The following is a 288,358-nucleotide window of genomic DNA, read 5'->3' on the forward strand; positions in this document are numbered from 1 at the left end:
CAATCTTTCCACTAGAAGTTTTCATGTATATGCACTTCTCAACTTCTCATCGCCTTTGGTTGATTTCTACTGCACTGAAATTTTTAAAAATAATTCTGCCCAGTTGCATACTTGTTTTGAGGGATCTGCTTGACTTTCCCACACTCCCATTACCAGGACTTCAAAACATTTTTAATAAAATGTAGAGAAAAATATTCATGAATCCAAGATAGGTAAAGATTTATTAAATAGAAAAAAAGACTGAAAAAATATATATGAAATATATATATATGCAACATAAATGAAAAATAATAAATTTGACTACTTTAAATTTAAGAATTTTTGTTCATTAATAGATATCACTCAGAATACAAACGAGAGAATACATGCAACATATTCAACCAAGAACTTACTCAAATGTAGCTCTGTCTTGTATGGCACCAGCGGGAAGGGAACAGTTGTAACAGCACAGCCCCATCAGCATGTATGTCCCTGAAGGACACAGAAGGAGGAAATCCCCCGTGTGCAGCACTGAGAATCACACCTGGGTGGTAAGTTTTGCCTTTAAGGTGAAATGGCTAGAGGTTCCAATCTACAGTGATTCACCATCTTGATAGTAATTGTATTAGTCAGGGCTCCCCAGAGAAATAGGAGGGAGAGGGAGGGGGAGGGGGAGGGGGAGGGGGATATTAACTGATTTTAAGGAATCATGCAATTATGGAGCAGACTCGTCCAAAAATCTGCAGGGTGGATGTACAGGAAGAATCAATTTTGCAGTTCAATTGGAAAGGCTGTCTGCTGTCAGAATTCCTTCTTATTTGCAAGGAGTCAGTCTTTGTTCTATTAAGGCCTTCAACTGATTGAGTGAGACCCACCCACATTATGGAGGATAATCCACTTTATGCAAAGTCCACTGATTTTATCTCATCAAAAAAACTCCCTCCCAGACACTGGGTGCTGTGGCCCAGCCAACCTAACACATAAAGTTAACCATCAAAGTGAGAGACAAATAAGTGACAATTGAAAATGTGGTCACTGATATAAGTACACCTTAAACTTACAGAGTGCTGTTATGTCAATTATATCGCAATAAAAGTAAACGGGGGAAAAAAAAACAAACAGGAAAATCTGGTAACAAGCAGGTCTGAGGCAGAGATGTTGATAGACTTTTAAGAACATGTACCAAAGAATTTGTGTCCCCACGATCACCCAAAACAGCAACTCTGCAGAGAAGACTCTCGTAATCTTGTGCGTAAGATGGGCCCCAATAGGGCAACATACGCAAAGAGCAGTCACTGGTGACAAGTTTTATCAAATTTAAGCTCTTCGTAACAGAACAGGCAGCAGTTGATCCTCACTGGAATAAACACCTTCTGTAAATAGGCATTTTCCTTTCTGCCCATCCTGTGTTTAAAGAATGCTTTGTTTATCAATGTTGTTTTCTAAACAGCATCATTTCTAACCAAGGAACTCATTTCATAGTGAAGGAATATGACAATGGACTCATGCTCACTAATTCCTAATCTTATTAATGTCCCCTTACCCCAGATGAGGGGCATAAGCATGGAAGAGCCCAGTGAAGTCCACTCATGTTGCCAGCTGTGTGGCAACACTTTGAGACCAGGTAGGTCTTCGTCTGCACAAGGGTGAGCTACATGTTGAAGGCAGAAGGTTGGCACACCCTCTTAAACACTGAATTCAATGGGAAAAGTGGCAAGTTTGGGATCTGACTTTTTAAAAAATGTTATTGGAGTCTAGTTGCTTTACAATGTTGTGTTAGTTTCCGCTGTACAGCACAGTGAATCAGCCATACGTATACATCTATCCCCTCTTTTTTGGGTTTCCTTCCCATGTAGGTCACCACAGAGCACTGAGTAGAGTTCCCTGTGTAAACAGCAGGTTTTCATTAGTTACCTATTTTATACATGGTAGTATGTATATGTCAGTCCCAATCTCCCAATTCATCCCACCCCCGCTTTCCCCCTAGGTATCCATACGTTTGTTCTCTACATTTGTGTCTCTATTTCTGCTTTGTAAATAAGATAGTCTATACCAATTTGTTCAGATTCCACATGTATGCGTTAATATACGATACTTCTTCTTCTCTTTCTGACTTAATTCACTCTGTACGACAGTCTCTAGGTCCATCCATGTCTGTACAAATGACCCAATTTCATTCCTTTTAATGGCTGAGTAACAGTCTGTTGTATATATGTACCACATCTTCTTTATCCATTCCTCTGCTGATGGACATTTAGGTTGTTTCCAAGAACTGGATGGGGTTCTTTGCCTGTTATTGAATCATATTCCATCTTACCCCCTTCCATGCTCTCCATATTTCATAAGAGAAGCTGGGAATCTGGTCACCAGTGTGCTTTTCCCCAGAAAGTCTCTGGTCAGAGTCTGATACTGAGAGGCAGCCACGTAACATCTGGAAGGCAGTGACTGCAGGAGGGAAGCTACTGTCCTGGAAGCAGGTGCACACTGATGTGAGAGCAGATGCTGGAGCTCTGGGGCTCTCCAGATGGCTCTAGAGCACACCTGCTTCCATGCTTCTGACCGAGACCACTGGTGTCCGTTCCATCAGTACCTGCAAGGGCCGTGCAAACCTCTCCTTTACTATGCTAAGGTCCTTATCCCTCTAACAAATAGCGTGACTGTGGCTTTTCTCTCTTAGGTGCCTCAACGATCTATACAGTTACACAACTATCCTGTACTTTTCTTTGAATGACTGAATTGGAGGCATCTCTGAGGATGAGGAAAACAGTGGAAGGAGGTGACAGATCTGCTCCTCACTGGAAACCCAAGAGTTTATCTAGAGTCCTCTAAAGGCTTCTGGTCAAAACCTCGAATGCTTTCTAAATAACACACTCTAATAATTTTCTTGAAAAGTTTAGGCTTTTATCTCAGTTACAGAGGTTTAAGAAAGAACAATTTTAACTTTTTCAAAGCTTCAGCGGAGCTGACCTTAAACTATCTCAGGTGTATGACTTCAGGTGCAACCATTGCCTTTTTCATCAGATGGGGATGTTTGTTTCCACCACAGAGGTTCGTCAGTGGCTCTCACTGAGGGCTGCCTTTACCTCCCAGGGCGACATTTGGCATTACCTGCAGACAGCTCTGATGGTGACAAATGGGGGTGAGAGGGTAGTGCTGTTTGGATAGAGATGGTAGAGGACAGAGGGGCTGCTAAACGTCACACCATGCAAAGGACAGCCCCCAGAACAAGAATTATCCTGTCCAAAATCACAACCTAGACGCTTACAAGGGTGATGTAATTATTCCGAATTTAGGGATCGTCAAACCATGGCTCTGAGAAGTTAATTTATGATCTCCAGTTACACAACTACTAAATAAAATAGTCAAACTCTTGTTCTTTTCACTACATGTATGACTTCTAAGCCTACTATTAAGCAAGGTTGTTTTTACCAACTGCTAAGTGAGAAAACTTTAGAAATGCCAGACTTCACATTGTATTTAAGTGCATAGGATATGAAACAACTTGCAACATGTGAAAACTGCAAGCATTCTCACCCATAAAAAACGTTTTCTCCCCAGCTATACAGATTAATTTTCTTTTTCAGACCTATTTTTCTGAGCAAAATTATCTGGTATACAACGTAGAAATACTCTGTATAAGTAAATAAATGTATTTTACAGCACAAGTTTATCTTCGGAAACTAAATTTTTATACCATTCCCATAGGTCCTACAAATAAATGGCAGTCGCTTTGTGAAAATCATTCTAAAACACTAACAGATCACCCTGTTATGGGCTGAACTGTCTCCCCAAATTTCATATGTTGAAGTCTTAATCCTAGTACCTCAGAATGTGATCAAGATACATTCTTTAAAGAGGTAATTAACTTCTAATGAGGTAACTAGGGTTTTCTCTTAATCTGATATGACTGGTGTCATTCTAAGAAAAGACAGAGACACAGAAGGACGACCGCGTGAAGAAGCAGAGAGAATACAGCCGTCCACAAAAGGAGAGCAGCGTCAGGAGAAAGCAACCCTGCCCACACCTCCATCTAGGACTTCCAGCTGCCAGAATGGTGAGAAACAAATTTCTGTTAAGTCACCAAGTCTGTAACGTTTGTTATGGTAACCCCAGCAAACAAACCCACTCCCCACAATACAGCACAGCTGCACGCACACCTCAGATGCAGGATGTGACCAGTGTCACATTCCTAAAGCTCCTACATTATCTTCCTTACATTGACTGCCACGGAACCCTTGCCTCCCCTTCACCACGCTTTCTCCTGCCATCAGATATCTCTAAAATGTGAGTGAACAATGGCAAAGCCAGTCACCATAGCTTGGTTTGCTAGAGCAGATTTTCAGATATGTTTCTGTGGTAGATGATCCTTAGGCCTAAGAGTAGCAGACATTTAAGTGAAGATGGAGAGAATAATTTTTCCTAACAATTAGCAGTAATCAGTATAAAAACCTCAAAGAAAATGAACTCTGTGACTCAGGATAGGCTCTCAGATTAATACTCCACTCTCTGTAAAAAACGATTGGTGGTATTCGTTCTCTTACATAGATATATAGATATAGATATAGACAGATACAGATAGACATAAATTTTACGTGTATATATATATACACATAAAATCAGTATCTTTGTCTTTTAAGTCTTATTAAAAGAGTGGAATGGACTTTTGGTTTATTGCAGAGAAAGGGTATTTTCTGGGCTATTAGAGGGAAAGGGCATCTTCTTGGTTTACATAGATATTTTCTGAAAATGATAATTGGAATATAATTTTCTCAAATTGAATTTGTAAGACAGATTTTGTGCCTAATATTTATATCTAATGTTTTTTAAATAAACAAATTAAAAAGGAGACTAGACAATGTAACTTCTAGTCACATCAAGTGTATAAGTGTATAAGATGTTACTGTAACTCTGACATTTTAAATGACTATTAAATATTGATCACATACTTTTCCCCAAAATATTGTAGATTAGAGCTTACATGCTTTCTATACAGATAAAATAGCTTCCTGGCTTTGTGTAATATACCAGCTCATGACTGTAAAATGAGGCAAATGGTTGTTGAGCCAAAATTAGAAAGCTATCAAATGTACTTTAGAATAATATGACAAACCATCACTCAACCTGGGATTCACTAAAATTTGGAATAAGAAGAAATTAATACTAGATAAAGTTCATAACATATCTAAAACTTGCCTAATTTTACATAGAAGCTTGTGTCCAAAGCCGTCTATGAAATCCACCCCCCCCCAAATGACCTCAGGTTTCCACAACTTCTTGTTAAATTAAACCGTCATTTAATGTGCATATTCAGCGTCCCCCAACAATTCTTCCTCCCTGTAAGAAGGTCATTCCATGGAAATTACATGACGTCTAACACTTAACCACTCTCCTGCATTCTTTAAAATTTTTATTTCCTTCTCCTAAGAATGTTCAGGCCTCCCCAGTGCAAACACTTTAACCCGTCCAAGTTAGATTTAAAATGTATCCCTTCCATATGCACCTCCATTTTCCCAATTTCAGTCACTGCTTGCCTGCCATGCCATCTACTTCTGTAACTTCTCTATCTCCTCTCAAATTTCTACTCATAATTTTCAACTGATGCCATAAGACACTTACGGCCAAGTTTCCTCTCAGAGGTCAAACACAATCTAACGCTAAGTATGATGCACCAGAAGTATCAGAAATAATTTTGAGCTCAAGTTATTCATAGTATTAAGAGAATAAGAATGGCATACATTCTCCAATAGTAACTGAAAATTATAAAAATATAATCATATAACCATTACGAATGCCAACAGCCAGTTTGTATAAATATGAGAATTTCACTAGTCTGATTTCATAATACTTGTCACCTGAAAATCGTTCAAACCTTATAAAAAATAAGAATTCCAGTTTCAGCTAACATGGTAAAAGTAGGAATAAGCATTGCTTCTAACTTTACAAGAAGGAAAAAGCTAGAGATCTCCAAATTAACAACTTTGATTTAAACTATCAGGGAACTGCCGTCACAGGGAAAATAATAAGAAATTCCAAACAACTACCGCCAGGGCCATGTGATGTTCATTAAGCCTCTAATGCATAAGGAATCCACCTGAGAGGCAGCCCTTGTTCAGAGCCACGCGGAGGAGAAGCCCGAGCTGGAGTTCTTTGCCCAGAACACCTGCACAAGACCACGTGGGGGGGTCTCAGAGCCACGTGAACGCCCCGCACCAGGGGCCACAGGCCACCTGCTTCTTCTACAGGCCTTGTCGCCACCCTCTATGAGGCTGTCACCAAGAACATCCCTGAGTCCTGTCCGAGCCAGACAGGCTGGGACCGCGTCATCTCGGAGTGGCCACGGAGGGCCCTGCGGGGCTCAGGCCGGCTGTCCAAGCTCATGTCTTCCCGGGTCCGCCAGGACCAGACGGACCACATGGGCCACCACCTGGACAGGGAGATGGGCCAGCACCATGTGTGCTGAGGTTTGCCAACAGGATCCATGGCCCATCTGGAACCTGGACATCACCTGTGTCAACCCTTACCTTCAAGGAGCCCTGAGGCCCTCGGGTGCTACTTCGACGAACTTGGGGACATTCTGGACGTGATGTAGAACCACCTCCTGCAGACACTGTGTCTGGGCCACTGAGAGGCCCGCCTCCACCGACTGGGACAGTGTCCGTGACCAGAAGGTCCAGGTGCGGAACGGTACCTCCGAGGTGCCGGTGACCTACGTGGTTCCGGGAAGTGGGCAGGACCGGGGGGCGAGGCCACCAAAGGGGGGCCTAGACGACCCCATGGTCCCCGCGGGGCCACCTCCGGCACCCTGGCGGTTTGGCTGCCGTCCTCCTGGTGTTGAACCGAGGGGGCGGGGGCCCCGGCATCCTGCGCCGCGGCCCAGCCCTGAAGGAGCGCGAGGCCGAGGCGGGCGGGCGGCTTTTTTCCGTCGCCCCAGGCCGCGGCAGCGCAGCTTGACGAACGCGCACAGTTCCAAGAAGGTGACAGCGGCGCCTGCCCTTCAGCTCGCAGTCGGAGCTCCAACCGCGCTCGCGGCGTTGACTGGACTCGGCCCGCCGCTCCCTGCGCCTCAGGGGAGCCCGTGCGCCGCGCGCGCAAAACGTGCGGAGGAGCCGTGTGCGGAGCGTGACCCCTCCCACGGGGGCGAGGCCCCGAGGCCGGCGAGCGGAGGGCGGAACAGGGCCTTTCGGGACCCGGGCGCCTACAGGTGAGTGCGTCTGGGAACCCCCCCAACCCCGCCTCTTGGCCTCGTCTGTCTCCGTCCTTCCCACCCCCGGACCCCACTTAGGAGGACTCGGTACCCTAGGCCTCAGCCTCCCATTCCGGCCCGGAGTCTCGCTGGTGGCCCGGCGGCATGCGTCAACCCGAAGCCCTGACTGTCCCCGCCGCCGCAGGCCCTGCCTGAGCCAGTTGTGTCCACGGGACTGGGACAGAGGGAGGGAAAGAGAAGAGTGACCCTTCTATCAGTCCCGGGAGGGGCAGTGAGTGGACCTCAGCGGGGCGGTGGCCAGCCTGCTCCCCTGTGTGTGGCGCGCGGGTCCTCAGAAGGCTGGCGAGGGCGCGGCCTCTGGAGGACGCAGGGCCACCCCAGCCTCAGCGCCACTCGACGTCCCTGGTCAGCAGCAGGGAGGGACCTCCGTCCTGCCCAGCAAACCCCCCCGTGTCTCGGGCCCCCTGGACGACCCTGTGCCCAACCAGCTCCCTCCCGCCTCCCCAGCTCTGCACTCCGCGGTCACCCCCTGGGCGCCAGGGCCTCCTTTAGAAACAAACAGCAACAATAATAACAACAAAAACATCAATCAGGGTATTAGGAAAACCGGAGTGAAATTCAGTCCCCAACAAACTAATTTAACTGCGGTACAATTACTATAATATACCTCACATAAAGACAGCAAGGAAAAGGGGAAGAACTAAGTAACTTTGGAAAGCAAAGTTTGATTGAATATTGTACAGCTCAAAGCAAAGGAGGAAAAAAGTATAAAAATACTGTAATGTAGTTGGTAAATTTGTTTCTCATTGGTATGGTCACCAATTCTGAAAAGCCTTCAAACACATACTAGGGTTAAAGCGATACTTTGTCAATAATAGGAACCAGATCTCTCACTGCCAGGGAAACAAGTTACAAGTAAGCAAGAGAGGAAATGGTGATCAAACCTTGTGCCGAATGAGAGAGAGATACCACTATTAACTCCTGTTTATTTTAAGAGAAGTAGAAGTAAATATAGATACGTGTGTGGGTTAGTTAGTACAAATATCCACATTGTTAGCAATATAGATACATGAGTTTCCTATTTCTGTCCTCTGAGAACTATACAGTTGCAACGAGCGGTACATACTATTCCCCAGTAAAAGAAACCATGGTTCTTTGAAGAAGTGGCTGATTCTAGGCAGCAAAAATACAAAGTAGGTCTGGAACATCTTGTAGTTGCAAAAATAAGGAATTGCTAAAAATAAAAGGGGGAGGGGCGTCCCTGGAAGATCTCCCAATAACCAAAGCAAGAAAAATATGAGCAACAAAATAAATTTGATTGTATTGAATTATAACCAAAAGAATGATTTTGAAAACCAGGCAAGGCCATCCTGATAGTAAAGTGATAGAATAAATAAATAGAGAAGAAGAGATAAATCTACCTTATCAAAGAATTCCAATTAATAAATGTAAAAGTAATGAGGAAAATAATCACCATTTGAGTAATAATTGCAGTAGGCAAAATCCACTGATGGTTGCTAAAATTAGCCGACTTTAAGAAGAAACAGAGGGACTTCCCTGGTGGTGCAGTGGTTAAGAATCCGCCTGCCAATGCAAGGGACAACTAAGCCTGTGAGCCACAACTACTGAGCCTGCATGCCACAACTACTGAGTCCATGCACCTAGAGCCCGTGCTCCACAACAAGAGAAGCCACTGCAATGAGAAGCCCACGTACCACAACGAAGAGTAGCCCCCGCTGGCCACAACTAGAGAAAGCCAGCGCACAGCAATGAAGACTCAACGCAGCCAAAACTAAATAAATAAATAAAATTTAAAAAAAAAATAAGAAATAGAATAGTTGCATAGCCTCAAATGATCTTCCCCCAAATATGTATTAATTACTGTGGTGTATTTAACATATGTCCACAAATTCTTTGATATTTCTTCCAGGGTTTGAAACTTAACTCCCTTTTCCTTGAATGTAGGCTGAACTTAATGACTCACACCTTAGAAAATAGAGTATGGAAACGGAAAAATAATGATTTTAGGGTATTCTGTATTCCATTTCATAACCCTGCTCTATTCATGAGAAAACATCAGATAAACTGAAACTGTGGGACATTCTACAAAATACCTTCAAATATGTCAAGGCCATGAAAGGTAAGGAAACAGCAGGAAATGTCATAGATTGGAGAAGAATAAGGAGAGGATTGACTAAATGCAGTGTGATGTCATAGGTGGGATTCTGACTCGAAGACAGACATTAGTGAGAAAACAGCTGGCATCAAATATTATATGTGGTTTAGTTAAGTGCATTGTCCTAACGTTATTTGCTTAGTTTTCATAACTGTACCAAGGTTACATTTATCAAAACGAAGAAGATGAGATATTAACATTAGGAGACTGGGTGAGGTTTCACTGGGAATATTTTGCATTTTTTCCATTTCTCCTATAAATAATATAAATTATTTCAAAATATGAAATTTTTTAAAGTTTATGATACATCCAGACAATGGAATATTATTCAGCAATAAAAAGAAATAAGCTATCAAGCCTTGAAAAGAAATGGAGGAACCTTAAATGCATATTACCAAGTAAAAGAAGCCAATCTGAAAGGCTACGTACTCTATGATTCTAACTACATGATACTCTGGAAGAGCCAAAACTATAACTATGGTGACAGGATCAGAGGTTGCCAAGGCTTGGAGGGGTGATGGATGAATAGGGGGAGCACAGGATTTTTTTGAGCAGTGAAAATACTCTGTATGAGGCTATAATGATGGATACATGTCATTATACATTGTCCTAACCGATAGAATGTATAACACCAAGAGCAAACTATGGACTCTGGGTGATTATGAGGTGTCCATATAGGTTCACCGGCTGTAAGAACGTATCACTCTGGTGAGGGATGTTGATAACGGGGGAAGTTATGCATTTGTGGGGCAGAGGGTAGATGGGAAATTTCTGTACCTTCCCCTGAATTTTGCTGTGAAACTAAAACTGCTCTAAAAAATGAATTCTTTAAAAACTAACAAAAATAAAAGTGTAGTGAATGTAATGAACATTTTAAGTAATATAAATATGGATTATCCTTAACATTTAAGCAAATATTGTAGAAGTTTTTCTTAAACATAAACATAGGAACAGGCCGTAAAGGTCTACTTCTAGCCCATTGTGGCTAAATCTTGCTTATGATAGAATGTAAAAAGATGATTATCATAATCCTGAAATTAATGGCAAACATTTAAAAATCTTGTTTCCAGGTAAGTAGTGTAAATAAAGTGCCTACATGGTATCCAGTCATACATACAGAGTTCCATTTTCATTAATACATCATTGCCATTTTGAAGCAGATCATCAGTGAACAGCATTTATTCCTTCAGAAGGGAAAATGTAAATTCAAAAAGATTATAGTTGAGGAGCAGAAGTAAAGGTGGTATTCAAATTGAAAACCCAGTGACATATAGAAAGTGAAACGTCAAATATTTATACTAACTTCTATTTATGGGTAGCCTATGCATGTAGAATACAAATTACTGTGTGTTAAATTACTATCAGTAATATTGTCATGTTTTCTACAAATATTTGAAAACTTGCATGGAAACAGATTCCCTGCTGTTACCACAGTGCTTATTAAAATGGTTTCTAATCTAGGTTGTTTAAAAAAATTCCTTTCCAATACATGTGATAAAAAAGGGATTTTCCTTTTTTGATCACAAGGACATTAGAATCCCTTGAGAAAATAATTGAAGTGGTCTGGCTATCCACATAGATTATCAATTTAGTCCATTGTTATTTTGGCATATTCTTTACTGACTGCAAGCTGGTGCTCTCTTCCTATATTTTAGGCTATATTCCCAAGCAAAGGGCACGTTAATTGTTCTGGAGTGAACACAGATTTAATGCACTGTGATGTCATTTTTATGTATATTAATTGCTCAACTTTACATTAGAATCAGTCATAAACCATAGACTATTTTGTATTCCACAGTGCACCAAAAAAATGAGTTACCCACAGGTTAACTGTCTGTCTTTACTCATCTAAGGAGAGGAACTCTGTTCCTCAGATATGGAATACTTAGAATATCTGTGCCAAACTGCTCAAAATTCACTCATTATAGATAAACATAATCTAAAGTATGTCAGTTGGAGCAAACTTTTTCTTCTAACTGCTGACAGGTATTCTTACAGAATGACCATTCTGTTGTACAGGTTTATCGATTGTGTCCTTCCAAAAGTTAAACTCAGTCATTTTTTACTCTACTGTGCAGTAAATAACCATCTGATCATTCTAAAGTGCTGTCATTGGAATAGCCTAGAAGAAGTTAAGGTGAATTGGCATTTACCTCCAAAATGATAAGAATCATAGTGTAGAGTTACAAAGGCTATAAAGAGACAATTCACAAAAAAACCCTCAGTAAGTAGTAATTATATTAAAGATATTCAACTTCATTTGAATATTTTATACTTGAATATATAGGAAATATAAGTTACAAGTCTGGAGGGGGACAATTTGTCAATGTTGTTTCTTAAAATGAAGTGGTGATTCCTGTTCTAGATCTTCAATGACAGAAATTATGGAGGTGGGGTGTGCAATGTCAAAGTTCAAAACAGTGGGGACAGCGCCATATAAAAGGAATTGTATCGTTTGATATGTTTGAGATATATAATAAAGAAAAGTGATGAAATATAATTTCTGATGAGAACTGGATTGGGTGTCAGAACATGAAAAGTTAAGATTAAGAATTTCAAGTAAGTAACTATAGCAAGTCAAATTTAATTCCACGCTCCATCACTTACAAGATCAGAGAGCTTAGAAAAGATCACTTAACACCAGCACTTCAGTTTTTCCATCTGTTAACAATGATAATAAAAATACCTACTTAATAGGGTTAATAGGCAAACGAGGTTAACTTTGCTTGCATTTAATGATACAGGTATAGACCATTATTGTCATGTTGAAAGTCAATTTCAAGCTCAAGGACAGTGATCTGATGAAGGATTAGGTAGGAAATCACTTCATTTCAAATAGCTTCTGGCTCAAAATTATTCTCATGATTAACACCCGATTTTCTACAACATGTATATACAAGCAGAGAGAGATACAATGGATGGATGTTAATTTAATAAATGTTATTCATAGTGATCAGTTATCAATGAAATAGCACATCCTACTCTCAGTGCATCAAATTATGGAATTATTCTTAGCGTGGCATGAGATTCTAAATCTTACATCTAAGGGAAATAGTTCTCTTTGTTTAAATGAGCAAATGTATGAACTTAAAAAAAAACTAATCTAAAATGCTATGTGACTGATAAGGACTCAGTTGTATTTATTGAACAGATAAATGGACTTCTGAGGAACTGGGGAGCCTCGATCAATTTATAGGAAGCGCAGCACACAGAGCAATGAGTCTAGGATTCAAGACCGCAAATATTCCTCTTCACCCAGCTCTTTCTCTCCTTTGCGTTCTTCCCTTCCTTTCCTGAGAAATTCAGGCGTAGGACTCTTAGATGGGACAAAGCAGGGAAGGCCGGGGGCACAGTGGCTCAGCGTGCGGGGCAGAGACCAGGTGGGCTGGGGCTAGTTTCCATGGGGACAGCGGAGGCCAGGTGTGGAGTGAGGCCAGGGAAATCACAGGAGGGAAGGGCCTGTACTCAGCAGGAATCTGATGGGGGGAGGAGTGCACCCATCTCGGCGAGGGGGAGGGCATGGCCCTTAGAGTCACGTTTAGAGTCAGAGCCACAAAAAGGTCAGCAGGGCCCCCATGCAGGAGGGCGACTCGGTCATGGAGGGTGAGCAGTGTGAGGAGGTCCTCTGAGGAGACAGCCCAGTTACCATGAAGACAGCAGCCCTGAACGCGGGCCCCAGGGCCAGGTCACCGCGGGAGAGGCACGCGCGGGGGCATCCTCACCCGGGCATCCGGGCCCAGGCAGGGTAACGAGGACGTTCTCCCATGTAGAGCCAAACCGAAGTGCGGTGAGGAGACCGCATGTAGGAGGAGAAACCCACAGAGAGGAAAAACTAGACTGGACCTTGTGGTTTGGATCTAAATGGGATATTTCACTGTGAACTCATGGCCTTTAATGCATAGAAATGGATGTAGAAATAAATATGGAGATTAACATGGATGTGCATATGTCTATGTGTGTGTGTGAATACATACATGTACAGCCTCTAATACCCACTGAGATGGCTTGGGGTATGGAATAAAAATCAGCACATCTACTGGCCATAACTTGGTTTCTACTTCACATTATCCCCCAGAACAAAAACAAAACAGAGCTATTTGGAGAAACTGGTGATTCATGGACTATAGGACAAAGAAAATACAAAAGAACATGGAATATCTTCTGCCAGAAAGAAAGGCATTGCTAAATGAAAAAAAGGGAATATGACAAAGGACACAAAATGATAGGATTCCCTGCCCAAAACTGGGACAATTTGAGGATCAAAATAAATAATGATAGTAATTAAAAATAGCCCATTAAACAAAAGAGGAAATGACGATCACATATAGACATAAATACTTGAGTAAATTGAAATTTTAATGAAGTATGGAGAATTACGATGCATCTCCCAGAAAAATGCTTGTTAATTGTGATGGGAGGCATAACTTTCTAGTGGAGAAGTCTGGCAGACAGTAAGTACCTTATTTAATAAAGTGAGCAGGTGGATTTCATCAGTAAATTGAAATATTGTGCCAACCTGTACATGCAATGAGGCTACAGCAACATTTGGAATGAGTCCTCTGACATTCCTGCCTAAGATACATAGCTTGAATCTAGTTATGGTGAACAGGCAAATGTGATTAGAGAGACGTTACAAAATAAATACCCAGTAATCTTCAAAAACTCAAGGTCACAAAAATCAAGAGAAGCCTGAGGAACTCATCTAGACTGAATAAAACTAAAAGACAAGGCAGCAATGTGCTCCATGACCCTCAGCTGGAACCTTTTGAACTAAAAGGCATTACTGAGACATGAATTCATCCCGGGATCAGATGGTATTTATGTTAATTAGCTGATTTTGACAGTGAATTTTAGTTGTTTAGGAAAATGTCCTGTTTGTCAGAAATATATACTGAAGTAAAGAGGAAAGATGAGACATCAGGTCAGCAAATTACTCCCAAGTGGTTCAGAAGAGACTTATTTTTACTGTAGTCTCAATTTTTCTGTAAGCTTGAAATTGTTAAAATAAGAAAAATTAAAAGTGGAGAGCAAAGAAGTTTCCTTTACTTTTTAAGTAAAACTCTTATTTTTACAACTGAGTTTGTTGAAATTCAAATGGAAACATGAACACAAAAGTACAAGTTCATTTAAACATATGTTTTCAATCTCCTTCTATCCTGATAAGGTCAGGCGAACAGCCATAATATAGTCCAGTAGCTGTTAAATTGAAGTTGACTTTTCTTTGCTCTGATTTTCTTAAACTGACTTCATATTCAAGTCATTTTTTAAAAATTTAAGGTATTTCATTTATAACTGAGATTTTTTTGTAAAAATAACTTGTGTGCATATCTTTCCTCATTCAATTTCCCGGAGGTACCACTTTCTAAGGAACACCTACCTAAACAAACACACACACAAATACATATATATGAGTGCACTTATGCACGTGTATCTCACACATCCACCGATACACACAAATGTATGTATAATATATATTATACAAATATATACATATATTTTCTATATATGTATATTTGTTCATGTATGTGTATGCATGCACACATGTATATTTTCCCCAAAAAATTTGTATTGCATATATTTTTCTGAAACTTATTTTTACTTACCAAGTAACCATGTACATATTCCCACACTGTTTATTATAACATATGTACCAATACACTTGAAATCATTATTGAGTTTATTACAAATTTTAGTGCAATAGATATTCTACAATCAGCATCTTAGTGTATATATATATACATATATATCATTATAAACATGGATGGATACATCTTGTAGAATAAATTCTAGGATGTTAAATTCCTGGGGCAGGAATTCATGTATATATATAAACATTGCCAAGCTGATAATCAAGAAATTGTGCTCATGAACATTCATACCAACAGCCTAAGGAAAACAGTGTTCTTGCATCCTCATCAATACTGGCTGTTGTCAATATTTTAAATATTTTCTGAATTAGTACTTAACAAACATTACCCATTATAGTAGTTTGCATTTTTTAAATTGTGATAAGGCTGGACCTCAGAAGCTTTCATTTTGTGTAGTTTTGGAATTGTTTAGGGATCATTTTAATTATTGGTTTTGAAAGTTTGAAAAAAAGTACCTCTTTAGCTATATAACATGAGCCTGGCATATATATATATATATTTTTTTAAGCCTGGCATATTTTTTAAGGGCACATTTCTTTGTCAACTTTTTCCGCTGTCATGAGCATTGAGAAATGCAATTATCCACCAAATTAAAATATTAAGGGGAGCAGATCATTATATTGTCTCCTTGTAAAACAAAAACTTGACAGCTGTTGACATATGCATGGAACTCTTTCAGTCCATCAACAGTGCATATTTGAGAGCTTAGTCTAGGCCAGGCACTGGTCTGGATACTGAGAATACAGTAGTTAACACCATAGACAAAAATCTTGCACTCGTGGAGATTATATTCTACTGAAAAGAATGTAAATTGGATGTCTCAAAAATTAGGAACAACATATTATAAAGTCTATAAATATTATACAGTCTTTAGAAAAGGGAAACATTTGCCCAGGATTCTGAATCTGAGTCTGAAGGCAATGAGATTCTCGCTCTTGGTGGGAGCTCAGATGAACCATGTTCAGTCAAGACCCTTTTAATTTGATTCAAATTATTCCCATGGATACGTGTTTTCTTAAAATACAGTATCATCATTTACAGCCTAGTTAGAAGCCACTGACTCTTTCAGTTTTTAGTGTTATTTTATGAATTTATAACCAGATCTACTATGTGCTGATTTTGATTTTACAATTTCCAGGAAGAAAGTCAGAAGTTTCACTTCCAAGTACTAGGAAGACATGTTCCTGTTTCCTTCATGTATCAGGTTTGGAAATACATGACATAATTACTGTATTATGTTAAATACTAATATGTATTCATTTAATACTAAATGTAATTTTTGTGAACTTTTTGGAATTACATTTTTTTCCTGATGTTGATTATATAATTTCCTTGCATATCAATTATTTCCATTATGGCATATTCTCATTTTACAATTTCCAGTTATTCTCTACAAATTGATTTTTTTAAGATGGCATGAAGTCAATAAATAAAAGACCACTGAATTTGATAATTTTCCATTCCTTGCTGACTAAAATGACTGTCAGAGTTAAAACATTTCCACAATTGTAACGGTTATAATTCATGTTTATGCTTTAGTAGATTCTATTCAATAGTATGCGATCACACGAATATTTTTCCTCCTAAAATAGAATACAAAAGGTTAAATATTTTTTCACTTAGAAAATGAATTTGAGTTTAAAGATATTTTCAAATTTTTAGGAAATTTATGAACTCTCAATCTTTTTTTGAGAAGTATAATAATCACAGTAGATGAAGTTTGGGGATTTGGAGTTTGCAGATTACTTAATTACATGGAGAAGGTTACTCATACATAAAATAAATACGGTACATAAAATCAAATAATTTTGATATTACATGTATTTAAATCCGTAGTTAATTTTATAATTTCCAAAAAAAATAAATGACTAGAATTAAGTGTGCTAAGCTGTGGAGAAAATATATCAAAGGATAGTGGGGATACAGATAATTTCACTATTTTCCTAAAGATGTTTTTGTATTTCTAACATTTTTTTTAGTGCCCAAAATCAAATATGTAAATATATCTTGAATACTTGTCCTGGGATAGACATAGACACTTTTCTATGCATTTTAGAGACATTATATGATTGAAATTTAATCATATAACTACTTAAAATATTAAATTACATAGCATCCTATGAATAATCTATTGTTTAAATCCAATCCTATTATTTCTCTCTAAATAGGAAATTGTACAGTGAGGATTTTTACCCATATTGTCTTTCCCTTGAATCCCCCAAACATCCACTACCCAGTATTGACCTGTTGTTTATCTACTAGTTATAAACAGAAAAATTTAGTACTAAAATTATGTTTAGCAATCAAGTAGAAATAACACATGTTAGCTTGAATAAATGACGCAGTTAAGAAGCAGCAAAAAACAGTCAATTCTGTCCATGGACATTGAGGTTGCTACCTTGTCTTGTCTACTGTGAATAGTGCTGCTGTGAACATAGGGGTGCATGTATATTTTTGGATTATTGTCTGGATATATGCCCAGTAGTAGGATTGCTGGATCATATGGTAATTCTGTTTTTAGTTTTCTGAGGAACCTCCATACTGTTCTCCATAGTGGGTGCACCAATTTACATTCCCACCAACAGTGCAGGAGGGTTCCCTTTTCTCCATACCCTCTCCAGCATTTGTTATTTGTAGAATTTTTAATGATGGGCATCCTGACTGGTGTGAAGTGGTAGCTCATTGTAGTTTTGATTTGCATTTCTCTAGTAATTAGTGATGTTGAGCATCTTTTCATGTTCCTATTGGCCATTTGCATTTCTTCTTTGGAGAAATGTCTGTTTAGGTGTTCTGCCCATGTTTTGATTGGGTTGTTTGGTTTTTTGTTGCTGAGTTGTATGAGCTGTTTTTATATTTTGGAAAATAAGCCCTTGTCAGTTACATCATTTGCAAATATTTTCTTCCATTACATAGGTTGTCTTTTCATTTTGTTTATGGTTTCCTTTGCTGTGCAAAGCTTGTAAGTTCGATTAGGTCCCATTTGTTTATTTTTGTTTTTATTTCTATGCCTTGGGAGACTGACCTAAGAATATTAGTATGATTTATGTCAGAGAATATTTTGCCTCTGATGAACAACAGTGTCCTACTGTGTAGCACAGAGAACTATATTCAGTATCTTATGATAAACTATAATGGAAAAGAATATAAAAAAAGAATGTATATGTGTATATAACTGAATCACTTTGCTGTACAGAGCAGTAATTAGCACAACACTGTAAATCAACTATAGTTCAGTTTAAAAAAAAGTGAAAAGAAACAGTGGAAAAAAGTCAATTCATAATATTGTATCAATAAAAATAACAGAAAATTCATAGTAGTTTTAATCAAAAGTTAGTTCAGTGAATACCATCTTGTCAAAATGTAAGATAAATGCAAAACATTTTATTCTACTGAGTGGTGACAGTGAGAAAAAAGCAAATAGTCAATAGTGCCTTACAAAGTAAAGAGTTTTGAGAATTTAGTTGCTCAATACATGTTAATTTTCAATTGTGTTTTTGTAAAATGATTTTTATTCAGCGTGCTACTGTGTAGCACAAAGAACTATATTCAGTATGTCATGATAAACTATAATGGAAAAGAATATAAAAAAGTATATATGTGTATAACTGAATCGCTTTGCTATACAGAGCAGAAAATAACACAACATTGTAAATCAACTATACTTCAATTTAAAAGCATAGCAGAAGTCAGCCTTAGAAACAGCAGTTGAAGGGGAACCAGAATAGTGTTGTGTTTCAAAAACCATGTGCCCAAGAATTTTGAAAGAGAAAATAGTGGTCAGCTATATCTTGTGAGGCAGTGATGACCAAATGCCTGTGGATTTAGATAAAAATACTAGAATTAGCAGTTAATAATGGGAACATTCAAGAGTCAATGTCATCATTGTAGCAAATGGCAAAGCCATATTTTGCTAAGTATATGCTTTAAATATTTTAGGAAAAAAGTAGAATTATATATTTTTCATTATTCTTATGAAGAGGAGAAAGACAGTAGGGTTTTAGCAACTGAGGGTAACATAGACAGGGTTCTTTACTTTTTCTTTTTCTCCCTTCCTCCTTCTCTCTCTCTGTCTCTGTCTCTGTCTCTCACTCCCTCTCCTCTTTCTGCTTTATTGAGGTATACTTTTATTAATTTTCATAACACTATCTTTTGAGGAGTAGAATGTGTAACATACAGTAAAATGAATCAATTTTAAATGTACGGCTGATGAATCTTAACAAATACATATAGTTGTGTGATGCCAGCACAATTAGGCTATAGACCATTTTCACAACCTCAAAAATTCCTTCCTAACCATTGTGGATAATTCCCATCTCCTACCAAATTAGGAAAGCACTGGTTTGCTTTCTGTCACTATAACTTTCCTATTTCTTGAACCATAGGGAATCGTCACCAGCCTTCTCTCTCTGGAGTCCATCTCATGGTAAATTTGCAGTTCATCCATCTTGTGAATAAACTACATTTATTTTTATTGCCTGGTCATATACAGTTTTGTACAATTATTCATGTATTCACTTGAAGGTGGACATTTGGGTTGTTTCCATTCTGATGTTTTAATAAAGCTGACACAAATACTCACTTGCAAGTGTTTTTGTGGACATACCCGTTTCAATTCTTTGTGTTGAATACCTAAGAGAAATGTGTGAGTTCTTGCCCTGTATCCTCATCAACAGTTGGTAGTGAGAGTCTTCCTATTTTTAGGCATTATATTGGGTGGGTAGTATTATCTCATTGTAGCATGAATATGCATTTATCTAATGAGTTAAGATACTGTGCATCTGTTCATATGTTATGAAATTATTGGTATATTTTCCTTGAAAAAATTCAAATATTTTTACAAATTTTTGATTGAATGGTTTGTCTTGTTTTTGAATTGCAGGTGTTTAATACATTTTTGGATACAAAGTATCAGATATATATTTCACAAATATTTAGCCCAGTCTGTGTCTTGCCCATGTTCTTAATTTTCCTTAACAACGTCTTTTAAAAAGCAAAAGTTATCATAACTTGCTTATTAGTTCTAATAGCTTCTTTGTAGATTTCTCATGATTTATCATATGGAAGGTTGTCATCTCCAAACAAGAAAAATTGCATGATTTGTATTTATTTTGAATGCCTTAAAAATATAAGCAGTGAGAACAGATATACTTGTCTTTGAGTTGGATCTTAGGAGATGAATATTTATTGTTTTCATCATGAAGTATAGTATAAGCTATTAGTTTATCACAGTTGTCATTTTTCAAGTAGAGGAAGATTTCTTCTGTACGTAGTTCACTGAGTAAATGCCATAATGAATATTAAATTTTGTCTATTTGTTTTTGCAGTTTTTGATAAAAATCAGAGATTCTTCTACTTTACCCTATAACATAATGGATTACATTGATTGATTTTCAAATATTAATCTAGTATTCTTGAGATAAATCCCATTTAGTCATGATGCACTATTCTTTTATAAGTCACTGGATTCAGTTTGCCATTATTTTATTAAGCTTTTGTGTTTCCATGTTCATAGGAGTTATTGGGAAGTAATTTACTTTTCTTGTAAGTTTTTGTCTGATTTTGTTGTCTAGTACTGGCCTGATAAGATGAGTTGGAATGTACTCCTTCATCTTCAATTTTTGGATGATTGTGTTTGTCATTGGTAACTTTTCTTCTTTAAATATTTGGTGGAATTCATCAGGGGCAAATAAATGGGCATGAAGTTTTCTGTGTAAGAAGGTTTTAAATTAAAAATTGTGTTTTGTCTATAGTTACAGGCTTCTTCACATCATTTTTTTTCCTCTTGTGTGAACTGTGGTCGTTTGCGTCATTCAAGAAATTTGACCACTTCATCTAAGTTGTCATAATAAAGTTGTGAATAGTGAATAAAGTTGAATAAATATGAATAAAGTTGTTCATAATCATCTTTACTGTCTTTCTAATGTCTGTAGGCTCTGCCATGGTGACTTTTTCATTCTGATATTGCTAATCTTTTTCTTCTATTATTTTATCTTGATAAGTCTGGCTAGAGATTTATAAAATTTATTAGTCTTTTCAAAGAAAAAGCTTTTTTCTTCATTGGTTTTTCTATTGTTTTTCATGTTTTCTGTTTCATTACTTTTGTGTCTTCATTATTTTTTCCTCTGGTTATTTATATTTCCTTTCCTCTTCTTTTGTTAGTTTTTTTTCAGCTAAAAGCTGGTATCATTGATTTTAGGATGCTCTTCCCTTTTAGTATGTGTTTAATTCTCTCCATTTGTCTCCAAACACTGCTTTAGCTTGCATACCACACATTTTTATGTTTGGTACTTTCATTTTTATTCAGTTCAAAATATTTTCCAATTTCTCTTTTGATGACTTTTTTCCTCATGGGTTATTTAGAAACTTGTCATTTAATATTCAGATATTTGGGGGGTTTCCAGATGTGTGTGTGTGTGTGTGTGTGTGTGTGAGAATACATAGATGTAACATAGATAGATAGATATAACATAGGGATACATAGTTGATATATAGTTCCTTTGTGATGAGACAACATATTCTATTTAATGAAAACCTTTCAAGTATTGTGGCACTTATTTCATAGCACAGAACATGTTCTGTCTTGGTGACTATTTCACGTACACTTAAAAAGAATGTGTATTCCTCTTATTTGGGGAGTAGTGTTCCATAAATATTAATTACAACACAGTGAAGATAGTTTTTCAAGGTCTTTTATATCCCTCTTTTTTTTAAAAAAAAAACGTTTATTCTTTAACTGTGCGTCAATTGATATTTTTACTTTTAGTTCTGTCATTTTTTGCTTCATGTATCGTGAGCAGCATTTTTAGGTATACAAATATTTAGTGTCTTCTTTCTTCATTTTGATAAATTGGTACACTTTTAATTATAAAAATACCTTTTTATCTCTTGTAATATTTCTTACTGTGAAGTCCAATTTTCCTTTAATTAGTATAAGAACTCCACTTAATTTTGATTAATTTTTCAACAGTGTGTTTCAGTGTTTTCCTTTCTTATTTTTAAGTCACCTCCTGTGTATGTTTTATCTATGTTTTTATATCTAGTGTACAATATGCAGTTGGGTCATGCTCTTTTAGTTCAGTTTGACCCCCTCTATCTTCTAATTAAATGTAGTTAAATGTAATTATTGATACGTTTGGGTGTAAAAGTACCAACTTTCTCTTTATTTTTTATTTGTCCCATTTTTAAGTTTTCTTTTTTGTTTCTTTTTCCATGCCCACTTTGGGTTCAATATTTGTATAATTTTGTTGTATCTCCACTATTAGTGCCTTAACTATAGCTCATTCTTTTACTTTTTTAGTGGCTGCATAAGGTTGACACTTTACAACTTTAGCTCATCCTAGTCTGCATTCAATTAATAGCGCTCCATTTCGTCAATAGTGTAAGAACCTTAAGACCATATACATCCATTTCTCCATTTCTCATACCCTTTGGTATATTATTGTCATACATTCACTTCAACATATGTATTATAAATATGTGTTTTTCCTTTGCTTTAAACAATTTAACATATTAACAAATAATGTATTTTACATTTATCTGCAATTTTTAAATTTAGACATTTTTAACTGGCATCCTTTTCCTTTAGCTGAAAAAAAACTTCCTTTAACCTTCCTTATTGTGCAGTACTGCTGGTGTGAATTCTTTCAGCTTCTGATTTCCTGAACACGTTTTCATTTTATCTTCATTTTTGGAAAGGCATTTTCTCTGGGATTTAGAATTCTAGAATGGCCTCTTTCTTTCTCTCTCTTTCTTTTTTGGAATCTCTTTTTTTTGTGCTGCACTTTAGTATTTTTTCTTCATTTTCACCAATTTTATATAATGTAAGTTTATTTTTAATGTTACATCTATTTGGATTTCATTGAGCTTCTTGCATTATTAGTCCAGAGTTTTGATCAGATTTGGAAATCTGTGCACATTATTTACACAGTTTTTCTTCTGTCTACCTGCCCCTCAACTTCTGGGACTCTAAAGTATGATAGACTGTTCTGTATTACCCAATGCTTCACTGAGATTTTATCATTCTTCTTCTTTCTATGTTTCATTTTGAATTTACTTGATTGTTATGCCTTCAACTTCTCTGGTGTTCTCTTCAGTTGTATACAGTCTGCTCTTATTCCCAGTGTATTTTCCACTTTCTATATTTTATGTTTAATTTCTAGAAGTTTCAGGTGGCTCTTAAGCTTATCATCTGTGGTCAACAGAATAATGGCCCCTAGAGACCCCAGGCCCTTATTCCTGCACTCTTCACGGTACCTTGTAAGGTAAAAGGGTCTCTGCGGATGTAACTGAGGGTGTTACCCTGTGAGGCTCCTCTTATTATCAGGGTTACTCTGGCAGCACGTGTCTGGGAAGAGAGAGGCACGGGCACGTGCTCCACGCTCAGAAGAGAATAGGCAGTGTGGCCACTGAGACAGAGGCTGGGGCAGTGTGTCCACGGGTCAGGAAGTGTCAGAAGTCACTACGAGTGGCAGCAACAGGCCTTCCCACAGAGCTTGCCCAGGGAGCACAGCCCACCTTGATTTTGGCGTCAGTGAAACTGATTTCAGACTTCTGTGAGAAAATGCTTTCCAGTTGTTTTAAGTCACCAGTTTGTGGTACTTGGTTACAGCAGCCTCAGGAAATCAATGCTGTACCTGTTTTTCTTCTTAGCACGCTCATGTATTCCTCCATCTTCTTGAACATGTAAAACATTTACGATAGCTGTTTTAAAATAGTTGTGTTTTTATACTATGATCCCTGTTATTCCTACATCAGATTCTATTGATTGAGTTTTCTTTTGATAATAGGTTATGTATTTCTATCTATTGGACTGTTTGGTAACTTTTTTCTTCAGCTTACTGGGCTATATTTTTTTCTGACCTTTGTAAAGTGAATATTTCTTTAAATAATTGTAGCTTCTGGTGAGTTTTACCAACATTATTTCCTTTGGGTTTTACCACCATTCCACAATTTAAGCTGAAATAGGAAGATTTCATCATATGTAAATCAGTAATTTTTGCATTTGTTCTTTTTGAAAAAAACCATTTCTATTCATGACTCTGCCTTTGTCAGTGTTGTTTCTCAGCCCTGAAAAACCTTTTCTCTGCTGGAGCATTTGGTAAATTCCTATTTATCTTTAAAAAGGTCTTAGAAACTGTCTTCTTTAAAGTCCCCTCTGACTTGCCTCCCGCCCACAGATTAAATCATCACATCTTTTGTGCCACCATCACTCCTTGAACACATATTTTTATGGTGCTTATCACACCATATTGCAAATATTTGCCCATGTCTTCAATACCTTGTAGTCTAATGGGGATTTCCTATGCACTTAAAGCTAATTCTAATTAGAATTCTAATTAGAATGTGGAAGAGCTAATTCTAATGTCGCTAGCACTTAGCAGGTGCTCAACAAAAATCGATTAAGTTGGTAAAAATATGCTGGGTGATGTGAAGATAGAAAAGATGGGGAAGACAGTTTCTGCTTCAAGAAATTCAACATCTATAGCAGAAACAAACCTCAGTCCACAATCTCAGGTGACCTATGACTCAGTTTTCTTTCTACACTGAGCCCCTAACATAATCTCAGTTAATTAATTCATTGTTTCCCCTCTGCTACAAAGGTTTTCCCTGAAGTTATATCTAATTCCAACTCCTTGGTGAGGGCATGAGAGTTCCGTCCTTGAGGGTCATCTGTCCATGCTAGCAACCTCTGGGCCATTCTTGTTCTGGCCTTGTCTTCCATCTCTGTCCAAAAGACCCCTCTAGGTCTGGGGGCGTCTTGTTGGCCCTTCCACATCAAGCTGAGCTCAGTCATGGGTGGTCCTTCTTCTGCACCCACCTCATGCTGGGCAGTACGGAACTTGATTATTTATACCTCCTTGAGCTCTCCCTGGTTGACAGGAGCTGCAGTCCCCATTGCTCTAGGATCTCTGAAACCTTTTAGGCTTCTGTCATTCCCTCTTTCCAAGTTACAGAGGGTGATCACTGAGACCCCTTGTAGAATTCCACTGGAGTTTGAGGTCTCCTCATGTCTCCTCCTATCCTCTTCTCCATAGCCCAAACAGGAGGTTGTTTCCTTAATCTCAGGGGCATGAAGCCCTTGCTCTTAGTCATTTTTTATCTCTGCAGTAAGTCCCCTTATAGCACAGAGTGTGGACCTGAGGCTCTAGAGCCTTTCCTCTGCTTTCCGGTGTAGGGGTCTTTCTCCAAGGCCAGGAAGAGCTTGCAGTCAAGCTGTACAAATGGAGGAAGTGTCATGGGGTCCATAGCAGCGACAATATCCTGCCACACCTCTAGTGCCAAAGGAAAGATGTGCACAGTTAAGTGTACTTCCCCTGTGGCAGTGTGCACTGCCTGATGCCAGGGCCAGTAGGCTCTGGAAGGCCTCCAATCCACGCTACGACTGGGAGAATACCTACTGACACTCTGTGTTAGTTCAGTTCTCTCCACTCGAGACCTCCGCTACCTAGAAACGACTTTCCACTTCCCATGCCAATCTGCCTGTTTTTGACTACACAGAGTGGTTCAGGGAGTCTCACTTACAAGAGGCTGCGTTACTGCTCTTCCAAAACTGACCTCCAGCCTGGGCTTGACTGAGCTGTTGAATATGAGTGTAAGGTCCACCTGTCACCAGGTCTTTGCTACTTCCCAGACCTACCACCTAACCAGGGTCTTTTCACTGCTGGCATTCACTGCTCTCATCTCCAGTCTTAGAGTTTTCAACCTGGTGTCTAAATAACTCTCGAGTGTCACTGATATTCTCAAGATTAAAATTACAAAATACAAACTATATCCCTTGTTTACAATTATTCTACCTTTATCAAAAGTGATGCTGCTAGCGCATCAGCAGACAGACATAAAGGTCAAGCCGTTTTCAGTAGCGAGTATGAGTTTGAACTGCTCTCGTGATGAGTGGCCTGTCATTGTCTAGGTTGGCAGTCACAAGGAGGTTACGCGGCCTTGGTCTTTGCTTCATTAGCACTGTAAGGTAACAAATTCTTGATACCTTATGAGCTGTGCCATCAGATTATGTGCTAGGGAAAAGAGACTCGCAGCAAAAACTGTTTCTGATTTTTCAAAAATGAAAATTCAACTAGAGATGGATCCAAGGTAGATTCTTTTATAGAGTTACATTGCATATTAAATAATGACATAGTGCATTTCCAGTTTGCGTTTTCCTGAAAGTAACCTTATACCCATCTTAGTCAAATTTTCCATCAGCATTTTAAAAAATCAGTGATTTCCACAGGTCTTTTTGTCAACAGAATATCCTCGGTTACTTAAAACGTTTATTTTTCAATGTTACTGAATCCTTGATATGTTGCTAGCTAGGCTTGTTATCATTATGTAATTGCTCTACAAGGAATAATTAACTCTTTTATTATTTTTCTTCTTTTTCCAGCTTTATTAAGATATAATGGATAGCGAGGTGTGATTTTTGATAGATGTCTCCCTTGTAGATTTTATATTGTTGAGTGCTGCATTTTGTTGGATTTTATAAAATACTTCTGAATTTCAATTACAATGCTCTTAGGCAGTGTGAGGATTGGATTTTCCCATTAGATGCCTGCTTTCAGTCTTTTTCTATGGCAGACCCAGGTTAGTTAGTCGAGGGCTACTTGGTCTCTCTACGAAGGTACGTCCATTATGAGAACTCTACCCAATCACCGTGTGAAACCAGTATCCCGTTTTGCTGTCGGGAAGATAACTTCCAGCCCCATTGGAATTGTACAGTCCGCTGCTTTTAGTGCTTCTGTCCTGTCATCTCCCACCTGCACCCCCCAGCATCCAGAGACTCAGGCCGGCCGCTGCAAATCTCCAGTTCTCACCTGGGAATTCCAACAGGGCCAGCCTCTCCAAAGGATTTCTGTCTCTGTAATTCAGCAAGGCCCTCAGGCTGTCATGATTTCCCAGCTCTGAGGGATAACTCACTGGGAAGTAATCTGGTGGAGTGATAGGGCTCATTTCATTGTCTCCTTTCTGTCAGGGTTTATAGCCCGTCACTGCCTGTTGTCTAATGTTTGAAAATCCTTGCTTAAGTTTTTGTTGGTTTTCTCCATTTGCTTCTGGCCAAATGGCAGGTTTTATAGCAGTTAACCCTTAATGGGCAGAAGTAGAAGTCATTCCTTCCTGCCCCGCTTCTTTCTTCCCATTGTCATTAAAGAAACAAGTGGGGATTTATAGGGAGAAGGAAAAGCATTGAGTCTTGTAGCGTGAAGATGAGAAGACATAATAACATAGTCATGATATCATAGAAGAATTATCAATGGGAGAGGAAGAGATAGTAACAATAATAACTAATTTATCTAGGACTCAGTTTGTGGGAGGTCAGCTAATGTAATGCACATCAATTAGTTTTCAAAAGGGGTATTGAGGAAAAGGCAGACTTTTATTTACAAGTCATTCGAAAATTCCTATGGTACATAAAAGCATCATTATAACTATGTTGTAAATATATATGTGTTTGAGTTGAGGAGAAAAGACAGTTTGGTTAAAGCAGGGGTACCAGCAAGTGATTACAATGGATCTGTTCCATTTCCTTCCAGTAATTAATTGCTAATCCTTCTAATTTCAATGAGTTTCTCAAGCCAGTTCCACTGGCGCCAGCAGCCTCTGTCTCAACATAAAATGTGAAAAGCTATGTTGCATTGAATAGATTTACGCATTATTACATAATGCCACCTTTATTAGCAGTTTGACTTTTATGGAGTGTGTTGTATTTGTCACAGTCCACAAGTGTTTAAGCCTGTCCGTTGTTTCCCTGTACTGCTGATAGGTAAGCCCTCAGTGCCAAGGACACTGGCTGAGGAAGCTGCAGGATGAACTCATGGGGGGTTATTATTATTAAAGCATAGCACAGAGAAGCAGCGCAAAGGGTATCAGTGGATATTTAGAAATGTGTATATAATATAATGTTATATAAAACACGAAAACCTGTTTAGTCAAATATTGATTTATTGTAGACTTATGAAAAGAATGGTGGTAGACTTTTCTTGAGAAAAATGGGGTTTCATAACTCACAAAACTTTTAAATTTGGATTGGGACAGTTAAGGCAAATTCATGATTTAAAATTGTTTAAAATGCAAACTCAAACAAGGATGAGTCAGAGTCAGTTTGCCAGCTAGAGCATGGACTAGATTAACTAATTGTGCCTTTTAGAAGTTGGACAAAGAAAGCAGAAAGTTTTGCATAGAAGGTCAGATTTCCAAATCATTTAATTCACATACTTTACTGATCCTCCTTATGATTTAGAGCTATATATTGATAACTGCTTTACACTAATGAAAGACAAAAAATGAGACAATAGTATTGTGGTAGGCAGAATAGTGATCCTTCAAATAAGTACACGTCCTAATCCTTGAACCTGGGAATAGGTTACCTTACGTGGCAAAAGGGAATTTGTGACTTTAAATTAAATGCTTTTAGATGGGAGATTATCCTGGGTTATCCTGGAAGACACAGTGAATCACAAGGGGCCTTAAAAGTAGAAGAGGAAGGTAGAGAATCACAGAAACGGCAGCATGAAAAGTACTCAGCTCAACATTGCTGGCTTTGAAGTTGAGCAAGGAAACCATGATCCAAGGAAAACAGGCAGCCTTTAGGAGAAGGAAAATGCAAGGAAATGGATTTGTCTGAAGTATCCAGGAAGGAATGCAGTCTGCTGATATCTTAGCCCAGTGAAAGCCCTGTTGGACTTCTAATCTACAGACTGTAAGATAATTAATTTGTGCTTTTTAAAGTCACCACGTTTATGGGTATTTGTTACAATAGAAAATAGCATCACTGTAATCAAGAGAGATAAGACACGTGGCCCATCAATGCAACTGATAGATTAGAAGAACTCAGGAAAACTTTTAGTCCCCAGAAATGTGAGCTTTTGTTCTCCATATCCTTTGAAATTTATCATAGGCATGATGTATTAATCAGTACCACTACAGTAACAATGGCCACAATATCTCAGTACCTTTCAACGGAAAGTTGCATCTTTTGTTCACAGCAGTCAGCAAGAAAAATAAGTAAAAGGCATCCAAATTGGAAGGGAAGAGGTAAAAGTGTCACTATTTGCAGATGACATGATACTATATATAGAAAATCCTAAAGTCTCCACCAAAAAAACTATTAGAACTAATAAATGAATTCAGTAATATTGCAGAATATAAGATTACTATACATAAATCTGTTGCTTTTCTATACACTAATAATGAACTATCAGAAACAGAAAGCAAGAAAATGATACAGTTTAAATCACACACAAAAAATGAATAAAATATCTAGGCATAAACTTAACTGGGAATGTGAAAGATCTATACTCTGAAAACTATAAAACATTGATGAAGAAATTTGAAAGTGATAGAAAGAAATGGAAAGATATCCCATGATCATGGATTAGAAGAATTAATATTGTCAAAATGTCCACACTACTCAGAGCAATCTGCAGATTTAATGCAATCCATGCCATTTTACACAGAACTAGAACAAATAATCCTAAAATTTATATGGAAACAAAAAAGGCACAAAATTTCAAAAGCAATCCTGAAGGAAAAGATTGGAGACATAACCCACCCAGAATTCCAACAATACTACAAAGCTACAGTCATCAGAACTGTATGGTACTGGCACAAAATCAGACATATAGATCAATGGAATAGAATAGAGAGCCCAGAAGTAAACCCATGCACACATGGTCAACTTTTCTTTTGCAGTCTTATTGGGTAATTTCCATTATTCTATCTTCCAGGTCATTTATGTGTTCTTCTGTATCACTTAGTCTGCTATTAATTTCTTCTAGTGTGTTTTCAATCTCAGTTACTCAATTCCTCATTTCTGTGTTGGTCTTTTTTATGTTTTCTAGTTTCTTGTTAAAATCCTCACCGTGTTCATCTATTCTTTTCCCTAACTCAGTTAACATTCTTATTACCAATGCTTTGAGTTCTTAATCTGGTAAATTATTTTTGTTTTCATTATTTATTTTTTCAGGGATTTCCTCTTGCTTTTTCAATTTTGACCAGTTCCTCTGCCTTTTCATTTTGCCTAACTTTCTCAGCCTCTATGAATTTAGGCGCAATAGTCACCTATTGCAGTCTTGAAGGGGTGTTCTTATGTGGGAGCATCTCTATACAGACTCATGTGCCCAGTGCCTTTGGTGCAGGGCTGGATTTGACATGGACACAGTCACATCTTTCCTCAAGGGGCACTAGCAGCTATCTCCTGGGTTAAGGGGTGGGGCTGGAGATGGAGGGGCTAGAGCTGGAGTTGGGTGAGGGATGGGACTTCCCCTCTGCTCAGTGGCTGTCACCACCCTATCAGGGGTGGGGTCTGATCCCAAGTTGCTGGAGCAGAAGCCTTGAGGGTCAGCACATGCTGGCTGTGTAAATTGTTCTTATAATAAAGATATACTGTGCAAAATGGAAGCTAGATAAAGTATTTGGATTTTCAATTGAATTTTAAAAAATGGATATGCCATAACTACACACACGTACAATTAAATATATATGCATATATTTACATATATATACATGTGTACATATAGGTATATGATGTCTAGGAATGGATAGAACATAGTAATTTGTACCCAGTATTTCATGATTTTTAGATCAAGAGCGTTGATCTGGTAGAGGCTCAATCATTTGTCTAGAATATTTATAAATGGTGTTGTGAATACCTGGGGACACATAATGTACTATTGTGATGTTAGTAGCCATTCATAATTATTACCTATATATATTATTTTATCAGGAGTTTGCAAAGCCTAATTATTATTTTATAGATATTTAGTAGATCATATAATTTCATAAAGAGAAAATGTCTCTCATGAACTATTTCACTCTGAAATGTACAAGAATAGTAGGTGAAATGCTTTATTGTTTTTCTTTATTCACAAAATTTTATAGTAGTGAATGCTTTCCCTAAATCTTCAAAAGTTTACTATTTAAAACTGTATTTCTGATCTCCTGGCTTTATTCTATTTCATATATTTTAGCTATTGAAATATTGGTTATCAGTGCCAAAATTGTAACCTTTATGTTCAATGAGAGCCTGCTCTAATTGGCTTTTGAATCTGGTTGATATAATTTCAATGGTTTTTGATAGCTTATATACATAAAAATGCGTATTTTCAGAATAACAGTACCAGCAATATTGTGAAAAATGGTTATAATATTTTTCAGATTTTCTTGTCCTTACAAAGGCATTTCCTTTTATTAAGTCTAAGTTAGTATGTCCTGGTTTACAAAACACTCTAAGTATGAACAAATTATTGTTTCAAATTCACTTGATATGTTTTATCTCTTTATAGTAATGCCCCCCAGTCAATACCAGTTTGTTTCCTTTTTTCTATATAAATTGTTTATTCTCCTTATACTATTTTTATAATTATGTTAAGCATTTACACATTTTCAAAGAAAATATACAAATTATAGAAATATTTAATATTTTCAACCATTTCAGACAATGTCAACATGTTTTTAATATGATAAAATTTAAATTCATCTATTTATTTGCAATGTATCATACTGTAGTTACCCTTAAATCTGAAATAATCTCATTGCTTTGAAATCTATTTGTATACTCACTTTTTTATTTGACTTTCTTCACTTGGAGTACTTTTAAATGTGCTCTTCCCATTTGCTACTCCATCTTCACAATGTAATAAACTTTCAGTTTAAAAACTTTTAATTCATTCTCTCATCCTTTAACTATTGTCATCATATCTTTTACTTATACATACATTATAAAACTTGTATTGCAATAGCATTATTTTTGTCTTAAGTAGTCAGTTGCCTTTTAAGGAAATAATTGTAAAATTGTGTGTATATGCACTTTATATTTTATCAACTTACTATTTCTCATTCTCTTCATTCCTTTTGTAAAAGCTAATTTCCATTTTGTGTCATTTCACTTCAGTCTAAGCAACCACCTTTAGCATTCCTTTTAGTGTAGACAGACTAGCAGCAAATTCTCTTAAGTTTCATTTGTCTGAAAATCTCATTATTTCAGCCAAATACTTAAGATTATTCTTCCAGTTTTTTTTCCTGCACTTTAGAGATGTCATTTAATGATGTTTTAGCCTCCATAGTCTCTGATGAGACATCAGTGGTCATTCATATTATTATATTTATGGAGGTGATGTGTTTTCTCCCCTTTGGCACACTTCAAAATTTCCTCTCTCTCCAAGCAAGACTTCCTCTCTATCCTTGAAGTTTGATTAGTGTGTACTTAGATGTATTTAATATTTAGTGGGCTTTGGCTTTATTGAGCTTCCATTTTGTTTCTCTTATCCCCTTGTGATATTTCAATTATATATTAGATATTATCTGATTCTCCTTGGTCATAACACTTATTTACCATTGAAGAATATAACTTATGAGTGATTTTAACCAGAACACAGACATACTAATACACCCTGAGAAGAACCTGTACAGACCTGATGATTCCAATAACTGTAAATCTGTTTCAAATAAGGACTCAAATGTCTCAAAATTTTGTGTGCATGATTCTGTAATTAATGTCCAATATATTTATGTAACAAACAGACATGTGCACCAACATTTCACTCCACAGGATGCTATAAATTCATAAATATCCCCTACTGTCTTCAAAAGCTCTTCTAGAAATTAAACTTACTTTGTATTAGGACTCTTTTAGTTCAAATTTAAGATACTATGGGCAAGCCAAAGTCTACTTATCATAATTAGCTTAGTGTGTTTAATTTTGCTGGTTTTACTTTGGGGATCTTTGACAGTTTAAGAAACTGTCTTCCCCTTAAAATTTTTTAATGAATTATTTATTATAATTTCTTAAAGGCTATACTTTTTTATTATATCTCTATTTTCAAACTCTGTCAAAAGCATTTTAAATAAGTTAAATCTATGCACTCTGTATTATTATTATTCGTATTTCACATATCAGAAAACTGACTCCAAAAAAATTATAAATAACTTTCAAAGCTAGATAACTAATAAATAGACTGGGATATGAATTAAACGTTTCTTATTCTAGGGTTTCCAATCTTACCAATTACAATATAATGCCCTTGTGGAGAAAGAAATTAAAGCAGCTGGCTTGTAATCTGGGGAAGGGGTGCTACTGGGGAAAGAATGAGGGGTTTCAGTCTAATGTCCTTATAAACATGCTGATAACTGACCTCCTGATAGAAACACTAATGATATTGGTTAGGAGAACACTTATCTGTGGAAACCTCCTAATAGAATGTCCCTGGTTTGTAATTGCTTATGACAAACAATCCTAGAATCTGTGGATTTATGGGTCATCATTCTCCAGAAAATCTCAAGTAAGGTATATAGAAACCTGGGTATAAAAGTGAGGTGTTTCATAACCTAAATTCTCTTTGTGTGGTGTCTGAGAAACCTCACTTAGAGATCGTGTCTACCACCGTGGGGTGCATCTGATGAAGGAAGAAAGGGAACCAGAAGCCACGTGCTGTAACCCAGACCCCCTTCTGCTTTTTCACTGCCTCTTGTGCCTTATGTCATTGAAGTGGTTCGTAAAGATCTACCCTAGATTAGATTTCTGATTCACATGTCTTATTTTGCAGTTTAATTCTTTGTTAATATCTCACCTTATGTGGCAGAAGGGAGTTTGCATATGTGGTTAAGTTAAGGGTGTTAGGATGGAGAGCTTATCCTGGATTTTCGGAGTGAGAGGAGGTAATATAGTCATGAGGGTCTTTGTAAGGGGGAGTCAAAGAAGGAGCCGTCGTGAGGAAAGCAGAGTCCTTGTGATGCAATGACAAGCAGTGGAGATGGGAGTTGCCAGAAACCAGGAATGAGGCAGCCTCTAGAACCTGGGAAAAGGTAAAGAAGCAAACTTTCCCCCAGAGCCTCAGAAGGGACAGAGCCTTGCCAGCAAGGCTTTTGACCTCCCGGACCATAAAATAATAAGTTTGTGTTGTTTTAAGTCACTGAGTTTGTGGCTTTTTTTAATATATCAGCAATAGGAATCTAATGCAGGTGCATGTTGCGTTTGGTAATTACATGGGTATCAACTAAGTCTGCTTTTCTTCCAGTTTTAATTGGCCATGCTAAGTGAAAATTTGGGATTGCCTGAGCCCCCCTCTGTTGTAACCATCAAACACTACAGAATTCCAGGATAACAGGAGAAAGGGCTCAGACACAAGTTTGATGTTCACTTTTCTTTATGACGTTCCTAGACGTTTTCTAGGGATTAATAGACCGTTGAAGAGTAAACGTATGGTTCTTGTTGCCTCCGACGTATTTGATGTGGTAAAGCTGAATAGGAACAGCAAAAGCTCGAGGAGCACTGATGCAGCATCGAGAACTGGATAAACCTTCTCTTCCGTTGTGATTTAGATATGCAGCCAAGCACAGTTTGCAGTCTCATGGAATGGAAATGAGTTGATGATTGGCCTCCTCAGTTCAAGAGGAGTTAAGGACCATAGGTACCCATATGACATATATAAGGCTGGTTGATGAATCCAAGTAAAATGGAAGGCCCAGCCCAACCTGTGAGCTTTCTGGGAATTACATGGACTAGATTAAATGGACATAATCTTCAAATTGTGAGAAGTACTTTGTTCTCTGTCCCAGACCCTGCCAACAAGCAAGAAGCCCAGGTACTACTCAGGTTTTGAAGAAATCATACTCTTCATACAAGAATCCTTTTAAGTTCTATCCACAAAGTCAGTAGGAAAAGAATCTGACAAAGCAACAATAGCAAAAACAATCCAAAATAACTCTTCAGGGGTCCGGAAGTGAAACAGCATTAAGAGGTTTATGGAGGGCTTCCCTGGTGGCGCAGTGGTTGAGAGTCCGCCTGCTGATGCAGGAAACGTGGGTTCGTGCCCCGGTCCGGGAAGATCCCACATGCCGCGGAGCGGCTGGGCCCATGAGCCATGGCCGCTGAGCCTGCGCGTCCGGAGCCTGTGCTCTGCAACGCGAGAGGCCACAACAGTGAGAGGCCCGGGTACCGAAAAAAAAAAAAAAGGTAATAAGTGTGAAATAAAGGGAAAGAGCATACTGACAGCAAAGATAGTCACAAGGAGATTGAAATCCCCCAAAAGGATGCAATCACACTCTTTCCACATCAGCACTTCAGAGTGAGGGAATAAACCCTTATTTCTGTCTCTTATATTGAGTATTGACTAATAGCCAGTGTTGGGAGAAACCCTGGTTGGATTTCCGTCTGGTGGAAGAAGAGTGGATTTCTACCGATTTTAAGCACTTCTTAAAGGTTCTACCTGGTGAGTCCGAGGAGAAGATGTGAGGCAGCACATCTGACAATGGAAAGTCAAGTGAATGGGATAAAGTAGAGGATGCAATAGAGCAGAACCTCTTTATCCTTCAGGCGGTAAGTCAAGATACGATGTTGCTAAAACAGCTGCCTTCCAGATGAAGCCATATTCAGAGGTAAGATATACCCAAATGAAGGTTTGTCGGGTACCCACTATTTGGGAGTACAGACCGTTTTCCCATATTTTACAATTTCTTAAATGTACGATGGGACAAAGTATGTGGTATTGTGATTGGCATCTGCCTCAGAGGGCCAAATGCTTGGTGGAGGTGTTAGCAGCTGGTCGTTGTATACTAAGTGATGCTGCAGAATGTTACTAAAGGCTTTTTATCATGAAGAAAAAGACATTTTAGTCTAAACAGGGCCATCAGAAGGAGCTCTCTTTAAGAATGGAGAGACTGCACAGTTCTCATTAAATGGAAGGATCAATGACGACCATATTCATACACGGCAGAAATTCTGGGAGGAGCTCCTAAACTCTCCCAGGAAGAACCGTTAAATACTGGAATCACAACAAAGTCTGATGTTTGCAAAGTTCTGCGTCTTAGAGAACCCAGTAAAGGCATGTATGTAGCTATGGGCAAATTTTGATAAGGTTAAAGAGTCATGTACCAAAATGTTCATTGCAGCTCTATTTACAATAGCCTGGAGATGGAAACAACCTAAGTGTCCATCATCGGATAAATGGATAAAGAAGATGTGGCACATATATACAATGGAATATTACTCGCCCATAAAAAGAAAGGAAATTGAGCTATTTGTAATGAGGTGGATAGACCTAGAGTCTGTCATACAGAGTGAAGTAAGTCAGAAAGGGAAAGACAAATACCGTATGCTAACACATATATATGGAATTTAAGAAAAAAAAAATGTCATGAAGAACCTAGCGGTAAGACAGGAATAAAGACACAGACCTACTAGAGAACGGACTTGAGGATATGGGGAGGGGGAAGGGTAAACTGAGACAAAGTGAGAGAGCAACATGGACATTTATACAATACCAAATGTAAAATAGCTAGCTAGTGGGAAGCAGCCGCATAGCACAGGGATATCAGCTCGGTGCTTTGTGACCACCTGGAGGGGTGGAATAAGGGAGGGTGCGAGGGAGGGGGACACAAGAGGGAAGAGATATGGGAACATATGTATATGTATAACTGATTTGCTTTGTTATAAAGCAGAAACTAACACACCATTGTAAAGCAATTATACTCCAATAAAGAAAAAAAATTGATAAGGTTAAATTATAGATCATCATTGTAGAGTGTGGCTTTCGTGGTGTTCTAATGGCCCAAGTGCCACAGATAAGAATGATATTCATCTTCCCTTTGTTGTTCATTTGAGCCTTTCCATTATGTATATCCTGGACCTGGTGAGGCAACAGGTTAGGAGTGAAAGAAAAGGGCACAATACAGCATATCCTTATGGGGGATAGATGGGCCATTCTATATAATGACAGGAGGAAGCTGCTATCTGTTAAAACCCTACAGTGTTACCTGCAAAATAGTTATGACCACAAACCACAGAGAATACAGACTTGACTGGAAGGTTGCCTGTTGTCACCACCCCAGTTATTTCTAATATGGAAAAAGTTGCTTCAGTTGCGAAAGGATGGAATATATGACTGTAATCCTAATTTACATACAGTGTAAAAATACGACTTTATTTGTTATAGCAACATGTTAACAAAGAGTTTTAAGTTCTCTTACTTGGAAACCTGATTTCTGCACACCATGATCCCAGGATGAGAAAATATTTTTGGAAGCTGAGATGAAGTCTTGAATTGATACAATACCTATGGAAACCAGTTGAAATGCATGTAGCTTTAGGAAGATTATACAATCAAATGCCTCCAATAATAGAAAGATTCAGTAAATGTGGATAAGAGAGGATAAACAGTAATTCAGCTGATTAAAGAATATCAGTACACCTATGAAGAAATATAAATAACAGTTCACATGTTTTGTAGAGGAAATTCCTGCTCCCCTTTGGAAAACAAATTCTGGTGATGACCCTTATGTTATGCCCTTATAGGAAGGTTGCTTCCAGAGTGAAAAAAAGGAGGAATGTGATCCAGTTTAATCTCATTGACAACATCATAAAGGAACCTAAGGACTAGTAGTCTGAGGATGTTTGCCAGGAGAAGGGTCCTTATTTATGGAAATCTTTTTTTTTTTTGGCTGTGCTGTGTGGCTTTTAGCTTGTGGGATCTTAGTTCCCTCCTAATAGGGTATATCTGATGAAAGATGGTGGCCAGTAAATAAACCCCGAATCTATAGTGTATTTGGCTTAACCCCTTGAAAAATGTCAAAAATGCTGCGGTGTAAAATGGAGATATTCATGAGATAATCATTCTCCACTAGGTGAGGTGATGCCCTATGCCATGTACCTTAATAGAAACATTGTCTATTTGAGGTAAGCAAGCCCTTTCTGTTGTGGGAATGAAGAACCTGAAACCCAAACGTAATGTCTCAGATCACTTTCTGCTCTTGTGAGCCTGCCTGTGGCCGTGTGCACCTGGGAAATTAGTTGTAAAGCTTGAGTGACGGATGAGATCTCTGATCACATGAATCTGACTGTACAATCATATTGCTATGGATTGGGTTGTATCCCTGCCCCTCCAAATCCATATATTGAAGCCCTAACCCCCAGTGTGGGTGTTTGGGGATGAAGCTTTTGGAGGCAATAAGGGTTAGGATAAGCTCTTCGGAATCAGTGATCCTGTAGGAAAAGACACCATAGAATTTGTTCTCTCGCTTCCTGCCTTGTGAGGTCACAGCAAAAAGGCAGCTTTCTACAAGCCAGGAAGAGAACGCTCACAGGGAACTAAGTCTTCTGGTACCTTGATCTTGGGCTTCCTAGTCTCCAGAACCCTGAGAAAATAAATGTCTGTCTTTAAGCCACCCAGTCTAGGGTATTTTGTTACGGGAGTTGGAGCCGACCAAGACTTTTATCTTTAGTTATCTCAGTAACGCTGAAATCTGTGGATCCTTGATCAGTTCATGAAAATTCTTAGTCTTTGTGTGCTTCTTACACTCCTTTCTGATTTATCTTTTTTCTGCACCATTTTTCTCCCCATACCACAGTACAGCAGTATGCAGGCAGCACCTGACCTATCATTGAGTTCACTACTTTATTTTTTCAGCAATGCCTAATATGCTGTTAACCATTTCTACTGATTACTTAACTTCAGTTACTGTCATTTTCATTTTAGAATTTTAATTTGCTCCTTTTATTGTATCTGGTTTCTTGCTGAAATTTTAAATCTTATTTAATTCCTTCAACATATTAATCATACTTATATAAGATTTCACATATCATAGAACCAGTATCTACATGTCATGTTTCTATGTGTATTGTCTGTTTTTCTCTCAGTTCCCAATAAACTGTTATCTTTTTATGTGCTTAGTTACATTTAATTGAGTGCTGACATTATATTTAAAAGAAATACGGATTAATTTGAGGCTCCGGATGTGGTTTTCCTTTGCTTCTGGCAGGAACAAATCTAGGAAAGATCAATTTAATTGAATCAGGAAATGAAATTATTTGAATGTTGTTATTTGAGGTCATATTACTCTGAGGATATCTTAGTGTGCATAGGCTGCTGAAACAAAATACCATAGACTTGGTGGCTTAAACAAGAGAGATTTATTTCTCATAGTTCTAGAGGCTGAGAAGTCCACCATAAAAGCGCCAGGAGATTTGGTCCTGGGTGAGGGCCCTCTTCCTGGCTTGCAGATGGTGCCTTCTTGCCATGTGCTCACGTGACCGATTCTTTACACGCATGCAGGGAGAGGTGGCGGGGAGAAAGAGAGAGAAAGCTCTATGAGGGCACTGAACCCATCTACAGGGCCCCATCCTCATGACCTCATTTAAATGTATCTCCCCAAAGGCCCATCTCCAAATACCATCATGTTGGGAGTTAGGGCTCTAGCATATGAATTTTGCGAGGACACAATTCAGCCTATGGCATAGCTCCTCAGTTTTCTCATTAAAACCTTGGGTTCCTTACTAAGCTTTCTAACTTCTTACAGTTTCTGAAAGTTAATGTTTGCCCCCTCAGCTCAGCCTCTCATTTTCCCAACTCTGTTTTTTGCTTCATAAAATATCGACTCGAGGAGAAACCTGAACCAACGTCAGGTTCGTATGTCCTAGCTTCTCTCATCTTTCTCTTTTTCCTAAGAATTCCCTGAGCACTGAATTCCTGTGCAGTCAGCAGTGTGTTGGGGCATGCTGGGGAGAGCTTCAGTTTTATAGGGTAATCAGGTTAGACGTTTGCCAGATGCTACAGTACTTCATTTTGCTCCCCATGAATCGTGTCATTATTCTGCTTTCAACAGTACTGACCCCAGCTCTATGAGGTGGGATGGGTATCATTCCCATATTGCAGGTGATGAGCCCGTGACTTAGAAATCTGAAATAATTTTCCCAAAGTTGCATGTCATGAGACCACAAATTTAGTTCTGTCAGACTTCCCTTCTACAAAAAGCCTCACACTGAACTAAAACATAAAGATGCAATGAATTATACATAAAATCAGTATACTATGCTGAGCCTTAACTCAATATCATATGTTATAGAGGTTTTCCTGATTTCAGCAATAACTTTGAAAGTCTCACCAACAAGAGAAATATTTAAATTCACGTGTTATAAATATGCCCCTCAAAAATTTATTCTTTATATTAGCATTACCAATCATTAAAATTCTGAGTTTACGTGAAATAACCTTCTGATTTCCTTATCATGCACTATTTTCAGTACCAATAATGAAAACTGAGAACTTGGAAAAACCAAAGCTACTGAAATCTTAGTCTTATTAACACCTAATTTAGATTTTTCTCATCTCCATTTCCTTTGAGGTTTTTTTTGGGGGGGGAATATTCTTTTTCATTCTTCCTCCCACTTCCCTAAACCTCTTTTTAAACTAAACTTTAAAAAATTATCCTGTCATCAATTAAAATCCTTTTTAATCTCATACTCACTATGACAAGAAAGTAAAGTGTTTTATGAACTAATAAATGATTAATGAGACATGCCTGAAAGAATGTTTGTCGCTCAAAAGCATAATAGAGCTAGAAGCAAAACTTAGGCATGAATGAATCCACACGGATATATACTTAGGATAAATAGCCATTTATTTGCTTTGAAAAACAGTTTACTTCACTTAATACTTGTGAACTAGCATATTCTACTCTGCAAATGATACAAATGTTATCAATGTGCTAAGGTACTAAAACTTCTAGCCTTGTAAATAGACTTGTAAATTCAAACAGAAGCAGAAGCATTTGGTTGTAGGTTTCAGTGCACACAGGAATTAAATTTTTCTCTAAGAAAATACAAATCTCGGTGTTCTACTTGTTAACCCAACCAAATGAAATTTTGTGGTAGGTGTGAAGTGCATTCACTAAGACCAGCTGGAAGACATTTTCTCACTTGGCCCAAGAAACTTACTGTTAATTGTGCCTCTGCTCTTACATGCGGAAGAGCCGATATTGACAGCTTGTACGTACCATGCAGAGTATAGGCAAAGCATATCTCAGGAATGTCAGATGGCAAGGATATGATAGTACCATGAGGAATTTACCAGAAAAGAAATTTTAAAATGCACACTGGTAATTTTTAATGCCTAGGAATGCTTAAATCATGCCCAGTTGCTGTTGGTCTAATATGAATATTCATTCCTTGATACCACTATTTCCACAGTCTTTCTGTGGCAAAGATACGTTCCCCTCCCCCTTGCCCAAAGACGTTATTTCCTTTCATAACCAAACATGTTACAGACCTTACCAAATATATTTTTATATTTCCTCAAACAAAAATATGTATTATTCGTCTTGAATTTCCCCACAATGCTGTTTCCCTTTTTTAAAAAAACAAATAGCTTATATGTTGATGCTATAATTGCTGTTTCATGTCTGATCCTGTTGAGAAAACAAAACAGAATAAATAAAAGACTGATGCTTTCTTCCTTCTAATGAACACTTTTTTACAGCAGTAAATAGAAGTAAGATTTCTGAACACTCCACTTTCCAAGCGTATTAAAATTAACAAGTTATTATATAACAGAGCTATTAAGTAAAAGAAATACATTTAATCAATAATAGGGCTCCCACTTCCATTAATCAATCAACGCTCTCTTGAGTACAGCTGTTTTTGACTCCTTAGTATCTTCTGTTTTCAATACTTTATTAACAAACTTATATTAGGAAGCAAAGGAAAGTATAATTACTTATCTCTACATTCAGTTGGGGTAATTATTAATAATTCGTTATTTTTATTCATGATGAACAGATTTTAAAACTAAAATCAAAACTTTCAAACTTACAATTTTGACTTATTCTACTTTATTCAAATACAAAATGAAAGGGAAGTAGTCTCAGGATCAACTTATTAAGACCTAAGAACACTTGGGGAAAATGACATTCACTGCAAACATATTTCAAACATTTGTAATCATTCCATTGGGCATTTTAGATAAATAGAAATTAATTAAGAGTCACAGTAATGGAGAATGAAATTCTCCAGCTGCACAATAGGCATATGATTTAATAGGAATGAAATGATTTTTGTTTGTTTTGTATTGTATCTCAGCCTGAACTGAAAGACCTAATTAAAGAATAAGGAATCATGCATGACACTGAAAGAGTTTTTTCTTTTTTTAATTTTATTTATTTATTTTGGGCTGCATTGGGTCTTTGTTGCTGCACATGGGCTTTCTCTAGTTGTGGTGAGCGGTGGCTTCTCTTGTTGCTGAGCATGGGCTCTAGGCGCGCAGGCTTCAGTAGTTGTGGCTCACAGGCTTAGCTGCTCCGCGGCAGGCATGTGAGATCTTCCCGGACCAGGGCTCGAACCCGTGTACCCTGCATTGGCAGGCGGATTCTTAACCACTGCGCCACCAGGGAAGCCCCACTGAAAGAGTTTTGTTTGTGATAAGTTCACCTAACTCATAGATTCAACTGAATCTAATAGAGATCACGAAAGATTTTATAAATTAATATAATCTGTGAGGCATATAATAGTACTTTAATGATTTATAATAAATATGAACCATTAGGATATCTGAGCAGGAAACTTCAAAGAATGATCAAAAGTGGTACTCAGTTTATGATTAACATATAGAGAGATATGTGAAAAAATATGCAGTATAGCTATTTCTTAAAATACAAGAGATGGTTTGTGAATGGAGGTTTATACACTTCTGTTTTAAAGTTTAGAAAGTCAAAATAAGCTACGTAGAAAAAACAGTGGAATGAAATGTAACTGTCCATGTGTCCCCCAAGTATTCATATCCACCTGGAACTTGTGGTTGTGACTTTATTTGGAAACAGTCTTTACAGATGTAACTAGTTAAGATGAGGTCATACTGGAGCAGGGCAGGCCCTAAATCAATATGACTGGTGTCCTTCTAAGAAGATGAGGAGAGACAGACACAGAGACACACACACGGGGAATGCAGTGTGCTGATGGATGCAGAGATGGGTGTGATGCATCTCCAAACCAAAGCGCCAAGGATTGCCAGCAGCCACCAGAAGCTAGGAGAGAGGCGAGGAATAGATTCTCCCTTAGGGCTCCTGGAAGGAACCATGCCTGCTGACACCTTGATCTCAGACTTCCAGCCTCCAGACCTGTGAGACAATAAATTGCTGTCGTCTTAAGCCACCCAGTCTGTGACCACTTGTTAGGGCAGCCAGAAGAATACTAACGCAGCCCATCTACATGGAATAACCGTATTTTAGTTGGATCAGGCTCGGGTGGAACGTGGGCCACGGAAGCAGGTTCTGCCTTTCGCTGTGTTGGCTTTAGAAAATGGTGACCAGAACCTCTCAGCTCATATTAGCCTTTAGTTAGCAACCCAAGAAAATAATGAAAGTTCCCTTCCTAATGGCACCAGATAAAAAGACTCCAGATAAGGACCGCTTGCCTGACTCAGTTCAAATGCACCTAAAATAGTCAAGATGGCCAAAGGAGGGATTTCCCTGGTGGTCCAGTGGTTAAGACTCCACTCTTCCACTGCAGGGGTCACGGGTTTGGTTCCTGGTCTGGGAACTAAGATCCCACATGCCATGCAGCACGGCCAAAAAAAAAAAAAAAAAAAAAATAGATGGCCAAAGAATAAAGAATTCTAACTGCAAAGGTCTGAGGCACATTCTAAATTCTACAGCCTGGTGCTGCATTAGAGAAAAAAGGTGATTACCCCTAAAAAACTTATGCAGAATAGAATCCTCTTACCCCTGCTAAAATATTAGTAGATATTCACACTGTAAAAATGCTGGACAGTGATATTATATTGGAAGTTTTCTAATGTGATAGGATTATTGAAACACAAATGATTTATGCTCATTTGAACTCTTGAAGAAAGTTACAGAGAATTATTATTTCCTATTAAACAAACTCAAACATGTCCTCATAATAAGAGGAGTAATTTCAGTCTCTGTAGAAAACTAGGGGAATTTACAGTTAAAAATAAATCAGGTGAAGAGAGAGCTAATATCTCATCACTTTTTCTCATCTGATACTTTTTTATAGAGATATATTCTGTGGAACACTTTACCTATCTACTCCTTGCAAAAATATTTCCACCATTGTTTAGATCACAGATCACAAATTTAAATGATCACAAAAAATAGAAGTAACTAAAATGTATGTAATATATTTAAAATGTTCTTTGGATATTAGAGACAAGAACATACGTATATACATATACATATATAAAAATATGGTCAGCACTTTTGAGTTTTAGAGGAAATAGATACACAGCAATTTTACTGAAAATTTCCCATTTTAAAGGTTTATAGATAATTCTAATAGAAAATTCTTATAGATATTTCAAAGTCCTCCTTTTCTCCATCATTTTACAAATTCTGTTCCATATGTTTATATGCTGTTTGCATTTACATATCTCATTTGTAATATATTCCTAGTTGTGAATTTAAACTACGATATAGTGAAACATAGACAAATGTGTATTTGTATATACAAATTAAAATATCAAGCATATATTAATTTAGTGAAAGATTAATTTTTGTATAAATTTATATGATTACTAGGATAAATGAGTGATCAATAACTTCATTTTTTCACCAAATAAAATACTGTGATCACTGTTGCTTAGTAGAAGAAAAAATTGTGAGCTGAATCTCAAAAGGTAGATCAGTGATAAGTGTATCTTGACATTTGTGAGAACACCTCGGCATCAAAGTGGGCATAGGGACAGAGTAAGAATGTAAAGAATAAATCTTCCTGGAAAAAGGGACTAGTGGGTTTGAAAAACAAAACAGAATAAAACTGAGAGCTCATAGCCAGGTGTAGGGGCTTAGAAAAGTTGTGCTGATTTTAGTTCTATTCCAAAGAACACTTGGAACCCTGTGGTGTGTGTTAAGAAAGAGAAGTGTGCGAATGTTATGCTAAAAGTATATATGAAGACTAGAACATAAGGAAGCAATGCAATTCCTAGAAACAAAACTGTTTCAAAATGATGCAGAATATTTCCATGATGAACATTCCTCAATCCTGCAGATGGGGGTGCTTCAGAGGCACTGCCCTTACATCACACTGAAACCTTTGTGTATGTACTAGTATCATATCTTCAGTTTATAATTTACTTGACTGGGACAATTTAATGTATGTTAAATGAACTCAGACCATTCCACTAGTAGTGGTATGTTAATACCACTTTAATCTTGCTGGGCTTTTAAACAACTAATTCATCAAAAGCATAAAATCCTTGCAACTAACCATAGAGTTTACTTAGTAAAAAGAAACTTTGGAAATGATTATTGAAATTCTTAGTATTATACATTGTAAAAATTCTCCTGTACTTAAAGTTTATAATGTTCTATCAAAAATTATTTTGGTATAATAATTAAAACCTATCTTTGGAAGACCCTTAAACCTAAAATGGGAAATAAATTCAACTCATTCCCACCTCATTTCTCTTTTTTAGTCTTCCCATCCTTTTGCTTACTATCTCTTCCAAATTTTGGCATTAAAACATAGGCAAATAATTTACAATATGTAGTTTTCCTCATTTGGATACCCTGCAAAATAAAGAAGCACATTCATATGCAACAATTACTAAATAAAGTGTGTTTCTGCATGAAGAGAGAAAGGCTCTGCCTCTTATCATTTCTGAGTAATTTCTCACTTAGTAAAACAGAGGGACTTCCCTGGTGGTCCAGTGGTAAAGAATCCACCTTACAATGCAGGGAACGCAGGTTCGACCCCTGGTCGGGGAACTAAGATCCCCCATGCCGCGTGGCAACTAAGCCTGCCTGCCTCAGCTAGAGCCCATGTATCGCAATCTACAGAGCCCACGCTCTCTGGAGCCCGTGCACCACAACTAGAGAGAGAAAATCCGCATGCAACAACTAGAGAGAAGCCCGTGGGCTGCAGCGAAGAGCCCGCGCCACAAGAAGATCCCACATGCCTCAGCTAAGACCTGACGCAGCCAAAAAAAGAAAGAAAGAAAGAAAGAAAAAAACAAAAGAGAGAAAGGGCTCAAGGTTCCATGACGTGGCAAACAGTGTGATACTGGGATGGGGAGAAATTTACAGAAATAGCCAAGGAAATGTTTACTGTTTGATATATTTACTGATTTAATTGATTTAATTTACTGTTAGAATAACTTAAAGTTACTACATTTAACAATTTTCCTACACATTCCAAACCAGAAATATTGCTAGCAAAGCTTCTGTGTCTGTCTGTATTTATCACAATACTGCTATGGAGAGATTTCTTTCTTTTTTCCCACTTCCTCTTCAATTTCTTCTTGATTCAAATATTTACAAAATGATGAGGGCAAAGGTAGGAAACGTGAAAAGCACATTAAGTATTCTTATTTCTCTAAGGCTCTAAAGCCCCTTGGGGAGGACCATTGACTAAAAACATGGATATTAATAACATATTTATATTTGCTTTTTAAGAGCATTTTTCAACATATTTCCTTTCCTGATATACTATAAGCTGCTTATAATATGAAAATTGCTCTCCATTTCTTGAACTAAATAAAGACTACAAATGGCCATGATCTCCATGGCTAAGGAGAACAGTCTTGGCATTAAATAGGATAACAATGAATTAAGGTTCATAATGGAGAATGTTAAAATGGTATAAAGAATAAAAAATAATCAAGATTTAAAGGAACAACTGAAGTTTCCCCTAAGAAGACTATCACAATTCTTATATCAAGTTATCTGGTTTTATTCTTTACTTGCCACTTGTTTGATGTTTATAATCCTAGCAGACAGCACAAACAAGCTAATGGTTGTACTCAGAGGACAGGACACGTCCTGACAATGATTTTGAGACCTTTTTTTTGGACAGTGAATTGTAACTTTTAAGAATTGGCTGTGTTTCAAATCTACAATTATATGCTTAATGAATTCTGCACTAAAATTGTCTATATAGTTGATCTAGTCTCTTGATAATATACATAAATTAAGTATATTTTAAATGCATGCAAATATATTTCAAGATTTTAAATGAATCATAGAACAAAAGAAAATGGTATGAGATACTATAGCAATATTTGTGACATTTAAACATTGACAAAATGCAAGGCACTAAGATACGTGTTCTGGGGGTCCCAGAGATTGAAGAGATGTTCCTTTCTTTTAGGATCATTCCTTATTTTTCTTTTTGAAGGGTGAAACATTCTTATGAGAAAATGAAGTTTCTCCTGCTTAATATGAAGTGTAATAACCCAATTCCTGGTCTTTATGGAGAAAATCTTGTCATTAATATAATTTAAAGTTTGCCAATAATGTTACTCTATATCCATGTGTTGGTATTCGACTTGAGACTGTTAGGATAAAAATATACTGAATCAAAGCCACCTTGATGCGAAAGTGGTCGTGTGATGAATTGGGAGATTGGGATTGACATATATACACTAATATGTATAAAATGGATAACTAATAAGGACTTGCTGTATAAAAAAATAAAATAAATTTAAAAAAATAGCCACCTTGATGTGAGCTCAGATAACAGCAACAAAATATGTTTACTGATGTCCATAAATGTTCCACATGCTTAATAAATAAGTTCCTAACTTACTAATGGCTTATATCCTATTTTTTGTCATTGTACTCATCCCAGAGTTGCACACTTTATATGTTGAAGGAGGTTATTGTCAAGCTGGGAAAATAAATTGTTCCTAGAGCCTCCTCTGAAGACTTGAAAATCTGTACCATTTTTAAAAACCAATGATGCTTTGGAGGAATATTTAAAGGAAATAAAGCAATGTGGGAGCAACTTTATGAAGCAGCAGTTATGTCAAAGATTCCAGGATGGGGGGTTGACTCTCAAACAATTGAAATCTAGCGACTACACAAATATATATTGAGTACTCCTGTGTGTCAGGGGCTGTTCTAACTCCTGGGGACATATATTTGAAAGTCCACAGAAGACTCTGGTATTTATTTAACTTTTACCCACAATGGCAGGGTAGCAGAGGATAAACAGTTAGATAAATAACTTTAAAAGAACATGGAAAATACGGGTAAGTGCTATCATTTAAAGAGAAATATTAGTGATGTAGTTAGTAATGTCAAACAGCAGTGATAAAAGAACAGCTTTACTTCGGTGATTAGTAAAGACCTTCCAGTATCTTTAACTAAAAAAAGGCAACTTCCAAAATTAAACAAACAAAAACAAAACAACACAAAATACAGGAAGAGCAGCCTGGTGGGTGAAGTAAAGAGCTAAACAGCCTCTAAACTGGAAATGACTTGGTAATTTTGGGAAACGCAGAAAAGTGTGGCTGAATCCCAGAGAGCAAGTAAACACATAAGGTTGGAGTCCTGGGCATGCCTCAGATCTGTGTGCTGTGAAGCCTGGATGCTGAATTTGGATTTATATGTCTTCTCTTTTGGAGAAGGAGCAAAGAGAGGATTTTAATCAGGAGAGCTGCATGCTTTCACTCATATATTTCATAAATTACTCTTGCAGGCATTTGGAGCACGGATGAATGAGGCACACCGAGAAAGAAGCAGACACGTTTTACTACTGCATCTGTCCAGGTGAGAGTAATGGTGAAAATAAGGAGAAGTTAACTTGCAATATGGTTCGAGCTGGAATCTGCAAGATATTCTGATGGATGGAGTAAGGAGCGGTACAAAGACAAGAGTGAAGGGTGCGTCCTGTGGGTTGACTTTTGTAGCTGGATGATAGGAAGGAGTGCTATTAACTGAGGTAAAAAAGATTGGAGAAATAGCAGGTTAAGGAGCTAGTTAAGAAAAATAAAATCTACTTCAGACTGATAATTTTGAGGTATCTTCGATTAAGTGGGGATTCTGAATAAGCAATTAGATATGGAAGACTGGCATATAAAAGCAAGGTCAGGACTAGAGATAAGAATTCGGCTCAGCTGTAAAAAAGAACGAAATAGTGCCATTTGCAGCAACTGGGATGCAACCAGAGATGATCACACTAAGTGAGGTAAGCCAGACAGAGGAAGACAAATACCATATGCTATCACTTGCATGTGGAATCTCAAATATGACACAAATGAACATATCTACGAAACACAAACAGACTCAGCCATAGAGAACAGACTGGTGGTTGCCAAAGTGTCGGGGAGGTGGGGAGGGATGGACTGGGAGTTTGGGATTAGCAGATGCAAACTAGTACATACAGGATGGATAAACAGCTAGGTCCTACTGTATAGCACGGGGAACTGTATTCAATATCCTGTGATAAACCATAATGGAAAACAATATGAAAAGGATTGTATGTATGTGTATAACTGAGTGACTTTGCTGTACAACACTAATTAACACAATATTGTAATCCAACTATACTTCAATAAAAAAGAAAGAAAGAAAAACAATTTGGGAGTCATAAACCTTCAGATGGAATTAGAAGTCCCATGACGCTGAGCAATGGCCTCGCCAGGTAATGTGGAAGTAGCTCCCAAAGATGGCTAAAAAGCAGAAAATAGCACATTTCTTGTATGCATTGCTCCAGATTCAACTGCTCCAAGACTTCAAGTTTGGTTATGATAAGAATGGTAACAAAAGACTTGTGCTCCCATGTTCCTGAATATTAAACCAGATAAAATTAAAGTCAGAGTTTTCTAGGATATTGTCAAAGAGCTCTGGATGAAAGAAGCCCTAATGCACAAGATCCCGAGGAAGACAGGCCTGAATCCACACCAGCAGCAGGCCCCTGACTCTGGCTGCACACATGCAGGACGCTGGCTTACACCCTGCAGCTGACATCCACAGCCCTGTGGTCGCTCAGGGCCGGCCCCTCCCTGTGTGCCCGGATGCCACCAGTCTGACTCCCACCCCTGGCCTCCGCGGCCATGTGAGGACCTGCGACAAGACCCTGCAGCCACAAGAGTGCAGGTTGACAGCCAAGGTCCCCACAGCTGCCCGTGGGCCTAGATCTGTCCCTACCTCCGGTCGCTGGCCTGCCTCGCGGGGCTTAAGTGCAACTAGTCCCTGCAGCGGTAAAGCTGCACCCACCACCTTGACGGCTGGACTGGCCTCCGCGGCTGTGTGCACGCCTGTGGTGAGACCCTGCAGACACAGGATCGCACCCCGACAACCAAGGCCCTCGCAGCTGCAAGTGTGCCTGCCGTGGGTCCCGGCCCCTAACGCTGCCACTAAGCTTTGCCACGACGTGTGTGTACAGTGTGTACAGGTGCGCGCAGCCAGCCCCTGCCGCCGAGTGAGCGCGTACCACCGGCTCTGGCTCCCGCCGCCGCCGCCTGGACCCTGCCCGTTGGACCTGGATGTGCCACTGAAGACGTCGGCGGTCCTTGCAGGCCTTGCAGAGCACTCGCAAAGGTTCGGGTAGTTGTTGATGTCGTGGACCCCCAGGGACATCCTGTCTGGAACCAGAGCCTGGACCAAGCAGAAGAAAGCACAAATGACTTGAAGACACATCATCTGAAATCATTCAGTCAGAGGAGCAGAAATAAAAGGAATGCAGAGGAATGAAGAAGGCCCACGGGACTTAAGGGACGTCATTAAGAAAATAGGGCTTCCCTGGTGGCGCAGTCGTTGAGAGTCCGCCTGCCGATGCAGGGGACGCGGGTTCGTGCCCCGGTCCGGGAAGATCCCACATGCCGCGGAGCGGCTGGGCCTGTGAGCCATGGCCGCTGAGCCTGCGCGTCTGGAGCGTGTGCTCCGCAACGGGAGAGGCCCCAACAGTGAGAGGCCCGCGTACCGCAAAAAAAAAAAAAAAAAAAAAGAAAAGAAAAGAAACAGCACATTGTTGGAGGCCCAGAAGGAGAAGAGAGGGAGAAAGGGGTGGAAAGCTGATTTAAAGAAACAATGTCAGAGAACTTACCAAAACTGTGGAGAGATTTGGACTCCCAAGTTCACGAAGCCCATAGGTTCCCAAACAATTCAACTGAAAGAGAACTTCTCCAAGCCCACTCCACTCACAGAAGTTAACTAGAAATGGAATAAGGACTTGCATGTCAGACCTGAAACTGTAAAACTCCTCACATCTTCAAGTATGGCTATTATCAAAAAGGCAAGAGGTAATAAATGCTAGAGAGGGTGTGGAGAAAAGGGAACCCTTGTGCACTGTTGGTGGGAATGTAAATTGGTACAGCCACTGGAAATCATTGTGGAAGTTACTCAAAAATTAAAACTACCATACGATCTACAATTCCATTTCTGAGTACACTTCAGAAGGAAGTGAAATCACTATCTTGAAGATACATCTGCACCCCCATGTTTATAGCAGCTTTATTCCCAAGAGCTGAGATATGAAAACAGCCTAAGTGTCCATCAACGGAGGAATGGATAAAGAGAATTTTGTAATTTAAAATATATATATTAAAATATTATTATGAGCATATAATACTTATACATGCTTATATAATATATTAACTAATATTTCTCTCTGTATTTTTTATTATATATACATGGAGAAAGAAGAAAGAAAATATACATATATGTCTTATTATATGTATAATTTTATATATATATATATATATATGTATGTTGTCACAAATGGCTGGGTTTCCTTCTTTCGCCTGGCTGAATAATATTGCACACACACAATGAAATACTATTCAGCCTCATGAATAAAGAAGGAAATCCTGCCGTTTAAGGACATACACTAAATGAACTAAGTCAGAGTAAGACAAGTGCTGTATAATCTCACATATATGTGGAATCTAAAAAAAAAAAAGCCCTACTCCTGGACACAGTGAGGAGAACGGTGGCTGCCAGAGGCTGAGTCGTGGGAAGAAACGAGAAGATGCTGGTCCAGAGATACAAACTTTCAGTCGTAAGAGGAGTAAGTTCTGAGCATCTAATGTACAGCATGGGGACTCTGGTTAACAGTACTGTATTATCTACCTGAAAGTTGCTAAGAGAATAAATCTAAAACGTTCTTCCCATAGCAACGACAAAAAAATGGTAATTATGTGAGGTGAAGGATGTGATAACTAGCATTATTATGGTAAACAATTTGTGATAGATACACATATCAAATCATCACATCAAAACTATACCTTAGGGCTTCCCTGGTGGCACAGTAGTTGAGAGTCCGCCTGCTGATGCAGGGGACATGGGTTCGTGCCCCGGTCCGGGAGGATCCCGCATGCTGCGGGGCGGCTGGGCCCGTGAGCCATGGCCGCTGAGCCTGCGTGTCCGGAGCCTGTGCTCCGCAACGGGAGAGGCCACAACAGTGAGAAGCCCGCGAACCGCAAAAAAACCCCAAAAAAACTATACCTTAAACTAGCACGATGCTATATGTCACGTATACCTCAATAAAACTGGGAGGAAAAAGAACAGAGAAGGACAAGAAAAATGAGTGCTGGGCTTGAGGAAAATCAGTTCTTAGGAAAGGTTCTTTCTGAGGAGAGTAAACCGAGGTAACTTTTCTTTGAAGTCTTTCCATCAGTGAAATACCTAGCATATTTCATCGCTTGAATGGATCATTTTTATACCCCTTCTATTATGTGCTGATTTCTGTTTCCCCAAAATTCATATGCTGAAGTCCGGATTCACAGTAGCTCAGCGTGTTAGTGTATTTGGAGACTGGGCCTTGAAAGAGGTTTTTAAGTCAGATGAGGTCATATGGGTGGGCTCTAATTGAATGTGACCCTGTCCTCATAAGAAGGGAGATTAAAATTCCTGCACTCCGGTTTTCCTGCCCCACCCGTAGCTCTCAGCAGACCCCATCTCCCTGGGTCATAGACAGCGTTTGTCTCCACACTACTGCCCCTCTCGGGGTGGATGGCAGATGCTGCTCCTCTAGGCATGGCCTGTGGGGAATGGGACCTCTCAGCATCCCCTGGAGCCTGCTCCAGACTCAGGCTAAGTCATCCCTGAAAGCCTGAGCCTCAGGTGTGAGAGTTTCTCTGAGGTGCTGCCCTTCTTTCTTAAGCCGAAACCCTGCCCTTCCTATTCAGCGTGGGTCCCCTCGCCTCCTACAGGGCCAGCGCAGCCCTCCTTTGTTCTAGTAAAAGATCCCCATCAGGATGTGGGTTCCTGCCCATCTCCCAGCAGGTTGTGACTGTCAATAAAGCCAGTACAACAGTCTTGCCCAGGACTGAAAAGGGAGAATTCTCCACACTTCTTCTTTTTTTTTTTTTTTTAACATCCTTATTGGAGTATAATTGCTTTACAATGGTGTGTTAGTTTCTGCTGTATAACAAAGTGAATCAGCTGTACGTATACATATATCCCCATATACAGCTTCCCTGTCACAGCAGTGTCACTTCCCAGGAGGGAGCGTATTTCCTGGCCTTCCTCCCAGGACAGGTGCCTTCAGCTGTGTATCAGATGGTCTGGAGTGTGAGTGGGTTTCAGGTCTGCCTACTAGCGGCCTCCAGTCAGCGCCTTTTATCCACCCAAAGCTGAGCGCTCAAGTGAAGATTCTCCATCCTTAAAACCTTGGCAAGCGCTACAGCGCCTGCATCTCCAAGGGAGATGCTAAGAAGTCCAGGGTGCACATTTGCATCCTTAGATCAAGTACTCTAGTAAAAAATGAATATGAGTGATAGTTAAAAACCCAGTGGAGGAATTAGGATAGGATACGAGAGGGTAGAATAGAATAGAATGTATAGGACTTCCCTGGCAGCCCAGTGGTTAAGACTCTGCGCTCCCAATGCAGGGGGCATGGGTTCAGCCCCTGGTCAGGGAGCTAAGATCCCCGCATGCCACATGGCATGGCCAAAAAACCCAACAAAGTTAGGAGACTCCAGAAAAAAAAAAAGAATGTATATGTATTTACTGTGTACATTATATATTTATAGAATTACATACATGCACGTATTTACTATATACACATATGTAAACATGTGTTTGTATATATCGTTTGCTTGTCACTTTAACCCATTCTGCCTCTGTCCACCTCCCTGGCCTTGGATGCTCGCCTTGCCTGTATCCTAAGAACATAAACCCTGGCCATGGGCACCACAGCAAACCTCACATTCCTCTATCCATGCTCAGAGGCCAGGGCTGACTGCAGCGCCGTTCCCATTGTACGCGGTAAGCTTGGGACCTGAGCAACCCTAGTGAGCTTGTGAAACGTGACCGAGCCCACAGAAGCTCTGTCTTCTGCAACGCTGCTCAGAGAAGGCTGCATGACACCCGCCGTAAGTGCAGCCGGGAGGTGAGGAGATTGCCCTTAGGGCAGACTTTCAACAGAGACAGGATTCTTGATACATTTCTAGATAAATTGCTCTCTCTTCCTACTAGATGCTCTGAAGTCAGATAAAACGCTTCTTCTGCAATGTCCTTACTGGGGGAACATAAGTAAATTAAAAAGGGTCTGTGTTTCTACACAAACTGTGTCCAGCTTAGTAATTCACCTCCTTGTATTTGCTTCCTTTCTCACAATCTCACTTTCAGTTCCCTTCACTCTTGCTTTCTTGGAATGCGTCCCCTAATACATTAGCACATAATCTTTGCTTTGGTTCTGTTTTGCATGTTTTGGGCCAAGATGTGGACTGATAAAGTCATAGGGAAAGGACAGGAGTGGGAGGTCAGAGGCCAAGGAGGAGAGTGGTTTGAGGGTGAAGTGCTGGACCAAATCCAACATGGCTACTGAGAAGCTGTGTAGCAAGGCATCACCAGGAGATTTGTCAGAGCCATTTCAATTCAGGGACAGTATCTATGGCTGTAAAATGAAACCAACCATGACTGCAGACTGCCGTGCACAGAGGACGCTCTTGATTTGCATTCAGCTCTGTTCACACACCCGAGATTGGAGAGTTAAAGTGTCCTCTTGTTAAATGATCCCCTGGTGTTAAATGTCCTTACCTTATAAGTGAATAATGATGCCTCGTTGAATTTCGTTGTTTTGGCAAAAACCCAGTAGTGGTATTAGTACACCTAATTTGTTAGTGTATACCCAAGAAATGTTACCTTAACTTGCTTTGAAGTTATTCCTACATCAGGAACTTTGCATGACATAGACCAAATATTTTCAGTTTGGATGGAAGCCTCTTACAAAATAAAAATTAGTTATTGACTACATCATTTACTGATCTAAATTTTTTTTTTTTTTTTTTTTTTTTTTGCGGTACGCGGGCCTCTCACTGCTGTGGCCTCTCCTGTTGCGGAGCACAGGCTCCGGACGCGTAGGCTCAGCAGCCATGGCTCACGGGTCCAGCTGCTCCACGGCATGTGGGATCTTCCCAGACCGGGGCACGAACCTGTGTCCCCTGCATTGGCAGGCGGACTCTCAACCACTGCACCACCAGGGAAGCCCCTGATCTAAATTTTTAAAATTAGCTATATTCCATTGTCAAAGTAATATTGAGAAACCAACTGTTAGCTGGAAATTTTAAACAAAATCTCTCAGTTGGCTATAAAACATGTTCACATTCCAGTCATATACTTTTGGCTATTTCTGTACGATCAGAAAGAAAGAAAGCAGGAGTGGCTGTAAACCCTAGAGCAAACAATTCAGCTCTGTACTGTAATTGAGGAAAGAATCACAGTGTAATTGAGGCTACATTATGACACTCATTCAAAAGCTTGTGTATGTACCTATAGGACCCAGAAATACCAGCCAGGTATCAGAGCTCTGTGTAATGGGGTGAAGTATTTACCGCAGTGGGTTCCCAGTGAGTACACATGACGGATTTTCCTTTTCAGACCACCACTGCTCCTTTCAGAGTCCACACCCTCTCTTTCTGTTTTGGAAATTAGGAAGATTATGAATTCCTAAACCGGTGACAGATGAAAGCTCCTATAGGTCACTTTTACTCAGGATCAGAAAATTTCAGAGCACAGATGACAAGCACAGTCAGTCCTGCTCAATGACTGAGGGGCGGTGTGCCAGGTGGGGGGTTAGTGAAGTGTATCCCTTCACCAGAGAGAAGAACTAAAAACCTATGGGTGTCTTAGGTGGTGCCAGGAAGTCACTAGGCTGACCAAAATCACAGACAGTCGACAGGCACTGGTTGGGCTTAGCTGTCTTTTGCCCTTCACACTTTTTTTCCCCACGTGGTCCACCTCGAAAAGAAATAAGCCCTTCTTTCTCCATCCTCATAACCTTTACTAGAAACACTATCTCACAGAGCTTTCTTCCCGTTTTTCAAACCAGATGACTCTCCTCTGTTGTCCGCAGAAATGGGCTGAATGGAATGCTCCTCTATTCTCTATCTTATTATGGAAGGGACTAAATGGCCTCCTTTGGGGGAGGTTACTTTTTAATACTCATTACTCTTTTTTCTCTCAACAAAACTCCTTATGCAAATGAAACGTGTAAGTCAGTGTGGAGTTTTGAACCTATTTTTAAAAGTTAGAAATCGGAAAGTTTCTTACGAAGTATATACACATCTGCACTGTGACCCACCGTGCCACTCCTAAATACTTTTCCATAACAAATACAAACATATGTACACAGAAAGCATTGTATGAGAATTATCGTCGCAGTTAATTCATATTATCCCTACGCTGAAAACAGCTCAAATGCCCAGTACAAGGAAATGGATAAACACCCTGCGGCATAATGATACAATGAAACATTATTCAGTAGTAAAAGAAACAAAGTACTGATACACTCAGTAATGTGAATAAATGTCATTGAATGATGGAGCCAAGCACAAATAATAGATAGGTAGATACATAGGTAGATACATAGATAGATAGAAGAGAGGGAAGGAAGGAAGGAAAGAAGGGAGGGAGGGAGGAAGGAAGGAAGGTAAGGGCAAGGACATGCCAACTTACCAGTGGTGATAGAAGTAAGTTGTTCCTTTGGGTGGAGGGGACAATATTTACTGCTAAGAGTGAGGGAGCTCTCCATGGTAATGGAAATATTCTGTATCTTATTTCGGATAATGGCTTCATGGGTATATACAATTACCAAAACTCATTGAACTGATCATTTGAGACCTGTACATTTTTGTACATTTTTTGTACATTAACTAGACTTCAGTTAAAAAGGAACATTTATTTTGTGTGTGTCTTTGAACATCTGGTACATCAATGTTTTTTCTTTTTTCGGAAAACATCAAATACACTTATTGACTATGCCTCTTCCTTCAACAATACTTAAGTGGTTATGTTTGTTACACTCTATTTATTGACTTTTAGAGCACTGTTTTTCTCACGAGGCTCTTTGCCATCCTGCCTGTTTTCTCCCTGCCCTGCTGAAGATAAAGGGGCTCTCATATTTAGACATATTTCTTCAGAGCAGTAGCGTTTACACATCATGCAGCAGCGTCTGTGTCAATAATATTTTACAAGCTTTGCAAGTGTAGTAGAAGTGAACCTGTATACTGACTATTTCTTGACTCTTCAACTATGGTTAGGCTTATTCATGAGTCTCAAATATTTTAACTCTACTGGGAACCCCATACACCTCTGGCTTATCATTAGATGTGTATCTTGCCTCCAAATATTAAGAACAGTCTAGCCCTGAGCCTTAAATTCTCTCCAATTTAACAAAACATCACCTCCGTCTTTGCCACAGTAAACCCATCGTTCCATCCTTCCCTAGCCCTGACAGATTAGGAGATAAAGCATACACTTTGTCTTTGAGAAACTAACCCCTCTCCTGGGCACATATATCCTCTCTGCACAGGATGGAAGAGAAAACATTACTTTGTTTTTTTGTGTGTGGAGGGGTGGGGTTTAGTGATTTATTTATTTATTTATTTTAACATCTTTATTGGAGTATAATTGCTTTACAGTGGTGTGTTAGTTTCTGCTGTATAACAAAGTGAATCAGCTATACGTATACATATATCCCCATATCTCCTCCCTCTTATGTCTCCCTCCCACCCTCCCTATCCCACCCTTCTAGGTGGTCACAGAGCACCGAGCTGATCTCCCTGTGCTATGCGGCTGCTTCCCACTAGCTATCTACCTTACGTTTGGTGGTGTATGTATGTCCATGCCACTCTCTCACGGGGAGGGGGAAGGGTAAGCTGGGATGAACTGAGAGAGAACATTACCTTTGAATTGATCTGGCAATCTACCAACAGATTCTTCTGTAGATAACCAACTAGCCTGTCTCCAACTTTATTATGTTGTCTACAAGTAATACAAGAAAGAGGGAATTCCCTGGTGGTCCAGTGGTTAGGACTTGGCACTTTCATTGCCGCGGCCCAGGTTCAGTCCCTGGTCGGGGAACTGAGATCCCATAAGCTGTGCGGCACGCCAAAAAAAGGAAAAAGTAAAAAAAAAAAAGAGATTTTTTTCCCAATATTTTTGTTTCTTTGGCCTGAAAGTTTACAGTATTATAGTTGAAAGTAGCTCCTTTTGTTGGTAGTCCTGGGGGCTGTTTCAAAAATCCCATTTCTCCCCCCAAGCATGAGGCAGAAATGCACTGACGTGACACAGAGAAGCTGGTCACAGCCGTGTGACTGTCTTTGGCCCATGAAGGGATGTGAAATATTTCAGGCGTGGTCCTCTCTCTTCCTCTATCGTGGTGATGGGTAGTGTTCCCCACAGTGGCCATTTTATCAGCCTGTGTAACGGGAGGACAATGGACCAGAGTAAAGCCAATAGGCAGCATGATGAACACATGTCCTGAGTCAGAAATAAAATACTGTTGCTTTATGCTCCTGAGATTTTGAGTCTGTTGTTTGCACAGCATGCCCTAGAGACCATCCCAACTAATCAAAGTTCTTTTGGTGCTTCTCGTGTTCGTCTGACCTCCTCCCATTGCTTTTTTTATCCTAATATTGCTGTAGATAATGTCAATAGTTAAGCAGAATAATTCCTGCAAGTTTCCCCTCTGGTTAGCTCCATTCAGAGTAAAGTTTCTCAGTGCCTTACTTCTGTCAACCAGCTTGAATCAGTGGTCAATATATAGCCTGGATTCCTGCCTGAACATTAAGAAACAAGAAAGAAAATCAATGGCTGCGTTCAGAATGCATCACGGGCCTGCAGTGGGAGGTCTGCATATTGGTTCCGGGGTCTCTCCTCCCCTCTGGGAAAAAGTCTTCCCAGCACATTAAGTAAAGTCCCATTAAACTCCTGGGTCCTTTTGAGTGTCTCCCTTTGGACACTGCTGACATAATACTGAATTTCTTCCCTTCAGAAGCCAAAACCAATACTGTGGTGGAAGTTGCTGTGAATTCTGAATGTATAGTAAAATGATCACTTCCAAAGTGCCTGAGAAATTGCTCCCATGGCATATAAACCTCTTCTTCACCAGTGAAGCTACCAGACATGACTACTACTTCCTCTGGACTGTGGCCTTCAGTTTCTAAGGGCAGGAAGATAATGTCGATTATTCCGCAAAGCTTATGGCTCTGAGTGTTTTTGCAGGAATCTGCCCGATTCTGCTCCAAGAGTGGGCACAGGTTTGGAATGAACACATCCCCATGGGTCAAATAAAGCCTAAGACTCTGATTAATTCTCAAGTTCTTTCACTTCCCACAGGACTTATGTCACCATATGTTTTTCTCAAAAGTGTTCTTCAAAGAAAGCAGTGCAATTCTCAGCCCACATTTTTTTTTTAATAGTATGTCAGGAAGCTTTTTTTTTAATTGAAGTATAGTTGATTTACAATGTTGTGATAGTTTCAGGTGTACAGCAAAGTGATTCAGTTATATGTATTTTTTTCAGATTTTTTTCTTTATAGGTTATTACAAAATATTGAGTATAGTTCGCTGTGCTATAGCGTAGGTCCTTGTTGGTTATCTATTTTACACATAGTAGTGTGTATCTGCTAATCCCAAACTACTGATTTATTCCTACCCCCTTTTCCCTTTTGGTAACCATAAGTTTGTTTTCTATGTCTGTGGATCTATTTTTGTTTTGTATATAAGTTCATTTGTATCATTTTTTTAAGATTCCACATATAAGGGATATCATATAATATTTGTCTTTCTCTGGCTGGCTTACTTCGCTTAGTATGATAATCCCTAGATTCATCCATGTTGCTTCAAATGGCATTATTTCGTTCTTTTTTTATGGCTGAGTGATATTTCATTGTGTGTGTGTGTGTGTGTGTGTGTGTGTGTGTGTATATATATATATGCCACATCTTTTCTATATATTCTTCTGTCGATGGACATTTAGGTTGTTTCCATGTCTTGGCTATTGTAAATATTGTTGCAGTGAACATTGGGGTGCATGTATCTTTTCAAAGTATGTTTTCTCCAGATATACGACCAGGAGTGGGATTGCAGGATCATACGATAGCTCTATTTTTGTTTTTTTTAGGAACCTCCGTACTGTTCTCCGTAGTGGCTGTACCGATGTAGAAGTGTAGGAGGGGTCTTTTTTCTCCAGCCCTCTCCAGCATTTATGTTTTGTAGATTTTTTGATGATGGCCATCCTGACCAGTGTGAGGTGATACCTCATTGTAGTTTTGAGTTGCATTTCTCTAATGATTAGTGATGTTGAGCATCCTTTCATGTGTTTGTTGGCAATCTGTATATCTTCTTTGAAGAAATGTCTGTTTAGGTCTTCTGCCCATTTTTTGATTAGGTTGTTTGTTTTTCTGATGTTGAGCTGCATGAGCTGTTTATATGTTTTGGAAATTAAGCCCTTGTCGGTCACATCATTTGCAAATATTTTCTCCCATTCTGTAGGTTGTCTTTTCATTTTGTTAATGGTTTCCTTCACTGTGAAAAAGACTTTAATTAGGTACCATTTTATTAAGTTTGGTTTTTATTTCCATCACTCTAGGAGATGGATCCCAAAAGATTTTGCTGCGATTTATGTCAAAGGGTGTTCTGCCTATGTTTTCCTCTAGGAGTTTTATAGTATCTTGTCTTACATTTAGGTCTTTAATCCATTTTGAGTTTATTTTTGTGTATGGTGTTAGAGAATGTTCTAATTTCATTCTTTTATATGTAGCTGTCCAGTTTTCCCAGCACCACTTATTGAAGAGGCTGTCTTTTCTCCATTGCATATTCTTGCCTCCTTTGTCACAGATTAGGTGACTATAGGTGCTTGGGTTTATCTCTGGACTTTCTATCTTGTTCCAGTGATCTATATTTCTGTTTTTGTGCCAGTACCATACTGTTTTGATTACTGTTGCTTTGTAGTATAGTCTGAAGTCAGGGAGTCTGATTCCTCCAGCTCCATTTCGTTTTTCTCTCAACATTGCTTTGTCTGTTTGGGGTCTTTGATACTATCCAAGGCAATCTACAGCTTCATTGCAATCCCTATCAAATTACCAATGGCATTTTTCAGAGAACTAGATCAGCCTACGATTTTTAATGAATTCTAGTGAGTTCCTTGGAGAGTAACTGGATTCTGTGAACCCTGTAGTCTTCCCACTTAGCCTCCCTTTGTCAACTTCCCAAAACCTCATGGCTACATGAGGCTATTTGGCTAATGTAATATGAGTGACAAGTATTAGCAGTGACACCGTGGAGTCAGCTGGAATAAACTAATTAAAATATCCTCCTACAAGTTTTACCTGCCTATGGAGTCCCAAATTTTCTTCATCTTTTGCACCAAAAGAGTTTTATTTTTCTACCCATGGGAACAGTGGGAAAAGTCATTTTCATCTTTGTTCTTGAGCTATAAATCATTCTAAGTTATATCTAACAGTGGAACCATACTCTGCTGACCCATAGTATCTAGACACTTATAAGTTGTCATTGTCAACTTCCAAATGTAGTAAGTATGCTTAGTCCTTGTTAAAATGGCCAGTTTTAGAACAATAAATTATTTTTTTTCACAGTGAAATGAATATCCTTGATGTTCTAATTGTAGGTATTAGATTAAGTTTCTATTGTGCTTGAGGGATGAGCTGTTTTGTACCTCTTAGAGTTGAAGATGGATGTCAGGGTTAGCAAAAGCAGCAGATTCTAAGTCATGACTGACAACCTAGGTCTAGTTTTGTATGGAGGAAGGAGTAAAAGCAAAGGCTCAAGTGACCATCAGAATACTTTAAGCTTAGTAACAGCAGTGAATGGCTACGAGGGACAAGGAGGTCAGCTCTAGGAAGGGGAGATGTGGATGTTGATATATGAAAGACGGAGCTGGAAGTCACTAAAAGTCTTTGCAGCAAGCCCTAATGGCAGTGAAAAATGTCAGGCATACACCATTCAGAAATAGCAGGTGAAATTAAAAAACAAAGAAACAAAAAATTTCTCAGTTAACACATCAAATGCAGCCTAAATATTATTGTACTAATATGCATTCACTAATTGTAAGTGTTACCTATTTCTTATCATTTAGCACTACAGATAAATATACTGAAGAAAGGTGAAATTCTACCATTTAAGGATAAAATCCATTAACATCTTGATTCATCTTCTATCATGTATTTATTTAAAAATACGGGCTTCCCTGGTGGCGCAGTTGTTGAGAGTCCGCCTGCCGATGCAGGGGCCACAGGTTTCGTGCCCCGGTCCGGGAAGATCCCATATGCCGCGGAGTGGCTGGGCCCGTGAGCCATGGCCGCTGGGCCTGCATGTCCAGAGCCTGTGCTCCACAATAGGAGAGGCCACAACAGTAAGAGGCCTGCGTATCTCAAAAAAAAAAAAAAATATGTATACTCTTACACACATATGTATATATGTATATTTTTACATACACACAAATAGATGCATAGTTATAGGTATCAATACATATTTTTGTTTATTTTATTAAAAGGTAATTCTTTTGATACATATACACGAGTAGATGGATAGATATAGACAAATATTTTTGTTTGTTTTATAAGAAGATAATTCTTTTTGGTAATGATTGTGACAGTCCCTGGTCATGGCTTTGAATACTTCCTAACAGAAAAATCCAAAATTAGTGTTGACAGTATGTGCCAGAAATGACATCTTTAGCAAATTCTTCTTCCCATGTGACCTTGACTATCCACTGGAAAGCCTCTTTTGATTCCTGGCTGTTTTCTGAAACTAACTTGTTGGTCTCATATAAGATGCTATACACTTTAAATGTCTTTCCAATAATGGAGTACTTTTCTGCTCAAATAAACCAAAGAAAGTTTTTCTTGTAACCAATAAAACTGACTTATAACCAGTTACTTCAGTATGCTTGTACTTTCTCAGTTTGTTTCTGTTCTTTTCTGGCTTCTCAGTTCAGTGTTTGTTTAGAGTGGGAGAAAATGGAAAGGACAGGAGAATACTTCAGACCACTTCTTCCTCCCATGCATTCCATTCCTCTCTTGTTACTGTGGTTTCCTGTCACTAACACAGCACATATGAGCAACATTCCAAACTCTGTTTCATGTTCAACACCTATTAAAAAGCCCTGTCCTTCTTAGTACTCGAAACATCCAAACCACAAAACATTTCCTGTGATAAAAAGACACAAAGAAAAGGGAGATGAAGAAGGTCAGACATTTACTACATATGAGGCACTGTTCAAGATTGTTTATATACTATGTCTTCTAATAATTTTATGTGATATATGTTATGTTCCTCAATTTACAAATAAGGATATAGAACAGAAGGACGTGATTTGCTAAGACTCACAGATAAATGACAATGCCAGAATGTAAACTAGAGTTTTCTCACCGTAATTCAACATAATTTAAACTATATCATCTTTTTCCCCCTAAATTTTGCAAGCGTATTTAATTTTGTCTCTCCTTTTGGAGCACAAGTCCAAATTAAAGGCAGTGTGTGTGAAGATGTGACAAGTTGAAATCTTGGAACTCATTTCCAAATTCCATGTTATCATTAGTAATAAACTCATCAGTTTATCTTAAAGGACTAAATCGTACTTTGAGATCACTTGTAGGCTCTAAAATGGCCGAGGAATCTCAGATCAGAGTTAATGGGAACCAGGACTGGCTGCTTTATTTTAGGGTTCATCCCTCAAAAACTATTACAAATTTCCATCTTGTGATAGCAAAGCATTAAGCCAAGCATGGACCCTTCAAGCATGAGAACTTGTATGATGACACAGGTTATACACTTGTGAAGCCGGTCCTGATTCGTGAATTTACTTCCAAATGATCCAATTTGGGTTGGTAATTGCATAAATAGAACATATAGGCCACAAGTTGGTAATTATTACAGCTCAGTGACAAGATGGGGGTCATGATATTAAAATTTCTACTTTGTATATGGTTGGAATTCTCTGTAGCAAACATTTAAAAAGAAAAATTTTGAAAATATGAACTAAGAAACATTAGATAATAAAAAATAAATAATATGATAGAATATAGTAAATATGAAAGGTGAAAAAGGTCTGATATACACACAAATTATGTTCAGAGGAATAGAACAAAAAGTGTATTCAAAAATCTTATAGGAATTATTCTTCTACAAGAACATAGAAGAAAGTGTGCCTCAGCTTTTCCAAAACAGGAATATTTGAAACTGTGGATCAAAAGAATAACCTCTGTCTTAGGAAAAAACAGTACAGAATGATCGGTATATACAGGTAAATTTGCTGAAATATAATAAGAAAGAAACTCTAAAGAAATCCAAGGGAAACTAACTACTAACCTATAAATGAGAAAAATTCAGGCTGACCTCGATTTTCCCCTTAACAAGATTTTATGAAAGATTATGTAAAAACATCTACAAAGTTCTGGATGAAAGAGAAAATGATCCAAGAATTTCTTTCAAGTAAGAGATAACAAACAGGTATTTAGGCTTCTACTAATCCAAGAAATATAGCACATTTAAGCCCTTTTTGAAAATTAACAAACCCTTTCTTGATAATGAAATCTAGCCAAACAAGAGATGAATCAACTCTGGAATAGGAAAATATGGTAAAAGCAGTGACTAGGGTCATTGAGTTTTAAAATCTACAATAAAGATGAAAAAAAATCTATGTAGTTACAAAAATGGAGACAAAATCTTGGTGACTGTGAAAATATTTTCTAATAAGCAGTCAGTATTTATAGTTTAGGTGAGTTGGGTAGAGTACACATGTCCTCATATTTCATTGCAGTAAGTTTATAGCCAATGTCTAGAACTGAAATTCATTGCAGAAAAAAAAATGTTTTCTTCATGTTTTTTATGTTGAAGATGTCTTTTGTAAAGTAATAGTTTTGTTTTTTAGAAAACATTCATTTAAAATTCAGTCATTCCTTCAGTTTTACTTCTATTTTTGTTGTCTCTGACAAATTCAAATAGATTTGTGTTTCATATTTTGGTTGCCATGACATATTGAGAAATGTTCATTGGAGGACAAAATTCCTGCCAAATTCTCTCTCTCCACTCATCTGTCATTGTAATGACCCTTCTGTCTGCATACATATGAAGATCAGGATGATGTTCAGCAAATATTACCTAAGGCTAGTTCTAGCAGGTGGGGTGTCGAGTGTTTCTTCCAGTTAGTTTTCAGTGTCTTTGACTCTTAAAAAAATGCATCTATTATTTATGTTTTTTTCCTTAAAAATTAAAATACAGGAATTTAAAATATTGTTACTAGTAACACATATATTTTATTCAGCTGTAGTTATTAATTTGAGATGCCATTTTTATAAGATAAATATCGGTACAATAACATTTAAGCTGCACTTGATGTGTTAACTGAGAAATCTTTTTGTTTCTTTTTTTTTTAAAAAATGGAGTTTTTTTTTTTAAATTAATTATTTATTCTTGCTGTGTTGAGTCTTCGTTTATGTGGGAGGGCTTTCTCTAATTGTGGCAAGAGGGGGGCCACTCTTCATCGCGATGCGCGGGCCTTTCACTATCGCGGCCTCTCTTGTTGCGGAGCACAGGCTCCAGACGCTCAGGCTCAGTAGTTGTGGCTCACGGGCCCAGTTGCTCCACGGCATGTGGGATCTTCCCAGACCAGGGCTCAAACCCGTGTCCCCTGCATTAGCAGGAAGATTCTCAACCACTGTGCCACCAGGGAAGCCCCTGTTTCTTTGTTTTTTAATTTCACCTACTATTTCTGAATGATGTATGCCTGACATTTTTCAGTGCCATTAGGGCTTGCTGCAAAGACTTTTAGTGACTTCCAGCTCCGTCTTTCATATATCAACTTCCACATCTCTCCTTCCTAGAGCTGACCTCCTTGTCCCTCGTAGCCATTCACTGCTGTTACTAAGCTTAAAGTATTCTGATGGTCACTTGAGCCTTTGCTTTTACTCCTTCCTCCATACAAAACTAGACCTAGGTTGTCAGTCATGACTTAGAATCTGCTGCTTTTGCTAACCCTGACATCTATCTTTAACTCCAAAAGGTACGAAATAGCCCATCCCTCAATCGCAATAAAAATTTAATTAGATATAATGTGTTTGTATTGATATTGCAGTCATATACTCACATCTATTCTTAACAGAAACATTAAAATCTTCAAATTTTCACAAGCGTTATTATTCTTAAGGGCATATCCTCAAGAAACATTATCATAAAACATATTAGACATACACATAAAAGCCTGTCAAAATCTGCCATGATTCCCCACCCTGGAATCACATTTTATCATGTATCTTCCATCCGTAAGCTACCTAGGAAGTGCATGCTGTCTGGTCAGCCTCAGAAAAAAAAATATTTTAAAATATGGTCAGAGTGTGACAATTGTAGCAAAGTAAAAATATCAAAACCTAAAAACTAGGAGAGCAGACATTAAGTGCAGGCTTTGTGACTTTCTAGTTTTGTTGACTTCCCAGGTTATTTAACTGGAATTGAAATAATTGTTCTGTTAATGGTAAGTGTAATTCGTTGGGGGAAGGGATGCTGTCATATTTAAATCAGGCTTAAAGTGGGTCACCTGATCACCAGATGTGCAGCAGCTGATACCCAGGTCCCTGACACATTCCTCAGCTGTGCGATTCTGGTGACTTATCATTCCTTGTTCTTGTTCTGTTCTAACTTAAAACATCCACACATGACTTTCCTTCTGCTCCCAGGTCACAGGCACTCATTCCTGAGGCACTCGCCAATTTGGGGGCACTCCTTGGTCACTTCCTAATTTTTACTTTTGACCGTGGTTCATGTTCTCAGTTTCTCCATTACCTCTATCAATTATGGTCGCTATAGACGTCTGTCAAGAGAAAACGAACTTGCAAATTTTTAATATTATATATTGTTGTATTGGAGAAAAAGTTTTTTCTCCCCTGTGTATCCTGTTATACCTCTTTGCTGATGTTGATATTTAATATCAATTCTATATATTAGATATATTGAAAGTGAATTAAACATACATTTAATCAAAAAAGGCCAGTAGCCCATGGACAGGAAGCACTGGAAATACTTTCGTGTCCATTAATGTTTGGGAGAGTGAAATGAGAACAGAGTCAACCTGAGGCCAGGCTGCTGACCAGGCACCACCTGAGTCCCTCAGAGACAGAGGTGTGAAGGTGTTGGGTGAAATCTCTTCGCAGTGATTCTCCCAGAGCCCTGAGCTGAGAGAAGGGAAAGGATGCCGGTCCAAGGACTCTACCAGGAATGAATCTCCATTGTGCACAATGATTAATTTATGGTTATTATAAATCCTGAGTTCATGTGCTCATAGTAATGTTTGAATGGGGTGATGACCGTCAAGTTGGAGCTCCTCTAGTTCATGTGTTTAATTACTGCCCTTGACTAAGGGAAGATTAATTTTTATGAGGTAAGGGAAGTAAGTATGATTAGAAGCAAACTCCCAAAACACTAGGCAGGTTTTATTTTGAAAGAGAAAAATGAAGGTATTTGGAGCCGAAAATAAACCCGACCAGATATGTTCATTCAGACATTGTTAGTGAATGTAAATGAGATTGTCTAAATTTGTAAAAGTTGCGACAGAAGCATGTAGCACTGGTTTTATGAATACTTGTAATGGGAAGGTTAACAAATCAATAATCTGTCCAGTTGTTCCCATTAAACTTAATGAAATGTAAGGCTCCCCTGGAATATCGAATGGGAGAGTATATGCAAAAGTCTATGCAATATGGATGGCTAGAGCAAAACTGTCGAGAAAAGGGGAGGCAGACACTTTTGAGGCTATGGATAAATTTTCACCGCTAAATATTGACAAAACAGTCTAAATCTCTTGATTCCTGGTCCACGGTAGAACTTTCCTGCTTCATTTTGCTAGGGCTGTCATAACAAAGTACTACACACTGGCTGGCTTAAACAACAGAAATTTATTGTTTTCACAATTCTGGAGACTCGGGGTCTGAAATCAAGGTCTCAGCAAGGTCTGAGGACTCTTCTCTTGGCTGGTAGGTGATCATCTTCTCCCTGTGTCCTCATATGGTCTTTCCTCTCTGTGTGTTAATCCCTCTTCTTCCAAGGACACCTGTCATATTAGATTAGTGTCCACCCTAAGACCTCATTTTAACTTAATTACCACTTTAAAGAACCTGTGTTCAAATACAGTCATATTCTGATGTACTAGGGATTAGAACTTCAACATATAAATTTTAAGGGAACCAATGTAAATCATAACTGTCTCTTTATAAAAGAAAAAACCTTTATTTCCTTTTAATAATGTCTTGTTCGATTTGAAAAGATCTGGGTTTACTTGCATGAAGGGAACTATAATAAATACTGAGAATGGAAAAATGAGAAAACATTTGGATTCTGCCTTCAATGAAATTACTGTGAATTAAGAAAAATAGATGTGTGAATTACTGTCACATTAATTTTAAAATAGAAGTTCATAAGAGGCAGAGACACTTAGAGAAGGGAAGTCTTACTTTAAGAACAGGCATAGGGAGGCATCACATGTAAGTAATATTTACTACGTTTCTAAGAATTTTAGTATTTTTCTGGAGAGCTAAAGAAGAACTTTCAAGACCAGGTAAAACAGACTGTGCAAAATAGAAAATACAAATAAAGTTCTCCACAAATTGCAGTATGCTTGGTGTAACTGTATTATGCAGTTGGAGAAGTATTAATAAAAGAGTCATGGAACATGGGTAGCCTTACATGAAAAAAATCTCAAAATAATTGTGCTGAGTGACAAAAAAAGCCAAACAACAAAACATAATTTATTCAATTATTTGATTTATAAAGCTCTAGAAAATGTGAATTGAAAATTGACCTTTAATGAATGAAGAAATTAGGGGGTGGGTCACATACATACTCAGTTTCTTGGCTGTGATGAGACTTCACAGATGTATTATATGTATGTCAACACTCATCAAACTGTCCACTCTAAATAAGTGCAGTTTTGCATATGTCCATTACACACCAATAACACTTTTAAATGAAAAACAATTATACTCGGGAAGGAGTTAGATTGCTACCTTTATATCATTTGTATGCTGGTCATAGATGCTCCATTATGATGGGGAAGTTCTCTACTGTTCCTAGTTTGCTGAGTTTTTTATCAGGAATTGATGTTAGATTTTGCCAAATTATTTTCCTGGATGGCAGTATGGCTTTTAATAATTAATTAATAATTAATTGGTGTTTAATTTAGACTTTATTTTTTAGATCAGTTTTAGGTTCACAGTAAAATTGAGGGGAAGTTATTCCCATATACTCAACAACCCCACATATGCACGGCCTCCCCCATTATCAACATCCCCCACCAGATGGTCCATGTGTTACAATTGATGAACCTGCATGGACACAACATGATCACGCTAAGTCAGTAGTTTACATTAGGGCTCACTTTTGGTGATATATATTCTATGGGTTTGGAGAAATGTAAAATAACATGTATCTGTCATTATGGTCACCATATAGAGTATTTTCACTGCCCTAAAATTCTTCTGTGCTACACCTAACCTATTCATTCCTCTCCTCTCACCCCCAGCCCTTAGCAACCACTGAGCCTTTTACTGTCTCCATGGTTTTCATTTTTGTAGAATGTCATATAGTTGAAATCATAGAGTATGTAGCCTTTTCACATTGGCTTCTTTCACTTATACATCCATTCATCTACTGAAGGACATCTTGGTTGCTTCCAAGTTAGACAGTTATGAATAAAGCTGCCGTAAGGATCCATGTATGTTTAGTTTTGTAAGAAACCACAAAACTTCCAAACTTGCTATACCATTTTGTATTCCTATCAGAAATAAATGAGAGTTCCTTTTGCTCCATAACATTGCCAGCGTTTGGTGGTGTCCACGTTTCAGATTTTGTCATTCTAATACGTGTGTACTGGTATCTCATTGCTTCAATTTGCATTTTCCTGATCTGATGACGTATAATGTGCATCATCTTTTCTTTTCTTTTCTTTTAATTTGTTTTATTTTATTTTTTAACATCTTTATTGGAGTATAATTGCTTTACAATGGTGTGTTAGTTTCTGCTTTATAACAAAGTGAATCAGGTATACATACACATATATCCCCATATCTCCTGCCTCTTGCCTCTCCCTCCCACCCTCCCTATCCCACCCCTCTAGGTGGTCACAAAGCACTGAGCTGGTCTCCCTGTGCTATGCGGCTGCTTCCCACAGCTATCTATTTTACATTTGGTAGTGAATATATGTCCATGCCACTCTCTCACTTCATCCCAGCTCACACTTCCCTCTCCCCGTGTCCTCAAGTCCATTCTCTACCTATGCGTCTTTATTCCTGTCCTGTGCCTAGTATCTTCAGGACCTTTTTTTTTTTTTAGATTACGTATATATGTGTTAGCATATGGTATTTATTTTTTCTCCTTCTGACTTACTTCACCCTGTATGACAGACTCTAGGTCCATCCACCTCACTACAAATAACTCAATTTCGTTTCTTTTTATGGCTAAGTAATATTCCATTGTATATATGTGCCACACCTTCTTTATCCATTCCTCTGTCGATGGACACTTAGGTTGCTTCCATGTTCTGGCTATTGTAAATAGTGCTGCAGTGAACATTGTGGTACATGACACTTTCTGAATTATGGTTTTCTCAGGGTATATACCCAGTAGTGGGATTGCTGGGTCATATGGTAGTTCTTTTTTTAGTTTTTTAAAGAACCTCCATACTGCTCTCAATAGTGACTGTATCAGTTTACATTCCCACCAACAGTGCAAAGGTTTCTCCACACCCTCTCCAGCTTTTATTGTTTGTAGACTTTTTGATGATGTCCATTCTGACTCGTGTGAAGTGATACCTCATTGTAGTTTTTTTTTTTTTGAATTTTTAAAAACTATTTTTATTAGGAGGACAAATTTTTTAAATGTTTTCAACTGAAATCAAATGCAGATTTAAAACAATGCAGTAAATTGTACCAATAAATATGCTTTCATTTTGGTAAGAATTTTATTACAAATCACATAGGAATCATCATAAATCCTTTAGAAGGTTGAGTTAAAAGTAAAACACTAATTGCTTATTCTCAAGTGCTTGAAATGTCTCACACTAATGTATGATTCATGTAAGCTATGAAATAAAATTTGGTGCTATTGGTTACTGGAAAATATTTGTATCAAAAAGTCTATTGAATTTATTTTCTTTTCTTTTTTTTTTTTTAACATCTTTATTGGGGTATAATTGCTTTACAATGGTGTGTTAGCTTCTGCTTTATAACAAAGCGAATCAGTCATACATAAACATATGTTCCCATATGTCTTCCCTGTTGCGTCTCCCTCCCTCCCACGCTCCCTATCCCACCCCTCCAGGCTGTCACAAAGCACCGAGCCAATATCCCTGTGCCATGCGGCTGCTTCCCACTAGCTATCTACCTTACTACGTTTGTTAGTGTGTATATGCCCATGACTCTCTCTCGCCCTGTCACAGCTCACACTTCCCTCTCCCCATAACCTCAAGTCCATTCTCTAGGAGGTCTGCGTCTTTATTCCTGCTTTACCCCTAGGTTCTTCATGACATTTTTTTTCTTAAATTCCATATATATGTGTTAGCATACGGTATTTGTCTTTTTCTTTCTGACTTACTTCACTCTGTATGACAGACTCTAGGTCTATCCACCTCGTTACAGATAGCTCAATTTTGTTTCTTTTTATGGCTGAGTAATATTCCATTGTATATATGTGCCACATCTTCTTTATCCATTCATCTGATGACGGGCACTTAGGTTGTTTCCATCTCCGGGCTATTGTAAATAGAGCTGCAATGAACATTTTGGTACATGACTCTTTTTGAATTTTGGTTTTCTCAGGGTATATGCCCAGTAGTGGGATTGCTGGGTCATATGGTAGTTCTATTTGTAGTTTTTTAAGGAACCTCCATACTGTTCTCCATAGTGGCTGAACCAATTCACATTCCCACCAGCAGTGCAAGATCATTGTAGTTTTGATTTGCATTTTTCTAATCATTAGTGATGTTGAGCATCCTTCTGGGTGTTTGTTGGCAATCCGTATGTCTTCTTCGGAGAAATGTCTCTTTAGGTCTTCTGCCCATTTTTGGATTGGGTTGTTTCTTTTTTTGATATTGAGCTGCATGAGCTGCTTGTAAATTTTGGAGATTAATCCTTTGTCAGTTGCTTAATTTGCAAATAATTTGTCCCATTCTGAGGGTTGTCTTTTCATCTTGTTTATGGTTTCCTTTGCTGTGCAAAAGATTTTAAGTTTCATTAGCTCCTATTTGTTTATTTTTGTTTTTCCTTCCATTTCTCTAGGAGGTGGGTCAAAAAGGATCTTGCTGTGATTTATGTCATAGAGTGTTCTGCCTGTGTTTTCCTCTAATAATTTTATAGTGTCTGGCTTTACATTTAGGTCTTTAATCCATTTTGAGTTTTTTTTTGTGTATGGTGTTAGGGAGTGTTCCAATTTCATTCTTTTACATGTAGCTGTCCAGTTTTCCCAGCACCATTTATTGAAGAGGCTGTCTTTCCTCCATTGTATATTCTTGCCTCCTTTATCAAAGATAAGGTGACCATATGTGCATGAGTTTATCTCTGGGCTTTCTATCCTGTTACATTGATCTATCTTTCTGTTTTTCTGCCAATACCATATTGTCTTGATTCCTGTAGCTTTGTAGTATTTGCTGAAGTCCAGGAGCCTGATTCCTCCAGCTCTAATTTTCTTTCTCAAGATTGCTTTGCATATTCTGGGTCTTTTGTGTTTCCATACAAATTGTGAAAATTTTTGTTCTAGTTCTGTGAAAAATGCCACTGGTAGTTTGATAGGGATTGCATTGAATCTGTAGATTGCTTTGGGTAGTAGAGTCATTTTCACAATGTTGATTCTTCCAATCCAAGAACATGGTATATCTCTCCATCTGTTTGTATCATCTTTAATTTCTTTCATCAGTGTCTTATAGTTTTCTGCATACAGGTCTTTTGTCTCCTTAGGTAGGTTTATTCCTAGGTATTTTATTCTTTTTGTTGCAGTGATAAATGGGAGCTTTTCCTTCCTTTCTCTTTCAGATTTTTCATCATTAGTGTATAGAAATGCAAGAGATTTCTGTGCATTAATTTTGTATCCTGCTGCTTTACCAAATTCATTGATTAGCTCTAGTAGTTTTCTGGTAGCATAGTTAGGATTCTCTATTTATAGTATCATGCCATCTGCAAACAGTGACATCTTTAGTACTTCTTTTCTGATTTGGATTCCTTTTATTTCTTTTTCTTCTCTGATTGCTGTGGCTAAAACTTCCAAAACTATGTTGCATAATAGTGGTGAGAGTGGACAGCCTTGTTTTGATCCTGATCTTAGAGGAAATGGTTTCAGTTTTTCACCATTGAGAATGATGTTGGCTGTGGATTTGTCACACATGACCTTTATTATGTTGAGGTAAGTTCCCACTATGCCTACTTTCTGGAGGGTTTTTATCATAAATGGGGGTTGAATTTTGTCAAAAGCTTTTTCTCCATCTCTTGAGATGATCATATGGTGTTTCTCCTTCAATTTGTTAATATGGTTTATCACACTGATTGATTTGCATATATTGAAGAATCCTTGCATTCCTGGGATAAACCCCACTTGATCATAGTGTATGATCCTTTTAATGTGCTGCTGTATTCTATTTGCTAGTATTTTGTTGAGGATTTTTGCATCTATGTTCATCAGTGATATTGGCCTGTAGTCTTCTTTCTTTGTGACATCATTTTCTGGTTTTGGTATCAGGGTGATGGTGGCCTCGTAGAATGAGTTTGAGAGTTTTCCTCCCTCTGCTATATTTTGGAAGAGTTTGAGAAGGATAGGTGTTAGTTCTTCTCTAAATGTTTGAGAGAATTCACCTGTGAAGCCTTCTGGTCCTGGGCTTTTGTTTGTTGGTAAATTTTTAATCACAGTCTCAATTTCAGTGCTTGTGATTTGTCTGTTAATATTTTCTGTTTCATCCTGGCTCAGTCTCAGAAGGTTTTGCTTTTGTAAGAATTTTCCATTTATTCCAGGTTGTCCATTTTATTGTCATAGAGTTGCTTGTAGTAATCTCTCATGATCCTTTGTATTTCTGCAGTGTCAGATTTACTTCTCCTTTTTCATTTCTAATTATATTGATTTGAGTCTTCTCCCTTTTTCTCTTGATGAGTCTGCCTAATGGTTTATCAATTTTGTTTATCTTCTCAAAGAACCGGCTTTTAGTTTTATTGATCTTTGCTATCGTTTTCTTTATTTCTTTTTCATTTATTTTGGATCTGATCTTTATGATTTCTTTCATTCTGCTAACTTTGGGTTCTTTTTGTTCTTCTTTCTCTGATTGCTTTAGATGTAACTTTAAGTTATTTATATGAGGTGTTTCTTGTTTCTTAACTTAAGATTGTATTGCCATATACTTCCCTCTTAGAACTGCTTTTGCTGCATCCCATAGGTTTTGGGTCATCATGTTCTCATTGTCATTTGTTTCTAGGTATTTTTTTATTTCCTGTTTGATTTCTTCAGTGATCTCTTGGTTATTAAGTAGTGTATTGTTTAGCCTCCATGTGTTTGTTTTTTTTACAAATTTTTTCCTGTAATTGATATCTAGTCTCATAGCGTTGTGGTCAGAAAAGATGCTTGTTACGATTTCAGTTTTCTTAAAATTACAAGGCTTGATTTGTGACCCAAGATACGATCTATCCTGGAGAATGTTCCATGAGCACTTGAGAAGAAAGTGTATTCTGTGGTTTTTGGATGGAATTTCCTATAAATATCAATTAAGTCCATCTTGTTTAATGTATCATTTAAAGCTTGTGTTTCCTTATGTATTTTCATTTTGGTTGATCTGTCCATTGGTGAAAGTGGGGTGTTAAAGTCCCCTACTATGTTTATGTTACTGTCGATTTCCCATTTTATGGCTGTTAGCATTTGCCTTATGTATTGAGGTGCTCCTATGTTGGGTGTGTAAATATTTACACTTGTTATATCTTCTTCTTGGATTGATCCCTTGATCATTATGTAGAGTCCTTCCTTGTCTCTTGTAATATTCTTTATTTTAAAGTCTATTTTGTGTGATATGACATTTGCTACTCTAGCTTTCTTTTGATATCCATTTTCATGGAATATCTTATTCCATCCCCTCACTCTCAGTCTGTATGTGTCCCTAGGTCTGAAGTGGGTCTGTTGTAGACAACATATATACGGATCTTGTTTTTGTATCCATTCAGCCAGTCTCTGTCTTTTGGTTTGAGCATTTAATCCATTTACATTTCAGGTAATTATCAATATATATGTTCCTATTACCATTATCTTAATTGTTCTGTGTTTATTATTGTAGGCCTTTTCGTTCTCTTGTGTTTCCTGCCTAGAGAAGATCCTTTAGCATTTGTTGTAAAGCTGGTTTGGTGGTGCTGAATTCTCTTAGCTTTTGCTTGTCTATAAAGGTTTTAATTTCTCCATCGAATCTGAATGAGATCGTTGCTAGGTAGAGTAATCTTGGTTGTAGGTTCTTCCCTTTCATCACTTTAAATATGTCCTGCCACTCCCTTCTGGCTTGCACAATTTCTGCTGAAAGATCAGCTGTTAGCCTTATGGAGATTCCCTTGTATGGTATTTGTTGTTTTTCCCTTGCTACTTTAATTTTTTTCTTTGTATTTAATTTTTGATAGTTTGAGTAATATGTGTTTTGGCGTGTTTCTCCTTAGATTTATCCTGTATGGGACCCTCTGTGCTTCCTGGACTTGATTGACTATTGCCTTTCCCATATTAGGGAAGTTTTCAACTATAATCTCTTCAAATATTTTCAGTCCCTTTCTTTTTCTCTTCTTCTTCTGGGACCCCTATAATTTGAATGTTGGTCCGTTTGTTGTTGTCCCAGAAGTCTGGGACTGTCCTCAGTTCTTTTCATTCTTTTTTCTTTATTCTGCTCTGTGGTAGTTATTTCCACTACTTTATCTTCCAGGTCACTTATCCGTTCTTCTGCCTCAGTTATTCTGCTATTGATTCCTTCTAGAGAATCTTTAATTTCATTTATTATGTTGTTCATCATTATTTGTTTGCTTGTTTAGTTCTTCTAGGTCCTTGTTAAACATTTCTTGTATTTTCTCCATTCTATTTCCGGGATTTTGGATCATCTTTACTATCATTACTCTGAATTCTTTTTCAGGTAGACTGCCTATGTCCTCTTCATTTGTTTGGTCTGGTGGGTTTTTACCTTCCTCCTTCATCTGCTGTGTGTTTCTCTGTCTTCTCATTTTGCTTAACTCGCTGTGTTTGGGGTCTGCTTTTCACAGCCTCCAGGTTTGTAGTTCCCGTTGTTTTTGGTGTCTGCCCCCGGTAGCTAACGTTGGTTCAGTGGGTTGTGTATGCTTTCTGGTGGAGGGGACTAGTGCCTGTGTTCTGGTGGATGAGGCTGGATCTTGTCTTTCTGATGGGCAGGACCACGTCCGTTTGTGTGTTTGGGGGCATCTGTGACCTTATTATGATTTTAGGCAGCCTCTCTGCTAATGGGTTGGGTTGGGTTCCTGCCTTTCTAGTTGTTTGGCATAGGGTGTGCAGCTTACTGGTTGTTGAGTGGATCTGGGTCTTAGCGTTGAGACAGATCTCTGCAAGAGCTTTAGGTGTTCAATATTACATGGAGCCAGGAGGTCTCTCATGGACCAATGTCCTCTACTCGGCTCTCCCACCTCAGAGGCACAGGCCTGACAGCCAGCAGGAGCACCAAGACCCTTTCAGCCACACAGCTCAGAAGAAAAGAGAGGAAAAAACAAAGAAATAAAGTTATTAAAATAAATTTTTTTTAAAATTATTGAAAATAAAAAAATTAAAAAGTAATACAAAAACGAAAGAAGAGAGCAACCATACCAGAAAACAAATCCACCAATGATAACAAGTGCTAAAAACTATACTAAAAAAGAAAATAAAATGGACAGACAGAACCCTAGGAAAAATGGTAAAAACAAAGCTCTACAGACAAAATCACACAAAGAAACATAGACATACACACTCACAAAAGGAGAAAAAGGAAAAAAAAACTATATCGATATTTATATCTATATCTATCTATCTATATCTATCTATATCTATATCTATGTATATCTATATCTATCTCTCTCTCTATATATATATATAAAGGAAGAGAGCAACCAAATCAAGAAACAAATCTACCAATGATAATAAACTCTAAATACTAAACCAAGATAAACATAAAACCAGAAACCAGTCAATCACATACAGCAAACCCCCAGTCTACAGTTGCTCCCAAAGTCCACCCCCTCCGTTTTGGGATGATTCGTTGTCTATTCATATATTCCACAGATGCAGGCACATCAAGTTTATTGTGGAGATTTAATCCGCTGCTCCTGAGGCTGCTGGGAGAGATTTCCCTTTTTCGTCTTTGTCTGCACAGCTCCCGGGATCCAGCTTTGGATTTGGACCCGCCTCTGTGTGTAGGTCGCCTGAGGGCGTCTGTTCTTTGCTCAGACAGGACGGGGTTAAAGTAGCCCCTGATTCGGGGGCTCTGGCTCCCTCGGGCCGGGGGGAGGGAGGGGTACAGATGCGGGGTGAGCCTGCGGGGGCAGAGGCCGTCATGAGGTTGCACCAGCCTGAGGTGCACTGTGTGTTCTCCCAGGGAAGTTGTCCCTGGATCATGGGACCCTGGCACTGGCAGGCTGCACAGGCTCCCAGGAGGGGCGGTGTGGACAGTGACCTGGGCTTCTTGGTGGCTGCAGCAGCAGCCTTAGCGTTTCATGTCCGTCTCTGGTGTCTGCACTGATAGCCGCGGCTCACGTCCATCTCTGGAGCTCGTTTAGGCGATGCTCTGAATCCCCTCTCCTCACGCACCCTGAAACAATGGTTTCTTGCCTCTTAGGCAGGTCCAGACTTTTTCCAGACTCCCTCCTGGCTAGCTGTGGCACACTAGCCCCCTTTAGGCTGTGTTCACGCAGCCAACCCCAGTCCTCTCCCTGGGATCTAACCAAAGCCAGAGCCTCAGCTCCCAGCCCCCACCCATCCTGGCAGGTGAGCAGACAAGCCTCTCGGGCTGGTGAGTGCTGGTTGGCACCGATCCTCTGTGCAGGAATCTCTCCACTTTGCCCTCTGCACCCCTTTGCTCTGTCCTCTGTGGCTCCTAAGCTCCCCGCCCCCCCGCCACCCCTGTCTCAACCAGTGAAGGGGCTTCCTAGTATATGGAAACTTTTCCTCCCTCACAGCTCCCTCCCCCAAGTGCAAGTCCCATCCCTATTCTTTTGTCTCTGTTTTTTTCTTTTTTCTTTTGCCCTACCGAGGTACATGGGGAGTTTCTTGCCTTTTGGGAAATCTGAGGTGTTCTCCCAGCGTTCAGTAGGTGTTCTGTAGGAATTGTTCCACATGTAGATGTATTTCTGATGTATTTGTGGGGAGGAAGGTGATCTCCACGTCTTACTCCTCTGCCATCTTGAATCTCCCCTCTGCATCATCTTTTCATATGCTTCTTTACTGTTCATGTATCTTCTTTGATAACATGTCTTAAGATCCTTGACCAATTTTTAAATTGGGTTGTTTTCTCATTGTTGAGATTCAAGAGTTGTATGTAAGAGTTGTGTGTTTTGGATAACAGTTCTTTATAAAATGTGTCTTTTGCAAATATCTTTTCCTAGTCTATGACTTGTCTTATTCTCTTGACATTATCTTTTGTATAGCAGTTCTTAATTTTAATTAAGTTCAGTTTATCAGTTGTGTCTTTCATAGATTGTGCTCTTGGTGTTATATCTAAAATGTCATCACCATACCCATAGTCATCTATGTTTTCTCTTATGTTATCTTCTAGCTTTACGGTTTCACATTTTTATTTAGGTCTATGATGCATTTTGAGTTAGCTTTTGTAAAGGGGGTAAGATCTGTGTCTAGATTCATTTTTTTACATGTGGATGTCCAATTGTTCCTGCATCATTATTTTTAAAGGACTATTGTTGCATCATTCTATGGCATTTACTTCTTTGTAAAAGTTCAGTTGGCTTTGTTTATGTGCATCTGTTTCTGAGCTCTCTAGTCTGTCCTGTTTATCTGTTTGTTCTTTAATCAATACCATACTATCTCAATTATTGTATCTTTATACTGACTCTTAAAGTTGAATAGTGCCTTCCACCTTTGTTCTTTTCCTTCAATATTTTGTTGGCTATTCTAGCTCTTTTTCACTCCATATAAACTTTAGAATCAGTTTGTCAATATCTACAAAATCACTTGCTGGGATTTTGATTGGGATTGCATTGAATCCATGTATCAAGTTGGGAAGAACTGACATCTTGACAGTAGTGAGTCTTCTTTTCCATGAACATAGAATATCTCTTCACTGTTTAGTTTTTCTTGGCATTGGTTAATTTTTGAATGTTAAAACAGCATGGACCTCCATAGATGAGACCATTCTTGGTCAGGTTATATTATTCTCTTATGTTTCGTCAAAATTAATTTCTAAAAGTTTATTAATTGTGCTAGTTCCATGTGTTATTGAACTTTAGCTTTCATGCCTAGTAGTATTTTATTACAATTTTGCAGTCAAGTCGATGCTGGCTTCACAGAATTGTTTTGTGTAGAAGTTTTGATTATTGTGTATGTAGTGAGATTACGTTATGGTTTTAATTGATTTTTTTTTCTTTTCTGATAAATAATGAGCTTGACTACTGTTTCTGAAATTTATTAGTCATTTGAATATTTTCTTTGAACTGCATGGTCATATTACTAGATCTTTTTAATTGTACTTATATATTCTAGAGGAGTAGTTTGTTAATATTATGGATTTCATGTATTTTCCTTCATGCTTTTTTCTCCTCTTGCCTTGTTATCTCTCATGGTGTCTCAATGATAAACAAAATTCTTAATTTTAATGTAGTCTAATTTATCAATATTGGAACTCATTATATATTTATTTGTATGTAATGTTTTTCTTCTACAAGATTTATTTTATCTTAAATGTTTACATTTATCATCTACCTAAAATTGATTTTTATGTATAGCATAATCTTTGAAACAAGAGATTTTTTCATTATGAATTTTTATCGACTGGCACCATTTATTTACAAGATAAAGTTAAGTTGAAATCATTTTGATATTCTTATTATTGTTGAAATTAATGACTTGATTTTAAACTTTATATGGCAATACACAGCAAAAACCATAACCAAGACACTCTTGAAAATGAAGAACTCTTTTGTGGTACTTATATGATCAAATATAAAAACTTATTATAAAGCTATGTCACTTAAGTCAGTGCTCTCCTGCCGTAAAGATGAACAATAGACAGTGGGAACAGAAGAGAGAATTCACCTACAGACACATATACGTGAACATTTGATTTATGACAAAGTGGCACTGCAGAACTACACTTGGTGACAGCCTTCATAAGATTGGAAGGAGGTCCTGATAGCTCTGGTTTTTGTGGATCTCTCTAGAATAGAGCACAATTAATACATCTTTACCAAAACATTTTGACCATAGTGGCCAATTTCAGGGCAGCGCTGAAGATTTAGCATTTTGATTAGATTAAGGTGTCTGTACTATGAGAGAGCTGAACATGTTTATGGGCTATTTTTCAAGTAGGTTTTAAAAAACAGTACATAGATTAGGGAACCCAGAGACAAGGAAAGGATTTTATGATTTATGCGATTGCAACATGCTTCAAAGAGAAAGACTAAGAGAGAGAGAAAGAGAGAATAGAAATGCACAGCAAGCACTTTTCAAACAAAATAGGTATTTGAGAATATAGGTGAAAAATTGGCTCTGAAGAAAAGACATGTGACATTTCAGATTCCAGCTAATAAAACAGAAGCAGAGTCTTTTGGACCAGATGGAACACAGTAGTGTATACATACTAACTTACATGTTTTCATATAGTAGTTCAGATACCTTAAAGTTAATTTAACAGGAAAAAAATGGTGCACTTGGAATATTCCCTACAAAATGCAATGCTGTGGTCTCTTAAGTGAAACCACAAATGGTCACAAATGAAACTACAAGGGAAAAAATATTAGCAGAAATACTGTAAAATATAAAATTATTTGGAAATTAAAGACCTGTGAGACTAATTTCTTCATGAAAACATTGGTCATATTAGAGACAGCATCACTGTTTCATGTATTGAGAAATTTTCAAAAATTTTAATTATAAACTTCTATTAAAACACGCAATTACAGAAAATAATATCATAGACATTAATATACTATGACCCAGATATAGTACAAGAATCTTCTTTAAATATTTTAATTGTAGTATCATTTTAATTAATCATTTGCTATCTTTGTCATGTTTCTAGTCTATGTGGTCATTTGTGTATCTTTGAAATATTGCATATCACACATAGGTTAAAGAAGCTCTAACTTTTCCTGATGATCAGCGTTAATTATTCCTGCTGAGATTCTGACTCTTCATGTTTGCTGATCTTCTAGCATCAGGAATCTGAAATGATCAGATGTGGCTTACTTAATGGTTTAATGGGACTGTTGCTCTGACCCTCGCTAGAAGCAGCCACACGCTAGGAAACAATACCTCTGAACCCAAAGGGCTCAGAGTGATGGTGACGAAGACACATTCCCTAAGAGAGTGACTGGAATTGATGGTGGGGGGGGCCACTCCTGCTTTCTTCCTTCTACCTATTGGCCAAGAAGCCATTCCACTGCTCCAGGAGGCCAGCAGCTTCTGGTTAAGAGACCAGAAGATCACATACCATGTGCCCCCTGCTGTAGCTCCTTTTCTGGAAAGTAGCTTCCATAGTTTCATGTAATTTAAAGGTTGGGATCCTGTGCTGGTAGAAAAACAAACAGATTGAAACTTTTAAGCCCTCGGAAAGCACCATGATCAAGCGCCAGGACAGAGAAATGCAAACTAATGTCTAAAATAAATGTAGGTTCCAGCCAATTTTAATTGCTGCCTCTTCCAGGTTTAATAGGATTAAAAAAATAGCTTGCCATCAAGTAATTAGTCTCTGAGAGGAAAGGTGCTGTATTGGGGGAGTACCATTGGTCTCAGCTGCTGGCAAGTTGGACTCAGCACTGGCAGTAACTAGGTTTCAGCTTTCATGAGCGGGAGCCTGTGTCATCAACCCCAAGCTTAGATTCAGGATCTGCCGTCATGGCTGAGTCATTCTGTGTACTGGGTATTTAGTGCCTCTTCTGTGCTAAGTGCTGTCTGGTGAGCACTGATAGGATACACAAAGACTTTCCAGCTCTATGTTCACTCCCATAGGTTATTTCACCTAATCTCCTTGTCCCTTATATTCCCGTATTTCCCTTTTCAGATTGCTGATCAAATAGTCAAGATACTTACCACGGCCCACTAGTACTGTATTTTCTAATCTGTGGCCATTATTTTTCCCAGACATGGGGGTAGTCAGTCCTGCATGCCCATTTGGAGAATTTCCCTCTATACTGTTTTTCAGGCCCCTCTAGGTGGGGCTAATGTCCACACCCATATCCAGAGCTGAGTTGAGGGAGAGGTGCCAGTGTAATAGTGGTTGATAACATATGAGTCTGGACCACCACCTTATGCAAAGTCTACCCCTTGGTTGTGTTCATGCTTGACATAAAATATGTCACTCACATCTTATGGTGGATTGCTACTGGTCCAATCTGGATTTGTTTGCTATGACAGGACCTAGTTCACAGAGGGTAGTTCTGACCATGAGTTCTCTTGTTATCTCAGGGCTCAGTAATAGGACAGGATCTGTTTTGCAAAAAGTTTATAGATGTCCACTGCAGCTGGCGTGACCTTGACCCATCACCTTAGAGGTCTACTTGTGATTCTATTGATTGATTCTATTGGGGCTTGCTGTAAGCTCCACACGACATCCTTCCCCTTTACAGATATGTATAATACCATTTATTCAGCTAGGTCACGTTGTCCATGTGGTAGAGCCACTTCAGTGTCAGCCTAGACCTAACTGGCTTTTGATGGGCAACGCTAGTGGATTTAATGCTGTTTTTTATGTCTTTAAGGTTGGTACTAATCTCTGCTACTGCCTCAGAATATGGCATTCTTTTGATTTATTTTCTTTGTGAAGGAGAGGGAGATGGTGTCAGAGACTTCTAACTGACCTTCGCGTATGATAGCTCATATACCAGAGAACAAAAAACTGATGTGAAATTTTGAACTTTTGTGGAATATATCCATTTCAGTTATACATTTGGCCATCACAGAATTACCACTAGGGGCTCTATAGACTTATTGAATGTACTGTGGGCCAGGCTTGATCACAGACTGAATTTATTACAACCTCCCCATACACACCCACTCGACAGAAATCCGTAAAATGCTTTGGGTCTTCTGGTATCAGTGTTAATTTAGACCCCACGTCCAATAGTCTTCAAATGTTTTGGCATTCCTCCTTCCCAGGATGTTAATACCAAAGTAAAAGTCCATATATCCATTTGGAAAGGATTCAGAGCTCATTATCAAATGCCGTTGCCATGGTATTGAATGATCCTTGCATCTTGGAACCAGGCCTCCCTTACACTCCATAGTTTCCAGGTCTGAAAACTGGCTCAGACCCAGGAAATTGGCAAAGGATAACAACTTTTATTTGGAGAGGCTGGCCACGGTTTCCCGACTATCCATCCTTGAGTTCTTTTGAAACGCACTCTAGCCAGATACTCATTAATTATGCCACAAGATTGTTGTTTTATTAACCGTCTCCTTTGCTCTCTATAACGATATGGATTGAAACTAGAAACCTCCCCTCTGCATTATAACAGTCCTGCCCACCTTTCATTTCTGATGGTGAAGAACATCCACTTGGCCTTTATTTTTTCCAGATTGGTCCATCCCATTGTTACCAGAAAGCTCAGTTCTATAATGGCTTATTACACTGTCACTTATACCCTAAAGAGAGCAGTCACCACTGATCTTTTCAGAGTCACCAGGACATCCCTTATTGCTTTGATAAATGAAGCGTCTTCTGGGACCACTCCACTCATGCATAGTATTCATCTGGTGGGTTTTCTGACTTTATGTAGTATATGTTCTCTAGCGTGGCCACTTCTTTGAGTCTTTCTCTTCCTTCCTTCAAACTCTCTCATGGTAGATTTGGCATTTCTACTCCATATACCATGGGCAGTAACTTTCTTCAGGCTTTTGTGGTTTCCTGGAATCCCTTGCTAGAATGTTACATTCTGTATCACGGGAAAAGACTTGCATATTGACAGAATCTCCTTTCCCAAAATTTATATTTACCTCCCCAGTCCCTTGTTCATTCTCCTGTTCCTCCCAGGACATTTTGTCAAGCTCTCACAGATCTGTCAGAGGTTAGCCCTTTTTTCCTCTTAGCAAACCCAGCACTTACCTGCTTATATTATATTGTGACTTATTCCTTGTCATTGGTCTAATAGACCAGAGAAAGGGTGTGAGAAGATTGGAGAGAAACATTGCTGGCTTGATAGACAGAGGCATCTGTATCATCTTCAAAGAAGCTGGAATCACTAGTGTTTCACAAAGAGGAAGCCTAGACTTTTGTTATTGTTGTTCATTTACCCAGATTTCCCAATCCCCTGTCTAGTGATTCCAACCTTTCCCAATCAGGGTCCTGACTTTTGTATAGTATAATTATCAGTGATGAGAGTTCAACTTTCTCTGGAGCAACACTCCCCTTGCAAGCAAGTGCTGGGCTTGGAGCTTTTTTCTGACCTCTATAGCAGGTGATGAGATTCCCTTCCTATGATATCAGGAAGACCCTCTGGTTTTCCCATTTTGCAATAAATTAATGATTCATCATTCTCATCCTTTCATTATCTTTCTTTTTCTAATTCCTCATTAGTACCCAACAAGACCACTTCATTCTCTAGTCTTTGTAATTATTGTTTCTCTAGTATTTCTCAAATGCCTGATAAATGGCCTGCATCAGGGCACTTCTGAAGCTGAATCCAGCCTCTGTACCCCAGCACTGAATTAAATCTTGGAGACAGTTTTGGGTGAAGTAGAAAGGAATAGCTTTATTGATTTTTCCAGGCAAAGAGGGCCACAGTGGGCTAATGCCCTCAAAACTCTGTGTCCCAACCCGGGGGGAGGGGGGAGGATTGTAAGCAGTTTTATAGTCAAGGGGCTGGGTTGCTGATAAGGATCAGAGTTCACGCACGGCCCACATTCCTTCAATCCAGAGATATCTGGCAGCAGGTGATGATAGGCAGCTGTGACCTTCTATGGAAATGAAGAATGCTTCATCAGGTAGTTAACATTTTCCATTTGGTGGGGGTTTTAGTTCTGCAGAAGAGATCAAAGATATTGTTATGTGTGTCCCTTGAGGCAAACCAGGACCCTGCCCCAAGGCTGCACTACTGTTTCTTGACTGCTCCTCCCTTGTCTCTGCATCCCCTCCCTTCCCTGATTAGCAGCTGTTTGAACCTGCCCTTTGGAACTCAGGGAAGGAGACACAGAAAGGCTTTTGTGCCCAGGAGCCCCACAGGGTTCTGCTGGGTTTCACTTTCTTCTACCAAAATAGTTCACTTCCAGTAAATTTTAACACTTGCACCAATTGCATGTGCTGGAGCCTATGTGTTCTCAAACTATCACAGATGATGGGGTTTTATTAACAGGCAGCTGATGGATGATCCAGTTCCAAAACCCTATGTCAGGGTCTACAGTCTTAAACCACTTCTGGTGCCAACCAATGCTGTTGAGGTCCCTTGAGAAGCACTGTGAGAGGGAGATTTGTGTGCACCTTTGATTGAGCAGAATTTCAGGGTCAATACCAGTGCACTGTCAACCTCAGAAAATAAAATATCTCGTTACTCCATCAGCAAAATGGGTTTATTCGGGAAGAACAGAGAATTGCAATTCAGGACAGGCAAGCTATGGTGAATCATAGGCAAGTCCGAGGAGACAAAGGGAAGGCCAGCTTTCATTAGGTTTCAGGGGGAAACTGGGGAGGGTTGTTCTGAGTAAAAGTTCTTTGGAGAAGAACAAGAGTTGGAGGTTTGGTGGCTTCTCATTGGCTGCAAGAGGTCGTGAGAGGGTTGTTGTTGAGGCAGGAGGGATCTTCCTTTTCTTAAAAGCAGGAGAGGAAACTCCCACGTGAAAAATGTTCTCGCCTTGCACCAGAAGAAATGGTTAAGATGTTGAGACAGAGGGCATCTCATATTGGGTTGGCCAAAAAGTTTGTGAGGGTTTTCTGTAAGATCTCAATGGAAAAACCCAAGCAAACTTTTTGGCCAACCCATGAAAAGACTTCTACACAAACAAGCCCTGTTAAAGTAATTCTTATCTTCCTTCTTCCTGCCAGTTATGCAGGCTGCAAAGAAGGTCCATGCCTGAGAACTCTCCCTCAGGGCTTCCTGACTGCATTTTAAATGAGGTTTTCTTCTGCAGAAGGACAAAGTGAATGATGACCTTTCGTTGAAGTAGCTCTTGAATGTCCTTTGTAATTGGGGCACCCCCCCCCCAGCCCCGTTGACCGGTCATAGAGTAGGAGATGTTCCTCAATGAGAAAGCTCTCTTCTCCTGATGGCAGATCTCAGAGAGGGACTTGGGTGAAGGCTGGCGAGCACCAGCACGCCTGGAAGGTCAGCGGATGAGTGCCTCAGTCCTAAGAAATGAAAACCTGATGAAACATTGTAAATCTGAAAGGTGGAAACAACATAAATCCACATCAATGGGGGATATAAATACGATAGAGAGGAAGAGACAATAATGTTGAACAGTAAAATCAGTAGAAGTAGGTCTTCAGATATCAATGTGAACAGTTCTCAAACAATGTGAAATTGAATACTAAAAGCAATATGCAGAGTAACAGATATGGTTATCATTTACATAAATTACATTTATATAAATAAATAATGCACAGAATAATTCCCCGTGTTCTTCATTAATATAATCAAGAGGTAGTGAAAATAATAAGTTAACTAAAAGGATAAATATAAAATTATTGACAGCATTTGTCACTGGGGAAAGGAACCCACACAGAATACAAGTTTCTCAGAATATTATCACTGTATCATTTGCATGAAAATATGGAAAAAGTGTTTGCCAGTGCAAATATTTAAACCCTGGTCTCTCCAATTGCAAGGTGAGTGCTTAATAACATTGAAACTCTTTCCTAAGCATTATCTACTCTGTCCCATAACAGCCCACTCCAATTTTCTCTTCATTTCCACTGCTGCCAACTGCATTCATGTCTTACCATGTGTGCTTGAATGATTTAAGGTTATCATGTGCCTATTGGCCTCCTCCAATTCATCTTATTATTATTATGAAATAATAATATTCCCTAAACACATCACTAATAGTATCACTACCCTGTTCAAATCCATCATTTGCCCCTCACTGTCCAGTAAATTATGTAGAAAAAACCAAAAAGATAGAAAATATAAGGAAATAGATGATAAGAAAGATTCCAGGATATCAGCACCAACAAAAGGACTCCAGAAGTATAGTGAAGAGAAAAGGGAGGAATTTTTTCAAACAAAAAGTACCTGTAATCTTAAATTATGGCTTAAATTATTCCTTCTTTTTTACAAGAAATCTTCAAATATAGGAGATAGCATTCATGTGTCTTATAATTAGGACAAACATATATTCTGCTTTGCTTAGCACTGTCCTGGTTGACCTGGTTATCCTAACATAATTAGTAAGAGTGCTTCTTTTTATTCTCTCAAATGTCGCAGTTTGTCCTAAAATTTATATAGTCACCCTTCATCAAACCTTGTATTTTTGAAACCAAAATCCTTGTAACCTTTAATTATGTGAAACTATTATATTTAAGTCTTAACAAATCCAACCCTAGTAAAAATTAAGGGGAAAGGTTATACTAAATTAAAGAACATCCTCAAGGTATTCAGAGGAAAAAAAATGGACACACTGAAAAATAATGAGAGTAAGACAGGCATCAGAATCTCATTAGTAAAACTGAACACTGGAAAACAGAGCTAGGTGTTCACAATTTCTATGGAAATTTGTGTTGAGCTTAGAATTGTATTTCATTAACCAGTGTGAGAACAGAATAAAAGCATTTTCAGAAGTGTCAGAAGGCAAAGTTTTCTGCTATGTACTACTTTTTAAGGGGTTACTTAAGGATTTTTTCCAAAACATTGAGTGTATCAAGGATTACATATGCGATCCCAGAACTGTGGATCCACAGGAGAGAGAGAGAAGCCTTCAGGCGTCATCTGGGTGACAGGAGAGAGAGCAAGCATCACAGTTTAGAACGCAGGGGACAAAACTTTGAAAGACTTCAGGATTAGACAGGGGAGTCAGTAGAATGAACAATAAGGTTGTTGGTTCAGAAAACCATGGGAATAGGCTGTATCTTAGCCAAGAAAAGATGATCACCGGAAGAACCGAGAATAATATTGTAATAATATTGAGAAAAAGGAGGGTGAGGAGAGATGCAGTGTTGTGTGAATGAGGTAAATCTCACCTATCAAAGCAGAACATAATAGATTGGGTCAAAAGTGTAAAACTCGACATATTTAAAAATCAACAAGAAGTGTAAGCAAATTATTCACAGGTATAAGGGTAAAGACTACAGTAACTAAATCAGGTTAATGATAAAGTAGTTAGTCCTGGAAAGTTATAATTAAAAATTAAAGGTCGGAAGATCTCGGGCAGAAACCGTTGCTCATTCTAGACTTTTCTAAGTTATGTAAATATTTCCTTGATCAATAAATAAACAAGCAAACAAAACTACGGATGATAAGAGAGACTATTAAACACTGCCTTTGCTAATGTGTGATGTAGCTTTGTTTTCTGTTTCTTTCATCAAAATGCAACCACATGGCCCAGAAACAATATCTACTTTCAGCAGAGGAAAAATTAGCTACATTAATATTTGTTCATACATGCTTCCATTCATCTGACAAATGTATGTGGGGCATCTGCCACTCTACTATATGAGATTTAAAATGTAAAACAAACAAAAAAACAAAAGCAAATCCACTTTTTTCTAATTTCAAATATTTTACACTAATGATATTAGGCAATGAAATAGATAACAGAGAGCATGATTGATGAATGTTACTAGTGTATTAGTCAGAGGATACTAAGGGAACAGAAAAAACATGAAACTAAATTCAGGATGATGTACTACTTTTATGGAAGTGACAATTGCATTGACTCAAATATCACAGTGATATTAAAAAACTAAATATCAGTTTCCCTGAGTGTGCTGCAATAATGAAAATCCAACATTATGCACATATATACATGTCTATTGAATGTGATCCAGTGAGTAAACACAACTTTTTCCTTATATTGTAAAATAAACAAGTCTACTGTTTAATTCACTTAGTGTTCAGGTTAAGAATGCTCTAGGGCTTCCCTGGTGGCGCAGTGGTTGAGGGTCCGCCTGCCGATGCAGGGGACACGGGTTCGTGCCCCAGTCCGGGAGGATCCCACATGCCGCAGAGTGTCTGGGCCGGTGAGCCATGGCCGGTGAGCCTGCGCGTCCGGAGCCTGTGCTCCGCAACGGGAGAGGCCACAACAGTGAGAGGTCCGCGTACAGCAAAAAAAAAAAAAAAAAGAATGCTGTAAATCTTCAGAAACTAAAATTGACTGAATATATTTTAGTTTTCTAACATGGTACTTTAAAGAAGTGAATTATACTAGAAAGAGGATAGAGAAGACTTAGATCTATGGAAACAGTCATTGGTAGCAGAGAAGAAAAAAAAAAGGACATGCCCAGTAAAAGGAGAGGTGAGAGTGAATTTGAGCCAAGGTAATAACAGAACCTTTGAGGAGGAATGTAAAAACAAAACAAAAAACTTCCCCTGTTTAGGTGACAGAAACACTATTCAGCTGCTGCTGCTACACGGACTCTGAGTAATATTCTGGGCCAGGTAGGTGGAGCTGTGTGGACGTTGGATCCTGGACAGAAGAGGGGGCAGGCGTGGGCACTGAGAATGTTTCTCATGACGACAAGCAGGCAGGATGATAGGCGAGGATGCAATATCAACGGGATTAGTGGAAACTTTAACAGTGCAGAGTTGAGTGACAGTCAGTGCCAGCTCCTCTCTTGTGAGGGGGTGAACAAGACTACTAGGCACGGAGGTTAAAAGCAGAGGAAGATTCAAGAAACATGTTGAAGGACGAAGGAGCAAAGATTGTGGCTGGCGAAGGCTGACTGGGAGTGAAGGAAGCTGGAGGGATTAAGATGATACAGAGCTTTCCACCTGAGTGGCACTAAAATGATGTCGCCGTTTTGTAAATAAGTTCATTTGTATCTTTTTTTAGATTCCACATATAAGTGATATCATATGATATTTGACATTCTCTGTCTGACTTACTTCACTTAGTATGATAAGCTCTAGGTCCATCTATGTTGCTGCAAATGGCATGATTTCATTCTTTTTTATAGCTGAGTAATATTCCATAGTATATATATACCACATCTTCTTTATCCGTTCATCTATAACGGAAAAGGATATGAAAAAGAATATATACACATATATAGATAACTGAATCACTGTGCTGTACACCTGAAACTAACACAACATTGTAAATCAACTATACTTCAATTAAAAAAATGATGTTATCATAACAGAAATAGGGAAGCAAGAACAGGGAACTCATTTAAAAGAAACAAAAGAGGAATAGAAAGTGGAGTAAATGTTAAAACCAATCAACATACCATTAAATCATTTTAGGCTTAAGAAATTGCTCAACTAAAACAAGTGCTCCAAATACAAGAAAACTTTCTCAGTACTCTATTTTATTTTTCTTAACTTAAAGACAAAAATTAAATTTTAAAGATACTCTATTAACGTAAGACATTATATGAGAATATATTCATATGTGAGAATATTTACCTCATAATTCTCTGCTACCTGTCCTAATATTTTTAAAAGTTTAATTGTAAGTACTTTCTAAACAAGAAATTAGGTAATTTTCCCTAGTATTACATCTCCGGCTGATGAAACTTGCTTCACGTTGATGTTTTTCCAGGATGAGTTTTCCTTTTCTCTGGTGACATCTGAATCATTGAAAGACTGCATCTTGACTATAAAATTAACAGTATGTTGGTAGGCATCTAAATCTTTTCAGACGTGATATATAATTCATGTTTATTTCCCTTCTCTATTGTGGAAGTGAGCCTGGTTACTTACAGCTTATTCAAGGAAGAAGTATGACAAATGTGTTGTTGCTAAAATTTTGTTGCTAAGAAAAGCAAGAGATCGTTAATCTCGTCTCACTCCCTACTCCCCCATGGTAACTCAGTTGAGCATAGGACAGAAAGAACTACCACTGTGGTACTTTTTAAATTTCAAAAGGCTTGATGTAATCTTTTCTTTTCTCTTTATTAAGTTGTGAATTTCTTCAAAATGCAGAACATGCACACACAATATGTCAAAGACAGTGTTAGAAAAATCCAAAAAAACTACCAAATCTCTTTATTTCTAGATAAAAATAGGCATTTCTGCTAAATAGTAAATCTAAATTTTGAGAGCAAAGCAAAAGCTTCAGGATAAGACTTGCATATAAACTGAAGTAAACATAATTTTGACTTGCACTTATAAAATCTTACTGTTGAGCAGGGTAAATATGAAAAAAGATAAATATGAGAAAATATATAAATGTTACCGTTATTAATGAACAAAAAGGATATTGAGCAGGCAGCAAGGTCATTTTTAGTAATGAACAATTGAAATGTAAGAGTTAATGTGAAATGTGCTTATTAATATGCTAGTCCATGAAAACCCAAATTCAAGGGAAATAACTGAACTGACCTTTTCTTTAACTTGAGTGAGAGAATAGGAAAACATTGCAATTCAACACAAACATCTAATTGTTCCAGCACAAAAAAGGAGACCTTTTTATTATATAATTCATTTCTCTCCTCCTGCGTTCATTTGTTTTCTTCTCCTTAACATATATAAAAACAACCATACGGGCCTTGGTGTTTTTATAATCCTTATATAATAAATATCTTTTTACTGAATTGTAAATCAAATAGGCTTTTGTAAAATCACCTGTCCACTCAGGGTTTTTTAATGATTGTTTTGTGTTCTCATACTAAACTACTATAAATTGTGTATGAGTGATTGTATTACAGAAATGTTCACACACACACACACACACACACACACACACACTCCCATGACTAGAGAGAGAATAGCCAGTGTTCCCCTTTGTTACCATCTCTGAACTGTAGCAATTGCTACAGTCAAACCAATACTGTGTTGATCCATTATTGTTTGAAAATTTTAAAGCAAATTCAAGAAAACAACTCATTTTACACTTAAGTAGCCCAATATGTACTTCTCATGAGATATTATTCTTTTTTAATATAACCGTAATGGTATTCTTACCCATTAAAAAAATTCTTCAATATAAACTATTATCCAGTCCATGTTCAAATTCTCCCATGTATCAAAAATATTATTTTTGCACTTGGTTTATTTGAATCCTTAAACGTTTTCTGATATCTACCTCTGTTACTATAGGGTATGTGAATTATACATATGACTATTAATGTACATAAATCTATATATTTCTAGTGCAAATATTTGTACAAGCTTTTGCAAACGACACGATTTCAGCATCATATACATTGGAGTTTTAAATTTTATTGAAAGATATGGGTGAATATGTGTTTGTAGTTTAAGTATATAATTTTTACTCTAATCATAACTATTAGGCTAGATTTTATGCTATAACCTAAGACGTACATAGCATGAGATTGATAGCTCAAACTGTAGTTTTCAAAATTAATTAAAACATTCCACAAATATTTACTGAACACATGCACTAAGAACCTATTACTATGCTCCATTTGTATACAACAGAAAAGTCAAAAAGAGAGAATTTCGTTGATTTTTTTTTATGCTAGGACCATGTGAAGAATCTATTAAATATTGTATGGAAGGGAAAGCTGTATTTGATAACTAGAGACAACTAATGAGCTGAAGATGCTGGAATCTTGAGGAAACATCATTGGCTGGAAACAGCTTTGCCCAAGTAGGTGGCAGTTTTATTTGGTTTTCATGGCAGCAGCTTTCAAAGACTAACATGAAAGTAAGTCAACGTAAGATCTGTTTAGGGGAGAGTAAATGAAAAAGGCTAGTAAATATTAAGCATTTATTTGGAGAGCTGATTTAAAGTGAGAAAATTGTGGGATGATAGAAGTTCTTTAATTCAAAATTAAGGTATATCGATTATGTGACAGTGAAGGGAACAATTCACTTCAGGTGTTTTAGGCAGAAAGGTTATGTAAGGCATTTCACGATTCATGATTGTACCCATGATCTCTTTAGCTGACACTCGCATGGTTTCAAAAAATGGCTGATGTAAATCCACAGCATGTTACCTATTCTATTTTATTTGGAGATTTTTTTTTTAAAGGAGGAGTCCTTTTGAGCCCCCACATGGCTTAGAAATACTGCTCAAGTCTGGGTATACTCTGAGAGGACTTCTTTCTTACCTCCACATAAGGACTCCTCATGTCCAAACTTCCAATCTTGTTTCTCTCAAGCTTCTCACCATCTTGCGACCTGACTTGTCATTGATCATTAAAAGCCTATAAATATACCTCTGTCCATATAACTTTTCAAGCAAAGTAAAAACCTTGATTGGAAGTTCTACCTGCCAGGGTGATATTCCTCCCTACTGTTGTTTGGGGCTTCTCCTGGGTGGTAATTTTACCGTCCAATTCTGAAAAATAGCAGATTCTATTGCATAACTATCTATAAACCAGACATGAATATTATTTTTTTGGACAACCATCATATGAAACAGCACTAGAGGTTATAAGTGGAAATAGGTCTATCGCAAGTATGAGCAGCCAGTGCATCTCTCTTGTGCTGTTACACTGCTGTCAGGACCTGCTGTCTACCACTTTTGAAATATACCACCTTCATTTCATGATGGAATTGTGCTGCATTCACAGAGCTGTAGGACTTGACAGATAAGATAATATCCACATTCTTTTGGGCTGGTCAGTTCACTCATCAGTTGGTGTCCTACGGTCAAGTCATTCTTGTTGGACTCAGCAAGGAGCTGTGTCTCAAAACTTGAATAATTATTGCTAGAGAGAACATTGCTTTTGACAAAACACTGCATGGTATTTCTTCTCCTGAGCATATCACAGGCACTGTTATTCTTACAAACCTACCACGGATAGTCTGAACTCTATTATATCTGCTGAGAAGTGAAACTGAAGTTCAAGTGGCAGTGCAGCCTCTCCTGCAGTAGGAAAAAGGCAGCATTCTTTTGTCCCGGGAACCACGTGAAGCAGGCAGCCTGACAGGTTCTTCAGTAGATAAAGAGGGGGCAACACAACCAATATGGTAAATGTCTCACCAAAAGCCTCTAAAAAGGACCAGCAAATGACGTGCTATTTCCTATTGGTAGTCAGCACAGGAGACAGAACCTCATCTTTAACTTCTGAGAGAATAGCCTGATGTAGGACCTCCAGAAAATTCACTGAGATGACAAGCCCCTCAATGCTTCTGAGGTTAATTCCCTATTTTCTGGCATTCATATTTCTTACTAAGATAGGTGGATAACCTGCTACTTCCTGCATCACTGAAGCTTCTGAACAAACTGCAGTCAACACTGTGAAACATTGTGATGATTGTGGGATGGTCAACATTTTTCAGAAACAATGTAGTAATAAATTTAGAATTTTGACTTACCCTAAGAAACAACAGTGAAGGTTTATATCCATAACCTGTTAAAGTAACCATGATGACCTTTCCTCTTTTACAGGGCTGCATTGGCATATGCCATTTCTGAATGTTATCTGTAGTACATCGTCATGGTAATAGCCCCCAGTAGGTCACACCTCCTATATCCACACCCTTCTTTTATACCCTTCCAGATTGACCCTGGGCTTGATTATGAGCCCCCCTTGTCTGGCCATTGGTATATTAGCATATATGACAAGCAGAGACTTGAAAATCCCCTGAGCTTTAGGTCTCGCCCTCTTATTTCTAGAAACTTTTCCAGGACCATGTTAAAAAATGAGGTTAGGGCTTCCCTGGTGGCACAGTGGTTGGGAGTCCGCCTGCCAAAGCGGGGGACGCGGGTTCGTGCCCCAGTCCAGGAAGATCCCACATGCCGCGGAGCGGCTAGGCCCGTGGGCCATGGCCGCTGAGCCTGCGCGTCCGGAGCCTGTGCTCCGCAACGGCAGAGGCCACAACAGTGAGAGGCCCGCGTACCGCAAAAAAAAAAAAAAAGAAAAAAGAAATGAGGTTAGGCTCTTATGAGATGAGAGCATATGGAAAAACGTGCCAGTACTTCCAGCCAGCCCACCATTCCAGTGAAAGCCCAAAGCCATGAAGAGCCCAGCCAGTACCATGTGAAAGAGAGGAAGCAACTCAACTGAACACAGTCCAAAGTGTTAACCTTCAGAGCTATAATTAAGTGAATGATTATTTAAGGTTCCTGAATTTGGGGGTGGTTTATTAGGGAGAATTCGATAATCAGTAGGGAAGTTGGTGGCTGGAATTGCGACTATAACAAAAATATAAAGCATATGGTAGATTCTGTGAGACTGGGTGGGAGGTGCATTCTGGGGAGGCACAAGGAAATGGTTGGTGAAGGTGGCAAATAAAGAGCCTCTACTGAAAAAGCAATGAGGGAACAGCTACTGGAGACTGGAAGATGATGACTCATGTACTTTAAAAACAATTGTCCACCCACCGAAGTACAGGCAACTGATCTTTGACAAAGGAACAAAAGCAACGCAGTGGAGCCAATGAAGCAAAGAAAGTTTTTTCAATAAATGATGCTGAGATAACTGGACATCCCCATGCAAAAAAAGAAACTAGACACAGATCTTATAGTCTTCACAAAAGTTAATGAAAATGGATCATAGACATAAATAAAAATGCAAAACTCTAAAACTTACAGAAGATAACATAGGAGAAAACTTTGACGTATAACGATGACCTTTTAGTTTTAACACCAAAGGCACTATCCATGAAAGAAATAATGGATAAGCTAGACTTCATTAAAATTAAAAGCTTCTGCTCCGTAAAAGGTAATGTCAAGAGAATGAGAAGACAAGTAACAGACTGGGAGAAGATACTTGCAAAAGACACATCTGATGAAGGACTGATATCCCAAATATACAAAGAACTCTTGTGTCGATAATTCAACTATAAGAAAACAACCGATTAAAATATGGTCCAAAGACATCTCACTAAAGAATATATACAGATACTGAATAAGCATATGAAAAAATCCACATCATATGTCATAAAGATTAGGAAAATGCAAAATAAGTCAACAGTGAGATACCATGGCACACCTATTAGAATAGCCAAAATCTGGAGCACAGGCAACACCAAATGTTGGCAAGGATGTTGAACAATAAGAACTTTCATTCACAATTGTGGGAACTTAAAATGGTACAGCCAGTTTGGTGGTTTATTATAAAACTAAACATGCTTTTATCATATAATCCAGAAATTGTACTTGGTATTTATCCAAAGGAATTCAAAACTTATATCCACATGAAAACAAATGCACAAGGATGTTTATAGCAGCTTTATTCAAAATTGCCAAAACTTAGAAGATGTACTTCAGAAAGTGAATGGATAAGTAAACTGTGGTCCATCCAGACAATGGAATATTATTCAGCACTAAAAAGAAATGAGCTCTCAAGCCATGAAAAGACACAGAGGAACCTTAAATACCTATTACTAAGTGAAAGGAGCTGCAAAGGCTACATACTATATGATTCCAACTATATGACCTTCTGGAAAAGGCAAAACTATGGAAACAGTAAAACGGTCGGTAGTTGCCAAGGGTTGAGGGGAAGGATGAATAGGCAGAGCACAGAGGATTTTTTGTGCAGTGAGAATACACTGTGTGATGCTATAATGAGGGATACATGTCATTATAAATTGTCTAAACCCACAGAATGTACACCACCAAGAGTGAGCCATAAGGCAAACTATGGAATCTGGGTGGTTATGACATGTCAGTGAAAGTTCACTGATTGGTAGCCAGTGTACCATCTGTTGGGGGAATGTTGATAATGCGGGGGAGGTCTATGCCCTTAGGGGGTCAGGGAGTACATGGGAAATCTCTGTACCTTTGCTTCAACTTTGCTGTGAACCTAAAGCTGCTCTAAAAAAATGAAATTTTAAAAAACATTGTCAAAAGTTGCCTGTGATAACTAGGATGATATAAAACACACCTAATCAATATATAGAGCTTGCTTTCCAGGGAGAACTTCTCTGAATTGCTTGGAGTCATACAGTAAAGTTCAGGGAGTCCAAAGTTTCCCATCGTCTTCCTAAGACACATACTATTTTTAGTTACCAATTCTGGCAAGGTTGAGCTATGTTGAATCATATTTCTGAGGTTCAGGAATGATTCTTCTCTTATCCACGGAATTTCTCTCAAAGAGTTACGTTACTTTGCAAGTTGAAAAATATTTTGTCCTTGTTATTTTGCAGCTCATGGATTCCAATGGTTTCCCTCATTACTGCTGCCATTTTGGTAATTGGTCAATATGCACATGAAATTCTTCCTCTTATTCTCCCAACTGCTTCCTTTCTAGGTTATGTTGAGTTGTTTAAGTAATTTCAGAGATGCAGAAAACTCTTCAGAGATATTTTCTGATAAAATTTCAACCTTGGAATATTGCTTCTGAAATTCCATTATTCATCTTAGTGTTTTTCCTAAACATTGAAAATCTGAACTTCACTCTCCCTGTTTGCTCATGATAAGTTCTAAGGCACACATGTGTGTGTAATTGTCAAAGCTCAGTGAATACAGTTAATATTTGTTTATTTTATTGTATGTAAATGTTATATGAAAACTATCATTAAACTATTGTAATGGCACGCATGCTGAAGTATTCAGAGGAAATCTACTGATGTCTGAGATTTGAAATGTAACAGAAAATACGATAGAGGAGTGGATGTATAGAGGTATGGATAAAGGATAGGTATGTGAGAAGCAAACGTTAAAATGTGATCGTAGAATCTGGTTGGTGGGAATAGGAAGTCTTCACTGTAACAATTTGCCCAATTTTTCTCTGTGTTTGAAAAGTTTCATAGTAAAATGTTAGGGGAAAAAGTTCCAAGACAGATGTATTATCCTCCAGAATGTATGGAAATTATTATTCTCTTACAGAAATTCTCTAAGTCTCTTTTCTTACTGAAAACTCTGACTAGTGTTTTGAGACTTCATAAACTACTTAAATTGTTTCCTGAAAATGTTTCCTTGCTTTCACTGTTCGTGTTTGTTTTGTTTGGGTTGCTGTTTGAGCTGTGATTGGCTCAATAAAAGATTCTGATTCATTGTCATGTTCTCTAAAAATTCATTCAGAACTGTGTCATCATCAGAAGCATTACAAGTACATGCATCATTTTTGTTCTCCTGTGGCAGTTGCAACTTAGGTGATTCTTTTATCTCCAAGGACTGGCAGCCTCAGTAAACAGAAAGCAACGTGACAAATCGTCTATTCAGAGTCAGAGGACCCTAAACAGAGGCGCACCTTGGTGGTTGCTAGCACAAAGCCCTGGAACCCACTGCCTAGATGGAGAACAGCCCTCACAATCTTCCTTCCTGGGCAAGCAGCAGAAAAAAAAGCCCTTATTTCAGCCTGCTTGCTTACCCAGGAAGAATACCTAGGCTTTATGATAAGGTTCACAGTTCACATGGTTAATTACGACTGGACACAACTAGAATGCAGTTCTTCAGTTTCCTATACAATGACCATTATATGGATCCCATTGGGTATTTAGAGGTCCATATTTAGTTAGCCAGTATTCCTGTTCATTTGCTTGATTTCACATTCATTAAAAATAATAAAATGTCAATACAAAGGGAAGAAAGTTTATTTTGCTATAAAAGCTAGAAGTATAATTGAAAATTTAAAAAGAAGAAACTAACAAATGAAAAGGTCAGCCAACAAAGAAAATGCTAACGTATCTGTACTAACAACAAACACTTTTAAAACTACAAGGCAAATACATAGCCGGCCACCCACCCGCCGCTCCACAAAGTGACAGACATAGAGAATGGACTTGAGGACACGAGGAGGGGGAAGGGTAAGCTGGGACAAAGTGAGAGAGTGGCATGGACATATATACACTACCAAATGTAAGGTAGATAGCTAGTGGGAAGCAGCCACATAGCACAGGGAGATCAGCTCAGTGCTTTGTGACCACCTAGAGGGGTGGGATAGGGAGGGGGGGAGGGAGGGAGATGCAAGAGGGAGGAGATATGGGATATGTATAACTGATCCACTTTGTTATACAGCAGAAACTAACACAACATTGTAAAGCAATTATACTCCAATAAAGATGTTAAAAAAAAAAAAAGACAAACACATAGAAGACAAAATCAGGCAATTTTTTTAGCCACTTGGAAAATGGAAATTTTCCATTTTTTAATTGATATCAATGCATTCCTTCACAAAATTTGTAATAATTGCTATAACTGCTGTCACTTGAATTCTCGTTAATCTTAGTACCATTGCATAGTTTGGGACCAATCTTGGTTCTAGTCAAGGATTGTTTAACAAAACCTAGTTTGGTAGTTTGTGGTTAAGGAGGGAACCTGAGATCATCTGAATTGAAACTGCAAGAGCTGTTATCAGTACCCTAATCTCTTTGCAAGTTAGAAGTCTACTCATGCTGTCTCTCTATTGCTTTTTCATAGATCCTGTGGATTTCAGTATCCCTGCAGATGCAAATGGTGGCACATAATTTTCAAAGGTGGCGAACCACTGACAAATCTAAAGATAGTCACAAACACTTGTTGAGCACTAGTGCAAGGAACTCTTAAAAAGTGCTTTGTGTGCCTTAACTCAAGTGTAGTGTCATCATTTCCCTCTTGCAGATAAGAGATTTGGGGCTCACAACATTAGAAATTTTCCAAAAGTTTAAAATGCTACTGAGAATTAGAGCTGGGATTTAAACTCAACCAGGTTGGTTCGAAACTTATGTTTGCAACCATTTTACTGAAGGATAAATTAGAGGTTCAGGAGTCTGGTCTGAGTGATTAATAAGTTAACTACCTCCCTATTCCTTGTGTTTAAATCTCCAGACCTAAGTTCCAGCGACAAGGTCACTATCTCAATACCATTCAGGGTGTGCCAGTTCCTTTCAAACTGCACAATCCAGTAATAGGAGCACTATAACACTTGCCCAAACAATTTATTGATGGTAATAACAATAATATTTACTGTTCATTGTGGGCCTCATATACATATTACATTTGCATTCATGATCTCTTTTTTTTTTTAATTGGAGTATAGCTGCTTTACACTGCTGTGTCAGTTTCTGCTGTACAGTAAAGTGAATCAGCCATACGTATACATATATCCACTCTTTTTTGGATTTCCTTCTCTTTTAGGTTACCACAGAGCACCGAGTAGCATTCCCTGTAATATACAACAGGTTCTTATTAGTTATCTGTTTTATACATAGTAGTGTATATATGTCAATCCCAATCTCCCAGTTCATCCCAGCGCCCCCTTTCCCCCTTGGTATCCATACGTTTGTTCTCTATGTCTGTGTGTGTATTTCTGCTTTGCAAATAAGATCATCTGTACCATTTTTCTAGATTCCACATATATGCGTTAATATACGATATTTGTTTTTCTCTTTCTGACTTCCTTCACTCTGTATCACAGTCTCTAGGTCCATCCATGTCTCTGCAAATGACACAACTTCATTCCTTTTTATGGCTGAGTAATATTCCATTGTATATATGTACCACATCTTCTTTATTGCATTCATGATCTCTTGATTCTTACAGCAATGTTAAGAGCTACTTACTATTATTAACATATTTACAGATGAGGTAACAGAAGCTTATGAAAGTTTACTTACATGATCAAGATATACAGAAATTAAGTGTTTACAAATGTACCTGTAACATCCACAGAGATGTCTGGCAATTGCAAGTGCCCAGTGAACAAGCAAAGGAAGTGAGGTCACATAGATTATAACTGGTTTAGTCAGTACACTGTGAATAAAAAGTTCTCTCTCTGCATTATGTCATAATTGCATTTTGGGGACCCTTTTTATTACCTTCTGCTTGAACCTCGATTGTTTGGCCTGCCCTGTGTGGTCTGCTTATTCCCTAGATCCCAGATGCCTCTCTTCTGACCCGTTATAGTCCCAGGGAGGGTTCATTCTCATTATGTGTTGATGAAATCGAAAATGAGGATTTGTTCTTTTCAAATAAGAGATTAAATATACATGTCAGGATATGAAAATAGAGAAGCGTGAATCAGGTTTGTCTTGGGCTTCCCAACCTTATTTCCCACTCAAATAATAGTTTTTTCACCACGCTTTAATAATGTAGAGGAAGTAAAACAACACCAACAACAATGAAACCTTTCCTGTATATCCTCTTAGGTTCAGTAACTGGAGCCTGCAAATCAAACTGATAAAAGACAGATTAATAGGAGAAAGGTTCATTTTGCATGCATACAGGGAGCCTCACAGAAAAGAAGTGGAAACCACAAAAAAGTGGTTAGATCTAGAGGCTTATATATCATTTTAACAAAGGGCAATAAACTGTGAAGTAACTCAACAAAGGAAGGGAAGGTTGTGTTCCTAGGGCAGTAAATTGGGATAGATAAAATATATGGGGGAAACTAGTGCAAGGTAAGGGTTATTTAGTAAGGTGTGTTATGCAGACTCAAGTTGATTCCTTTTTCAGTGATGAGAGTTGTCGTCAGTTGAGTCACCCTCCTCTTCCTGGTTCTGGGAAAAGTGACACCTTTGCAAAGGGGAATTTATGTCCTGCTTTTAGACTGAAAGGGTGAGGGCAGAAAGCTAATTTCTTTCAGCTTGAAACAATCCTTATGCCAAAGTGGAATATTTGGGGGCAGCAAGTTCTGATTCCCTTCAATATCTAATTAATATTATGAAGCTTTTGACCTAAAACATGGCTACCGAGATTTCAGGCATATAAAATTAATATGCTAAGGAAATTATTTAAATTGCTAAGGCAATATTTTAAAAACATCTAATACCAACATATATTTATTTATTTATTATATTGTCATGGTGAGTCACTCAGAAAATTAGTATAAGAGGGCAGAATATGCTTTGAAAAAAAGTAACAGTGTGGGATTTAAGTAAAACTTCCCTAGCCAATAATTTCCTATACTGTCTTTTAAACAACTCAAATATTTTTAAGATAAAGATATTTAATTTAAATTAATGTCCAATTTAAATGTTAAAATTCGTGCGTTTGACAGACTCTAGCATACCTTGTAATTTTAGACAGAATTCTTAGAGGGCATTTTCTTTTTATAATTGATACTTTCCTCATTTAGTATATTATGTAGTCACATAATGAGTTTGAAAACTCATGAACGAATTACAGATGAAAGCAATGCATCTCTTGGGATTACAGTTTTAATACCAAGCCTAGTTATATATCTACCAGGTAATAAAAATTATTTAAAAGGGAGTATTATTTACATTATATAAAGAGTACCTAGTCCCCAAAAAGAAAATTTTACTTTATAATATTATAAAACAATAATATTAGATATGTTTAAGGATTCCTGCAGAAAGATTGCAAACCTTCAAACTTAAAAATACAGATATTGACTACTTTTTGCCCCACTATTTCTCTTTTACAGCCTTACCATGTTTGTTACAGTGATATTTCTCAACAGCTATCTGCTAAAAAGATTTTCTCTTGGGTTATAGAGAAAATAACCTGTTTTCCTGTTGTATTCTAATTAGAGACCTTTAAGCTTTAAGATGAATATTTGCAACTAAGAACAAATCAGAGTAAAACTATTCAGTGCCCCTGGGAATCCCACAGCATCTGTTCTATAGTACTTATTCCACTTCTTTGGTTTTCCCACATCCCCCCAAAAAGTATGTTGAGATATCAACATTCATAGTCATCATTTATAATAACCATATGAGAATATTCTGAGTACTTTCTCAGATTTATATGTTTTCTTCACATTATGATTATGCTTTAATTTTCAGTTAAAATTCTTATCTTTTGAAATAGTTTTTGTTTTATTTTATTATATACTTCATACAAGATATATGCATATATCTTATAAATGTACACACATACATGTGTTATATATGTAGTATATTATCCGTTTGAATGTTGGCATCACCTGTTAGGCAACTTCACATTTATTCTTTTCAGTCTCAGATACAATATATCCTTTGCATGCTTAAAACTTTTAATTATAGATGGCATCCATAAAGGGCATTTTTGTTATTTTTGCCTGAATTATATAGTACACAGTAATAATAATTATCAGGCATAAGTGTGCTTATATCACCTAGTCATTCTCCTTTTTTGGAATCTAGAATGACTTCTAATCACCTCTGAAAACCTTAATTCATGACTTCACTATTCCTTCTTAGTCACCGTCCTTTTACCTTAGTTGCCCTAAGAGTTCAACATACTTCAGCATTGCGTTTCAAGCTAAGAAACTCTGTGTCCTTTACTACAATCCGAACATGACCAGTATTATTTTTCCTAAGTGGACAACTTTGTTTTAAATAATCTCCCTGTCCCTCTTTGAAAAGTCCATGTGTCATCTCCTGTGTATTCCAATTTTTGTTTCCTAAATTGCATCACACTTAAATCTACATGCTAATCCAGTGGTTTACATGTGTGTTCACGTGTCTGCATTTTGTGTTTTCTTTTAGGCTTACTTCTAGATGGCAAGGTCCTGAGTAGAGAGATGCATCATCTCAGTCTGCAGAAATTCCTGGAAGAATGAACACTCAGAAGGAGGTTTATACTGATCATACTACTTGATGAGTTTTCTTACTCAACTAAAGGCTCCCATGAAAGCACATGAAGATACCTTCACATCTTCAGGTAACTATTATACAGTATAGTCTAAAAATAAAATAAAGAGCTTAAATTTAAAGTAAATTTAAAGTAAAGTAAATTTACTTTAAATTTAAATTAAAGTAAATTTAAAGTAAACACACTTTGTGTGACATGCTGGAATTTATAAAGAGATCTTGCTACAAATCCTAATGTAAGGAATTTATGATTTAGTTGTAAAGCCACGGCTAACACGTGTGTAAGACGGCTCCCAGTACTGGACTGTATTCTATCTGCCCAAAGTGAAATAAGTATTATGGGAATGACTGAAGAAAGGAAAAGGGAGCTGGGTCTTCTGCTAGGTCATGGCATTTTCCATTTAAATCCCTCTTCAAATATTGTCTCATAAAAATATATGTAAATTAAAACTTCTATCTTCTCCAGGAAATATGAACTAGTCATATTGCTTTCAAATCCTTTTTCCTGATAAAGTAAATATCTTCTACTGTTAAGATTAGCTTGACAGTTTCTGAGAGATAAAACTATTACCATGAATTATATGGCAGCCTTGAAACATGCTAAATTAACCTGTGCTAATTCATATTTAGAAATGGAAGAATCTGAGGATTTCAGAACTTTCTCGAGGGTATAGCTAAGTAGATTTAAAAGAAATAAAAACTGGCATGAATTAGGAATATACCAAAAAGCAGTTCAGTGTAGTGATGAAATATAGTAATTCAGCATTACCTTAATGCCTCAGTGACAATAGTGAATGCCTAACTGCTGTGAAATTATTAACCTTTTGTACAATAAGTTTTGATGTTTGAATCATAGCTAAGATTAATATGTAGTCTGGTCCAAAGCACACAATTTTTTATATGTCTACAACCTCAATACGCCTGGTGTAAGAAGAACATCTATAAAGGAATAATCAAAGATATGCTGGCAATCTAAACACTAAATTATGTCAGATTTTTTTCCTTTTCTAAAGTAAATGTTTAAATAATGTACTCTTAATGCCTTTCACTTCAAGTAAACTTGCCTAGAATTTGTAGATTTAGAGATACCGAATTAATGAAAACTTGAATTTATCCTCGAATCCAATTCCTTTCCTTCATTTTGTAAGTATAAATAACCGCAGGTAGATGTTGGGGTGTGAAAGTGGGGTACCCTTGGACTTGCACACCCCACCCTTCTTATTTCCCTTCTCTGTTCCAAACCCTCTGAACTGAGGGATTCAGATATTTAAAAAACCGAGTCTCCCCGTATCAGTGTTCTGTCTCCTGTAACTGTCCTGTGGTTGTATTTGTGGCTGCCAGGGGCATTTCCAGATTGCCCTACCTTTTTCTTCTTATTTTCCCGCCACTCTCTCATCCTTCTCTTATTCAAGGTCAGTAAAAGCCAGATAGATCAGCAGTGAAAGAAGACAGCTTTTTAATGTACATTTAAATGTCTAACCTGAGTGGTTGGCATAGACGGGATTGTTCCAGACCTGTCCTAGAAAGCTTTTCTCTCTCCACTCTTGTGTCCGTAATATCGTCCTGTAACCTCCCTCTCAGTTGCCCTTCAGGAATTACTGAGACATCACCCCCTGTCTTAGTATCTGCAGGGACATCTGAAAATTTCACATGCAGACCACCTCCAATTATGAAACTCAAATTCCTTTTGTTAGAGGCTCTCCTTGGGAGGCTCTAATCCTGTCACCTTGCTCTTTGGGGCTCTCTTCTTTGTTTTTTCTCTGTAACAGCACTTTTACAAGGGTCAGGAAGGCGATCTATAAAATGTCTTTCATCTTTCCCTGCTCTGTTGTGCTAATTTGGCACTTTCTCCTCTTTTATAATAGAGTACTGAGGTCCTGTTTTTCAATTAGAATTTTCTGATTAATTCTTCGTGATTTAGAGCATCTTTATCTCTTCAAAGAATCAGATTCAGTTAACCTAGAGTAACCTCAATATTGTACATGACATAAGAAATCTTTCTTTACTTCTACCTTTTTCATACAGTCATGCTTAGACGATTTTTTCTGGTAACCTTAGGGGAACTTAAAAGGAAGATTTAGGTAAAATATTGTAAGAGCAGAAAGCTAATTGGAATCTCAGTTAAAAAATTTATTGCCATATCCTACAACAATAAAGAGGTCAAACAAATCTCCACTATTTTGCCAGCAATACATTTGCGTTAGAAAAATCAATGGAAGGTAATATAAGAGATCAATTTAGAAAGGTTAACTTGATTTGTTAACCCTTGTATTACCATTAGGGCCGGTGCTACTGATGGAAATAAAACTGGTTTTGACATAATAGGTCTTATTCCTGCTTTGTACTGAATGGTCTCTGAGAGTCCTCTATAATAATTACGGGTATGCATGCAGTAAGCTATGAAAACAGTTTTTCTGAACCTTTTATGGAACTAGAGGCATGGGGTTTAGAGATTGCCCATTGAAGGTATGTGTATGTGTGTGTATGTATTTCTTATTTTCAACATTTTGTAGACATACCTGATGTATTTTCAGCCAGAGACCAGTGAAACACCTGCCACACATTTCTCTTTCCTCTGTTCATCCATTTTTGGGCACCAGTATTTGGAAGAACACAGGCTCCACTTGAAATAATCCAGGTTGGTTGGTTTGCCGGGATAATTCCACAGTAAAAGGGGAAAATCGTTTGTAGGCATGCTGCTTAAGAACTCACTTGACAGTCCTTTTTCCACTTTGCTCAATATCTCCTTGCAAAATATTTCTCATTATTAGTTTTCAACGTTTCCTCTAGTACTTTATTAAAAAATATGCCTGCTAACACCCCAGTGATCACCATAATTTGAGCAATTCTGTCATGAGTAGGATTTCCCTCTAAGAAGTTTGTTAATCTTGACCATATCCCCTCACAGGTCTTTTGATGTTCTTTTACCAGCAGAAATCCTTTTTTTTTTTTCCTATTATCTGTAATGATTTAGAAATTTATACATGTGATAATGGAGGCATTTAATTGAGTGTGTATTTTTCCTGGAGCCAAATTTAAATGTTTTTCTGGGACATCTGTTTCCATAGGCATTCTGTTACTTGAGGGTTTACATCAGACTCCCCCAGAATATTTTCTTATCCTGGGCACATTCATCTGCCACAGGGGCTAGCAAGCTACTTCTGAAAAGGGCTTCTGTGTTTGCTTTCTCGCTGCTGCGTAACAAATTACTGCTAACTTAGTGGTTTAAAACAACACACATTTTTTTTTTCTGCTACAGTCCTGGTAGACAAAAGTCTAAATTGAGTCTAACAGAGCTGACCTCAGGGAGTCATCAGGGCTGGTCCTCTGTAGACCCTGAGGGGAGAGTTCATCCACTTGCCTTTTTCAGCTGCTAGAGGCCACATGGACACTATGGTCTCCTGCTTTCATCTTCAGATATCCTGTAGTCTCTCATCTCCTGCTTCCCTCTCATCAGGACCCTTGTGATTACTTGGGACCCACCTGGATACCCCCAGATACTCTCTCCATTTTAACATCCTTAATCACATCTGCAATGTCCCTTTTGCCATATAAGGAAACATTTTCAGGTTCTGGGGATTAGGATATGGACATTTTGGGGAATGGGGGGGTGGGGTATTAGTCAGCCTAACACAGCCAGATTGTAAATGCTTAAGGCTTTGCAGGCCACAGTCTTTATCACATATTCTTCTTTGTTTTATTTGTTTACTTGTTTGTAACCCTTTAAAAATCTTAAAACCATACTTAACTCATGGGCCATATAAAAATACATTACAGGCCAAATCTGGCCTAAGGGCACTAGTTTACTGGCCACTGGTCTACACAAGTCTGGTTTTTATTTAATTCTGTTTATGGATGTACAAATCCTTTGTTACACCACATAACCGTACTGGAGATATTAACATCTTATCTGCCACACCATACAGCGTGTATTTAAGGAGTCTTTTTCTTTCCAACATACCACACAGTCTCAGTGATGACGATGGTGACTAGAATTAATATTATTTTGTCAATTCTGGGTTCCATCTGCTTTGCAAATATAACTACATTGTAAAACAAGTTTTTACAATTGACAACTTTCAGTCGTCATTATGTCGTCATTATAACACCATCTGCATCCCCTAATAATTCTAAGAGGTGTTTTTCCTTTATTTGTCCATTCCCAGCCAATTGTACCATTGGTGAGATAAATTTTACTTTCATCCGGAAAACAATGCAAACCACACTGTCCAGTGACAACCTGCCCTAAGTTGGGTTTACCTTAGATTTCCCATTGTTGGTCTTCCTTAGCCTGACTCTCCAGGACTCCAGTCACTTCAGATACACTCCATCCTGCTCTCAGCATTGTTGACAGAGGGGAGGTTCCCATAGAGTCATCATCCTGTTAATTCATCCAATTAGATATTCATTGTCCCTCCAGACCAACTTTCTAAATGTGGCCTGCTTCCTGGAAGAGAACTTCCTCTGTGTCATGATGAGAATTGGCAAGTCCATTACATCATGATGAAAAACATAAAATAACTGATCATACCCTAAGAGCGGTTCCTAACACCCCTGGGTCACAGTGGGTCCAGTGCTAATCAAGCCATCCCATATGCCACTGCTTTACACACTAATGAATCTTGTACTGTTTGAAAAAGTGCCCTGCACCAAACAAACATTTTGTGTCCCATGAGACTGTCATCTGGGGCTATTCTAACCCCGTAACAGCTCTAGCTGGGAAGGCCATTAGTCTTCCCATTCCAGTGGAATGGAGGTGACCTAACCATAATTTTAGCCACCAAATCACACCCACATCCATCTTTTTGGTGACTGTCTACAGTCCATTTCCACTGTCTTTAAGTAAATTCTGTTTCCTTCACAGACCAGTGGTGACACAGTGGCCAGGCAGCTACATTCTGCTTTTCATCACATTAAGGCTGCTGTCTTAGCAGTTCCATGTTCAACCTTTATTTATGGTCACCGGAGTGCAGAATCTCTGTTGTTCAGCCTTCTGCTCTGTCCAGTGTGTTGGTACTATTTCCTCCATCTAATCTGACAGTCAACCAGACAGATTCATGTGGCTGATGCACTGGGAACCAGCTGTATTTGACTCCTGTAAGTTGCATCACCCGAGGGCACCTTCTCACTCCTTTACTCAAGATTATTGAGATGAACCCTTTAGGTGGAAGTTGTAATTCAGCAATAGTCTATTTTTTCTTCTCCAGAGAGGACATCTCCCAGAAGTTTTTCCCAACATTGGTCGTTAGCACCAGATCTGAGACAGGTAGGAGTGTTGTTCTAGTACTTCACACACTTGGGGGAAGTGGGATGGTTTGCCCATCCTCAATTGTAATAGAATTCTAAGAGCCTCTTCCCTATGCTATGATCTCCTGCTTTTTCCATTTACTACCTCTTTTAACCTCCCCTTCTCTGTGGTTGAGCTTTCCAGATCAGCAGAAATACTACTTACCCACAAAGATGATAATAACAGCAGACTAGCTCGCACTTCTCCCGAGCCCCGCTTCAAGGCAGATATTATAAGTTTAGACGGGAGAGGAATCAAGATCTTCCTTCCCGCTGAGGAGTGGAGATGCATTCAGAGCTTGTTCAATTTACCTACAGAGGAAGAAGTTAGACCTACCCCTAAAGAATCTCAAACCCAACAAGTCACCACTGGGTGGCATGTGTCAGTTTGGGACAAAGGCTCCTGTCTGCACACGTGGTCTGCTATTACCTGAGCAGATAGGTCATAAGTACCTCCTAGGAGTGCCTGTGCCATTTACCCCCGTAAAACGTTCAGTTGTTTCTGCTCAGACCACATGCAAATTCAGGCCTCTCCATCTTGATTTTGGGAAGCGGGCACAATAAAATCCCTAGATGAGAATGATAATTTTACCAAAAACAAACAGACTTGCTAGTCTCTGAAGTTCTTTATTAGCAGGCCCTTGAGAAATAATGATCAACTTCTCATGATTAGATTGTTATGTTTGGTTGCTCTGGCCCTTTTAACTTCTGGGAATATTACAGAATCACTTGATCCATGAATTTCATCAGGGTTTATGCACGAGACACCATTCGTCACTAAGGTGTCACACCAGTGGTCCTTACCCCCTCCCCCCAAAACACGTCTTCTGAGAAGCAGTTACCATGATATCGTTAATGTCCTATACTGACTTGTCCTCAAGGGTTTTCAGTTCTAACTCAAAGATTATGCCAACATACCATGACATTTAGATATACTTTTGTCACCCAGTAAATGTATACTGGGACTTCCATTCCATAAGAATACAACTTTTGCCTGCCTGACCTTCAACACTGGAATCACACAGAAGAGGAACCCAGGTCTGTAATGTAATACGAGCTCACCTTCAGCCGTTGTTCTTCCTAAGTCGTCTTCATCGCCATTGTTACAGTGGAGAATTCAGAGGAAACACCTTGGTGTCTCAGCCATCATGCCTTCAAAGTCTGAAAGGCAGTCTTGCTTCCAGTATCAGCCTGATATAACTCCAAGGATCAGAACATCAAATCAGAGTCACACAAATTATAAGATCTTTTCCAACACCAACCTCTCTTAAGAATTTCTAGGGTACTAGTAATGGAGATGCACATATGAAGCAGCTTAGCTCCCAGGTTTTTCTTTCATATCATGCATCTTCTAAGCAAATACACAGAAGATGCTGTATCAGTCATAAAGCACCCCAGTATTTTTGGAGACAATAACATAGGTCACATGGCATGTTCCAGGGACAGCCATAATTCATAGATTTCTATTATTTAAATTATACATATAAATATGTATATATATATTTACCATAAGACAGGCAGATTCTGCTATAAGCGTTTCAGAGATAATGACTCTCCTGCCAACAGAAACCATTTACTGTGGACCCTTGAACGACAGGAGTTTGAACTGGGTGGGTCCATTTACATACAGATTTTTTTCCATAGTAAATGTTACAGTACCGCAAGATGCAAGGCCGATTGAATCTGTGGATGAGGAACTGCTGATATGCAGGAACCACAGATACACAGGACCAACTCTAAGTTAAATCAGCACCCTTAAATATCGTGACCCCCGTTAAATCAATCATCCTTCTTAAATCTATTGACGTTCATTAAACTAACCAAACACCCTAGGTCTCCTGAGCCCGATTCAATCAACCCCCTTAGGTTTCCTGACCCCCATTAAATGAATAGGCCATCTGAAGTCTCCTGACACCCATTAAGAAGGATGATTGATTGAATTAGGGTCACTATATGTAAGAAGGCAGATTGAATCAAAGGGAGTGCTCCCAAGCACCCCTTAGGGTACAGCTGGGGAGGGGGGGGCTTGGTGTGTGGTGGTGGTGTGGTGCCGTCCCTTGTAGGGGGGAGTTCGGGTGCCCCGTGGGGGGCCTGTGCACCGCCTCGTGTACAGCAAGTGCAGGCACGGTCCATGTCCCTAACCCCCAATGTGGTGTTCAAGGGTCAGCTGTAGTCTGTTCCCAAAGAAGCCTGCCACTAGTATGTTTACAAGAAGGGTAAATCGGGTCACCTGCCTCTTTCGCCCCTAGAGCTTTCCCCGCCATTTCCTAATCCTCCAGCCAGACAAAGTAAAGGAAGGGTTTAAGGACTGTAGGTATGCAAACTTTTCTAACGCTTCTTTTTCCTATGCTAGCAGTAATTTCTGTTTTTACAGTGTTTCTGAGAGGTAGGAAAATGAAAAAAATCTTTGCTAACTTCCTAGAATACTGATCAGCTTTTAATAGAGTTTTGGCTTTTATGTAGTTGATTATCATGTTAATATTCCTGGCAAACTCTGATAGCCAAGTCCATGTATGCTTTTAAAAGTAGGTTTAATAAAAATCAGTATGTGTAAGGATGACAGCATCAATTCTCAACATATTTTTACACTTTTAACCCTCACTTTTTGGAAAATCTTATTTTTAAAAATATCAATGTTGGCAAACTTGACTTTGAAGTTTAACTTTATTTTTCAAAACAACCAAAAAAATTAGGTCATGCCCGATGAATATAGTTTTGGTTAATTAAAATAAGTTTTAGAATATTAAGTCTAAATCCAGAGGTTAAGATAATAGTGGAAATTTTGTCATAGTCCTTATTAATTTGCTGTGAAGTTCAATTCATAAAATGGAAGCAATATGCTTTTATTTTAAATTTTTCTAACACATACAACTGATTACATTTTTGTGGTACCCAATGAAGAAATCACAGTTTAAGGAGATAAAGTGATTTATCAATCTTCTAATATATGATATGATATAAATAATATAATACACATCTATACATAAACACAAATACAAACTTTATGGCCTAGGTGAGGTAAGGTTATAGTATATGGTTTTGAGTGACTATTTTTTCTCATAAAAATTTGCTGAAGAGCTCAGAATAATGAAATATAATTTTATATATTTGTTATAATTAAATAAATAAAAATTATTGTATTTCCATGGAAAAGAAGGGCCAAATGAATGTTAGGATGAATTCAGGTAAGACCATCTTCAGAAACTTCTGTATAATAATCAGTAAATCTTAATCTTTTGGCATATTACAAAATACAGTACTATCTTATGTATTAGATTTTGAGTTCTATGTTATTCTGCGATAGTAACCTAAAGATAACAATTCTTAAAAATTAAGATTCATTTAAGAAGACTACTGATACTTGTTTTAAAATGAAATCGGACATTTCAGTGAAAAATATTTGTATAGGGTTGAATAGCTCATAAGGAAAATCTTCATGTTATGTTAAAAATAAACTACCCATACATCTTTCTTTGGGTAAATATGGCAAAAGGACATTTCAGAAACAGATGAAATGACAGTGGGATTGTAAATTCCCCTCTGCTCACATTCTCACTCCCAAATGAAAAGATGAAAATAACAAGGAAGCCTTGCCTTCCTTTACTTATTTGCCCTCTAAAAAGTCTGCCTGCTCTCCACACATCTGCCGGCACTGGGTAGAGTAATGAAGTTTTCCACCTTAATTTAGGAAATGCAGAGTCTGGATTTCGTCTGTGAGCCCTGGGAGCTGAAGTTTCAGGAGGATCACTTGCTGGCTTGATGTAATGCAGCTGTAATTCAGTAAATGGTATCTCATTGCTCAAAAAACATTCATTTAATTTTAAGTAAAATAGTACTAAATTAACTAAGCACCAACAGGATTTCTAAAAGGAATGAACAAGTCTCTAAACGGCCACGGGCATACTCCTCAGCCGAACGTTGTAAAAAACAAAGCAGAATAGCCCTTAGAAAGTCATTCTTTTACATGAAAAAGTAATGTTAATAAAACACCAAATTGAATTCTGTCTACAGTAATCTCTTAGCAACTTGTTAAATACGTATGTAAAATGCTGTTAACTGCTATTAAGATCTTATTTTCTGACGAAAAATATAGTCTTTTCCTTATGTGAAAAGTGAGTGGGGTTGGATAGATGATCTTTTGGTTCGTTTCCAGTTTAGAACAAAAAAAAAATCTAAGGATGAAATGGATAAGATGCTTAATGACACACTTGGAATGTGTTACATATGTTTGACAATATACAGGAATGTATGAGCATTTTTACTGTAATTAACCAGTTCTCCAGGGCTAAGGGGTAAGAAGATCACTTTACTAAGTGACACCTGGCATGTGATTAGGAAACACGGTTAGCACAAGACTTCTTCCTGCTAAATCATTACGAATACACTGATGATCATTTTGTGCCTGCCCAGCTCACTCACTTCTTCCCACGTGATGTTAAAATCTAACAGAGTATTTTAGAAAATCCACAAATCCAAGAATGCTTTTGCTTTTGTTATGCTAGTGTCAGATTTCAAATCAGGGGAGTGCAGTTGAAGAGGCAAAAAAACTGAAAGGTGCATTGAATAACCTTTTCAAGGACAAAACCCATGCTTGACTAGATGATTTAATTGATTCATTTATTAAAGAGATACTGATAATCTAGTCTATGCCTGGCTCTGGGGATATAACTTGAAAATATGGTCTCTTGTCTAAAGGATTTTATAAAATTTTTGAGGGGACAAATAAGTAGATTTGAGAACGCAGCTGTATTTTGTCAAATTAGACATTAATGAGATTTGCAAAATGTGAAACAATCTCACTTCTAATCAAATTTATGTGTGGTTTTGAGGAATATTCTTCTATTCCATGAAAATTTATTTATGTTAACTTTTAATGAGTTTATTAATGTTATTTTAAATATACTATTAGATATTTTTTAAATTCTTATTTTAAATTATAAAAATGATAAATATCAATAGATGTAACCCACATAAGCAAAAGCTCTAGGGGGACCTTAATAAAATTGACTAATTTAAAGGATTCCTTAGCCCTCAAAGTTTGAGAACCTCTGTGTTTGTAACAGGGGCTCCTTCTCGAGCAATAGGATTGGAGAGCGATGAGATTTGAAAGGTTAAAGGATATTTTTTTCACCTATTTTTTTGTATGCCTTGTTTTCTCATTTGTTTCCCAGATCCTGTTTTGCAGTTTTTTAGATACCACCCAGTTTATCTTCAACTGCTAATTTTATGTGCTATTTAGATATCATTGAAGGGTACTTATTTTTCCAACTGCTGAAAATACTACAATGTAAATGAATTTGCTATGCTAATTCAACAGAGATTGGAAAACATTCATTCCAAAAAGTATTCCTCCTAATCCTTGAAGAAATGTGTGCTCTCTTTTTGAGATATTCTTAAAGCACAAAAAAGGTTTTAAAATATAGAAAGTGCATAGAGGTGAGGGAAATAATTCTCTAACCTTACCAGGAATATTTGCAAGATGATTACTTAAAACAGGTTCTCAGACCTTCTGGGAGGAACTTCCTTCCAGCTGGAATTATATCTTACAGGTGTATTGATCAGCAAGTTTTTTTCACATTACTAAATTTAATAAATAGTTTTTAATGAGTGAAAATACAAGTAGTATTCTCTACCAGCAGTGTGGGGTTTTTGTTGTTGTTGTTTGTATGTAGATACTAAGGTTCATTTCAAAAAATTGTTTTATTTAAAGATTTGATTGGGGAGCTGGAGTTTCACCTCAGCCCATTTATTACATCATCCGACCAGTAAATATGTACTGGCAGCCTTCTGGCTATATAAATCTTGAACATGAATGGCAGGAATAAAAAAATGACTACATGACAACACTGAGTATTTGCAGTCAAGCAATACAACCCCGTGTTTGAGTCTAAAATCCCTACGGAAAATCAAACTACAGGTAGTTGTCCTAAAGCAAAGAGGGACCTGCCTGTGTCGTATTCGGAAAAATAGTTGTTATTCTCTTAATTAAATATGTAACATGCACTAGTATGTCAAAGTACATGCATTTCATCACGAAGGAATTGACAAATGCTTCTTTCAGTAGTCTTAGAATAGTAGTTGAACTGTAGTTTCTTCAGGATCACGGGCTGCCTAGAAAATACCGATCAAAGATGAACACAGTACCAAAGGTAGGGTAAATTATCAAATATTAGACTAGTAAAAACACACATCTTCATTTTCTTTAATTTGTGAAGATTTTCCTCTTCTGTCTTCTAAAAACCATACAACAGCAGTACAGTTTCTATAGGAAAATAATTATTCAGCCTCTGTTTTGGGTTTAAGACACTAATATAAGTATATAACCATATTAAAACAGGTTTAAATATAATTACTTTAGAAAATACATTGCACTTACTGTGTCAACCTCCAAAATATATCTGCTATTGGAGGAATTGTTATGTGACAATGCTTCTCTTCAGACGTGATTAAAGTATAAAATACATTGCCAGAATCATCTTCTCTCAGTTTTATCTAAAACCCTCTAAATATGACTATATAATCCCATGGGAGTTTTTGAGTGATGCTGTGAACCCTGCTGTAATACTCCTATGTATGATTCTCAATTTAATGCAGTTCAGCTTGACAGCCAGAACTGCATATAAATAAGTTGTTTCTGTGAATGAGCATTTTAATTATTGGTTTTACTCTGTACACATCCGTGGAGTTAATAAAGTACTCTCCTTGTCATCAAGTCTATTACAAGAGAGACTCAATGAGAAAGATATTTCATTTTTACAATTAACTAACAGCTCACTTCCCTATGCCCCACAGATATATTTTAATTTTGTCGTGTATCAATTAGAGTATGTCAAGGGTGAGAATACAATAAGTAAGCCAGTATCCCAATTAAGAATGTGATTTTGCAGATTTAAACACCATGGCTTCATTTATATTTAATTGACGGGAACTAAAATAATGCACTGCATTTCTCATAATCAAGAAAGGAAAATAATGTTCCTTTTTGTCTATAACTCTGCAGTAGTAATTTTAAACTCTGAACATTTGAGAGGAAAAACAAAATGCCATCAGCAATTGAGCTCTGAATACTTCACAGCTGCCCGCTTCTCAACCCAGATGACAGAGATAATGAAGACCGTCCTCATGATTCAGGTATGAATGGATTCCCCCCACCTGACTTAGTAGTTTATTCCAATGGTTTTATTTTCTATCTTTAATTGCATAGGCTTGATGAAGGAATCAGAAGGTCTCGGGTTGAGACTCAGTGCTGTTTCACACTGCCTGTGCAGTGCTGGGGAAGCTACCAAACCATTGGGGGATCTGGGGAATGGGCAGTGGTACCTCATCAGTTCACTTGTGAATTAGATAAGACACTGAACATTAAGCACTTTGCCTGGTGTTTGGCGCACAGTAGGCGCTCAGCAGTGTCGATTTTCTTCCCTTGTTCAGTTTCCCTCATTTCACGGAGAGGAGTCACAGATGTCCCTCCCCCTTGGCTTCTCTTCTGGGGGGTCATTCCTTTGTGGATTCTGAAACGCTAGTTTTACAAGCTTGCTATAAAGTACTTACACCTCGAGTACTCACAACTTTGAGGATGAGCTCTTTGGAGACAGAACAGTATGGAGGTTCCTTAAAAAACTAAAAATAGAACTACCATGTGACCCAGCAGTCCCACTACTGGGCATATACCCTGAGAAAACCATAATTCAAAAAGAGTCATGTACCCTAGTGTTCACTGCAGCACTATGTACAATAGCCAGGACATGGAAGCAACCTAAGTGTCCATCGACAGGGGAATGGATAAAGAAGATGTGGCACATATATACAATGGAATATTACTCAGCCATAAAAAGAAACGAAATTGAATTATTTGTAGTGAGGTGGACGGACCTGGAAACTGTCATACAGAGTGAAGTAAGTCAGAAGAGAAAATCAAATACCATATGCTAACACATATATATGGAATCTAAAAAAAAAAAAAAAGGTTCTGATGAACCTCTCCATCCAAAATATACACTGTTTTATACAACAGACTTGAGTGTCTGTGGATTGGTATCCATGGGGTTCCTGACCAATTCTTGGAGGGACTACTGTATGTAAAATTGCTTGATTTCTCCTGCATAAAACATCCTCCTGAGCTATATCCCACTGTAGTCACTTTCCTACCTCTTTTAACAAATTAAAAAAATATATTACTTCAAATTTGATTTTATTACCTTACATCCACTTCACCTGTTTTCTAATTACTAGTCTCTCTAGGACATTGACATTATGTTTATTAGCAGCACCAATGACCTCCTTATGCACGTAGTTATACAGATGCTCAAGTCCCTTATATGAAATGGTGCGTATTTGCATGTAACCTACGCACATCTTCCCATAGACTTTAAATCGTCTCTGGATAACTTATGATAGCTAATACAATGTAAATGCTATGCAAATGGTTGTCAAGACAATGTATATACTATGTAACTAGTTGCTGGCATGTAGCAAATCCAAGTTTTGCTTTTTGGAGCTTCTTGGAATTTTTTTTTCAAATATTTTTGATCAGAGTTGCTTGAATCCACATATGCCAGACCCTCGGATACAGAAGCCTGACTTTTTTGAAAAATCAGTAAAGCAGACAAAGACTGAAGACAGAGAAGAGTGTGAGGCGTGCAAAGGGGAAAAGGGATATTTCGCTGCAGTCTTGACACTGGAGTCTGGACCATCCTAGGAGCACAGATACATTCTGCTTGTGACTGAGGCAGAGATGGTCTTAACGGGAATCAGTTTTAGATCGTCACCTTCCACATGTACTTGGTCCTAAAGCTGATCTGCCGGATCCATTTTCCCCTGACTTCTTGATAACCATTCTCCTCCTATTTGCAAATAAACCTTTGTACATCCTCCCATACACTTTAAATCATCTCTATATTACTTATAATACCTAATTCAATGCAAATGCTGTATAAATAGTTGTAAAGACCGTGTATGTGCTATGTAAATAGTGGCCAGCCCAGAGCAGATCCAAGTTTTACTTTTTGGAACCTTCTGGAATTTTAGTTTTACTATTTGTGATCTGCAGTTGGTTAAATCTGCAGATGCAGGACCTGCAGATATGGAGGGCTGATGGTATATCTAATAGACACTTTCTTTTCCTTTACTACGTTCTCTTCGTTTCGTCATATAACAGGTATCTATTGAGTCTACACTCTGTGTCTAGGACTACATTTGGGGGAAGGGATACAGCAATAAGGAAGTGAAAATGTCCAGTGGAGGGGCACTGTGGACCATCTTCTCCCTTTGGGACAATTAATCTAACATCCAGTTTACAGTAAGAAGAGCCTGGGCACAGAGAGCCCTGGTCAAAACCCTAAAGCTATATGTCCAAGAAATGGTGGACCTGGGAGGCACCAGACAGCCTGCCGCCAGAGTCCATATCCTTCCCTGTTGCTCTACGGTGCCTCTCAGACCACTGCTCAGTCGTTTACATGTTTCAAAGACCCACAGGAAACCAGACATCTTGTGAAATTCTAAAGAAATATTCTGGGGACTTCCCTGGTGGCGCAGTGGTTAAGAATCCACCTGCCAATGCAGGGGACACGGGTTCGAGCCCTGCTCCGGGAATATCCCACATGCCGTGGAGCAACTAAGCCCGTGCGCCACAACTACTGAGTCTGCACTCTAGAGCCCGCGAACCACAACTACTGAGCCCGTGTGCCATAACTATTGAATCCCACGTGCCTAGAGCCCAGGCTCTGCAGCAAGGGAAGCCACCGCAATGAGAAGCCCGTGCACCGCAACGAAGAGTAGCCCCCGCTCGCCGCAACTAGAGAAAGCCCAAGTGCAGCAACAAGGACCCAACGCAGCCAAAAAAAAAAAAAAAAAAGAAATATTCTGTTTATCCCGGCGACATTGGTCTCACGGTACCTGGAGGTACAGTGTCTGTCACCTGCATCCTTCACTGAGCATACTCCCTCCACGGAAGCTGAAAGGGGCCTGGAGTCAACATCGTTTCTCCCACAGAGGTAATCCCTCCTCCTCCAGAGTTTGTGATGCCCAGACAGACAAGGTCTACTTTTGCATTTGGCTGTTGCCTGAAGTGCTGGACTCAAGGGCTCAGTTTCTTCTTTCTGCAAAATGTCCTGAGTGAAATCAATACAACACCAAAACGGAGGGCTTGAAATTGGTCACTGAAGGAGGCTGTGCAGTCTCCACTCTCTGGAGGACAAGAGAGTTTGCAAGTTAGCCTCCTTCCCTCCAATGCTCTGGGAGAGCTTCGTGATCTTTCAGTTAAAAAAAAAAAAAAACTACATCATCCTCATGTTGACTTTAAAAAATGCACAGCCTAAAAGTTGAGGGTTATGTTTTATTTGGCGGACAACACTGAGCACTTAAACCCCGGACACAGCATCTCAAACAGCTCTGAGGGACTGATCTGAAGAGGTCAGGGAGGAGCGAGGATTATAGGGGGTTTTGCAACAAACACCGGGTAGTCAGATCCCACGTGCCGCGGAGCGGCTGGGCCCGTGAGCCATGGCCGCTGAGCCTGCGCGACCGGAGCCTGTGCTCCGCAACGGGAGAGGCCACAACGGTGAGAGGCCCGCGTAAACTCCGCCCCCCCCCCAAAAAGTTTACTGTTAAAGAAAACCAGACATCTCAAGTTAAGGAATTTAGTGCTTTTATATGTATAAAGGTGCAAGAGTCTGGGCTCACTGAAATCATTCCTGTGATACGCACCTCAGCTCTCTGGGGCCAGTGTCCTGTGCTTTCTCATCCTGGGTCTACTACGGGTGTACCGTCGTCAGGGGTGGGCTGCAGTGGCTGAGGGCTAGAAGGCGGGGCATCCTGTCTCCATCCTGAGTCCCCTCAGGCTCCCTGTTGCGGAGGCTGCAGTGTGATGGCTTGACGGCTGCGGCATCCTGTGTTTACTGATGTGGCAGCAACATTCTTTCACTGACACTCAGAATTGGCTGTTAGGCTGGGGAGACCTGGCAAAGCAGGAGGTACAGTTATATTATGTCAGATATGGCATTGTCCGCTATGGCTCCGTAGCTCTGATTATTCCCCCCCTCTAACTCCACAGCTTAGCTAGGCGTACCTCCAGCAGGGAAAAAGCCCTCTGACACCAGGAGATAAATTAGTGGCTAAGTAGATAGATACAGGACTGATTAGGAAGCATACTTGTCAAAATACTCAAAAGGATAATATTTGGGTGATGGGCTGCTATTGCTTAGCTGTTTTTGCCTATCGTATGTAGTTTTGTATTACAATTTACTTTAAAAGTACGTAAATGATATGCACATGATAAATACTATAAATAATTATAATTTTCTACACATCCAAAAGCTGTTTTCAAAAAGTTATGTAGCGAGACATGTGTTCCCACAGTTTCAAGTTCCTGCATTATTTTACAAAACAGGAACTTCCATGTTTTGAGAAATTTGGGAAGAAATCTATTGTGCTCTCTACTTGGCTCTTCTGCATGGGGTCATTTACATGCTTCCTGAGACTGCGAACTCTGCATCCTTTGGTCTCCATTTACTGTGCTCTCTACTTGGCTCTTCTGCATGGGGTCATTTACATGCTTCCTGAGACTGCGAACTCTGCATCCTTTGGTCTCCATTTCTTCCTCGGCTTAATTTAAAGATGTCATGGCCCCTACACATAGAAGGAGTCTATCTTTCTCCTTTCTGAACGTGGCACACCAGGAATGTGGTGACTGCCATGAGCTCCACGCAGCTGGTTGGGTGCATGAGCTCTATTTGGAACACTGAATACACACGTGCAAATCCCACGGTCTTGACTTGAAGTGAATGAGAAAGGAGGGGGAGACATGATGAGCTGCCCTACCTGCAAAAAAGCCATCCTTTAGTTGGTCCATAACACTGCCCATGACCTCCTGCAAAGTTCCCTGGTGTAAACCTCAGTGAGCTGTGGAATTCCATGTGCATTCAGTTTATAGGCTTATGGCAGCAGCAAAGCAGAGACACACAACAAGGAAAACAGTAATCAAATAAAAGAGATGTGGAGAGAATCTAAAAAAAAATAGAAAGACCCAATTTTCATTTTAAATTGAATGGAACTGTTAGGTCATTTTGAAACTAACCATTTACCCCCAATTTAATATATTTTGGTTTTAAATACACTAGACTGCACCTAACCTAAAAACGAACTTACCAATATCATGCTCTTGCTTTAATTTTATCTCTTTCTACCTCTTCAGTATCCTTTCACGCACGTTTCCCTGGTCTTTTTTTTTTTTTTTTTTTTTTTTTTAATCTCTTGTTTAGAAATTACAGTGGGACGAAAGGCAGAGAGCCCCTCGCTGGAAGTTGCACTGTAGCAGCGGGTGAGCAGACAACAACTTAACCCTCTGCCCACCTTTGTGTAATTGGTGATTCCTCCCTTGAAAAGTGACATGCAATTGTGGAGGAAAGAATTAAAGAGAATGACACGCAGCAAGCAATGAAGCTTCTGGTCACGGAGGGACCAATCCCTTAAATATTTTATAAAAATCTCTCTTATTCTTCCATGATGACTCTTCTCCGAAGCTACTTGTCATTTTTAACTTAAACTTGGGCTGTTTAGAACTCTCTTTAATGTTTATCACCTTATGGATACAAACGTACATTCAACATATCATTTCTTACTTGCCTATTTTTTCCAGTAACTTCATGCTGAGTACTATCCCTCTAATACTCATCCCTTCTGTGTATTTTCTTTCCCATCATATGTTAGGAAAAAGTCCTGATTATGCATAAAGATGTTTCTGATATATAAATATATATATATATATATATATCAGAAACATATACACACACACACACACTTTTAAGTTATCATCCATGGTCACACTTTTAACTATTAAAGGGAAGTAAAGCATTCCACCCAAAACATGAGGTAATAAAATTATTAATACAATGTATAAATATATATAATAAACATAAAACAATAAATGTATAAAATGTAACAGTATTACAAGGTTGATAAATCCTCATCTGGCAGACTTAAACTAAGTTACGATTATCCCAAATGTTATAACTAGGTCAGATTACATTTTGCTTATGTCTTTTCCAACAGATACACACACACTCAATCCTAAATGCTGAAATTTTCTTGTTTTGTGGTTTGAATGTTCATTCTTCAGAGCATAGTTTAATCTCTCTGAAATCTTAATTTCTGGACATGAGAGTATTTCAATGAAAGATAGTTATTAAGAAACTGCCCTGAGCAGAAAATGCATCAATTAATACTACTAAAAGTATGATGGAATGTTTAATTCATTCTTGGACGTGTAAGAAGCAGGGTATTTGGAACTTTGACATATATGAAACCATATTAGCAAGGATGTTCTCTGATAACAATAAAATGTATCAGTTTGCCCACAAGTAAGAAGTAAAGGTACTGGTATTCCTGTGTCATTTATCATCTGCAATCGTATGACTAATGCATGGCTTTTCCTTTCGCTCTAAAATAGACTCTCTGCTTGATGATAGTTTACATGGCCAAAGATAATTCAATCTGAAGGGAGTAAAGACCAAAGGAATTAATTCAGAAATCTTCACTAGAGGATTTAAATAGAAATCAGAAGCCGTCATAAAACTTTTTGATAAGCAGGAGTTTGGAAGTCCAGGAAAGGGTCTGGCCTCAACTGCAGAGACATTTGGTGTATAGAGATGCTCTTGGTGAAACTTCAGGGCTGTGAAGGCGAGCTCCAGGTGTGGGAGGGCTGGCGTCAGTGGAGAAAGACTCATTCCGGGCAACTTTAGTCCACAAACATCAACTGAGCACTTACTATCCATTCAACACATCTTGAATTGTGGCAGTCAGTATTCTAGGTACTAGAAACAAAACAATGCACAAAGTAGACACAGGACCTACTCTCAAGGAGCCAGCTTTTTACCAGGGGAAAGTATATACATATCAAAAGATGTCAGTGGGGCTTCCCTGGTGGCGCAGTGGTTGAGAGTCCGCCTGCCAATGCAGGGGACACAGGTTCGTGCCCCGGTCCGGGAAGATCCCACGTGCCGCGGAGCGGCTGGGCCCGTGAGCCATGGCCGCTGAGCCTGCGCGTCTGGAGCCTGTGCTCCGCAACGGGAGAGGCCACAAGAGTGAGAGGCCCACGTACCGGAAAAAAAAAAAAAAGATGTCAGTGCTATGCAGGTAATTAAGGTAGGGTAATGATACTGAAAGCTACTTGAGACCTGTTTTAGATATGGTAGCTTTAAAAGTATGCTAGCCAGGATGCTGTCAAGAAACAAATGGTCTGCTGCAACAGGGCCATTGAGCAACGTTTCATAAGGGAGAGTTTTTATAAAGAAAGATGTGGGTAGGGGTAAGAAAAGCTGGGTGAGTTCCTTGGGCTGAGAACTGAGGGGCATTAGCACTCCAAGTCTGAAGAGGCACGTAGAGGGTGCAGTCAGAGAATCCCAGGCAGAGTAACTCTGGGGCAGGAGTGGCTTGAGCTGAAGGACTTGGGGAAAGAGAACACCTGGGGAGAGGCAGGAGGGACATGGGAGAGGAAGCACCGAAGGGCAGCCCTTTTGTCCTACTCCTGAATCTCTCACTGCCCAGGTCATAGGGCAAGGCATCACCGGAGGCAATGCACACAGTCAGTCTCTGAGGGGCAGAGCAAGTGGAGCCCGGTACAGAGTGGCAGCACAGAAGGCCTTTCTCAACAGGCGACATGTAGTCTAAAGCTGAACGCCTAGCAGAAAATATGGGTGTAAAGGCCTGGGATGGGAAGGCGCTGTGAGCTGGTGACCCCAAAACTATTTACAACACTTCTTCTTAAAAAAAAAAAATTTAATGGAAGTGTAGTTGATTTACAATGTTTCAGGTGTACAGCAAAGTGATGAAGTTACTCATATACATAGATATGTATATATATTCTTTTCCCTTACAGGTTGTTACAAGATATTGAATGTAGTTCCCTGTGCTATACAATAGGTCCTTGTTGGTTTTCTATTTTATGTATAGTAGTTTGTATCTGCTAACCCCCAAATCCTAATTTATCCCTCCTCCAACTCCCAGTTTATTTTCTATGTCTGTGAGTCTATTACTGTTTTGCATATAAGCTCATTTGTATCATTGTTTAGATTCCACATATAAGCGATATCTTATGATATTTGTCTTTCTCTATCTGACTTACTTCACTTAGTATGATCATCTCTAGGTCCATCCATGTGGCTGCAAATGGCATTGTTTCATTTTTGTTTTTTACGGCTGAGTAGTGTTCCACTGTGTACGTGGACCACATCTCTATCCATTCCTCTGTCAATGGACACTTACAGTGCTTCCATGTCTTCTTCCTCTTTCTACTATTACAAAAGCGAAAAAGCCCAACCTTCTTTTCATCTAGCAGTGTCAATGTGATGTATTTATGACCAGTGTGGTAAACGGGGAAATATGAAAGTGGGGTTTTTCTACCATAATATATGGGCAAATGCTCCCAGGGAAGAGACTTTGGTCCCTTCCTCCTGCTTGTACATGGATGTGATGCCTGAAACTAGAGCAACTGTTTTTCTTCCATAAGGCTAAAAGAGAGACATAAAACGTAGTCCTGCAGAGCTAAAAGGATCCTGAATATTTTTGGATATGATTGAGCCATCATGTCATTCCTAGATATGCTACCCTTGAATTTTTGTTGTGAGAGAAATAAACCTCTTTATTCTTTTAAAAATAATTTGATGGAAATGTTGATGACTCCTTGTTGAGCGCAGTTATGACACTTAAAACAATTATCACTGATGGATGAAGAAGACCTTACACTGGGAACCAACGGGGTTAGTTTAAGGCATGTGGAGAAGGCCAGTGCCATTGGAGCATAAGGTGTGAGCAGTTGGTCAGGACCGATCCAGGGTCTTATTCTGTCAGTCAGAATTTGGAGTAGATCATAAACCTAGTGGGAATCTAGGAAGAGCTTTAAGAAGCAAAGTAACATAACGTGATATGTTTTACTAAAATTCTACCCTGTCTGTGATATGAATAATGTGCTATAGGGAAAAGGAGATTTAGGGATACGAATTTTAAAAATATCTATGAGCTAGTTTTTTAAAAGGTACAAACTCCCAGTTGTAAAATAAATAAGTTCTGGGAGGTCACGCATAGCATGGTGACTATAGTTAACGGTACTGTATTGTATATTTTAAAGTTGCTAAGAGAATAGATTTTAAAATCTCCCATCACAAGAAAGAAAAAATTTATAACTATGTGTGGTGATAAATATTAACTAGACTTACTGTGGTGATCACTTAGCAACATACACAAACATTGTCTTGTTGTACATCTGAAACTAACATAATGCTATATGTCAATTACACCTCAATAAAAAAGAGCCTATTACTACATGTGACAGAGACTGTTCTCTGTTAAAATCCATGTTCTTTCCTTCTTCCTGGCACACATCTGGACTATATTATCCACCCTCTCTTGCAGTTACATTGGTCATGGTGTTGAGTTCCAGGCAATAGAAAGTGAGCAGAAGTAATGTCTGCCCTGCCGTTACCTACTATGTAAGTTCCATCAACTCCCATCTGTCTTACTCCATGCTGGCTCCCTCCCTTGGCAGCCTGGCATGGGAATGCCCAAGGGGGGGGGGTCTTTGGACCTCCTGAAGCTGACAGAGCCACCTTCGGCCTGGGTTAGATGAAATAGCAGAGCTTTTCCCCCTTAACCAGGAATCAAAAAACAAGAAACAAGCAAGAAACACACTTGTATGTTTGTTGAGCCCTTACATTTTGGGTCACTTTGGTAAGCTAGTCTAATATACTGTCAACCAGGTACGATATTGGCTATCATAGGAGCAGCTGGTTCGTGAAGGAAGGTGTTAATGGTGTTTTGCATTGATTGAGTTTAAACAACGTGATCAGCCTCCTGTAATTATCTGAAGGCCAAGTTCAGATTTTCAGGAAGCTCATTTCGAGTGAATAAAGATTTGAAAGTACACATTAAAAGATGCAGATAGAGGGGTGACTGGGGTAAAGTGTAAGAGAGAATGTCTCAAGACGTGCTTTCTGATAATGATCACTGGGCATTAAGAGTCAGCAAATGGGAAGAAGACTGTTGTGCAAACCGCCTTACGCGGGCCGAGGACCTTGCCAAGCCAACTATTGCTGTCAGTCCAGCTAGGGCTTTGCTTCCTCTTGTGCTTAATTCCTTCTAGTGTGCCCATGTTATTTATCTTCCATACTTGGACACTTTTGAGAGCGAACAGAGGTTAAAATTAATCCATCCGGGAAGTCTACATAGAGGTGGACGATCCTGGCCAAATGGAAATAAAAGGTGAACACAGACCAGCGTAGCTAATCCAGAACCGGCGTGGATGGAGCCTTTCCTCCGCAAACCTCTATTCCAGATGGCTGGCTTCCTCAATCAGAGGCTGTCGAAACGAAAAGCACCCAGCATTCTGTGGTGTATCCAAAGTTTATGTTACATATGGAGGGATGGTGAACATACATGGTCATGCACAGATCATAAATCTAATCAGTTTTGACAAATGCAGACGCTCTTTTCACCCACAGTCCCATCGAGATATTAACATTTCGACCACCCCAGAGAACCACCTGCTACTCCTTCTCAGTCAAGCTCGCTCCTCAAGGAACCTCTGTTCTGATTTCTGTCACCATCAGTTACTTTGCTCATTGCGTGACGATCGTTTGGTATAGTTTTACCTGTTTTGTGTTGATTTCCCTCAGAGAGCACCACGTCTGTGAAGTCCAACTTTGTTGTGTTGAATGTCAATAGTATGTTCCCTTTTAATGCTGAATTGGGTCTTCCAGATGTTGTTGTTCATTCTCTCAAAACAAATTTTATTCTTACAGACTGATTCCTTATGCCTGAATATGGTATCTCTAAAAAAGAGAGAAACTTTAGAGATGGGAAAAACAATCAGATACCAAACTCTTTTTAATCATTATTTCTATGTCTGATGATCTCTGTAAATTACCCTATGTGAACAATTCCAAGATTCTGTATCACCGAGTAGAAGAGATTCATCAAGGACAAATGTAAGCAGGACCCAAGGGGTTGTTACTCCTTTTATTTAGTGACTGTTTTATGCCGTCTCAAGCCTACTTATAACCCATTCTTTAGGAAAAACCTTTAAAGAGAAGTAGCAGAGGTAGTAGCTATGTCAGATATTTAGATTGATTTTGTGAGGGGAAACAGGGATCATCTTAGCAGCCTATTTCAGAGATGTCCAATATATTAATATCTGGTTTCTATCATCTCATTATTGATTAAACTCTCATGCTGACATATTTCTTCGACAACAGAGGTTCTACTACTGGAACAGGTCAATGACAAATGGGTGATTATCCTTATAACGTACAAGATGCACTGAATTAACCAGTGCTTATTGGGCTTACTTTCAGTTTGATTTTATTTTTAGTAGTTCCATTTAATTAAACAATGAAGCTAGAAACATAATTGACATCAAACTTCCATGAATTCTGATTTTTTCCTCCATTCGTTAAGCTCATACTCTATTATTTTTGAACTTGCAGTCAGCCTTCCGGTAATGAAATAAATGAAATTTATTGATGGCAATATCATACTGTGATATTCATTTTCTTTGGGGGAAATTGAAAAGAAACAAATTATTACTTTCCATTGAGATGGATTTTTCCAGTCTTCATTCTCCAAGTAGATAATTGTCAAGATGAGACTTAAAGAATTAGAAGTGGTTGGAGTTGCAATGATCCAGGGAACAGAAGTTCAGGCAGAAGGGGCACATGTAGATAAGTCAGAAAAGAGCTTGGCAAGTATAAAAAACTGATCTTTAGTCACCGGGAGGAGAGTTTATTATTGTCATAGAAATGAGTCATAATAAAATCAAACACATTAAGACTACAGAATAAGTCTCCCCAGCACTAAAGAAAGATATGCCTTTCTACACATCTGCCTCCCTTACATTAGCAGAGGTTGATCTAGAAAACTTTATTTCCTCTAATCCTAAGGTACATTAGTAATATTTACATGGGACAAAAGGCTTAAATGACAAATGTGTTATAAATATGTTAGCACCTTAGCCTGTAATTGGAATAAGCCAAAGTAGGGGTTTATTGTATAGGGCATATGGTTAGATATATGTTGTTCAATTATAAAAGATGTCAAATGCTGCCTCAGACAATGTTAGAAAGTACCAACTCTGGGAGGATCAATACTGGGTTGGAAATAAATAGATTAGACCAAGGGTTAAATATATATATATATACACACACACACATATGCATATATATATGAGTTATATATTTTTATAAAACCTTCGAGCAAAATAAGTAACCTTCTGTCTCTCTTGTCTCTCATTTTTAAAAAAGGTGAACATATACCTATGTTATGGGACAATTATGGGTATTGAAATCACTGATACGTGCAAATAACTTAGAAAAAATGCCCAGAATATAAAACCTTGTTAGTAAATGTTAGTTGTTCCTGTTGCTTTTGTTGTTATAAGCTGTGTAAACCTCTGTGTCTGATATTGGGAAAGGCACTGTTACTGACAAGCACCTTAATTACTAACTAGTGGAGTTTTGAGAATGCTTGTCTCTCATTTTCGTACAAAAGGCGGAAGGACCTGGGCAGGTTTTGAGCGTGACATGTTAAGAATTTTCCTATATGCTGTATTGTATGAGAATGGACATTCCCCAGGGTCAAGGGATAATTAAAGATTACTGGTCTTGAGTTTCAGCTATAAAGTTTATATGCTTCCCATACATACTGAAAATTGCCTTTCATATTTTTGAAAAGACTGTCTAGAAAAATACTTGACATTATATTTTTGATGTATAAAATAATCAGCAGAAATAGTTTCAGTGATACGAGTTTCTAGTAACCATGAGATAATTCACTGTTGCCTCATTAAAAAAAATTCAGATGAAAACTTTCTATGCAATATAAAATGGAATTAGGTTTGAATTATATAAGAAACTACATAATTCTAATCACCATCCCCCCTACACACACACAAACACACACACACATGCAAATTCCTGTCAACTAGATCCTAAAGCAAATTGTTGTTTCAGGCTAGTGGCTACTCAAGTTTTCTGTTAAATCCAACTCTCTATTGTTTACTGACACGATCTTCTTATTTATGAAAACGATGCACTTTTATCCTCTCCCCTTAGACATTGGTGATTTTTGTAGTTTTCTTTGTTTAACTGTATGATCATTGCAGTCTTTACATATGTTTCAGAATTACAAGAGGAAAAAGTGTTTAAAAAATTTAATGAACACTTTTGAAACACATTGTTTTCGCAAATAAGACAAATTTGAGGTTAATTTTTGTGTTGATCGATTTGAGTCCTATCATTGCATGCTCTAGATTACTCAATTCCAATTTCCTCTAAGAAAAAGAGAGTATCCCAGAAGTCCTTGAATATATTAGTAATCCAAACACCATATGATCAAGAATTGAAGTAATGGCCTCTAATTTGATCATCCTTCCTGTGTAATCATCTTCCCCTTCTGACTCTGGGCTTGGCTGTGTGACTTCTTTTGGTTGGTGAATGGGATAATAGCAAAGGTAATGAACAAGTGTTTTGAAGTATTTGGACAGTGGGGATTTTTTTCTGTTGCTGCACTCAAAACTAATTCCATCCTGTCTTAGTCAGTCCAGGATGCTGTAACAAAATACCACAGATTGGGTGGCTTAAACAACAAACATTTGTTTCTCACAGTTCTGGAGGCTTTAGTCCAAGTTCCAGGTACTGACAGATCAGGTGAGGGACCCTTCCTGGTTTGCAGTACTCATCAACGTAAGCATCATAGCATCCAGTAACCAATAATTTTAAATATATATATTAGAGATTAGGAAAAGCCAGGAAACATGACCCATAACTAGGAAAATAATCAGTTGCTATGATCATATGCAAAAATAAAACAATTTTTTCATAATAGTTTCAGTAGAAGAGTGGGGATAACAGGGCTGATGAGTTGGGGAGGGGTGATAAATATCACCCATGAGTAAGAGATCCCTCTTATTTCTATGCAGTCCCTCTTGACTGAAACCCTTGGTGGGAGAAAAGGAATATTTCTTCCCACTTCCTATCTGGATATAAACTACAACAGATAAATATTCTGAGTCTTTAGCCAGTATAAATTCAGTCTTGGTCCTACATAACCCCCAACTATATTCATAAAGTGCTTACTGAAAAATATGCTAAAGAAATTCCTAGCCACAAATAATCTTTCAGAACCTAGGAATTAGAGGGGGGAAATGTGGTGGTAAAGCACAAGATGCTTTAGACCTATTTGACAAATTTAGAAACAAATCATTTACCAGCAGTAGATGGCACCGACCAAGGGTCTGAAGAAACTCTAGGATGAACTTGTGAAGCTCTTGGCCAAAGTGTAACCTTGCAGCTGCAAATAGCCACATGCCACTGGAGTGTCAGATTTCCAGACAGACTTGGGCTGACAAGGGCCACAGAGGAGAGCTGAGAACTACAGACAGGAAGGTCTTACTTCCAACTCCAGTGTGTTGTTAAAAATTATGATGAAGTGGACACCTACTACACACTTAGAAGCCTAATCTTCCATTTTGAATTGTCTCTCATTCTCAGAGGGGAAACAGGGTGGTCCCTGTGGAACAAGCAACAACTGTAAATTGGGAGAATCACTCTCATGTCTGTTTTGCTCCTACTGAGATTGAATCACCCTGTGTGAAAGAAAGAAAGAAAGGAAGAAAGGAAGGAAGGAAGGAAGAAAGGTGAAAGTAGAAGATATAATCACTAAAATAGCTATTTCAAGTGTTTAAAGGAAAACATGATTGTAATAAGAAGGGAAATTGAAAATACAAAAACAAACCAAATGAAATGAAGTGTCCCATGAAAAGCATAATAACTGAAATGAAAAATCCACTGATAGAATTAATAGTAGATTAAATGCAGACAAAGCAAAGATCATTGAACCTGAAGACATAGAAAATAGTATAAACTATCCAAATTGAAACAACAAGATAGAGACAAATATAGAAAGAAAGAATAACAGACCAAGAAAATTAGCAGACTCAGTGATACATGAACTGATGACAAGTAGTCTAATATAGGTGTAATTGGAGTCTCAGAAAGAGAGAATAGAGGGTAAAATCTATAAAGGAAAAATGACTGAACACATCCCAAAGCTGATGAAAACTATGAGAGTGTTGGTCCAAAACACCCCAAGCAATTCCAAAAAGATACACACCAAGAAAACTACACCAATCCAGAGTATACTCAAATTAATGAAAAATAGTGTTAAGGAGAAAAGTATAAAGGCAGTCAGAGGTAAGCAGCACATTAGTAAGTTTAGAGGGAAAAGTACAAGAATGACAACAGACCTCATCAGAAACTAGGCAAACCAGAAAGCAAAACAAAACAAAATCTATAAGGTGTTGAAAAACATATTTTAAAAACCCTTACAACCCACAACTTTACACACAGAAAAAAAATCTTGCAAAAATGGGTTAACTATTCCCTTTAAGTGAAGTAACTGCTGTTTTGTTGTTATTGTTGTTGTTCCCTAGGCAATGTTGCTACTAATTCCCAGGAGAGGATGAATAATAATAGATGTTTCAAGCCATGTGGGAGGGAACCTGAGAAGTTGTAGTAATGCTAAATTTTTAATAAGTTATATCTATTGAATAAAAAATATTCTTGGAAAACTGATGGCAAATTAAAAACTTTTCAAAACAAACAGAAGTTTAGAGGATTTCTCAATGACAGACCTGCACTACAAGATGGAAGTTTGGAGCTACACACAGGGATTAAGATTACTGTATATGGTAAGTAGGTAGGTATGTATAAAGGGGTTTTGTATCACGTTTAAATTGCTATGAAATATAATTGACTCTTGAGTTACCAGACAGGATCAGAAGGTAAAGTCAGACTCACAGAACCATAGATCGTACCCAGGATCAGGTTTTACTAAATAATTTAAAAACAATTCAGAAAGAGGCTTAGATGAAGAAGAAAGAGATATGGGACCTGGGGGGTCAGAGGGGGGGTGGTGCCTTTCTTCCCATGTCAGACATGCCCCTTTTGCCTAGAATATTGGGGGGCTTTAAGTAAGGTTCATGGGATTCCTCACAAAGAGGTAAGAATTTATGTCATGAAAGCCTAAAGGGTTGTACAGCCTTTGGGACATTTGTGGGGACATTTCTCATACACACTAGGTTCTATTTAGTATGGGATCTCCAGCTAGGGATATTTCAGAGATTGGGTCCCTTACTCTTAATAATATCATTAATCTACCTGAGATCCACTTAGCAAAAAGACATTTCCAGGAACTTACCCTTCTTTTCTTCCTACCAGGAACTTCTACCAAGTAAAAAGAGTAAATGGATCACAGACAACTTACTTTAATTCCTTTCTTTCAACTTTTCAAAGCAAAATTAATAACCATTTATTTTGGATTTTATAACATATGTAGTGGTATAATGTATACAAATATAGCACAAAATTGGGTTGTGGGGAAACAGTGTGTACTATTATAGATTCTTACATTATACATGTAGTATACACTTGTTTGAAACTTGACTGTAATAAAAAGATGCATATTTTAGGGCTTCCCTGGTGGCGCAGTGGTTGAGGGTCCGCCTGCCGATGCAGGGGACGTGGGTTCGTGCCCCGGTCTGGGAGGATCCCACATGCCGCAGAGCAGCTGGGCCCGTGAGCCATGGCCGCTGAGCCTGCACGTCCAGAGCCTGTGCTCCGCATCGGGAGAGGCCACAACAGTGAGAGGCCCGCATACCGCCAAAAAAAAAAAAAAATGCATATTTTAAACCCAAGCAACCATTAAAACAATAAAAAATTGTATCTACAAAATCAATAGTAAAGGTAAAATGGAACCTAAAAGTACACACGGATCAAAAGTAAGACAGGAAAAGAGAAGGGAAAGGGCAATAAAGAAAATGTGAGAAAACAGAAACAAATATCAGGATGACAGGTATAAAAACCAAGAAATCAATAGTTATATTAAATGTGAATGATTAAACAATTCTCTTAAAAGGCATAGATTTTCAGGTGGGCTAGAAAACCAGGGCCCGATTATATGTTGTCTCCAGGAAGCACAATTAAACGTAAAAACACATGGGCTGAAGATAAAGTGACAAAAGATGCACCACACACATCCTAAGCACAAGAATTGCGAGTGACTGTGTTAAATCACAGGAAGTAGTCTTCAGAACAAGAAATATTGCCAGGGGCATAGGAGGGTATTTTGTAATGAGAAAGGAGTCAATTTATCAAGAAGACACAACAGTCCTGAGATGGCACCGAACATCAGCACTTCAAAGTCTATGAAGCGGGCTTCTCTGGTGGCGCAGTGGTTGAGAGTCTGCCTGCCGATGCAGGGGACGCGGGTTCGTGCCCCGGTCCGGGAAGATACCGCATGCCGTGGAGCGGCTGGGCCCGTGAGCCATGGTCGCTGAGCCTGCGCGTCCGGAGCCTGTGCTCCACAGCAGGAGAGGCCACAGCAGTGAGAGGCCCGGGTACCGCAAAAAAAAAAAAAAAAAAAAAGTCTATGAAGCAAGAGCTGAAAGAATTGAAAATTTGAAAAGGACATCCATAGACTTGATTGACACAGGGTTGTCACAAATCTTGAATTTGTAAAAACTATAATATCTGCAAAGCACAATAAAGTGAAGTATGGCAAAACAAAGTATGCCTGTATTGGAAATTTAACACTACTCTTTTATTAGATGGTGGAACAACCAACTTGCAGAATGGCAATAATCAAATGATAAACGTGAGTTGTAGCTCACTACTAAACAGTGTTAAATTCGTGCAATCATGTTGGAAGACTGGCAGCATCTAGTAAAACTCAACACTGTCTCCTCAGTCCAGAAATCTCATTCCTTGGAATAGACTGAGTAAAAATGTGTGCATAAATGTATGTGTAGCAAGAGGCACACACAAGAATGCTCAAGTTAACAAACACTGGAATCAACTCAAATGGCTGTCAGGAGTAGAGTGGATAAATAAATTGTGATATTTTCATAAAATAAAAACTGGATGGCAGTTTAAATGAATTATCTATAATTACACACCATAATATGTATGAATCTCACAGACATTATGTTGCATTAAAGAAGCCAGACACAAATAGTGCATGTAAATTATTCCATTTACATGAAGTTCAAAAACAGGAAAAAATAATCTCTGCTGTTAGTACTCAGGCCAGTGATTTACTGTAGGTGTTTAGTGACTGGGAGACAAGACACGTCTTCTCAGGTGCTAGTGTTACTGAATCTCTTAATGTGAATGCTGCTTAACAGGTGTATTCACTCTGTGAAAATGTTTTGATATGTATGCTTATGATTTCTCTATGCATATTAAACTGAAACAAACTTTAAAAAGGACAAAAGAAAAGAAAACTAGGATGATGGGGCATGTAAAACAATGCATATGGACAAAGAGACATTGATATATGCATTTTTTTTTAATTAAAGCTACACAGTGATGGGAGAAAGACACTTGATTGAGGTTGTAGATATGCTTTTAACTAACTATGACAGTTGGAGGCAATCACTTAATTTCTCTTGGTTTAATTTTTCCACCTATCATGACTGAGTCTGGCTAGTTAACATGCAAAGTATTATTTAATTTGAATGCTACATATTACTATGTATGATATCATCATGGCACAAATATAATGGGCACACTACTGACAAGATATGGAACCCAAAAATGTATAGAACTGTTGGATTAGATGCCCATTTATTTAGGTAAAAGTTTGAAGCAAAGGAAAAGCAAAATGTCAGAAATGACTTTTACTCTTCTGTATCCATTTATATGCAACTTAAAATTCCTAACACATTTCTTTTTCAGGATTAAAAAAAAAATGTGTTTGCAGACAGATTGGCAATGTATCTGGCTTGAAGAATTACAATCACATATGTTATACAATATGTATAAAATTATCTTTCTGTTTTTCAAACACGTATGATACCAATGCCAGGAACAGAAGTTGTATTTCCTCTATTATTTGAATTGCATTATTTTCTTCACAGCCATGAGAGCATATTTTTAATATGTCTTTCTTTAGTCATCTATTGAGGTACTGAATAATTAAATTCCTCTGTGTATAAACAGCAAAGAATGCTTCCATCTTTAAAATATTGCAATCTCATATTCTGATATTTAAATTGTGATATCTCTCTCCTGCCCTCATGATCTGATGCTGGAAAAGTATATAATTTCTTTGGATCCTCAACCAAGTAAAATATGTATAATTAAGCTTTATCTTTGACAAATCCAATGGATATTTTATATCTTTTACTCCATGAATGAGGGAGAATTATTTAATTCCCTTTCTATTTTATTGACTCTTCATATGCCAAAGAAGAGTATCTTCTATTCCCATCTCCTTTTTCATTTTTGAAAACATTATTTGTTAGTTTTCTTCTTTAATTTGGAAACATAAAATAGGAAAATATTCCCCAAATTGACCACAAACACTTTGTCTTCTTAATCCTTGAAAAACTGGCATATATACACATATATGCTCATATACACATATGCACTATGTGTATATATACATACATTGTATGTATTGTACATATATAACAATGTGTGTGAGTTTGAATAAATGTGTATGTATAATATAAAAATATAGTATGCATATATATTAATATAGTGAAAAAAAAATTTCCAAAATTAAGCAAAACAACTCTATACTCATTCAAGGCAACAGATTTGAAAAGCTTTTTTATCATTACTGCAGGGAAAAAATCATGTGTCTCTTTATATGTTTCTACGTATGTGCATATGAATATATCATATATATGTGATATAGCATATATCACATATATATTAAATGGGAGAATAAAAACTATGTAGACTCCTAGGTACAATCATTAAGTCTCTAATTTCTTTTCCTCCTCTGTCCTTCTAAACATCTGTGGAACTTTTCCCTTTTCTCACTGCAATCTTCTGCAAATCTCATGAATTTTCTAGTCACTTTCAGGTAACAAAAAGTCACCTAGCAACAGCCAGTCCTCCAAACAGTTTCATTTCAGTGTTATTTTACTCCCATTGAAAATGTATCTTTTCCCCTGGTTTGGGCTGGCTGCAGGTTAGTTGCTAACAGTGGGAAAGGGGGTAGTCAGCCCCCTTCATCCTTTTATCTTTTCACCTCATTCCTCTTCTTCTCTCCAGCTTCTTAAGCGTGGTTTTGGAACCCGATAGGGTCAAAATCATATAGGAAGGTGGAAGACTTAAGGAAGCTGGAAAGGTGTTACTTGACGGACCCTCTTGCTAACCAGCATCTGTGTTCGCTGAGCTGAGCAGAAGTTGACATTGACCATGGTAGCTGTGGTTTTGTTCTACAGAAGTCCTCCACGTCGCTAGATATTTCTTTCCTGCACTTCTCTTGAGTTGCATGCTTTTCTCTAGACGGTTGCTCTCGGTCAATGGCCATCTGCTGGTAAATCCCCAGCCTCTTTCAGTGGAGGCCTTCTCTTTCCAGGTGAGACTCTCAGGCCAGCTCTGAAACATCCCCTTGCCAACACTCATGTGGCAGAAGTCTTGTGTTTTTTGATTCACTGATTTTCAGAGCCCTCTACCCTTCTTCTCTTTACAGCCTCAGGCCACTTCATCTGGGCCATGCTCTGTGTAATACCCGTCTATTCATTTCAAACTATGATCGTATCCCATAAATTGATTTTATTATTCCCTTTTTGTTGCTATCACCAACAATTAACTTTATTTCCCGTGACATCGGCTACATTTTCAACTGTTAGAAACATCGGTGAGTAGTGTTCTGAGATTTCATGAGAATAGCTATTTCTCCATACCCTAACTGACACTGGTGTGGCAGGCACTGTTGTTTCCCTTTTTGTTCTAAAGGCCTTTCCTCATTTTCCCTTAGTTTAGAAAACCCAATGTGCCCAAGTGAAGGTGACGAAGCATGACTAGCCTAAACCAGTAATTGCAATTTCATTCTCTTTTACTGGATATGTGACTAAGTTGTCCAAAAGGAGATATCTGCTGGGAATCCTCAGGAAAAGATTTTGTTCTCTTCAGCAGGTTTGAAAATGGATCATTAGATCTGAAGCACTCGTGTTGCTCCTGTGCATTGACAAGCCTGAGGATGGAAACCCACCACCTTGGAGATGGCAGAGCAGAGATTAAAAGGTATCTGGGTTCTGGATAATATTGCTGAACTGTCACGCCAATCATAGAACTACCGATGCTCGATTTTTCTTATATGAGTCAAAGAAAACACTTTAGTGCTTAAACTACTTTGGATGGATAATCTGTTGCTTGCAGTCAAAAGCATCTTAATTGATTAAACTTGATATCATCAAACGTTACTTCTAAGAAACTGATTGGGCAAAAATATATTTATCCCTTTTATAAGCCAGAAATGGAATATGAAAAGCAAAGGCTATTTTTGATGTTCAAAACTGAATCCATCCAATTGGTAGCTCTTCTGAAATAACGTGTTATTTTGATTTTATGAAAATATAGCTGCAAAATATCTAAGTCACTCCTTTAGGTTGTAGAAAATTAAAGGCGTTGTTTGTTTTTGAGTTGGCACTGTATCGAGTATCACCCTGGATCAGCCCACCGAATTCATCTCCGTACTGTGGAGAAATAGAACCTCCCTGGATTTCCTGGTACTCCTTAGACACAGAAATTTATACCGCATACTGATAGAGGGAGTGTTTGCTTCCAATTTCCCTAGAAACATCTTACTATTCATATGTCATGATAATTCGTCCAGTATCCGTTTATCTAATATATTGCTCTGATATGAAAGAATAATAAAGTTTCTGTTAACTTCCAATAAGGCTAAATGATTCCAGTCAGAGTAGTTTCCTGGTAGCAAAGACTCTCTCCTTACCCACATTTTAATCAGGCTTCTCTGAGCCTTCTTAACTAGACCTGGATCTTGGTCTGCTGCCCTGTTCGGGGCCTGTCCAATTTTAGCAAAGAATCCCACTAATCCAGGTTAGCAAGAATACTTCCACCTTTTATAGCTGATCAATTTCCACCCTTGGCCTGCCTTTAGCAAGATCCTGTTAAGTTATTTTAGGAAGAATCTCCCTGCCCTTGATACCTAATCGAGTTCTTGTTAGTAACTTTCCGTGCACTGACTCCCTCACTCTGCTTGTTGGCTCTAAATCACCAGCTGTCTTTGCTGTCTTTGGAATTGAGCTCAGTCACATACTAAGGTCTTTTTCCCCTACTGCAGTGACTCCAAATAAATCTGTTTTGCTATTTTTACCATGTGTCTGGTGCAAAATGTTTCTTTACCCTGGGTTAAGCTGCTGAGGCACTGGGGAAAATGGAGTTCTCTCTCCTGTGGTATTTATGTTTCAAAGACATAAAGCCCAGACTTGAAGACTTGTCTGGCTCATGGAAGTGGAAGACACCCAGGGTTTATCCAGGCCGTGGAAAGGCATGTGTATATTCCAAAAGGTTAGGTGAGAACCCAGGGTCCTTCCGTCCCGTGTCAGAGGAACAGTTTTTACCTTTCTCCTTGGTGGGGAGGGAGAGATAGCTTCTTCTCTCCTGTGTGTAAATGGTGTGTTGGCACTCCTGAAAAGCCTAGGAGATGAAATTCTGTCCCTTTAGGCCACATCTTACTGAAATACAGTAAGTCCCCTACATACAAATCTTCAAGTCACGAACTTTCAAAGATGCGAACGTGCATCTAGTTCCAGCAAGGAGCCAGAACCTGTGCCATCCACGTCAGGCGTGAGTGAAACTGCAGCTTGCCCTCCGTCTCCTGTTGCTGGCGATCCTTCAGCTCTACCATCTCCCACCTCCTCTCCCCACTCCAGTCAGTAACTCTTCTTGCCTGTTCACTTGACGCCAGCCCCTGGATGCCAGCTGTTGTACTGGACTACTGTACTTTTCAAGGCACTGTACTGTAAGATTAAAAATGTTTTCTTTATTTTTTGTTTGTTTTTTGTGTATTATTTGTGTGAAAAGTATTATAAATCCATTACAGGACAGTACTATATAGCCGATTGTGTTCGTTGGGTACCTAGGCTAACTTTATTGGACTTATGAACAAATTGGACTTGCGAACGCGCTCTGAGAACGGAACTCATTCATATGTATGGGACTTGCTGTAGATCAAGACCAACCCATTCTGACCCATAGTTGATCAGGATGTTCTCTTAATGATGTGACCTGGTACCCAGTGGTAACTAGAGGTAGGTTCTGTCCAAGGAAAGAATAAAGAGCAAACCCAGAGACGAGGGAAGGAGGGAGAGAAAGAGACAAGGAGAGAGTCAGACACACAAAGGGAAGCAGTGAAAAGAGACTCCAGAAAGACTGAGAGATTAACCTTAATCATTTCCCTCCCATTTATCATCTTTAAATTTGACCCTATTTGTTCTCAACCCTTTCATTTCTGTAATGGTTGTCTCCTCTTTGCCTCTCATCCCATGTTAGATATAAGTTACTTTGAGTATATTTCTGTTTCTTACAACAAATGGTTCTTGGGTGAAATACCTTGTTCACTTTAACTATTTTAATCATATGTACATCTTACAAAAATGACAAGTCAAGATGGAACTTCTGACCATCATTCTACACTTCCTCATTCGTATATAATAAATCGCTAGTATATTTAATCAAAGCTACCTACTAATACCATCAATGAACATGTTTTTGAGAAAAAATTCTTAAAAACTTGCCCAACCTAAATTAGCTTCTTTACTTGTTTTTAAATTTAAAACAAGTATGTGGAAGAGATACCTTTGGTAAAGAATATGTTTCTTTTAGCAAAGCTTTTATGTCCTATGCCATTATTTCTATTTTTGCCTTTTCAAGAAAATGGATTCCGAGGAATTTATTGATACTATTTAATGCTGGGTCCGTTGTTATAGATCAGTGATTTATAAATCTTTTCTGAATAACAAAATCACTAGGGAAGCTTTTAAAATACAGATTGTTTAGCTTCATTCCTGTCCAACTAAATCAGTAACTCCAGGGGTGGGTCTGAAATTTTTCTGTTTATTTAAATGACTCCAAAATATTCTGATGATAAGTCATATTTGGAACCCACTGCTATATTTCTCAAAATAGGATGCAGAGTAGTATTACCTGGAAAAATAAAAACCAGCAAACAAGCCTGATGGCCAAATCCTGCCCCGAGGTATTGTGATTTAAAAAGTCTAACGGAGCCTAGTACTGGTGTTTTTTCAGAGCTCCCCAGATGACTCTAACATGCCGGCAGATCTAAGAACCTTTACCCAGGTGTCCCACCGGGCTCTCAGGCTTAGAAAGAGCTTTTCTTTGAACTATCCCTGGAGAACTTTGTAATATTATTTTCACCAGAGCTCTATCTCTGTAGTCATCTTTGCACCATTCAGAAACTTCTGGCACAAGCAAAGATCTCAATCAAAATCTCAGAGCATTCCATTACAGAATCACTCAACTTGACCCCTGCAAAAGGGAAAAGACCTGGGTCGTGTGAGAAGAAACGAACCTTTTTAACAGCATGAGGGTTCATTGTGTGGCTGGCACATTTATTTAGCTGTCCATCAGTTAATTCATCCCACAACTGTTTATTGAGCATCTACTATAAAATCAGATACTATAGTAGAAACCCAGATACTGGGTGGGAAAAGTGTCATCAAACAATTATATTAAAAGCTAGAAATGAAGATGGGCAGGTTGACAGGAGAGTCTATATTGAGGATAAAATAAATAGTCTAAATTAGGGGATTAAGGAAGATTTCCTTGAGTAAATGACATATAAGGATTTGAAGATTGCATTTTTCCAGGTGTAGATGCAAAGCACATTTTTTTTAATCCTTTATTTTTGTTTCTATTCTTAAGTTATTTTTAAATTTTATTGGAGTATAGTTGATTTACAATGTTGTGTTAATTTCAGGTGTACAGCAAAGTGATTCAGTTAGACATATGCATATATTCATTCTTTTTCAGATTCTTTTCTCATATAGATTATCACAAAATATTGAGTAGGGTTCCCTGTGCTATACAGTAGGTCCCTGCTGGTTGTCTATCTTGTATATAGTAGTGTGTGTATGTTAATCCCAAGCTCCTGATTTATCACTCCCCCTCACGTTTCCCCTTTGGTAACCATAAGTTTGTTTTCTAAGTCTGTTTCTGTTTTGTAAATAAGTTCATTTGTATCATTTTTCTAGATTCCACATATAAGTGATATCATATGATATTTGCCTTTCTCTGACTTATTTCACTTAGTATGATAATTTCTAGGTCCATCCATGTTGCTGCAAATGGTATTATTTCATTCTTTTTTATGGCTGAATAATATTCCATTGTATATATGTACCACATCTTCTTTATCCATTCATCCATCAGTGGACATTTAGGTTGCTTCCATGTCTTGGCCATTGATAGTGCTGCAATGAACATTGGGGTACATGACTCTTTTTGAATTATGGTTTTCTCTGGATACACGCCCAGGAGTGGGATTGCTGGGTCATATGGTAGTTCTATCTTTAGTTTTTTAAGGAACCTCCATACTGTTCTCCATAGTGGCTGTATCAATTTACATTCCCACCAAGAGTGCAAGAGGGTTCCCTTTTCTCCACACCCTCTCCAGCATTTATTGTTTCTAGATTTTTTGATGATGGCCATTCTGACTGCTGTGAGGTGATACCTCATTGTCCTTTTGATTTGCATTTCTCTGATTTGCACATTTTTGATAGCCCAGAGCCAAGGTAAAGAGAAATTTGTCTTTATGATTGAATTGAAACCAGTATGACTAAACATAGTGAGTGAAGGAGAAAAACATATGATTAGGCGAGAGATAAGCAGAGTCAAACTGCAGAGCTGAGTACGTCTCCTTAAGGATTTATTTTTTTACTTTATTCTAAGTTCATTTTGAATCAACTGAATAGTATAAAGCAAGGAAGCAAGAACCTGTGAGAGTTTGGACCAGGATGGAGGCAGTTGAAATGTAAATTGTTGACAAGTCAAGATATATTTGGTAAAATTGTCAGAATGACACGATTTGGTCAACTGTAGACATTATAAGAGAGTGGAAGAGATACATGCACCCCCATGTTCATTGCAGCACTATTACAATATCCAAGACATAGAAACTACTTAAGTGTCCATTGACAGATGAATGGATAAAGAAAATGTGGTACATATATACAGATATACACACACACACACACACACAATGGAATATTATTTGTCCATAAAAATAACAAAATACTTCCATTTGCAACAACATGAATGGACCTTAAGGGTATTATGCTAAGTGAAATAAGTGAGACAAAGGCAAATACTGTATGATCTCTCTTATATGTCAAATCTGAAAAACAACAACAACAACATAACAAAAAACAACAAGAACAAAAAAGCCCAAGCTCAAAGCTCACAGATAGAAGTGAACAAATGGGTGGTTGTCATAGGCAAGGGGTGTGTGTGTGGTGGGGTGCGGGGGAGAAATGGGTGAAGGGGATCAAAAGATAAAAGAAAAAGTGGTGAATTAGGAAAAAACTGCTGATTCTCTTTTCATCTTTATCATAATTGATTTTACCTGTGCATCATCTTGGGTCTTGTTTCTTACACATATTTATAATATAGGTTAAAAAAATTACTGGAAACGACTCAAGTCCTTTTGTAAAGGACAATAATGGTTCAATAAACTAGGAAGCAGCCATCCGTATGATGGATTACTACAAAGCTGTGATAAAAGAATGAGGAATCTTTCTCTGTACCCACATGGAAAGATCCCTAGGACATATTCTTAAGGACAAAAGGCAAGTCACAGAACAGCTTATATAATGTGCTGCCTTTTGTATAAATGAGTAAGAGGGAGGATAAGAACATATATTCACACGTGCTTGCATTTACGTAAACACTGTACAGATATATGAAACACTATTGAATGGTGTTAACAAGGGACTGGGGGCCTAAAGGGGGGACCAGAACTGAGACGGAAGTAATACTTCTCAACATATATCTTTCAGAATGATTTTGTCCTGTTTTTAATTTACCTTGAGCACCTGATTCATTTGGTAGTGGGGTTGGGGGGATCTATTTTCTCCTTGTTTGGAACCAAGTGGTCAGGACTCAGACTTCTTACCTGGGCCTGCTAGCAATCATCAACCTCAGGACAGTGATAATTTAGGTCAGAGAAGTAGCAAGGCTGTTACTTGACTATCTTCTTAGGGAAGAAGAAACTGATAAAACACGCGGGTCCATGTAATTTGAACATTATGTGTAAGACTAGGTTAACTCAGCTTCTAAAACTGTTTGACCAGCAGGGATGTGACATGATGGTAATAAAGGGGGTGGAGGGGAGACCAGGGTAGAGAGTGGCCGTCCCTGTCTTCTCCCTTTACAATTTGACTTTATTCTTGGGTTTTCGTAGTGGGCTTTTGTGAAGTGGGGAGATTTAAATCCACCTCTAGGATTTCAACTATCTTAAGGCCGCTTTCAATATAAGTGCTTTTCTATAAATCGCTCTCGTGGTTCTCCTTCCCGAGACAAGAAAGAAGAGAGAAGGAGAGGAAAAGGGGTACATCGGGGGTTTATCTGGTTTGTGGGGTAAGAGGATTGGCACTAAAATGAATAAAATAAAATTAAGCCAGTTGTCTGAGAGAGAGAGAGAGAGAGACACTAAAATGAATAAAATAAAATTAAGCCAGTTGTCTGAGTGAGAGAGAGAGAGAGAGAGAGAGAGAGAGAGAGAGAGAGACTAAAATGAATAAAATAAAATTAAGCCAGTTGTCTTAGAGAGAGAGAGAGAGATGCCAGCCGAGAGTCCTGGCTGTTGTTGTGTGGGGCTGATGGGGCACCACTGCTCATTTATGGAAAAGCTTTGGGAAAGAGCACGATTTCTATCTGGTTAGGTTTCTTTATAAATGCAAATGAGCAATTCAAGCGGAGATGTTTAGTAGGCCATTTGATATGCTACCCTGGAGATCGTGAGAGTAAGCGTCTAGATACATTTTGAGGAGAGCCGTGAATCCCTAGCAGTAGATGACATATCAAAGGTAGAAGATGTATTACGATGACAGACAAACCTCCAAGAAACTCCAATATTGAAAGATCAAGGGGGAGATGAGGAACCTGCGGAGAGACACAGGGAATACAGCAAATTGTGGAATTATGACACTCAAGGGAAGAGTGTTCCCAGGAGGAAGGGGTAAGTAGAGGCAGAAGATTATCACATGGTGTTCTTTTTTTAAAGAGCGATGCATTCAGATATGATAGAAGCAACTGGGGAATCATTTGACATCCCATATTCCTGTGTGGGAAGTGAGAACAGCTTTTTTTTTTTCCCAATATCCCAAAGAATACTTTTCTTTTCTTATAGGAGGGGAGGCAGTTGTGAAGCAGTGTGTTGAACAGTATCCGGTTTGTTACTGCTGGGCATTTTTGTACTCTCCCTGCTGCTGGGACGTGGGACGTTATCAGTCGCTGACCTGCTGAGTGGCAATTGTGCCAGTAACTATCAGTATTGTATCGTACGCTTAAAAACCTAGGAGGGTAGATCTCATGTTGTGTTCATACCAACATACAATAAAACAAAATAAAAATAGACTTCGATTATTGCACTGTATCTTATATGCCTTGTTGCCCTAGTCCTTACGTTATAAAGGTGATGGATATTAATGGAAAATTATTAAAGACTATTATGACAGGTAGAACAAGGCACGATTCCTTGATTTATTGGTCACATTACTTTAAACATTGATGAGTAGAATGGAAATGGATTAATTCTCAGATGGTAAGGGTCCCAAGAGGGGTTAAATTTTAGGAGGAATCTTAAAGAATCTTAAAGAAAATGATAGGTATTCTGTTGTTTATAAAAAAATTTTGTGAGCTAAAAATCCAACTCTTACATATAAATCATGTCAAAAATATTTAACTGTATAGTTACTAAGGAATTCACAGATTCAGTGAATTGTCATTAGACACCCTAAAATTAAAATATTTCATGAGTCAGGGATTCAAGAAACCATGTGAGTTCAATTATAGATATTCAAGGTAATTCTTTTAATGTAAATGACTAAAAGCATATAGTCAAGTATTTGTTCCTCCTTTTACATTTTCCCATATTTAGAAAGAAAAGCAGATATCTTAAAAATGTTTATTATTCTCTTCCTTATCAGCACCACCAAATACCCCCAAAATACAAGTGAATCTTTATTAAAAGTATTATATCCCTTATAGATGATTAAAGTAGTAGGTTGCAACTATATTGTATTTTTTTCTGTAAGAGAAGCAACGAATAACCTGTTGTGGAACTTGCCATTACTTTTTCTTAAACAAAGCTGGGATACTGTAATCTGTTTTGCTATCCAAATGCAAAGGTGTTCTCTTGTAGCATGCTTTAGAATTACGGGTTAGAACTGGACATTTTTTACTACCACTAGTTCAACGTTTTCTGAAAAAAAAAGGTAATACATTCAGGAACTGCATTTGAGCTAAATGAGGTTTAAGTGTTATCTGGGTTTTATTCTTATTTCAATAGAGATCTCTAAAATATTCTATTCCATTTTCAGTAGTCAGAGACAGTCCCATGAATTTCCCTAACTCTTGTTTCTCATAATCTAGAATCTGTGCTTCATATTTTATTTTGAAATGCACCCCTTTTTTTCAAATTTAGTAGCACTTGCCCTTGTTCTTTTCAGAGTGATTTTAATTATTTTCCCTGAGAAATTCCTAATTTTGACTAAATTCCATTTTCTTCCTAATGTAGTTATCAATATGAGTTTTAACGCCACCTTGTGATTCAACTAGAGAAATGTGCATCATATGAAAATAAGCCAAGCAAGTCAGAGGGAGTTTGAACAACGGAAGAAAATATTTACCTAAATAAAAGGTTCATGATTCTATCGCCAACTTAATGTTATATTCATATTTTTTAAGAAAATCAAAACATCCTTATTATTGTAAATAGTCAATCCTTCGTACAGTACACCTCACTCCCTAAAGTATTAATATGTCCAAGGAGGATGTTGTATCAGTTACTAACAATCACAAATAATCCCAATATTGCTCTTGCTTCGCCCAGAGTTAAAAGGTCAGGAACTATAAAATTGCTATCAGATACATTAAAATGGTTATGGAGAATTACTTCGTATTTAGGCAACCTTTATGTCCTATGATAAGTTTAATCTTACAAAATCAATCCCATGAAAACCTACATTGAATTTTAATTGTACTGAGAAAGGTTTGTGACAGAGATGGGCTCCCTGTCCATCTATTTCTTTGACACAGAACCACACAGCATTTCCCTGCCAACCCCTCAGTTAGACGTGGCCAGGGACTTAGTTAGGTCCTGGACCCAGGGCTGGCCAATGAAATCCACCCATGCCCAGCCCACCCTGTCCTTAACTGCCTCTGCTGGATGGATACAGATGAGCAGGGCAAACTTGAGGGCCCATCTTGGAAACAACAATTCTACAAGATGAAAATAGGTGTCTGGTCCACAAAATCTTTCTTAGAGGCAACTTGCCTTCAGTCAGATTATCTCATTTAGATTTTTCTATTAAAAATACATATACATATATATTGATAAGCCATTGAAATTTTTGGTTTCATTTGTAAAGTTGTGTTATATTTTAAAAATTATTTTATTATATTATTCTAAGGACATTTAGCATGAGGTCTACTCTCTCATCAGATTTAAGTGTACAGTACAGTAAGCACAATATTGTACAGCAGATTTTTAGAATTTAGCCATCCAGTGTGTGGTCCATTTTACATATCAACTTGACACCAGATAGCTGGTGAAGCATCGTTCCTGCTGTGTCTGTGAGGGCAGCGCTGGAAGGGGTTAGCATTGAGTCAGCAGGCTGAGTAAAGTAGACGGTCTTCAGCAATGCAGCAGGGTATCATCCAATCTGCTGAGGGTGAACAGAACAAAAGGCAGGAGGAAGGGCAAATTCACTCTGCTTGAACTGAGTCATCCAACTTCTATGCTCAGACATCACTTCTACTGGTCTCAGGCTTTGGGACTCAAACTGGGACTTAGACACTATTGACCCCCAGATTCTCAGGCCTTCAGACTCAGAATGAATTACACCTCCAGCTTGAAAATGGCAGACTGTGGGACTTCTCGCCCTCCACAACCAGGTGAGCTAATTCCTATAGTAAATCTATAACTCTGTCTATTTATCTATCGTCTATCTGTCAATCATCTATGTATCTATCTATCCATCTATTTATCAGTCATCTATCTATTGGGTGGGCCAAAAGGTTTGTTCATGTATTTTTTTAAATATTTAAAAATTTTTTAAATTTTATTTATTATTTATTTTTGGCTGCATTGCTGCGCACGGGCTTTCTCTAGTTGTGGCTAGCGGGAGCTACTCTTCGTTGCAGGACACGTGCTTCTCATTGCGGTGGCTTCTCTTGTTGCGGAACACGGGGCTCTAGGTGCATGGGCATCAGTGGTTGCAGCAGGTGGGCTCAGTAGTTGTGGCTCGTGGGCTCGAGAGTTCAGGCTCAATAGTTGTGGTGCATGGGCTTAGTTGCTCCATGGCATGTGAGATCTTCCCAGACCAGGGCTCGAACCCATGTCTGCTGCATTGGCAGGCGGATTCTTAACCACTGCGCCACCAGGGAAGTCCCTGTTCGGTTTTCTCCGTAAGGTGGCTCTGGTAGCACTTAGCTGTCTTTAACTTCATTCAAAACAATTTTGTTAGATTGTATGTGACAGCTGTCATATCAGCGTGCATTTAAAAAAAGACATCAAAATTGGTGAATTTTTGTGTAGCCATTTTAATATTGAAGACAGAAGAAAAAAGCAACATTTTCGGTGTATTATGTTTTATGATTTCAAGAAAGGTAAAAATGCAACTGAAATGCAAAAAATGATTTGTGCAGTGTATGGAGAAAGTGCTGTGACTGATTGAACGTGTCAAAAGTGGTTTGCGAAGTTTCGTGCTGGAGATTTCTCGCTGGACGATGGTCCACGCTTGGGTAGACCAGCTGAAGTTGATAGCTGTCGAATCAAAACAATAATTGAGAACAATCAACGTTATACTAAGCAGGAGATAGCCGACATACTCAAAATATCCAAATCAAGTGTTGAAAATCATTTGCACCAACTTGGTTATGTGAATCACTTTGATGTTTGGGTTTCACATAAGTTAAGCAAAAAAAACCTTCTTGACCATATTTCCACATGCGATTCTCTACTGAAACATAACTAAAACATACGTTTTTAAAACAAATTGTGACAGGTGATGAAAAGTGGATACTGTACAACAATGTGGAATGGAAGAGATCGTGGGGCTAGTGAAATGAACCACCACATCAAAGGCCGGTGTTATCCAAAGAAGGTGATGTTGTGTATGTGGTGGGATTGGAAGGAAGTCCTCTATTATGAGCTCCTTCTGGAAAACCAAATGATTCATTCCAACAAGTACTGCTCCCAATTAGACCAACTGAAAGCAGCACTCAACGAAAAGTGTCCAGAATTAGTCAACAGAAACTGCATAATCTTCCATTAGGATACCACAAGACCGCATGTTTCTTTGATAACCAGGCAAAAACTGTTACAGCTTGACTGGGAAGTTCTGATTCATCCGTTGTATTCATCAGGCATTGCATCTTCGGATTTCCTTTTATTTTGGTCTTTACAGAATTCTCTTAATGGAAAAAATTTCAATTCCCTGGAAGACTGTAAAAGGCACCTGGAACAGTTCTTTGCTCAAAAAGATTAAAAGTTTTGGGAAGATGGAATTATGCAGTTGCCTGAAAAATGGCAAAAGGTAGTGGAACAAAAGGGTGAATACGTTGTTCAATAAAGTTGTGGGTGAAAATGAAAAATGTGTCTTTTATTTTTACTTAAAAAACAAAGGCACTTTTTGGCTCATCTAATATTTATGAATCATCTGTCTATCCATCCGTCTGTCATAATCATGTGAGCCGGTTCCTATAGTAAATCTATATCTATATATCTATCATCTATCTATTTATTTATCAATCATCTAATTATCCATTGATCTATGAATCATCTATCTACTCATCTATTTATTATCTATCATCTATATATCTATCATATATCTTTCTATTTTCAATCATCTAATTATCTATCCATCTATCTATGAATCATCTATCTACTCATCTATTTATTATCTATCTATCTCTCTATCGATCATCTATCTTACTATTGATTGTTTCCCTGGAGCACTCTTATGCATCTCACATGAACTGCAACCACATGCCCCTTGACTAGCAACTCCCCATGTCCTCCTCCCCTCAGCCCCTGGTAAGCACCTTCCTACTCTGTGGATCCATGAGTTTGGCTAGTTTAGGTACCTCCTGTAAGTAGAATCAGGCAGTATTTGTACTTCTGGGACTGGTTTATTTTGCTTAGCATAATGTAATGTCCTCAGGTACATTCATGTTGTGGCATATTGCATAATTTCCTCCTTTCTTAAGGCTGAATAAAATTCCATTGTATGTATAGACCACATATTCTTTATCCATCTGCCAGTGGATATTTAAGTTGTTTCACCTTTTGGCTGCTGTGAATACTGCACAATGAGCATGGGAGTGCTAATATTTCTCTGAGACCGTGATTTCAATCCTTTTGGATAAGTACCCACAAATGGGATTGCTGGATCATATAGTAGCTGTATTTGTAGTTTTTGAGGAACTTCCATATTGTTGTCCATAGTGGCTGCACCATTTTGCATTCTTACTAACAGTGAACAAGGATTCCCTTTTCCTCTGCATCCTCATCTACACTTTTTGTCTTTTTTTTTGGTAATAGTCATCTTAGATTTTTTTTGAAGATGTTGGGAGTAGGAGTTTAGTAATTTATTTATTTATTTTTGCTGTGCTGGGTCTTCGTTTCTGTGCGAGGGCTTTCTCTAGTTGTGGCAAGCGGGGGCCAGTCTTCATCGCGTTGCGTGGGCCTCTCACTATCGCGGCCTCTCCCGTTGCAGAGCACAGGCTCCAGATGCGCAGGCTCAGTAGTTGTGGCTCATGGGCCTAGTTGCTCCGTGGCATGTGGGATCTTCCCAGACCAGGGCCCGAACCCATGTCCCCTGCATTAGCAGGCAGACTCTCAGCCACTGTACCACCAGGGAAGCCCCATCTTAGATTTTTTAACTTTCCTCATGAGTCTTTGTCTTTTTAAACAACATTATCAGTTTCCTGGATCATAAAACAGAATTTAATGTGATCAAAAACATATAAGTGTTCTAATAATGTAGAAAATATCAGATAAAATGGTTGTATCATATTTCCTATATAATTACTTTCAAATTGGGTTTATCTCAAAATTTGAAAATGTTGTCAAAAAGCAATCAGTTAATTTGCACTTTTATTTGCATATATTTATTTTGTTGGTAAATCCATTAACTCCTCACCTCTGTGGTTACTGACCAATTCTTGAATTTGCTAAAATTATAATGGTGGTGAATTTGACTTCTTAGTTTCCAAGCTTATATTTCCTATATGTTGGCATTATATAAAAGTAAATAATACTGTTCATAACTCTTTTACAAATTATATGTATATTGTTTATAATACCATTGTTATATTCATCATACTGCACAGTATCTAGCCTATAAACTCATTGAAGAGAGTTAGGCTTAGTCATCCTTATCACCAGCACCAAGTATAGTTGAATGAATGAATGGATTCCACTACTCAATCATTTTTGGTGAAAAATATGAAATAAGTGTTATACAAGAATTTCTTAAGAGATAGTATTATGCTCTTTTAATCCACATATTTTGTAGTTAACATAGTAAAACATTGAAAAATATTAATATTAAAATTAAAGAACCTGATTTTCCTGATGTGTCAATATTTCTCGGCAGATTACGTTTTATTTATAGATGGCTACTTCTTTATTTTTATGAGCCCATTACATTTTTCTTCCTCCCCTGTGGTCTATGTGGGTTCTTTACTTATTTACCTCTATTAAAGTCATGCCCAGAAACAAGGGCATATACATGATAATGGAAACTCAGAAAGGATTTTGGAATAAATAACTACTGCATATCAACAACATATTGTAATTCTCAATTATTCCTACTTTACTGATATCTGAATCTTTTTGATAGTGTACTCTACCAGGAAAAATTTAATATATGCTGACATAAATGTTTTTGATTTATAAACTATGTAGATGTATTAGCACATTAATATAACACAGTGCTAAGTACCTCAAAATATAAGTTCAAATGAAATAAGACATTTACTGATATTTTTGTTGTGTGCTCACAAGTGGACATTTTTTGGGCACTTTCTGCAGTGTGCAAACCTCACTTTAAATCTTACTACCCAACTGACTTCTATTAGTTTTGCTTTTAGGTGAGAGAGAGAGATGGAGAGATAGATTAAGAGGAGCATCTCTACTGAAAATCAGTCTCTCAAAGCATTCGATAACTTTTATTTTGTTAGACAAACTTTTGGCCCTATAATTCTGCAGACTAGATAAGAGTTATTATTAGTAAAGAAATGAGAATGTATCAAATATACTATGTTTATATTATTCCATTTTGTCGTGTTGAGTTTTGGACTTTTATGTACTGCTTATTCATTAATTCTATTATGTTTTAATGACATCAAATGCACTCAGTCAGGACCCATTCCAGCCTCCTGCAATGGCTGCCATAAAAAAGTGCATTAAGAAATAAATTAGTGTGTCTGTGTGCACCATCTTCAGGATTCATTAGGGCATCTGGTTGTTAAAATACAGAGAAACCATTTAATTATGTGATATGCTAGTAGCCTGATGTTAGCCCACAATCAGATAGCTCTATAATGATTTACCAGCCCATCTAACTAAAGCCAGGAACCATCATCTGAGAATCCCCGAAGGACTTACGTGCAGGAAGACCTCACTTATCTGGAGACTGACTTTCTGGCAATATGCTTCATCAGAGTGCATAGGACTGACATATAACAGTGATAACAATGTCAGGAAGAGAAACAAATGAGAAGCAAAGAAAAACAGCAAACCCTAGGAACTCCAAGGAAAGGAGTCCAAAAGAATGGAAAAGCGGTTCAGAGCCAGGGCAGTTAGCAACAAGAACCATGAGAGAAGAATAGAGAAAGGCCAAGTGAGGATAAAGAAGATAAATGTCTCCACAGTACTGTGACACTGGCAACTCTCTAACCATCTATCCCTCCCAAAGCCTTTGCTATACAGTCCCCCAAAGTACATTAGTGGTAGAAGGACCATGCATTATGCACCATGCATTATGCTTTCTCCTGGAACATTTGAGAGAAAAACCTAAGCTATTCAATAATGATGAATAAATATTTAATAATTTTAACACTTCCTGTCTGCAACATAGGATTCTAATGCATGAATGCATGTATGTGTAACACAATAATTCCCCTCCATACCCCTATGAAATAGGAACTACCATGATCGCCACTCTAATGATGAAGAAAGGGATACACAGAGAGGTTAAATACCTGACCCATAGACACTCAGATAAAAAAACGGCACAGTAAATTTGAAGCTGACAGAACCAATGGAGAACATTGGTCCAAAAAATATTGGGTCAACTTCAGTCGTGTGCTAGGCACTATTCTACACATTCTGGATATATAAGTGAACAACACAGAAGATCCCTGCCAAGGTGAAGTTCCCTACACGGCCTCGACAGCGTAGGAGTCATTACTGTATTCTAGAATGACAGTGATAGTCTCATTAAATATTAGCACCTAGCAGAAATTTGCAAAAAACCATCTTTGTTCCTAATTCAACAGCATATTTGTACAATGTTTTGCAGAGAGAAATATTACACTAACGTGACAAAGCTAAAAAAAATGAGAAAAGTCCTAATATCTCACAAATTTTCCTTTTATTTAAAGAAGTAACATTTCAGATCATCTTCTTGAACTAGATAACATTCACCCTTAGGTCCTATGGTATCAACATCTCCTGTCTTAGAGTGAGCAAAATACCAAACTGACTTTCAAAATTCTGACCCTGAGGATTGCAGTTTTAGTTGATTTCAGCTATACTTTATTAAGGAAAGAAACTTCAAAGTTCATTTTATTAAACAGCATTCAGGTGCAGTAAAATGTTAGACTTGCGTTAACAGGAAAACCTAATCATCTGGGAAAGGTCATTCTCCAGGGATATTAAGAGAAACCAGAAACAAGGCCCATTTCCTGAGAAAGGCAGGCATTTTTCTTGACCTCACATATTCACATTGAAGGAATAAGAAAATTAATCTTTGGAATTAAAAATCTCCTCTGACACGTCGGTCTTAAATAACTGTTCTTAATAGATCTGCACGTTAGAACTGCACTTTGTATCTCCCCATTTGTTGCTTTCTTTTTAAGCTTTTTACCTTAACCGTTATTCACCAGGGACAGGTGTCTCCTTAATTTGACATATGCTGTTTCTTCAAATTCTTCTTCAAACCTGCAGTTGGGAGAAATGTTGACAATAATACTCATTATTGAACTAACTGAAGCTCGCTTAGAGGTTTTCTCTCTAAGTGAGCTTCACTTCCTTGTGTTTTATGCAATAGTGTTAAACGAAGTTGTCATTTTCAATGTATAACCTCATTTATTATGAAAAATAATAAATAGGTAGTTGGAGAAGTAATCATTAAGTAATGGGTATTTTGCTTTTATCCCTTCTTTTAAAAAACATTTCACAAACATAACTTGGCAGTAACACAGACATGCAGCAAATTTTGCAGCATGCAAGTAATTTTAACATAGTTGAGGCAAGTAAGCAATAGATGAAATGAGCTTTGGAACACTTATCCAGTTGACAGTGAGATTATCATAGTACCAAAGAGCTTATAGTCAAGTTCTCCAAGAAGTGAAATATCTTGTTTTGTTTCAAAGTATATTATTGCATTAATACCAGGAAGAGCACTAACGATTTTACAGTAGGTAACAACAAAAAAGCAGTTCATGCTGATTTTAGGAGCACACTTTACTGTAGCTAAGAAATACATAAGTACCTCCATCCCTATCTTCTCGTTCCACGCACACATAACACAAATATGATAAAGAAACAACGACCAACGACTCAGAGAAATAAAGAAATGACAGTGATACAGAAAACCTTTGCATTAAGCAGAAATATTTGCACAGATTTTAATAGCTTCCAAAGAGTTACTAATTTCCAACACTTAAATAATTCAACCAAGTGATAAAAGTCAGAACACAATCCAGGTGTTCTAACTCCCGGCCCAATGTTCTAGTTCTTTCCTTTCAGGCACACACTGAATCCAACCAGCCATCTGTGTCTGAGAACTCTATTGGAGAATTATGAATGCCAAACATCTAACATTTATGAACAGAGTTGGCCCTGTGAAAGTTTACAGTCAATTTAAAAATCAAGTAACATGGCTGACACAGAGCACACATCCAACAACAAAACCCAGTCTAGACAAACGTGTGTCTTCATGGTTCAGCTATAAATTCTTTCAATTAAGTCCAACGATTTTGCTGCCTTATTCTTCCTTATAGTTTTCCCTTCCATCGCTGTCAAAGTTTTGTACCCCATCCCCTTCCCTAGAACAACTCACCATGTTCTCTTGATTCTATTCCCTCTGAAGTACGGCTGGATTCTGAACATTAATTATCCACCTGTTTTTTTTTTTAATGCCTATATTTTAATGAGTAATTGTATTAGTTTGCTAGGACTACCATAACAAAGTACCACAACATGAGGTCATACTGAAGTATGACCCTAGTCCAGTATTAATGGTGTTCTTGCAACAAAAGAGGAAATTGGGACACAGACACATATACATCTACAACAACCCTATTCCCAAATAAGGTCACAATCTGAGGCCCTGGGGTTAAGACTAATATATGAATTTTGGAGGAACACAATTCAACCCAAACAGTAATATATACTTAAGACAAAATTCAAACCATTAACAATAGTATTCAGTGATGAAGAAGTCTTTCTCTCCCCAAATCTTGACCAAGTTGTTCCTCTTCCAGAGAATACCGGTAAAAGTTTCTTTCTTATCCTTCCAAAGATAGTCTACATAAAAATAAATATGATTACATAAATATTTATAATTTTTCACACATGTGCTGGCTTGATGGAAAGTCACTGTTCTTCAATCTTCTCATTTCAAGTAATTAAGATTTTTAGAGGAGGAGAATAACAAATGCAACTTCGTGGAAAGTGAAAACATTAAAAATCACTCCCATCGTCACACCTAAGGCTATAACCTCCTCCATCAATACATTGCCATCTGCGTTGTGTACGCCATGCTGGCCATGGAGTAATAATACATCATTGCGTATGTAACAAATGTCTTATTCTTCTTTCCTTAACCTGCTCTAACTATCAGCAGTCTGGACCAAGAGTTGCATGTGGAAGGCTCAGTATTTCATTCCCAGTGTGAGACCCTCCAGGTCTGTGTCTCTCTTCAGTAACTGCCAACAGTGCCTGTGATGAGAGCAGCATTGGATGAGGACTAATAATGCACCAGACATGAAGTCTGAACAAAGAGTAAATGATGGCTGCATGTTGCTGCAAATGGCATTATTTCCTTCTTTTTCATGGCTGAGTAATAATCCATTGTATATATATACCGTATCTTCTTTTTCTAGTATATTCTTTTTTATGCAGTCAATATCTATTTAGTGACTACTACATACATTCTATGATTCCAGTTTATCTCCTTCTTTCGGCTTACTAGTTCCAACTCTAGTTTATTTCTCTTGTGCCTGCTTTAGGATTTATAGTATCCTATAGTATAGTATCTTTCAAGTACTATTATTCTGCCTTACATATAAGAACCTTACAATATTATATTTCTGTTTCTTCCATTTAAACCTTTTGATGTTATTGTCATGTTTTACATGTAATTACTTTTAACTTTGTTATATATGCCACAATACATTATTACTTTTTTACACCATCAGTTATTTTTAACTATTAAAAATATTTCATTTTTACTATTTCCCATCCTCTTCATCCCAGTGAGCTGATCTAGCTTTCCTTTGGGTATCATTTCCTTTTTATCTGAAGAACTTGTATTTCTCATACTGCAGGACTGATTACAATCATTTCTTTCAAATTTTACATTGAAAGAATTTTAATTTTGCCTTTATGTTTGAAAGATATTTCCAGTGCATATGGGATTGTAGGCTGACAGTTTTTCTCTCATAACTTTAGAAGAGTTGCTTCATGCATGGATTATGGTAAGAAGTCAGCGTTAGGATTTACTGTGTTCTTTTATACTTCATGTGCATTTTTCTATGACCTTGTTTATGATTTATTGCTGATTTTGAGGAAGTTGATTATACTGTGCATTTTTATAGTTTTCTTCATGTTTCTTGTTTTGGGTTTCATTGAACTTCTTGGAACTTCTTTCATCAAATGTGATACATTTTTGCTATTATTTTTCAAAAATACCTTTATCTACCAAGTTTCCTATTTTTCTTTGGAGACAAATTTCTCATATTTTAGGCCACTTGAGGCTGTTCCACAGCTCACTTATGCTTTAATTTTATTTCATTTTTCTCATTGTGTTTCATTTTGTGTAGTTTCTATTTTGATGCCTTCAAATTTTTACACTTTTACTTTTGTCTATGTATTATTTGACATTAATCCCATCTAATATATATTTTTACTCTCAGACACTGTGATTTTCATTTCTAGGAAGTTGATTTGGCTCCTAAAGGAAAAAAAACTCTTCCATTTCGATATTCACCAAACTCTTGCCAGGACCCTCTCAGTTCTCCCCTAGTTGGGGCTCCACCTTGGCAGATAAAACTGCAGCCCCTCAGCCCCAGTGACCTGTCCATCTCTCCCTGTCCACCACACACATACACACGCTGGAAGACGTGAACAAACACTGACATGGTTTCTAACAGCTCAAGGCTGTGTTCCTAAGATGATCCTTCTTCTTATAAAGTGCCTGCCTGAGAAAACTCACAGCTGCCAACTTAATGGACCCTCCAGCCAACACCTTCAGGGAGGGCCCCTCTCCCAGCCTCTGTGGGTGGGGAGTGGCCTGACTTTGATCAACTCCGGACTGCAACCCAGATGGGCTTCTCGTGGACCTGACTCTGTTCAAACCCCAGCAGTTCCCACTCCCTGCTCCCTCACTCTCCCTTTAAAACATCCAGTCTCTTCTGTACAAATCCAGGCTGCCTTCAGTTCGTGCTGGACCCTCTTATCTAGTGCACCAAATATTCTAATTAAAATCTGTCCTGACCATTTTAGTCTCCGGCTTTGTTTATCATTGGTGCTGTGTCCAGTCTCCTCCAGCTTCATGAACATGTGGAATACAGTTAAAATAACTGTTTAATTGTCCTCTTCTGATAATTCTTGTTTCTTATTTACTGTGTGGGCCAGGGCAGTCTTTAAGAAAAGGCTACCTTTTTGCACCACAGCTTAGCAATGACTTTCTGCTTGATTGATGCTCCTCAAATGACAGGTGTTTCCTCTACAGCTGATGGAAATGCAAACTATTCCCAGCTGGGCTTGAGCTCAGAAACTCTTTGCCTCGGGTATTTTTCTTCCAGGTGGGGCTCTCCCCAGTCTCGTTTGGTTTCATCTCGTAGATGCACCGCTTCCTTATTTGTCTGGAGATGCAGGGAGAGCTACCAGCAGAACTACAGAGGTCTCCCGGCTGCAGCTTTCTCCTGTCCAGCAGTCTGCCTGGTGCACCCTGGCCACCCTGGCACCCTTGTATCTACTCTGTTCCTCAACTCTGTAAGAACACCAGGCTCACCCCCGGGCATACCCTTCCTGGGGCACCGCAGATACTCCAGGAGGTAAGGTGGGCAATTACAAGCTTCCTATCCTGTGTTTCCTCTATTTCCTCTGTTTCGCTGTGTTTTTTCTGACTCTGGTAAACTGTTGCTTGATCAATTTTGTCTGGTTCTTTTTTATAGGCTAGAGGGTAAATATGGTACTTATTTTTCCATATTTGGAAAAGTGCCTGCTTTCTCAGGCAGGCACTTTTTTTTTTTTTTTTCTTTTTGCGGTACGCAGGCCTCTCACTGTTGTGGCCTCTCCCGTTGCGGAGCACAGGCTCCGGACGCACAGGCTCAGCGGCCATGGCTCACGGGCACAGCCGCTCCGCGGCATGTGGCATCTTCCCCGGACCAGGGCACAAACCCGTGTCCCCTGCATGGGCAGGCGGACTCTCAACCACTGCGCCACCAGGGAAGCCCTCAGGCAGGCACTTTTTAAGGAAAAGGATCATCCTAGGAATGCAGCCTTGAGCTGTTAGAAACCATGTCAGTGTTTGTTCACATCTTCCAGTGTGGGTGGCAGGGAAGCAAAAGTACTCCTCCTCCCACGCACACAATTTCAATCAAAATTGAAGCTCATGTCTCCCTTCCTTATATCCCCAGCCCCCAAAGTAATATTTGACATACAGTGGGCCCTCTACATGCTTTCTGAATCAATAAATAAATGAATCAGAGAATGAATGCCCCATAGAGAGAAAGATGAGATCCTGTTTCTTTCAAGGTTGTACAAAGGTAAATGTGCTCGCCTGCTGAAACCTTCAGTCTCCAAAGATGCTCACATCTTCAGACACACACACAAGTAGAAAGTCTTTCTAATTTACACACATTGCTTTTTCCTTTACTGAAGAAGGGTTTGTGAACCTCAATTGCGTTCACCTCTCTCATAATTCATACACCCTACAGTAGACTGGATTCTGCCCCCGTCGTATGGCGGATTTTGTTCTGTTTTACGTAAGACATGGTCACCTAATTGCTGAGTCAAATATCTACTTCAGCTCTCATTCTCTTTGCCATCTCTTGAGGATCTGAAGTTTTGAATCATCGCCTTCTTCATAAAAACTTGTTTCTTTGTCTCTTATTTTTCACTGCTACCCTTTGCAAGATGGTGATCTGACTCCTTGGAATCAATTTGGATCCCAATATGCTAAAGAGGCAAAAGCATTATTTTACTTCTCAATTTTCTTTACTGTGTCCTCTTACCAGTCTTTACGTTTTGTAGAGCTCTAAGATGTAGTTCACTGCTCTTGTTTGTGTATTTTTTTTGCTGTAATTACTCTTCCTAGGTAATTCCATATAAGTCAAATAGCTTTTAAGTCTACATACAGTGGTGGCTCTGAAATTTATATCTACAGCTCTGACCTTGTCATTGAGTTCTAGACCTTTTTATCTGATTGCCCACTTGACATCCATTAGCCATCTGTACACTTAAAAGATATAGCATGTCAAAAAGAACTTTGGGGGCTTCCCTGGTGGTGCAGTGGTTGAGAGTCCGCCTGCTGATGCAGGGGCCACGGGTTCGTGCCCCGGTCCGGGAGGATCCCACTTGCCATGGAGCGGCTGGGCCCGTGAGCCATGGCCGCTGAGCCTGTGCATCCGGAGCCTGTGCTCCGCAACGGGAGAGACCACAGCAGTGAGACGCCTGCGTACCGCAAGCAAAAATAATAATAACTTTGATCCTATCCATCTGTAATTGCCCAAATTTTCCTAACCCAGTAAATTTTCAGAACAAAAATGTAGCTGTCAAATTTTGAATCCTTACTTTATTCACAGCTCATATTAACAAGCTTAAAAAATCAATTTCAAATCTGTCCACTTCTCAAATTCCTAACTCTGCCACGCTTTTCAAGACATCATCACTTCCACTGAGATTATCCCGATTCCTGCCCAATAATTCCCCTCCTTTGGTTCCTAATTTCTGCTTTTGTTTTAATCCTCCAAACAGAAATGATCCTTATTTTTACCTTGTAACGTGGGTTGTATCATTCTCCTGCTCAGGGTTAGCCTACGGCTTATTACTGCATATAGGGTACTCAGGGGCTTAAACAACAGAAGATGATTGTCTCACAGTCTGGAGGGTCGAAGTCTGAAATTAAGGGTTGGTTCCTTCTGAGGGCTGTGAGGGGAAAATATGCTCCAAGTTCCTCTCCCTGGCTGTGTCGATGGCCATCTTCTCCCTGGGCCCCTTCCCATCATCTTCCCTCTGTGTGTCTGTCTCTGTGCCCAAATTCCTTCTCTTAATAAAGCCAACAGTCATGGTGGATTAGGGCCCACCTTAATGACCTCATTTTAACTTGATTACCTCTGTGAAGACCCCATCTCTAAATAAGGCCACCTCCTGAGGTACTGGGGGTTAGGACTCTAGAAATCTTTTTCGGGGAGATACGGTTCAACCTGTAGTACATGGTATATAAGGTTTTACACCAGCTGGTCCTTCCTGCCTGATCTGTGTCCTTCCATCTTCTCCCCTTCTCCCTCTGTTTAGACATAATGAACTTGGTTGTTGCTGCCGCTGCTGCCACCTCTATTGTTTTGGTTTACTGGAAGTTTCATTTCCATCTCATTGTCTTACATACGATGTTCACTTTGCCAGGAATAGTGCATCCCCTGTCTTCCCTTTTTCACTCCTTCACTGCAGTTAGCTCTCTGAGCAAATATCCCTTCCTGAGATGTGCTTTCCATGATCGCTGTACCTAAATACAGCAACCCCATCATCACTCTGTCTCTCTCCACTACTTTATTCATCGTTGGAGTTACTATGTCTACCTGGATATGTCCCAGTATAATATAAACGCCATGATGAAAGGACTGTGTTTGTATTGCCCATTTTATAATCCCAGAAATGAAAACAGTTCCTGCCACACATATGGCATTCATTCATTCACTCATTCATTCATTCTCAGGAAAGTCCAAGGCACACAAAAACTTTGCTCTCAACTTCAGCAATGAGCAGACTTTCCAATTTGAAGTTTTGAGATAGCATTTTTCATCTATCAAATGACCAATATTAATGGCAATACTTAGTGCTGGCAATAGTTTTGTGAGACAGAACTCTAATGAACTTTAGGAGGTAGCACGAATCGCTGCAGTAGACATTTTTGGCAGTACATATTTAGAAACTTTAAAACGTTTACACCCTTGAACTTAGTCACTTTTTTATTGATACTTAACAGTGTATCGTGAGGAAATAACAACGTCTTCAGAAGTAGACCTATGACCACGATTTATTCAACGCTTCTGATTCTAGTTATGAAAAAACTTGAGAAGAATTCAATATCTAAGAAATGAAAGGATTTCAATTATAAGTGTATATAGTTGTATGCAACAAATACCCCTACTACGCTGGCTTAAGCAAATATAAACTTATTTTATCTAACTTAACTAGACGTCCAAAGGCAGGCAGTTCAACAGTCCTACAAGGACCGAAGCTGTTTGTATAACCAGCCCTTCCATCCTTTGCACTTTTACTGTCATATGTTTGGTGCTACATGATTGCTAGTGACTGCTTTCCTCCAGGATTTGAATCATAAGTATGGAAAGAAAAGAAAGAAGGTAGAACACTATGAGGTTATATCTCTACTGGGAAAGCAAAGTTTCCCCAGAAACCTTCAGTTTAGTGGGCATTCTGTCATGTATCTACACCTAGAATATCGGGGAGATCAGAGGCAGCCCAGCCTTAGAAATTTGATTGTACCTTCAGGATCGATATCGGTGGGGGCAGAGTAGAGAGAAAAGCAGATTGAGAGCTTCTGAATCCTGGTGGTCATAGTCGAGGGCTGAGGTTATTCCACATGACCCCCTTGAGTTGTCCCATCTCAAGGTCAGGGACCGGTACTTTATACTGCATATTAAACAGTCGTTAGATGCAGACTGCCCCCAGGGAGGGGTGTGATTTAGATGAAGCAAGTCCCTTGGGCTGAATGTACTGTCCAGAGAGGAACACAGCTGAGAGCCTTCAGTCACGAATGTAGCCGAAATTTGGCTTCTGTATCCTGGTACCGAGTTGAATTTCAGAGACAGAGTTTTTGGTGTAGAAAAGAATAGCTTTATTGCTTTGCCAGGCAGAGGGGGCCACAGCGGGCTAATGCCCTCAGAACAGTCTGTCCCAACCCTGGAGGGGGTAGTGAGAGGTTTTATAGTAATGGTTCAGCTCTGGTCATTCTTCTGATTGGTTGGCGGTGAGGTAATCAGGTGTCAGCATCATCAACCTTCTGGTTCCAACCCGTCTGAGGTCTCTGTGTTTGTGGGCAGCGTGTAGTTAACTTCTCCCACCTGGTGTGAGCTTCAGCGTCTGCAAAATAACTCAAAGAAATTGTTATGTAAATATATCCCTTGCGGGGCTGGGGTGGGGTGGGGAACCAGAACCCTGCCTGAAGGCTGCACTACTGTTTTTTCTGACTGCCCCTCCTCTCCCTTCCCTGATTAGCAGCTGTTTGAACCTGACCTTTGGAACTCAGGGAAGGTCATGGAGGCCGAATGAAGCCTCTTTCCTGCCAACAGGAAATGGGGGACACAGAAAGGCTTTGGTACCCAGGTGCCCCTCAAGGTCCTCGTTTCATGAACATGGGCAGAGATGGGCAACGAAGTGCTTAGTCCTGAAGGAGTGATCTGGATGGTACGACACAGGATTCCTACATTGCTGAGTAAATTATGGATATTCAGGGAAATGCAGACTTTAAAAGAATGCTTTTGAAGAATAAATGGAATAGAGAAATGCACATGAAAAGTGAAGAAATTTCTACAAAACTCTATGTGGTACGATTGCAAATGAGCATCACATTTGCGTGTCTGCATCCTTGAGGATGAGCGCTTGGGTGAATATTGCCCACATCTGTGCTCTGAAATTTCTACCAGCGTGCTTACTTTACCCATGTTTAACCACAGTGATTTGGAATTCACACGTATAAGTACTTTAGTTGCCATCAAATAGAACGTTATTGGATCCAGAAGAGACGTATGTTCAATGTGCTTGATTATCTCACTGCTCTTTGGATTCAGTGTCTTTATAATAACAATGATACATAGTTCCTGGTTTAAAAATCATCATCTTTGACAGAGAAGAGACACATGTTCAGTATTTTAATATAGTATTGTGTATTATGCAGTGTATAATATTATTAGATTATTTTAACTTATTCCTTTCTTACTATATACTTGATTCAGTTGAGAACACTATAAAAATATTTCTGTGATATAGTATTTTGTAAGCCTCAGTTAAGTAAGTACTTCTTTTAGCTGCCTGGAGGTCTTCTTATAGGGCTGCTCAAGCCTTTGTTGTTTGTTCTGGTGGTGAGATCCTATTAATCCCCTGTGAGTATTTAACAAACAAATAAACAAAAAGCCCACTGAAGAGCTTTCTGGAGTAACCATATTGATTTACTGTTCACAATTGGACCAATTATGACTGCATTGCCGGAACATATTTTGAGATCTTCCTAGCTCTACTAAACTGATTCATTTATTTATTTTTGTAATCTCTAATCATAAATGTTCTAAATGTTGGTATGGGCCCGTAACATTATCATTGCTCCATGTCGTCTTGTCGATAGAGCAAAATACCCTTATACCAAGGTTCTACTCTCAAAGACAGGCATTCTGAATAATGGATTTTTCTTCTGATATACTGTTTTATTCTTCCTATCCTCCTTATTCTACTGATCAAAATGTATCCTTTCTTTAGTTACATATTTCTGACACCCTTTCTACTGAACATTGGAAAGAGATCTATTGTGTCACATTTATTGCTTAATAACCCATATTTGTGCCTTATAGGAAGACAGTAAGGGTCTAAATATGTCTTATACTCTTCCCACTTGAATTGTTTTACAAACTGTAAGAACCTTCCTTCAATTATTTAATTTTGTCAAAGAACTTGTACTGGTTGGAATTAGGTTTGCCTTCAATAATTAGAAAATGTAGCGTAACAGTGGCTCAAGCAAGATATCAGTTTAATCCTGTCTGTCCTAAAGGAGTCATAACGTAGGCAGATAAGGGATGCAGTTATCTTGCTATAGTTCTGGTCTTGGTAACATCCTTTGGTTCTGTTTGACTTCTCAAGTAATAGCCATCTCTGCTTTCCAGGCAGCCAACATGAAGAAAGATGGATAAAGAAAATCTCTCTGCCTTTTAAACTATTTTTAATTAATATGATACACAGAAAGTTGCATAAATCAAATATACCACTAATAAGTTACCATAAGGCATTGTAACTATCACCCAATTAAGAGATAATAATCTTGCCATACGTCACAGAAGCCCTCTATTTGTCACCTCAAATCCCAACCCTCCCCTCCCTCTCTGATTATACCTGACTTTTATTATAAACTTACTTTTCCTCACAGATTTAACTCTTAAATGAATACAGCTAAGCTCATTATAATTTACTTTTACAACTATATTAGTTGATTTTAATCAATGTCATTGCCTCTATCTTTTATTTTTTAATTTTTTTGCCTGCAGTTTATTTGTTGAGGAACATCGATGTCTCGTCGAGTTTCTTACAGTCAAGGTTTTGTGGGTTGCATTTCCCTTGTACAGTTTAACATGTTCCCCCATCCTCTGAGTTTCATGTGAATTGTTAGGTGAATCCAGAGGCTGAGTCTGATTCGGGAATAATGGTTTTCCAGGACTGGCCAGGTGCTGTTATTTTCCTTAGGAAGCATACGATGCCCGTTGATGCTTGATACACACAGTTAATTAATGTATTAGGAGTTGCACAATGGCAATATTACAATTCCATTGTTCTACCTTCATTGAACTTCCAGAATACTTCTATTAAGGGAAATTGTGTCTCATCCACTGTTTGGTTACCCAGAGGTAAAGTCTGAATAGGAAAGGCACAACAAACACTAAATAATTTTATTTACTAGTTAAAAAAAGTAAAATTGGTTGCCTAGCATAGTACAGAGGTGACCAATTCAGTATTAGTTTGGAAAGTTAATGGGTAATGAGTTAAAGCATATTTGACTTGTTTTGATCCAGGTATTAGATTTAGATGTTTACATTTTCCACCCTTTGGCCAGTGGAAGCTCTTATAGTTGATTCCCAAATCCTTCACCCAATGCTCCATGATAGTTTCCTATCTCTCTGGTGCCACAAAATGACTCAGGTTGTCTTGTATATTCCTTGCTCTATTCCTAAAATCAGTCATTTCCCCAAGAAACCCTGATTTCCTTTAGTGGAAGTGGAAATTGTAGATCAGTACCAGGCTACTATGGATTGATGTCTACTGGATCAGTTATAATTTCTAGGTCTTTATAGTGGAACCTCATGAGTACAAAATTTTATGTCCATTTCAAATTCACTACTGCAGGGGTTTCCTTAATTTCTTCAATCCTGAAACTGGATTTTTAAAAAAATCCAAACAGAGCATCTGTGTTTTTTAAAGAACATTGTGAAGAAGAACATTGGACTACCACGTAATTACTGATAAGTTTTATTTCATATTACAGGTAAAATTTTCCAGATAATAACACTGTCATAAACACCAATATTTGATGACTGACATATGTTCTTCCCATTCTCACTTCATTTTTTCACAGCTGTACTTATCTACATTGTCAGAGCAGATAGCTATTACAAACTATACACCCTTCCATATATATGTCTCTGTAATCTTAGTTCTGTGTGTAAAATTGTATATCTGAGGCTTACCATCAGTCTCTATATCAGTGCATTTCCAGTTATTTTGAATGTGTGATATCCAGTATGAAAACATTTAGGTAATAAAGACAAGTTCAGTTCATGGACAAAGTATTTACTAAGTTCTTGCATAGTGATGAAGTTTTATCTTTAGCCTTTAGAACTGAAAATCAGTTTGACTGTTTTAAATCATTCATTTAAAAATTTGTCCTTGATTATCTTAAGTATATTGTTCCATATTCTTCTGAAAAAAAGCTTCGTTTACAAAGTGACTAATGGCAAACTGATTTTATATCCCTTATGAATGACTTGGTTTTTCTGTCTGTATGATGAAAAGATTTAGGATTTATTCTTATATTCTTCAATATTAAATCATTTTGCTAGAATTGATTTCATTACTGATTATGAAGATTTAGCAGAGTGAGCCCTTTCAAACCATGTGTGTATGTAGCATATAAGCTATGTATTTATGTATTGTGTGTATGTATGTATGTATCTGTCTATCTATCAGGAAGCTATCCTTGAGTTGTAGTCTGTAGTGTTCCTTCTCTTCATTTGCTTTGATTTTTTAAAGATAATCCAATTACACATATTGAAACTTCCTTACCTTTTATCTTTTGTCATCCTTGAATCTTCTTTTTAAAATTTATCAACTTTTCATCTTGTTATTACTTGATAATTTTTTATAGCATTTGTTTTGTTTTGCTCGTATGGTTCCTTCGAGTTTGATCTTCAGTTCTGAAATGATACTTTTCCTGCATTTCTCATTGCTTCCTAAAATGCAATAAAACATTTTTGGTGTTTCTTTTTTTTAATATTTTCATAACATTTTGAATCTCATTTTGAAATATTAGATTATTATTTTCAGCTGTATCTTTCTGGAATGATTTCATCTTATATAGGAATGCCATTGTTATAATAGTCTCTTCTTTCTTACCAGAACTTTGGAGATTGAACTTAAGTTTTTTTTTGTTTTTTCTTTGTTGTTTTTAAGCTAAGTTTTTTGAATGAGGCATGTTAGAGGATAGGTTGTTTTTTTTTTAAATTGAAAGTCTCCAGAGTTCCTTCTCCTGCATTTTTGTAAAGATCAACGACACGGTAGTAACTTCTGGTTTCAGTTTCAGGTTGTAAAGTCCTTAGATGCCGTCACTCCCGACACTCCTGAATTGCTTTGTCCAGTAAAACCTGGACAAACTAAATATCAGTGACTTTTCTTAGACCCATAAAAGAACTGAAGTCTCAGGGTAAACTGCCTCCCTGAAACCTGAAGTGACAGGTGCTTCCAGGTATCTTCTCACCTAGCTCAGGAGGCAGCAGAGCCCTAAGATGGGGGAAACATTTAAATACTAATTTTGATGAATGATAAAGGCTAAGTGGGAGCCAGCGTGAGAGTGAACTCCTGCAAGCTCCAGTCTTAGGGGCACGATACATTTTCATGGACCTTCCCTCTACGAAATGCATCAGGTTCTCATGGTGAAAAACTGAGAAAGGCACCCTTCTGGCTCTGGCATGGGGAGAGCAAGAAAACCACTTGGAAAGGAAATGCTAGAAATAAAAAAACAGAGTGACAGAAAAGAAAGATGCCTTTGATGAGCTCTTCAGTAGACTCAACACAGCTGTGCAAAATATATACATACATATCAGTGAGCTTCAAGATAGGTCTATAGCAACTTCCCATACTTAAGTGCAAAAAGAAAAAATGGAGGAAAAAAGAATAGAGTATCAACAAATTTTGAGACAATGTCAAAATATATAACATATGTATAGTTGAAATATGAGACAAAAACTCGGATCCTAAACCTTAAGAACATAAAATAGGATTAAAAAAATAGGCATATCTTATTCAAAACACATACAACCAAAAAGAAAGAGAAAATCTTGAATTTATTGGTGAGAAACACCTTACACAGAGTGAAGAAGAATAAAAATTACAGTGAACTTCTAGATAGAAATCATGCAAGCAAGACCAGAGGGAAATGAAGTGTTTAAAGGGTTGAAAAAACAAACTACCAACCAACAATTTTATATCCAGTGCAATTATCCTTCAAAAATAAGGGATATACGAAAATACGCTGGCTTACTCTTAGACATCTCATGTATCTGCTCCTTTCCCCACTCTTATCTTACCCTTCCTTCCTTTATGTCTCTTGCTCTCATCCTGTTCAATGTGGATTCTATTAGCAGAAGTTGCTTTCATTGTGGAGATTCTCCTGGAATGGCACTTTGGTTGACTTTGAGAATTCATTGGCTAATTGGTGTCATGTTTAACTGACCTTAAGTATGATTTTCTTGCTGTTTCAGCTGCTATCCTCGCTTCTTTTTTTTTTTTTTGCTGAACTTTTGATTCAGTGCCTGTTTGTTTTTTGAGTTCTCAGGCCCGACAGATTCAATACTGTGTATCTGAGTCTTCCTGCACAATTTCTTTACCATAGACTCTTGTAACTGTTATCATGAAAGTCAGTATCATGAAAGATAATGGTGGTTCATTATCATGACCTCATATTGGGGGATTTGAGGAAAAATCTTGCTTCATAATCTTCTGTGGATGTTTGATATGGGCTTTTGTCTTTGTTATTCAGTTTTCCTTTCCTGGTTTTATTGTTGTATTTGTGCAGATTTAAAAAGCTATATCACCAATATTATCTTTCCAGGACCCCCTTTATGTTTTTTTTCCCTTTAAAGACACTTCTTCAAAGTGGCATAGAACACACATGCTTTCATCCCTTTCATCCAACTTAGTCATATTGCCAAATCTAGCTTTAACAGAATCTGTAAAATTTAATATTTATTCTGGGCTGCTATATACCCAATTTAAAACCATGCGTCCATTTCCTAAGGTAGCTTAAAACCATGAGATATTCTCCTAAGTTATTTTTGGAAGTTGAGGAAGGAAGCTAGCAGGACACAGAACCTTGTAAACTTTTGCTCTGAAAAAATGATAAACAGAATACACAATCCCTCATTCTGTAGCTCAGTAAGGACTCAGGGAAAAGGCGAATTCATCCGATTGCCAATATCAAATCAGTTGTCTCAAATCTTTGCTCATTCTATTATTACTCACTAAATTATTACTGATAGATTTTTTCCACTTATTTTGTTCTGTTTTCCCACAGAATTTTTCTCAACTTCTTATTTAAATCATCTTGATAAAGATAAAATTTCCTGAAATATGTCTTCTTATATTTATAAAATATCACCTTTTCTAAGGAGAAGACATAATCCCATCATTATATATAATATGTATATGAATATACATTTAGGAACTTGAATCTTCCATTATCTATATTTAGTGTCTTTCTACATCTTTCTGTTCAGATAAGATATTTATTAAGTAAAATAGGAGATTAAAATGTGATATAGGCTCTCAGTTTCTCTAGTTCCCTCTCAGTTCTTCAAGGACATTAAAGTTACGCATGATATTCCTTCTAGATTATTTATTCCCATCATTTCGTAGTTGGCTAATTTGTGACTCGTCTCATTTTCTACACTATTTGGGGTAGTTCTTATCATATGAATCAAATACATTTGAAAGTTTTCAACGGATTTAATAAATTTGGGGATGCTCTTCACTCTGACTATAGCATGCTTCATAATGAAACACGCCACCAGATGAGGCGTTTTGTAATCTCATTACGCTTCTAGTGTAGCTAAGGCATGCTGAACTGTTATGAGTCAGCATGGTGCAGTGGAAAGAATCCTGAACAAGAAGTGTTGATTACTGAGTCCCAGTCCAAGATATACTAATACCTTGCATTAGAGAAAGTGTATGTGAAGGCCTTCTACCCCCACTGCTAGATACGATGTATCTACGGTCGTTAATCTTCCAGGAGGTGATGTAGTTATGTGTCTGTGCCTTAGGATCTTTGATCTAGTCCTTGGTTTCCAAACTTTCAATCGAAAGACCGTTCCACAATTGGAGAGAACACATCTTCTCTCTGGATGTTTGTCCTTCCATGCTGTAGAAGCTCAGTTAGTGCAATATTTCTAGCATTTCATGGCCCCTTCACCTCCTCTACCAGAAGAAGTAGACTTCTCTAGTAGGTAAATTGGAGGGGAAAAAAATGGCTTGGTGTATCCTCTGTTTCCTTTCTTCATAAAACCGCCCTGTCTCAGAGGGCCCCCTACTGTGGGGTAGCCAATGCTAGGCCAGAATTGCTGGAGGGCCAAACCCTCCTCCTCTTTTGGAAGCAAGGAAGAAGAAAGAGGAGACAGCATGGAATACCCATTGCTTTCCTGTAAGCAGTGAATTTTGCAGCAGCACGCTCTGATCCTTGGAATAAGGCAGGTAAGCCGCAGGTTTCTGAGCCTAGCATAAAAAGCCCCAATATCTAGTAAATCAGCCTGTAAGCCATAAGAAATAAATAAATAGAGTAAAAATTGGGAAAGCAAATATAAGCAAGGTGAAAAGTCTTCTTGCATGGTCAGGATGGGAAACTAAATGTTTGTGGCCCTTTGTGACATACTAGGTTATACAAATTTAATATTACTTAGTTTTTAACTTTCGAGGCTTTGTGCCTCAGGAATCCTGAGGTTGTATAGTCCAGACTAAGGAGGCATAACAAAGACAAATTTCAAATATAGGGGAAAAAAAGACTTTCCGTATCCAAGAATTTAGACATTATAGGGTTGAACATCGTTTGCTACTATTATTAGTTTCTTGTCTAGGTCTTCCAGAGGGTTTTTTTTTAAATAGATAAGTCATATATTTAAGTACAACATATATGTATTACAGAGCACAAGTGTGTGAGATGCAAAGTTCTAACTTGACATTTTTGGTGGCAAACAATATATGAGGTATTATTAGGCTGCCCTAATTATGTTGTTTTGAGTAGCTGTCAGAGAACACTAGGGGAATAATGGAGGGAATAACCTTGAATTCTTCCGTTTTTCCATGTGGCTCAAGAGTTACCACTGGCCCACTCCCTGTAACACACGTGAGGTTTCTATTGGATATGTAAGGCAGAAACATTATAGCAGATCTCATACTGAATTTAGTGCTCAGTGCAAAAAAAAAAAAAAATTAAAACAGATTTTCAAAGGTGAAATGAAGATTAAAAGGTTTGTATATACCAAGATAAACTTTTTCTAGGATTTTCCTCCTATTTCATTTTATATTTGCTGGCTTTAATGCTAGAAAACTGGCATTAAGTGGCTGGCAGCCTAGTGAATGTAAACAAAATATTTTCCATCTACCCTGATTTACCTTTGACTTTTTGCAACAGTCTTTGCTGACATTAACTGCTGAGTTCATAAAATATTACTGGATACAAATTCTAAGGATCGACATTTGGCTTATTTTCTAAAGTTCATGGTTGAGAGTTTTCAGTACTTTGATATTGTATATACCCTAATAGTTATTTGGAGTCTTTAAAATAAAAGCCCATTTGAAACTGAACGTTGAGTTAGTGAGAAGTGAGCTGCCTGAAAAGAACAGCCAAATCTATGAAGTCCTAGGTGCAGTCATCCCACTTCTAACTGGGGACACAGAACTTCTCCAGCGGAAACTAAGCAAAATAGGAGATGGGAGCAAAAGGGACCAAGGTCTTATTAACTCACAAAGGAAAATCTTTTACAGTAGGTCTCCTGCATAAGAACCTTCATGTTGCGAACTTTCAAAGATGCGAACTTGCATTCTTATGTCCAATCACATAAGTTAGTTCACGTGTCTGGCGTACATTGTCACGTGCGTGCATCATCTACAAGTAGTTGTGCTTCTGTATACTTCACTGTACAGGACTGTGTAGAGTACAGTAGTACAGTATCTTTATTTCAAGCCCAGGATGTCTGGAAGCAAGCATAAAGGCAGCCGTGATGTAAATAGCTGGTACTACTGTACTTTTCAAGGTACTGTACTGTTAAGATTAAAAATGTTGTCTTTATTTTTTGTGTTTGTTTTTTATGTATTATTTGTGTGAAAAGTATTATAAACCTTTTACAGTACAGTACCATATAGCCCATTCTGTTAATGGGGTACCTAGGTTAACTTTGTTGGACTTATGAACAAATTGGACATACGAATGCGCTATTGGAATGGAACATGTTCGTATGTAGGGGACTTACTGTATCTCAGGATTTACTTTCTTTGGTATTTTACTTGCAGAAGAGTTTGCTTCTCAGGCTTTGATTTTGCTCTAGGATTTGGGGCATCTTGTAGCCGCTGTTGTATTCCTACAGTGTCATTGTGCACTTTTATTAGAGTGTCTTTATGATATCATTTGATATTGTCAAACCTCTGGTGGACATACCGTATTGTGAGCATAACATGATATGAGTTGAGAAATACAACAGGAAATGAAGTTAGAGTCTGGGAAATGAAGTGATCTTCAGGTTAATAGGATTAATATTTTGTTCAGATGCATTTCAGAGATTTTTAAGGCAAAATGTAACTGATAATCTCAGTGACGTCTAAAAAGAGAAGTTACTGGTTTTGGCAGTGTGGATTTAGGAAGGTGAGGGCAGGAGTGACCACCTCTGCTTCCAGAGAGTCACAACAGGTACAGGGTATTTAATCCCAACAGGTACATAGAGAAAACAACTAGGAAATCTTGGAAATATGTTTTTTCTCAATCCCTGATGCTTTCTTTCGTGTGACACGCAATAATGTGCAACTCCTGTCTTTTCTTTACTCTTTTACTAATTTGAGGGAGTGGAGTAGGTTACTTGATTGATAAATTTGCGAAGAGTAACCAGAGCATGACTTGTATCTCTTCCGAGTGAACTGACCATGAGGCTACAGAGATCTCTGCTCTTCCAAGGACCTTCCACACAGCCATACTTGCCCTAGACCATAAAATATGTAAACGGGTGGATAAGAAAGCCCATTTCTGACTTTAGTGAAAAGAATCTCTGCGAATTCCAAGTCTCATCCCAAAGCTATGAATGCTAACTGAGCCCAGGTTATGAGTTGTGTGTGTATGTTTCTCCAGAAACTCCTGAAAATCTCCAAGATCAGAAAATTAGAAAATCATAATTAAGGAAAGAAAAATCAGCAGGGTAATTATAAGAGTAACATTTGGAAAAGCAAGAGGAGTTGGGCCATTACCCTGTTGCCTTTTTAAACAGAACTGTGGATTGCAGGTTTCTTCTCAGTTTGAGTCCTAACAATTATAATTTAAATGAAGTTACTGAACTTCTTCCAGTGGTGAGGGGGAAGCTACAGTGGTACGTAAATGGAAAATTATAGCACTTAACGGATTATGTGCAGAAAGAAGAAGATAATGGCCTCAATTTTCACCCTAATTTCTTGAGAGCAAATGAAATGCAGTGCATAAAGATATGAGAAAAAAATGAAAGAAAACATAACAAAAACAAGGAAAGTCAAAAGCTGGCTGTTAGAGAAGATCAATAAAATTGGTGAACTGCAAGACAGACTGATCAAGAAAAAGGTCAGGACATCCCAATGTTAGTAATGAGAGTTAATATCACCGCAGATTTTATAGATAGGAAAAGGAAAATAAAATATTATGAATACATTTAAGTAAATAAATTCAGTAGCTTGGAAGAAATGAAAATGTTCCTCAAAAGATACATGTAACCAAATCTCACTAACAAATAATAGTTAATACTTTAAAAACCCTCCACAAATCCTTTAGACCAAAATGGCTTTACTGATGAATTATACAAAAACATTTGGATGAAATATTATCAAACTCTTCAGGAAAATTTAAGTAGAATGAATGCTTCCAACTCATCTATGAGGCCAGCATTACCTTGATATCAAAAAAACAGACAAAAATATTACAAGGAAAGAAAACTATGGGCCAATATCCCTCATGAGCACAAGTAAAAACATTCTTTATAGCTTCTTAAAAGATTTAGAATACTTATGTAAATGTAATTCAACCATTTGTAAAAAGGATACTATATCATGACCAAATGGGGTTTATGCTAGCAATGCAAGAATGATTTACATTTAAAAAACAATAAATATTTTTCAGCATTTTAACAGACTGAAGAAGTAAAATTGTGGATTATCTCAAAGATGATGGAAAAATCATTTAACAAAATACAACAACTATTTCTGATCGAAACTCTTTTCAAACTAGAAATAGAATGGAACTTTTTCAACCTGACAAAGGCCCCTTCAAAAACCCAGAGCCGACACTTTAAAAATACTATATATGTTTCTCCCTAAGAACAGGAATAAGGCAAGAACATTTGCTCTCATACTCCTATTCAATCTTATAATATGATTCTAGTCAGTGCAATAGGCAGGAAAAAGGAATAGACGATAACTACATTAGTCACAGTTGTATCTGAATATGCCTTTACTTTGCATTAATTCTTGAATATGTGCTTGATAAAATTTTACACTGACAAACTTTTTCCTTCAGCACCTCAGAGAAGTAGTTCTGCCGATTTCTGGCTCCCAAAGTTTCTGATGAGAATTGAGCAAATATTTGGAATTACCGTTTCCCTGTCTTGTTCTATTTCTGCTTTTTAAAAATTTCCCTTTATTTTTGGTTTTTATCAATTTGAGTATGGTGAAACTAAGCATGGATTTCTTCATATCTACTATTCTTGGAGTTTGCTAACCTTTAGAAATGTGTATACTTATTTTTTTCACCAAATTTGGAAAAATTCAGGTGGTCTTCTTTCAAATTTTCTTCTCTGTTCTCTCTAGAATGCCAAGTGCATAAGTATGCATGTTCACCGTTTTGATATTGTTCAACAGTTCCCTCAGTCATCATTTATTTTTCTCTTTTCTTTAAATAAGGTAATTTCTATTGGTCTTTCTTCAAATTCATTAAGTTTGTTCTCTTGTTATCTCCTTTCAATTATTATATACTTCCAAAGATATTTTTTAAATTTCAGAAATTGTGCTTTTTATCTCTAGAATTTCCATTGGATTCTTTTTCATAGTTTTCATAGTGACTGTTTCTCTCCTGAGACTTCCTACTCAGGAAGTAGAAGTCCTACTGAGAAGATATTGTCCTTTACCTCATCAAGCACACTTATAATAGTGGTTTTAAAATTCTTGCCTGCTAACTGCTAGTTTCAGCATCTTGGGCTGTTGATTTTATTTCCTGTTGAGAATGGGTCACATTCTTTGGTTCTTGAAATGTTGATTAATTTGGGATTTTTATCCTCCCTTAGGCTAAAGGCATAAACAAGTTTGTGTATTTTGTTTGGAATAGTTATTATCTGCATGAAGCTTGCTTTGGTAGAGATTACTCCAGCGTGCTAGAAGAAAAATAGTCATATATTGGCATTAACTCACTCTACAAAAATATTTTATTTTAGTTAACTACACAATGCATTTTCCATTTCATGCATACTTAACTTTTGTTATTCTTTATTCTTTCTTGCATTTCCGTGCTCCCTTCTGGGATCATTTTTCTTCTGAATATTATAATATTTTCTTTAGCATAAATTTTGCTGGTAACAGCTTCTCTCCATTTCTGTTTTTCTGAACATTTCTTTTTTTTTTCTCCACCTTAATACTTGTTGGTTGTTTCAGCTGGCTATAGATTCTTGTTAGAAGGTAAGTTTTTGAGCACACTGAAAATAATAGTTTGTGATCTTCTGATTTACATTGTTTTAATGTACTATCCATCATTATTGACTCTGTAAAAATACTTTTTTTCTGTTAAAAATGTTCTCTTGTATATATATATATATATATATTTTTTTTTTTAATTATAATATGCCTAGGTGTTTTTTTTTTTTTTCTTTTTTCTTTTTCCTGCTTGGTATTTGCAGAATATCTTAAATCTCTGCTTTGTTATCTTTTGCATTATCATTTCAATTGCTTGAATCCGGCTGTCTCTCCCGTGTTCCTCTTGATTTCCTTTACACATACATTTGACTTTTATATTATGACACTTGTGTCCCTTGGGTTATTTTCTGTATTTTATATTTTTCTGTATTTCTGGACTTCTCAATATATATTTTTCTCATCTGTCTTCAAGCTCACTAATCTTGTTTTTGACTAGGCTAGGCCCTATCTATCTCTACCCACTCAATAACTTCTGAACATTTTAGAGTTCTGAATTTTTAGTTCTAGAATTCCTGTGTGTTATGCTTTTTATATATTCTATTTAGTTGCCAATATTATCGGACTTATTTTACATATCCACAAATATTTAAGGTCTATATTAAACACTTTGCTTTTCTGAACACAGTTCAGTTTGTGTCTGTTTTAGTTATTTTTTGTCTCTTGTTTTGTGGTTATATTTCATATGCCTGAGTTTTTTAAGTTGCAACCCTAATGTTGTATGTGAAAACAATACAGACATCATTTGAGACCTAGTATAGTGTTATTTATCATTTAAGGGATTTCTCTTTGCTATAGGTAAGAAACTAGAGTTACTGACAATTCCGGGTTATGTTATTCCAATCAGGCTGCAGTCTTTGCAAGGGCCAATTTATTTCCAGTTCACTTTTGTTCCTATCTTACAACCTTTCTGGGTCGCAAACCAAAGGTGGTAGACCGGCGTGATTTACGTGTGCTTTTTGTAGGTGGGCCCTAACTTCAACTTGCCTTCCTAGTCCTATGATGACTTTTTGATAGTTCTGCACAGCTTTTCAATTCTCTGGGCACCTCAGGAGGAGTGTTGATTTGGCTCGAGGATGTAAGTGACACCAAATGTGACCTTTAGCATTTTATGCTTCTTTATTTCTTCTAGTTTTTGCTTTGTACATTTTCACTGCTTTTTTTTTTTTTTAAGCTCTCTGAGGCCTCAACCATATTTCCTTAAACATATTAGTTTTTCTTAGAACAGCTTTTCTAATTATTCTCTTTAGGACAGATTTTCTGAGTTACATTCCTATAGATACTAGAGACAAAACAATACAATATAATAAGGTGAGAAAAATAAAATCTAATTTACTTTCTGAAACATTATTCATTGATGCATTTCTTGCCACAGAATTCATGTTATAATGCTTCCAGAGATCTTCCCTTGGGAGGGCTTTCTATGGCATTTTTCTACTGATTGACTTGAATTCAGCAGTTGGCACATACCTTCTATGGAGTGTTTAGGAAGGTGTTTAAACATACTGCGATATACAGTACTAAAACTATAGTATTGCAACACATAGTATTATAATATATTGTGTTAAAAACAAGACGACAGGCCCCAGGAGTCACTTCTCTAAGCCCCACCGGATGGAAGCTTGATTACGGTTTCAGCTTTCCCAGAAATAGAACCCGAAACTGGTCGATCAGGAATCACCTGGTCAGCAGTTAGCGAGGTCATCTGCCCGATAGACCCCTCCCATCCCCTAAAGGAGGGTGACCTTGACACAACCAGTCCGCTGTTTGCTGGTATAACTTCCTTGCCTCTGCTCCCTTCTGCCAATAAAAGTCTTTGTTTTGTACAGCTCCTAGGAGCTCCTTTCTGCCTGCTAGATGGGATGCTGCCTGTATCACGAATAGGTGAATAAAGTCAATAAGATCTTTAAAATGTACTCAGCTGAATTTTGTTTTTTAACAGTAGTAAACATAAATTAGTCTAGGTTGCCAATACAGGCTTGGAATTAGGCAGGCTGAGTTTATCACCTACTAGTGTTTTGACCTGGAACAATTTACCAAATATCTCTGTGCCTTAGATTTTTCAGCTGTTGAATGAAGAAAACAGTATATTCTTAGAAAGTTTACGTGAGTTAAATATGAAAGCAGTACGAACACTGAGTATTAATATGGCCCAAATACCCCGTCACCAGTTTCAGAGTATTTTATTTATTCTTTTACTCTACGTATTATATCCTTTCCTAGGATTTTCTTGAACAACAATAGTCTTTAGTATTGTCTGTCAGTCAAGCATTTGACACATAAACATTTAAAATAATTATACTAATAGTCTCATTTATCAGATATGAAGAAATTAACCATCAGGTTTGGGAATATAAAGTTATATACATAGTGAGGGTTTTTTCTCCTCTTCAATAAATAAAATAAAAAATAGGGTAAAGTGTGTGCAAAGATAAAATCCAAAGAAAGGCAAAAATCAGCAGCTTTGGCTAAATATAATAAATATTCCAGAGGATAAATAACACCCCAGACCCCAAATGTCACCAATAAAGAGTAGAAATAATAATAAGAGAGAAAGAAGTACTGGAGTCAAGTTAGCTAATAAAGTTGACCTTTTTACAGGTCTGTGAAATAATCATCCATCTGTTTACTGTGTCTAGATGTTCTAAGTGCTTTCATATAATGGCTCATAATTTTCCCAACTCCCCAACTCCCTTTTTTTTTATTTTGGAGGGAAGAGATCATTATGCTTCCTCCACAAAGAAATTTTCCTCTTCAACAACCGATCTCCACCAATACCGCCCCAAATGTATATTCAATAGCATAAAAATGCTTGCTTTTTAGCACTATGCTGTTTAGTGTTATGGATGGCTGCTATACACAACCTAAACTTCCTCAGTGTTTGGCTATGAAAGAAGTTCAAGGAGGACCCAGCATTGCCCAGTCACTAAGTTTTGTCCTTCTACCCCCCAATTATCTGCTACAAACACACATTACTATCCATCCTCATTGCCACAATTTCTCCATGGTTACAAGCATCTCACAAGGAAGAAAGTGACAGAATTGTGTGTGCTCTCCTTGCCCTCAGTCTTGCTTTTTCTAATGTATTCTTCACAAAGCAGCCAGAGTGAAATATTTAATAAGGATTAGTAACTTCACTCTCTTGCTTAAAATAAAGCAATGCCTTTTTCTAGGCATCAGAACGAGTGCAAACTCCTATCATAATGTACAAGAATACCTTCTAAGAGACTTTCCTTTCAAAGACGTACCCGGTGTTTCTAAGAGCTGCAACTCAGGCCGCTCTCTGCCATGCCCAGTACATTCCTCACATACCTGGCTCTTTCCTGGAAACTTTATCTGTCAGGCTCTTATTTGGATGCACCGTATACTAGTCACCGTGCCTGGAAGACCCTTCACCAGCCTTCCTAGCCTTCCCCCCAGGTCTATCTTCTGAACATCTCCAGGTCTCACTTTAAATATCACATTACCTGTAAAGCCTTTCCTCACCCTGTACCTTTCCTTAGGAAATAAACTGACTTCTGCATCTGTATTTACCTGTTTCTGCTGTAACATAACATGTCTTTCTGATTTGCTTTTATACAACAAGTGTCCTAGTATTTGGCACACAGACAATAATTAAAATAAGATTTATTGCTGAAATGATTTTTCCCATTAGACCCAGAAATCAATCATGAACTCCATATATCTGACCTGCAACTGAGAAACAGGAGTTCTCATGACTTACCCTTCAAGTGTTCGTTCACTGGATCACCCCAGAGCACGTTGGCATTATAATTATAAAATAGTTTCATAGAATTTCTCACGACATCCCAGAGTAAGGAGACAATACAAGTAATTTATTTTCTGAGCAGCTTCTCCTATATCTCTCTCCCTTTTTTGTAATTGATTAACAAGGTCAGGGATCAGGGCAAGCTGGGAATTTTAGACCTGATTTTGAGGAGAAAAATGAGCTTTCAGAAATACCCGCCCTTCACCTCAGACTGTGCAGTCTCAGCATAACGCATTTAGGGCATTGTAAGGAGCAGCCTATTGTTTCTGGAGATAAAGGGCTAGAGAAAAATGATGCGTACCTTTTCCCAAGGAGCTTACATACCAGACAGGGAAACTGACATTAAACCAATAATGTGTACAAACTGAGATGTGTATTCTGAAAATATGAAACATGGTTTTACAGGCGCTTAGAACAAAGGGCTATGATCTAAACTGCTATTTGAAAGAAAAGCTTGATTTGAAATTAGAAGATGATAAAAATTTAACTGGAGAACAGGTGGAGAATTCCAGATGGAGAAACAGGATATGCAAAGACCTTGAATTAGCAAGAATCACTGCACAGCCCTGGAGCTGAAGAACACTCGGGAGGGGAAATGCAGAGCCAAGATGCTTATCAGCTTTGGGGAAGATTTTATTTTATCTTTGTCCTAAGAGCCGGTGGAACCATTGATACATTTTAAAGACAGAGATGAGATGACATAATCAGATTTTATTTGTGACTTGATATCTAAAAAAATCCCTATGGTTTAGCTTATCACCTCTCTTCATTCTAGTTCAAGAAGATGAATTAAATTACCAGAAGAACAAACAGAATGATCATATCCACTGAGATTCCTCAGTGCTTACTAGGTTGGCTGGAAAGAGGCATTAAAGAATTGAAATGCAATCCCCTTTGGTAGCTTCACATACTGTCCCCTTGACAGTCAGTTTTGGTTTTGTTTCTTAGGTTCTTTTTTTGAAGCTATGAATCCTTTGAGCATAGAACAGAAACTTTACTGCCAGGCATACACACTAGTATGATATTTGAAGACGTAAAATCCTAATTTAATTTAATAGGAAGAAAGAAGTTTCAAGCCATCTTTAATTAAAAAAAAAAAAAAAAGGGCTTCAGAGGTCAGTGTTTTGTATCAGAATTCAAAACAACTATAATAACCAGAAACTAGATAGCAGTATAAACACTATTCCTTGGGGAAAGTATATATGATTGAAATAAAAGTGCTTGGATATAAACATGATATTTAAACAGGGGTAGAACAACAATATGATCAGCTATATACAAAGTGATTTAATCTAAAGCAAAATCTTTCAGCATTTGCATTCCATTTTCTATAGTTTATAGTATTGTCACGATACTGTCTCTTAAAATTTTAAATCACACTATATCATACCTGGATGTTTAAAAAGCAAACAAGGAAAAACACGTTTAACATTCTTTATCTCAAATAAATGATTCTTATCTAAGAAGAAATGTAATTTTATGAATTTTCTGAGTATTAAAAAAGGGGCTCAAGTATAGTCTGTGGTTTGTAAAGTTTAAGAATTATTTTCTACATGCTATACTTTGAATATTTAATTTATAATTATTTGTGGTATTTCATCATTAATGTATTTCAGAGAAGTTATAAAATAAAAGTAAAATCTAAATGTAACGGCATTGATATACTTCACGTTGCTGGTAAGGTAGAAAAATCCACTGTCACCATACTTATTAAGTAGAAAGAACATAGGCATAGAATTAGAACCAACATTGAGATCAAGCTTTCTTCAAAGTTTTACATTGGGTATTACATTTATATATATAAATGAGTAAAATATGCCCTACTCATAGGAAAAGTGTAAGCATTCAGTGTTATAGCAGAGAAGAGGTAGTCCTCTCACCTGGGTAATTGGAAGAGGTTTTACGAAAGACCATTGACAAAGAAGTGGCTAGAGTTTAGGAAAACCACATGGCAAAGGGTGGCAATCCAGGGCTGGTAACCACAAAAGAAAGAGTAGGTTGAAAGGCCTGTCTAACAGGAGACTTGGTCTTGAGTGGAGGACACAGACCACATGAGGAATTTTGCATGAAGGGACTGATGTATTACATATACTGACCTTACTCTCCCATTTTTTCCTTCTCTCTGCATCTTCTACCAGTGCGTACCTCTGGCCAAACTTACCTGGAAGCTAGAGGATAAAGGATGCATGTATACAACCTTTATAGCTCAGCCTCCTGGGACATAGGAAGGTAGAGTACAGAGAAGAATAGAAGCAAATGGAAGAAATACAGCTCAGTAAGTGCCAATCGATTTAAGTATACTTTTCTGGTTGAATGAGATGTTTCACAAATTATACACTTGATACATTTTCACAAAGTGAAATGCAATCAATTCAGGAAGCAAGATAAATAAATGGTATTGGCAATGAGAATACAGGAAATGTGTCGACCAAAAACATTGGAAATTATTTTTCTTGAGCTGTGAGCAGCCATTGAGCCTCTCAAAACTGGAAGTCATTGGGGCTTCCCTGGTGGCGCAGTGGTTGAGAGTCCGCCTGCCGATGCAGGGGACACGGGTTCGTGCCCCGGTTTGGGAAGATCCCACATGCCGCGGAGCGGCTGGGCCGGTGAGCCATGGCCGCTGAGCCTGCGCGTCCGGAGCCTGTGCTCCGCAGCGGGAGAGGCCCTAACAGTGAGAGGCCCGCGTACGGCAAAAAAAACAAAAACAGAAACAAAAAAACTGGAAATAATTTCCCTTGCTGATGACATGGAGCCCTTCTCTCCCTCAGCCTCCTGAATCCCTTTCAACACTTGTGCCTTGAATTCTAGCTGTTTTAGGGAGAACATTTTGGAACAGGGCTGAGGTGTCCAAGGGGAGCTGATGACATATGCACCTGTCCAAATAGGTAGGAACTTGGGGAGAGGAGAACTCAAACTTTTATGACTCCACTGGGTACAGGGACTCAAGTCACTACTGTATCCAGTATCGGGTAGGGGGTGGGGATGGTGCTGCTTCATCTGGATTTGAGTGATGGTGTTTCCTCAGGGTTCTCAAAGAAAGTTAAGGTGACCTTGTAGGGGGACCCCTTTGGGCCAGTTTTGTGCTCTGCTGTTGTTGCCTCCACCCCTGAATATATACTGGAAATTAATGTGTCGTATGCTTGTACTTCTCCATCCCAAAGTGCCAAATTGGTTAGATGCACCCTTTGAGAAGTGCTATTGGGACATATGGTTCCTTACTGTCTCCTGTTCCCTCCCAGGTGGTCCAACAGAAACAATTTGGGAAAGATGGGGAATCACAGCCCTAATTAAAGACCTAAAGGCAGCAGGGTTAAGAAGAGATGTGATAACATCTCTGGGCAGTGGCTGAAGTACAAAGAACTTACTTTGATAGACACGGTTAAAGGACATGGTAAATTTTAAGTATAAAAGTTGTAAATACATATGAAGTCCCCCTTTTTGAGCTACTTAACAAATCATTTTTTTGTGCTTGGTGCAGGCAGTAGTCAATGTAGTTAAGATTATTTAAGGATGACTCTCCTAATGCCAGAGACAACATCTCCTGGCAGTAGCCCTGTGTGCCAAGCAATAGGAGCAGCTGGATCTACAGGCTTACAGAGGGTCATCATGAACTGAATTCACTCCTTGGGCCTAGTGTCCCAGCTGTTCTAGATGCTGGGGGTGGGGCTGAACCATCACACAGGTGAGGGCCCTCGGTCGCTGTCTTGGACATTACCAATGCCCTATATTCTGTACCCCTGGCAATGAGGGACCGACACTAACTCACATGCATGTGGCATGGCCTCCAATAGATGTCTGCAGTTCTCCCCTGCCATTGGCCACCAGTGATGGGTCAAGATATAAGACACTTCCGATATCCAGTATTTTCACTGTGTGGGTGATGTCCGATCGATCAGCAACTCAGAACTTCAGTCTTAAGGTCTAGATGTGATGTTGTCATAATCTACCAGCAGGAGTGGCTGAGAAACCCTGACAAAATGCAGATCTCACCAAATCAAGTCCGCCGGGACTGTGTGGGTGGATTCCCAATGCAAGGTCCCTCCAGCAGTCCGGGGAAGACTTAATCCCCATCACTAAGAAGGAGACCCAACACCTGTGGAAGTTTTGGGAAATCGGAGGCAGTAGGTGCCTCACCTGGGCATTCTCCTTGATCTTTTATGCCGGCTCCCTGCAAATTCACATGCTCTCAGTGGGCCCAGACCAGCTGTGGTGTGCGTGCTCTACCTCTGTGGCCTCTGCAACGGTGAGTATCCCTCTGGGCTACAGTCTCTGGGGCTTTCTCCTCATTGCAGGATTACTCCACTGAGAGTGTGCTTGTTCTGTGCTTCTCCACTGTTTACTGACACCTCAAGTCCTTAAGGCCCTTGCTTTGACGCCCCAGCTGTAAGCACTGCAGAGGGCCCTCAGGCAGAAAACTACAAACGCGTAAATGTCCTTCACTGCCATTTCTGTCTTTCACAAGTAGACTCTTCAGTTACTCCCTTCTTTTGGTGACACTAGAGTGCTTTCAAATAGATTTTTTTTTTTTAGGCTTTATCCTTATTGTCCACAGGAGGTTTAGTCTGACGATCTATTCCACCATTACCAAAACCTGGAACCTCTCATTTTTTAAATTTACATTTCCCTAGTGACTTAAACACATTTCCATGTGTTTAATGGCATTTTGGATACCTGCAAGCTACTTGTTCAAGTTTTAGCTCATTTTTCTCTTGGGTTGCCTTCTTTGGTTATGTAGACCTAGTTCCTTCCCTTTGACCTCTTAGCATCAGTGGTTTTTAGCTTGAAGTGTGGGCTCGCATTCATATATTTTTGAACTTTTAGCTACAGGCTAACCGTTAGGATATCATGTATTTTCCATTTTTAGCTGAACTTACTTTGTTGAACCTGTGCGTTTGGAATACACACCGTAGTTGCCAAGTCTGTCTGAAGCCTTGCCATTAGGAGAGTCATCCTTAAATAACCTTAACTACATTGACTACTGCCTACACCGTGCACAAAAAAAATGATTTGTTAAGTAGCTCAAAAAGGGGGACTTCATATATATTTATAACTTTTATACTTTAATTTTTTTTTTTTTTTTTTGCGGTACACGGGCCTCTCACCGTTGTGGCTTCTCCCGTTGCGGAGCACAGGCTCCGGACGCGCAGGCTCAGCGGCCATGGTTCACGGGCCCAGCCACTCCGCGGCATGTGGGATCCTCCTGGACCGGGGCACGAACCCGCGTCGCCTGCATCGGCAGGCGGACTCTCAATCACTGCGCCACCAGGGAAGCCCTATAACTTTTATACTTTAAATTTACCATGTCCTTTAACCGTGTCTATCAAAGTAAGTTCTTTGTACTTCAGCCACTGCCCAACACTCCTTATCTCCTTTCCGAACTACCTCAACAGATTGGATTTATTCTTAATTTCTCCTGCAGTATATCTTTGATAAATAAAATATTGGAGACACATAAAATCTTTGATACATATCAAGTTATCAGTAAGAAGATTCAGTATTATGCAGATGTAGGCTCTCTTCAAATACATAAGTTTAATATAATCTCAAAAATAATTTCAATTGGATTTCAGTATTTATAAAGTAACTTTTAAAGGAGAAATAGTTAAAGCAGCTCTATGGCAAAAATAGTAGAAATTTTCCCAACCATATAGTAAAATGTTTTGTGGAACAACAGTAAGTAAATGAAGTGGCTTACAGTACAAAATGAGAGTAAGATTAATCACATGGAATATAAAGCGAGTTGATGTCATATAAGTGGCATTTCAAGTGAAAAAAATACCAAAACATCATTAAAATTTCTATTCATCAAAGAGAAACTACAAATTTCAATGAACTATTTTTATCTACTGCATGTAAAATAGTTAATTCCCTGTATACTTTACAATGTGGAAAAACAGGCTGTCATACAATACTGACAGTTTTTAAAACTAGTATATTTCTAAAGAAAATCTTGATAACATGTATCAATAATACAACTCCAAAATAAATTAGTCTCATTAAGACCAATTCCACTTCTAAGAACTGATATAGGAAAATTATTAGCTAAAATGTAAAAAGACAAGCACAAAAAGTGACCATAGAAAAAACTTGCTTATTGTACCCAAAGTCTTCTTTTTAAAGGAACTTGGTTAATTAATATTTTTTTTTAGAAAAAGGAATCATAAACCACTCAAAATATTTATCTGGTTATATCTTTGATATTTAGGAATTTTTAATATTTTATAAGAGGAAAATGAAAATATATGAATGTCATGATTAAATTTTTTTAAAAATAAAATTTATACATGTATACATACATACGTACATGTAAGATCCATTGTGATATACAAAAAATTCTAATGGTATTTTTCTGGAGGAATTATGGGTAATACTTTTTGTTACACAGTACATTACATCACATCTTTTTCGTACAATCTTTTAAATTTTGAACATGAATTCATTTAATAATCTGAAAAATCTATTTGTAATAGTTTAGAAACAAGTTTGAAATAATTTTACCCAGGGAATTACGAGTTATTTACATGTCAAATAATATTTTCAGGAAGTTGTGAATGATCTCTTCCTAGGAATGGTAAAACGTACTTCATAAAAGTTGAAGGAGATTTACACTATGGACTCATTCAATTCTTTTTTTTTTTTTTTTTTTTTTTGTTCGCGGGCCTCTCACTGTTGTGGCCTCTCCCGTTGCGGAGCGCAGGCTCAGCGGCCGTGGCTGATGGGCCCAACCGCTCCGTGGCATGTGGGATCTTCCCAGACTGGGGGATGAACCCCTGTCCCCTGCATTGGCAGGTGGACTCTCAACCACTGCGCCACCAGGGAAGCCCTGGACTCATTCAATTCTAAATTCTGAGTCTATAGTTAATTTAGGTTTGTTTATAAACAGTATACATTATGTATACATTTCTTGTATGGTGTCAGGGAAGAAAAATTTTCCTCTACCCTTCCCAGTTCTTCTGGCTGGTCTAATAAGTCAATTGACATGAGACATTAAAGGGAGAAAATCAAATTTAATTTCATATGAAAGGGGGCTCCATTAGAATATAAAGCACTCAGGAGAGTTAGACAACTGACTCTATAGCTGTTAGCTAATAGGGACTTCAAAGAGGGAGGAATACCCTCTTTGAAGGGAAGGGAAGAGGAAACTTTTGGACAACAAGAGTTGCCCTGTCCTGTGGAGAAGTCTTTCTCAGGTAAAACAAAGTTATCTTAGGTGACAGCTCTCTTCCTTATGCATCCCCCCTATCTAAATTATTTTAAGCTGTTAAGGGGAGGTTAAAAAGAAAAATTTCCTGAGTGTTCTGTTTCTTAAAAATAATCAGCCTAACATAATTCTCATGCCAAAGAAATACATTTTAGGGTGGCAAAATTTGCTCCCCTACAATGCTTATAGAAAAAAAGTCATATTCATATTTAGTACAGACAGTACTTGATTAGACAGTACATAAACTATTGTTAAAGTCATTTACCTTCCTCTGCCTCCATTCCATATAATTCATTTATATTAGACCCTTTACAGTAGGGAACAGGTCCTACAGTTGCATTGCATCTTTCCATGTTACCAATCATAAGACATTCAGTTACTGATCAAGAGATAGAGGTTAGCCTCATGATGTCAGGGAATGTGTTCTCTTTACGTTTTTTGTTAGCTCTAGTATCTAGAATGTACCTGGAACAGAATGAGTATTCAATAACTATTTGTTAAAAATAAATAACATTTGATAATGAAGATGAGTTTGCCAGACTCAAAATAAAACAAGGTAAATAATAATATTTCATAGATCCCTACCCCACTATTTTATATGTCTTCCTTGCAATCAAACTTTATCAAGAACTTGGTGATTTTTAATCATATTTGCCACAGAACTACCTGACACTGAGCATTTGAACAATGCTCTGATTTGTTCATATTTAGTATCAGCTTCCAAATTCTACATTAAAGCACAATGTTTTTTAAACTACTTAGGCTTTGGTAAAAGGCCAGATTTGACGGCACGGAGGATGTGATCAGTGGTTATCACACTCCTAGATTATAAAGCCAAGAAAAAAGAGATGAGGAAATGGGTGATATTGTGGTGAACCACAGCTTATTGACTGTAGCTGAGTCACATCATAAAACTGTCATTCAATCCAGGAAAGGGAAACTCCGGTATTGCTTCTAATTTTTCTCTGAGCCCTGTTCGTGGTAGGAAAACCTGTGAACAACGTTCTGTTAATAGCCAGTCCAATGCTCCTTTTTTATTTGCAGAAGTATTTTCCTGAGAAATATTTGTATTGACCTTTCTTTAGGAAATACACACAAAAATGTAAACATTTTTATGTTAATAAAGATCAAAATCCATTAATATATTAATCAAAATTCAAATGCATATCAAAATCTGGGGATAAAAAATTCTTGTTATGCTTGTTCCTCTCTTCTTGTGTTACAGACTGAACTGTGTCACTCCAGCATTTATATGTTGAAATCCTAACCCCCAGTGTGACTATATTTAGAGAGAGGGCATTTAAGGAGATGCTGGACCTTAGCTACATGAGGGCATAGTGTGGGACCCTAATCCAATAGGACTGCTGTCCTGATAGAATGAGGAAGAGACATCAGAGATCTCTCTCTTCACACAGAGAAGAGGCCACGTGAGGACATGGAGAGAAAGCGGCTGTCATCATGCCCAGAAGAGGGCTCTCACCAGAAAACAACCCTGCAGGCACCTTGATCTTGGACTTCCAGCCTCCAGAACCGTAAGAAAATACATTTCTGTTCTTTAAGTCACCCAGCCTGTAGTATGCTGTTATGGCAGCTCTAACAGTGATACGAGAGTCAATAATAGTCTCCTTTGCTCTTTTTATTATTCAAATAGAATTGAGGGTGGAATTCCCCTAATGTCAAGTTCCACTCAAGCATGTGCTCTCAGACTTTTCATTTTCTTCAAACATCACTAACTGCTGTAGGTGTCAGCCACCCCCGAACTGCTGTTGCTGTAGTCTTGTTCATAGAGCGGAGTGTGTGGACTCAGGGCTCCTTACATTTTCTGGGCAGGGCGTGCCTCCTTCTGGAAGGCTTTGCACTAGAAGTGACTAAGGGGATGGCGGTGCCCTAAGAGTTTCCAAATGGCAAGAGGTGTCATTGTCTACCATGAGGCTCCCTCAGCAGGCCATGTGCCGACCCAGGCATCTCTTCATGCCAACACTGCGACAATTTACTGAGTGTCCCTGCCTGTTCCTTTCCCACTGCGTGTTTACTTTACGTTAATACAACTTGAATGCCAAATAAGCTGTTGTTCGTGCCAAAGCTGCTGTCATTCTGGCTGGGTAGAAGCAAGTGTTACAAGTAAACTAGAGAAACCCTTTCAGGGTAACAGACAAATCAAGGTTGACACTTCCTCGTTTATAGAGTCAAACATTTTCAAGATGAGGGACTGAAATCTCTACTGACAGGAACCATTAAACTCACCGAGTGATGGTGAAAAATCAGTAAGTCACAGCTAGAAGGACCTGTTTTCTCCATTGGAATAAAAATACCGGAATTTAGCTGTGTAGTCACTGTGGAAAAGGAGTCAAAACAAAAGGTCAATGGGGAATTCGAAGCAGGCAGCAGGGTTTTTGGCATCCTGTCATAGAAAAATATTTCTTTAATCTAGGATGTATGCAGAGGTTCAATCAACATGATTGAAATAATCCTGAAATAAATCAGATAACTAAAAAAGGAGTACTTTTGCTGTATATAATTGCTTCAACGATAGAGAACCAATACTCACTGGAAAGCATGTAACTTTCTTAATGTTAAGAGAGGTTGATTTTATGAGTTCCAAGATTCCGCTGAGATATGACATCCCACAGTTATAAACCAAACCTCCACTGTGATTTAAATTCATCTTCATTTATATAGGACATGGCTGTCCCCCCAACTATTTTCGTGATACCTGTGTCACATCTATATCGTGATAGATGGCGTATACAGAGATGTATACCCAATAAAATCTAATGCAAAAGTGTACGCCCGGCAACTTACTTACAACATTAGCATAATCACCAGCAAGGTAAAAAAAAATACAAAGTTACCTGTATACTGGAAGTGCCCCCTTACTTCCCTCTGATCACTGTTCACACTACTTTTTTACGCTAAAACTTCATTCTGATTTCCATGCTAATCACTTTCTTGCTGATTTTTAGGATCTTTTTTTCTTAAACATGTATCCCTAAAAACTAAAATGAATGGGATTATACGAATATGGATAATTCTGCAGTTGTTTCTTAGCTCAGTATTACATTTTAGAGAATTGCCCACCTTGTTCTGTGCGCGTGTGCAAGTATCTCTGATGGGTCTATAGTCAGGAGTGGGTTTTCTGGGTCATAAGATAAGAGTATCACCAAATAGAGAAAATATAAATTACCAAGCTGTTCACCACAACGGTCAGACTAGGTTACTTACCCAGTAGGATTGTAGGTGGGTCTCTGTTGTATCACTTCTTTCTTTCAGCAATTATGGTTAATGGGTAGTAGGATTGCTTCATGGATTTAATTTTCATTTCCTTAATTATTATTTAGACTGAACATCTCTTTTTGACTAATGTAACCAAGCAAGGGCTCATGTACTGGAGGTGCAGAAACCCAACCTGACAGTGGGCATTTGCAGCAAAGTAAGAGTCTATTGCGGGTGCCAAGCAAGAGACTAAGAGACAAGCATCAGACCCACTCCCCCTTGGTCTGTAGCTGTTATTTAGTTTTTTAAAGGGGAGGAACAAAGAGGCTAGGGTTAATCATCATCTAGTGATGTTTCTCTTAAGCGTTTTTCCTTTGGGTACGTTGGTTTGGAGGAGTTCTTCATAAATTATTTCCTTAGATGACATTTGTTGATTACCTGTGTCAGAAATATCATTTCTTACTCTTGGCTTGCCTCTTCTCTACTGGTATCTTTTGATAAATAGAAATTATTATTTTGAATATAGTATAATTAATCATATTTTCCTTTATGGTTGATAACTTTGTGTCTAGCTTAAAAAATATTTTCCACCCAAATAGTAAAGATATTCTCCTATATTATATTTTAAAAGCTTTGTGTTGCTTTTGTATTAGATCTGTGTTCACCTGGAATTAAGTTTTTGTGTGTGTCGAGGTGGGTCGAGGGTGTTTACTTTTTTCTCTTTCTCCTTTGAGGGTAGAAGGTAAGGAGTATCACATTGTCAAGATAACATTTGAAGATGTGTCCCTCCTCACTGCTGTGCAGTGCTGCCTGGGTTTATACACATATCTGTCTTGTCCAGGGCTCTATTTTACTCTGTCTCTCCTGTCCGTCACTGAGCCAGGACCCACTGCCTACATTATGCAAGTTTAAAACAACTCTCAGTATCATTTATAGCCAATCCTCCCTCTTATTCTTCCAGAATGTTTTATCTACTCTTCCCCTTTGTATTGCCATAATTATATTAAAATCAGCATGTCAGTTGCCACCCAGAGCAAACACATTTCTGGTACTGTGATTGGAATTATTGTTCTTACAGTGATCAGTTCAGGGAGAATTGACATCTCTAAATATTAAGTATTTTAATCAATAATTATGGTATATAGTATATCTCCACATTCATTTCTCTCAATTATAAAAGGTCTATTTTTGCTTTACCTCTGTATGTTATCAGGTTTAGAAATGTAACTGATTTTTCTAAACAACCCTCTTTATCTTCCCATCATTGATTAATATATTCTTTAGGATTTTTGAATCTATGTCTACAGAGACATTTGTCTGAGCGTCACTTTCTCCTTAGAACTGTAAGAGATTTTTATACCAAAGTTTTGCTTGCCTCATGTAATGGATGGTTAAGTGTTTCCACTTTTTATAGTCTCTGGAAATAATTATTAAGGCGGCAATATGTCTTTCTTAGATGAGTGATAAGATTTGTTGGTGAAGCCACGTGAGCCTGAAATTAAGGGAAGGCTTATAATTGTGAAATTTAATATTTTTAATAAGTATAAGATGTGTAATTTTTCTCTTTTTGCTCTGAATTTTGATAGGATGTGTTTTTCTAGGCCTTTGAGCATTACCTCTAACTTTTCAAATTTACTACCTTAAAACTGTTTATAATGTCCTTATTTTATAAGGACATTATAAACATTAAATATTCGTAGAAACTGTATTGATTTTCCACTCTTACCAGTGAGGTTTATTGTTTGTGCACTTTTTTGTTTCTGCTGTTCAGTCTCATCAGTAATTTATTGAATTTATATAATACATTCAAGAATCAACTTTAAGCTTTTTTGGTCTTCTTTATTTCATTTTTTTAATCTTATTCTTTTATTCTCTTATCTTTTTCATTTCCTTCAGCCTTCCTTCTTTGTGAATGAATGGGTTTGATTTAATATAAAAAAGATTATTCTGCAAGTCAGCCTCATGTCAGAGGCTTACCCAGTATCAGGCTTCACTCTTCTATACTTGTGTTGAAATGAGATGTTTACCTTCATTTTTGAAGATTTTTGCTGTGTTGGAGAATCTAGGTTGGCGGTTGTTTTACTGGCTTCCATTTTTTTATGCTGAGAAATCAACATTCATTATTGTTGTTGACCCTCCGAATGTACATCTCTTTTTCCTCTGCACACCCCCGGAATTTTCTCTTGGTTTCAGTCTTGCTGTGCTGTGCCTGCCTGTGACCTCCCTTCTCTTTCCCTTTCTTGGGGCTCAGAGAAGTGCCTGGATGCCTTTGCTACTCTGGAAAACTCTCAGACACCATGTCTTCAAACACAGCTTCTCTCTCCTCTTCTTGTAGCATCTGACTAGGTGTTTGTGGTCCTCTCTGCCTTATGCCATGTGCCCGGATTCCCATTTCCCTCCTGTTGTCTCTATAATTTCATGTGGATGTTTTCTACTGAAAATAATTCTCCCTCCAGTTGCTGTGGTAGGAATGGCCCCCCAAATGTCCATGCCTTAATCCCTGGAATTTGTGAACACTTTACTGACATGACAAGAGGGACTTCGCAAATGGAAATAAAGTCACAGACTTTAACATAAGAAGGTTATCCTGGATTGTCTGGTGGGCCCAATCTCATCACATGAGCCCTTAAAGCAGAAGACTTTCTCTGGCTAACAGAGGAGAGATTAGACAGAAGAGGGAAGCTGATGCAGAGGAAGCTGAGGGATTTGAGGTACAAAAAGGATTTGACCTGCTGTTGCTGACTCTGAAATGTGGGGACCCACACGGGCCAGACAGAGGACTCTAGCATCTCAGGGCAGCAGCCCTCTGACAGCAGCAAGGACTGGGGTTTTCAGTCCTACAACCCCAAGGAATGGAATCTGACCAACAACCAGAATGACTTTGGCAGTGAGTTTATCCCCAGATCTTCCATAAGGGAACACAGCCCAGCCACACCTTGATTTTGGTCTTGGAGACTAAGCAGAAGACCCCTTTGGGTCGTGCTGTACCCACACTTCTCATCTACAGGGCTCCCAGATCATAAGTGGGTGCTATATTAAAGCCACAGAATTGGTGGTGATTTGTTATGCAGCTGTGGAAAATGGATACATTTGTATAGTCTGCCGTTAAATCAGTCATGTCCCTAGCGTCAGTGACCATCTGCTTCCCTGTGTGTAAATTTCTGTATCTGTGGTTTCTGCTCCTTCCATTTCATGTTGGTTTACTCCTTATGTGCACTTCTATGTTTGTATTGTTTTCTAAACATTGTTTTTTCAAAATTATTATAGAAATAATTTGGTTTCAAATTTAGGTAGAACGACTTTGTCATCTTCCAGAGATTTTCTTTTGCTTGTGAGACAGGAAAGGGGCAGGGCACAACCCTTAAAAGAATGCCATAGCCCAAGGACACGACATAAACTGATTAGAACCAATGAGGTCCAAGATGGCGGACGAGTTGACTTCCACTAGACCTTGACCCTCAGTATACACTCATTATAACACATCAGCTAAATCACACACCCATAGGTGCCATGACAATTCCAAGGCCAACCATAAAAAGTCAACAAGTGGGTGGTGGCCCAATTCCTGGAAATCCCCACCCCCTCCCTGAAATGGCTGGAATACTCCTCCCACTCTTCCCACTCTCAGGAGCTGAGATTATTTGTAGCTAAAATGCAATCCCTGTGAACATTTGTATAATTTCTTGTTTTACTTACATCCTGGGGGGCCGTCTTTCTTGTGCCTCAACCACACATTCCCAGTCTGGCCCTGGACAACCATCTTTATCCCTTCTGCCCAGATCAGTACTTCATCACTACCTTGTTGGATCTCCAATGCCCTCCAGCAGACATTTCTTATATTTTGTACATTTCTTATATTTTTAGCTTTTGGAGGCAAAAATATTATTCCAAAGTAAGCCATACTTTAAACTTTGAAAGCAAAAGGGTCTCTATCTTCCCAACTGTTTAGTTTGAAATCCTACATTTAATATAAAACTTGTAAATAAGTATACCTACGTGCTATTTGATATATAACCCAGTGAGTCTTTAAGAGCTTTGGCTATGGAGCCAAACTACTTGGGTTCAAACTCTTGTTCTTGTATCTATTAATGTGTGACCTTGAGAAATGTACCTAACTAATCTCTGCTTTAAGTATCTCCTTTGTAAAATAGAGATAATAGTGGTACTTCTTCCAAAGGGTAATGGTGAAGATTGAGTTCGTTAATGTGAGCATAATAATGAGAGCATTGCCTGCACCTAGTAGGAAATTAATTAAATATATCTCTAAATTTTATTGGAAGATGTTCCTAGTGAGAAGAAAGGTCTTACAGCCACCAATTTGCCCATAGTTTCTGTTTATAAGCAACTTCTTAGCCAGTGCTGATGTTTTTCAATGTCATAACTCTCTCTTTCCTCTCTAATAGCAAAGTAAACGTTTAATGAATCTATCCTCTACTGCACAACTTGCATGGAGGGTGACTTAGATGAGTCACAGGATTTGCATTTTCCTTGCTATTGATTGACTTAGATGTGGGCATGCAATGCAATTCTGACCAATAAGTAGGTGCAAGTTTTTGAAGGCCTTCTTGGAAATGAAGGACACCAAATGGAGCAGTCCCTGCACTGCTGCTTTCAGAAGCATATGACTGTGGTGCTTGACAATCTTTAAAGAAACTAAGCTGCCTGCAGAGAACAGCAGAGATGGAAGGGGAGCAGGGGCCCTGGTGACATCTTGGTGCTACTGAACCCAACAGCTTTGTAGCCAGCCACTCTGTATCCTGGTTGTCTGAGAAAATACAGGGTGTGTTGTCATTGTTTATGCCAAGTTAACTGAGGTGCAGCCAAAGCTATTTTACCTGATACAGTCAGCACCCTCAGTTCTTTCCTCTGTGTGAATACCCTGTTAATCCATCTGCCTGGGTGCCTTGAAGTGTCCACATTGACAAGTGTTCTCTTTAGGAAGCATGCTAACACTGGGGGTGAGGGCAATGAAAGGTAAATGTCCCTTTATTTACAGTATATTTTTATACCAAAATAGGGATCCATGTCTATTGATGTCAGGTGATCAGTATTCACATAATTGTTCACCGAGTACTTGAAAACAATTATTCACTTTTCTCTCAGCCTTCCTTCAGTTTCTTTAATCTTTGCTCATAAATCATCCTTCCCTTAATCATTTTTGTGTCTTTTCGTTGGACACAATGGACACATTTCCTTCCACATTCAGCTTAAAATGGGAGTATGGGAAAAGAAGAGAGGAACGAAAGAACAGTCAAAATAAAATTTCTGACCAATTTCACAGCAGCCCCAGCTGGCCAAGGGAAAACAGAAATGCACTGCCCATTTTCTTTATGCGTTAAGGAGGAAACAGTAATCGGGATCTCTGAATTAAAGCATCTGCTTTACTTACCTGTGACGGAGGGCGACCAGGAATGAGTTTCAGGGGACCCTTTTTTATCATGAGGTTATTCAGTGAATGGGCTTTAAAACAGAGCAGAGGAATGAAAGGGGAACCTTTCTGTGATCAGCCTCTGTGATGTGAGGCTGATTAGTGGTTAAATTGCTTTAGGTCTCTTATCAAACGATGTTTGCTCTGTATTACTAGGCAAAGTTTAAACCTTTGCTATCAGGATAGTGGATGATGTCAAAGAAATCAAGGCAGTCATTTGCTTATTTTACCACACCTGGGGAAAATAAGAAGAGATTACAACTGCATTGAATAGCTATCTGAAAAAATTTCCATTTCCCAAATTTCCATAATATTGTCATTCTCATGTGGAATGTGTTATTTATTTTATCTCTGATATGGACATAACTTATTACTATGTGTCATTCTTCATATGTTTATAATTCCCGATGGATGGTGATGAATTGTATTTATTAAGATTGGAGAAATGAGTCTGGAGGGTTTTATTTAATGTCTATTTTATCAGATGCATATTTGATTATCAGTTTTTACATGTGCATGATAATGATGAATGGGTAATTTATATGCATATAATTGAACAAAGGCAAAACAAAACTTGTCCAAATAGAACTAAGACTGCATTTAAGAATGATTTAAATGGAAACATTTTCATTTTGTAAAGTAATGAACCAAGTTACCAAAAAACAAATACTTAGTATAATGTAACACCTGCATAATAGTCAAGCAATATTCTAGAAAGATAAGTTGGTGAGTGGGGCCCCTGATGGTTTTATGTTTTTGCCCTCATGCGTTTGGCAACCTGGCAAAGCCTAGTGACCAATCTCAGAATAATCAGAATAGTGGTTAATAGTAATAACAACAACATATGTATATATACATGCATAAACTAAAATATAAAATTATGAAGGCAGCTATGTTTATTGAAATAAATGTCAAAACATAAATGTGTGGTATAGTAGCATATATAAATCTTTAGTAATACATTACCCAGTGAGGTATAGCCATGGCTCTGATAATTTTAAACTAGTGGTAAAGGTAAATGATATTTGAGATTTTTGCAATAATTTAAAAGTCATATAAAACTATCTGTAATTTCTATTACTGACAAAATTACAGGTGCTCATAATACTACTGTGACGTGTTGCCTGGATTCATTAATAGAAAAATACTAAATTTCAGTTAGATATTAGTAAAAATAAAGGCACAATTTCTCATTCGCATTCCTGGGCCCACTGATTTCTGTCTCTGGACTCCTAATTTCCATAATTAGACTCCCTTGGATGAATCAAGGCTGTTGGCAAACCTGGCCTTTCCCAGTCAGAAATCCTGGCTTTCCTAGTTAATAATTGTGAAACTTTGGAAGAGTCCTTCCACCTTTCTGAACTTAATTTTATAATCTAAGAAGTAGAAAGCATAACAATATCTATTTTTCAGTTATATTGTCACTGAGCTATCTCATAGCAATACATAATATATGCTCTGAAAACACTGCAAGGCTTCTTAGATTATAAAAAAATATTACAGTTGTTTCTGCTTTTAAATGCATAGTTAGTTTAATCAATATATTTCGAATCCTGGTGGGTGTCTGTGTGCATGTATACAAGTATATTTAAGTTCAGTCGCCAACAATATTGCATAGTAAGAATAATTTCATTCTTCCAACAATATTGCATAGTAAGAATAATTTCATTCTTTTACAGTTTCAACTCATTTAGTCTTTTATACTTCTACTTTTTCATACTTCTTTCCCTTTCAGATCAGCCCTTCCTTCTCTCATTGTTCATCTTCCTAGAACTACTGCATGAACAGCCACCCAGAGCTGTGCTAAAATCCTTTCTTGGTTTGGCCTTGACTGCAGCAACCTGCAGACCTTGTCTCAGATTCCAGCCCATATCACTGACCCTCTTAGCCTCCTTCAGCTGTTACCTGAACCTTGAACTGCCCCTCAGGCTTCCACCCCTCCCGCATGTGCATTAGTTTCCTATCGCTGTTATAACTACTGCTCACAAAGCCAGGGGCTTGAAAAACACATGTTTATTGTCTTGCCGTTCTGGAGGTCAGAGTCCACAGTGGGTCTACCTGGTGCTGGCAGAGCTGCGATGCTCCCCGGAATCTGTACCCCTGTCTCCTCCATCTGCTAGAGGCCCCCTGGGTTCCTGGTTCATGCCCCTCCGTCTCCAAGGGCATCAGGGACTGCTTGGTTCTTTCCCCTGTGCATTGCTCTGACCCTGACTCTCCTTCCTCCCTCTGCCATGTTTAAGGGCCCTTGTGGATACACACATACACTGGGCTCAGCCAGGTAAGACCAGGGTATTCTCCCTCTCTTGAAATCAACTGCTTCCTGAACCCCTTTGCACAGAACATCACATTCCCAGGTTCCAGGCATGAGGACCTGGACCTCTTTGGGAGGCCAGGGGTGGGGGTGGGGGGTGGGGGGGTCTCTTCACGGCACCAGGTGATGATGATGAGATGCTTTTTTTTTTTTTTTTTTTTTAAGAGACCCAACTGTGAGGTGAGTGTGACAGGGATGCTGAGACTGAGGATTTTTTTTTTTTTTTTAATTCATTTTTGGTTGCATTGGGTCTTTGTTGCTGCGCACGGGCTTTCTCTAGTTGCGGTGAGCAGAGGCTACTCTTCATTTCAGTGCACAGGCTTATTGTGGTGGCTTCTCTTGTTGTAGAGCACAGGCTCTAGGCACTTGGGCTTCAGGAATTGTGGCACGTGGGCTCAGTAGTTGTGGCTCGCGGTCTCTGGAGCGCAGGCTCAGTAGTTGTGGCACACAGGCTTAGTTGCTCCGTGGCATGTTGGATCTTCCCGGACCAGGGCTCGAACCTGTGTCCCTGCATTGGCAGACAGATTTTTAACCACTGCGCCACCAGGGAAGCCCTGAGATGCGTGTTAATATGCAAACAGAGTTCACAGCTTTCTTCTTGCAGACATATTGTTAAGGGATTTTCAAAGAACAGTGCTTTCACCCAAAGCAGTGACTCTTAATAGGTGTAATTTCAATCTTTACAATAAGACAGTGGGGGAGCAGTCTCTGGCATCATCAAGTCTCTAAATGACACTGGGTAGGTGGCCTTCCATTCTGCATGCATGACGTGCTCTACATAAATAATGCAAAAAAGGCTGTGTTTTAAGTTGAATGTATTATGGAAAAATGTCTTGTGTGTCCTTGATAAAGCTCCAGGTGAAAGCACATATGGAAATTTAAATTCATGGTCCAGATGTAGGGAGTAAAACTGCAGCTGTATACCACAGTGCTTTATTAATTCTGATCATAATATCGTTATTTCTACTCAGATTTTATGTGTGAAATTTGAATACAAGAACAATTTTGTGTCTAATTTCAAAATACAGAAATAATATCAGCTGTGTTTTAACGGGATACAGGTTAAAAACTGTTTAGTGTTGTATCCAAACTCTGCTGCTTGGGTCTTAAATACTGTACTTTGCAGTACTCAGAAGTCAATGAAGTATCCTCTTTTATAACACAGATCTTTGCAGAGTGTTGTATTATGCTCTCTATGTCTCTATAAGCTTATGTGCCTATTCATACTGCATGGATTAATTTGAAGAATTCACATTATAAAATGATTTCAGCTGGCCATACCTGCTGAAGTAAAATACTGAATTGGGTGGGCATTTGGCCATGATGAACCGGCTGTTCCTATAGACATGTTGCAAAGCTAAGCATCACAAAATCTCAGGGACATGCAATATGCCTACATGCCTAGGGCTTGCTGGGTTGGATAGACAGCTGCCACTCCAAAGGCTGGGGGTGGACCGATGGTCCACTGACCTGGGCTGCCTACAGCCAGGTAGTCAGAAAGTCTCAGCTCTGCCCAACTCCTCCCATCTTCACCAGATAAATGAGGCTTTGTAGAGGCAGCAGAGTCCCAGGGGCACATGAAAACATTGCTGAAATAATTTCCTTCCCTGTAACCACTCATAGATGCAATGAGACTTTTCAGGTTTTCCTATCAAGAAATGGAGTCTGCATGCGTTTGCCACTCCTTGAGTCTGGGCTGGCTTTTTGAGTTCTTTTAACAAACAGCGTGTAGTGGGAGAGACATATGTTTCACGAGGGCTTTCATGCTCCACCTCATTCTCTTGGAATGCTGCCCAAGCACTGTGAGGATAGCCCAGCCTAGCTTGTTGGATGCCGAGAGACCCCCACTGTCCTAGCAGACAGACAGCCAACCCCCAGACACAGGAGGCTCTCCTGCAGGAGCCAGCCCTCAGCCAAACGGCCCTCCGACTGCAGGTGCGTTAGAGAGCCAAGCTAAGATCAACCGACCGTGGCCTGCATTTGCAGGAGTGCCCAGTGCCCACTCAACCCACAGACTTGTGAGCAATGCAAAATGTTTTTGTTGCATTAATCTACCAAGTTTGGGTATAATACTACAGTGCATCTTCTAAAGAACTAAATTGATTCAGTATGAGTGTATACCTAGTAAGCAGCGTGCTTCTTACTATAACAGACATTTTACCACACGTCTTACTTAATGATTGGTTTCGTTCTTTTTATTTATACTCTAAAATGTTTTTTGTTTCCATATTAGAGTTTTACTTAACCCTTGTTTTATAAAATAGCTTTGTTTTGTTTTGTTTTTTTGCGGTACGCGGGCCTCTCACTGTTGTGGCCTCTCCCGCTGCGGAGCACAGGCTCCGGACGCGCAGGCTCAGCGGCCATGGCTCACGGGCCCAGCCGCTCCGCGGCATGCGGGATCCTCCCGGACCGGGGCACGAACCCGCGTCCCCTGCGTCGGCAGGCGACTCTCAACCACTGAGCCACCAGGGAAGCCCTGAAATAGTTATTTTTATTCTTCAATAGCTTTATCTTCCAAGTTCAGTAGCTTCAGATGGATACTTTTATAAATCTACCTACTGGCTGTTTTTTGCCAGCAGAGATTTTCGAAGAGCTGATTTCTCTTTGATATGTTATCAAACTGTTCTGATTTCTGAGTCATGTATATAAATAAAAACAAAGAATCAATGTGGAGTATAGTAATTTAGATGGTGTGCCTGAATTTTGCACTCTATCAAAAATCAATGTTTCCCTTTATTCAATTTATAGTACAGCTTGACCTATCCTATATTCTTTAAAATTGAAGCCTGCTTGAGTTAATTAATTTTAGGTATCCTAACGTTGAAGAAGACTTTCATCTGAATTTTCCCTTGAAATTTAATATTTTTTAATATTTAATGCTTATTTAATATTAATTCAATGAGTAATTCATGGGCATTAAATATTCAATATAAAGAAATGTTAAATAAAATAATAACTCTATTTTCTAATTTTATAAATATGTTTGTTTTTTAACTTTTAGAAAACTTATATCTACAGAACACAAAAATAGATCTCCAGAATTCTTAGGTAACAGACCACTGGGCAGAAATATTGTTTACAATTTAAGTAAAAAGTAGTATCATAATTTTTTTCTAACCAGTCAACTTTTTCATGCTTTAAGTTACAGAACAAAATTAATATCTTCCAAGAAATCCTTGCCGGTTCTCTCAAGCGGCATTAAGTGTGCTTATTTCTGTACTCATGGCAAGTTTTCTTGTTACACTTTTTCATTTGTCTGTCCAACTAAATCTCATCTTCCTCAAGATGACATTTACACAGTAAAGACTTTACACGGTTGTCTACTCTAAGGGCTCCTAAAGGTTGAATGGATGGATTCAGTCTGCTTTAAGCATATTTTTACTCTTTATTTTAATGTTCCTGTTCCTCATTTACTGTGGCATTAAAAAAATGCCTGATCTTTTGCCCAAAATTCTAAAAATGTGCAAACATTTTATGTTATCACTGAATACTGATACTTTACTAGTTCTTGGCATGCATACACTATGAAATCACATCCCAGGTACCCTCCTTTGAATTCTTATTTTTCCTGTAGGCACAGCATGGCAATAAGTGAAAGCATAGAATTAGAGAATTTTGAATATTGCTATGTCTAAAATTTTCATATTCTCAGACACATAGGACAGATTCGGGTATACAGTCTGCACTCATTTTTTTTTTTTAACTGATAGGTGAAAGTAATTAAATTTTTTAAAATTTCTCTACAAAATGGTTGGATTGAAGCAGAAAATCTGAATAGAGACACAGGTATCTACCTTCTTTAATACTACTTCATGTTCATTTTTTCCTGTACTAAAGATCAATAGACGTAGCACAATCTTTAAGTGCATATAAGCAGCTTGCCTTCCTTTTTGGAGTTTACTTCTGAAAACCCCCTTAAGATACTTTCAAGTTTCACCAGCGCTCTCCTTATTTTGTTTCATATACTCCCTTATATGTAAACTCACAAAGGCCCTCAGCTCACTAAAGGCTCATTCCTCAAAATTTATTCTTTACCATGGCAGTGCATGCCTACTCCCACTGAAGTTTTATCTATGAATTCCTCAGCTTTCAAGTCTTGGAGCAAAAGGACAAAGCATTATTTTGTCATGAGATTTAATAGAAACTAAGACAATTGAGAGATTGATGTAGCAAAAATATTGTTCAGTCTATAAGACATTGATTTTTTCATTACTTTTAGTGAATATCCATTAGCGCCCATGAATTATTGGGGTGTATATGTACCTTTAATGTGATTGGTTAATTTTTAGAGGTTGGTGCACTATGAAGAGAGTGATTTACTCTTAGTCTCCCCTTTCTCTTAAATTATTTAGCTCTACAGTTTATCAGCAGTTCCCAAAGAATGCTCTCCTGTCAATGAGAATACATTATATCAGAAATCACAAGCCTTTAGCCCAATAACATGGATTAGAAAGAAATGGCTATTCTTTATTTATTAGTTGAACATTTATAATGTATGAGTACTAAAGATGAGTTTAAAATCTGATATGGGCTTGAATTATTGGAGGTTTTGCATCAGTGGGTGTGAAAAGAACAGGACATTAAATGTAGAAGAACCGGGCTTCCCTGGTGGCACAGTGGTTGAGAGTCCGCCTGCCGATGCAGGGGACACGGGTTCGTGCCCCTGTCCATGAAGATCCCACATGCCGCGGAGCGGCTGGGCCCGTGAGCCATGGCTGCTGAGCCTGCGCGTCTGGAGCCTGTGCTCCGCAACGGGAGAGGCCACAACAGTGAGAGGCCCGCGTACCGCAATAGAAAAAAAAAAATGTAGAAGAACCATCTTGTTCATTTGAACTAGACTCACATTGTAGGATTAGTCAATCTTTTTATGTATAAATATCATCCTGGTAGTTGAAGTACAGTTTGTGGTATCACGTTTTGTAAAAGGGTACATTTGCAGTGATATTATCAAACCTTTGCAGCATATCCATTGGTGAAAGCTTGGAAGAAGAATGGACTCTCTTTATATAAATTATCAGAAGCAGCATTTGTTATATATTCTAAAGAAATGGCTGTATAAGATGCAGGCTCCTGTCATTGGTTTGAAGGCTGACAGTAAGGAATGATCTGGACACAAGCTGTTAGGCAGGTACTTGGACAGGAGTCTCATTAAGTCAAGTCATGGTGATACTGATGACTCCCTGCAGTGATTTATCATGGAAAGAAATATTCATACATGGAGTCCGACAGATGGTGAACGACAGGTTTATAGTTGGATAGTAAGTGGGAAGGTAGCAGATAATGTTCATGTGCTAGATTTACATTTCGCCCACTTTGTGGGCCTTTGATAATCTCACTTCCTATAAAAATTGTATCTGCCTTCGTATTTTTCACCTTTCCTCAGCTGCCATGGATTCATTACAAGTTTTTTTCCATGTTAATGGACTGAAAAATATTCCCGATATTATTTCTTTTTTTTTGCATAACATTTTACCATGACCCTTACAAAAGGAGCCTGCTGAATTAATTGAAGCAAAGAGTTAGGTAAATTAGAATGTACTACAAATTAGTCTAAAATGCTCTAAAAATCATCATGCATTTATTCTGAAATATGTTCATTAAGTAGTTGACCAATCAATATTCAGTCAGAGCAATTCCAAATCAAGTATATAATATGTAACAATAATAGCCATTTCATTCAGAGCAGGAGAATAAATCAACCTTAATCTAGTTGTAGACCCTCAATTTCCTTTAACGACAGACGTTTTAAATATAGACTTTTATATCCTTGCATTTAAAAAATCAATAAGAATTTCTCACAGAAATTTCTAGTAAAAATATAATTGTCTTAAATATTCTAGTCACATTCTGTATGAATGAGATAAAGTTAACTTTTGCTCTAACTGCCAAACATAATTACTAAAACTCAAGAGAAGAAGAAAAATCTATTCCATTTACCCATACTTTAACTCTTTGCACTGTTTTGCTCACTTTCTGGATTTTCAGTTTTATTCTTTTATAATTTCCGCTCTGTTTCAAGAATTCCCTTTAGCCACTTTCGTAGGATGGGTCTGATTGTGAATAATGCTTTTACTTTTCCTTTGACTGAGAATGTCTTGATTTTCTTTTCATTCCTGAAGAATATTTTCACTGGATATAAAATTTTGAGTTGGCATTTTTTTTATAGCATTTGTAAAATAGTGTGCCACTTCCTTCTGGCCTCCATCATTTCTGAAATAAGTCTGCTGTTATTCAAACTGTTCTTCCCCATAAGGTAGTCTCTCTGGTTACTGTTAACATTTTTTTTCCTTAAAAATTAGTAATTCAAGTGAGCAGTGGTGGAATAAGAAGACCCAAACCTCATTCCCCCATAGACACACTGACTTAACAACAATACATGACCATAAACCCTTTTGAGAACTCCAGAAACCAGTTAAGAAGTCATAGTACCCAAGGCAAGTGCAAAGCTAGAATAAATGCATTGAAATGGATAATAAAAGTTATTGTATTTTGGGGGCTTCCCTGGTGGCGCAGTGGTTGAGAGTCCGCCTACTGATGCAGGGGATGTGGGTTTGTGCCCCGGTCCGGGAGGATACCACATGCTGTGGAGCGGCTGGGCCCGTGAGCCATGGCCACTGAGCCTGTGTGTCCGGAGCCTGTGCTCTGCAATGGGACAGGCTACAACAGTGAGAGGCCTGCGTACCAAAAAAAAAAAAAAAAACAAAGTTATTGTATTTCACTTTTTGTGGCCCTTCCACAAAGTCAGCACAACTCAGTGCAGTGGGGGGAAAATACCCAATTTGTATCTTCTTCCTTAGGAAGTATTAAAATTTTATTAAATTAACTTTGTTAAGTAGAGCACCAGGGTGCTTGATGGTGAGGAGTGGTTCAACAACAGACCACAGGGAAATTGAAATAGAGAGGTTTATTACTCACAGGTACTGGAGGAGGTGCATGGCACACCTCCTGGGAGGCCATGTGGGAAGGTCAAGGTCAAGGCTGGTGCAGGCAGAAAGAGACAGATCCTGGGGCACATGCCTTTATTAGGGTTTGTCGGTGGAGTGCTTTGGGGTTCCTGGGCTAAGGCCAGACTCGTCAATTCAAGCCAAGAAGAGTGGGGTTTGATATGCTCTGTGGTAGTCTTATTGAAGAGGCACAAGAGGAAGGCCCTGGGAGGTGGCGGGGCTGCTTATCATGAGGAGTCACATCAGGAACTTACCTGCAGGCTTTTATCTAGGGAGTGTGTTTGTGTGAGGGGCTAGTGTCAATATAAGTCTTCTCAGGCTGCTTGGCCAAATAAAATGGGTGCTGAGGCAGCAATACCATGGAAGAGCTCAGCCAGACTCTCAACAGAAGGGAAAAAAAGAGTGGAATGTGTGCCCCAAATTCCCACTTTTAGGAAGACTTCCCAAAGGATTGATTTCTGTCTTGCCAACTCAAAGCACTGATGGGGAACAGCATACCTTCCATGCCTGGCAGTCTAGGGCAAAGGAGAGTTCACCAGCTCTGGAGGGACCAGAGAAACTGTGGTACTGCAGGCAGATACCAGAGGGGGCAAGAGACGAAGAGCTCCTGAAAAAGAAACCTGCAGACCCCTCTCATTGAGGAATTACAGGCACACCCCTGGGATGATGCTTCCCCCCAAAATATTTGAGAAGCCCCAGGAATCGTTGGCCAGGATAACTGATGGAGGCCTTCTCCTGTATGGAGCCCATCCATAAAGACTGGGAGAGGTGCCTGTTTTTTCAAATGCCCATATCCAAGCAATACAATATAATACAACACAAAAATAAAATACTGTAACAAGGCATACAAAGAAACCGAGAGATATAGTCTAATCAAAAAAATAAAATCAATCTCCAGAAAGCAACCTGAAGAAATGGGGAACTGTGAATTACCTGACAAAGAATTCAAAATAATCAGAGAAGTTCAGTGAGGTACTGAGAGAACACAGAGAGACAACTCAGTGAAATCAGGAAAATGATGGATGAACAAAGTGAGAATATCCACAGAGACAGAAGCTATAAAAATAACTAAATAGAAATTCTCGAGCTGAAGAATGAAATAACTGCATTGAAAAATTCAGTAGCTAGGCTCAACAGCAGAGTTCAGTAAGCAGAGGAAAGGATCAGCCAACTGGCAGGCAAGTCATTTGAAATATCAAGGAAAAATAAGAAAAAAATAATGAAAACAAATGAAGAAAGCTTGAGAGACTTGTAGGACCAATACATACATTTGGGAAGTCCCAAAAGTAAAAGAGACAGAAAATGGGACTGTTATAAACTGAATGTTTGTGCCCCTACCCAAATTCATATGTTGAAGTCCTAACCTCCAGTGAGTGGTATTAGGAGGTGAGCCTTTGGAGTAGATTGGGTTATAAGAGTGAAGCCCCTACGAATGAGATTACTGCCCTTACAAAGAAGAACCCAGAGAGTTCTCTCACCCTTTCCTACCCTGTGAAGATAAAATGAGAAGATTGCAGTGTGTAACTGAAAGAGGACCCTCAACAGAACCCAAACATGCTGGCATCCTGATGTCAGAATTCTGGCTCCCAGAACTGTGAGAAATAAGTTTTTGCTGTTTCTTAGCCTCTCAGTCTGTGGTATGCCATTAGAGCAGCCTGCACTGACCATACAGAGTCAGAGAGCCTATTTGAAGAAATAATGGCCTAAAGATTCACAAATTAAAGGAAGAAAATGGTGATCCAGATTCAGGAAGCTCAAAAGACTCCATTGAGGGTGAACCCAAAGAGTCCCACACATAGACACATTATAATTAACCTGTCAAAAGTGAGGAGAGAACAGTGACAAATCATGTACAAGGGAGCTGCCAAAAGACTGTCAGTGGATTTCCCAGCAGAAGGGAGTGGAATGAGAGCCCTTTCAAAGTAATGAAAGAAATAAAAAGTGTCAACCAAGAATAATATTGTCAGCAAAACTATCCTTCAAGAATAAAGGAGAAATAGTGACCTTCCCATATAAATAAAAAGTTGAGAGAGTTCATCGCCACTAGAAATGCTAAAGGGAGCCCTTCAAATTGAAATGAAGGACCACTAGACAACAACACAAAAGCATATGGAAATATAAAGCTATCTGGTAAAGGTAAATATACAGACTGATACTGGATCCTGTATTACTGTTAGGTGGTGTATAAATCGCTTTTAAAATAATTCTGGAATAGAGTTTAAAAAGTAAAATAACTACAAAACCATAAAAAAGTAGCAAACAATCACTATATCTCTAAGACTATGTTAATATATATGAAATATTAAAAGATGCAATTTGTGATATCAGTAACACAAAGCATGTGTGAGGGGAGCTGTAAAGAAGTAGAGTTTTTGCAGGTGATTGAAATTAAATTGTTATCAGTTTGAAATAGATTGTGATAAGATGTTTTATGTAATCCCATGATAATTACAAAGAAAATATCTGTAGAAGATACACAAAAGAAAATGAGAATGTCATCAGAGCATGTCACTACAAAAAAAATAATAATAAAACACAAATTAAGACAGGAAGAGTAAGAGGGACAAAAAGCCTATAAGACATTAAAAACACTGAGTAAAGTAACAATAGTAAGTCCTCCTATATCAATAATTCCTTTAAATGTAAATGGATTAAACAACCAAATTAAAAAACATAGAGTGGTTAAATGGAGAAAAAACCCACAAGATCCAACTATGTGCTGTCTACAAGACACTCACTTTAAGGACACATAGGCTAGAAAAGTAAATGATGGGAATTCAAATGGAGTCATGTGTTACAATGTTCATTGCAGCTCTATTTACAATAGCCAGGACATGGAAGCAACCTAAGCGTCCAACGACAGATGAATGGATAAAGAAGATGTGGTACATATATACGATGGAATATTACTCAGCCATAAAAGGAAATGAAACTGAGTTATTTGTAGTGAGGTGGATGGACCTAGAGACTGTCATACAGAGTGAAGTAAGTCAGAAAGAGAAAAACAAATACCATGTGCTAACACATATATAGGGTATCTAAAAAAAAAAAAAAGTTCTGAAGAACCTAGGGGCAGGACAGGAATAAAGACGTAGACATAGAGAATGAACTTGAGGACACAGGGAGGGGGAAGGGTAAGCTGGGACGAAGTGAGAGAGTGGCATGGACATATATACACTACCAAGTGTAAAATAGATAGCTAGTGGGAAGCAGCCACATAGCACAGGGAGACCAGCTCAGTGCTTTGTGACCACCTAGAGCGGTGGGATAGGGAGGGTGGGCGGGAGATGCAAGAGGGAGGAGATATGGGGATGTATGTACTTGTATAGCTGATGTACTTTGTTATACAGCAGAAACTAACACACCATTGTAAAGCAATTATACTCCAATAAAGATGTTAAAATTAAAAAAAAAGTAAATGATGGGAAAAGATGTTCCATGTAAATGGTAATGGAAGAGAGCCAGAGTGGCTATGGATTTGAAAGTCAAAATGGACTATCAAAAACAGAGAGACAAAGAAGGACATTATATAATGATGAAAGTGTCAACTCACCAAAAAGATGTAAGAATTATAACCATATCTACACCTAACAGCAGAGCACACAAATATATGAAGCAAACATTGACAGGCTTGAAGGGAGAAAAAGACAGTAAGATAATACTAGTTGGAAATTTCAATACCCCACTCTCAGTATGGGATTCACCAGACAAAAGATCAATATGGGAATAGAACACTGTAGATCAGTTGAACCTAACAGACATACAAAGAACACTCCACCCAACAATGTCAGAGTAAACATTTGACTCAAGTGCACATACTGCATTGTCCAGGATAGATCATATGAAAAAGGAAAACTATGGACAATTCACAAATATGTGGAAATTAAGTAACACACTTTTGAACAATCAATGTGTCAAAAAGGAAATTAAAATTGGAAAATATATTGAGATAAATAAAATTCAAAACATACTATAGGAAAATTTATGGAATAGAGCAAAAAGCAGTACTAAGAGGGAAGTTTGCTATAACATGTTCATTTCAAACAGAAAAAAAAATGATTTGAAATCACCAACCTAACTTTACACCTCAAGGAACTGTAAAAAGAGTTTCAAACTAAACCCAAAGTTAGCAGAATGAAGGAAATAATAAAGATTAGAACAGAAATAAAATAGATCATAGAAAATATCTATGAAACTAGAAGTTTATTGAAATGATCAACAAAATTGACAAACCCTCAAATAGACTAGAAAAATAGAAAAGACTCTAATAACAAAAATATGGAAGGAATAAGGGGGAAATTCCCTAGTGGTCCAGTGCTTAGGACTTGGCATTTTCACTGCTGGAATCCGGGTTTGATCCCTGGTTGGGGAACTGAGATCCTGTGACCAAAAAATAAAAAAATAAGGGACTGATGCCACAGAAGTTAAAAAAAAAAAAAAAAAAAAAGATCATAAGCGACTACTATGGACAATTATACACCAAAAAATTAGGTAACTTAGAAGGAATAGATAAATTCCCAGAAACACACTGCTTACCCAGACTGTATCTTGAAGTAGTAAAAAGTCTGAATAGACCAATAGTGAGCAAGGAGATTGAAGCAGTAATCAAAACTCTCCCAACAGGGCTTCCCTGGTGGCGCAGTGGTTGAGAGTCCACCTGCACATGCAGGGGACACGGGTTTGTGCCCCGGTCCGGGAAGATCCCACATGCCGCAGAGCGGCTGGGCCCGTGAGCCATGGCCGCTGAGCCTACGCGTCCGGAGCCTGTGCTCCGCAATGGGAGAGGCCACAACAGTGAGAGGCCTGCGTACCGCAAAAAAAAAAAAAAAAAAAATCTCCCAACAAACAAAACCCCAGGACCAGATGGCTTCAGCAGTGAAATCTACCAAACGTTTAAAGAAAAATTAGTACCAATTCTTCTCAAACTGTTTTATATAGTTGAAGAGGAAGGAACACTCACAAACTCATTTTATGAGGCCAGCACTCCTGTAGTGTAACTGCCTGACGTTAAGTTTTTGATTACCAAGCCATCCATTTCAAAGACATCCATCTCAAATAAACGTGTTGCCAGTTGACTGTCACAGCTACTAAGAACCAACAAAATATGAAACCAGGTCCCCCTACCCATGATGGTCCTCTTTTAGAAAACCCTGGGCGAACCGTGTAACTGACAGCTTGAGTGACCCCACTTCTTTCCTGCTCCCTAATTCCGGCTCTTATGTTTTAAATTCACCAATGAGTAAACCCACAGAAACCTTCAGGCCCTAATAAAGGCAGAGCCCCAGGTCCATGCCAATTTCCTCCTCTTATAAGGGTACCAACATTATTGGACTAGGTCCTACCCTAAAGACCTCATGTTAATGTAATTACCTCTTTAAAGACCTGGTCTCCAAACACCGTCACTTTCTGAGGTACTTGGGGTTAAGACGTCAACATGATAATTTTGGAAGGGACGCAGTTCAGCCCTTAAATGTCCGCAGATGGCACACACTTGCCTTAGGTCACCTAAAACTAGCAATATTTATGTACTCTCTACCTTTACAAGTAATTGTAATAATCCTATGTAAGTAGGACCCTAGCTGTGGTTAACTAAATTATGTAGCACCCTGTACAGGCAAAATATTGATCTATAAATAGTTATTATGTGGTTTCTCTATATTTAAAAAACTTTACAATACACTAAACTATTGCCTGATGTGTATAAAAATTTTTTTCAAACATACAGCATAGAATAGGAATATAAAAATCAGAAAAGATGAGTATTTTATCTCAATGAAACACTCAAATAACTTTGAAATAGCCAGGCAAGAGATCCATTTTTGCTTTCATCAGCTAAAATGGCTTTGATGACTTCTAGAATTGTTATTCATTTACTTGTAATAGAAAACCGATGGCCAGAAAACTTACAAGAAGGAAAAAGAATATTGAAAATTTGATGAGTTCAAAATGAGAAGTGTTCAGAATCATTAAACTCATTCACAGAGAATTTTATCTATATCTTTCCTACATAGATAACAGGGCACACCGTCAAGTAAAAGACTACAAATTTAATTATCATCCTGATATTATGCTTTCCAGAAAAGTTAAAAAGTCTTGTGACAATTTAATTTCATAAAGCAATTGCTTACTAAGTCATCAAAATTTAAAGACTAATATATATATATATATATATGTATTAGAGTGATGGATTTCACTAACAATTTCATTGAAACCACTTTTATCTCTTATATGAAGCTTCTTTTAGATAGATGGACTGGTGTATTACAACTGATGCCAAAATTGAGCTCTATCAGGGGATCGCGTGTCTTTTGAGTTCAAAATAACCTTGCTAGATACATGGAAAAAAGGAAACAGTACTTTTTTAAAAAGAAAAAATATATTTTATTGCAATTGCTCTAAAGTGGTAAATAAGAGTAGATAAATACAATAAGCAGTAGTAAAATCATTAATTTTATTTTTGACTTTGATAATGAATTTTAAATAACCACTTATTTTCAATTTATGTTAGTACATGTTTAGTGTACAAATCACATAGACCTTTCATGTTCCTGTCAATGTCTATAATTTGTCAATTGCTTCTCTTTACAAAATAAGAGTTTTAGAGGTATGGTATCTGTGTGTCCTGGAAATCACAATTCTACATTCAATTCTGCATGCAGTGAAGGCTGAACTCTGTAGTGAATAAAGGTATATCAAACAAGTCTTCTTTATTCAGCCAACAAAAAGAAAATGATTTACGTGTTCAAAATAAATTTCATATTTCCACTTTTTAATTAAAGTACTTTAACATTATTCAAAATGTTTGATGCATACAATTTAGTAAATTGATCTTGACTTAGATCATTGTATGATGTCCACAACCTAGTTTAAATATAGGTTCTCTTCATTTCGTGTGGCACTATAAGAATACCCGTGAAATTCATGGGCAAAGGTTAGGTGTGGATGGTGCACTCATTTAAGATTTCATGGTGCTGGAGCTTGGCTGTCTCCTATAGGAGACACTGCCCTGTGCTCTCCTGAGGTAGAAATGAAGTCCCAGACCTGGCCCCACGGACTTAATCCTCACCAGTTCTGTAAGTATGCAGTGGCATGCACATACTATGTTGGTCAGTATACTCTATTTTGTGTTGTGGTACCAAACAGTTCCCACGTCCTTGTGGTTTAAATCCACAAACATCAACTTCTTCCTTGTAAATTATATCCATCACCTACAGCAGTGGTTGTTATGGTCCCCAGATTTCCAGGGTGAAGAACTGGAATGAACGTTTCAAATACTACCGGGAGAGGGAAAAAGGAGAACAAAGAAGGATATTGTGTTGACAGTTAACTATCCAGTCTGGAAATAAGAAATGTCACTTCTGCTCCAAGCTCACTGGTCAAAACGAGTCACGGCTCTACCAACCACAAAAGGATTAGAAGGTGCATTGTTGCTGTATTTTGGAAGAGGAAAGAAGTGAAAATATATGGTAGACAGAACTTAAAACAACCACAATCCCTGCCATCTTTACCTATTAAATTCACCCCAGTTTCACCACACACACACACACACACACACACACACACACACACACACACACTTCAAGATGGAAGGAATTCTGCCATTTTTCTCCCATATTTATGAGGCCCCTCTCCAAAATGGCAATTAAGTTCATTATTTTTTTAAAATTTTTAGTGAAGTATGGTTGATTTACAATGTTGTGTTAGTTTCAGATGTACAGCAAAGTGAATCAGTTCTACATATACATTTATCCATTCTTTTTCAGATTCTTTTCCCATATAGGTTATTACAGAGTACTGAGTAGAGTTCCCTGTGCTATACAGTAGGTCCTTATTACTTATCTGTTTTATATATGGTAGTGTATATATGTCAATCCCAATCTCCTAATTTATCACTTCCCCCCACGTTTACCCTTTGGTAACCGTAAGTTTGATTTCGACATCTGCGAGTCTGTTTCTGTTTTGTAAATAAGTTCATTTGTATCATTTTTTATTAGATTCCACATAGAAGTGATATCATATTTGTCTTTCTCTGTCTGACTTCACTTAGTATGATAATCTCTAGGTCCATCCATGTTGCTGCAAGGGACATTATTTTGTTCTTTTTATGGCTGAGTAGTACTCCATTGTACATATATATACCACATCTTCTTTATTCATTCATCTGTCGATGGACTGTTGCTTCCATGGCTTGACTATTGTAAACAGTGCTGCAATGCACATATCCTTTTGAACCATGGTTTTCTCTAGATATATGCCCAGGAAGTTAGTTTGGTTTTTGTCTTTTTTTTTCTTAATCAACACTGGAGGCTTTGCTAATTAGCATTGTAAGTTTAGGATATTATATTAGGTATTGGTTAGGGTTCTCCAGAGAAACAGAGAAATGGGATATATATAGAGAGAGATAGATAGATGATAGATAGATAGACAATCAGTTCTGTTTATTAAAAAAACATGGAAAACGTCAGTCATTTTTCTTTTAAGGCCTTTACCTAATCAGGTGAAACCCAACCACATTATGGAGAGTAATTACCTTAATTCAAAGTCTACTGATTTAAATGTTAATTTTATCTAAAAAAATACTTTCACAGAAAGATCTAGAATAATGTTTGACCAAATGTCTGGGTACCATGGCCTATCCAAGGTAACACATAAAATTAACCATCCCCGATATCATCAAACTGGAGAGGTTGGCTGCTAGCTAAGCATCAGGAACAAGGTGGATATAATTACTTACCATTATGGGCCACCGCCCTGCATGGCAACCAGTAGCTTGTGATGCACAGGAATCTGTGGTGATAACTAAGAGACTGCTGTGTCCTGTGGATGAGATTGATGGGGAGGCAAAGGCTATAATCAAAAATCATAAAAATCCGGCGGACAGGAAACCAATATCAGCTCCACAGTTGAAAACCATAATTTGTTTTCTAGTATCCAGAGCGAGCATTTCTCATGCCCAGATAGTGTTGATTTAAGAATAACCCAGTTCTCCTGTGGAAAAAAAACTAAAATACCTCTGGATTTGTATATTACTATTTCCCCACTCTTTTTCCAGTGGACCTAAAGCCAGTGACCTGTATGACGATGTATTAGGAAGGGGACAACACAGATCTTTTCAGGGTTGTTAGATACAGGACCTGAGCTGACAATGATTCTAGGAGAACCAAAGTGCCATTATATTTTAACTGTTGGGCTGAAGGTAAATGGTGGCCAGATGATAAGTGGAATATTGATCCAAGTTCCTCTTGAAGGGGATCCAATGGGTCTGTAAACTACCTAACTTCCCCTCCTCCCCCCGACCCCCAGGACTTAAGTACATAATACAGATAAATACACTTAGCAGCTGGCACAACCTCACACTGGTTCTATGATCTTATGATCTTTGGGGCGTAATCATAATGGAAGAAAGGGAGATGTGAGGAACCCTAAAACTCCACACCCACCTCAACTAGAAAATATAGTCAGAAGCAAAATGACCTCCTGAGTGGGATACCGAAGGTGAATGCTGCCTCAAAGACACAAAGAGTTCAGTGGTGTCGATCTCTGTTATGGCCTCCATGTAATTCATTTAAAGGAGTTTTGAAAAGTAAACAGTGGCAGAGAACCACCATAAAATTAAGTATATGGAAACCTCACTGCAGTTCTGTGCTGGATGCAATTATTATTACTAAAAGAGATCGATACATAGTATACCTTTTGGGAAGTTTTTATTCATTTGGAAAATGTGTTCTTTTCTAGTCTCCAAAAAGAAAGAGTATAAAAGTAGTAGTTCCAATCCACCTGGGAGGAAATACAAAAAAATCCACTCTCTGAGGTTAACTGTCTTCTCTAGATGAGCGGACCTTCCTTACCTTGTCACCCAGGAGAGCATCACTGTGGACCTCTATTTTCATACTCTCCTGTGAATTGGATTTGGTGAGCAGAGCATCAGAAATAATTTGGCAGCAAGCATGTGCCAAGAGTGAGAGATTAACCGTGTCCATTGTGGCACTGCCATACTGGTCATTATTTTGGTGATTCAGTGATATGGTCCACATCATAACATACACTCTAAAATTAAGGTCAAGTTACTTTGCTTTGCCTCCTACCTCTAAAAAAGAAGGAAGTGTTTTATGAGTATTTTTGAATTTTGGAGTATAGTTGACTTACAGTGTTGTGTTAATTTCTGTCATATAGCAAAGTGATTCAGAGACATATATAGATATACATATATATTATTTTTCATATTCTTTTCCATTATGGTTTATTACAGGATACTGAATACAGTTCCCTGTGCTTTACAGTAGGACCTTTTTGTTTATCCTATGTATAATAATTTGCATCCGCTAATCCCAAACACCCAACCTATCCCTCCCCCACCCCCCTCCCCCTTGGCAACCACAGTCTGTTCTCTATGTCTATGAGTCTGTTTCTGTTTCATAGATAAGTTCATTGAAAAACAGCCACAATTTTTGATTAGCAAAAGTACTCCGTAAGTAGTATAAAAGAGATAAATGGAAAAAGCTGGGTATAATTGCAATTTATATCATAGAAAATTATTATTCCTAATATGTAAGAACTTTATTAACAAAGAATACAAAGACTAGCAGTCATATGGAAAAATGAAAAGTAACAGCAGTACAGCATTCATAGAAAAAGAAATGCAGTGGATAAAATGAATAATTGAAAATGTGTTATATATACAGAAGAAAAAGGGATGGTAACTCAGTGTCTTTGAATATACACTTTTATTTGACATTGAAACTGAATAAATGTTTGTACAGTTACAAAACAAAAATGAAATCAACATTAAAAAAGTGATTCCTAAAAAACAAAGCAAATGGAACCAAGTGCATTTCCCCAGGTGTGTATGGAGTCAATGGCTTAGGCACACAGAGTAAATGTTCCCAGATATTGTAAAACTGAGTAATTTGCAGATCCCTAGTGGAATATAAGAACAAAATGAACTGTAAGATAAGACTAACACATTTTCTATAACCATATTTTAGTAATAATAGTGATGTTACTCTGAATATATTAGGTGCATTAATATAAATGTACACCTCTGAATCTCATATATGTGTATACGTATGCATATTCATATATACACATATATGAATTTAAGAAAAAGTAATTATATTACTGCCATTAGCAAATAAGAGTTTTACAAGAGAAAAACATTATGAAAAACAAATTATGTTAATTAAAACTGAAATAGATAAAATATGGTAATTTTAAGTTAGAATTAGACATATAAGTATGAATTCATGATGTATTTTCATTTAAAATAACAAAATAAACATGTAAAATTATATATGATATTCATTATAAACATATGCATACATATGTGTGCATTTCTTACTTCTACTCCCCACTAGAAAGATCCAGAATAAATGATAACTCAGTAGCACTGATTACCCCAAATGTCTACACTGTGGTTTCTAATGACCATTTCTCATTCAAGGGAACCATTATTTCTTAGATAGGTGGCTGATTTCAGATCTGGAGCAAGGCATATACAAGTGAAACTGAGTGATATTATTAAAAAATCAATGAATCTTTGAAAAATTATTGATTTCATCTTAAAAGGGTATAGCTGTCAAGTTGAAGAGGCTCTCATTCACCAAAGACGGGGCAATGCAATAAAGGAAAATAAGAATGCATTTATGCTGACTTTCCTATGTGAACTGTACCTTGGGCAACAAAAGTTAATGAGAGAATGTCTTCTTTATAGAAGAATTTTGTTAATAAATGATACAACTAGAATATAGCATTTGCAGAACACTGAATAAAATAATAGAATATATCATCAATGGTTTCTAAAACCGTTAAGTTTTTTTAATTTTTGCGGTACGCAGGCCTCTCACTGTTGTGGCCTCTCCCGTTGTGGAGCACAGGCTCCGGACACACAGGCTCAGTGGCCATGGCTCACGGGCCCAGCCGCTCCGCGGCATGTGGGATCATCTCGGACCGGGGCACGAACCCGTGTCCCCTGCATCGGCAGGCGGACTCTCAACCACTGCGCCACCAGGGAAGTCCCCATTAAGTGTTTTTAGGAGGAGAATTATATAATATTGGGTTGGCCAAAAAGTTTGTTCAGGTTTTTCCGTAAGCTGTTACGGACCAAACTTTTTGGCCAACCCAATAAATAAACTGAAACACTTGAACCCACTGATCAAAATTACCAGCAAGAAAAGAGCCACAACTGAACTGAATTATGTGTCTTCTGATGTGTTGCAAGTGAAAGTATATAGCACCATGTGTGATAAATCCTTGACAAAAGTCAAACCTAAATCTGACAGAGCCTGTCCATCGAAATGTCATTTTATTGGAGGATAGAACATATTATGCAAACAATGGGATCCAATCAGCAAAATCCAGATGGTAAATCATTCTACCAGGAAAATGTTTTGGTTTCTTGCATAAGAAATAGCAAGAAGAAAATAAAAGAGGGGATCTAGATTAAAAGAGAAATCTAGGAAGCAAATTCAATAAATGGATTGTGAATCCTGATATGAACAGACCAACTTTAGAAATGTGATATTAAATTTTAATAACACCTGTGTGATTGGTAATCTTATGAAATTAGTGTTAATATGTTTAAGAGTTTAGTTATTTGTGAGATGTTGTGTAATACATGAGAAATTGACTACATTCAAATTTGTAACATTGTAGACAATCCTGAAAAACAATTGCATTTGCTTTATTTTTAATTTGAGATTAAGTCCATGAATAAAAGTAGGTAACATTATAAATTCATTCAATATATAAGCCCTAGAACTATTGATATAATTTGCATATGAAAATACTTTTCTTAAAAAGAGCATAGTAATCAAATAATACTGATGGCTTATTGCAGCTGCTTTGTCTATGTGAAGTGAACATTATCCCAATAGTCAATGAAAAAAAACTTTAAAAATTTAAATTTCTCATTTTTGTCATTTCTTATAATTGTTATTAACTTAGTCTTTTCCATGACCGTGTATCTAAAATAATTACAAAGAACTGTTCAAAAATATTATATTGCCATAGATGGTGTTTATCCTTGTGATTACATTGGACATATCAGATGATCTAGAATGATCTCATTTCAACATCTTTAACTGGATTACACCTGCAAAGTCCCTTTTACCACATACGGTAACATTTTCACAGGTTCTGGGGATTAGGACATGGGCATTTTTACATAGGGGACTACCACACTATAACATAGATTTGTGATTTTTTGCAAAATACAAATACAAAATTGAGCTACTGAATATATATTTTTGGTAATCATCAGCTTATCTCAATATATTAAGAGTTTTTAGTCTGAAAGATCATTTTTATTTTAGTCTCTTTCTATTTGAACTTTCCATTATATGTCAACAATTTTAAAAAGTGAGAACAAACAACAACAATGACAAGAAGATTACCAGATGGGCCTTTGATAGGGTGTCACCACGAAGCAGGAGTTTATCTAGTTATTTTTGTGCTGTTGTGTGAGACAGAAAAATTACTGTTAAAACTTTGTGGTTTTGGCTTAAAAAGATATTATTTTCTATAATTTTCATGTTGATTATTTCATTAATTTAAGGTACGTTATAGCATTTGCTATGTGCCAGATGCCATCCTGAGACTGTATGAATATCACTGTTGTTAGCCTTCAAGTACTCTTTGTAGCAGCATTACAAGTGAGGAAACTGAGGCACAGGGAGTTCAGATGTCTTGCTTGAGATGGCACAGCTAGTGAGTGGTGGGGCTTGGGTTCCCACTCAAACAGTCTGGTTCCACCAAGAGCAGAGCCTGCAGATGTAACCACCACACTAGGGCTGCCTACAAGTCAGCAAGCATAGATGGATATTAAAGCAATGAAGTTTGCTATATAGTTGCTGATAAATCAGGAGTTTCTTCCATTGCTAATCCCCAAATGATAGAGCTCATTTCATCCACGAAGAAAGATGTTTTTCCCAAGTCAAGGTCAAGTTATAAGTAACTTTGGGTTTGGGTGGCAGGGTTAATGCCATCCATAGCCACTGTTTACAAACTCAGCATGTATCTTGAGTGACCTATGCCTAGCTGTTGAGTTCAGATCACTAACCCAAACTCCTCCTCCTTTAGTTTTGTTCCCTCCAAATATCCCAAGTCTCCAGTACATGAAAAACATAAAAATAATTACAACTTTCAAAAGAGAATGATTGAAGGTAAACTCTCAGTTGCTGATGAAAATGATTTAAAGAAGATTGAGTTACTTAATGAGAGACTCTATACGCCCACATACAGACATTTGTGTATGTTACATAACAAAAATATATTTGTGTATATATACACATATAAATGCATATATATGTGTGTATATAAACACATATATATATATATATACCTTATATTATGAACTACCATTTCAAAAGAATAATTAATGTCTTTAAAGTAATACAAAGCATTCATACCACTTAACTGCAACCAATGTAAAATTAATTTTTTTGGTCAAAGTCCCTTTATAATAAGATGAGTAAATTTGCATTGCTCAACATAGCTTATAGATTACCTACATCTTTATATACTCATTCAAAATCAGATGTTGAAATGTAAATTTAAGATTATTTGAAGACAAGAGGCTAAATTATTATTAGTTTCTTAAAAGCAAATACAAAAGAGAGAACTTCAAAACATATCTCTGATTTCAGAAATTTGCCAAAATAGATTAGCACTCTTGCAACTTAAAATTTTAGAGCTTTAAGAACAGACAAAACTGGTAGTAAGAATTTCAATTCCATTGTTTTCTTGCACAGCCACAAAACATATTTTTATTTATGCCAGAATTAATGTATTTCTATTACTTTAAATGATCCTAGTAAGAGTGATTTTTATTTTATGTTATTCTCATACTTAATTTATTTTTCCCAAAATCTTATTTCTAAAAATTGGATAATTAAGACATTTATTGTTAGAGAAAAATATGTATAAAGTGATGAAGTGTGTTCTTTTGCTTAGAGGATTTTGTGAATTTCTGCCTTTAAATTTCTTACCCCATTTTGCTTTGTGTATTGGCATATAATTAACAACAAAACAAGATTTGAAAGCTTTCAAGGCAAATATATCATATAGAACAGATCTTGGGCAAATAGATCTTAGGAAAAAAAACCTCAACAGGCAAGAAAACGTGAACAACCCAATTTAAAAAGTAGGCAAAGGACTGGAATAGACATTTATCCAAAGAAGATATATAAGTGACCTATATGTTCATGAAAAGAAGTTCAGCATCACTAATCATTAGAGAGATGCAGACCTTAACCACAATGAGAGAATGATTTTTACTTTATTTTAACTTAAAAAAGAATCCAGGATGAAGGAATTGCTAAATTTCATATAAATGTTTTTCTACCACAAAGATGTAACTACTAAAAACTAGTACATGCACACAAGCATGTGTGCATATGTGTGTGTGTGTGTGCATACACAGGATTACACAAGCACATATGCTCACCTGGTACAGCTGAAAATATTAAGTGATGGTAGGTTACATTTCTTATTCACTACATGTTTCCATTTTAGGTGTATTCAGACTCATTGCTTCATTAGATGATGAAATAAGCAAAGACACAATTATACATGCTCCCACCTCCATCTCTCTCGTCTTTTTTAAGCTAGATTATACATTTTACCATGTCAAACTTTTTTTAAAAAAATTAATTTATTTTGGCTGCATTGGGTCTTCATTGCTGCACGGGGGCTTTTCTCTAGTTGTGGTGAGCAGGGACTACTCTTCATTGCAGTGCGCAGCCTTCTCATTGCGGTGACTTCTCTTGTTGCAGAGCACGGGCTCTAGGAGCCCGGGCTTCAGTAGTTGTGGCTCATGGGCTCTAGAGCGCAGGCTCAGTAGTTGTGGCACACGGGCTTAGTCGCTCCGCGGCATGTGGGAATCTTCTTGGACCAGGGCTCGAACCCGTGTCCCCTGCATTGGCAGGCGGATTCTTAACCACTGCGCCACCAGGGAAGCCCTACCACGTCAAACTTTAAATGTTGTATTGTTACTATAAATCCCCTCTGTCAGTGAGTCTCAGTTCTATATTTAAAGGAATTTAATTTAAATGTAGTTTAATTTTTGCGTTTCCAGGATGTATAATTTCCTTCATCTCACAGTCTGCATTTCATTATCAGATCATTTTATTCAGAAAGTCACATGTGCTGTATATCCCCTGACTTCTCATGTGTTTGAGAACGTTGGTTTGTTAGCTTCATGCTGAAGACACCTTGGACAGTCACTGTATTGCTCACACATCTCTGTAGACATTGTTCCGTACATTTTGTTGTTTTATGTTGCTGTGAAGACGTTTAGATCCAAACTTCAAAGATTATTTGCCTTTTTATGTTTGGCAAATAGAGAGAGAACATCTCTGTTTATGACTAAAAGAGAACATCTTTTAGTCATAAAGTTCAGTAATATCATCAGTATAAGCTTTGAAGTTGATCATTTTTTAAAATCACTTTTTCCTAGCAAATATTATAAGTTTTTATCCGGAAGTTTAAGTTTTCCTTTATTTCAGGAAAGCATGCCTGCATTTATCTTAGCACAATTTATTTGCCTGGTGTTCCATTTGTTTAGATCTCTGCTTTAAGAAGACCAGCATCTATGTATGTTAAACTCCATTTTTCTGCCTTTCTAACAATCCTCTTCTACCAAATCATTTTTATACATGAATTTTTTTCTATTTTGTTTCCTGGGGATTTTAAAGTTTGGCTACAATGCCTCTTTTTAGTCATGGTTATTAGCACTTCATTTTTCTAAGATGATTTTCTTCTCTGCATGTCTTGTTTTTGTCTCATCTACCCTGAGTAAGACCAACTTCATTTTAATCTCTGTTTGCTGTATCATAATCTCTTCTCTCAACCCTTGTACCTCATTTTTACATTTTTTTGTTGTTCATAGAGAAGTCAAAGTGTTTGGAATTTTACATTTCTTCTCTGAAATAGTCATGCATTTTATTGATTATCTACATTTATTATGTCTTATTCATCTAACTTTGGTTTATGCTTCTCTCTCTTCTTTCTTTTTTTTGCAATTTTTTGAGCTGATGTCAGGCTAGGTCAGGTATGAACTCCTGTGTGATTATGAAGTAGGGCAGGTGCACGTGTGGTGTGTGTGTGTGTGTGTGTGTGTGTGTGTGTGTGTGTGTGTGTGTGAGTGTCATGTTCTTTTGGAGGGGAGGTAGCTGGGTTGCCCTACAGGCCTCACAAGGATTTATTCTAACACCATATACAAGCTGTTTCCTCTGGAAGCTTGTGGCCTTTTATTATTCAATCTACACACCAGTGGTGAGTTGAGCTTTATAGTTACAGAGTTGTAGTTCTGTCCCTTTCTTTTTTCTTTGAATAAAGCAGTAATATTTCTCAATATACTTTCTCAGTGAAATTGGAAATAGAGTAGTGAGCAAAGATACCTTCCTTTGGCCGTCAGACTTGGAGCTTGAAAAAAATTTAATAACTCCTGAAAACTTTGAATAGGCATATAACATTTTTCTTTTTTTCTTTTTTATTAAAGTATAGTTGATGTACAATGTTACATATTATAGGTGTCAATATAGTCATTCACAATTTTTAAAGGTTATACTCCATTTATAGTTATTATAAAATATTGGTTATACTCCCTATGTTGTACAGTATAACCTTGTAGCTTATTTTATTTTATTTTTTAACATCTTTATTGGAGTATAACTGCTTCACAATGGTGTGTTAGTTTCTGCTTTATAAAAAAGTGAATCACTTATACGTATACATATGTCCCCATATCTCTTCCCTCTTGCATCTCCCTACCTCCCACCCTCCATATCCCACCTCTCTAGGTGGTTACAAAGCTCCGAGCTGATCTCCCTGTGCTATGTGGCTGCTTCCCACTAGCTATCTATTTTACATTTCGTAGTGTATATGTGTCCATGCCACTCTCTCACTTCGTCCCAGCTTACCCTTCCCCCTCCCTGTGACCTCAAGTCCATTCTCTAAGTCTGCATCTTTGTTCCAGTCCTGCCCCTAGCTTCTTCAGATCCATTTTTTTTCTTTTTTTTTTTGATTCCATATATATGTGTTAGCATACGGTATTTGTTTTTCTCTTTCTGACTTACTTCACTCTGTATGACAGTCTCTAGGTCCATCCACCTCACTACAAATAACTCAGTTTTGTTCCTTTTTATGTCTGAGTAATATTCCATTGTATATATGTCCACATCTTCTTTATCCATTCATCTGATGATGGACACTTAGGTTGCTTCCATGTCCTGGCTATTGAAAATAGAGTTTCAATGAACATTGTGGTACATGACTCTTTTGGAATTATGGTTTTCTCAGGGTATATGCCCAGTAGTGGGATTGCCGGGTCGTATGGTAGTTCTAGTTTTAGTTTTTTAAGGAACCTCCATACTGTTCTCCATAGTGGCTGTATCAATTTACATTCCCACCTACAGTGCAAGAGGGTTCCCTTTTCTCCACACCCTCTCCACCATTTGTTGTTTGTAGATTTTTTGATGATGGCCATTCTGACCGGCGTGAGATGACATCTCATTGTAGTTTTGATTTGCATTTCTCTAATGACTAATGATGTTGAGCCTTCTTTCATGTGTTTGTTGGCAATCTGTATATCTTCTCTGGAGAAATGTCTATTTAGGTCTTCTGCCCATTTTTGGATTGGGTTGTTTGTTTTCTTGATATTGAGCTGCATGAGTTGCTTGTATGTTTTGGAGATTGTCAGTTGCTTCGTTTGCAAATATTTTCTCCCATTCTGAGGATTGTCTTTTGGTCTTGTTTATGGTTTCCTTTGCTGTGCAAAAGCTTTTAAGTTTCATTAGGTCCCATTTGTTTATTTTTGTTTTTATTTCCATTGCTCTAGGAGCTGGGTCAAAAAGGATCTTGCTGTGATTTATGTCATAGAGTGTTCTGCCTATGTTTTCCTCTAAGAGTTTGATAGTGTCTGGCCTTACATTTAGGTCTTTAATCCATTTTGAGTTTATTTTTGTGTATGGTGTTAGGGAGTGTTGTAATTTCATTCTTTTACATGTAGCTGTCCAGTTTTCCCAGCACCACTTATTGAAGAAGCTGTCTTTACTGTATATTCCTGTCTCCTTTATCAAAGATAAGGTAACCATATGTGCATGGGTTTATCTCTGAGCTTCCTATCGTGTTCCATGGATCTATATTTCTGTTTTTGTGCCAGTACCATACTGTCTTGATTACAGTAGCTTTGTAGTATAGTCTGAAGTCATGGAGCCTGGTTCCTCTAGTTCCGTTTTTCTTTCTCAAGATTGCTTTGGCCATTCAGGGTCTTTTGTGTTTCCATACAAATTGTGAAATTTTTTGTTCTAGTTCTGTGAAAAATGCCATTGGTAGTTTGATAGGGATTGCATTGAATCTGTAAATTGCTTTGGGTAGTAGAGTCATTTTCACAATGTTTTTTCTTCCAATCTAAGAACATGGTATATCTCTCCAACTATTTGTATCATCTTTAATTTCTTTCATCAGTGTCTTATAATTTTCTGCATATAGGTCTTTTGTCTCCTTAGGTAGGTTTATTCCTAGATATTTTATTCCTTTTGTTTCAGTGGTAAATAGGAGTGTTTTTTTAATTTCACTTTCAGATTTTTCATCGTTAGTGTATAGGAATGCCAGAGATTTCTCTGCATTAATTTTGTATCCTGCTACTTTACCAAATTCATTGATTAGCTCTGGTAGTTTTCTGGTAGCATCTTTGGGATTCTCTGGGTATAGTATCATGTCATCTTTAAACAGTGACAGCTTTACTGCTTCTTTTCCAATTTGTATTCCTTTTATTTCTTTTTCTTCTCTAATTGCTGTGGCTGAAACTTCCAAAACTATGTTGAATAATAGTGGTGAGAGTGGGCAACGTTGTCTTGTTCCTGATCTTAGTGGAAATGGTTTCAGTTTTTCACCATTGAGGACAGTGTTGGCTGTGGGTTTGTCATATATGGCCTTTATTATGTTGAGGTAAGTTCCCTCTATGCCTACTTTCTGGAGGGTGTTTATCATAAGCGGGTGGTGAATTTTGTCAAAAGCTTTCTCTGCATCTATTGAGATGATCATATGGTTTTTATCCTTCAGTTTGTTAATATGGTGTATCACATAGATTGATTTGCGTATATTGAAGAATCCTTGCATAGCTGGGATAAACCCCCCTTGATCATAGTGTATGATCCTTCTAATGTGCTGCTGGATTCTGTTTGCTAGTATTTTGTTGAGGATTTTTGCATCTATGTTCATCAGTGATATTAGTCTGTAGTTTTCTTTCTTTGTGACATCTTTGTCTGGTTTTGATATCAGAGTGATGGTGGCCTCGTAGAATGAGTTTGGAAGTGCTCCTCCCTCTGCTATATTTTGGAAGACTTTGAGAAGGATAGGTATTAGCTCTTCTCTAAATGTTTGATAGAATTTGCCTGTGAAGCCCTCTGGTCCTGGGCTTTTGTTTGTTGGAAGATTTTTAATCACAGTTTCAATTTCAGTGCTTGTGATTGGTCTGTTCATCTTTTCTATTTCTTCCTGATGAAGTCTCGGAAGGTCGTGCATTTCTAAGAATTTGTCCATTTCTTCCAGGTTGTCCATTTTATTGTTATAAAGTTGCTTGTAGTAATCTCTCATGATCCTTTGTATTTCTGAAGTGTCAGTTGTTACTTCTCCTTTTTCATTTCTAATTCTATTGATTTGAGTCTTCTCCCTTTTTTTCTTGATGAGTCTGGCTAATGGTTTATCAATTTGGTTCATCTTCTCAAAGAACCAGCTCTTAGTTTTAAGGATCTTTGCTATCATTTCCTTCATTTCTTTTTCATTTATTTCTGATCTGATCTTTATAATTTCTTTCCTTCTGCTAACTTTGGGACTTTTTGTTCTTCTTTCTCTAATTGCTTTAGGTGTAAGGCTAGGTTGTTTATTTGAGATGTTTCTTATTTTTAAGGTAGGATTGTATTGCTATAAACTTCGCTCTTAGAACTGCTTTTGTTGCATCCCATAGGTTTTGGGTCGTGTTGTTTTCATTGTCATCTGATTCTAGGTATTTTTTAATTTCCTGTTTGACTTCTTCAGTGATCTCTTGGTTATTAAGTAGTGTGTTGTTTTACCTCCGTGTATTTGTATTTCTCACCGATTTTTTTCTGTATTGATATCTAGTCTCATAGCGTTGTGGTCAGAAAAGATACTTGATACAATTTCAGTTTTCTTAAATTTATCAAGGCTTGATTTGTGACCCAAGATATGATCTATCCTGGAGAATGTTCCATGAACACTTGGGAAGAATGTGTATTCTGTTGGTTTTGGATGGAATGTCCTATAAATATCAATTAAGTCCATCTTGTTTAATGTATCATTTTGAGCTTGTGTTTCCTTATTTATTTTCATTTTGGATGATCTGTCCATGGGTGAAAGTGGGGTGTTAAAGTCCCCTAGTATGATTGTGTTATGTCGATTTCCCCTTTTATGGCTGTTAGTATTTGCCTTATGTATTGAGGTGCTCCTATGTTGGGTGCATAAATATATACAATTGTTATATCTTCTTCTTAGATTGATCCCTTGATCATTATGTAGTGTCCTTCTCTTTCTCTTGTAATAGTCTTTCTTTCAAAGTCTATTTTGTTTGATATGGGAATTATTTCTCCAGCTTTCTTTTGATTTCCATTTGCATGGAATATCTTTTTCCATCCGCTCACTTTCAGTCTGTATGTGTCCCTAGGTCTGAAGTGGGTCTCTTGTAGACAGCATAGATACAGGTCTTGTTTTTGCATCCATTCAGCCAGTCTCTGTCATTTGGTTGGAGCATATAATCCATTTACATTTAAGGTAATTATCGATATGTATGTTCCTATTACCATTTTCTTAATTGTTTTGGGTTTATTACTGTAGGCCTTTTCCTTCTCTTGTGTTTCCTGCCTAGAGAAGTTCCTTTAACATGTGTTGTAAAGCTGGTTTCGTGGTGCTGAATTCTCTTACCTTTTGCTTGTCTGTAAAGCTTTTGATTTCTCCATCAAATCTGAATGAGATCCAGGCTGGGTAGAGTAATCTTGGTTGTATGTTTTTCTGCTTCATCACTTTAAATATGTCCTGCCATTCCCTTCTGGCTATCAGTTTCTGCTGAAAGATCAGCTGTTAACCTTATGGGGATTCCCTTATGTGTTATTTGTTGTTTTTCCCTTGCTGCTTTTAATATTTGTTCTTTGTATTTAATTTTTGATAGTTTGATTAATATGTGTTTTGTCATGTTTCTCCTTGGATTTATCCTGTATGAGACTCTCTGTGCTTCCTGGACTTGATTAACTATTTCCTTTCCCATATTAGGGAAGTTTTCAACGATAATCTCTTCAAATATTTTCTCAGTCCCTTTCTTTTTCTCTTCTTCTTCTGGGACCCCTATAATTTGAATGTTGGTGCATTTAATGTTGTCACAGGGGTCTCTGAGACTGTCCTCAATTCTTTTCATTCTGTTTTCTTTATTCTGCTCTGCGGTAGTTATTTCCACTCTTTTATCTTCCAGGTCACTTATCTGTTCTTCTGCCTCAGTTATTCTGCTATTGATCCCTTCTAGAGAATTTTTTATTTCATTTATTTTGTTGTTCATCAATGTTTGTTTGCTCTTTCGTTCTTCTAGATCCTTGTTAAATGTTTCTTGCATTTTCTCTATTCTATTTCCAAGATTTTGGATCATCTTTACTATCATTATTCTGAATTCTTCTTCAGGTAGAATGCCTATTTTCTCTTCATTTGTTAGGTCTGGTGGGTTTTTATCTTGCTCCTTCATCTGCTGTATGGTTTTTTGTCTTCTCATTTTGCTTAACTTACTGTGTTTGGGGTCTCCGTTTTGCAGGCTGCAGGTTCGTAGTTTCCGTTGTTTTTGGTGTCTGTCCCCGGTGGCTAAGGTTGGTTCACTGGGTTGTGTAGGCTTCCTGGTGGAGGGGACTAGTGCCTGTGTTCTGGTGGATGAGGCTGGATCTTGTCTTTCTGGTGGGCAGGTCCACGTCTGGTGGTGTGTGTTGTGGTGTCTGTGGCCTTATTATGATTTTAGGCAGCCTCTGTGCTAATGGATGGTGCTGTGATCCTATCTTGCTAGTTGTTTGGCATAGGGTGTCCATCACTGTAGCTTACTGGTCATTGAGTGGAGCTGGGTCTTGGCGTTGAGGTGGAGATCTCCACCATTTCATATAACGTGGAGCTGGGAGGTCTCTTGTGGACCGATGTCCTGAACTTGGCTCTGCCACCTTAGTGGCACAGCCCTGATACCTGGCTGGAGCACCAAGAGCCTGTCCTCCACACGGCTCAGAGTAAAAGGGAGAAAAAAAAGAAAGAAAGAAGAAGATAAAATAAAATAAAATAAGATAAAGTAAAATAAAATTATTAAAATAAAAAAATAATTAAGAAAAAAAATTTAAGGAATAAAACAATAACAAAAGAAAATGGATAGACAGAACCCTAGGACAAATGCTAAAAGCAAAGCTATACAGACAAGATCACATAGAGAAGCATACACATACACACTCAAGAGAAGAGAAAAAGGGAAAAATATATATATATCGTTGCTCCCAATGTCCACCTCCTCAATTTGGGATGATTCATTGTCTATTCAGGTATTCCACGGACGCAGGGTACATCAAGTTGATTGTGGAGATTTAATCTGCTGCTCCTGAGGCTGCTGGGAGAGATTTCCCTTTCTCTCCTTTGTTTTCACAGCTCCAGGGGCTCAGCTTTGGATTTGGCCCTGCCTCTGCATGTAGGTTGCCTGAGGGCATCTGTTCCCCACCCAGACAGGATGGGGGTAAAGGAGACGCTTACTTCGGGGGCTCTAAGTCAGGCCAGGGGAAGGGCGGGGTACGGATGCGAGGTGAACCTGGGTGGCAGAGGCCAGTATGACGTTGCACCAGCCTGAGGCGTGCCATGTGTTCTCCTGGGGAAGTTGTCCCTGGATCCCGGGACCCGGACAGTGGCGGCCTGCACAGGCTTCTGGGAGGGGAGGTGTGGACAGTGACCTGTGCTGGCACGCAGGCTTCTTGGTGGTGGCAGCAGCGGCCTTAGTGTCTCATGCCCGTCTCTGTGGTCCGTGCTGTTAGCTGCTGCTCGTGCCTGTCTCTGGAGCTCCTTTAAGCAGCGCTCTTAATCCCCTCTCCTCATGCACCAGGAATCAAAGAGGGAAGAAAAAGTCCCTTGTCTCTTCGGCAGGTCCAGACTTTTTCCCGGACTCCCTCCTGGTCAGCCGTGGTGCACTAACCCCCTTCAGGCTGTGTTCACACAGCCAACCCCAGTCCTCTCCCTGCGCTCCGGCCAAAGTCTGAGCCTCAGCTCCCAGCCCTGCCTGCCCCGGCGGGTGAGCAGACAAGCCACTCGGGCTGGTGAGTGCTGGTCGGCACCGACCCTTTGTGTGGGAATCTCCCCACTTTGCCCTCCGCACCCCTGTTGCTGTGCTCTCCTCCGCGGCTCTGAAGCTTTCCCCCTTTGCCACCTGCAGTCTCCACCAGAGAAGGGGCTTCCTAGTGTGTGGAAATCTTTTCTCCTTCACAGCTCCCTGCCACTGGTGCAGGTCTCGTCCCTATCCTTTTGTCTCTGTTTATTCTTTTCTCTTTTGCCCTACCCAGGTACGTGGGGAGTTTCTTGCCTTTTCGGAGGTCTGAGGTCTTCTGCCAGCGTTCAGTAGGTGTTCTGTAGGAGTTGTTCCACGTGTAGATGTATTTCTGGTGTATTTGTGGGGAGGAACGTAATCTCCGCGTCATACTCTTCTGCCGTCTTGAAGCTCTTCCTTGTAGCTTACTTTATACCTAATGGTTTATAGCTCTTAATCCCCTACCCCTGTATTGCCCCTCCCCCGTTCCCTCTCCCCTCTGGTAACCACTAGTTTATTCTCTATGTCAGTGATTTGGCTTCTTTTTCATTATATTCACTGGTTTGTTGTATTTTTTAGATTCCACGTTTAAATGATATCATACAGTATTTGTCTTTTTCCGTGTGACTTATTTCACTTAGCATAATGCCCTCCAAGTCTATCCATGTTGCTGCAAATGGCAAAATTTCATTTTTTTAATGGCCTGATTAAAAAATGGACAGACCTGAATAGACATTTTTCCGAAGGTGAAATGCAGATGGCCAGCAGGCACATGAGAAGATACTCAACATCGTTAATCACAGGGAAATTCAGATCAAAACCACGAGGAGGTACCAGCTCATACCTGTCAGAATGGCTATCATCAGAAAGAACACAAATAACAACTGTGGGCGAGGATGTGAAGAGAAGGGAACCCTCCTACACTGTTGGTGGGAATGTAAATTGGTGCAGCCACTGTTGGAAACAGTATGGAGGTTTCTCAAAAAACTAAAAATGGAACTACTATATGATCCAGCAATTTCACACCTGGGCATATATGTGAAAAAAACAAAAACACTAATCTGAAAAGATACATGTACCCCAATGTTCATTTCAGCATCATTTACAATAGCCAAGATATGGAAGCAACCCAAGTGTCCATTAAGAGACGAATGGATAAAAAAGATGTCATATATATAGATGATGGAATACTACTCTACCATAAAAAAGAATGAAACAAAATCTTCCTTTAAAAAAAAGTTTATATATTTGCTTTTTGTTGCCCAAAATCTGTGTGAAAGAATGAGCTGAAGTATGACTGTGTAACACATGATTAAGTGGAGTGAGTTAGTAGACATTTGGGAAGATTAAAGTATTCTAAGCAGTAAGTTAGTAAAACTCCCATTGTTTTGTAAGTTTTTGTTTCAAAGAAGCATTATTGATGTAGTATATATAGCGAACAAAGCACATAGCATTATAAGCATTCTCATCCAGGTTTACATTTGGTTTTGGAAACAGTCTCTATATCTTAAAACAATAAAAGAAGCTTGTATATCTAGACATAATCAATGGAAAGTTTTCCAGTAGTAATTATTTTTTACTTTGCATTGCTGAATAGCATCAGAATTACAAAATCAGCTTGTGGCCTCATATATAATTGTAATAAGCCTTAATATATACTCTTATGTATCTAAGTAACATCATTTGCAAAAACAAATTTAGCCTGATTAAAATTTAGGCAGTCCTAAAAAGGTTTTGATTACATTATCACAATAGCTGTAGTTAAATTGTAAAGAACCTAGAAATAAAGCATGGCTTAGTAAGCATATTTTTAGGCACCTAGGAAACAGGAAAATGTAAGATTTATGATTTTAATTAAAATGGATAGAAACAGAGTATTACTTATAAAGCTTTTCAGTGATATTTTTGCTGCCTGAGTTTTCCCGAGAGTCTTAGAACATTTTCATAGCCCTTACTTTGTAGTTAATAAACTCCATTCCTTTCCTACCAGAACCAAACTTTTTTTGTGAAGCAGTTTGACTTTGCTTTATATCAAATGAATAACATGATATGAAAGGTTTTAGACATTTGGTGTGATGTTGATGGACTGGTATGACTATATCTCAATTTGAAAATATTTTTCATTTTTGTGATTTGTGGTTTACTAATCACTGTGGAATATTTTTATATATTTGTTACAGTGCACAATGGGTTTTACCACTAGATGAGGAGATTTGGTAGAAGGAATAATAGATTTAGGAAGATCACTTTCCAGTGGGACCCAGCAATGTTTTGATGGATATTTTATCTTGTGGTTTACAAACATAATTGGAATAATCCAAAGTATAATATCTAGGACTAAAATCTGCACTTAATTATGCATTTACATTAATTTCAAAACCAGACAACTCTCCCTCAAATATTTTAGGATGATAAAATCATTAGAAATATTGGGGTTATCATTTTTACCTTAGCACTTTTATTAGAATGGTTTCTACATGTGATCAGCATATCAGTTTTTTGGATGAGATATTCTGGGTTAATATTAATGACTTGTTGCCTGAAGCCCTGCTTGTCTTTCACCGGTACCAATATCATTACTGACAAGTGAAGCTCCTTCCGAATGATAATCACCAGAAGGATAACAGATAGACCTCATGTTGTTGTAGTGTGCGAACGCTGACTCACACCAGCTTCCCAAATCTGCCTTTAATTACGTAATTTTGGTGGCCTGAAGTCAGCCCCTGTGGGAGTTTTTGCACCATGGAAATCAGCAAATACCCTAAGTAAGGACTTTTTAAAACATATGGAAGAGCTGGTTATTAAACGTCTGCCAGCATACCGTTGCCTAACCATGCCAAGGAAAAACACAAGTTTTCATTAATTCAGGGTGTACATAGCAGGAGGAGGTGGACAGGATGTTGAGTCTGTGGTTGTGTCAGTATACCACCAACACTTATCGTCAACCTTATGGAAGAATCAAATGATTATAAAATGTCATGTAAGAGACAAGCCACAGTGCATCCAGTGAGGTTCTGTCTTGTTGATCAATTGCTATATAACCTATAACTTCCAGAGAGCTGCACCGAGCTTGAGGAAGCTGGTGTGAGCTCTGAAGCTACCAGTTCCTAACTATGATACTTTGGGAAGATTACCTGCTACATTCAGTACTATTTCCCAATCAGTAAAATGTGAATGAGAGTGATTCCTCACTTAATGCATTCTTTTGAAGATTGAATGATAAAATTCATATACCAGGAGAATCCCAAACTACCTACACTCTAAATGTTAGTTACTATCATCAGGCTCTTTTTAGCTAGTTTGAGTTTACACCGTATCTTTCATTTCTTTTTTTTTATAATTGCTTTTACCAGATTTCCTCATTTCTAATAATCTTCCCAAGTCCTCAGGGTTAACCTTCACATCTGCAATAATTATTTCCACTTTTCTGAGTTTTTGTGTCAAATTGTCAAAGCGGTCACCTCCTGATAGAGATGAAATCCCAGAGGACTCTAATGAGAGCAGAGGGTTGCTATAATTCATATGTGCACACTGCATTTTATTAAAAATGAATAAATAAATAATAGTTCTTCCTTTGGGATTATCTCATGCCCCTCCCTTTACTTTTATTTTGATATATTTGGGTTTGTTTCTTTTTTGTGTCAAGGAAATAAGGCAGTATAAAGTAGGGGCACATATCATTTTGAAAAAAGTATCAGTATTTTATGTTTTTAAGATTTGTGTACAGTATGTCATTCACTTGGAACTGTTAAATATGATTAAATGGGGATGTGAGGTTTCACGCTCATCACAATGCCGCATAGATTAAAGCAAACTGAGAAACAGTGTGAACCTAAACACGGTTGCATCAAATGCACTTTAAAGAAAGTAACTCTTCCTTAATATCATTAAATTCTGCTTCTCTTTCGCTTTGTCCATTTTGATGGTAAGTTCTAAATGTCTAGGTCTTAAATGTCACACTGCTTCTTTATCTTTTCGTGTATTATCCATCTGCTCTTTATGACTACAGTCTGAATATATCCTGCCTTTCTTTATATTTTAATCTATTGCTGTATTTGGCCTGTTGGATACTATGTGATTTTTAAAATTTCTTTTCATAAAAAGGAAACATCAGCTTTTTGATGGAGGTGGTTGAGACTTTGAGGAGGGCTGTAGATGGGAAGCAGGAAGTATTTTAAAGCAACGGTCCAGTGACAGCACAGCCTTTCTTGTGCCATAACAGCATCAGGAAAACATGGGACTTCAGTTTTCCCATCTCACAGTAAAACCTAGTTAAAGGAAAATCTTTTACATTGCTCAGTGCTGTGCAAAGGTTCAGCATGAATTATTTGTCATACCAACTCACACAAAAATAAAGAGAATAAAATCCAACTTCCATTAATCTCCAAATCCATTTCAAACATGTTCTCTCCCGGATCTCCAAAACACACACACACATCAAGCAGGCACACCCTAAAGCCATCTTCACTAAAGTTCTGGCGAGAACAGGTAAGGCACCACGAACATCTAGATCTTCCTTCCAATCCCAACATCTAGACCTCAGAGTGTGTCTTTGCTGAGCAGGACGGACTGTAAGAGGTAATGCATATGCTGTGTTTTCTTGTCCCTGGAGTTGGTATGGGGAGGACAGCAGAATAATGTACACGATGAATCTGATGTCGTGAATCAGGTTCTAGAGGCCAGTAAGTGACCACCCACCAAACCTGAGCTAAGGTTTAGGGAGTAGCGTGAATTCTCCCAGGTTCCTAGACTTCACATTACCAAACCAAGAAGCAACACTTGATAGAAAAAATGATACTCGTGCTTAGTAGGAATGGGGAAGAGTATTTTTATGATTTATGAAAAGCAGGGCAAATTAACAGTTTCGTAAGCAGATTATTATATGAGGACTCAAAAAAACTTTCTATCACAAAGCTTATATACTGTGTAACTCAGAAGAAAGCACTGACATTTCCTTCATTAATAAATTTCTCAATCAAAATAGATAAATAGGGACTGGTCTAACTCTTAAAGGATTTATTTTGAAATAGTTTAAATATTTTCTAATTTTTCTTTATCTGCCAAGATGCAATATTTGGAGAATCAGTGCCAAATTTGAATTAATTGAAACCGTTGCTACTTTAATTTCACATTCCCGTAAAAATATTTATAGCATTTAATGGATTTTTTTAAATTCTAAAATATTGGCCTTCAGCCATTTTGAGTATAAGAACCTCTTTATAAGTTATTGTTAAAATTTTTGAAGATGAAATTAATGGCAATTAGTTATACACTCTGTATCTATTGAAGAAAATACATATCAACCAAAAAACTACAGTGACTTCAGTGTATCTTTCAACGCCCTCTGCATTTTATATAGTCAGTATTTTTGAAAACTAATATTGTATCTATATAGAGAGCTGCGTCTTAGTGTATTCTTGGGCCACTTCTAATTACTTTGCAATGCCTCAGGCACTCATGTCCCAGGCACGGTAACAAACATGATAAAAGGAGTCCTATAAAACAGGAAACTGGGGGCTTCCCTGGTGGCGCAGTGGTTGAGAGTCCGCCTGCTGATGCAGGGGACACGGGTTCGTGCCCCGGTCCGGGAAGATCCCACATGCCGCGGAGCGGCTGGGCCCGTGAGCCATGGCTGCTGAGCCTGCGTGTCCGGAGCCTGTGCTCCTCAACGGGAGTGGCCACAACAGTGAGAGACCCGCATACCGCAAAACCAAACCAAACCAAACCAAAAAAGCAGAAAACTGTTGAAATGATGGGAGAATGTGTAAATATAAAAGATTTAAAATATATAACAGTCGTATTATTTTTTTTATCAATGGCAAATTTTCTAATTTAATTTTGTGTATGCTCCAAAGCTGTGGGACAAAATGAAAAATTGACTTAGTTTTTGTTGTTGATATATGGGAGCTATTTAGATTAAAGTACTCATGATTTATAAAGAGCCTAATTTATTTATAAATGGCATATAAATCATCCCCTTCCCCATTGGCTCCAATTTAATTTTCTGAGTGCTGAATTCTTCTGCTGGATGTGATGTATTCCTCAGGCAGTTGTGGAATATTTTGATTGATATAACACTTTTAAGATAAAAAAAATCTAGAAAGAATTTTTAAATAAAAATTTCCACTATACTTTAGTAACCTGACAACTGGCATTGGTTTTGCACTCTGGCTTATTTTTTTTAGAAAAAGTATTGGTTTACACTGCTATGCATGTAAGGGTAACAAATCCTTAAATTGAGAATTTAACTAATTTACACATTTGAGGTAAGTGTGAATTAACTATTAGGATATAGCTTTCCTAATATTATCTACACTTAAAGTAAAAGTGTTATTTTCCATGCATCTTCTCGCTAACGTGTGTATTTATACCTTGTTTAAAATTTACATTTATAAACTTGACATTAAAATAATCTCGAAAGATGCACTGATTTGAAAAGGGTCTGTGAATTTGTTCTTGTATTGTTACTGTTGTTGCTGTCATGTACCCTCGTTTTCTTCAGAGTTCTTTGGAATTCAAGGAGAATATTTTGAAGCTTCCAATTCAACTCAGCTGTTCCCTCCTTACCAGGCCAATTTCTTTCACGCATGGCAGTGCCAAAATCCATGATAGCTGAATAATAAAATGAAAACATTCACAAAATCATAGACTCTTGGATTATTTTCTATTCACTGTAAGAAGTAGAAATTACAGATGCATTTTATAACAAAATAGACTTTAAATCATTCATTTTAAATTTATATGACATTTATTCTGTAACATACATACTTAAATTCTGTCTTATGTACTGTTTGCTTTCTATTCCAATGGCTTCACATTTTCTCATGTTGTTTCTCTAATAAAATAATAAATGGTTTTTTAATTGTAGTATTGTCTTACAATATTATATTAGCTTCAGATGTACAACAGTGATTCAATAGTTTTATAGATTATACTCCATTTAAAATTATTACAAAATAATGGCTATATTTTCCTGTGCTGGACAATATATCCTTATATCTTATTTATTTTATACATAGTAGTTTATATCTCTTAATCCCATATGCATATCTTGCCCCTCCCCCTGGCTTCTCCCCACTGGTAACTACTAGTTTGTTCTCTATATCTGTGAATCTGTTTCTGTTTTGTTATATGTATTTGTTTGTTTTATTATTTAGATTCCACATTTAAGTGATAATGTACAGTATTTGTCTTTCTCTGACTTATTTCACTAAGCATAATAACCTCTAGGTCCAACTATGTTGTTACAAATGGCAGACTTTCATTTCTTATGGCTGAGTAATCCTGTGAATATACATGTGTGTATGTGTGTGTGTTTGTGTAATATCTTCCTTATCCATTCATCTGTTGATGGACACTTAGGGTTGTTTCCATATCTTGGCTATTGTAAATAACATTGCTATGAACATTGGGATGCACATATCTTTTTGTATTAGTGTTTTTGTTTTCTTTGGATATATACCCAGGAGTGGAATTGCTAGATCACATGGTAGTTCTAGTTTTAGTTTTTGGAGGAACCTCCATACTGTTCTCCATAGTGGCTGCACCAACTTATATTCCCACCAACAGTGTAGGAGGGTTTCCTTTTCTCCACACCCTCTCCAGCATTTGTGATCTTTTTGATGATGGCCATTCTGACAGGTGTGAGGTGATACCTCATTGTGGTTTTGATCTGCATTTATGTGATGATTAGTGATGCTGAGCTTTTTTTCATGTGCCTGTTGACCATGTGAATATCTTGTTGGGAAAAATGTCTATTACGTCTTTTAAATGGGTTGTTTGTTTTTTGATATTGAGTTGTATGAGCTGTTTATATGTTTTGGATATCAATTAGTGATATCATTTACAAATATTTTCTCCCATTCAGTAGGTGGTCTTCTCCTTTTGTCAATGACTTCCTTTGCTGTGCGAAATCTTTTAGGTTTAATTCTATCCCGTTTAAAATTCTTTTGTTTTTGTTTCCTTTGTCTTAGGAGACAGATCCAAAAAAATATTGCTATGATTTATGTCAGAGAGTGTTCTGCCTATGTTCTCTTCTAGGAGTTTTATGGTTTCAAGTCTTACGTTTAGATCTATAATCCACTTTGAGTTTATTTTTATATATTGAATGAGAAAATATTCTAATCTTTTTCTTTTACATGTAGCTGTCCAGTTTTCCCAGCACCACTGACTGCAGAGATTGTCTTTTCTCCATTGTATATTCTGGGCTCCTTTGTTGTAGATTAATTGACTGTAGTGTGTGGGTTTATTTCTGGATTGTCTATGCTGTTCCATTGATCTGTGTGTCTGTTTTTGTGCCAGGACCATGCTATTTTGATTATTGTAGCTTCATAATATAGTCTGAAATCTGGGAGGAGTATACATACAAGTTTGTTTCTTTTCTTTCCCTCAAGATTGCTTTGGCAATTTGGAGTCTTTTGTAGGTCCAACTCTTGTTGAAGTGAGACTCTTGTTGAAGTGCGGTCTTGTTTTTTATTTCTTCAGCAGCTCTGTCTTTTGATTGGAGCATTTAGTCTATTTACATTTAAAGTAATTATTGATAGGTATGTACTTACTGCCATTTTGTTATTTGTTTTCTGGATGTTTTTGCAGTTCTTTGTCTTTTCTTCTTTAATTTCTCCCCGTATGGTTTGATGATTTTCTTTAGTGGTATATTTGTATTCCTTTTTCTCTACTTTTTGTGTATATTGTAGGTTTTTGATTTGCTTACGAAGGGGTTCATATATATGTTGATGTATAACTATATCAACTTGTTTTAAACAGGTAGCCATTTAAGTTCAAACACATTCTGAAAGAGCTACATTTTTAACTCCCTGACATTTTGTGTTCATGATGTCATATTTTAAGTCTTGATATTTATCCCTTTACTGAGTATTGTAGTTATAGTTGGTCTTACATTTTTTTTGTGTCTTTTAATTTTTGTACTTGCTTATTTAAGTGATTGATCCTCAGCCTTTACTATATTTTATATAAAAGTTTGCCTTTACTAGTGGTATCACTCCTTTCCCATAGATCCTTACTTCTTGTTATAGCCTTTCTTTTCCATTTAGAGAAGACCTTTAACACTTCTTTTAGGGTCAGTTTAGTATTAATGAACTCTTTCAGTTTTTCCTTTTCTTAAAAGTTCATTATCTCTCCTTCAGTTCTAAATCATAAGCTTGCTAGGTTGCAGGTTTTCCCCTTTCAGCACCTTAAATATATCATGCTACACCCTTCACGCTGCAAAGTTTTTGCAGAAAAATCACCTGATAGCCTTATGGGGGTTCCCTTGTACATGACTCTTTGTTTTTCTCTTGCTGCCTTTAGAATTCTCTCTTCATTTATAATTTTTGCCATGTTAATTATGATATGTCTTGATTTGGGTCCAGTTGAGATCCTCTTGTTTGGGACTGTCTGTGCTTCCTGTACCTGGATATCTGTTTCCTTCTTCAGATTTGGGAAGTTTCAGCCATAATTTCATTAAATACATTTTCGACCCCCTTCTCTCTCTCTTAGACTTCTGGCTATAATGTGAATGTTGGTATGCTTGAGTTTGTCCCAGAGATCCCTTAATCTGTTCTCATTTTTTAATTTGTTTTTCTTTTTGCTGTTTTGATTGGGTGATTTCTGTTATTCTATCTTCCAGATCACTTATGCATTCTTCTTTATCACCAATTTGTTGTTAATTCCCGTTTTTCATTTCAGTTATTGTAGTCTTCAGTTCTGATTGTCTTTTATATTTTCTAGTTCCTTGTTAAAATTCTCACCAAGTTCATATATTCTTTTCTCCAATTCAGCATTCTTATTACTAATGCTTTGAACTATTTATCTGGTACAATATTGATTTCTGTTTTTTTGTTTATTTTTTCAGGGGTTTTCTCTTGCTCTTTCAATTAAAAAATTCCTCTGTCTTCTCATTTTACCTAACACTCTGTCTCTATGAAATTAGGTGAAACAGTTACCTACCCAAGTCTTGAAGGGGTGTCCTTGTGGGGGACCGTGCCTATACAGTCTTCACGTGCCCAGTGGCTTTGGTGGGAGACCTAGATCTGACGTGAACACAAGTCATGGCTTTGCTCAGAGTGTGCTGGCAGCTGTCTCCTTGGTAGGAAGTGAAGCTGGAGATGGAGAGGCTAGAACCAGAGCCAGGGGTGAGATAGAGCTTCTCTTCAGCTCGGTGGTTGTCACCAATCTATCAGGGGTGGGGCCAGTTTCCTAGTCTCTGGCGCAGAAACCCTGAGGGTCAAGTCCAAGCTGGATCTGTCCCCTTAACTGTCCCCATATCCCAGAATCCCAGGAACCCTTGCCCCAGAGGGGAGCATTGCTGGAACAAGAGGGGCTTATGCGGGTGCTTGACATGGATTTGGGCACAGGTTATGTGGGCTGCAGCCAGTCAGTGGCCCAGACCACTTGGGATGCACTGCCTGTGTAAACACCAGTAATGGCTGCCCCACCCTTCTCAGATGCTGCTCTGAGTCTGATCCACCTTTGTGCCTCAAAGCTGAGCTCCTCCTTCATCTGCTGCCGTCCTCTCCCCAGCATGGAGCTGTGTCATGAAACAAGCAGGGCCAAAGTGATCATTCGGCTCAGGCTGGGGTGTGTGCTATAGGGCTGTTGTGGGAAACCACCCAGAGACCCATGTAGTTTCGATCCACCTTCTGCCCTGTTCTGGGAGTAAGCAAGTGTGTGCACACACTCCTCACGAGAGGATTCAAGGCTTCCCACAGCCCTCCTGCTGGTCACACTGGCCCTGCAACCAGCCAAGGGGGCTGGTCTTCCCTATGTTGGACCCCAGGACTGGGAGGCCCAGTTTGTGGCTGGAACAACTCACTCCCCAGGGAGGGTCTCTGCTCCTATAATCCTCCTCCTTTTCTGAGTCTCCTCCCAGTGGACAGGTCCTGACCTGATTGCTTCTCTTCCCTTTCCACCCAATTCCATGTGTATCTTTTTTATAGCCTTGGCTGGACAAGAGTCTTTCTGCCAGTCTCCAGTTAGTTTTCAGTGAGAATTAATTGTTCCACATGTAGATGTATTTTTGATGTGTTTGTGGAGGAGGTGAGTTCCACATCCTCCTACTCCACCATCTTGATCTCCTCCCCTAAAATGATTAATTCTCCTAAAGACATATGTTGCACTTACCTTCCATGTTCCACAACCACACACCACACACAATATTTAATAATAGTTTTTGATTGATTAAAATTGAGACACTAAATAATGCACACTGAAAGCACTGCATGTAGATAATTTGTATTTTCATGCAAGAAAGTTTTAGTAAATATACCAGACTTTCATCATTCATCACTAATCATGGTAAGGCAGAAATCTGTTTCTCACATATTTTCTTAAATTAATTTCTGACAAGACCATTTTCCATTAAGAATAATCATGTATTCCACGATTAACATATGAAAAATAAATCTAAGTCCATGCTTTTTTTTTTTTTTTTACCCTAGTGATCCAAATCATGGTCTTTTTAACCAGACTTCTGACCTCTGTTCCAAAAGATTCCTTAGATACAGAATCCAATTTCATTTTTTTCTGAATTGAAATTTTTATACATGCTATCTGTACATACATAGGTAAACTGAAGTGGAAAACTAGACAAAATATTTTAGTGAGGTTGATAATTAGAATTTAATGAATGCATTTTACTCAATGGATATATCACTGTTAAATTATTTTGATAAATGCTTTCAGTCCTTTCATTGTATATTTTATATCTTTATACTTACCAGTCTTTTGGAAGAGAGCTATAGTAAAATGCACCTAAATTTTTAAAAAAAACTTCTATTTTGAGTAGTACTCTTATGAAATAATTAAAATAATTCATTATTAAAAGAAAATATCAAATGTCTGGGCTAATAAAGTACATTTTCAAATGCATTGTTTTATTTAGTATAAATTTGTGATATTCACATTAATTGTCAATTACAACATTTACATTAATTTGCTTCTGATGATTTACTTGATAATTATATTTTACTTGTTTCTCAGCAGATACCTCATCAACTTTGGGTAGTGACAATATAGACTTAAAAATTTTTTTGGTATTCAAAGAAAAGGGAAAGAGGGTGAATCTGTCATATCTCACAGAATTAAGAAAACTAAAGTTTTCACATAGTTTCAACATTAGCAATAGGCACCTTCACCATGGCTTCAGTTGGTATCTGTGGACTTGTCAGTTTGGACATTGAATATTCAAAATCTGTTAATCACATTTTCAGTAAACATTACAGTCCTAATCTTTTTAATGTTTATTATATTTTCTGAGGAAAAACAATAGAAATGTTTTCACCTGTTACACAGTATCATTAAAAGAAAGACATTGATTAATGTGTAACTTGATTCAATGATCTGTAATTAAAAATGAGATAGGTATTTGCTCTCAACAGAGCATGATGCTCTTTTTATTATTATCATCCTATTTTAGTCTAATATTGGAATGACTTTATAAACAAAATTATTATTAATTCAAAGAAACAACAAAATGCATTACTGTCCAAATTAGAAGCAAGAAAATTTTCTTTCTTCATTAGTGAGACCAACATATTTTTATTGTGAAATATTAACTCCCTTTACTGTAATTGCCTTTAATTTTCCAAATATATTTTAGCTTTTTTTTTCAAAAAATATAAGCAAGTAATTACAAAGTTACTTTCCCTAGATGGCATATAAACAATATACACAATACTCTTTATCTTTTCTTATTAATTCACATAGATAAATGAAAATAGATACATGCCAGACTTTTTGTTTTCATTCTAATATGAAACATAATTTGACTGTCTCTTTGAATAACTTTTTTCCCTGGAGACTATTCATTAAAGAAGATGAAATTATGTTTTTAATTTTTATTTTATATTGGAGTATAGTTGATTTAAAATGTGTTAGTTTTAGGTGTACAGCAAAGTGATTTAATAATACATACATCTATTCTTTTTCAGATTCTTTTCCCATATAGGTTATAACAGAGTATTGAGTATAGTTCCCTGTGCTATACAGTAGGTCCTCATTGGTTATCTATTTTATATATAGTAGTGTGTATATGTTAATCCCAAACTCCTCATTTATCCCTCTCCCTTTCCCCTCTGGCAACCATAAGTTTGTTTTCTGTACCTGTTGAGTCTCTTTTCGTTTTGGAAATAAGTCATTTGTATCATTTTTTAGATGCCACATATAAGTAATATCATATGATATTGGCCTTTCTCTGTCTGACTTACATCACTTAGTATGATAATCTCTAGGTCCATCCATGTTGCTGCAAATGGCATTATTTCATTCTTTTTTATATGGATTTGTAATATTCCATTGTATATATATCATGTCTTCTTTATCCATCCATCTGTCAATGTACATTTAGGTTTGTTCCCTGTCTTGGCTATTGTAAATATTGCTGCACTGAATATTGGGGTGCATGTATCTTTTCAGATTACTGTTTTCTATAGATATATGCCAAGGAGTGGGATTGCTGGATCATATGGTAGCTCTATTTTTAGTGTTTTAAGGAACCTCCATACTGTTCTCCATAGTGGTTGTACCAATTCGCATTCCCACCAACACTTTAGGAGGGTTACCTTTTCTCCATAACCTCTCCAGCATTTATTATTTGTAGACTTTTTTGTTTTGTTTTTTTGCGGTACTCGGGCCTCTCACTGTTGTGGCCTCTCCCATTGCAGAGCACAGGCTCCGGACGCGCAGGCTCAGCGGCCATGGCTCACGGGCCCAGCTGCTCTGCAGCATGTGGGATCTTCCCGGACTGGGGCATGAACCCGTGTCCCCTGCATCGGCAGGTGGACTCTCAACCACTGCGCCACCAGGGAAGCCCTATTTGTAGACTTTTTGATGTTGTCCATTCTGACCAATGTGAGGTGATACCTCATTGTAGTTTTGATTTGCATTTCTCTGATTATTAGCAATGTTGAGCATTTTTTTCATGTGATTTTTGGCCATCTCTGTGTGTTCTTTGGAAAAATTTCTATTTAGATCTTCTGCCCAGTTTTTAATTTGGTTGGTTGTTTTGTTTTTTGTTTTTATATTGAGCTGCATGTGCTGTTTGTATATTTTAGAAAGTAAGCTCTTGTCAGTTGCATCGTATACAAATATATTTTCCCATTCTGTGGGTTATCTTTTTGTTTGGTTTATGGTTACCTTTGCTGTGCAAAAGATTTTAAGTTTAATTAGATCCCATTTTTTACTATTTGTTTTTATTAGATTAATTGACCATAGGTGTATGGGTTTATTTCTGGGCTTTCTATCCTGTTCCATTGATCTATAATTCTGACTTTGTGCCAGTACTGTACTGTTTTGATTACTGTAGCTTTATAGTATAGTCTGAAATCAGGGAGCCTGATTCCTCCAGCTCCGTTTTTCTTTCCCAAGATTGCTTTGGCTATTTGGGGTCTTTTCTGTTTCCATACAAATTTTAAGATTTTTTGTTCTAGATCTGCAAGAAAAAATGCTATTGGTAATTTGATAGGGATTGCATTGAATCTTTTGATTGGTAGTATAGCCTTTTGACAATATTGATTCTTTCAATCCAAGAACATGGTATATCTTTCCATCTGTTTGTGTCATCTTTGATTTCTTTCATCAGCATATTACAGTTTTTGGAGTACAGATCTTTTGCTTCCTTATATAGGTTTATTCCTAGGTATTTTATTGTTTTTGATGTGATGGTAAATGGGATTGTTTCTTGAATTTCTCTTTCTAATCTTTCGTTGTTACTGTATAGGAATGCAAGAGGTTTCTGTGTGTTAATTTTGTATCCTGCAACTTTACCAAATTCATTGATGAGCTCTAGTAGTTTTCTGGTAGCATCTTTAGGATTTTCTGTGTATGGTATCATGTCATCTACAAGCAGTGACAGCTTTACTTCTTCTTTTACAGTTTGGGTCCCTTTTATTTGTTTTTCTTCTCTTGGTGCCATGGCTAGGACTTCCAAACCTATGTTGAACAAAAGTGGTGAAAGTGGACATCCTTGTCCTTTTCCTGATTAGAGGAAATGTTTTCAGTTGTTCACTTTTGAGTATGATGTTAGCTGTGGGTTTTTCATATAGGTCCTTTATTATATTGAAGTATGTTCCTTCTATGCTCTTTCTGGGGAGTTTTTGTGATAAATGGGTGTTGAATTTTGTCAAAGGTTTTTATGCAGTTTTTGAAATGATCATATGGTTTTTATTCTTCAGTTTGTTTATGTGATATATCACACTTATTGATTTGTAGATATTGAAATATGCTTGCGTCCCTGGGATAAATCCCACTTGATCATGTTGTATGATCCTTTTACTATATTGTTGGATTCAGTTTGCTAGTATTTTTTTGAGGGTTTTTGTATCTAAGTTCATTAGTGTTATTGGCCTGTAATTTTCTTTTTTGTGGTATCATCAGTAAAGGCAAATATAGAGTAAAGTTAGGAAATTATCCATGCACAAATATGACATAAAAACCAACAATCATGAGAAGAGGAGAGCACAAATGCAAGATATTTGAAATGTATTTGAAATCAAGAGACCAACAACTTAAAACAATCTTGTATATATATAGTATATATATATATATATACTATATCAAAACCTGATGGTAACCACAAACCAAAAATGTACAATAGGTATACACACAAAAAAGAAAAAGGAATCCAAACACAACACTAAAGATAACCATCAGATCACAAGAACAGAGAACAAAATGGAAGGAAGAAAAAAGACCTACAAAAACAAATCCAAAACAACTAACAAAATGGCAGTAAGAACATACATATCAGTAATTATCTTAAATGTAAATGGATTAAATGCTCCAACCAAAAGACATAGACTAGCTGAATGGATACAAAAACAAGACCCATATATATGCTTTGTACAAGAGACCCACTTCAGACCTAGGGACACATACAGACTGAAAGTGAGGGGATGGGAAAAGATATTCTATGCAAATGGAAATCAAAAGGAAGCTTGAGTAGCAATTCTCATATCAGACAAAATAGACTTTAAATTAAAGACTGTTACAAGACAAAGAAGGACACTATATAATGATCAAGGGATCAATCCAAGAAGAAGATATAACAATTGTAAATATATATACACTCAACATAGGAGCACCCCAATATATAAGGCAAATGCAAACAGCCATAAAAGGAATAATTGACTGTAACACAATAATAGTGAGGGACTTTAACACCCCACCTACATCAATGGACAGATCATGCAGACAGAAACTCAATAAGGAAATACACACCTTAAGTGACACATTAGACCAGATGAACTTAATTGATATTTACAGAGCATTCCATCTGAAAGCAGCAGAATACACATTCTTTTCAAGTGCACATGGAACATTCTCCAGGATATATCACATGCTGGGTTATAAAGCAAGCCTAGGTAAATTTAAGAAAATTGAAATCGTATCAAACATCTTTTCCTACAACAATGCTATGAGATTAGAAGTCAACTACAAGGGAAAAAACTATAAAAAGTGAAAATACATGGAGGCTAAACAATATGCTACTAAACAACCAATGGATCACTGAAGAAAGAGTAAATAAAAGTTACCTAGAGACAAATGAAAATGAAAACGCATCAATCCAAAACCTATGGGATGCAGCAAAAGCAATTCTAAAAGGGAAGTTTATAGCAAGTAAGTTTATAATCTTACATCAGGAAGTAAGAAAAATCACAAATAAACAACCTAACCTTACACCTAAAGCAACTAGAGAAAGAAGAACAAACAAAACCCAAAATTAGCAGAAGGAAAGAAATCATAAAGATCAGAGCAGAAATAAATGAAGTAGAGACTAAGTAAACAGTAGAAAAGATCAATGAAACTAAAAGCTGGTTCTTTGAAAAGATAAACAAAATTGATAAACCTTTAGCCAGACTCATCAAGAAAATGAGGGAGAGGGCTCAATTCAATAAAATTAGAAATGAAAAGAAGTTACAACTGACATCACAGAAATACAAAGGATCATAAGAGACTATTACAAGCAACTATATGCCAATAAAATGAACAACCTAAAATAAATGGACAAATTCTTGGAAAGGTGCAATCTCCCAATACTGAACCAGGAAGAAGCAGAAAATATGAACAGGCCAATCACAAACACTGAAATTGAAAGTGTCATTAAAAAACTCCCAACAAACAAAAGTCCAGATGGCTTCACAGAAAAATTCTGTCAAACGTTTAGAAAAGAGTTAAGAACTATCTTTCTGAAACTATTTCAAAAAATTGCAGAGGAAGGAACACTCCCAAATTCATTCTATGAGGCCACCATCACTCTGATACCAAAACCAGAGAAGATGCAATGTTTAGTAGGTGGGTTTTTATATGTCTACATTATTATCACTATTTTACTTATTAAAACTTCAATGTATTTGGAATTTAAAAAGAAGAAATCAATTTTTAAGGAATTTCAGAATCTAAATATGCCCTTAGGAATTTGGATTGTGAATATTATAGCATATTAATGAATCATAAAGGGACTTTCAATAAGTCATTATTATGAGTGTAAACCTCATAACTACAATTGTTACTTGGGTTCCACCCAATGTTAATAATGAGGTAATAAGTTACATTTCATTATATAATTTTTTTCTTAGTACAGTCAAAGTTTTTTGTCAGAAGTAATATAGTATTACTTTTACATTTTATGATACCTAGAGGGAATATAGAAGGTGAAAAATCTCTCATGAACTAGGTCAGATATCTATTCCATCATTTATAAACCTATCTAATTAATTCATCCAAATCTGAAATCCTTTTTGCTACTCTCTATATTTTTATGCTATTCTATGTGTAGTTTTCTTTTGGCCATAGGACTTATAATCTTATATACCACATAAAGCAGTTATTTATTGTATTTAATGTTTATTGACTTCTCTCTCTATAATGTAATCTTAAGGAAAGGAATTTTTCTTAACTTGTTAATGATTCTGGAAAAATTTGAATCCATATGCAAAAAGAAATGAAAAATGCTCCATCCCTTGCATCAAATAGAAAAATTACCTCAAAATGGATTATAACCCTAAATGAAAACCTAAAGCTACAAAACTTCCAGGAGAAAAAATAAGAGAAAACTCCTTGGAACCTCAGGTTGGGCAAAATTTCTTACACTTGATAGGAAAAATGTGATCTACAAAAGAAAAAAAGAAGGTAAAACTTTATCACAAGTTTTTCATGATAAAAAAACATTGTTGAAAGGAATAAAATAAGATAGACTGGGAGAATATATTTGCAAAGTATATAGCTGATAAAGAATTTTTATCAATAATCAATATAGAAATTACAAACCTCAATTTTAGTAAAATATCACACTAAAAATAGGCATAAGGTTTTTGACACCTCACCAGAGAAGCATATGAAAAGGTATTCACCATCACTGGTAACTAGGGAAATGCAAATAAAAACCAAGGTAAGATACTATTACACACCATCACAATGGGATGTAAAGAAAATGACAGACACCAATTTCTGGAGAGGCTGTAGACAGTGGGAACAGTCATCCATTGCTGGTGTGGATTTAAAATGGAACAGCCATTTGAGCAAAGAATTTGTAGCATCTCGTAAAAGGAAACACACTCAGAGAAATGCAGTTGAAGGCAGAATGAGATACCAGGACACAAGGAGCAAAATTATAAAAGTGAAAAAGAAAATACCAAATTGGTAAAGACTTGAAGCAACTGAAACTCACAACTTCCTGCTGGGAGAACATAAGAGTAAAACCACTTTGAGAAGCTCTCAGAAGTATCTGCTATCAAAGAACACATGTAGATCCTATAGTGCAGAAACGTCAATCCCTGGCTTGTGACCAGTGGCAAACTGTGGAGATACTCATACAAGTGCACAAGAATATTCAGAAAAACTCTGTGCATTATAGCCCTAAAGTAGAAAGTACCCAGATGTCCATCAGGTATTCAGTGGTATCATAGCTCATTCATAAAATTTGAACTTTTTCCAAAATTCACTGTCCATGATAAGTTCTCTTTTCTGTATATGTATTAAACCTCATGTAAAAGCTAAACAAAAGTCCATGTTATATATGATTGGTTAACTTTATACAGGGCAATAAAACAATATTATCTTTAAAAAAAAATAAATAAAAGTAAGCATACAATTGCTGTATGATCCAAAAATCTCACTCTGATGTATTGATCCCAATAAAATTTAAATTCGTATTCACAGAAAACCTTTTCACAAATGCTTAGAGCAATTTTATTCACGTTCACCCAAAACTCAAAGTCCCAATGTCCTTCAACGGGTAGATAGATAAACTAACTCGTACGTTTATGCAATGGTCTGCTATTTGTCAATACAAAGGAATAAAGTACTGCTATAGTTAACATAGATAATTGTGGAATACTTTATGCTAATTTAGGTGAGCAAGATTCAGAAAGCAATATAAGAATGATTCCCTTTATTTTTTATTTATTTATTTTTTTGCGGTACGCGGGCCTCTCGCTGTTGTGGCCTCTCCCGCTGCGGAGCACAGGCTCCGGACACGCAGGCTCAGCGGCCATGGCTCACGGGCCCAGCCACTCCACGGCATGTGGGATCTTCCCGGACCGGGGCACGAACCCATGTCCCCTGCGTCGGCAGGCGGACTCTCAACCACTGCGCCACCAGGGAAGCCCAAGAATGATTCCCTTTATAAGCCTTTCTGGGAAATCAAAACAACGGGGGCAGAAAACAAATAGCAGCTCTCATAAGACAGGTGGGCAATCACCTTTGAGCAGTAAATTAGTGTAGTGGGTACCAACAGCTGAGGGGAGTTATAAAAATATATTTACCGTCATCATGATTGTGTCTCACTGTGTTATGTGTCATGTTTTCATTGCACACAGGCACATGACATACCTCATCACAGTGCATGTTTTTGAAAGTTAAAGACGATATTTTACTTATTTAGGGACTTGAACCTTGATATTAACTAACTATCATAATTTTTAAAAATTTTACACATTTATGTGGGAATATCTTGTAATTTTTTCTTTTCATATAATATGGCTAATCCTCACTCCTGGACAGTGATTTCAGTGTGTCCGATTTCACCATTTTTTTTTTTTTTTTTTTTTTGCGGTACACGGGCCTCTCACTGTTGGGGCCTCTCCCGTTGCGGAGCACAGGCTCCGGACACGCAGGCTCAGCGGCCATGGCTCACGGGCGCAGCCGCTCCGCGGCATGTGGGATCTTCCCGGACCGGGGCACGAACCCGTGTCCCCTGCATCAGCAGGCGGACTCTCAACCACTGCGCCACCAGGGAAGCCCTGATTTCACCATTTTTAATAAAGTTATATTTCACTCTGCTCTTGAAAGGCTATTACAGAAAGGCCCCATCTGTGACTAGGCTCCTGGTTTCCCCTAAGTCAGCACCAAAGAACAATCAAAGACAGGAACAAAGATCCATTGGTTGATTCAAAGAATGAATATTATAGACCATTATAACATAACGTCAGTTACACACCTGTCAGCAGTGTCTAGAGAATTATTAAGCCATGATAAAGTTTCAAAAAGTAACTCAGAAAAAGAACTAGTTACAATTTTGCAGAACAGGTAAGGTTTTGTTTTGTTTTGTTTTTTTAATAAAAATCTTTAAATGATCCCTTATGATGGTTGTAGTAGAAAATTTAACTGACACTGTAAAGCTGGGGTTCAAAAGATTTTGCTTGCCTGGGACCTCGTTTATCATAAATTTCATCATTAAGCGTTTACCTTTAGAAAAGACTTCACATGAAAGACAGAAAGCTGATATTTCAGATTCAGGAGAAAGTACATTATTTATGTGAGTGGTTGGATTTTAGGGAAAACTCCACAGTGTGCAAATTCATAAAAGAACATTTACCTGAAAATGGGAGACATGAAGTAGCTATTTTATTTTTAATAGGCCTGCTTATAATACATAGAAATTTTGTCAGGGGATACTAAAGTCTGATAAAAAATATTTACTGTTCAAATTCAAAATATAAATGGAAATATGAGTTTGTTATCATACTTCTTAAATAGGAATAAGTTTGTAAGCATTTTACCAATATCTATTTGTATTCAGAGGGGTAATATGCTGATACTACCCTGGCTTTAGCTTTAGTTTTTTTCTTTCAAGGTTATTCCACAAGGTTATTCTATAATAACCTTGTGGAATATTTTGTTATTCTACATCAATACTTCTCTGGGTGTTCTATAACTTGACTTTAAATAACAGGTATTTGTTTCAAACTTTTCACTAATTTTCCCATTAATGTGCTTCTGCTCTATTATAAAATGTCTGATTTAATTAAGAAACTGAATCTCATTAGTGAGAGAATAGGAATTGTAAAACAGCAAGAAGAAGCTCTCATGTATTGCTGGTGGAAATGCAAAATGGTGCAGCCACTTTGGAAGATAGCTTGGCAGTTTCTCACAAATCTAAACATAGTCTTACTATACAATTCAGTAACTCTGCCTCTAAGTATTTACCCAACTGATTTGAAAACATATCCACACAAAACCCTGCATGTGAATGTTTATAGCAGCTTTATTCATAATTGCAAAAACTGGAAGCAACCCAGATATCTTTAATAGGTGAAAGGAAAAACAAACTACTATACATCCATTCAACGAAATACTATTTGTCCATAAAAAGAAACTTGCTATTAAGCCACAGAAGGACATGGATCAACCTTAAGTACATATTGAAAGTAAAAGAAACTGGTCTTAAAATGCTACACACTGTATGATTCCAATTGTATGATATTCTGGAAAAGGTAAATCTGTTAAAAAAAAAAAGCAGCAGCTGTCAAAGGTTTGGGGAGAGGGAACTGTGGCTTTAATAGGTAAGGCACATGGATTTTTTTTGTGGGGGGGGGGGTGAAATAGTGGATGCAGGACATGCATTTGTCCAAACCCATAGCATTTTATAGCACAGAGTAAATCTTAATATATGCAATTTAAAAAATCATTTAGGAGCTCAAGGATGACAGTTTGGGATGCAGAATGTGACAACACAGTCTAACAATGTCATCCATGTTCGGTGGGTGGTGGGACCCAGGTCTCTCAGTGTTGGAGAGGAGGTTACAGATAAGCAAAAAGAGGACCTCTGACATGCCCCTGGTGGTAACGGACTGCAGTGGGAGACGTCGGTATGAACTCGTATGAACTTAGTACAGATACAGATGATTGCATACAGCTATAATTATAGATATCTGTATTTTCACGAGTTAGCATACTTGCATACATGTCCTTTCTCTGTCAGCAAAGAGGGTCTAAAAGCAATGTTACTCCAGTGGTGACGGCTACACTTAGCACTCAGATCTTGGTGTCTAATATTATTATCTAGTAAAAGAAAACAGGTCTTTTAGAGAGATGGATGATTCTAGGACTGGGCAGGAAATATATAAGATGAGCCTGGAATATCTTTTAGTGCAAGAAAGAAAGAAAATGCTAAAAAATAAAAATGATGGGAGTTTGTCAGGTACACAGAAGCCAGCCGAAAGATGACCTGATGTTCAAAGCTGGAAATATTTAAGCAAAATTATAAATAATGTATCACTGGATTATAATTAAAATAAATATCCGTGAGCTCATAACTGATATAAGTAAATGATTGAATAAATATATAACGAAGAGACAAATTTTCCATGCAGAAAAATTCCCAATAATGTATGCAGATAGTCTGTTTTCCAGGAGGTGGAACATAGATAAACTCTCCACCCCTTAAGTGTTGGCTGCACGTAGCAAGTTCCTTCCAAAGAGTACAGTATGGAGAAGGGGACAGGGGCAGGAATTTACTAGTGAATAAATCTGACCAACCCTACCTCAGCCAGGTGATCAAGGTTAACATTCTTAGTGATAAGGCAAGTTGATCGTACATACTCTTGGTATCATGTGACATTTATGGTACTTTACCTCTGTGGTCTTCTCCCCAAAACAAAATCCAAGTCTAATTGTAAGAAGAAAGTTAGACATATCCTGCTTAAGGGGAATTCTATAAAATACCTGACCAGTACTCAGCAAAACTGTCAAGGTCATCTAACGCAAGGAAAGTCTCAGAAACTGTCACAGCCAAGAGAAGTCTAAGGAGAAATGAAGTCTAAATGTAATGTGGGATCCTGGAACAGAAAAAAGATTTTAAGTGAAAACTGAGGAAATTTGAATAAATTATGGACTTTAGTTAGTGATCATCAATATTGATTGATATAACAATATCAATATTCATTATAGTTGCTGTGTCATATAAATATAAAATGGGGAAACTGGCTGCACTTCATCTTTGCAATTTTTTGGAAATCTAAAACTTCTCTAAAATTATTTTTGAAAGTAAGAAGAGATAAAGAAAAATGGAAAATATGGACCAATGAAATGTACAGATTTGATATATATGGAACATTGAGCCATATGACCATATCTAAGATTATGAACAATAAAACTTGGCAGGAGTATATAATGTCGACTTTATTAATTGAAATATCTTCAAGATGACACACAATTTTAGGTGTCATGAACCTTGTTAAATTTTTCAAAATATAAGATACAGTGGAGGAACTAAGTGTAGTGTACAGTAGCTCTTTTGCACATTTCCCCCGAACTCAGTGGGAACAAAATATTTAGTATAATTTCTGAGTAAAAATTTTGAAATAGTTATTACTCTCACAGAAACCTTGCTCTGATATTTTATGTGGGAAAATAGTTGTATATCCTAGAAAGAAATGGTTGATAGAGTTGCTTTAAGAAGTAAGATCCGGGGCTTCCCTGGTGGCGCAGTGGTTGAGAATCCGCCTGCCAATGCAGGGGACACGGATTCGAGCCCTGGTCTGGGAAGACCCCACATGCCGCAGAACAACTGGGCCCGTGAGCCACAACTACTGAGCCTGTGCGTCTGGAGCCTGTGCTCCGCAACAAGAGAGGCCACAACAGTGAGAGGCCCGTGCACTGCGATGAAGCGTGGACCCCACTCGCCGCAACTAGAGAAAGCCCGAGTGCAGCAAAGAAGACCCAATGCAGCCAAAAATAAATAAATAAATAAAATAAATTTATGTTTTAAAAAAAGACAATTGGTTTTAAAAAAAAAAAGAAGTAAGATTCATTTAAATTTATAAGATAAAAACAGAGGTTGGCAATTAAAAGAAGATATAAATTCCTATAGAAATTGTGAATATTTTTCTTAGGAAAAATTTGGTGCAGGGAGGATAAAACCATTCAAGGGAATGAGATTTATTATAAGTATTTATTCATCACTGAATCTAAGGGACCTTCAAACAGGGGGACTCCAGAGAGACTGCAGTCCAGGAAATGTTTTCAATTGCTCCTTTTTTTCTCTGATATCTGCTGCTTTCAGCACAAAACTGCATGTAACTTTTGCATACTCACTAATCATTTTGAAAAAATTCATTGTGAGATTGGCTGTTTGGTCTAAGAGATGTGACAGTCATCTCTACCTGGTGACCTTTCGTTCAGTAGCTCGAGTTGCTTTTTTGGTTGACCCAGACAAAAAACTAAACTTAAGCTTGTTAACATAAGTTAATTATTCACATTACAGATATGTTTGGAGTCTAGAGTCAGGTGACATATTTTAATTTAAAATTCGTGATTGCGAATTCAACCTCGTCCGTTCTTAGAAGAGCTTCCTGTTCCATCTGAAGATCTTCCTTCCTGTGGTAACTCGTAAGGTTCCAGAGACATCACACGGTCCAGAATGTCATGTAGTTATATGCTATTTCCTCCGGACATAATCATCTCAGGATGTGCTCCACTGAGTCTCCACGCAGTGCCTCTGCTGCGTGCTGGCAAACTTCGTTTCCACTTGAGAGCCAGTGTCCATCACTGTAGGCGCCAGAGCCCCTTCCCAGGCTTCAGCAGGAGTCCTCCAAGGAAATCTTGTTGTGCATTGCGGCCTCTCACGTCTCCAGTTTTAATTTAACTCCCCAGCCCCCGCCCCAGCTAGAAGCTCTGCTGCTTTTCTTTCAGCCCCTGCCCTCCCTGAATCCTGCCTTTGCCCCCAGCATGTACCCCAAGTGGGCGAAAGCCTCAGGGAAACACGTGGGTGCCGGGACCCCAGTTCTCAGCCTTCCATTCTCTCCTGCCGCTTCCACACCTACCTGAGGCCTCCTCCCGCTGTCTCCCCCGTAGGGTGTGTGGTTCTTCTCACTTGTGTGTCTAGTTATTCTCACCTGGGCACTGGTCTGTTACAGAGTACTCAGTCTGCCCAGAAAATGGCGATTCTATCTCTTTAAAAAGAGGAAGAAAATCTTTTTATGGAAGGATATTCTACATAAGAAGCATACAAACCCTAAGTAAACACTCTGTGAGTTATAACAATGAACACAGCTGTGTAAACAAGACATAGGCAAGAAAGAGGATTGGGGACTTCCCTGGCAGTCCAGTGGTTAAGACTCCGTGCTTCCAGTGCAAGGGGTGCGGGTTCGGGCCCTGGTCGGGGAACTAAGATACCACGCACTTAGCACGGCCAAAACAAAAAACAAAACCCCAGAAAACCCAGGGGATTTCCAGAGACACATAATTCTCTCTTGCACATCTCCCTTGTGAGTATAATATACTCACAAGTAACCAATTTTTTGAGTTCTACTTAGGTTAAAACTTGACTTTTGAAAACAAAATAATTTACATAAATTTGTGAAGGCAGTTATACAGGATGTATTTTGTGTGTGGCTGACTTTTTTATTCAGCATTATGTTAGTAAGGTTCATCAAATGGTGTGCAAAGTGTTGGTTTGTTAGTTTTTATTGCGGTATTGTATTTTGAGGTATGGATATGTACGAGATTATCAATTTCTTGTCTTTGGGTACTTGGGTTGTGTCCACGCTGGTGGCTGTGAATATTCTAGAACATGTCTTCATACATGCTACCACTTCCTTTCAACCTTCTGAGCTGTTCCTGGGACCTTTCTCCCAGAGGGGGCCCCTTCAACCTGTCAGCATGGACATTAATGCAAGGTTTCTGCAGATAAGTTATCTTAGTTTTTCTTTTACTTATGGGGAGACAGGTAGGCAATAAATTTTGCCTTTATTTTTGAAGGAAATTTTTTCCGGATATAGAATTCTATGCCTGGTCATATTGACATCCTTATACATTTTAACAAATGTCTGTTAAAAGAAACCATATTCTCAAGCCAGCAATTACTACTAAGATAAAAATAAGTGTTTTTTGATATCTCAAGCCTTAGACAATGAGAGCTAGAATTTATTTTTTAGTCTAGACCTGTATAAGTAATCACGTTGTTAAAATAAACTTGTCCTAAAATATCACTTTCAGCAAAACTTTAGAAATTAATTCGATTATTATGTTTGCATTTAGAAATTGACTTGTATTCAGTTATATATTAACATGAATCTTATTTATCATGCTTAGAGATATTTTAGTTATGGTTTACATGAAATAATTTATAATTCCAGGGAATTAGAAACTGTATATTTGTTTGATAATTTGCTTCTTCAGATCAAATTACCGAAACACTCTTTTTTATCGTTGTAAAGTTGAATTGAGAAGTATTAAAATTTCCATTTAAGTTTCAAAGGTTATTTTATGCAAATTAACTTTATTCCCTATAATGTTCTATAAAAAATTTCATCAGATTAGAATTTTACTTTTCACATGAGCATATTAAATCCTACAGAGCTAAACCAACCCCAGTTATACATGATCAATTTATAGCATTCTTTTGTATTGAAACTACTGTATCAAGAGAAAGGAAGATAATAAAACTTTGTGTTAGAACTCTTGGTTTCCCACTACAAAATCCAAATTAATCCTAATCTTATGTTTAAAAAAAAAAAAAAACGAATCCATTGTTCACCTGAATATATTATGAGAAATCATGGGGGAACTTAACCTTAGGGATGGTTGAAACCCATGTGCCTAGACATTGTAAATATCTCTTCCTTCTTTTTTCATCCCTGCCTCTTCCTGAATGTCGCCTTCATACATGAAGCCTAGCTCTCCTAAAGGCAGGCTTGCCTCTTTACAGCTACTAAGCCAGAAAAGAGTCTTGTCTATAAATCTAACCAGGAAAATGTCCAGGAAAGACTTTAATGTCTCAGCTCATCATCTCTGGACCAATCACTATAATGTGAGTGGAGTATTAGAATTACTCCAAGTTTGGTTAGATATCCACTTCTGAAGTCAGGGGCTGGTTGGCAAACCGAAACAGGATCACTTGGTTAGGGCAAGAAAAAAGCAGATCCTCATATAAAGGAGGGAGGCTGTTATCCGAATTTCCAGAGAAAAAGATGTGCATACACTTTGTATATAATAACTATCAGTGATAATATTTTGCACTGAGAAGTACACTATGGCAGACTATTCTTACAATTCAAGATAGTTTTATGAGAGGTTGAACTCATTTAAAATGACTAATTTCCACAGAACCACGTAGGAGTAGGCATAATATCACACTAACGCTAGAGTTCTAACAGTTGATGTTTTTCTGTGTTTTATTCTCTTTTATCCTTTTCTCACCAGTATCTTTTCTTTCCCATTGTCATGATAAATCTCAAGAGAAAACTAGAAAATTCATTATATGTCAGTCAACATTGACTATAATGATCAATAAGAAACTAACATCCCACTACGCATGGTCCTGGCTGGCAAAAGCACTAGATAAGCGTCTGTCGGTACCACTAAAAGGGCATCATTTTATTATGTCTTCCCACTTTTATCTGCTTCTGAGACAAGAGGCATGAAGCATCACATGTGGGTATTTTTCCCATCATCTCATTTTGCCAAGGGTAGAAATATGAAGGTGATAAAGAGGAGAGGCTGGTGGTGAGGAGATAAAGTAACGAAGCACTAAAGATAGCGTCCAGCAGCAATAGGTGCAGGATGGATACAAGTGAGCCGCAGAGGCCTTGTAGCCACCCTCCTAGACCTCTCAGAAAAATACTGCTGTCAAAGTCTGTTCACCTCAAATAATGACACACCACATGGAGTACTATTTTGAAAAGACCTTCAAGGATGTCCAGTGACAGAAGCCTATGAAATGGGTTAAGTGGGGCATCTCTGATGGTATTTTTCTGCAAACTTGATTTTCATGGTGCAGAATTTCATGAACTTATTATTTTGGAGTTCACATATGCTGATACAACTTTATAAGAGTTAGAGTATTGTATGCACCAGGGACTTTTTTTAATGAAAAGGGGTGATTTCCCATAGCAAAAAGATGTATAGTAAGAAAAATGACTCAGAGTAACTCGCTTAACTTTGCAGGTTACAAGTACTAGATACTTATATTTAAATCTGAAAGGTGTTTCTGTAACATAACTTTATTAATTTAAAATATAAAAGATTTCTATTTGAAAATAAAATTTTTAATTAGAATTTATTTTTTTCCACAGGAAGCTGTTCACTTATTCATACTAGCTTAAAGCATTAAAAAAAGAAAGAAAGAAAGAAAAGGGTTGCAGACCGTATAAATGTACGAACAGAAAGGAATATGAATTCATTTTTACCATCACATATTACAGTTGTGGTTTATAGAACATTATTTTAGAGGTCGAAGAAATCAGACTTTCCCTTGTATATTATAATATGCATGTGTTTTATAACCAGTTTATAAAGTGAAATTGAAAAAGGCATTGGGATTTCTATATATTTATATCTGAACAAGTACATTAATAGTCTATGTACGTAAAGCAATAAATAAGAATAAAGTTGTAAAAAAATAACTGATATGGGTCTAAATATCTAGTATATAAAATTATATGTACACTCATAAAAATGTGCAAAAGTGTGATTCACATCATAAAATCCACAGAATGGTATTCTGACCACCCCCCAGAACACTGCAACTAGTATTCACCTAAATGTTTTAAATAAGGAAATTCACAAAAAAAGTAATAAATTAATGTAACTGTTTAAAGCCTAAATTAAGAATTGTTCAATACTGTATTCTTATTGGGAGCTTAGTATATATTAAGGGCTTTGCATACATCATCTCATTTTATCCTCATTTCAAAGGAGATTTCTATTTTAATCCTCAGTTCTGAGAAAAGGAAATGGAAGTTTAGATAGACTAAACAATTTCCCCAACAAAAAGCAAAAACAAAACTATTCAGTGCCTGGCTCTGAATCCATTTTTTCCTAATTACAAAGTTGATGTTTTTAACCTTTTATTGTAGATGTTTCTACTACCTGTATTCTACTCAGATTTGATTAATATGTAGCATGAGACATACCTGTGGAGTGTTCATATTTTAAAACGAGTTTGACTTTGGAAGACTCAAGATGAAGTTTATCTATTGTTTTCTAAAAGTTGAAACCTTACTATTTGGCACCAATATTTGAGAACGGTTTTATTCCCACATCCATTTACTCATATAATTATTTAACCAAGTTTTACTAAAGTCCAACTATGTCCCAAGTGCTATTTAAGTACAGTTGATAGAGCAGGAAAAAAATTAAACAGACAAAAATCCATGCCTTCATGGAAATAACATTCTGGAGGACAGAGATAGGCAATTAATTAAATAAGCATCTATCTATCTATCTACCTACCTACCTACCTACCTACCTACCTATGTCATTTTAAATGGTGAGCAATCCCATGGAGAAAAATTTTTTAATTTCATTAATAATAAAGAGTCACAGGATATGTTAGGATTGCCATTTGAAATAGAACATTTGGAGAAGTCCTCACTGAGGATGTGAACTGGATAGGGAACCAGGTGGATATCTGGGGAAAGAGCCTTCCCGGGAAGGAGCTGCAAGTATAAAGATGGACATGTGTGAGGAATGTTCAGTGAAGAACCAGGTATCAGAACTGGAGGGGAAAGTGAGGTCAAGAGAAGTTTCCTTGATGTTTTTTGTTTTAGGAGAAAAATATTATTTTATTTCTTCTAACGTTAGAAAAATTGAAGGTGAAGGAAGGGCATGGGGAATTGCAGAAAGAAGTTCTGTGGACAAGTAGGAAGACACGGAAGCTGTTTCAGGAGTGACCATATCTGCCTTTCCTGGGAACATAGGCAGTCCCTCAGTAAAAAGTCTAAGAGAAGATAAAAGTACATGGGTGTGGGGAGGTAAATAGATGGGGTGGTAAAAGCTTGTGAATTATCTCCCCTGATTGCTTCAATTTTCTCAGAAACTTAGGAAGTGAGGTCATCTGTTACCAGTACAGAGGAAGAGGGTTTGAGTAGATGAAATCTATGTGAAATCAACATACAAAATAGAGAATGGAGCAAAGAGATGGGGTAATGTGACCGCTTGTTAGCATTGGGTCCACCTGAGTGTAAAAGGTGTGAATGAGCAGACATCCACAGTGAGGTGGTGATGTATCTTTTTCCAGCCACATTCCTCTGCGTTTCCTGTTAGACTCTAAATAGTCTCTCTAGATAATAGGAAAGAGAGATTTACTTAATAGCTCTGCCAGAACCACTTGATGTTCCCAAAGAAAAACCACTATTTCCAGGCAGGTTATGGCTTAATCACAGCTTGAATTTGACTGCAAAGCCTCAGGTCAGCGTGTGGTCCAGCTGCTCTGATCTCTGGAGGAAACATGACCATTAACTCTTCTTCCAGGTCTGTGCAACATGCAAGCTCAGGTGAAATTTTCAGGATTGTGTTTAATTGAATTAAATATATAACAAATGATATTTCTTCATATATGTATATTTTAATTTCAAGTTTAATAACTTGGAGAGTGTTGTCTGTTTCATCCCTGGCAAGAACAGTTCTTGAGGTTTTCTTAGAGTCCACACTCTCATGATATAGTGAAAACAGTGATTTCTGAGAACAAAAGCCAAAACCGGGAGCCAACAGGAATAACAGGAACAGGCATCTAATCTCCAGTCATAAAATGGGAGAGAACACTATGATTTGTAAGTAACGTGGATTTCTTTCCCACACGTCTATTTCAGACTCAAAATTTTCAATCAGCATCTCTGTATCCATCACTGGAGATGAAATAAAAAGGTTGCCAAGAAGTCCATCACTTAAAACCTGTGTTTTTTGACTGCACAAGCAATTCAAAGCTCTTAAGGAAATTAAGGAGATAAAACATCTTACTTTGGGGGGCTGAAATTTTGAGTAGGGAACCATAAAATAGAAATATTTTTATCTTTCAAAGTTCCCAAGTTGCATCATAAGCATAAAAATATGCTCAACAACTATTTAAACTTTAATAAGAAATTGCAGTATTTTCCCTAAGATTTTATTTTTAATTGAAGCGGTAGATGACGGACAATGGCTGTCAACAGCCCTTGGTGGGAAAGCTGCCCATTAAGTGAAATTCTTGACAATTGACCATCTGGGATTTTTCCTGATGAATTCACTTTCGGAAACCTGTGTAATGTCATTGTTTATCCCATGCTATCCTGAGGGTAAATACGAATGGATGCACCTCTCTCTCTATGTATAGTTTAAGCTAACGTAGCCTTTTCACTTTTAGTCGTAAACTCATAAAACCTCTTTTTTCTCTTCATTCACACAAGCTCTAAGGTCAGGAGCACGCCCATCAACTATAATAGTATTTCCAGAAGTCACTCACAGAGTCTAACTTACAAGTTTTTAGACACTGAATGTCTTGACCATGTGATGTACCCTTGGGTCATTTCCATTGTCCTTTTGTTCTAAGGGAAGCTTACGGCTGTGTTACCATTCAGCCAAGTAGGACTGTGTCTTTGTATAGTTTCCTATCTGGTTATTCAGAGAGCATAAAAATTGGCATGTGCCTCATTGGAAAGGAGAAACAATGTCTGCAAAATGCTAACACAACATTATGATACTTACAAATCATCAAACTGTAAGGAAATTAAGCCTGTAATAACAATAGTTTTGAATTTTAAATGTTCTGTAATTTATGAATACCTATTACAGAATTAATCTCACACGATCTCAAGTACATTTCAGGAAGCCTGGATAAAGCTGTGAGACAAAAAGCATACAGATATTTTAACCCTTACTTAATTTACAAAGCAAGGTTTTATATAGTTAGGTCTAATTGTTAATGTTTCAGAAGAAATTTTTTGTGATGAATATGAATCCCAAAGTAATTTTCATAAGTGCTTTTTAATAAAAATAATATAAAAATTTTATGCTAATACTATAGCATCAGTTACTTCCAAGCCAATAAAATAATTATGTTTGCCACATTCGAGCCAATAAAATAATTATATATATATATATATATATATATATATATATTTTTTTTTTTGCGTTACGCGGGCCTCTCACTGTGTGGCCTCTCCCGTTGCGGAGCACATGCTCCGGACGCGCAGACTCAGCGGCCATGGCTCACGGGCCCAGCCACTCCGCGGCATGTAGGATCCTCCCGGACCGGGGCACGAACCCGTGTCCCCTGCATCGGCAGGCGGACTCTCAACCACTGCGCCACCAGGGCAGCCCCAAATAATTATATTTTGATATTTATAATTAGCATTACAGCAAGCTATATTCAATGTCAGCTCTTAAATGCTTTCAATTTCATTTAATATACAAATCTGATAAAAATCATTATAATATGTGATGATTTGTAGAATACTTAATAGACCAACACAATGATTTTATCAGAGTGATAGCCATTTCTGTATATAGTATAGATATTTCTGTATATAGTATAGATATTTCTGTATATAGTATAGATATTTCTGTATATTGCCCTGAACTATTCGTGAAAGAATGGCATTTAATATAAAGCTGAATGTCAGTTAGTTCTGTGAAAAGCTTGGGTTGACATCTATAGGAAGAAAAATTTAAAAACCAACATTATAAAAAAATGCTTATAATTTGAACTCCTAGACTCAGCTGTACAGACCTTTTCTCCCCTTCTTTCTCTCTTCCTCCTTCCCTCCCTCCCTCCCTCCCTCCCTCCCTTCCTCCCTTCCTCCCTCCCTCCCTCCCTTCTTTCCTTCCTTCCTTCCTTCCTTCCTTCCTTCCTGGTTTATCCCAGGAGATTGGATATAGCTCCCTGTTCTATACAGTAGGACATTAGTGTTTATCCATTCTAAATGAATAGTTTGCATCTACCATCCCCAAGTTACCAATCCATCCCTCTCCTTCCCTCCGCCCGTCCCCTTGGCAACCACAAGTCTGATCCCTATGTCTGTAAAGTCTGTTTCTCTTTTGTAGATAGGTTCATTTGTGCCATATTTTAGATTCCACATGTAAGTGATATCATATGGTATTTGTCTCTCTTTCTGATTTACTTCACTTAGTATGATAATCTCTCTAGTTGTATCCGTGCTGCTGCAAATGGCATTATTTTGTTCATTTTTATGGCTGAGTAGTATTCCATTGTATATAGGTACCACATCTTCTTTATCCATTCATCTGTCAATGTACATGTAGGTTGTTTCCAAGTTTTGGCTATTGTGAATAGTGCTGCTATGAACATAGGGGTGCATGTATCTTTTTGAATTATAGTTTTGTCGGGGTATATGCCCAGGAGTGGGATTGCTGGATCATATGGTGATTCTGTTTTTAGTTTGCTGAGGAACCTCCATACTGTTTTCCATAGTGACTACACCAACTTACATTCCCACCAACAGTGTAGGAGGACTCCCTTTTCTCCACACCTCCTCCAGCATTTGTTATTTGTTAACTTTTTAATGATGGCCATTCTGACCAGTGTGAGGTGGTACCTCACTGCAGTTTTGTTTTGCATTTCTCTAATAATTAGTGATTTTGAGCATATTTTCAGGTCCCTACTGGCCATCTGTATGTCCTCTTTGGAGAAATGTCTGTTAAGGTTTTCTGTCCATTTTTTGATTGGGTTGATTGTTTTTGGTGTTGAGTTATATGAGCTGTTTGTATATTTTGGAGGTTAAGCCCTTGTTGGTTGCATCATTTGCAAATATTTTCCCCCATTCTGTAGGTTGTCTTTTCATTTTTTTTTATGGTTTCCTTTGCTGTGCAAAAGCTTGTAAGTTTGATTAGGTCCCATTTGTTTATTTTTGTTTTTATTTCTATTGCATTGGAAGACAGGCCTAAGAAAACATTGGTACAATTTATGACAGAGAATGTTTTGCCCATGCTCTCTTCTAGGAGTTTTGTGGTGTCGTATCTTATGTTTATTAAGTCTTTAAGCCATTTTGAGTTTATTTTTGTATATGGTGTGAGGGTGTGTTCTAACTTCATTGATTTACATGCAGGTGTTCAACCTTCCCAGCACCACTTGCTGGGAAAGACTTTTTCCCATTTTATATTCTTGCCTCCTTTGTCAAAGACTGTAGTTGTGTGGATTTATTTCTGGGCTCTCTATTCTGTTCCATTGATCCATATGTCTGTTTTTGTAACAGTACCACACTGTTTTGATTACTGTAGCTTTGTAGGATTGTCTGAAGTCTGGAAGAGTTATACCTCCTGCTTTGTTTTTCTTCCTCAGGTTTGCTTTGGCAATTCTGGGTCTTCTATGTTTCCATATAAATTTTTGGATTATTTGTTGTAGTTCTGTGAAAAATATCATGGGTAGTTTGATAGGCATCACATTAAATTTGTAGATTGCTTTGGGGAGTATTGCCATTTTAACAGTATTAATTCTTCCAAACCAAGAGCTTGAGATATCGTTCCATTTCTTTGTCTCCTCTTTAATTTCCTTTATTAATGTTTTATAGTTCTCAGCATATGTCTTTCACCTTCTTGGTCAGGTTTATTCCTAGTTTTGTTGTTGTTTTTTTTTGGTGCAATTTTAATAGGTATTGTTTTTTACATTCCCTTTCTGATATTTCATTTTTAGTGTAAAGAAATGCAACCAATTTCTGAATGTTAATTTTGTATTCTTCTACTTTGCTGAATTCATTTATTAGATCTAGTAGTTTTTTTTTTTTTTTTTTTTAGATCTAGTAGTTTTGTATGGAGTCTTTAGGGTTTTCTATATATAGTATCATGTCATCTGCATATAGTTACAATTTTACCTCTTCCTTTCCAATCTGGATACCTTTTATTTCTTTTCTTGTCTGATTGCTGTGGTTAGGACTTCCAATATTATGTTGAGTAGAAGTGATGAGAGTGGGCATACTTATCTTCAAGTTTTTAGTGGAAATGCTTTCAGCTTTTCACCGTTGAGTATTATATTGGTTGTTTGTCATAAATAGATTTTATTATGTTGAGATATGTTCTCTGAAAACACAGATATTCTTTATCACTTGCTTTGAGAAGAAGTGAATTAATGATTCCCGTTAGGGGACAAAATATTGATTGATAAACCTCTTTAAATTGGGTGTTAAGAGGAGGCTGACATATACTGTATTAATGATTACATGATGGTTATTATCATTTTTACAAAAAAAAAAATAAAATCCCTTATTTATGGAATAATCATAACTTAATTTATTTAATTAAAAAACTAAAGATACCCCAGTAGCTTGTAAGCATTTTTTTTTTTACAGGAAAGTTCTTTTTTTTTTTTAACTAATTTATTTATTTATTATTTTATTTTTGGCCGCATTGGGTCTTCGTTCCTGCGTGCAGGCTTTCTCTAGTTGCCATGAGTGGGGTCTACTCTTCGTTTCAGTGTGCGTGCTTCTCATTGTGGTGGCTTCTTGTTGCGGAGCATGAGCTCTAGGTGTGAAGGCTTCAGTAGTTGTGGCACATGCGCTCAGCAGTTGTGGCTTGCAGGCTCTAGAGCGCAGGCTCAGTAGTTGTGGTACACGGGCTTAGTTGCTCCGTGGCATGTGGGATCTTCCCAGACCAGGGATCAAACTCGTGACTCCTGCATTGGCAGGTGGATACTTAACCACTGTGCCACCAGGAAAGTCCCTCTAGGAAAGTTTTGTTTGTTTGTTTTTATATATAGTTGAAACTTTACTTTCAAAAACTGTAGTAGTCTTTAGAATGATATTAATGCCTTAGACCAATGGTTTTCTAAATTTTTGCAGTCAGAAATTTTTTAATACTCTTAAAAATCAATGTGGAACCCAAAGAGATTTTATTATGACTTCTACCTTGTTATATTTACCATACTAGAAATTAAAACTGAGAAATTGACTAATTACTTATTATTTAATAGTTATTTAAAATAATAAGCAAATTTTATGTTAAATAATATGTGCTTTAGAAAACTTCCAATATCTTTAATGATTGAAATAATGGAAGCCAACTGGATTGTCATACCTGCTTCTGCATTCGGTTTGTTGTGATATCACACATTATGTACTTTCTTAAAAGTTACACTGCACCCTCTTGTACAGATGAGAGTTTAAATACAAAGTAATGCAATATGACTTATATGCCTTCTTTAAAAACTGAGACTCTCATTCCTTTGTATTTCCTCTGTGACCTGTCTAAAATACACATGCATTCAGGTAGTCATATACACAATTTGAGGTTTCTGCAGCATAGAATGTTTACACCCAAACATAGTGCTAAAGAAAATTATCAAACTGCAAGGGAATAGACCAAGAGAAGTAGAAAAGAAAAGAGAGGACTACAAAAACAAACGGAAAACAATTAACAAAAAGGGCAATAAATACATACCTATCAATAATCACTTTAAATATAAATAGACTAAATGCTTCAATCAAAGATATAGGGTAGGGCTTCCCTTGTGGGGCAGTGGTTGAGGGTCCGCCTGCCGATGCAAGGGACACGGGTTTGTGTCCCGGTCCAGGAAGATTCCACATGCCGTGGAGCGGCTGGGCCTGTGAGCCATGGCTGCTGAGCCTGCGCGTCCAGAGCCTGTGCTCCACAATGGGAGAGGCCACAACAGTGAGAGGCCCACGTAGCCCCCCACCCAAAAAAAAAATATATAGGGTGGCTGAATGGATACAAAATACCCATCAGTATGTTGCTTCCACGAGCCTCATTGCTGATGTAAAGACACACACTGAAAGTGAAGTCATGGAAAAAGACATCCCATGCTAATGGAAACAGAAAGAAAGTGGCTGTAGCAATACTTATATGACACAAAATGGACTTTAAAAAAAAACTACAACAAAAGACAAAGAAGGGCAAAAAAAAACTACAACAAAAGACAAAGAAGGGCATTACATAGTAATGAAACGGTCAATCCTACAAGAGGATATAACATTTATAAATATATATGCACTCAACATAAAAGCATGTAAATATATACAGGAAGTATTAACAGACATAAAGGGAGAAATTGAGAGTAATACAATAATATTAGGGAACTTTAATACCCCACTTACATCAATGGACAGACCATCCAGATGGAAAATCAGTAGGGAAGCATTGGCCTTAAAGGACATATTAGAGCAGATGAATTTAATAAAAATATATGTATATAGACTATTCCACCCAAAATCTGCAGAATATGCATTCTTTCCAAGTGCACATGAAAAGTTCTCCAGGGTGGATCACATGTTAGCCCACACAGCAAGTCTCAGTAATTTAAGAAAATTGAAATCATATCAGGCATCTTTTCTGACAACAACAGTGTGAAATAGAAATCATTTACAAAAGAAAACCGGAAAAAGAACACAAGCATGTGAAGACTTAACAACATGCTACTAAATCAATAGGTCAATGAAGACATCAAAGAGGAAATCAAAAATAACTTGAGATAAGTAAAAATGAACATATAATTGGCCAAAATCTGTGCGATTGAACAAGAGCAGTGTAAGAGAGAAGTTTGTAGTGATACGAGTCTACCATAAGAAACAAGAAAAATCTCAAATAAACAATCTAACTCCACACCTCAAGGAACTAGAAAAACAGACAAACTCAATGTAGTAAAGGAAGGAAGTAATAAAGATCAGAGTGAAAATAAGTGAAATAGAGACTAAAAGAACAACAGAAAAGATCAATGAAATGAAGAGCTAGTTCTTTGAAAAAATAAACAAAATTGACAAATCTTTAGCCAGACCCATCAGAAGAAGAGAGGGTCCAAATAAACAAAATTAGAAAGGAAAGAGGAAGGGTTACAGTCAATACCACAGAAATACAAAGAACCATAAGAGACTACTATGAAAATTATACACCAACTAATGACCTAGAAGAAATGGATAAATTACTAGAAGCATACAATCTTCTAAGGCTGAATCAGGAAATTTCCAGAATGTCATTTTTGTTTGCAACTATACATGGATCAATGAAACACTTTGGCCTGCTCAGTGCAGTCCTGGGCCAAGACAGTAGGGCCTTATTTAATAACTAGTGCCATAGCCATTGTATTATCAGTGTAGTGATTAACTAGTCTTTTGTAATCAGAGTATCTAACTTTCCATATAGAATACTGGGCAGCATCCAACATAGTATATCACAAGAAGTATTATTAAATAAACAATGTAGTGCTGACTCTCTGATTTTGAAAGGAAATTGAAATCTTCCCTCCATTAACACAATTTGAGTTTTTGGCTTTTCTGAAATTGTGTGCCATTCTAGAAAATTCTTAAGTAGGTTAAATATAATCTTGAATGCTTATAAAATATGTTATAGAATTAAAGTAAAAAAAATTAAGTCATGTATCTTATAAAAATCTATTTAATATCTCATTAACTTTCATGAGGTTTTAATTGGTTTGTGGTCCTTAAGGATTTTTAAAAGTATTTAACAAATTATTATACAGTAAAAATTACATTTTTGGTGTAAAGTTCTTCGCATAGATTTGTGTAACCATCACTATGATTATGTTGATCCCACTATCTCATGCATGCTATTCCTTTGTATTTATATTCTACCCCCACTCAAAATCCTGGCAAACACTCTGTCCCAGCGTTTATTTTCAGAAGGCCATATAGGTGGGATCGTACATTCTAATCTTCTTTTACTCAGCGTCGTGACTTGAAATGTGCCCAAGCTGTTGTGTTCAGCAATGGTCCATCCTTTTGTATTACTGCATAGTACTCAATTATATGACACAGCACAGTCTGTTTCTTCATTAACTGGTCCAAGTACATTTAGGTTGTTTCCAGTTTCTGACGTTTCTTACCAAAGGTGCTATAAACATTCATATACAGGTATTTGTGTGAACGTAAGTGTTATTTCTCTAGGGTAAGTACATAGGGGTGGGAGTTTTTGTCGTGCTTCTTCAGTAGTGTGATTATGTGCCAGCTGTTTAACTCTGATAGTCTAGGTGCTGATTTCCAGGGTTTATTCTGTTTGAGTTTCCCTGAGTACCTGCACATTGCTCTATTTCACCAAACTTGGGAAGTTTCAGCTATTATCTTTTCAAATATTTTCCTACACCCTTTTTCCTCTGCTAGGGGTTTAATTACACAATGGTTAGACCTTTGTTATTGTTCCATGGCTCCCTAAAACTCTTTATTTTTAACTTATTTTTTTGTTGTTCAGACAGGATAATTTCTGCTAATTATCTTCGAGTTCACAGACTCTTCTCTGTCACCTACATTGTACTCTTCAACTAGTGAGGGTTATATTTTTGTTGTCTTTTTCAGTTCTAAAATTTCCATTCTTTCTTCTTTATAGCTTCTATTATTTTGCATAACCTTCTGTCTGTTTCAAGAGCTTTAATGATTGCTTGTTAGAGGATTTGTACAATAATTCTTTTAAAATATTTTTTCAGATCATTCTAACTTTGTTACCTTTGGGTTCACATCGGTTGATTGTCATTCCCACATAAGACTTTTCTGGTTCTTATTATGCCACATATCTTGGACATTTTGCACATTATATCTTTTTAGTTAAGTCCTGTGAAGAATGTTGATATGTTTGAATTAGCAGACAATTAGTTCAGGCCACAAAGGCCAGCCTACCTTCTGTGGGCTGCGGTCCCAATGGGAGTTTAGTGGCAGCCTTTGCCATGTGCTTGGATCTGTCCTAGCTGCCTACCAGCCAGTCTGGAACCTGGGCGGCGGTCTGCCTGTTAGTTAGTTCTCCACCCCTTTGATGTGCTGATTAGCATCAGATATACCCTTGGAGGTGAGCTCATAAGTTGTATAAGTTCTTGAAGCTCCTGCCTCTCTGATCTCTCCCTGGCACCTTCTGTTACTCAAGAACTTCCCCTATTCTGTCTTCAGCCAGAAACCTAGGGTTTATTTGCCTGATTCTGTTCTATGTTTCTATGACTATGCCCTCTTCTGGGAACAAGCAACAAAAGGACAGAAACGAGAGAAAGAGGACGAAATAAATAAAGCAGTGGCATTTCATGATGCAGAGAGAAAGAGACCCCAGCCCCAGAGCCTGGCTCCTGGGTGCTCCTGCCATGAGATTGCTTAGGGGCTAAGATACAATTAACAAAAAAGAAAAGCAGGAAAAGGAAACAGATGGGTATTTCTGCACTGCGTCCAAGCATCAGGCATTCCCATTCCTGTTCCTGCAGCTAGAACGGAGAGGCTGTTCCTGGAACCCCTTCTCTGTCAGGCACCAGGGTGTCTGCGTTCAGGCTAAGGACAGCAGAAGGGAAGTAAGTGACAACTTCGTGGCCACTTTGTACTTTGCATGCTCTACTCCAGTTCACCTGCTACTATTTAAGAGTCCTCCCATGGCTACTCCACATACTCTGTCCACATTCCACAACTGACTTCAGTAGGACAGACAGACGGACCGTACTTACTGTCTCCTACCCCGAGCTGGAACTATTGTTCTCTCAAATAAACAATTTCTTACTATAAGATTTAGAGGCATAGCTATTAACAAAATGAATATATTCGAAGCATAGGTTGTCAGACGGTAATAAAAGCATATGATATGTTGGCAATGGCTGTCACAGTTTCCCTCTATGTTTATAGAGGTGTTAAAACAAGTAAGGTTTTAATGTCGAAGAGTTGTGGACTTTCATGTATTGAATACACACACACAGACACACAGACACACACACACACACACGCTTTTACAGGGACAAGTGAAATTTTGCTCTATCTCACTGTTTTGCTGAAAGCCTTACTTTCCGTTTCAAGGTTCACAGGATTCGCTGGCAAAATAACCACTCTACACTCAGTTAAATAAGAATTTAGCGTTTATTGAATGGACGAAGTTTACAGCATATTAATTAAGAAAAGAATAGTATAACTAACTAAGAAAGAATAGTAAAGGCAGAGGTTTATACATCACCGAACTGGGGAAGCATCTGCATCCAGATGCAAGCAGCGCTGGGAAGCCCCTGGAACAGCAACCTGGAGTCCCAGTTGGGAAGGTGCCAGGCGGCACGTCCACCCCACGGGTGGGACTTCAGTTTGCCACTTGAAGGAGCTCAGCTTTTAGCACCAGGCCGCAGGCTAGTAACAATCAGCCTACGTGCAAGTTTGCAGCTCTGGTGTTGTCATAAATGCCTTGGTCTTAACTCGTAAGTTCTGGAATGTTCCCGGGGCTGGCCAGACCCTCAAGGTGCAAGAAGTCTCATGACTTACTCCCCATCTTTCCCGTTGCGGAGCAGAGGCTCCGGACGCGCAGGCTCAGCGGCCATGGCTCACGGGCCCAGCAGCTCCTCGGCACGCGGGACCCTCCCAGACCGGGGCATGTACCCGCGCCCCCTGCATCAGCAGGCGGACCCCCAACCACTGCGCCACCAGGGAAGCCCACTCCCTATCTTATCTAATGGTTTACAGTGTGTGCTAGCGCCACCCCTGCTGGCCTGGGTGTAGCTCAGCAGTTGAGCATGCAGCCAGTTTTAGCGTCATTATCCGGTCAGAGAGAGGCCTGGTGCCGCCTCTGAAGCCTGAACAAGACTGCTTCACTAGCTCCCCCTACCCTCACATGCTGCAATTGTTGAATATGCCTTTTGTCTTTCTATGAAACAAGTGAAATAATGAAAATAAATATAGTTCTTAAAATCACAAGTGTTAAAAATTCTCTATATAATGATTTATTTTTCATGCGCTGTGAACAGTGAGAATGTTTAGAAAATATTGCCCATTTTTGAAATGTAAAATGATGTAGGAAAATACTGACAGTTATTACTATTTTGATATGCTTTCAGATGTAACAGGTTAGATGTAGCAGGTCAGAGATGCTGCTGCCCCACCGTGTCTATAGCCGCAGCTCCTGTGGGCATTGACTGAGGCTGGAAGGCAAAGACATAGCAATTCTAGCAGTGGCAAGTGCTTCGTAACATCACTTGATAGACAAAAGTACAGCAGGAAAAGTCTGGTTCCAAAACTCCTGAGAGTTCATCTATTGAGCCTAACCTGCATTCTAGAACTCTTGCTGTAAAGGCATCTAGAGCATGAAATTTTGAGTTTCCCATTTTTAGTTTTATAGGAGGGGAAGTAGAAGAGGTTGGAAATTGATATAAAGTATTAATCAACATGTCCAGCACACATGGGATATTTATCTTTCTACAAATGTCTATTTACTTAACTCTGATATTTTTATGAATTTAGTTGAAGACATCTGGATAATTTGCATTTCTTTAATAATGCCTTCATGTACCACTACTCTTGAGAACCTGGCCTTTTATACTCAATGTAGGAATTCTCACTTTGTTACCTAATGTCAAATATTTTATGTCTTCCAGCTAAGTGGAAAGGAGTATCTTAGAGTGTCTTTTTTTTTTTTTTTTTTTTTTGCGGTACACGGGCCTCTCACTGTGTGGCCTCTCCCGTTGTGGAGCACAGGCTCCAGACGCGCAGGCTCAGCGGCCATGGCTCACGGGCCCAGCCGCTCCACGGCATGAGGGATCTTCCCGGACCGGGGCACGAACCCGTGTCCCCTGCATCAGCAGGCGGACGCTCAACCACTGTGCCACCAGGGAAGCCCAGGCTTTTCTAGTTTTTAAGCCAAATGATGGTACTGTTCACTGTGTCTAAACTGCTTGAAGATATTTTCCAGTTTTTAGATATTAACATAAAATTCAAGTATGTTATTAATAGAGATAAAATAATTCATGTTTCATATAAAGTGAAATTCTGCACATCATTTTAGTTACATTTTCTAATTTGACCATCACAAGTACCCTGTAAAACAGGTAAACAGCACTTACTGTCTTGTTTTGCTGTGACTCAGAGAACTTTTAAGACTTGCCTAAATTCACACAGAGATGATGCGTGAATCTGGGCCTAAAAGTCAGGTCTGCAGATTTGTAACCCACTGCAATTTTTATAAAGCTATCATCAATTCAGTAAGATACTATCTTTCTGGAATGTACCCTTAATAAATATTATTCAATTTTAGGTGCTCAATATATTTGGTGAATTGTGACACTGGTTCTAACTTCCACTATGAATGATCTTTACAGATTCTTCATTATAAACCAAGCATCTAGGTTAGACAGTTGCTATTGATTTGACTTATTAACATATGCACTAAATATTATCTACTAACTATAACATCAAAATGCTTATTTGTAATGTATGTACACGTATACGTGCAAATGTGTGTGTTGTGTGTAGTACAAGATATACGTACACATACAGGCATACCTCATTTTATTGTGCTTCACAGATACTGTGTTTTTTACAAATTAAAGATTTGTGGCAACTCTGTGACGAGCAAGTCTACTGGTGCCATTTTTCCAACACATTTGCTCACGTCGTGTCAAATTGTCACATTTTGGTAATTCTTGCAATATCTCAAACCTTTTCATTATAATTATTTTAGTTATGGTATCTGTGATTAGTGATCCTTGATGTTACTAATGTAATTGTTTGGGGGGGGCTGGGCACCACGAGCTACACCCATAAAAGCAAACTTAATAAATGTGTGTATTCTGACTGCTCCACTTACTGGCTGTTCCCCTATCTTTCTCGCTCTCCTTGGGCCTCCCTATTCCCTGAGATTCAACAATAATATAATTAGGCTAATTAATAACCCTACAATGGGGCTTCCCTGGTGACGCAGTGGTTGAGAGTCCACCTGCCTATGCAGGGGACACGGGTTCGTGCCCCGGTCCGGGAAGATCCCACATGCTGTGAAGCGGCTGGGCCCGTGAGCCATGGCCGCCGAGCCTGCGTGTCCAGAGCCTGTGCTCCGCAACGGGAGAGGCCACAACAGTGAGAGGCCCGCGTACGGCAAAAAAAAAAATAAAAATAACCCTACAATGGTCTCTAAGTGTTCAAATGATTAAAAGAGTCCCACGTCTCTCACTCTAAATAAAAAGCTAGAAATGATTAAGCTTAGTGAGAAAGGAATGTTGAAAGCCAAGATAGGCTGAAAGCTAGGCATCTTGTACCAAACAGTTAGCCAAGCTGTGAATGCAAAGGAGAAGCCCTTGAAGGAAATTAAAAGTGCTGCTCCAGTGAACAAATGATTGATAAGAAATCAAAACAGTCTTGTTGCTGATATGGAGAAAGTTTTAGTGGTCTGGATAGAAAATCAAACCAGCCACAACATTCCTTAAACCAAAGCCTAATCCGGAAAAAGGACCTAACTCTCTTGGATTCTATGAAGGCTGACAGAAGGGAGGAAGCTGCAGGAGAGAAGTCTGAAGCTAGCAGAGGATGGTTCGTGAGGTTTGGAAAGAAGCCATCTGTCTCCATAACATAAAAGTGCACGGTGCAGCAGCAAATGCTGTTGTAGAAACTGCAACAGGTTATCCAGAAGATCTAGCTAAGATAATTAATGAAGATAATTAACTGAGCAACAGATTTTCAGTGTAGACAAACAGCCTTCTGTTGGAAGAAGATGCCGTCTAGGACTTTCATAGCTAGAGAGGAGAAGTCAGTGCCTGGCTTCAAAGCTCAAAGGACTGGCTGACTCTCTTGTTAGGGGTTAATGCAGCTGGTGACTTTAAGTTGAGGCCAATGTTCATTTACTATTCTGAAAATCCTAGGGCCCTTGAGAATTATCTAAATCTACTTTGCCTGTCCTCTATAAATGGAACAACAAAGCCTGCATGACAGTACATTTGTTTACAACATGGTTTACTGAATACTTTCAGCCCACTGTTGAGACCTACTGCTCAGAAAAAAAAAAAAAGTTCCTCTCATAATATGCATCTGGTCACAATGCATCTGGTCACCCATCATCTGATGGAGATGGACAATGGGATTAATGTTGTTTTCATGCCTGTTAACACAGCACCCATTCTGCAGTCCACGGATCAAGGAGTAATTTTGACTTTCAAGTCCTATTACAGTAAGTCCCCTACATAGAAAGAGTTCTGTTCTGAGAGAGCGTTCGTAAGTCCAATTTGTTCGTAAGTCCAACAAAGTTAGCCTAGGTACCCAAATAACATAATCGGCTATATAGTACTGTACTGTAATAGGCTTATAATACTTTTCACACAAATAATACATAAAAACAAACACAAAAGATAAGGAAAACATTTTTAGTATTACAGTACAGTACCTTGAAAAATACAGTAGTGCAGTACAACAGCTAGCACTTCTTAGCAGTACCAGCTACATCACCGCTGCCTTTACACTTGCTTCCGGACATCCTGGGATTGAAATAAAGATACTGTACTACTGTACTCTATACAATCCTGCACAGTAAAGTACACAAAACACAACCACTTGTAGAGGATGCACGCATGTGACAATGTTCACCAGACACGTGAACTAACTTATGTGATTGGACACGCGAACGCACTTTTGCATCTTTGAAAGTTTGCAACTTGAATATTCGTGTGCAGGGGCTGACTGTATTTAAGAAATACATTTTTAAGGCCATAGCTGCCATAGATAGTAATTCCTCTGATGGAACTGGGCAAAAGCCATTGAAAACCTTCTAGAAAGGATTCACCATTCTAGATACCATTAAGAACATTCATGATTCATGGGAGGAGGTCAAAATATCAACATGAACAGGAGTTTGGAAGAAGTTGATGCCAACCCTCATGGATGACTTAGACAGGCTCAAGACTTCAGTGGAGGAAGTAGGGGGAGATGTGGTAGAAACAGAAAGACAACTAGAATTAGAAGTGGAGTCTGAAGATGACACCAAATCGTTGCAATCTCATGACAAAACTTTAACGGATAAGGAGTTGCCTCTCATGGATGTGAAAAGAAAGTGGTTTCTTGAGATTAAATCTATTCCTGGTTAGAGATGCTATGAAGATTATCGAAATGACAACAAAGGATTTAGAATATTACTTAAACTTAATTGATAAAACAGTGGCAATATTTGAGAGGATTGACTCCAATTTTGAAAGAAGTGTGTAGATAAAATGCTATCAAAGAGCATCGCATGTTACAGACAAATTGTTCGTGAAAGCAAGAGTCAATCAATGCAGCAGACTTCATTGTTGTCTTATTTTAAGAAATTTCCACAGTCACCCCAACCTTCAGCAACCACTACCATGATCAGCCAGCAGCCCTCAACATCGAGACAATACCCTTCACCAGCAAAATGATTATGACTTGCTGGAGGCTTTGATAATGGTTAACATTGTTTTTTAGCAATAAAGTATTTCAAAATTAAGGTATGGACATTGGTTTCTTAGGCATAATGCTATTACACACTTAATGGGTACAGCACAGTATAAGCATAACATTTATATGTGCTTGGAAACCAAAAAGTGCATGTGACTCGTTTTATTGGGATATTTATTGTGGTGGTCTGGAAGCAAAACCACAATATCTCCAAGGTGTGCCTGTGTATCATATTGCATACCTACTACATTCATGTATACTTATATGGTAGTATGAGATATCGCTGTTTCATACTAGACACACACACACACACACACACACACACACACACACAGACATGTTCCTCAGGCAGAGGGACTACAAAAAGATTCCTCTAAGAAAAAGAAGTTTGAGTTGTTTATGAAGAAAAAGTAGGAGTTGCATAGGAGGGAGGGTGGGTTTGAGGAGAGGTATCCATCTAATAGACTTTCACGAAAAGAAAACGGGTGAGAACAGATTAGGTAAGTGCATAATTCAAAGGGCAGCTGTTATGTAGTCTCCTGCTGTTTTCTTTGTGCCTTTATGGTGGCGTGAAGTTAGAAAGCTGTTGAATGACTTAGCAAAGGCAAGACTTAGAGGTATGTGAAAGAACTGAGAAAGCAATGAGATCAAGAAACAATTTTGATATACAATGGAGAAAATACATCCTCTTCAATAAGTGGTGCTGGGAAAACTGGACAGCTACATGTAAAAGAATGAAATTAGAACACTCCCTAACACCATACACAAAAATAAACTCAAAATGGATTAAAGACCTAAATGTAAGGCCAGACACTATCAAACCCTTAGAGGAAAACATAGGCAGAACACTCTATGACATAAATCACAGCAAGATCCTTTTTGACCCACCTCCTAGAGAAATGGAAATAAAAACAAAAATAAACAAATGGGACCTAATGAAGCTTTTGCACAGCAAAGGAAACCATAAACAAGACCAAAAGACAACCCTCAGAATGGGAGAAAATATTTGCAAATGAAGCAACTGACAAAGGATTAATCTCCAAAATTTATAAGCAGCTCATGCAGCTCAATAACAAAAAAACAAACAACCCAATCCAAAAATGGGCAGAAGACCTAAATAGACATTTCTCCAAAGGAGATATACAGATTGCCAACAAACACAAGAAAGGATGCTCAACATCATTAATCATTAGAGAAATGCAAATCAAAACTACAATGAGATATCATCTCACACCAGTCAGAATGGCCATCATCAAAAAATCTAGAAACAATAAATGGTGGAGAGGGTGTGGAGAAAAGGGAACCCTCATACACTGTTGGTGGGAATGTAAATTGATACAGCCACTATGGAGAACAGTATGGAGGTTCCTTAAAAAACTAAAAATAGAACTACCATATGACCCACTATTGGGCATATACCCTGAGAAAACCATAATTCCAAAAGAGTCATGTACCACAATGTTCATTGCAGCTCTATTTACAATAGCCAGGACCTGGAAGCAACCTAAGTGTCCATCAACAGATGAATGGATAAAGAAGATGTGGCACATATATACGATGGAGTATTACTCAGCCATAAAAAGAAACGAAATTGAGTTATTTGTAGTGAGGTGGATGGACCTAGAGTCTGTCATACAGAGTGAAGTAAGTCAGAAAGAAAAAAACAAATACCGTATGCTAACACATATATATGGAATCTAAAAAAAAAAAAAATAGTTCATGAAGAACCTAGGGGCAAGACGGGAATAAAGACACAGACCTACTAGAGAATGGACTTGAGGACACGGGGAGGGGGAAGGGTAAGCTGGGACAAAGTGAGAGAGTGGTAGTGTATATATAGACATATATACACTACCAAATGTAGAATAGATAGCTAGTGGGAAGCAGAAGCAGCTTCATAGCACAGGGAGATTAGCTCAGTGCTTTGTGACCAGCTGGAGGGGTGGGATAGTGAGGGTGGGAGGGAGGGAGACGCAAGAGGGAAGAGATATGGGGATATGTGTATATGTATAACTGATTCACTTTGTTATAAAGCAGAAACTAACACACCATTGTAAAGCAATTATACTCCAATAAAAATGTTAAGAAAAAAAAAGAAACAATGGGAATGGATCGAAGTGAGGTGAAAACTGCAATATAGTTTTATGAGGTTGGGTGAGAAATCAGATGAACCGCGGCATATGACCAGAAATTAATTTCAATGCTTTGCCTTACTTTTGGCATTTTTGTCACTGTATTACATCTTCCTGTAGCATTCTATTTAGCAATCTATGCATTTGTATGTAGTACAGATGAAAATGATACTTTGAAGTGAAGCATTATGACTAGATAACCTTAATAGCTTTTGGTTAAAAGAAAAAGAGAATAATCTGTCCATTTAACTTCTAATTTTTTCTCTAATTCTCACATTATCCTGAGTACGCCGTGATTAAGTTCTACTGATTATTTTATAACTGTATTCTTTCAAAAACATCAGGTACCCTAAATGGATCCTCACAGCACATGTGTTATTATTTGTCATTATTGTTCTTTTTTTTTTCTTCTCATGACTGGTTTTATTTTAAGGACTGAACCATTCTTTATCCTTAGGCTTGGTCTGCAAAGATCTGTAATGCTGTCTGTGTTTCAACACAGAGGAAACTCAATTGCCAATAAAGATGTATGTTACTCTTTTTTATTATTCTTTTTTCCAACTTTATTGAGATATAATTGACATAATATTGTGTAAGATACAGGTTTACAACTTGTTGATTTGTTACACTTATACATCGCAAAGTGATTACCACCTTAGTGTGAGCTAATATCTTCATCGCATAATTGCCATTTCTTTTTGTGTGGTGAGAACATTTAAGATCTACTCTCTTAACTTTTGAGCATTTAACACAGTGTTATTAACTATAATTACCATTAGATCCCCAAAACTCATTCATCTTATAACTGAAAGTTTATAACTTTTGACCAACATCTTCTCATTTTTATTATTCTTAAGTAGCAAATTATCTTTAATGAAATAGACTCTGCATGTATTACTTTAGAATGATCATATGAGAATACATGTCATAAAGCCTTTACAGCTGCAAAACTCCACAATATTCCTAGAGTTTGAAAGTTTAGTTGGCTTTAAACATGCTTCTCACTTCAAACACACCTATTCTCTCTCTGTCACTTTGTTTCTATTTATTTTGTTTATTTGTCCCAGATACAAACAGAATATTATTTACTATACTGTTGTGAATTAGCTTTCAATTCCCTTTTATTCTCAGTCTTCTGCTGGTGGATGGTAGTCACTATGGATTTCATACACTTGTTGCTGTTTGACATCACAAATCTGAGAATGATAATAATAGTCATCACAATTATATGAACACTGCTAACTTTGACCCAAAATATTCTATACAGATCTATCATTCTTGGTCTGTATGTATGCAAGTATGTTCATAGAAGCAGGTGCCAACAAAATGAACAGTTACAAGAATGATGTCATGGTAAACTGGACAGTGGAGTGTATGTACAAGGTTAGGCAATAAGACCAAATTAACAAGTAGTGTCCAGAAATAGACCTACACACATATAGTTATCTGATTTTATGACAAAGGAGTCAGTGCAAAGGGTGCTTTTATCTATTGGCAAAATGAGAAAAATGAATATTTAATCCTAACCCTTTGTATATCCTCATGCCACATACAAAGGTAATACTGGATGGATTATAAATATTAAAGTAATATTAATATTTTTGAAAATTAAAACATAAAAGAACATTTTTATTTTGGAAAAGTAATAATTTCTTAAAAGTTTCCTGAAACTATTAACTGTAAATAAAGACAAAAGTTAAATTAGAATCTATTAAGAAAAAATTATTTGTATCCTCAAAAGATATTAAGAGAGTAAAAAGGCAAGTCTCAGAGTGGAATAAAATACTATCAGTCCATATGCACAACAATATTTGTATCCAGAGTATAAAAATAACGTCTGAAAGTCAATCAGAAAAGGGCAGACTAGCAAATAGAAAAATTGATAATTGTATTTTCCAGGGAGAATATCCAAATGCCAATAAATATCTGAAAAGTTACTTTGTTAGTCTTCAAGGAAATACAAATCGATCCCAGTAGGCAACTATTAGAATAGAAGGAAAAAAGGACCAAACGTTGGCAAAGGCAGAGAACAACTAGTTTTCTTATCAGTTTCTAGCATGGCTGAACTTTTATGTAACCACCGGGAAAGCTCTGTGTACTTACACTGAGCATATGCCTAAGGTGTGACCTAGGAATCCCATCCCAACATATATATTCAAAAGAAATATATACACATCTTCACCAAAAGACATGGGCAAAACTATTCTGCGAGGGTTATTCTCAATAGCTCCAAACTGAGTTACCAGAATGCCCATCAACTATAAAATAGATACATAAAAATAAACTGTTGTATATTCACATATTAGAATAATGTAAAGAAATGAGAATGAACAGACTATAACTAAATGATCCAATATGGAGAATATTATCTGGTAAGATTTTATTTTTATAAATGTTATTAACATTCAAAACTAAAATGTGTTGGAAGTCAGACTAGGGATTACGTTTGGCAGGGGAGGGTTGCAGTGACTTGAAGGAAATGCCCAATGGACGCTGGGGTTTTGCTAATGTTCTGTTTCTTAAACCCAGTGGTGGTTACAAGACTGTGTTCAATTTGTGAAATTCATTAAGGCTTACACTTGTGATTTGTCTTATTTTCTGCACTTATATATCAATAAAAAATTTAAAGAGAAATGTACATTTTAATGACTTCTAGTGGATATTCCCCTCCAGTTAATGGTGGCCCCTTTTTCTCCTTATTGTCTAATTTCCATCTGCTTCACAGGTTGATAGCAGTAGCCAGGCGCCTGATGCTACTGAATTTTTAGTCTGTAGTAGCATCTGGAAAGTGTATAAACTGCTTCTGTCACTCAAAATAAATTCCAGTGAATTAAATTTTTCCATTATTTTCAAGAGTAGGAGTTGACGTTATGGAGTAGTTTTCTAATCTCCTTTTCCTGTGGTTGTCACAACAGTTACATGGTACTTGCTTCGCTTCCCACAAATAATTACATTTGTAAAAGTATAGAATGACAAAGCAAAGTATTAATGAGCTGTTATGAGGACAACAGGTTTTTGAGCTCTCAAAGACAAACATGCTTTACTTTCATGTTTAAATGTTGCGTTGTGTGTGTGTGTGTGTGTGGTGTGCGTGATGATTTACGATTGCTGTTCTCTTTAATCCAACGAATACTGAGTGCTGGAGTATAATTTTATCTAACATCCTTTACTAATACATTTCTAAGGACGGCTCATTCCCTTTCTGGAAGATATTGATGGTTTAAACTCCTAACTTCCAATTAAATAAAGAAATATATCTTCACGCTGTCTTTTAAAAAGTGATTGCTTCTTTTTTGACACGCTGAATGCCTGAGGTTTGATAGGAGTAGGACCCATATTTTATTTCCCCATAAACTAGTAAATATAGCAAATATTCTTCATACCCTTTAGTTGCCTGTAAATGATAAAGCCCTTAATGGAAGTCGGCGTGTAAGTGAGTAAAAAAGGTTGACATCCAATTAACACAGGCTTTTATAGGTTTAATGAGCAGTAATAAATTTAAATCCCCTCTTTGGCATTTTTAAGGAAAGTGTAATAACAAGTGGAATGAACTAGAGGGAATGTTGCTCCATTGATTCATAATAAATCCTTTCTAAATTATTTGTTTTCAGACAGGAGGAATTTGCTTCGCAGTGAAAGCCATATAGCCAAAATTAATTACATGTGGATTATAGCTCTGAAAGAGAAAATAAGACAATAAAACTTACAATATAAAATATAGAATAGGATCTTAATGAACTTGGTGTAGAAAAAGATGTTTGAAGGATACCAAAAGAATTATAAGTAAAAGAAAAATAAGCGATAAATTGGATTCCATTGAAATTAAGAATATCTGTTCACCAAAAGATACATGCAGTGAAGAGGTAAAACAGGCAGGAAAGGGGAGAAGTCTCTCTAAATATAGAGAGACATCAGAGGGAGAGATGAGAGAGAGATATCAAGGACTCATATCTTTTGCTCAGGCTATAGGAAGACTGTGATAGGCCAAGAGTCCGATTGAAAATGGGCAGAATAAAAAATAAGAAAAAATCAGCCCTGACAGTTCAGCTGCTGTCCATTGATGGTTGTCTCAGCACTGCTAGGTAGGATACAGGATTATCCTGCTAAACATAAACAATTCACATAACACCACTATCAGATCAGGGCACTGTGTGACAGCACTGAAGTGAGACAAGGACAGGTCCCTTCATAACCATGTCCAAGCACAGAAAGACATAATACAACAATGCACAGCACAAAGTGAGTACTGTCCTCTCCCTGCTACCATGAGTGCCTGCTGATAATTTATTACAAATTAGAAGTTTTGCTGGATTCCATTCCTCCGCCTCCTGGATTTTGTCCAGCAGACCAAACCCCTAAATGGTCCCCGCTTTGTCATCACACCGAGGCCAGAGCAAACTCTCTTCTTGAACACAGAAGGAACTCAGGTCTGAATCCTATGAGGAACGTCTGCTAACCCTGTTTTGTTGAGAAGCCCCTTAGGAGCCTGGTACTCCTTACTGCAGCGAGTAAAAATACCCAAATATGTTTAAGAACAAACGTCTTCCTAGTGATCTTTAGCTACCAGTAATATACAGGCTGTGCAAAAAGAATAAGCATATGACAATAAGTATAGGAACACATGGTAATATTATTTTGCAGAGAAGTTGAAATAAAACTAAAATGAGCATATCTAAAATTTAAAAAGCCTGACAATACCAAATGTTGGAGAGGGTGTGTTGTAACTGTTTCCCACATTACTGGTGTAAGTGAAATATGATTTTTTTAATTTAATAAATTTTTGACATTGTGCTTAACATACAGTAGACTGCACATATATAGAGTATACAATTTGATGTTTTCACACACACACACACACACACACACACACACACACACACACACATACACATGAAACCATCACCAAATCAAGGTAATGAACATATCCATCCCCCAAGTTCCCTCATGCTCTTTTGTCATCCCTCTCTTCCCTGCTCCTGGGACCCCAATAACCACTGTTGGGCCTTACAATACTATACATTACTTTGAATTTCCTAAAATTCTATGAAAATGGAGTCATAGAGTACGAATAGCTTGCTTTTGGTTCCTGTTTATTTCTGTTAGCATAATAATTTTGTGATTTACTGATATTGTTAGACTTAGGCATCACTTTTCATTGCTGCATACTATTCCATTGTATGAAGACACCATGGTTTGTTTAACCATTCACCTGCTGATTGGCATTTGGGCTGTTTCCAAGTATTGACTATTACAAATAAAGTTTTTATAAACATTTATGTTAAAGTCTTTGAATGGATATCTGCTTTCATTTATCAGCCTAAGAATGAAATGCCTGGATATATATTTAACTTTTAACAAACTTCCAAACTTTTTTCTAAATTTTATGAACCATGTTCAGTTCCCACCAGCAGTGTGTCCAAGTTCTATTTGCTCCGTGACCTTGCAAATATTTGGCATGCTCATTCAATTTTAACCATTCTAATAGGTGTGTAGAGGTGTCATTGGGGATTTTATTTACATTCCTCTGACAAGATATTGAACATATTTTTATACACTTATTTGTCAGTCATATATCTTTTTGGTTAATTATCTATTCAAAACTTGACACAGCCTGGGCTTCCCTGGTGGCGCAGTGGTTGAGAGTCTGCCTGCCGATGCAGGGGACACAGGTTTGTGCCCCGGTCCAGGAAGATCCCACATGCTGCAGAGCGGCTGGGCCCGTGAGCCATGGCCACTGAGCCTGCGCGTCCGGAGCCTGTGCTCCGCAACGGGATAGGCCACAACAGTGAGAGGCCCGAGTACCGCAAAAAAAAAAAAAAAAAAAAAAAACTTGACACAGCCTAAAAATCCATCAACAAGAGAATGAAAAATAATTAGCAATACTTTCGTTCAATGAAAAATAACCCGCTAGTAAAGAATGAACTACTGATACAATATGGATATATCTCACAGATTTTATGTTAAAAAACAACAACAGCAAATCCAAACTCAAAGGAAAACACACTTGATATGACTTTATGATGCCTAAGAATAGACAAGCTACAGTGATATCAAAGTCATAATAATTCTTCTGGGGAGGTATTTGAGACAGGACCTGAGGGAATCTTCTGAGGTTACGAAATACTGTATATCTTGATTTGAGTATCATAGGTGTAAAAGTGAATATTCTTCAAACTACACACTTAAGATTGTTGAACTATGTTCTATGTAGAATACACCTCAATTAAAAAAAAAGAAACAGTTTGTGAGATATTCATCATTGATCACCAAGGCAAAATAGTTTTCACTGGCCACTTATTGATGGGTCACCAGGACTGAATTAATGTAACCATCATGCTTTATCTGATAGCAAACATCCCAAAATATATAGGCATTTATTTATTTTTCTATTTATTTAATTATTTATTTAACTTTTTCACCTTCTGTAGATTAAATTCCCAGGACTTATTCATTGTATAACTTAAATCTCTACCTTTTGACCCTCTTCACCCATTCCTTACCCCCTGTTTCTGGCAACCACCAATCTGTTCTCTCTACCTATAGTTCATTTTTGTTGGTTTTTTTCCCTAGTTTTCTGTTTTTAAGATTCTACATCTAAGTGAGATCATACAGTATTTGTAGTTCTCGTACAATATTTGATTTATTTCACTTGGCATAATGCCCTCAAGGTCCATCTATGTTGTCACATATGGCAGTACTTCCTCCTTTTTATGGCTGAATAATATTCCATTTTTTATATATCACATTTTTTAAAATCCATTCATCTGTCGATGGACGCTTAGGTTGTTTCCATATCTTGGCTATTGTAAGCAATGCTGCAGTGAAGTTGACAGTACACATATCTTTACTAGATAGGATTTGGTTTCCCTATAATAAATACCTAGACGTAGAATTGCTGGATCCTATGGTAGATTTATTTTTTCATTTTTCAAAGAACCTCCATACTGTTTTTCATGGTGGATGCACAAATTTACATTCCCACCAACAGTGCACAAGGGTTTCCTTTTTTCCACAACCTCACCAACACTTGTTATTTCTTGTCTTTTTGATAGCCATTCTAACATTGTGGTTTTAATTTGCATTTCCCTGATAATTAGTGATTTTGAGCACCCTTTCATATAGTTGTTGGCCATTTTTACATCATTGGAAAAATGTCTATTCAGATCCTCTGCCCATTTTTTTAATCAGATTTTCTTTTCTAGTGAGGCTTATGAATTCTTCATTTATTTAAATATTAACCCCTTATCAGATATATAATTTGTAAACATTTTTCCCATTCCATAAGTTGCCTTTTTATTTTTCTGGTTGTTTCCTTTGCTGTGCAGAAGCTTTTTAGTTTGATATAGTCCCACTTGCTTATTTCTGCTTTTGTTGTCTTTCTTTTGGTGTCGAATGCAAAAAATCATCACCAATACTAATGTCAGAGAGCTTACCTACTGTGTTTTCTTCGACGAGTTTTATGGTTTCAGGTATATGTTCAAGTCTTTAATCCATCTGGAGTTGATCTTTGTGCCTAGTGTAAGATAGGGATCCAGCTTCATTCTTTTGCAGGTAGACATCCAGTTTCCCCAGCACCATTTATTGAAGAGACTCTCCTTTTCCTGTTGTGTATTCTTGGCTCCTTTACCACAGGTTAATTGATCATATATCCATGAGTTTATTTCTGGACTCCCTAATTCTGCTCCACATAAGCATGTTCTAAAATAAGTCAGGAGATACCATTTGTGTAATTACCATAAATCACATTTTATATTATCATCAGTATCTTTTTATACTTTGTATTACTCATTTGTAGATAAAAGATAACAAAATAAAAGCGTTTAATCCTGTATGGCTATTGAATCATTTTTACTCTTGTTCACGGTTTTTGCTTGTCTGATAGCTGTTATCCCAAAATACTTGTCATAGTCTAGATGACTACACAGGACAGTGCATCACCAATGTGGAGTCACTGTAAGAGAGACAGAGACATACATATGCAGCCTTAAAAAACTGTCAGTTGCTGCTGTGTGGGACATGAAATTAAATTCACTCACCACACAGCATCCATCTGGCTCTTGTGTTTCACATTTACATCTGCAGTTGATGAATGGGATACACATATACATAAGACAAAGATAAATGTATTAGGCCATGAGTAAGAATGTAGTCGTTTCAAACAGAATCAAAGATTTATTTTCCATACCCAGATCTTAAGGAATTCTTGTTTATTCATTTCCTTCATCATGTTTCAAAAGTTCAGAGGTGACTTATTTGTTGTTACGGTCTGAAGTCCTTTTATAGCAATTCATACCTATGACTGTTCAGAGTTTTTATCTTAGAAAATGTGAAAAGTATCTTTTAATTCTTTTCCTCATCTTTCCCTGTTCCTCTCCCTGCCTTTTTGCTCCAACTACTAATTTATTTAAAAGTTTCCAGGCTTGAAAATCCAATTCTACTTGTCTTTCCTTGGATATTTTGTAAACAATTCAAAATGTTTTTTAATTTTGCCACAGTTTCTGCCAAAGTGTACCAGAATGTTTTCCTCCTTTAATATGTTGGTATTTCTTATATACTACACAGTGAAATTGGCTCTTAAAGCTCACGTATCTTCATGCTTTAGTTTTATTTCATTTATAAATTATTTTTATTTTAGTTATTAAAACAATTCATGGTTTAAATAGAAAGGCCCACTTTTCTTTGAAAAAAAAATTCCTTGTGAATAAATGTAAAGATGCATAATCTTTTTGGTAATCTCAACATACTTCTAAAATATAACTTATGTGAATGCAATATTTGATCAACATAAAAAGGTCTCGTTTTAAATTTCTTCTACGATATATCACCGTGTTGGCTTCTCGATTTTCTGATTTTTAACAAAACACAGTTACGATATGCATTTATATTATTATTTGATCTAGGTACTAGAATGGGCTTCTAAAGGTCTTTGTCTCAAGAGAATTTTAATTTAGTTTTGTAACTGTTTATTTAAAGAGAGAGAATCCTTCCTGCTCCATATTAAAAATAAATAAAATTTAATTTGAATTTCACGCCATTATCACTACATTTACCCATTCTGGAAAAGTTCCCCATTGGACCAGCTATAATCAAATAAGATTGACTAATGTACTATTTTTTCTTCTTTTCACTTCTATGTTTTGATTGTTTTGAATGAGGCAAGGAACATGTGGCCAGATGATTCAGCCAAAAAAAAAAAATACGTGAAAAGTAAACTGAGATGATTCTAAGAAGCTCCAATGGGCATTATCAGTTCCTTAAACTTGACTTCAGATTTCCATCTAGTGATGTTAACTTCTCCTTACCTTTGAAGCACTCTGTTCAGTTATTTGAATTGTGTTACATTAAAGACGGCTGTCACTGCTCCACCAGCCGTTTAATTTTTTACCCTCTTAAATCTGGACTGGCCTATGTCTATTTTGACCTATAGAATATGGTGGGATTAAAGCTTTGCCACTTTTTGGGGGAAGGGTGGGGGAAGGGATAGATTGGGAGTTTGGGATTGACGTGTACACACTGCTATATTTAAAATGGAAAACTGACAAGGACCTATTGTATAGCACAGGGAACTCTGCTCAATATTATGTAACAACCTAAATGGAAAAGAATTTGAAAAAGATACACGTATATGTATAACTGAATCACTTTGCTGTACCCCTGAAACTGTCACGACATTATTAACCAGCTGTACTCCAATATAAAATAAAACGTTAAACAAAAATAAAGCTCTGCCACTTCTAGGCCGAGGCTTGAAGGTGACTGGCAGTTTTTGCTTATTTTTGTGGAAAGCTGACTCTTTGGAAGCCCATTTTCATGGCAGTGTGGGCAGCACCTACTGCGTTCCAGGCCAACAGCCAGCTTCGAGTGTTGGCCCCGTGAGCGAGCCACTTTGGGCAATCAGGTCTTTGGACATCTCAGCCCCAGCTGACATTTGACTCAGACCATGAGCAATGCCAAGGAAGAAGCTCCCAGCCAACCTCAGTCAACCCACAGATCCATGAGAAGTAAAAATAAATGTCATTTTAGGCCACTACATTCTGGGGTGTATTTTTTTACACAGCATAAAAACATCTGCAGGATAGTTTAACAACAGAGTTAAAAGCAGGGCATTAACTATCTGGTTTTTCTCCCGTATCTCTGGCTGTCCCCCAATAACTTTTCTAGGTTTATCCACCCATGTTTAGCTAATAGACGCTGGAAGTTTCCAATAATCAGCTCTTGTAGCCTACTTCTTTTTCCAATTAATATTTTATCCTCTGGCAACTTCATCCTTATTTGTGTGTTAATGATTATCTATATGGTGATGACAGACCTAACTTCCTCCTGCAAACTTCAGATTTAAGTATTAACTGCTTACTTGATATTCTGTTTCTTAAAACACCTGCCGCTTTGCAGACTGGGTTTTCTCCCAGTGTTTCCCCAATCAGTGAGCATTTCTACCGTTCATCCACTGGGGGAAGTCAGAAAGCTAAAAGGCAGGCTAGGGACGTGATGTTCCATCACATCCTACTAGCCATCCCACACCCTTATTATTATTATTAAAGTACAGTTGATTTACAATCTTATGTTAATTTCTGCTGTACAGTACAGTGATTCAGTTATACATATATATATATATATATATACATTCTTTTTCATATTCTTTTCCATTATGGTTTATAACAGGATAATGAATACAGTTCCCTGTGCTCTACAGTAGGACCTTGTTTATCCATCCTATATATACTAGTTTGCATCTGCTAACCCCAAATTCCCAGTCCATCCCTCCCCCACCCCTCCCCCACCCCTTCCCCCTTGGCAACCACCAGCCTGTTCTCTATGTCTGTGAGTCTGTTTCTGTTCTGTAGATAGATTCATTTGTGTCGTATTTTAGTTTCTACATATGAGTGATAGCATATGGTATTTGTCTTTGTCTGACTTACTTCGTTTAATATGATAATCTCTAGGTCCATCCATGTAGCTGCAAGTGGCATTATTTTATTCCTTTTTATGTCTAATGTTCCATTGTATATATGCGTGTGTGTATATATATGTGTGTGTGTGTGATATGTATACCATGTATATATATGTATATTATATATATATTACATCTTCTTTATCCATTCATCTGTTGATGGACATTTAGGTTGCTTCCATGTCTGGCTGTTGTAGTTGATGCTGCTATGAACACTGAGGTCCGTGTATCTTTTTGAATTAGTTTTGTCTGTATATATGCCCAGGAGTGGGATTACTAGATCATGTAGTAACTCTATTTTTAGCTTTCTGAGGAACCTCCATACTCTTTTCCATAGTGGCTGCACCAATTTACATTCCCACCAACAGGATAGGAGGGTTCCCTTTTCTCCACACCCTCTTCAGTATTTGTTATTTGTAGACTTTTTAATCATGGCCATTGTGACTGGCCAACACCCATATTATTCATGCTACCTTGGTTCCTGAATGTGTCCTAATTCTACTGCCACTATCTGAGTACCAGTAGCCGTGATCTTAACTTAAAGCATCATGATGGTCTGTGATGGTCTCCCAAATGGTTTATCCACATCCACTCTTGCATCACTCAGAACTATTCTCCCAACTGCACTCACGGTCCATCTGTTTAAAGCACAGATCATTTTAAGACCTGTTTATACGTAAAACATTCCATCCATATCAGCAGTTGAGATAATGTCTATTTCTGTTTTCCCTCAAATCCCTAGTCCACAGCTTTCTGTGCAGTAAATAAAGGCTGAACAAATTAATCAAACGTAGCTTTACAATTATGGATAGAGAGAATTTTTAAGAAGTGAATACAAAACCCTATCTTCCTTATCTTTTTTAGGCCTTCAGTTTTTGCTTTGTTTAAAGATGTAAGTAAAACATGTTATGAAAATAGGCACACAATTATGTGTGTTCATGAGTGTGTGTGCATATAAAGCCAAATAAAATCAATGATACATTCTGATTTACAATTTGTTCCTGCACATCACAGTGTACCTTGAGCCTCTGTAGACATCATTACTTACACATTGACCATATTTTTAAGAGCTCTATAGTATTTTCTTGTACTGACAAATAGTCCTTATTTTAATGGCCTCTAAGTTGACGAACATTTCTGTGTCTTTCTCATTTTCCTCTTATATTTCTTCATGTTATGTAGTGCATGTCCTTTCTCAGATTCTGTTCTAATAAAAATTCTTAGGTAACTTTCACATCTTCAAAACGCATTTTAGAATCTGAGGTTCTAAAACCAAATAGACATCCATTACCTTCATAGAAGTATGAATGGGAAAAGTTCCAAAGCCCGTGAAGTTTCCAAGTTTAGTAGACTGAGTTTGAAGGAGGATTCCCTGTGTGATGTTAGGATAGACAGAGGGTTAGAAGGTCCAGAACATACACAGTTGTAAGAAGAAAGAGAAAAGAATGTGTGTTTATAGAAAATGAATCAAACTGTCATGGGTGTTGTCACCATGAGCAAATCATAGAGAGTGATGTGTACAGAATGCTCTTTTCTTATTTTACAATTTGTATAATGGTCATGTTAATTTTAACTAACTCTTTTACTTTATATAATAATGTTTGTGGAAACAAATTAAAATCTGACAATTGTTTGGTTGTCAGTGAGTCATAATAAGG

The 288,358-nt window shown here is 37.7% G+C and overlaps 1 long non-coding RNA gene across 1 annotated transcript; it reads left to right on the plus strand.

The window, feature by feature from the left end:
* Nucleotides 1-6,786: 6,786 nt before the first annotated feature.
* Nucleotides 6,787-180,419, plus strand: LOC137227158 (uncharacterized). The gene is made up of 7 exons (XR_010944726.1): nucleotides 6,787-7,184; nucleotides 16,146-16,211; nucleotides 48,201-48,271; nucleotides 103,260-103,434; nucleotides 115,651-115,781; nucleotides 136,625-136,732; nucleotides 180,294-180,419. It is a non-coding gene; the product is annotated as an uncharacterized lncRNA (long non-coding RNA).
* The last annotated feature ends 107,939 nt before the right edge of the window (nucleotides 180,420-288,358 follow it).

Source organism: Pseudorca crassidens, chromosome 7 (genome assembly GCF_039906515.1).
Source record: "Pseudorca crassidens isolate mPseCra1 chromosome 7, mPseCra1.hap1, whole genome shotgun sequence".
Lineage (NCBI taxonomy): Eukaryota > Metazoa > Chordata > Mammalia > Artiodactyla > Delphinidae > Pseudorca > Pseudorca crassidens.